The following is a 276714-nucleotide window of genomic DNA, read 5'->3' as shown; positions in this document are numbered from 1 at the left end:
ATGGTGGCTTGTGAATATGGCAGGGAAGTCACCATAGACATGTGCTGGAACTTCTTGCTTAAGGTGCTGCTGGAATAGCTGGAAAAGCTCATGGTATCCGAATTATCTGACATCTCCTTTCTGTAGCGTTTCTCCATCCTTTCGTGGTGCTTCTTCTGCAGCTTGACACAGTCCTTAATCCTCCTCTCTGCATCCCGAAAGGCCTTGTCCTTCAGTTTGCTCACCAGCTTGGGGTTGAGGTTGCTCTGCTTGGCAGCAATCGAGTCCAGGTACCGCACACACTCCATGTGCCCCTTCATGGCTGCCATGTCCAGCGGGGTGTGGTAGTCATTGTCCAGGCACCAGATGTTGGCCCCAAAGGAGATGAGGAAGGAGAGGCAGTTCAGGTGGCCGTTGGCTGCTGCCAGGTGGAGGGGGGTGTTCCCCCAGATGTCACATTTGTCTGGATCACCCCTAGGCAGCAAGAAAATCAACTGTTTACCATGCAGGGATTGATGACAGACTTCACTGAGACATTCCCAGCTGTGCAGGGGCAAATTAGCACCATGAACTGCTGTCTCCTTGCTTGAAATATGAAGCTATGCACCTAAGGCTCCTGCAACGTTATTTTAAAGGGGTTCTCTGGGGGGGTGTACTACTGCCAAGGAATCATGTGGCCCACATGCAAGGCTGTGGCAATGTGACTTGGATTTAGATCTCAAGAAAAATGTGTTCCCACATCAAACCAACTTCTGAGAAAGGCAAGTCAGGTTCTGAATAGCCCAGAACTGAGACAACGGGTCTAATGCGATCTCAGACCTTAAGCTTGTTGTAAAATTTCAAATCTCAAATATCCTATTTAATTCTAGTCAGAATCTGTCTTCAGAACTTGGCTTCATTCAGCCTCTGTGGGAGGTCATGCCCAAATGCCTCTCTGTATGCCACATCCTGGGTAGGACACCTTGGGATCCCACCATGAAACATCCCTCCTCAGCAATGGTTCTGAAACCCCCCAGCTGCTCTACCTTCCCACCCAGCTGTTCCTTGGCACCTGGGGAAATCTGTGGCACAAAGAGGAATGTTGGCATGAGAGGATAAGAGTGATTTTGCTGTCATTGGCTCTGGCATTGGGGTTTTGAGGGAGATTTTGCTGTACCATGCTTGGTCTTGATAGCACAGCTGGAAGCACGCTGGTATTAGCACATCCAGAGAATCCAGTTTCAGAGAAAGTGCAGATTAGGTTTCTGCACTCCTCAGGAGCTGGACACTGCCAGTGGCATCTCCATTCACACTATGCCAGCCCCTGCCCCAGCAAGCTGCTGGCAGGACACAACCACCTGCCTGCATCTCCTGCCTCCTGTGCCAGGACAAACACAAACCTGGGATTCAAGGGAAGTCTGACATTCCTCTGTATTTGTGCTCAGGTGAAACGAGAGAGAGTTCACACCCCTGCTGGCCCAGCCCTCTCCCGAGCTGTGTGCTAATGATATGCAGCCAGCAGCAGTATCTGTCAACAGAGCGCTCTCCCTCCGTGCACATGGATATGGCAAAGCCTTTTATTAAGGCTGGGCAGCTCCACCACGCTCAGGAGCAGCTCCTCGTGGGCAGCAGGGCTCTGGCAGAGCTCTGGCTCAGCACAGCTCCTGCCTGTTCCCACACCACCCTCTCAGTGAGCTCCAGAGGAGCCCAGCACTCATCCTCCTCCACACAGACCTCAGTCCATGGTGACACCAGGAGGGCAGAAAGCAAATCATAGAGAACTGAAAGTGACCCATCAAGGATCATCAGGTCCAACTCCTTAAATGCACAGTTCAGACCTTCAGCAGAGATTACTTAACTCCTCACTGCTTTAGGGTCTGTGTTGGCAAGAGCTGGGAGCAGCAGAGCCCAGAACCCTCTCCCAAATCCCATGTGCTCTGAGCTATGGCTTGTCTGACTTCAAAGAGTCCAAAAACTTCTCCAGGGAAGGAGCAGGAGACCACAGGAGCAGAGGGACTTCTTTACCCTCCTGCTTTGCACCTTCATCACTTTATGCAAACGCCCAAACCCCAGAAACAGCCTCATCCAGCACATTCATCCCCACACAGGGACCCCACTGCCTGCTTGGAACACTGTCCAAGGGGCAGCAGAGACAGAGAGGAACTGCCCGGGCAGTGTAATGCCAAGTTTGCAATCCTTAGGCTTTAGAAAAGCAATAAAGCCTGTCCAGAGGTTAAACTGGAGATTATTTGCACCCAGAGCATGAACTTCCCAAGTTCACTCCCTGAAAGCTGCTATGAGATGCATTCAGCTTTCTCAGTGGGAGCAGGAACAGCAAACTCCATCATAAACATGTTTTCACTAAATTTACAGAAACACAGTAAGCACAACCTTGAGCTCATTGGTAAATTCAGCAAGTTAATCAATAGGTTTGAAACTCTGTAAGGCCGAAAAAACCACAAACCCTTCAGGACTTTTGAGCCACAGCCTTTGACATCTACAGAAGGAGAAAGAGGTTTCAAAGATGAGTGATGAAGAGGGGGAAGGCAGGAGATCACAGGGCTGAGGAGCCATGAAACCAAGAAAAGGAGGGAAGGGATCTGATAGTGCTCTGGCAATGCCGAGTTTCCAGGAGCAGTAATTCCCCAGCCCTTGCTTCTACCCTCGTAGTGACATGTCCAGGCTGGGAAATGCATGGGGAGGATAAATATTTGATGAATTGCAAGAGAGGAGTAAATAATTGATGAAGCTGGATTTAAAGAGCCAGTGAACCTGTTCCACATGGAACTGCTGGTGCTGGTGAGAGACTCCAGTGTGTGAAGGGCTGTTGGTTTGTTTTGTGTGCTCTGAAAGGGCACTGGTGTGCCTGGCATGGTGGGCAGGTGAGCCCGGGCACCCCAAGGGTCCCAGTGTGTCTGTGGACTCATGGTGGGGAGCAGTGGACTCACTGGAAATAGTCTTGCCCCCTAAATTAAGTGTGTGGATGCTCAATCCATCCAGTACCTTTTGGAGCCTGTTCTCAGGTCTGTCTGGTTCAGGGGGCAGAGGGCAAAGCCAGGGAGCTCTTGGGGGTTTCATATGTGAAAGTCTACTTTCCTCAGAGAGAGAGGGGAAAGAACATCAAAACCAGCTTTCCCTGGTCATTGCCACTGTCTAGAAAGAAGAGTATTAGAGCAAAATTAGATATCCCAGGCCCTCTGCCCTGTAAATGTCTGCCGCAGGCGCTAAAAATGCATCAGAAGGAAAGAAGAACGGTGACTTGCAAAGTAGGGATGTTTGATTCAACTCAGATAATAAACATGAGGCCCTCCCTCTGGCAGGTGTCTGTCTGAGCAAAACTTCACCTCCGGGGTGCTGCACATGAGGAGATGCTGACTGCAGGGTCCACTAAGTGGGAACATATTTTAATAACAGGTGTAAAGTGCAGCACTTCTCAGCTTCAAAGCGTTTTTGAGCACTTAGTCAACTCCTGTAATAATCATTATTAAAACACTGTTAATTGGGCCCCTTATGTGGACATGTGCATCTCTTGAGTCACTGTGTTTGCACCATGACATGCATGCTCACTCCCTTCCTGCTGGTTTTTCCCCTCTGCTTCTCCCATAGGATTCCAATTAGCTGGGGAATTCAGGGGCACTTACATATGCTCTTCCCTGGCCGCATGTGTGAAGTTCCTCTGATAGCAAAGGGCTGGCTCACCCTTGGCTCATGGGTGTGTGTGAGGTATCGGGCCCTCAGACCAGGAGCCAACTGGGTGCAGAGTGTCTCTGCTCCCATAAAATGGTTTTGGATAAAGGAAGCGTGAAAAAAATAATTTATGGCTTGAGAAGCAATCCCTCACTACCTTCAGCATAGTCAGTGAGGGCAATGACCCAAGCAAAGCCTAGAAAAGAGCAGAAAAGATGAGCTTTTGGGCTCAGAGCAGAGCTTTGGGTCCTGTACACCAAGTTTTCCCCAGATAGTGGTAGCCTGAGGATTCGATTGTCCTCCAGGCTCAAATCCCCAAAAATCCAGCAGAGATGCTGTAGATGAGGGTCGTGCCAGGGCTCTCTGCCTCTTGTCCCAGCAGAAAGCCAGGCTGGCAGCTCCTGTCCGGTGGCTGCTCGTGCTGGGGCAGTGGCCAGGGCCACGTCTCCTGGTTCAGCACCCCAACGTGCCCAGGGCTCACCCTCACTGCCAGCAGCCAGCTCAGGTGCCGGAAGCCACGAAGCTGCAACAGAGCCCCACCCTGCTCCTTCACCTTCCCGGCAGGTCCTCACCCTGGGAAGGTCCCCACCAACACAGCCAGGCTGCCCCGGCTCCCACGCGGCCTCCAGCCCTGTGGGTGCAGAGGGTGCACATCACGCTCACATCAGTGTCACATCACACTCACATCACCCTCACATCACCCTCACATCGCCCTCACATTACCCTCACATCACCCTCACATCGCCCTCACATCGCCCTCACATCGCCCTCACATCACCCTAATATCGCCCTCACATCGCCCTCACATCACCCTCACATCGCCCTCACATCACCCTCACATCGCCCTCACATCTCCCTCACATCACCCTCACATCACCCTCATATCACCCTCACATCCCCTTCCCGTGCCTTTGCTGCAGCCCTGCCCTGAGGGCTGCTGTGATGCCCTCGAGCAGCCTGGCTGATGTCAGGAGCCACCGTCAGCCCCAAACCATGTCTGAGCCACCTGTCCCCTCTGCCACTGACATCCCAAGTATCTGTGCCCCCTGTTTCTGTGAGATGGGAAAATGGGAACCAGCTCTGCTGAGCGAGGACCTGCAGACGCATCCTCACACCTCTGCTGTCCACTGCAAGCAAGTCCTGGCTGATCCCAGCCAAGGCCCCCAGACCTGCCTGTAACTGGAGCTGGACTGGTGCCTGCCACTGCCACAGCAGTACCTAATGAACCACACTGAAGAATTACTGTGTCTGAAAAGCTGCAATGCTAAATGCCAGCCTGCCTGCCTCTTCCCAGCCATCATGTTAATTGAGTTTGTTTTCCTCACTAGAGCCCGGCCAGGAGGAAGAAAAAGGCTTTTTGTGTGGCAAACAAGAAGGATGAGCCACTGCTGATCCCTCCATCCCAAACCCTCTCTCTGTCTGTTGCAAAGGGTGCACAGAGGCACAGACACATCACCAGCCTATTTCATTACCCCTTCCATGTGGGTTGGGGCAACAAGCTTCCCTCAAGGACCTACCAAAGGATTTCCTTCCCCCTCCTTGTTCCAGCCTGACACCACAATCTGCTGAACACATGTGGATGAGGCTCCTTCACTGATGACAGAGCCTACATGTGTCCATCAGCCTGGCACGACCATTAGAGCCATGATTTTGGCCCTCAGGAGCCCCCTCCCACAGCCCTGCTTTCTCAGGGTTCCTCTGGCCACCCTCAAAGGGCATTTCATAGCACTCAATGTCCCATCTTGTTTGGGCACTGCCCAGCACTGGCAAGGAGATTCTGGTGTTTCTTGCTGTCCCAGGACTCCCCATCATCCTGGGTGCTCTGACATCCCTGTGACACCCAGGTGGAGGCTCACCAGCCCCCTCAGGCCCTGGAGATGCCTCCCACCCCATCCCTGCATGGAGCCAGCCCAGCCCCAAAGCCTCCACTCCCCCAGATGCTGCTCCATCCCATAGTCCCACACTCCCACCTGGTAGTGCAGGGCTCTCTGAACCAAAGGAGGAATATTTTGGCAGCAGAGGCCAGAGAGCAATTCTCTGACATTTTGGGATGCTCAGGGGCCCTCCCTCTTGCCTCACAGTGGTTATAGTGCAGGTGTAATAGTAACATATATAACAAAGCATTAAGTTTCATCTCTGAACAAAGCTTAAATACTGTGGAACATCATCGTGGGCACTGGCAGAAAATTACAGGGTCTGCCCTCAGGCTCTCCTGGGTCTTGCACAATTCCACCTCTCTGGCACCCTTGCCCCCAGGCTGGGGCTTTCCTGCCTTTGGCAGACCCACAGCCAGCTCCAAGGAGCTGCCTCCATGCCAAGCACTTTACTGGTCTCTCTGTGGCCCTGGGCAAGGATCTGACACATGGAGATGAATGCACAAATGCAAACACATCCTGCAGTCCCACAGCCACACACCTTGCTCCACCATCCATCATGTAAAGGGCACTGGGCTTTTGCCAGGCTATTTTCCTTGTCAGGAACAAATGTATATTAGGTTGTTAATTAAACAGCAGCCAGGCTGCACTGGAACACGATTTGAGCCCACAAGGACCTTTTAATCCAATGTGAGTTTACAAAAGCTTCCCTTGGGCTTTGTGGAGAGGCAGAAACTGCTGGCTTAGATGGGGGTTGGCAGGGCAGGCAGTGGTGCTGCAGGGCGCCCTGTGATGGAGATGAGCAATATGAGGAGGTACAGTGACATAAAGAGATTATAAAGTCAGTCCAAAAGCCTTTGCCTCTCTGGAGGGGCATTCAACCACTGCTTGGGCCTTCCAGTTTTGACTTTTTGGCCATCAGAGTCTTTGGAACCATTTTTAACTTCAGGCTCTCATCCCCTGAGCATTCCTCCCATGCCCCTCTGGCCCTGGCTAGCCATTCCTGTCCTGACAGGAGCTCTGGACAGGTTTTTGCTGAGCACAGCCTTTCCTGGACTACACAGGGAGTCACAGAGCCCTAGCCAGGGAAGCATCACAGGGCTCTCAGCCCAGACCCCCTCAGGATGCTCCACTTGGAGCACTGTCTTGCTCTCTCCCTTCCAGACCCAGAAATAATCTTTTCCTGAACACACTTCTACTGCATCAGGACTTCTCAAAGCCACTTTGTACACAGCCTTCAGTTCAGGATCCAAAAGGAAATGATTTACAATGAAAGGACAACAATGGATGGAGGAGCTCTGCCCGTGAGCACAGCTGAGGTTCTGGATGAATGTTTTGCACAAGCAAACCAGAATATCAGGAAATGGCAAGAGCCCAGGAACAGGTGCAGTGGAGATGTGGCTGGTCAGGTACAAGAGCTCTAACACAGCCCAGGGTGGACAACAAATCCCTGAATGGCAGCTGACAGGCCCACCAAGCCCAACGTGAAGTCAAGCCCTTCCAAGGAGGTGTGATGTCCATCCAGGCTGCTGACCTCAGTACCATCCCACAATATTAGAAATACAAAAATCAAAATCAGCACCACCAATCTCTCAACACAAGGCAGAAGCCACTCCAGCTTTAAAAGAGGTGCTCAGAAGAGCTGCTGGAGCAGAAGGAAGCACCGGGCTGTGTGTTTGGGGGTTTAATAGGAACTGGAGAGTCACAGACTGCCCCAGAGGGAGCTAGGAATGGCAGGTCTTGCTTTAGCACAGACCTTGTGTGGTTCCCCCAACACCAAGGTGTAAATCCCTCCAGTCTGACAAGTCCCCTTAATCCCACTCCCACCTCTCCACATTTAGGAAGCCAGAAACTCTTAAAGATTTGGCAGCCCAGGGTGAGGTACAGAGACATAGACCAGTATGGAGCAGGCCCTGTTGGGGAGACTGGGCTTAAAGAAATCTGCTCTTGGAAAACCTGAATTTCCCAGGCTCCAAGTGTACAACAAGCTGCCCAGGGCTCGCATACTGAGACCCTGCTCTGGGTAAAACAGACAAGTGCCAGCCACTGCCAGCTGGCACTGCATACATCCCTCTGCAAGCATTCTGGGGACAGAGGGAGCAGTTATTTTCTCTACCTCCTCACTTAAAAGGCCTTTTTACACATCAGCAACACAATGTGTTTATCCTTATGGGAGCTGTAAAAGATTACAAAGCACTTGGAAAGGTGAACTCATCCCTGCCCACGGTGCTGCAAGCAGGCTGGGGGCAAGAGCACTTGGGAGGGTCAGAGGAGCTGGGAAAACACAGAGCAGTTATCAGGAGTGTTGGATTAGATTCAAAGCACCACAAACAAAGAAAAGTAACAGCAGGGAGGACAGGAGTAGGGGTCTTACAGAGAGAAGCCATAATTTTCTGGGGCACACTGACGTGCGAGCAGAGAGGGGGAAGAAGGGGGTCCCAGCTCCCCCTGGTCCCTGGCCAGCACTCACCCTCTGCTGACAATGAGGCGCAGCGCGTCCAGGTTGCCGTGGTAGGCGGCCCATAGGGTCGGGGTCATGCCATCCTCATCGGGCGAGTTCAGGTCCTTCTTGGTGGCTTCCTTCAGCAGGTCCAGGTAGCCGTCCCGGGCGGCTCGGTGGTACTGGTCATTCATGGTGCCAAGGGGTGCCCGCGCCAGCACATGGGTGCCCGGGGGGCCCGGAGCATGGGCACGGGCGTGCGGCAGGGGCAGCTGCCGGGAGGGCCTCGCACAGCTCCGCGCTCCGGGACACCTGAGAAGCGCTGGCCGGGGAGGCAGGAGCGGCTCCGAGCGCAGCCGGGCGGGCTCCACAGCGCTTCCCCTGGGTCCTAAGCATCCTCCGGCCCCGCGGCTCCTTGGAACGCGCACCAGCTCCACGGCGCATTAAAAGCTCCAATTAAGCAGCATCGCTCTGCTGGGCTCAGCACGGGTCACACAGCAGCGATTCACCGGGTTTTATGTGTCCCCGGAGCAGAGCAGGCTGTCAGACAGGCTGCTGGGTTTATCCTGCCCAATATGCCCCTGTTCCATAGCTACCCCTTCTCAAGCAAGGGGCAGCAGTAGCCAGGGGAGGAAGAGTGGGTCAGAGGAGCACAAACCCCCACGGCCTCCATTCACAGCCCTGTCAGAGCAGGGACCTGGATGGATAATCCTGCCCTGTGTGGAGTTGGCTGAGAGCAGTTTGGTGACTGATTTCAAAGTAATACCAGGGGTGTTCACAACTCAGTTTTTCCTCACTTAAAACAAAACAAAAACAAAACAAACCACAAAACAAAACAAATTTATTTATTTATTTATTTATTTATTTATATCTCTCCCTAGTGTCACTAGGAAGACAACAGCAGACCCAGTTACCATCCCTATCCCCCCAATCTACCCTGCCTATACCCACAGAATTCTGCTTCCCAAGGAACTGCACAACAAACTGTGCAACAGGAATCTGATAAACCAAGGAAACTCGTAAGGGCCGGAAACATTCCCCTTCTCATCTCTTTTCCCTCTCTGGAGACTTAAAAACCCCCAAACCCTGTGTGTAACTGGGTACTTCACTGCGATGTGCAGTGGGTGCAGTGTCTGGCCTCTGGTGTCTTTTGTGCTGACACAGAATTCCCGGCTGGTGAACCCTCGGGGAGTTGGACAGCCCCAGGCAGCGTCCCCAGCGCAGCGTTCCCGGTTCCCGGGCACCCTCTGCTGTCCGAAAGATGGAGCCAAGCCTGGGTGCTGGCCGAAGCACGAAGCTGTCCCAATACGTAACACCCAAGGGTGAATTGGTGGATTTTTGTATCCCCTGGGACATGCTGACGTGGAGGAGGAATTTCCTGCTACTCTCTTGTTCATTTTACCTGTAATGTCCTGACCCTGGGAAAGGAGATCTCCGGGGCGGGACTGTGTGTGTGTGTGTGTGTGTCACCATGGCCCTGGGACAGGCACAGGGCTTGGAGAGGGTGGACAGAGCCATGGGATGGGTGAGAAATGGGAGGAGAGTCGAAAACTGGGGAAAGGGTGTAAGACATCATCAGGGGGGCTTGGAGGGAATGAGCTGAGAGGAAGCAAATGAGAAAGGCAGCTTATTTTTGTAAGGGGAAAAAAAATGCTCCAAGACAGGAGGGTGGCCCTAAAGCAGTGCCAGGTGCACCCACGCAAGCTGCAGTGATTAATCCCTGGGTGGCTGACACAGCATCAGCCTGGGGACACCTGGAAGTGCATCAGAGCCAGAGCCTGCGGGGTTTGCTCACCTCAACAGGTTCATTTGCACCAGCTCAGCCTCCCTGGGCAAGGCCTGATGGGACGCAGTAGCCACTGAGGCTTTTGATGCTGGAATCCCTGCGGGTGAAAAGCAGCACAGTAACGTCTGCAATTCATTACCGACGTTATTTCATGATTCTTGTATTGTTACTAATTAAATTTGTTGCGTTGTACGGTGGCTGCCAGGGGGACTGGGAGCATTGCCCGAGGCAGTGAACACTCTTTCCTCTGTTGCTGGCTGGGAAGGACAAAAGAAGCGCGGTAAACGAGCGCCTTTAGCCCGAGGGGCCTCTGAACCTTTGGCCTCTGCAAAACATCACGATCAGCTGGGATTTACTTGTGGGAGGCCTGGGCTTCCCTTGGGAAAGGCTGCAGACTGAGAGGAGATCAGCCACTCACCCCAAAAGGAATCCCGTGGCTCGGCAGAGGCCAGGCAGGGCAGAGCTGGTGCAGCTGGTGGCAGCAGGGCAGGGACACAGGGGCTGTCCCTGGGCTGGGCAGGGCATCCTCAGCTCTGCTTCCCCATCACAATCCACTTTGCTGTCCTGCAGTGCGCCAAGAAGGACACAAGCGGGCAGGAACGGGACTGAGAAAACACACAGCAAATGGCCCCAGCTCTGTGCTTTCTCAGTCCCAGCAGCAGAGACATCTCCAAATGAGGCATCTCAAGGACTAAAACTTGTCCCCATCCACCCAGAACTGCCACGGGACTCCTATAGCTCCCGCACAAAACATAGCTGGGTGAAAGGGACCTCGAGCAGAAACTTCCCTTACCAGACAAAGGTTTGAATCATCCCTGCCCTGTGGTTTGTGACATGGTTACTCCTTAGAAGGAGAGGAATTAAGGTCCAGAGAAAGGTGATCCTACCCTGAAAGATCAAAGGCACTGCGTCAGCAAAGGAGACCACAAATCCCAGTCTCCAAATCCTGTCCTTCTCTAGTGCTAAACCTTCCTCGTTGATGACAGCATGGCTGGGAAAGGATTAAGTTACTGTGGCACCGAACAGGTACAAATGCAAATTTCTTCCTTTTCCTCAAGAACCTTCGAGGCATGGAGGGGACTGATTTGAATAGCACAGGGTTGGGCACAGTGTTTATTCTGCTCCAGTGAGCAGAAAGCCAAGCACAAAATCATCACCAAAGACAAGTTCATCACCTAAACCATCTCCTCTCAGGGGAGGAGACCTCATGCATGTAGGGAGATGGATTTGGTGGGGTGGCCTTGCTCTGTGGTGGCCATGACCCTGTGACCGAGCAGTCCATGCCATGCTTAGCGGTGTTGTCAACTCTTGCTCTTGCTAGGTAAATAACCCTTATCTCCTCATCTCTTTCCAGCTTCCCCAAAATCAGCTATTGCACAAAATGGATCACATGAGTTTCTCTGAGAAGCCCACAAAGCCCTGCTGTCAGCTCCAGATATGGTATAAATCACAGAGACGTCCCAACAGGTATAAATTCTTCAACTGACCAAGCTGCAGCAACAGGGAAACTTCTCAGCCTGGCAGGAGCAGAGATTTGGATCCCAGGCAGCAAAACAGGTTGGTGGAATGGCTTTGTTTGAATGGTTAATTCACTTTATTTCAGGCTTTTCACTGAGAATGAATGAAATGCCAAACTTGGCACAGGCAAGGGGGCTTTAGAGGGCGTGACAACTCAAGTATTTCACACCCTTCCTGCAGGAACTGCTACAAATTATGATGTGATAGTCCAAAGATTTTCGGGGGTTTCTTACCTTTTGGAGGCCTGTTCTTCAGCAAGGAAGTGTAACAATTTCTCTGAATATTTAGTGTGTGACATTTAGAATTTAAACCACACTGGCTGTTTGCCCCAGGGTATTTGATCCTGTGAGTGCTTTTTGGTGCTTTTCCAATTCTCACATCAATAAACACGTAAATGTGGTGTGACACGTCATTAAACCGACCTGGGATCTTCCCGAGCAAGAGCATCTGAAGTAAAGAAGTCGTCAGGGAACCAGGAAAGGGAAAGTTTAAAAATCAGCTCACCCTTCTTCTTGCACTCCCTGTCTCTGCAATACATCCTGTGCTGCTCATCACGTGTGCTGGGCTGTTCCAAATGCACCTCTCACTCACGGGCCTCTCTTCTTAACAGCTCTGACCTGAGGCAGAGCCTTGGCTGAGCCATGACCGAGGAGCCCGGGCAGAAGGACAGCGAGCTCGGACACCTCCCCTGCAGCATGGGCTGCGGGCACAAGGACGACAAAGCCGGCCTGGCTTCGAGCCAGAGTGCCTTCAGCCACCAGCCGCCCTCCACTCCTGCCTCCAAGGAAGTGTGGAAGAAGGGTGGCCGCATGTTCTCCATCCTGCTGGCCGTGCACCTGGCCCTGCTGGCCTGCACGCTGGTGAGCAGCGGCGCTTTCGAGAAGATCGCCGTGCACGACTACGACGTCTTCTTCCTGCTGACAGTCATGATGCTGATTGTCATCATCTGGATCATCTTCTACCTCGCCGGCACCTCCCGGTGCCCCGGTGCCATCCTGGGCAAGGACTCCCACGCCGGGCCCATCTGGCTGAGAGGTAGGTGCTGGGGCTGGAGGGGAGATACAAATTCCAGACCCTAAATCCTGCCCTTCTCTGGTGCTAGAGATGGACAGCTCATGGGAGCATCTGTTATTACAAGGGAAGCAGCAAAGATCTGGGCACAGCCTCTTCCTGCTGATGGACTGGGACATGGCACCGTGCCCTGCCTCAGGTCAGCTCCTGGTCCTTGCACTGGATTCACTGCCAGGTCTCCCTGAATCCACAAAGGCTCTTGGCAACTTACACCAGGATCTCTTCTGCTGCTTTTGCAAGAGCTGTTAGCCCCAGCATACCAGGCTGATTGAAAATCAGTTCCAGCTAAAATTATTGTATGATTTTGTTGCTGCCAAGATAATTTGGGTGCTGGGAGAGGAAAAACATCAGTAGAAGCAAAGCCTCTTCATGACAACATTTCCTCTTCTTCCTCTCATCCATTGCATTAGCCCATGTGCACACATCTGTCCAACCACAGACAATTTTGTTCCCCAACAGGAGGCCTGATCCTATTTGCCATTTTCAGCCTTGTCATGGATGTGTTCAAAATAGGATATTACTCGAGCTTCTACAGCTGCCTGTCTGCAATCAAAATCATCTACCCCATTGTGCAGGCAATATTTGTGGTGGTCCAGGTGAGATGGTTGTGCTCTGTCTTGGGGAGCAGTAGAGAGACACAGGCACCAGTGGAAGGAGCTCTGATCTCTTGGATTTAGTTCAGCTGCCCCCACAGCAAATGCAAGGCCTTAACTCAGCCCCCACCCAGCCCACATCTTCTCCCTCCAACAGCTTCCATCTATGGCAACTCAACTCACTCTATGGCAGTGATTTAAACTTGTTGGCATTTTTGTCACAAACTCTGAAAAGCCCCCAGCCAGCCAGGCCTCCTTGCCTATGAAGAACAGAGGGGGAGAAGGGCAATCAAGGCAGGGGCTACCTTGCAGTTTGAGGGGCCACACAGAGGACCCCCTGCTCTGGGACAATGCCAAGGAGGGAAGAGATCAGAGAGGGACAATTTAGACAGAACAAGGATTGGCCATGCGCAGAGCAATGGCAGTGGGAGCAAAGAACCTCCAGCAGAGGGCCAGCATCATGAACTATGAGGCTGAGCCCAGATGGACCCAAGCAAAAGAGGCTCCAGTTTGCTCTCTGCTCTGCTCTCCCTCCTTCAGAGGGGTCCTTTGCTTTCTTGTTTTGCTGGGAGTAACAACTCCTTTTCTCTTCCCTGCAGACATATTTCCTGTGGGTCTCTGCCAAAGACTGCATCCACGTGCACCTGAACGTTACCAGGTGAGCACAGCTGCTCTTGAACCCCAGTGGCCCAGCAGACCTGGGCGTTCTGTACTCTCCCATACAGCTAATGTGTAACCAGGGGATAATCCCTTAATGCTGCCCAAAACGAAACCTGCTCAATCTCCAGCTAAACTTAGATCCCGGCTCAAGCAGCTGTGGTTAATGACCTGTAGATATATCAGGGTTGGGATTCAATTAAAAAATACAAGCATTACTCAAAGCAGATAGTATTAAATAAATAATTATCATTAAATAATGATTCATAGTTGATTTTTTCTTCCCTGGGGAAGATAACTATGCAGTGGGCAAGACTCAGGCTAAAATGAGATCTTGTCCACTTTTGCAAGACTGGATCTGCTGGAGACCAGTTCAGATATTTTAATTTATTCACTATTGAGAAACTCTTTCAAAAGCAACAATGGGAATCAAGCCTTGCTAATTCTCATGAGCATGGACAAAAAAAACCAGGAAGAGAGTGAGGGCAGCAAAGAAAGGATCAAGATTTCTAGCCTGGGCCATTGGAGTCCTCACACCACTTCAGGCAGATGCCACAGTCCCAAATCATGGATGGGAGAAACATGGGCTAGAGCCACTGCTTTAATGTCACAAACCTTCTCCTCCTGCAGATGTGGCTTGATGCTGACGCTGACTACAAACCTGGCTGTGTGGATGTCAGCAGTGACAGATGAGTCTGTCCACAAGGCACATTCAAAGCTGAAGAAAAACATGACAGAGGAAATCTTCAGGTGGCTCCTGAAAGGTAATCTGCCTCTTTGCGAAGCCATCTGGTCCAGGGAGAGATCCCACCAGGTAGAAATTGTTCCCTAGCAAGTCAGATTTTATCCCTTTTCAGAAGGTCTGTTTAGAGCTGGAGGTACCTTTGTCAGGGCTGGTTTGTTAAAAGCCAAGTATGGATGTTCATTTCCTAACCTCTGTCAGACAGGAGTCAGAGAGGTGGAAGACTCTGTACAAATGGGATGGGGTTGAAGAAGGGAAGGAAAAAGAAAGATTTAACCTAACAGTTAACGTTTTAAGAAAGAACCTGGGCACAAGAAAGCTGAGGGTGAAGTGTCCTTGTTTTTAAAGTGGTCACATATTCTTTTGTTCTTTGTTTTGATTTTCACTGACCCCAAACATCCAGTTCTTCAGGGAGAAATCTTGTTCCTTGTTTTAATACCATGGCACCTTTCTGGTTTTCTCTTGTTTCAGTGGGAATGAGAAGCAGCTCAGTTGAAGAATGCAATTGCAACAGCCAAATCTGCCAGATCTTCAAAAATGGCTACTTTTGGCTGTACCCTTTTAACATTGAGTACAGTCTCTTTGCCTCTGCCATGGTCTATGTCATGTGGAAGAACGTTGGACGCTTCATAGACCACCACTCCCACCACATTCAGCGCCTGAAGTTCAGGCTCTTCCGAAGGACCTTCTTTGTAGGCATCATGTTGGGCCTCATCATCCTCGTGAGTGGTTTGGGAGTCCTCATCCTGTACGAGGTGCAGGTAAATTCCAGCACTGAATCCAGCAAGAAGAGCCAAGCACTCACCATGTACTACATCTTCAACATTGTTTGTCTGAGCCTGATGTCTCTTGTCTGCATCGGTGGCTCCGTCATCTACCGCTTTGACAAGAGGGACATGGACCGGCACAAGAACCCCACCAGGACCCTGGACGTGGCCCTGCTAATGGGGGCAGCCTTGGGGCAATATGCCATTTCCTACTACTCCATTGTGGCCATCGTGGCCAGCACGCCAAGGGACACTATCAGCGCACTCAACCTCACCTACGCCCTCCTCATGATCGCCCAGCACACCTTCCAGAACGTCTTCATCATCGAGGGCCTCCACCGGCAGCCCCCCAAGGAGGACTGCAAGCACGAGTCTCACCAGAAGGACCTCTACGGGCTCACCTTTGTGAACATCAACGCCGTGTCCCTGCGGGTGCCCGACACTGGCACCACCTTGGCCGCCAGTGCGGCGCCTGGCACGGAAGCCATGCACACTTCTGACCTCGTCAGGTCCCTCACTGCCCCCAAGAAGATGAACTGGAGGAGGAAGTTCTTGAGGGAGATCTCCATGTTCCTGCTGCTGAGCAATATCATAGTGAGTACATGCAGGGAGAAGAGTTTGTGGGGAAGGAGAGGGCTACAAGCACAAGGGAGAAGGGTCTGTGAAGGAAAAGGTGTGGCCTATGGAAAAGCAGTTTTTTCTGTGCCTCTGCTGTACAGAAAGTACATTAGTTATATTTATAAATGCAGAATTCTGATTCCCTTGTCCCCTAAAAAAACAAAGTGACTGCCCTGAAATTAAGACATTTCAGGCTAGATCAACAGATCTGTCACTTACCACCAGAATATCAGACACAGGAGGTGGATGCAAGAGAAAAATCAGTTTCAGTGTTTTTATTGTGCATAAGTGGATGTGTGGGATAGATGACGTCAATAAATTACATTAAACCATTCCCTTCACCCCCCAAAGAAGGGATGTAAAGTGACAAATATCTGGGGTGAAGTCTGGGTTTTCTTGAGACATGGCAGCACATCTCTTCTCGAAACCCATGGCCTAGGAGGTTGCTCCTTTCTTGGGAAGCTGTGACTGCAGGCCCCTGATGCAGCACACACCTTTCTCACACAGTACTGTTCTCCCATTTCCTCCCACAGCTCTGGATCATGCCAGCGTTCGGTGCCCGGCCCCAGTTTGACAATGACACAGAACTGAACTTCTATGGCGATTCCATGTGGCCGGCCATCGTGGACATTTGCCTGCCCTTTGGCATCTTCTACCGAATGCACGCCGTGGCCAGCTTGCTGGAGGTCTACATCATGTCCTAAAGAGCTCCCTTGCAAGGAAGATGAGATCCTCCTCAAGCAATCCACCTTCTTCCTACCCTAGGGCTGGGAGCTGCCCAGATGTCCCCAGGGGTCTCCAACACTGCCTGAATCGTGTCCCCTTGCAGTGTTGGGGCATTTATGAACTGTCAGTGAAGATGATCCAAACATAGTCCAGATTTTATTTTTGCTACTTGTGTGTGGATGTGCCTGTGTGTGTCTGAAGTTCTTAATGCTTAAAAGAGAACAGATTTTAAAAAAAAGGAAGTTATCTAGGGTGGGATCATGGTGATTACCCTTGGTTCACACAGAGACTCACCTTCCTTGTAAAGCCTGTTCACTCCATGCCACTGATGGACTCTCCAGAGTGTTCTCAGCACCCTCGGGCAGTCAGAGCCTCCCTGCACACAGAGAGCTGGAGAGTGCAAGGGCTGACAAAGGCCTGGAAGGACAGAAAGGGAAACCGCTTCACCTCCTCGTATGGCCAGTCGGAAATCACTCCCCTGCAGAGATGTGAAAAACAAACTGGTGACCACCAAAGGCTTTGGGAAACATTTTAATCTTTCCTCTCTGTATTGCCCATGTGTATGGGCCCTCTCAACACTGCTCTGTGCCAGCCCGTGCCTTCCTCTCCAGGAAGCTTCACTGCAGCCTCCTCTTCCCAAGGAGGGAGAGCTGTGCCTGTGGTCCTGGGCTAGCCCTGATATGGGATTGCTCTAGCACACTTTCTTCTCAGCTCTCCTGAATCAGGGCTCAAGAATCATAAAGATGATGTGGGCAATACAGTCTGGGGGAGAATAAAGAGATTTTTCTTTTTTCTTTTTTCTTTTTCTTTTTTCTTTTTTCTTTTTTTAAATACATAATGATTTTTTTTAAAAATATATGAACATTTTTGTATGCAAAGTTATTTATTGATTTTCACCGTAACTGAACTCCTGAAGGGACACTATGACGCAGAAATCAATGCAATGCTGTGGCCAGTTTGATCTCCAGCACCTTGAAGGGATTGCTGGCGCTGGATCCTCAAGCCTGTGTGTGCTTTGAGGCTTAGAGTACAGCCCTGCACCCAGACCCTGTGGCCCTGGCTCAGGTTTCTGGGTGCCTGCAGCTCTCCACGAACCACTGAATGATTGAGGGGGCTTTCAGAGCACGAGTCCTGGGCTGTAGGAGTAGAAATAGGCCTCTCTGCTGTACCCAGCATCCAGGCAGAGCCTCAGAAAGCCCTCTCTGCCAGGACAGGAGGGTGCATGTCAAACTGGCACAGCTGAGCTCTGTTTGCATCCTGAGAAATCAGGGTTTAACCATTCTAATAAAGGCTTTATTGTTCCATCAGGGTTTATCGTTCCAATAAAAAACACTGCAGAGGTGGCAGAAACCATCAAGCCTTTTCCCATGGACGTTTGCACATCCACCAAAGAAAAAATAATAAATGGAAGTCACGGGACTTGAAATGGAGTGATGCAATTTTCCATCCTACAGACCAGGCTGACGTGTTTCCAGCCACCTTCCCCTCCAAGTGCAGATCACCAAACCAGCAAGGACCAGTGCCTCTGGCTGGTGTGACACCAGTGTTCCTGTCTGCCAGCAGCCTTCCTCTGAACTGGGTAGGACATGGGGCAAAGCCCAACCTCCCCTGCCCTCAGAGGGCTGCGCTGATCCAGCATCTCCACTTGGGTCACTTCTTTCCCTCACCAGCCTGGGCGTCTCCCCAAGCCCAACTGACCCCCCAAAGGCCTGGTTCTATTTTTACTGTTGATCTGGTAAAGATAAAATCTTCCTCTAGAAACCTTACCTTTCCTAAAACAAAAGCCTCATTATTCTGTGGCTCCTGCAGTTGAAATTAAGTCAGAGAAGAGACGCAAACAGTGCAGACGTCAGTCCTTCTTACGGCTCCACACATTGTTTGAACCCAAGCTGCTGAGCACACACAGGGGCAGAAAACACTTTTAATCACCCAGTCTGTTCCCAGGGGGCACACCAGGATTCCTCCTACGTGCTCTTGCTGGGTCCTGCTCCCAGGTTCCCAGGAATGGGTGCCCTGGGTCAAGCAGGGCACACTTTGAACTGTTCTTTTCTTCTGGGCAGCTGCTGTAGGGGCACTTCTGGGGCCAAATAGATTCAGGATGGATGTGAGGAGAATCCCCCAACAACTCAAGCAGCTCTGATAGAGGCAGTAATCCCAAATCAACTTCTCCAGGGTGGTGGGTCAGCTGGAACCACAACATTCAACCACAGTCCTGTTGGGATAAACCAAAACACTCTGGGGATGGTAGAGGCTCCAGAAGGATCCCTGGCTAACCTGAGGTGTCTCCAGGCTGCAAGCACAGGGATGACAGGGGCTTTCAACCAAGGGCTGAATTCTTCTTCTGCCCTCCAGCCACAAACATGTACCTTGGGAAAAGCAGTAGATTGGGAAAGAGCTAGTGAACCCCAGCTATATACCAAAAAAAGGGGTATATAAATATAGGGGGGTACATATATAGCCAGAGGGAAAGTGAGCACAAATGCAAAGAAGAAAAAAAAGAAGAGGCCTAAAAATCTAAACCCTAAGAAAACTCTGCTGTAAACCCTCTTGTGTGCTCAAGGATACCAGAAGGTGTCAGCTCACAGTCAGTTACTGTGCAAAGGGGTGTGCTCCAGGGCTGATGGAGAATCATCCAAATGTTCTGGGCGATTCCTTGGCACATTCAGTCTCCCAGGTGTGTCACCCAAACCCAGGCACAGCCCTGGAGCAGGCACTGCCACATCCTAAGTGCACAAATCCATGCCTTTCCTTGGAGCTGCTCTCTGGCAGGTGACACAGCAGGTGACACTGCTGCTGGCTGCTGCATCAGTGCCCCTTTCCCCTCAGAGCTGGGACACAGCTCCTCACAGCCCACTCAAAGAGCAGGATGCATCTTCTTGAGGGAGGGTTTGGTGGAAGGGGAGGACAACACAAACACAGTACCCAAGTTATGGAAGGGATCACGCCTGGCCCTTTGTACACACATCCTCATGTCAGATCCCTGCAGAAAAGCACTGCTGGTAGCTCCATCTTCCTGCCTGCAAGGAGGGAAACTGAGGCACGGGAGCTGGCTGAGCAGAGAGCCTGTCAGAGCAGAGAATGAGGCTGGGCCCCAAGGCCACCAGCAGCATTTTGCTAACTGCTCGTGCCAGAGCATCCTTAGGCAGCAGGGATTCCATTCCCATCAAGGGGTGGGGAGCCAGGACAGAGATGTGCCTCAGGGTGACTGTTTAAATGGCAGTCACTGCAAGTGAAGAGCTACAGGAAAGCAATGGACTGCCATGGGGTGCACTAGGTCCTCACAGGGGCTTCCAGATTCGCCCACTCTGGTATAAAATCCATTTTGGCCTCCCAGGGATTTGAGCACCTGCTGTGCTGCAGAGGTTTGGTGGAACCCCAAACCCCACAAATAAAAATTACTCCCCATGGGCTGGCAGGGTTTAGAGCTCAGCACTGCTTGAGCTCGGCTGCTCCAGTCCCAAGACCTGAGACACCATGTGGGAGTCAAAAAGGTCTCAATTCAGACCCTGGCCTGAGGGACCCTTGCCAGAGCCAGCAAGGGCGAGTAGCAAGAGAGGCAAGAGAGGAAGAGCAGGAGATCAGAAATCATTGCTCAGAAAAGATCAGGGAAGGCATAGCCAGGGTCAGGCCTGAGGCATCATCCCACCCCACCTGGGTTTTGCATCCTCTCCTCTGCTTCTTAATCATCTGTTATTTGAGGGCGAGATTTGTTTTATTAGGGAAAAAAATCCAAAACAAAACACTATTTATCTAGGTGGTTCGCTCTGAGGTGTGTCCGAGACGGGAGGAATCCGAGTTAATTATTATCTGTCAGTGCAGTAGATGGAAAGTGGATGGATTGAGAAGGTCACAAGGCTGGAGATGAGGGATGGGATTGCAGCACTGGGTGCCTGTGAGCAGGATTGGCTCCAGCAGTGTGCTGAGGGCCAAGTCAGGAGGTGGCGGCAGAGGAGGCATTTCCCAGTGATCCTTAGCAGTGAGGAGGAACTCAGTGCAGGCAGGAGGTCAAAAGGACCTGGACCAAGAGGCAGCAGGGAAGATAGAGACACACTCACAAGGGGAGCCAGGCCATACCCCCAGAACCCATGGAGGGGATGGAGGGGCAGAGCTGGGCAGTGCAGCACAGCTCACCCTCACCCTCACCCCCGCTGGACGGAGCTGCTCTTTGCAGTGACCCCAGAAGCCTCTCACTCCCAGCCCCAAGGAGACGTCACGGCCGTGGTTATCAGTGCCAGAGGAAGGGCGTGGGCCGGCCGGGGAGATGTGAGGAGCCCCGCGTTCCTCAGGTGGCCTTTGGGCAAACACAGTGCCTGGGCACGGAGCTCCTTCCTCCCAGGCCCTGTTTACTGACCTGCTGGGCCTGGCCTGGCTGTTATCACTGCTGAGTGCACAGATAGCACCATTAATAAGCACACTGCTGATAGCAGGGGGGCAAACACTGCTCCAAACGTTTACCAGCTTTCTCCCAGCCTGTGAGTAGAGGCAGCTTCTCCAGGGCAGTGATTCCTGTGATCGATCCAGTGACTTGGACTCACCTTCTCCTTCCCAGCACGCTTGCTTACTTAATGATTTAGTTAAACTTGTGTCAATACATTCCAGTAAAATAGCTGCTCTTCTTTGAATTAAGGACCAAATAAGGAGGATAAACCCATCTCCCAGAGCTTTAAAACTCCTCTGGGTTCAATTTCAGCTCCAAAGCCAAGATAGGGCAAGTCAGGCTAGGAAGGATGCCTCATCTTTGCAACACAGATACCCAGTCCCATTGACAAAACTACTGAATCACAGCAGGCACCAGCATTTTATTTCAGACCAATCTTTGAAGGAAAAACCTCCAGTTTCAGCCAGACTTTAGGATACATTCGGACTCATGGCCTCCATTTCCTACTTCTGTATGATTACCCCAATTTAGGATCATAGCACTGAAAAAGATTAGATTTGTTAATGACTTGCACAGAAATAGTTGGCTTTGGCCAACAGAGGCCACCAAATGGCTCTTGGGATATCCCAGTTTCCTGCTGATCTCTGGAACAGATTCTGGAAAAGAGCCAGGCCCCTGAAAGAGCTCAATTGCACTCAGGGGATCTCAAAACATGAAAGCAAGGACATCCAAGTAGGCCATGCAGACAGGCTGGAGATGCTGATGCTTTGGGGGAAGGCAGAACAAATCCAACTATGGGTATTCAAGAACACTTGCCCAGACTGGAGCACCTGGGCTCCTCCACAGCAGTGCAAGGGCTTGGTCAGACATTAAACATGACCTTTTGCAGGCAGACATCAAACAATGGCTGCACCAGCACACACCGGGTGTTCTCACCCAGCAGAAATGGGGCCCTTTCAGCCTTGTTTTCCACCCCTTTCGTCACATCCCCACACACGATAACCTGTGCTCCCCCAACCACTCCCACCCCTAATCAGTTTCTTGGGAATTATTTCATGGCTCTGAACTCCCAGCTCATGTGTTTGCCAGCTGTAAGGACCTCAGGGCTTGGGGGTTCATCCTGGGACACACAATTAAGTCCTCTCCTGCCAAGGAGAGGTCCATCCTCTCTTGATGGACCTTCTAAATTCACCAGCTCAGAAATGCTGAATCCCTCCTGCCAGCCACAAAACCTGGGGCATCAGCTCACCACAGAGTCCCAAGTGAGAATCAGTTTGTCCTGCAAAAAGAGAGGGATCAAGAACAGCACAGGTTGGACCTAAAGCATCCCTGACCACACTTGCCCAAGACTGTGGTCTCACTCTGAAATCAGCATTAGAAGGTTGTAGTTATCACCCTCAAAAGCAGCACCTTTCTGCCAAAAAGGCATCAAACTGGCGTCATTCCTGCACCAGTGCAGGGGTGGACTGCGAGCTTTACCTTTTGGGTAAGATGTGTGCCCTGGATAAAAGCAAAAAGAAATTGTACACGTGAGGGGGAAAAAAATCTTGGGATCTACCTAAAAACAAGGGAGTGGGGAACTCAAATGCGTTTTGGCTGAGGCAGTGTGGGTAAGCACTCCCAACACAAGCCTGTGCCAGGAGATTAGCTCTACACCTGCCTGAGCCATGGCACAAATTAGTCACCACCGTTGTGGTTTTACCAGTTGGCAGAGCTGTTGGTGTGAGGCAACACAGCAGGTGCATAAAGGAGCTGCTCCCCATTGGCTGCCTGTGGCAGATCTGAGAGCTTCCCACTGAGTAATTAATGAAATGACAATAATAGACACAAAGTAAACAAGGTGGAAAGAAAATAAATCAATGGGCTCGGAGCAGAGGCTGCATTTAGTGAGGAGCAGCCCTGACGGCTCCTGTCTGCACCTTGGGCTGTCAGAGTCTCCCGTGCATCCTGGTGCCATTCCAGGCACCGGCTTCAGAGCGGCTGCACTCGAGGCTGGGCCGGCTCCTCAGGCAGGTAAGGGCTGGGCTGGGCTGGGCTGGGCTGCTCCCCACAGCACAGCACAGCACAGGGGTCAGGGGCTCGGGTCCCTCTGTGGGCAGTCCTGTCTGGGCACTTGGGTGCCTGAATGGGCTTCCTGCTGATGTTATGGCTTCTGAGCTCCCTTTGGAGCACTATGGTCCTAGAAGAGAGGAGGGAGTTTGCCCCTCTGCTACCAAGTTAGGAGAATTTTGGAGAAAAATGAGGAAGAGTTTAGGATCAATTTCCACCAAGAGATGTGCCAAGGAACTCAGGGCTTGGGGGCTCATTCTGGGACACACAAATTATTCTTGTCCTTCCATGGAGAGGTTCATCCTCTACTAATGAACCCTCCAAACTCACCAACTTATAAAGAAATGCTGAATCTCTGCTGCCAGCCACAAAACCCAGAGGAGAAAGGAGGAGGCTCTCCATCTCGAGGTCCCACAAGGAACAATTTATTCCAGGTGAAGAGAGCAGGACAAAAAGCCCCTTGCTCTATTGTGCAAGGGGTTTTGCTCAGATACAAGTCAGGGGGTGGATACAAACAGCTAACTCACAGGGAATCCTCAGGGGAGCACTGAGGGGATTCCATCAGTGTCTGGGGCCACTTGGGGCAGGAGGGTGGAGAGGATGGGCCTCATGGGCACATGGGGCTTCCAGGAGTAGGGGAATTCCAAAGGGGTGTTCAGACATGGATTGGCCCGAGGTTTGAGTGGCAGGGAAGGTTCGGGAACAAAACGGGCTGGGGTGCCTTGCCCGGCAGGGAAAGAGCTGGAACAAGGGCGGGGAATGGCGTGAGGGACAGCTGTGAGGGAGGGTAAAACCCAGGGGTAAACCAACTCGGGGAGAACAGGGGGGTACAACAGAACAAAACACTCAACAAGGAATCAATAAAATAAATTCAAAGAGAGGCTGATGTTGCCTGATTGCTTTATGTCAGCAAGATTTCCCTCTCAAGAGCAGTACAGCCGTACCAAGATTTTACTGGCAGATGGATGGAAAAGCTCCCCGGCTCTGACTGTCAACTTGGGCCCATCCCTCCAGCTCCTCCGTGTCAGTGCCCTCACGGCCTTGAGCTACAAGAGGAAAAGCAAAGAAAAACAGGTACTGATTGTTTCCCAGTCTCAGCCCACCTGGGTGGGAGTTTGGATCTTCTCCCAGCAGCTTATTCCAAGCTTTACAGATCCTTTGTTTATTCTCTCCAACTCTGCCACAATTTGTGTGACCTTTCAGGGAGCCTGTAACTCTCAGAGCCCAAAAACAGAAGGAAGAGGTTGGATCCATCAACTGAAAATCAAACAGTGCTGAATTTCAAAGCAGGTCTAAGCTTGCTCTTCATTTCCAGGTAATCCTTACGACAACAAAGGGCAAGGAGAAAACCTGAATCCAGGGCCGGAGAAGCTGTGAAAGGTGAGGGTGGGAATGGTTTGAGCACCTCTGGTCCCAGCAGCCCCTGGTACTGTGGGGCAGGTACAGGTATCAGACACCCACTTTAATCCCGTGTTTCTGGACAGGTTTTGGCAGAAGGGCCTTTCCCCAGTGCCCTGCAATGACTCTGTCCACTGGGAAAGTTTTCATGCTTAACCTGGGCTAAAAACCAATCTCCTTTTCCCCTTCATCCAGCTTCTGGAGAAGGAAGGAAAAGCTGCAAAGCAAGGAAGGGAGGTCACCACACAGTGAAGTGGCCTTCACAGCAGAGCATACAGCCTCCCATCTCAGCACATCCCCACTTTAAACCTTCCCTGTTTTCAATGCAGGAGGTGGTCCCCAGGCAGATGAGCCATGTCTCACAAGAAAGACTCCAAGCCCTGCCATCACTGCCAGAGCAGATCAGCATCACTCCCAGCAGACACCACCACGATCCACTATGAGAAGTTCTGGCTGTACCGTCACTGCTCCTCAGTGGAGCAGAGCCACCGGCAAGCTCAGAAGGCTGGGCAGCTCTTCTCAGGGCTGCTGGCCATGAACGTGGTGTTTCTGGGCAGCGCCTTCATCAGCAGCATGATCTTCAACAGGGTGGCCATCACTCTGGCAGATGTCTGGATCCTGCTCTCCGTCCTCAAGGTCTTGTGCGTGTTCTGGGTTATTTACTACCTGATGGGCACCAGCCGGAAGCCACACGCCATACTCTACAGGGACTCCCACGCCGGACCCATCTGGGTTAGGGGTGAGTTGTGCTTTTATTTTTTCTCTCATGCCTTCTTCCAAAGGCTTGGAAGGCAAAGAAATTCTCCCCCTGTTACTAGAAGAGCTAGAAGCTGTAGGATATGCAGTTAGGGCACTGGGAACTTCCCAGTTCTTGTCAGGCTGATGGGCACAGAGTGGAAGCAGAGCAGCCAGGAAAGCCTGAAACTCAGCTTTCCTTCAGCCTCCAGTCAAACTTTGCTCTCTGGTCCCTTCACAACGAGAAATCCAGGCATAACCCCTTTCCACGACAGCAAATGAGCACTGTGGGAAAAACCATAGGAAAGGTTTTAGGCAGGAGCACTTTGAGAAGTGTGTTTATCCAAGAGCACCAGTGGCCCTATGTCTCCATCATCCTCATTTAACATCACCGCAGCCTTGTTGCCAGGGAAGGATTCTTACCCATTGAGTCACATCCCAGTGACACCCAGGCTTTCCTGGGAGATTTTCCCTTCGTATTTGCCCCACTTTGAGAAATTACCCTTCCCGCAGCAGCCCTGCCTCTGGTCTATCGCGGAGTTTTTAATTAGGCACTATCTTGTTAACTAAGCATGGAGAATCAATTGAAGGAAGCTGCAAGGTACTTGTGTACCTAAAGCTGCAGAGGCATGTCCAAGGCAAAAGGGAGAAACAATCAAAGGGTTCCAACTACTGCAGATGGGACTGCTACAAGCCTTAGCAGACCTGTGGTCATTGCAGGTTTCCTCCACAAGGCAGAAAGCATGACCCTCCATTAACTTACCCCTGCCATTTCAGGTTGTACAGAAAAGCCCCAAACCCCCATCCCCACCTTCATCCAAGCACAAGAAAATACCTTGCAGTTTCCTAACACCTTTAACCAGTCAAAGCACGCAGTCAGGTTCAGGTTCAGGACAAAGGCTCTCCTTTGTCCTCCTCTCCTTAAATCGTAAGAATTCCAGGAGAAAGACTGCCAGCTCCACACAAATCCAAGAAGCACAAGGCCCCCTATCCCCAGACAAGCTCAGATGCTCAACAGACATATCTGGGTTTATTTACTGGTCCTTTGCTCTTTGTGCAGGGTCAGTGCTGCTGTTTGGCAGTTGCAGCATCCTCCTGAATGTGTTTGAGATTGGCTACAGCACAATCCTTGTCCGCTGCAAATCCAATGTGGAAATTATGTTCCCTGTCATTGCAATCCTTTTTATTGGCACCCAGGTACTGCACATTACCCTTCTGTAAGCTTGTCTGTTCTCTCTGTCCCTTTCCTGGGAGCTCCAGGGCTGGGGGGAGGCTGGGAGATGTGGGAATGTGAACGAACATGGGGCATTCTCCTGAGCACTGAAAGCATTAAAGCATCACACATCACTTCAAATGCTACCTGCACTCCCTGTGTGCCACCTAGAGAGACAGGGGAGAAAGATTCAAAAATTACCCTAGAAATACCTGACATACCATAGGATCCAGAGGAATTTGCTTTGAAACAAAGTACGAAGAGAGGAAATTTCACATTTTGCCAGAGATGTCTTTGCACCAGTCTGTGCCTCAGCTCCTCTTTGTACTTGCCAATCTATCCACCCAACAAAATCCTTTCCACACAAAGATATCTCACACCATTTTCACCTTGTTATTCAACACCACCCTTCTTCTTTACAGACCCAAAGCCATATTTGAAAAGTAAACTAATTCCCACCTCAGCAGCAAATACCCACATGAACAGGACAGAGGAACACAGAGCTCCGGGATGTGCATTCAGTGCAGTCACACATAAAAGCTGCCCTTACCCAAGGATGCCAGCACCTGCCTCAGCACTGGGGTGCAGGTGCACACATGTTCCTGCACCCTCACACCGAGGCAGCTTTGCTCCTGCTTGGACCTGTACCTTCTTTTCTACCTGTTTCTTTCCACCATGTGTGCAGCCAGCTGCCAACTTCACCCTGCTCACAGTGTTATTGTTCTCCACTTGCAGATTTACTTTCTGTGGCATCACTCTAAGGACTGCATTCAAGTCCAGCACAACTTCACCAGGTAAAAAACAAGGACAAAAAATGCCTTCTACTGCTCTAAAAAAACTTTTCCTTTCTGCTTGTGATGTCCATTATGATTCCTGCTAGAAATGTGTGCATCCTATACAGACCTTATATTTTGGGTCACACAGGAACCAAACTATGCGTGGTTCGGACCCATCCTCCCTCCACTGAACTGAGCTCACCAGCTCCCTTCAGTTTTCCTTTGTGCCTTGGAATGCTGCAAAGCTTCTTCCTTCCTCCCAAACGTCTTCCTGCTGCCTGTCTCAGGCACCAGCTCACAGACTGGAGGATGGGGGGGGTCTCCCCATTCCTGTTACTGGGAGATGTCCCAGCTGAGGCCAGTTTCACCAGGCACTGCCTGCCCTGCTCCTTTGTAAATGGCAAGTGGGAATATGCTCAGGTGTGTTTATGCAAAGCCACACCCCACGGGCCTCAGGTAGAGTGGGCACAAATCTGTGCTCAAATCTGTGCATGGGCCAGCGAGAGGGGAGGGACACGCTGGCTGTGAACCATCTCCAGACACTGTACAAGTCCTGTGTCTCCTCCCAGGTGTGGGCTGATGGTCGCCGTAGCCACCAACCTTCTGGAATGGCTCCTGTCGGTGACCAACGACTCCCTGCACATGGAGATGGAGTCTCAGCTGCGCGAGGTGGAGCAGCGATTCATAGGCAAGGCTCCTTCCTCACATCCCCATTGGTGTTAGGCTGACACAGGTGACTTCTAGGAAAACATTTCACAGGATCACAGAATATACTGAGTTGGAAGGGACCTGCAAAGATCAGCAAGCCCAGTTCTTGGCCCTGTACAGGACCATTCCCAAGTAGTCCACTGTGTGCGCCAGAGTATTGTCCAACACTTCTGAACTCTGTCAGGCTTGGTGCTGGTGCACTTCTCTGGAGACCCTCTGGGTCTCAGTGATTCAGATATCTCCAGTTCCCCCAAATGCTGCAACTTCCCTATTATTGGAGGTTGTCTCGAGGAAATGGGCTGCAAGGGGAGAAGATCTTCACCTGGAGGGAGAGGATCTGCTGTGAAACCCTAAAACTGAGGTCTAGGAAAGGAAAAGCCCACCATGAATTAGCATTTTTGCTCACTTTTTCCTACTAACTGCAAGCACAGGATTGCCAGACTAGAAGAGGCTCATGTAATTGCTGTGGTCTTCTTTGTGAGGATATAGAGGAGTAAAGGGGAATCTAATATTCCAGGGGGAGAAACAGAGAAGGCTTTGTTGTGAGGGAAGAGGAGTCTCTCATCCAGCACCTGTGGTGTTGACCATAGATAGGAAAAGACATTAGCTAAGCTGTGTTATTCTGAATCCTCATATACTTTAGGACTGAGCAGTAGCCAAATAACTTCCTTGTGATCCCTGTTTCTGAGGCACAGACACACATGTTGTGCCTGTACTCAAGAAACTCCCAAAGACAGCCGTGACATCCAGGTCATCCCTCTCTTAATTGTCACCTTCCTCTTCTCAAGCTCCAGGCAATGAGACTGCCATGTGCGTATGCCCAAACACGACCATCTGCAGAGTCTTCCAGGAGGGCTACATCCTGCTCTACCCCTTCAACACCGAGTACAGCCTGATCTGCTCCTCCATGCTCTACGTCATATGGAAGAACGTGGGGAGAACCATCAGCCACCACCACAGCCTGGAAAAGAGGCCCAAATTCAAGCTCAAGGGAGTGCTCTTTGGGCCAGTGCTGGGCACCAGTGCTGTAATCATCGGGGCTTGTGTTTTCATGATGTACCAGATCCAGGCCGCCACCTTGGACCCCAGCCGCCAGGTCCTTGTGATCTATTTTACCTACTACATTGTGCTCCTGCCCCTGATGAGTGTGTGTGCCGTGGTTGGGACACTCATCCATGCCTTGGAAAAAAAGGAGCTGGACACGGTGCAAAACCCAACCCGCAGCCTGGACGCGGTCCTGCTGATGGGCGCAGCCCTTGGCCAAATCGGCATGTCCTACTTCTCCATTGTGGCCCTGATAGCCAGCAACCGCAGAGACCTGCTGAACAGGCTTGCCCTGGCCTACTCTGTCCTCATTATCATTCAGAACATCACCCAGAATGTTTTTGTCATCGATGGGCTCCACCGGCGGCACGTTGTAGCAGCAGATGAGGCCAAGCATGCCAGACGCTGCGAGCAGCACACGGTGGCTGCAGAGCTGCCTGGGGAAGAGGAGAGCACGCAGGACAGAGTGCAGGAGCACAGCCAGACACCTCCTGCCAAGGAGGAAAAGGAGGAAGACAGTAAAGAAGTGCAGAATTGTGAAGCCTGCCGCCAGAGACGAATGAGCGTGCTGGAGCTGGGACAGGAGATCCGGAAAGTTTCCCTGTCCTACATCCATACCTACTCTCACCTGACCTGGAAGAGAAGAGTATTGAGGGAGATCTCGTTCTTCTTAGTTCTGAGCAACATCATAGTAAGTATTGTGCTCTCTGCTCTGTCACAGCTCCGGCTGAGCCACGGTGACCTGTGACACAGACATGACCTCTTTGTCTTTCTCTGTATTCCAAACAAAAAACCTTTGCCCACTAAGTCTCAAGTACTGGTGAGGAAAGCCAAGACTGGTTTTGCTGATAATACCCCACCCTCATAATTAGAAAGTCTCTCTTTTACCCTTAGAGTCAAGTATTACTGTGTTTCATGGGAGGAGACAGCTACTAAGTCCTTACTAGCCAAGATTTTAGCCTCTGAGAAAACCCCCACTAGGCTTATTAAGGGTGTTTCATGAGACACATGAAAGAAAATGTCAGGTACCAGCATTAAGTCTCTGTAAACATGAGCGTCCAGGCTTGAAACTCACACAATAAAGTACACTGTGGTCTGGGATCTTGAATCAACACTGCAGCCTTAATCCAGTGAAAACCCATTGCCCAGGGAAACAATGAAACCCCGTAGAAAGAGAAGCAGGCTGGGGCAGAATGGGGCTGTCTTTAGGTTTCCAGGGATTCAACAGGATTTGAATTAGAGCAAGGAGTCAACAGCATAACTGTGGGATTTTCCTTCTCCTCACTGGCAAGGTGACTATTGTGATACTCCTAAAATATTCCTACAACTCTTGAGATTAGGGTGCAATAGGGGACAGTTTGTCATCCTCTGACTTGTGTCTCTTTCCCTCACATCTCTCCAGCTGTGGATCATGCCCACATTTGGGTCTCACCCTCTCTTCGAGAATGGAATGGAAAGGTCATTTTATGGCTACTCCACCTGGTTTGTGATCGTCAACTTCGGCCTCCCCTTGTCTGTGTTTTACCGCATGCACTCCATCGGGGCGCTCCTGGAGGTCTACGTGACAGCCTGAGCCAAGCTGGACCCCCAGCCCAGGGGCTGGGGAGAATCAGTGATGCTGAACAAAGATGCAGTAAGCAGTAGATAGGCACATGGAAGCTTCTAAGATGTTTTCCCTCCAGTTTCTGCTTGGACTTCTTGTACAACATCACAGTGACTTTCAGAAGAGGTTCTTTAATGTTGTCCTTTTCCACCATAGAGAATAGACTCAAAGCCCATAAACAAACTCTCACTGCTCTCAGGAATCACACATGCAGTCAGCAGTCTGCCAGTGGATGCTGTTTGGCAGCAAATGGGACTTTACCAACTCCTATTGAGATCACCCAGATAAAAGAATGCAAGGGCAGCCTTCAGCAAAAGCAATGAAGACTGGCCTACACCAATTCAGAAAATCAAAAGCAATCAAAAAATAAAAGCTATTACATGACCTTGCCTTACTGAGAATAAACACTTCTTCCTACAGGCACTCCCAGAGCCTCAGGTGGGAATCACTAGGGAAGCACTGTGGGTGATCCTTACACACCACAGATGATGTTATCACTGGTGTGGACTAGCCAAGGTCCCATCCTTGTACAAGGGCTAGTTCAAGAGCAAGCCACTGCCACATCCACTGTGAATCTTTCCCCATCCCAACACGTTGGCCCTTGCTGCTGCCTTGCACACCCACAAACCTTTCCTGAGGTCACCATGCCCAAAGGAAGGCAGCTGCAGAGGTGCCTGATCAAAGACCCATTGGGATGTATTCCATAGGGATGCTTGCTTTGAAAGCATGTGCGAGAGCAAGGGGCTTGTGACTATGGGTCCAAATCCAGAGCTGATGAACTAAAATAAAGAGATTGAGTTTCCATGTGTGTCTTGTGAAGTCTCTGGGTCTGCTCAAGGTCAACTCACTTAAATTGTTCTTACATTCAGAGGTTGTGTGGGGCTCTGAGCAACCTGGCCTTGAGGAAGGAATTCTTGCCCATGGCACACGAGCTTTATGGTCCCTTCCAACCCAAACCATTCTGGGATTCTCAGTCTAAATCTGTCATGACCCTTACCCAAGCATGGCACAAAAGGCATTCTCATTATTGCTTCTGTTCCTTTGTAAATGAATCCCAGGATCAGTGTGGGTTTAGGATTAGAGCCTATTTATGGGTTTTTTGGGATTTGCTAGTAAAGCAAACTCTCCCAAGACAGTAACTGAGGATTCAGCATTGAGGCAGTTTTACTTTCTCTAAAACTCTAAGTGAGACTGATTGCATGAGCATGAACTTTGCCCAATAAGTGTTTGTATTTGGGCCCATGTCAACAGAAATATGTCATGAGAAATAACAGCTGGATAAATTAGGTTCCAATAAAGTTAATTATTATTCTCATGTCAGTGTTTGTACCATGGGATCCACAGGACATACATGCTAACGTCTGACCTCAAACCTTCTTTGTAGTGATTGACAGCCTGGGGACAAGGAGAGATGGCACTTTGTGGGCAAACCATGACTTGGATTTTGTCCAGTTTAATGGATAAAACACTGGTTTAAGTCACTGAGCTTTCAGAGAGCAGGTGACTTTGGAATGAACACTGAATACATGACTGAAGACATGATCTGCATGGACAGGAATGAAGCCCACCAGCTCCAACTCTCACCTCCAGCCACCACAGATCAGATAAACAATCAAGGCCCTCCATGTCCTTTCCTAACAGCCCCTAGGGCCAGGGTGCCTGTTTTACAGGTCTCAACTGCACAAAGGTTGTAGCACATGGTTCACTCACTCAGGAGACTTGATCCTGTTTGATCTTTGATGATGCTATAAACACAGAAATGGCCAAACCCACACAATTCAGGCTCATTTCCCAGAGTCAAATCTTCATTTTTGATTATAAAAAAAATTACCACTGCAGAGGAAGCCAGCCCACGGTCCACTAGTGGCACAAAAAAAACCTCAACATAAAACAAACAAGATTATAAACCTCCCTCTGCGGAAGGAGAAAAAAAAAGTACCCAAGTGCATGTTTCAGTTATCTTTATCTTTCTGTCCATAAGTAAGCAAAGAGTTTACAGTGCAAGTTGATTTCCACAGAACAAGGATCAGACTCCAAACACCAAGAAACAAACAAAAAGGCTTCCAGAGGAACTCACAAAGAAATAAAGCAGAAAAGAGAGGACGGAAGAGATCATGAGAACCAGCAGATCCATGGGAGGGAAGAGGCAAAGCACGTGGGACACAGGAGGCCCCGTTCCAGCTGTGAGGTGCGAGTGCCATACAATCAGAGTGTGGCCCCACCAAATCACATTCTTATACATGAGATTCTCCAAGTGAAACAGACCCTGTTCACACCTGAACAGAGGTGGGGTCAGGATGGGAGTAGTGGTGGGTGGCAAAGTGGGTTGGAGATGGGAAGCAGGTGGGGGAATAACCTCTCTCTATTTCACGTATTTCTTATCCTTCAGAAAACCGTTCCGATTTTATTTCACTTTCTACTGGCCTGGGACTCCATTCTCTCTCAGTGCCCAGAGGAGGAAACCACCTGACTAGAGGCCAGTGGGAGCCAGCAGCACACTGGAGCAGCTCTCTGGGAGAGGATGGCCATGCTGTTACCACTGCAGCTGCGAGGGTTAGGCCAGGGTTACAAGTCACAGAGTGTGTCACACTGTCCCTGTACTTAATGTGACAGACCTGTTTCCATGCAGTGACACTGCTGGGCCTAACCTGTGGCAAACAGCTCACAACCAGCAATCCTCCCAAGAGCCTGAATAAAAGAGCACCAAGGATTATGCTTTGATGGAAAGGTCTCAGTTCATGACAGGACCCCTCACATTTCATTGCCTAAAGACCACGTGGGTCTAAGACAGCAGCCCCTCCCAGCAGAACATTACATTTGACTCAAACCTCAAGAGTGTCTCCACTCACCAATGTGTAACCCCACAATGCTAAACCAAGCCAGCTACAGCAGATCTCCCACCAATTTCCATTCTGGCTTCCCAAAATTTACACATGCTTGGGACCCAATACATTCAAGATCCAATAACTTGGTCAATAAGCAAAATGCCCTGAAGAATTCAACTGTGCCTCAGCACTCTCCACTCCCTACTGACATGGAGATGCTTTTCCTCCTACAACTTCCAAATTCCTCCTACAACTTCCCTGAGTGGCTCCCTCAAACCCTTGCCTTAACAGTAGTGTGCAAAAGACTGTTCTGCTCCCTGCATTGCATCAACCTGCCAGGCAAAGATGGAAGGATATGGTTCCTTTCAAATCCAGGTGACGGCGTCCTTTCAGCCACTGGGAGAAAACTTAAAAGAGTTTAAGTCAGGTCTCTTCTCCTTGCTCTCACTGAGCCAGTCCCTTCATCCCTGTGTGCTCACATGGATTAAAAAGGGCTTTTAAAAGTAAGACAGGCTCCTTTGCAACAGTCCACCATGAAGGACAGGCTGCTGGGCTTGGAAGCCAAGGAAAAACTTCTGACCCACACCAACAAAACTTCTCAAGCAGCTTTCCAGGAAAGGACTAGAGAGATTCAGAACTGAGACACAAAGTTCTCCTTCAACATCATTTAGGTGGGAAAGACTTCCCTATATGCAGCTGAGACACCAGGGAGACACCTGCAGCCAGAAGGGATGCCTTGGAAACTTTATGGAGCTACATGGAAGTAACTGCAGTTTCCAAGCCCTGTCTCCTGCAGGAATAGCAGCTTCTCCCTTTGCACCCAATTTACAGCTAGTCTTTTTCAATTAAATGCTGACTCTGACCAGGGCAAGGACAGGGTCAGATTGGTTTCCAAACCACATCCAGAAGCAAAAGAGTAACAAAGGAGCTAAGAACAGTCTTGATTTCTAGTGCAACCACAACAATGGACAATCCCTTAGATATCTTTTACTCAAGGTTCGTGGTGAAGGGTGAGGGAAGAGAAGTGAGCTGGGGGGAGGGATGCCCAAGCAGGTCCCGATTAAAGCTTTAAATGACAGGGAGGTAAATGAAGTGATTGTCCTTTTGGTCTCTCAGCTGGACGTGAAATGCAGGAATAGCTGTGATGAAGCAGCACGCCACAGTCCTTAGATCCAGTGTATTTCTCTCAGTAGAGGTAAGTGTTCTCTTCAGACCCGTTGAATTTCAAACAGCTTAACATCTGTGTCATACCAGATGGGGGGATCCACATTCCTGAGACAGAAAGACAAGAGCCACTTTACTCCCTGTGGCCAGTTACATGGAATTCAAATCTCACAGCCACGATTACAGGAGCTGGCTGCACGGCGTGCCTTCAGCTTTGCATAAAAGGAAATCACTGGTTGAGAGACAACACACCTTACAGGGATGACAGTATCTACAACATCCCACAAAGCCAGAGCTTTGCATAAAATCTCTGCACCAGACCCTCTGGGCAGCTTTTCTATTCCCTGCTGCTGCCAGTTCCCAAACAAGCAGCACTCCCAGAACAACCCCCTTCATGTCACCCCCTCAAAGTTTAGGAGCAGCTGATACACCCAAGGGAAAAACATCTTCCTATCCTGTAAATGTGAGATAAGCCAGGGCTGGCTGAGGGCATGCAATTGTCTCTGTAGGCCTCCCAAAAGTCTGGAAAAGACCAAGCCAGGCTGCACCCAGCTGCTTTACCTCAAATAAATAACTCCCCACATGTAGGTGCGGAACCACATGGCAGTGCCCGAGTTTGCCTGGTACTTGCGGATGAGGATGGGGTGAGGCACTGGCAGCAGCCCCACCAAGGTGCCATGCTGCAGGAACTTGAGGATCTCCGACTCATCCGTGAGACCCCTGCCAAGACACAGACCAGGAACATCCTTAGCATGTCCCACAGACACCTCCAAAAGTGCTGCAGCATGAAGGACCAGCCTAAACAAACACAGACACTGAGCTGTGGCCCAGAACACACCCCCTCTCCTCTGGAAACAGAGGGATCAGACAAACAAGATGTCTGGCAAGCCAAGTAACAACTCTGTTGAGCCCGGGATGCTTTCAATTAAACTTTACAAGGTTTCCCTTAGAGGCCCTCCAAATTCCAACTCTGCCAACCTCACATTGCTCCTTAAACACCACACAGCCCTTCCTTTCCAAAAATCTCCTTACTTGTCAATGCAGATCTTCTCCACCTGAGGGACCAGCACCTGTAAGAGCCGCATGATTGTCTGCAGGGGGAGCTTTGACTTCCAAGACATCACCTGTAGGTGGGAAAACAGCAGGGAAATCAGTACACTGCATTAGCAGGTTTTTACAGCTGTCTCCACAATCTCTGCAACAAATGAAGTTTACAATAATCACAAAGCTGGTGGGTGAACTGAGTGCACAGGAGCAATACAATAAATCCTGGAGCACTAGAATTATGAGGCACCCAATAAGACCAGTGGGACATTGGTTTGAAACAGGTAAATAAAATATTTCTTTGAAGATGTCAGTAAACTAAAGTTCTGGAGCTTTGACCTCGAGTGTCTGTGAGGAAATGCTGCTCTTGGAAAGCCTCTGATGGCAGGGAAGGGGCAGGGTGTGTGAGGCATTTCTGCCACAACTCTTTCTCATTATTTATTTCCTGTGTCCAGATGCCCTTACCCAGTCAGGAGTTGGAGTCCACTGTCCACTGGAGGATGCACTGGAGAGACGCCTTCGATCCCTCCGGGAATGGGATGCCTCCTATCAATAAACATTATTTTTAACAAATAAAAGCAAACAAATGCTAATCACACTTAAGAGTAAGAAATACAATCAATTTCTGCTGATATTCTCCCCAGATTTTCTAGACCACTACTGGGAAAGACAACTCAGCCTGTCTCTAGAACATGTCAAACCCACCCGACCTTCATTCACCAAACCCATGTGCTCTCACCCAGAGAGTGGCAATATTTGATGAAGCTGGAGGACCCTGTGGAAGGTCACAGCTCCAGTCACCACTGTTGACACTGCTGGAACAATCCACAGTGACAGAGTTAAAACAGCACTGACAAGAGACTGTTCAGAGGGATGCTTCTCTCTTTTGGCACAGAGATGATATAGTTAACAGCCACAGATTTTTCAGCCTATGTCTACTGAGTATCTCTGGGATTCTTTATGTCCATTCTGGAATATCATAAAGAGCATTTTTCCAAGGGGAGGCTCCCAGTAACTCCTATCTAATAACTCTCACCTCTTGAGGAATGACACACTCAACTTGGCTTTCCATATTCATGGTGGGAAGGAGGGAAGGAAATAACCCTCTAAAATCACTGTCAATCTCTGCACAAGGTGAAAACAGAGAGGCTTTTTCCTTTAGCAATGCTCCCTGACCACTCACTGCTACAGCACAGAGCTGACTTTTCTACAAAACAAATGGGCACAGCACTTCCTTCCAGCAGCCACCCTGCAGCTCCACACAAATAAACTCATTCACTCAGCACCTTCTCAACCAGAAACAGCCAGCTTGGGGTAGAGCTGTGCCAGTGCTTTTCCAGCTTGGGAACAGTTTGAGCCAGCTGCTGGACACAGATGGAAAGACCCATGATTATGTTTCATGGGCTGCTGGAAGAAGAAAACCTTCCACAAGTTCTCAGTCAAGATCTCATTTAATGACAACATAATTGTGTGCTTAAGATGTCTTGCTAGCCACGGGCTTCACCTGGTACCAGGCAAGGCCAGGAAGGGTAAGAAAATTGGTCCTGGAGTATTTGGGATTTCTGTACATTCCAATTTATTCAAGGCCACTCTGAGGGCAGCACCTCAGCCTAGCCTTCATGGGAACACATTGGGAACACAGCACCAGTGAGTTAAAAGATTCTGATAGAGCTCTCCATCTCAAGGGAGATGAAAAAGCAGCAGCAGTAAGAACCTGAGTTGGAAACATCAGGATCAGGAGGTTTCATGGACATCCTCTGGCAACTCTGCACTCACTGCTCTGTCATAGTCTTTGTGTTGGAGAAAGCTCACTCAAGTGCCCCAGCTCTTGTGTCATAGCATAAACATGAAACACCCAAGATGATGCAACAGCCCTTCTGGACCACGTTGTGTCCCAGCACCCTGCACGTGTGCACGCTGCCTTTAATGCGATGCCCTTCTTTAATGGGCCAACACACCTCTTCTTCTAACCCCTCATTTTTGTTCACTTCACACCCAGACCTTCCCTGCACACCAGCATCCAGCCTTACCCCACTCCAGGACTCCCCATCACTCAGGGCTGCAGGTGGGTTTCCCTCTGGGGACAGCTGGGAAGCCTCAGGCTCCAGCGAACGCATGGTCCCATCCTCTGACACCTGGGACTTCTCCGTGAGCTTGTCAATCCCTGTGTTCAAAAAAAGAAAAGCTCAGAAACACAAGTTAATTAAATAGGTTTAAAAGCTCTTCTCTACCCCACTATGCACAGATATCCTGTGTCTCTGGTGATATTGGAAAACCTCCCCTTTCAGCAAGAGAAGCAAGATTTAGCTTTGATTTCACAAGCCCAAAGGAATTTTTCTCTATGAAAATGCTCCTTGAGAAGGAGGAGGAACACAGGTTCACGTGGATAGAGTTAACCTGAGACAACAGGTCAAGACTAGGACAAATGGTCTTATGGACACTAAGTCTGAGAGGACAGAAACTCAAGGCAGTTTGTTTGTGATCAGCTTGGGCCAACTGATCTGAAACTCACACTGAAAGGCGGTTAAGTTATTCACAAATGTAAACTCTTAATCTCTCCACACCCAGTGAAAGGGTGAGTCCACACCATATCCCACAGAGAAAACAAACCTCTCCTGTCCCAAAGGTAAACTAAAGCTCACCTGGAGTAGCCACCAGACTGGCCTTCAGCGTGCCTGGCTCAGCAGGGGCAGCAGGCCGTGACCCCTCCATGGAGACCCCGTCCTGGGAGTTGGTGCGAGAAATGGGCTCGGGGGTTTTCCTCCTGCGCTGCAGCCCCTTCTGGATGGCCTGCGCGTCCGTGGGCAGGTTGGCCAGCTGGTGAAACACGTTCCGCTTGCGGATCACGGCGTAGACCAGATTGGAGTTCCCTGGGAATCACAGCAACAAAACGAGCAGAGAAGTAAGGCTCAAAGAGCTCTGCCAGCCCAGCACAGCTCGCTGGCTACACAAAGCCTGACTGCTCCCACCCACAAAGGCAGTGGCACGGGAAAGAAAGAGCAGAGCTCAATATCCTCTTATCCATTACAAAGCAGTACAGAAAATTCAGTGAAATCCTTCCTAGGCTGGAAAGCTGACAAGAAATGGTTTGGTGAGGGATATTCAAACAGCTGAGAAGAAAAAGGACAGTTTAAACCACATATTAGCATCTATTTTGGAAGAAAAGGTTACTAGCCAAGGTTAAACATTCCTCCATCTTCAAAAGAACTCACAAAACAAATCAGGGCATTTAATCTGAGACACAGGCTTGAAATAGCAAAGCCAAAAGGTCAGAATTCTTACTGCCTGCAAGATAGCACAGAACAGAATGAAACCATCCTCTAATATAAAACACAAATTACACCCACAAAGGCTGCTTTTGGATTTGGCAATTGCCACATGCAAGATTCCTATCAGGGAAGCAGAATGGCCATTCCTGATTAGCAAATTTAAAGCAAAACACTAAATTTTGACCAGGTTTTGGGGCCTTACTTTATTATTTATTAGGCAAAAGACTGTTATGCTATTAACAGGGAAAACATAAGGCATTTCCTGGAAAGTAGCAAATATCAGAACTTTCTTTGGATGAGGTGGTTTGGTCTTAAGCCCCCAGAGATTTGTAAAAGCAGAACTGAGAGGCACTTGAAAATTGTTTTGCCCCATCACGTACATTGCTGAGCAACACGAGCAGTTTCACAGCAATATCCAGCCAGTCACAACTTATGAGTTACACACTCACTTTTTGTTTCTTTTCCTCTCTGTGCATCTCACCTTCTGCAGGAGGGCTGAGGTTATGCTGATAATTAGCTACCATCTTATTTTGTTCTAACTAAATCTGCCTGGGCCAGGACCCAATGGTGATTATCTACTAACCCAACTTATCAGTCCTATATAGCTCATTTCTACACTTCTCACCTCCTCTCATCTCCTTGGACTTCCTCTGAACTTCCATCTGACATTCTCTTGGACTAAACTAGTGCAAACCCACTAAATAAAGCAGTCTGTTACCATCAAACTGGTACTGAATGATGTTGTTGAAAACTTCCAGCAAGAAGAAAACAAGATGGTGGTTCTGGACAGCAGAGAATAGGAACCAGGTGGTGGAAAAAGCCTCCAAGAGATGCAGTAACTTGTTAGCAGCCACCATGGAGAGAGACTTCAGGTATGGAGACACTGTGGGAGGCAAAGCAAATGAAAACTAGGGAAAGAACCAAGGTGTATATATTCTCAAAAATACACCACTAAAAATGTCGCTTTTATGACCTTCCCACCCTTGCACAAATGGTTCCACAGAAACATTTCCAAATACAAAGCAAATGAAACAGAGATATTGCCTGGTAAAATGAGGCATTGCTGGTTTTAGAAGATTTTGTTTAGGCTTACACTAGTAACACCATCTCTGCTGTGCCTCCTGAAAAGCTTCACAGCTGGAGGCACCTGGGCACTCACTAAGTCCAAGGGAAGCACCACCACTGTGAGGAGGTGGCACTCCCTGCTGGAAAGGGACAGTACTGCCAACTGCCCTCACCAGGCCTGCTGGCAAATGTCCTGTTGCCTCCCCAAGGGAGCTCCAGGACTCTGCTCTCCCTCCTTCTGCCCCAGCTGACCATGCAGGCAGATCTTATCTGCACTGGTCAGTGCCCTCCAGCAGCAGGGGAGCACAGAGAGGGGCACAGGGCAGTGAGAGCACTGTGAGCTGTGGTTCCTCCCCCCACACAGTGCTCACCGTTCACAACGATGGTGAGCAGGCAGTCGAAGAGGGGCTGCAGCCGCTGGTGCCCGCTGGTGATGATCTTGTGAAAGACCTGTGGAAGGAAGGAGCTCTTGAGCAAGGCAGCACCTTACTGAAAGCACCCTCTCAACCAAAACCAGTGCCACCCCCACACTAATCGCTTCCTGACACCATTCCTACCTAGGCAGGGCCCTGCACACTCCACAATTACACAGGTGGGGAAGGCTGCTCTCACTGCAGACTCGTGCTCCACGAGTACAAGCTTTCATTTACAAGGAATCCTTTGGGAATGTGATTAGAGCCCTATAACACTGCAAACAGAAACTGACTGTGAGCTGTTCAACAATGTTCAGGAAGCCTGGGACAAAACTAAACCACCAGGAAGTAAGAGACACCTTCACCTCCAATAGACTTTGACTCTGAACCCTTATAATAGCTGCTTGAAATGCCACAGAACTAATGATTTTACACCTGATTTTAGTGCATACTTCTAACTCAAATCTTTGTCCTATTTTTAATTATATCCTCAGACATGGAAAGATTCAAGTGCCTTGTAACCAGTTCAGGCATTCGCAATCTTGGCCTTCCCACCTTTAGCTGGCATGTCTGTAGAGAAGTCCGAAGCATAATTAAAACAGAGAGATGATCTGAGATTAATGGAATGCAAGAGCAAAACACATAGCATCAAGAGCAGTTATGGTGAGCAGGTTTCTTCCTGCTCCTTTTAACAGGAATCTCCTCTTGGAGATTTATCGGAAGCTGCCGAGAGCTTCTTCTCTGGCAAATGAGAACATGACAGAAGGGAAGCACCTGAGGCTTGTATTGCAAAGCACACAGCTGCTCATAGGCAGTGTTGTGGGCTGACTGAAAGGTCAATGAAACTTGCAGCTACCCAAAGCTGTAGAGCTGAGCTTGGTATCACTGTTGTCCCCATTGACAGATGTGCTCCACACACCTCTGTCTGCCTGGGACAGAGCCAGATCTCCTGCCTTCCCTACCAGTAGAGCACAGGGCATGCACTCACCCCCTCATAACAGCAGTGCAGCACCATGAGGAGTCCTGTTCTTTGAGATCATTTAATGCAGATGGAATTACACCTCATGCAAATGCACCCTGGCAGATACATCACCTCAGGTTAACAGTGTGCATCCCACACACTTGCCAGCTATTCAGTGGGCTTCCAGTTTAGGGAGGGCGAGTATATTAAAGGTGGACAATGATTTGTGGAGCTAGGAGGGTTCAGGAAGTGCTGGAGCTGTACTCACTATGATGAGCAGGTCAGCATGTGTCCCTGTGAAGACAGGGATGTCCATAGGCACTCGTACAGAATACGGCTTGTTCAGTCGCACCCCAAAGTTACGCTCCCCACTGAGGAGCAGCAGGATAAAGACCCCAATGTGCATCAAGCCCACTCGTGCTGCATGGAGAAAAAACAACAGAAAAATATGTCACAGAGAGGACAGTGAGGAGAGAGGAGAAACACTATGGGACTGATAAAAAACTGCACAGACTAAACCATCCTGATAAGGGACATCCCACACAGTGCTCCCTTCATTGTCAGCACCAGTGTCCTTCCCAAGCACATCTGTGTTAAGTCTTATCAGTGTTAAGTCTTGGATGCTTTTCTTCATTATGTTCTTAATATAAACCTTTCATCATAGCAGTGAAGATCTGACGACTTCCCTGCACTACACAATGATGGAGTTATGCCTGATTTACTCCCTACTCTGCTTTAGCAAAGCAGATTAGTCATTTTTCCCTCTTCACTGGATCAGGGACACAATTTTCAATAAGAGGACTCAAAATGTTAATGCATACTAAAGAAGGATTTCCCTTCCCTATATTGCAGGATAGATTGTGTCCTGATTCTAGCCCCCTACAAACATTAAAACCCAATTAACTGGACAACTCCACTCCATGTCTGTAGAAGGTCAGGAACATGCATTCAGAATGCTGTCAACTGGTAGGGAGGAAGCATCTCAAAAACATTCTAGCTCAACTGTCAAGCACAAATTGTTCCAAATTTTGAAAATAACCAACTTACACTGGTCTGCTCTGGCATCATTGAGAAAATACAAGATTGGGACAAGAATGTCCAGAACATCGCTGCTCTTCAGCACAAAGAAAAGGAATTTCTGGAAGAAAAGGGAGTATTTCAGACAATCATAAGTATATACCCTGCAGGACTCAGCACAGACAGTCTCTAGTTAATCAGTCCCTCAAGAAGATTAAAAAGGCTGGTGTATGCAATACCTCATCAACACCAGTGCTATTTGTAGAGTTATGATAATATCTGTTGCAGAACCTGCTTCCAGCACAGACCTTCAGGAGCTGCAGCCCCTCTCCCAGGCTGTCTCTACAGCCAGACCCCCAGCACCTGCATCAGTGGGGCTGATGACCACAGCATCCCAGAGCCACTGCCAGCTACCCACCACAGCCCTTCACCAGGGCTTCCTCCAGCCAGAGTCACAACAGCCAAGCTGGGGTGAAGCTCAGCAAGAAGCAGATCCACACCTTGTTGAAGTCACAGAGTTTCCAGAAGAGGACAAGGAGCTCCTGATGGAATTGTATCTTCTTGGCAGAGTTTGGCAGGTAGGTCTGGACCAGCGGGTTTGATAACAAGCGAGCCACTCCTTTCAGGATGAACTGGAAATCCTGCCAAGAGATCAGGAAAGAGACTGTGGTGGGCCCAGGGCTAATGCAACCAGCATGAAAGCAGACAGGGAACAGTGCAGGAGGGAACACGTTACCTCCTCCCGGTGTATCCTTGAGAGGTAATTCACAAACAGATTGTCTGGTCCAGGAGGCTGCATTCAAAGAAAAGGAGGGCAATGCTTACTGACAAGGTATATTCAGGAAGTTGAAGTATAACCACCAAGGTTTCTCACTTCAGCTTTCTGCTCTGAGTAATTCAGCTTTAAATGCAAAGAGACAGAGCACTGCATGGAATAGTCAGGGGCTTTTCACTTACATGCTCCTGATTTAAGTCAGTGATCAAAATCTAGCCATGTATTTTGATCTGTATAGGTCTTTAGTGACCACAGGACTGAAGCAGGATTGGAACAGAGAGAGCAGACTGCAAGGGGAGTAGCAGTGCTACTCAACAAGCAGTGCTGGGTCCTACAGCTCAACATTCAATCCAAGCTGGTGTGAGAGGACCCCAGTGAGTTCAGGAGAGCAGCAAACACAGATTCCAGTATCACTCACATCCACATCATCCATGGCTGTGCCAGTGGTCGTGCCATCCACAGTGGGACTTGAACTGGTGGAGCTGTCATAGTCCAAGGTGACAATGAGCACCTGGGCTGCCTCCTCCACCAGGGGCTCACGGTAGTCAGAGAAGAGCAGGTGATTGTAAGGGATCCCATAACCCACGGGGTCGTAGGCACAGACGACGTTCAGCAGCGAGGTGAAGAGTGGGAGTGCATGTCTGAGGAGGAGAAAATGTTCTCAGAAGGCAGCAGCAGGAAACAAAAGGCACTGCCTTGGAGAGAGACAGGCATTTCTCTCCCCAGGAGCCTGGGGCCATGAAAAAACACAATCATTTCCTCTAACCTGTGACAGCAGTCCATGACTGAGCAGCTCAGACCCAAGAGCCAAGACTCCAGCTCCCAGCTGGGCCCCTGGACTAGAGCTGAGAGGGGAGGGGAGGTGAAAAAGGCCACGTGGGCTCCCAGAGGAAACATGTGCAAAATGTGAAAACGGGAAAGGACCTCAAAGCTCTCTAGCCTCTGGAAAAACAAAACTGTATTTCTTCAGCCTCCAGCCAGGTTTGTAGTCCCCTACGGTGAGTGCCAGCCGAGGAGCTGAAGTCCCAGAGGTACAATTTCACTAGAGGGCGGCATTCATCCGCCACCAACACCACACCCCCTGCCCAAGGGAACAGCAGGGAACGGGACCTGCCATTCCCCACAGGGCAGGGATCAGTCCTGCAGCAAACTCCAGTGGGCACCGTGCTCAGACTCTGCTGAGGAATCCTCACTAAGCAGAAATACTAATAGGGTGCACATGAGCCAGGGACAAAGTAAAAGAACAGCCCCTGGATGTTGGAGGTAACAAGTCCTGTGGTTACCCATTACCAAAACACTCCATGGAACGGATTTGAAGATATTTCTCCCCCTGGCACCCAGGCCCCTGCCCTTTACCCTCACCTGTTCTCTGTAGAGCAGAAAAACTGTACCCAGGGGTTGGTGTTGCTGCTGTCTGAGGAGGGAGGCAGGTACATGGCCTCAGAGAAACAGGTCAGCAGCAGCTTCAGCAGCTCTGTCCTGGAAGGAGAAGTAAAGGCCTGGAGCCATTCACGAGCAGGGACTGGGCACAGGAGGCACAATAACCACAACAACACACAAGGAAGGCTCAGTCCTGTCTAGAAAGTCCTTCTGATGGAGAGCTAAGCCCATTTAATTTCCTAAGCCATACTCCTGTCACCGGCACAGAGCTAAACAGAATCACTGCCTTACAAAAAAGAAATCCAGTACAGAGCTCCTTGGCATTTCCAGAACAGCAGTGTTTACCCAGTTCCTGCTGCAGACAGTCTGACTCCCACCCTACATTACAAAAAGCTACTCAAAAGGTCAGCTGGCTTTTTTTCTGTGTTGTCAATCCTGTTACCTTGGAAAGGAGCAAGCAGAAAGCTCCTTGGGAATCATGGATACTCAAGGAGGCAAAGAGAGCTCATCTTCCCCAGATCTCCCTTTCCTGAGCCCTGTTTCTTTCCATTTGGCCTTAGCAGAAGCTCTTACCTATTCAAGTCATGGATGTAGTTGGGCTGTGGAGAATGAGCAAAGCCCACTCCTGCCTCCCAGATGTACTCACAGCTGTCAATGGAGTGGATATCTTCTGCTGTGTCCTGTGGGAGAAATAAGAGGCTGAAGCATAGAAGGCAGGAGCCAGAATTGGCAACAATGGTGCATCCAAGGCAGTTCAGCCCTCTCTCTAGAAAAAAAACAGCAGAGAAGCACCCAGACAAGTGAATTGTACAAAAGTTCCCTCCCAGGCCTGAAAAAGCAGGTGCTGATGTCTTCAAAGAGCTCAGCCTTTGCAAGCAAGGGACAAAACACAGAGATAAAAGTACTGTGCATGATGGAAGGAGCCCACATTTCCAGCCATAATTTTAGGGCTGACTTCAGTGGGAATATGAGTCAGTCCTGTGTCTCCTTTGCCCATTGTCTCACAGTTCTTCCTCTTTGTGGTGCTGGTACTTCAGCCAACATCCACCACAACCTGTATCTCTGGGGCCACATGCTGCTCTGCCATGAACAGAAGATGGTGGTACCCATCTCTCTGCTCTTGAGCTGCAGTCAGACCAAGCCCAGAGAGGAAAAGTCAGCTCAGCAAAGACTACAGAGGCTGCAGGCAGCAGAAGGGCAGCCAGCAGCAAGGAACATAAATCACTCACAGTCTCAGTGTCTAATTCCAGTTGCCCAGAATCCTGAAAAACCAGTCTGGCTGTTGCCAAGGGAAAAATCACAGGTGCAAGTGGTGGGGGGAGGCTCTCCCAGGAAAATCCATTGTCACCCTGACTTGTGCAATCCATCCCAGGTGACAGCACTGGACAGGAAGTCCATCTGTTTCAGCACCACTTACTCATAGCATATGGGTAGCCCTGATCCAGCCTTGCCCCTTCAGCCCCAGGTGACACATTTCAACTCTCTACTACTCAGAAACCCCAAGCAATCAATTTAGTACTCAGATTTGTCACAGAATTTTGCAGCCATCAAACATACCATGGTTTAGCATTCTCATTTTTAGTTTGCATCAGATCTATCCCAAAAAGGAGAACTGGGTTTTTTTGTTTATAGACTGAACCTACAAAAAACATGAGAGTCACTTGCAGGGAAAAAGGAGGGAGATGCACCACAATCTGTTCTCTGTTCTTAGCACACCTGGTAGAAGATCCCTGCTTCAGGAAACTCCTCTGAGGTACAGACAGTCACCACAAGGATCAGAACATATTTAAATGTCTTTGCTGCCACGATACAAAGAGGGAGAAGAGGTGGAAAGACACAACAGAGGCCATCTACTCATTCAGATCACAGCACATGTGAGCAGACAAACAGCTGCTTCCTGCCCCAGAATGCACCTAACTGCCAGAGAGGGGAACAAGGTGCTAAAGGTCTCTGCTCTGCTGGCAACAACAGAAGAGCAATTGTTTGCCAGCATAACCACCTTTTCCTGAGGGGTAAGCTGTAGTGTGGGGGTAGTTGCCAGCCACTCCATTTGAGACTCAATCACACTGCAACAATCCCCAGAACATCTGTCTTAGAAGCCACAAACACCATACCATGAACCCAAAATGATGATCAATATCACTCACTGCAGGGTCAAGCTCAGCAAATCTGTATTTTCCTGCCTGCAGGCTTGCAGGAAGCTGCTGGCTTTCCCAGGGTCCCCCCCACCATGCAGATAATATGCAGATAATCTCATGATTCAACTTCCAACTCACCACCGTGCTCCTCCGGTGGCTCTGCACAGTGAAGTCAGGACAAAAGAGCAGATCTGTGACAGCAAGGAGCAAGGACTCAGCCAGTGGCCGGGCATTTTCATCATCTTCATCTCCCTGAAGTGACAAACACGAGAGCACTGTCAGTTCAGGGTGAGCAAAGGGCACATAGTAACACCAATATGTCACAGCACAAGAAGACACACTCCCCAAAAACACACAGGGAGACAAGACATTACACAGGAACAGGAGGGAACAAAAGAACAAAGGAACAAAAACCCAGATGGTACAGGAAAGAAATTTGCCCCTGGAAGGTGCTGACTGAACAGGAATGAGCTCTTTAATGACAGCAAACTGAGCAGACAAAGGCCTGGAGATGTCAGGGAAAAAGAAGAGTAGCACTGGGTACACCTTGGCAGGTGGCTTGGTTTATTGGATACAAAAGGGAAAGGAAACATTGACAGAGGAGAGGGTTTCACACTCATGAAGGAGGGTGATTTGGATGGTGCATGGAGACAGCAATAGGGAGAAGCCAACCAGCAGCAATAAGGTTAAAAAACCCCTCCAAGTTCTTTCTGCATGGGCTGCCCAAAACTGGAGGTTACAGAACAGGGTGAGGCTGTGTGCATCAGGCCAGGGGCTGTCCCAGCCTGCCACAGCAGAGTGAGCAGACAGGATTGTGCCATCTCCAGCATTCAAAGAAATCTCTCCAAGCACGCATGGCTACTCCTCTGCAGGCTGTTGCCACGGGAAACCTTGCCAGATCCTGCCTGTCAAAGAGCATCCTGCCTGGGAGGCCTTCCCACCACACACCGGTGCTGGAGGGAAAGGCAGAGAGCAGGAATGGCAGGAGCTTATCTACCTCAACCAGGCCTCTGTCAGCCTGAGCACAACACACAGCTCTTCAATCACAGCAGGCAGCCATGGAGATAATGGTCTGTGTGGCTCTGAGTCTGTCTTGGTGACAGCAGGGAGGATACCACAAACAGAGCCCAGATGTAGGAACAGGCACAGCGAGCATGGATGGAGCCAGCAAAGATGCTTTGACTTGTGCTCCCAGTCAGAGGTGAAATGACAACCATTAGGTCCAAGGGGATTTCTTTTCCAAGAGTGATCTTTACTAACAGTATCTAGACTGCCAGAAAAAATGTCCCTGCAGGCTGCAGGTATCACCACATCCAAAATGGTGACACACAACAAACCAGTAGATCTGAACACAATACAGACTCCCATAGAGGAGGGAGGAGCCATGGCTCCAGGAAGCTCTGCCATCCATCACTCCATCATGAAGCAGGTGAAGCATAATCTCAGAGACATTTACTAAGTGTCCAGGCATACCATCATCTTCAGTTCCCAGACAGAAATCAGCCACCAGACAGCAAAGCTGTTGCCCCAGATTAGATGTGGTTCCAGCTTCCCTAACATCTCGGGGATGTATTTGTTATCCCAGCCTTACATGCTGAATGCACATGGTTAAAGGACTGAGCCACTGAACCACAACAGCTCCACCCACACTCCAGAGGGTTCCCCAACACAGCACACGTGGACTGGGCTGGATCACCTTGGGGTGACTCCACCACTCTGAGACTGAGAAACTCTTTTCTAGGTGCTGAACAAAGTGGAAAAACAGAAATAAGAGCAGCCTGGCTGGATCAGAGCACCAGGCACCCCTGCATGTTCCTTCCCAAAACATTGTTAAGCCTCACCAGCACTCCCTGGCCCCTGCAGGGATGAAAGGACTGACAACCACCACCCTCCCAATCACACAAATCACAAAGCAGGACTAGCAACGACTTCCCTTTTCATCACCTAGAACTTCCTTTTGATGTGCCCTCAGGCAAACCAGATTAGAGGTGGCAGGCAGAGACAGCAAAAGGTGCCAGTTTATACTGTACCAACCACTGCCAACCCTTCATAACTGTCCCCAAAGACACTGCACTGCACTTAGGAGAACCACACACCTCAGTACAGCCACACTGACCTGCAGATCAGAAACTCACAGGAGAGGGCTCTCTATGCACAGAGCAGCTGCTGAGGGAGCAAGCAGGCAAATACATACTCCTGGTATAATTCAGCTGTGCTCTCACTGCTGCTATTCCTCCTATTTGCAGAAGATCCTAAAGCACTTTCACCCTGCTCCTTTGAGAGATGAGAAAGAGCACTGTTGTGCTTGCTGTCCAGACAAAGAAATGTGGGGAGGCTGAGATACTCCCCAGGGTTATGCACTTCACTGACAGAGCCAGAAACACAACCACTCTTTAACCACTCTTGCTCAGCTGTGGGCTTCATCTCCCAGCTTAGGCCCCTGGCTAAAACTGTATCAGCTCATGGGCAGGGTATTGAGTCATGGTGCCAAGAGCTTCTCTGGCACCATTCACTTTAAATGTGACATTGTAAAATCAGCACAAACAACACCCTGCTGCATTTTGATTTGAAACTTAAATCAACTGTAATTAATGGAACAAGGACATTTCAGTCTAAGAAAATCATACAGCCTTCACTACAGCTCTCATATTCACTAAGAGTCATACCTCCAGTTGTACTGGTGAAGCCTTTCCTCACATATCAGTGTTCTCCTACAGCTACACACACAAATGAAACATCCAGAAGATGCAGCAAGAACCAAAGGACGGGAAAGAATTTAGAAAGTGCCACCTAATTTCTGACCACATAGAAATAATCAGAATAAAACTGCCCCCAAATAGACACAGTGTCTCCTCACTGCAGCCTCCCCATCACCCTCCAGAAGGAAGAATAAGTGACATGAGACAGACCTCTCCTCGGCCAGCCCCAGGGACAGTTGACCAGAAGAAACCCCTCCAGTCTGGGTCCTCAAAGATGTAAGGCAGGATACGGGTGAGGAGTCGACAGCAGTTCAAGACAATTTGTCTTTCCTTCTCCGTGTGGCAGCCACTCTCTGCTCCCTGCACCAGCTTCTCCACAGCCTGAAGGAAACAAAACCAAGGAAGGCAGCATTAGCCTGGGCACAAGTTAGCAAGAGCTAGGCAGGTCTGTCCTGCTAGTGATACCCTCACACAGATTTATAAGCAGTTCTTGGGAGTCCATTTGCTCTCAGCTTAATGGCACAGTGGCTGTTTGAAACTGTAAAAAACAGGGTTAATGATTTTAAACAGACCTTCTTGAATTTCTGCTGTTCCACTGCAAGAGACCTCAAACGCCAGGGCTAATCCATGCAGCACATGTGTGGTGCCACGTGAGACAGACAGCCAAAGCACCAGAAGGCTCCTTCCAGCACTGCTCCATGACACCATGCACTGAACAGGGCAGATGAGATTAATCAGCTGCAGCAAGTACATGAGATGCAGGCAGGAAGGAGCAAGGCAGCAGCACTGTGCTGCACGGAGGGAGGCGCTGGCAGAAGCACAGAGTCTGACAGCTCTGTCTGTGTGATTACAGCAGGCACCTCTCCTGACTCAGGAGCTGGCAGCTAAGCTGCTGCCTGTGTTGTGTGTAGGGATGCAGCCCCCAGCAGCACCTACCAAGGTCCTGCTGCAGAAGAGGGTGGTAGCCCAGGTTTCCCCACTGCCCTGTGAACAGGACTGCTGCTCTGGAAAGAACTTCTGGGCTGAGACCCTGCAGCCCATCCAAAAACACACTGCAACAATCCAGTAGCTGCTGCAACTGCCAGTGGAGGGTCACTGGGCTTTTCAGAATAGATGAGGGTCTCACCAGGCAGCAACTACAGCCACAGGAGGCAGTGACAGGAGGTTTTACCCACAGACAGAAAATAGCAGTCTCTTCCCTCCACGGCTGCCCCCACTTGCTCTTACTCCCTGATCCCAAGGGGAAACAGAGGGGAAATGAAAGCCAAAACATTTAACAAGGATTCACCTTGCTGCTTTTTAATTCATGAGGTCATGTGTCCCTGCTTATTTTCATGGCAGACTGCCTGGGTCAGTGACTCTGCCCGCCTGCGTCACTGCATTAATGGGTATTTAAGTGCTGTTTGTCCCAGCCTGTCACACACTCACTGAGCTGAACCATTTCTTCAGGCACACATATGACTGTACAGCCTGAATCTCCCACCATGACTGTAAATGACATTTCCTCACAAACACACAGCATTGCTAAGTCCAGTGGCACATTGTCAGGGCTCTCAGACTGGCAAAAGTACTGCTAGAGTGGGCTCTGTGACACTGATACCCCAAGATCTACAGCTCATGCATAAACAGTCCTGCAGTGACAAGGCCTCCCAACACACCTGTTTCCAGCAGGCAGAAGAGATTATATTTTATTCCTGGTTTTGGAAGAAAGAAGACACAGAGTCAAAGGGGTTACAGATCTTCTAAGCCCTTCTCAACTTCCAAATAGCTCATTGCCAGAAGCCAATACTAGGGAAAAAACACTGCAGTTTTCCTCATGTTCATATTTTTTCTCAAGTATCCTCTACATGTATCTGTCTACAATTCACAGTCAGAGGTACCTTCACTATGATTCAGTAAGTCTCATTCACATATTGTAGAGGAGGAAAGAAAAACAGGATGGCAGCGATTATTTAAAACTGGAAAAGTGCCATTCCAAATGTTTTAAACTACAAATTCAAGGCTGCTCTTGGCATGGCTCAAATCAGGAGTATTGTTAACACCTGCACTTTCCCAGGCAAAGTAAGTCTCAGGCTGCTGTTCACCAGCTTGACAATTTGCCAAACCTGGCAGGGTAGGAAATGCTGTTCAATGTCCCTGTGCTCCATACAAGGACGTGATAACACCAGAAGCAGCATCAGGAATGTTCTGTTATCCCAGCAGAACAAAGAAAAGTCTTAAGATTTTCCTCAAACTTTATCCAGGCAGTGGATGAAGTTGCACAGTGACAGTCTGCACATCCCTCTGGGATTTCTCAGCTTGAAGCCAGACTGGTGCATGGTGAGGTACAATTAGGTGCAGACAAGGAAGAGGATGTTTCAGCCCCAGCACAAATATGCAGCCTTGCTACAAAGTCCCCTGAGCAAGAAGCAGTTTACAGATATAGAGCAGGTAAGACCCAAGAGGACAGAGTGAAACACAGGAAGGGGACAAGAAGAAAAAGGCTCCAAACTGATCAAACACCAGCTATGGTCTGTCCTAACCTGTGAGAGGAACATTGAGGAACCCTCAGGAGGAGACAGGGACAAAAGCAAGCACATTCTGTGGTACAAGGTACCTGTTATCCCTTGGAAACCACAGTGCTGTTGATCCAGGGACACCCCTGCCTATCACAGCTCCACAGAATAAAACAGCCCCAAACTTACCTTGTAACACAAAGTTGCCAAATTTGAAGGCGATTCTTCTCTCACTGCTCGGATCTCTGCAGCTGGTACAAGAGCAAAGACATCCTGCACTGAAGTGGCTGTGTCTGCCCAGAACTGGTCCCAAAAGGCATTATCTGTGGCCTCCACAGGCTGTGGAGAGACAAATGTGGTTATAGATGTGGAACTACCGTTCCATACGATCCAATCATCAGCAATTATGCCTGGCTTGGGGATGGGATGAGGCAAGAAGAGGTTCAATAAAACATACTAGCACTGGTTTTACATGTCAGCCTCTGTTTCCAGGGCTTTGGATGATTTATCTCCCAAATTGAACATTCCTGCAGACATACAGGAGGCTTCATGTTTGTCTGCAACTGCTGCCAGTAATCCAAGATCTTCAGCATTGCACATGGGCCAGGCTGTCCTTGTGCACTCTGCCACCTTCAGAGCAAGTCAAGGAAGCCCTGAGTGTGCATTGGAATTACTTCTGTTGTAACCAAAATCTCGAGGAAGTAATCAGGGACATCTCATTAGGGCACAAACAGAGCCATGGAACTGACAGACCCACCTCAAAGCACTTACAGATAAAATGCAATTGATCTTTCTGGATCAAATATTTATAGAGAACTGGACTCAGTGCAGCTGGTCGCTGCCAAGGCTTTGTTCTTAAAAAGCACTAAGTGTGCCATTCAAAGAGGAGATGGAAGGAGGAGACCAAAGAAAATCCATTTCAAACCTGTGCTCTCAGAAGCTCAGCCCCCAGCCCAGCCCTGGGAACACACCTCTTTCCACTACATTTTCTGCTAATACTTGCCAAGAGATGGACACTGCCCAAACACAGCTGCAAGTGCTCATCCCACCCCGGGGTCCAGCTACAGGGGCAGGATAAACACATGGCTGTTTGTGATAAGCAGTGTGAAAGAGATGGACCCGTGTGGGATCTCAGCACCTCAGGATGAGGGTGCAGAGTGACCGAGACCACCCTTGGGGGGCTCGGGAGTCCTGGAATGTTGCCAGAAGTGTCTGGTGGCTGGACTTTGATCCTACACAGGAGATGACACCTGTATGAGGATGGGAGGATTTCACTGGGGTAAATGGTGAAGGGATAAGTTAATTAGAGTGTAGAACACAGGGTTTAGGATTTCTGTACAGGGGGGTCTGGAGAAGTAAGATGGAGGAATTGGGGCGTGTCCTGTCCTTCTTCTTCTTCTTCTTGGCCTCCATCTTCTGTGGTGATGGTGGCACTTTGGGATTGGTCTTTACTAGAAGTGCACCGGTTAATAAGAGTAGAAGGTATTGGGGAAAAATTATAAATATTGTATACGTAATTTTGGGTATAAAGATAGGTGACCGCCCCGGGGGCTCTCAGTGTGCCCATGGCTGGCTGCTGTGCAGACCTCTGTTGGGCTGAAAGAAAATCTTTTAGATAAACAATTAATAAACACTGAGACCGAAACAAGATCAGAAGTCTCTCCTCGTCCTTTGAAGCGCGGGCTGCCCAAGGCCACTCTGGGCCTTTCCAGGCCACCTAAACAGCCGTGAATCCGACAGACCCGTGATTGCATTCAGAAGAGGAAAATGTGAGCTGTCCCAGGAGTTTCACCAGCCTTGGTGTGGGCATGCTGGGCAGGTCAGAAGAGCTGCTCACCTGAGCACCCCCAGCCCTTGGCTTGGGCCGAGGAGGAGCCTCCTGCCTGCCACCAGCACCAGCTCCAAAGCAAACAGCGCTCGCTGAGGGAAATAATCAGCACCACTGGGTGGGTCTCGCATGTCAGATATGAAAGGGGCAGAAATGTGACTGTGTGTTTAATTGAAACAACTCCTGCCCGCTCTCAGATGTGTGGTAGAAGGCAGAAAATTTGTCCAGCTCTATGCTGTGTCTAAAAGCAGCTCAGATGCCACTTAGGGGAGAACGGGCCATTCACAACTCTGACACAGGGAAGTGCTGCATTGCCCTGTTTGCTGTCACCTCCTGAACTAACAGCCCCAGCCCACAGGCATGTGATGTGTCACCACCACAGGCCAAAAAGTGAGAGGGGCCAGCTACCTCAGACTGGTACAGCAGGTTATTGCCCTGCAGCTCTTTGCCTTAATGCTTCAGTGCTGCTGGTCCTAGTCCTTCCAGTCATGCAATGAACCAGCCCAAACAACCCCAGTCTTCAAAAACAAAACCAGAAAAAAACTTTTGTGTGTTCAGACATCTTATTAAAGTCAGCCCTAGTGTTGAAAACCCAATTTTTTTCACCTGGACACCAAAGCAAGATCCCACCAAACCGCTTCCCAAGGGAAGAGCAGCTTTTCCCAAATGGCTCAAGATCACAGGTCCTCAGAGGGGATCAGTAGGAACAATCCAATCCAATATTCACAGCCTGACTTTCAGCTGAGCATGTGAAAGAGCTGAGCTCTCTGTAACCTGGGCATGAAAAGCTTAAATGGAATGGATATTTTGCACATCTGGTCTCTAATCGTACTCCTCAAAAAGAGCAAAGTATTTGGAAATCTGATCTATGTGCTGCGTGACATACCCCACAAATCCTGCACCCCATTTCAAACCACACACCACAACCTCATGTAGAACTGCCACATGTACATCCTGGCTGCCTGCCACAGCCACTCCCACTGACAACAGCAAGCAGCAATTGCTGCTAATTGGGCATCATGCATAAATAATGCCTTCACTCTCATCTAGAGGGGGAGCAGAAAACCATTTCCCTCCAGCAGACACTGATCCCTTTACCTCCCACTGGCCTGAGGCCTCCTCAGAGGTGGAACACAGCCTCTGTTTTACAGATGGCAGCCCAACACAGATTGAGGAACTCTGACTGCAGGGAGTGGAGCAGGGAAGCACAGGGGCAATTCCCTGAATGCCACGTTGGATGTACAGCAGCATTCCTGTCTCTGCTGCCATCTTGGCAACCAGATTGCCTTAAAACACCAATACCTTGCATTTTTAATAGTTGCAGCAAGTCAACTCTTCATCAACAGGTGGTATCCCAGGTACAATCCTGGGACATGGATTCAGTACTGAGTCACTCACATCCCCACTGCCCCCTGTTTTAATTACAGCCTGGCATCATGAAGCTACTCAATCCACATAATATTCATCTCCTTGATAGAACATTACTGGCTGGTTTTAAGCTGATTGTTTTCTGCATGCAGCATCTCTGGGGATCTAAATATCCATTTCCTCACTGAGCTCACCCAACAGACTGTATCCAGCCTCACAGAGGAGAGAAATACAGACCTACATCAGCCTTGTTCACCAGCCAGGGAGATCTTCATTTGGAAATGTCAAGATTTAGGTACAAGTGTTGGTACAGCACACACTGCAGTCACAAATCCCAGAGCACTCCCAGCCTTGACAATGCTTCTGCCAGAGAGTTCACGAGAAGCTAAATCCTCAGCACAGGTAAGAAATAGCCTAATGTTCCTCCAGCACAGTGCAGACAACCAGCTCTGCACAAGCAGAACAATGAGGGTAAGAATTGAGGGATCAGTAGCTTGACTCTACTCTGGAAACACAACTGGCACATCTGGAGAGCAAAGGATCTTCCTGACCCACACACATCTCATGGCAGAGGCTGCTGAAGGTACAGAAGTGACTGGCAGAGAGATTCTGATGCCCAAGCCAAGCTCCACACCACAAGGGTGAGGTAACTGTAGAGCCCAGTGTTGCTGAGGACGCAGTGGGCAGATCTGAGGTGATGTGACAGGGCGGGCAAGGAGGGAGACTTTTGCCTTCAATTAAGACCTCTCACCTGCATGCTGGCCAAACAAAAGTAAAACCAGTCATTCTGGACAGCTCCATTCTTTGTTTTCTACTAGTTGCAAATGTTGTGTTTCTTTGAAGCACACCACACACATGCTGCAGAAGTTAGGAAAGGAAGATGCTCGGTTTCCCAGCCTCATGCCAGTTTCTGAGCAGAGAATCACAGCCTGAGCAGGCAATCCCCCAACAAACAGGATACCTCACAGGAAACAGGAAAACAGAGAGGGCCTGACCATGTCCTAAAAACAGGAAAAGCTCCCAAGGCACAGTCTTGCTTATTTGTTACTGTCCTCAGCCTGACACCAGCACCACCTTCACTTTCTCTTTTAGACACAGCTCCTCACAAACTCCAGCAGAGTGTGTGTGTGTGTGTGTTTGTGTGTGTGTGTGTGTGTGTGTGTGTGTTTGTACCTCCTCCTGACCAAGAGCTCTCTGCGCTTATGACTTCAATCAAATGTCCATTCCTAACAATTCCTCCAGGCCCCCACTGGAAGACTCCTGAAACTAGGATTGCTGCAGATCATCAGCAGAGAACCAAGGGACAAGCAGCCACTAGCCTTGCTCAGAGTGTTCTCTTTTTGCTCCTTGCCAGCATGCCAACTAAGCACCCCACCAGCCATGGCAGCAATCCTTTGGAGCAGGGGCTCAAAGCAGAGCAGGGCCCTCGTCCCTGCTCGGGTTTCCAGGCAGCACTGCACAAGCTCAGGTGACCTGTTACAGCAGTTGATTCTTTCCAGCCCAGATGTGGCAGAACTGTGGTGTGGAATCACCATTCATGCAGCACCTGACTGAGCTTTAGATCAGGTAACGCTGCAGGGCGAGGGATTAGTTTGAGGCAATTCACACACCTTTGTACCACCTGTTTGTGCAAAAGGAAAGCCTCTGGACAGACTTATTCTAAATCACAGAATCACAGAAATTCAAGGCTGGAAGAGACCTGTAAGATCATCAAGTCCAACCCATGTTCTAACAATTCAACTAGATCATGGCAGCAAGTGCCACATCCAGTCTTTTTTTGAACTCTTCGAGGGATGATGACTCCACCACCTCACTGGGTAGATGATTCCAGTATCTGACCACTCTTTCTGTAAAATACTTCCTTCTTAATCCTAACTTGCATCTCCCTTGACACAGCTTGAGACTGTGTCCTCTTGTTCTATCTGTTATCGCCCAGAGAAAGAGACCGACCCCCAGCTCAGCACAGCCACCCTTCAGGAAGTTGTAGAGAGTGATAAGGTCACCCCTGAGTCTCCTTTTCTCCAGGCTGAACAACCCCAGCTCCCTCAGTCGTTTTTCATACGGCTTGTGCTCCAAGCCCCTCACCAGCCTCATTGCTCTCCTTTGGACATGCTCAAGCAACTCAAAGTCCCTCCTAAAGTGAGGGGCCCAGAACTGGATACAATACTCCAAGTGAGGCCTCACCATATGAATAACTAGTAAGATTTTATCCCTTCAGCCAAGGACAGCACCTCTACACAGGCTTCAGAGCAATAATAATTTTTTTTTTCTATAGGATCTTTGCAGTCAGCAGTGCAGAATCAATGAGACTTCAAGTTTACCACCAGTTCTGCGCTCTCACAGCAGAGACAGTGTTGCAAAGCAAACTGGAACTTGGGATTTGTAGAAGTCTGGCAAGGAAAGACCAGGACAAAAGTCAGCTGTGTCAAGTGTTAGTTACAGCTTTCTTTTTAGACAACTTTGCTTTTGATCAACCTGAGACTCTTGGACAGCTGAGTCAAGCTTCAACACTGAAAGAAATGGTCTGCCAGGACTAACCTTTCTCCAAGCACAAGTTGTGCTTTTATCAGACTCAAGCTAACAGCCCATTGTACTCCTGGATTTCCACACCACGGAAAAGGAAAGGACTGGGGTTTGTCCCTCATGTTTGAGTCTTCCTGTCTCTTTAAAAGCAGAGGCACAGCTCCCATTAAAATCTAACAAGCTGGTACACAAGATCAAAATTGCTTATCTTCTGGCTGCTTGCTGGCAGGAACCCCAAGTGACTGGGAAAAGAAAAGGTGGTTCCCCAGCATTTAAAGCTCCCAGACCTGCAATTGACCTGCCCTGATGAACTGTCATATCCACAATCCATGTTCCCTTCATCTGTTAAATAGGCAGCCCTTTTATGGGCAGTTTGGGAGGGCTCACACATTCTCTATTATGAAGCACATCTGTTTTATTATCAAAGGGATGGGCCAACCAGCATAATGTGTGCAGAGTAATGTAATATATACATATATAAAAAGCCTAAAGACCATGTCTCCATGTGTGACTATAAATATACATCTGTAGCGTAAGTTAATTTCTTCCTTCTGGTAATACTGCCGTTTTTAATCACTGAAATAATTCTGAAGTGATTTTCCTTTTTTAATACTCTTACACCTTTACAGTTTCTCTTTGGCAGTTAAAAAATCAATTAAGTCAATTCCATTTGCGTCCAGATTTGGTTCTACTTTCAAGTTCTGGGCTCCACATGTGCTGTAAGCATTCAAGTGTTATGTTCCTTACAGATTTATTTAACTTTTTTTAAATGCTCACATGGGAACAGTCATTTTTTAATTAAGAAAAGCCTGGAGATTATAAAAACTTATTTTTAAGAAAAAATTAACTTCTGTGCCAACTCTAAACCTTCACCAATGAGTGAACAGTGACTTTGGCTCAACCACTTCTTCCCAACAGAGCCTTAGGAACACCTCACTGTGCATTCTGAGCTCAGAGTTTCACGTTACAGATGATTTGGCGAAAATCTCTTTGTCCAGCTCTCTAATGTCAGAGGAGAAGGCTGCAAAACAGGAGACAGGCTGCTGAGAAGCAAAGCACGTTGTGAACCACTAGCTTGGAAAGATTTGGCTCTGTCCATTACTGCAGCCTGGTTTTGGATCCAGGATCTCATGGACCAGGAGGTTTTGCTGCTGGTAAGAGATCAGAAGGCTCCAGGAGAGCCCAGCCATGCGTTCTGCGCGAGCAAACACCGGTGCCCTTCTACAGAATGTAAATATGGGAGCGCCAACACCCCACCCTCTTCCACATGCAGTCAGTCTCACCTAGATCACAGAGACGTGAAATGAATCCAGCCAAGAATGAAGCTTTAGCTCCTTCCTTTTCATTCGGGGCCCCAGTGAACCTTCTTCCCTTACACAGGTCAATAAACCAGGGGAGGGGAGTGCTCTTGCCTGGGCTGCTGATCCAAGGGATTGCCTCACAGGATTTTCTTTGTGAACAGCAGACTGGGCAGAGCCCTGTAGGCCTGATTTACCACCCCCCAACCTCACTTTATAAGCACATTTTCCCATGAAGGAAGGACAGCCCAAAGCTAAGGATACTCTGAACTATCTGGAATGCAGAAAAGACTTTGGAAGAACCCCTTAAAACATTAATTCCCCCACTTCTCTCTTTACCTACATCCACAGCTAGTAGTTTTTAAGAATATATTCACAAAAGCCATTCTTTAGCAATGCAGACAAATGTGATACTGCTTTAGAAAGTATAAACATGTTTTTTTTCCAGTCTCTTTCACAGTCTTATCCATCTATAATTCAATTCCCACTAGTAGCCTCTGCCTCTTGAGTTTTCAGAGATTTTCTCCTACCACCCTTTACTCCTTTGCATCCATACCCTTTTCATGTGAATTCATTCCCCATCATTAACTATCTTTCTGCCATGACCCCCACGTTTTCTTAGCAGCTGCCTTACTTCTAAAGGTGGATCATAACAGCTGTTCTCCATTGCAGCTCAGAAGAACACAAGATGCGACTCCTCAATAGAGCAAAATCCCTCTGCTCCTTAGACAGAAGGACAGGCTACTAATTTTCTGCCAGTGTGCTGCTGCTACTGGGCACTCCACTTAAAACAAAAATTAAGCAAGCTCCCAGGACAGGCACAACATATGTTAGACCTCTAGACAGTGACCCTCCCTTCACACAGCCCTCACTTTCACTTAACTCCTTCTCCACCTCAGCCTGCAGAAATCAAGCGTTAATTCACAGGACAGAGATGGAAATATCTACTGCCAACAGCACAGCTGCTCAACAGCCCCTTCCATCAGCTATTACCTAAAAACAGGGCAAGGTTCTCCACCCATTATGCGCGGGGGTGGGAGAAAGGATACAGAAAAGGGAGCAGTGGCAAACCGTGTGATGTAAACCCGCAAGCGGAATACATCAGGAGCTGTGGACATCCCTTATGACAGCAGCGTCTGCTCTGTTAGCACAAGACGCTGTTCAGCAAGGCACAAGATGTCACCAGAGGCGGTGACAGGGCCCGGCCACGTCTGGCAGCTGCCCCGGGGACCGGCCGGGGCCCCTCCACAGACCGGTGAAACGGCGATGGGCGCAGCCTGCCCTGAGCCCCACGGCCCCGGCCTTCGGGCACGGCCTCGCTGGGAGAGCCTGGCCAGGGCCGGCCGTGACTGCAGCCGCGGCCCCGCGGGTCCCCCAGCCCCGGCCCCACACGCAGGGACCGGGCAGAGCAGCGCCGGGGGTGTCTCGGGCAGGGCCGGGTGTGAGGGGCTCCTCAGGGCGGCGGTTCCCAGGATGGCGCGGCCCCCCTCGCCCCCCGCCCGAGATGGCGGCCCTCACCTGGGTCTTGGTGGTGAGCTGGATCACCGCCTTCCTGAAGTTGAGCTTGGAGTCGGCGCTGCCCATGGTGCGGCCCGGCTGCGGGCGGGGCCGGGCAGGGCTGTCCCCTCACGCCGCCGCTCCCCGGGCCGCCGTTGACGCCATCCCCGTCCCCGCACCGGCGGCTCCCGCTGCCTCCCTCCCTCCTCCTGTCAAACCGCGGCTCGCCGGTCCCGGCCCTCCCCCGCCTCCTCCCGCATCCCTCCCTCCCTCCGCCCGAGGCTCCTCCTCCGCCAGCTCGCCAGCTCTCCATGCCTACATCCCGCCCCGCCGCCTCCCCTCTTTTCCCACCTCCGCCTGTCATCCGTCCGCCGCTTCACCCTTTCGTTCTCGCCCTCCCTGTCGCAGCCCCTTCCCTGCCACACTTCGCTCCCCACGGCCGTGGTCCCCACAGGCCCTGCCTCATCTCCGCTCACGGCAGAGCACGGCTTTTCTCATTTCTCCTTCCTCGCTGTCCCCTCCTGCCTGCGCTCCCTCCGCCTTCTCTGCCCTGCGCTTTCCTTTACAGCCCTTCTCTTCTGCTCCATCCTTTGCCTTATCCCTGCATCGAGCTCCTCTGCTCTCATGTCACCGCTTTTCCCCTTTTCTTGCCCCTTCTCCCGCAGCCTTTGTGCCCTGAAGCTCCTTTGCCAGGCTCGGGCACAAGCCCAGTGACAGCTCTGCAAAGGCATCCCCGGCCACTCTCCGAGCCTGGTGCCAAGCTTTGCTTTGGTCCAGAGGTGCAGACAAAAGCCAGCTCCAGTCTGTCCCTAGCCCTGGGCTGAAAGGAGCCAGGTACAAGCACGCTTGTAACACAGACCCTGTTCGAGCACCTCACGAGGAGCTCAGTGCATGTGGTGGCCCATTAACCCTAATGAAATTCCACCCACACACGAGGAGAGGATGTTTTATAACCCTGGGTGCTGGGAATTCAGGATTTGGCACTCACCGAACACCTCAAAGCAGCTGTTTGAGGGCATTCAGTGTTGCCTTTGAAGCCATCGTCGAGGTTTTCTGCTCTGAGCAGCTCTGTGAACTGCAAGCAGGTCTTTTTGGTGTCCCTAAGTCACATTTCACATGCTCTACTCTACAAACCTTTCTTCAGAAAAAAAAGTGAGGTAATTCCAATCGTTCTGCAAAGAAAGCAGTGTGCTGACTCTCCAGCTGGGGCAGACTGTGGGAATTCTCTTTTTTTGGCATATAACCTGGACAGGAGTGATGTTTGATTTGACTGAGTGACATATCAGATCTGAGACATTCTGGTAAAACCTACAGGAAAAAATATTTTCACAAAATCATGTATTCTGGCTTTTGCTGCCAAACAGCCTGGGGCTTTGCATCCAAGTACTCAATATGGCTACAATATACAGATAAATTATAAGAATTTATCATAAGATATCTTATAAGAATTCTGTTATGAACAGAATACTTTTCAAAAGCAATTATTTCTCACAAATAATAGAAGAACTCTAGTCCAACTGCCTGACCACTTCAGGTGTGACCAGAAGTTTAAGTATCTCATTAAGGGCATTGTCCACATGACTCTTCAATAGGCATGAGAAAGTTCAGATTTTCCCATTTCTGTATTAAAATTGCTTAGAAAAAAATCCAAGACCTAGAGATGGCTTTCTCCCAGATACACCACAAGTGCTTGATTATGTTTGCTGAGTTATAAATGCCAGGTTAAAGAGACTCCTTCATTCTGATCTGTGACTGTATTAAAGGAGGTGATTTTCCAAGCAGCCACTGAATTTTCAGGATGTTTATATGTGATGCAGAGGTCTATGAGGAGAAAAGAAGAGAGGAATAGTCTATAATTGCCCTCTTATTCCCATCTGTATCCCCCTCCTCTGCTGCTGTACACAAGAGCTGAGTCCTAGCCCTTGCTTTAATCATCCAGGGGCACCCAGCTGCCTGTCACTGCTGGATTGGATGGAGTTTTTTGACACAAATCCCATCTTTTCTGGATGCACAGTCTGCTGCTCTTGCGTAGACACTTTATATTGCCTTTTCTGTAGGCACCAGTGCAAGGCAATGCCATCAAATTTAAATCTGTGGAGCTCCATCATGCAGAAGGAAACAAGAAAACCCAAACAAAAAAAAAACCAAACCAAACCAAACCAAACTCACCAAAAAACACGAACCAAAAAAAAAATTATCCAAACACACTGTTACTGTTGCAGAAGTTGATTTGAATCTATCAGAGATTCTAGGGCTGACAAGCACAAATAAATTCCCTTATGCCAAACTCCAGCTAGGAGAATGACCATAATCTCTAACCCTTATTCCATTAAGGTGGGAAGCAAGCACCAAAATCCAATATATTTTCTGAATTTACTTATATGTAACAGACACATTTTCTCCTGAGAACTCTATAAATCCCGATTTCCCTGAATATTGAGTTCATTCCATCCTTCACAAAGATAAGGAAAATGAAAGAGGAACCTGCATCAGAGGCACTGATTTCCCATCAGAGTGCAAAATAACACAGGGTTATATTTAACACACCACACTGAGGAAAAGCTGTGGGGCTGTTTGTATGGGGTATCCCCTTTTGCAGCCCCAGCTAAGGGAGGGTGCATGATCTTGTAGAGCAACCCACACAAACCCAGCAAGGCAGAGAAGGCGCTGAGAGGTCCCGTAAGCGCCCCAAGTCTCCGCGAAGCCCATGGCGAGGCCGGGACACGGCATTCCAATGGCAAGCCGGGATGGGCAGAGCAGGGGCACGGCGGGAGCCGCAGCCGGCACCCCGCGCTCCGCTCCCGCAGCCCCGCACCCGCGCACGGCTGGGCGGAGAGCAGCAGGAGGAGGAGGCGGAGAAGAAGGAGGCGAAGGAGGCCGGTCTCGCCTCGCCTCCCCCTTCCCTCTCGCCGGTTTTCTTTGCAGCATTTCCATGCTAGAGGTCCCCACCGAGCTGCGGAGCGAGGATCTGCCTGGCTGCGCCGGGCCCTCTTCCTTCCTTTGTGCATCCCCCAGCCCTGTGCAAGCCGTGCCCCCCCGCCCCGGCCGCACGTCCCCGCTGCATCCCCTCCTCCGGAGCCCCCCCCGGCCCGGCAGGCAGGAGGAAGCCGCCCCCCTGGGCACGCAGAGCCGGGGCAGGGGCCGGGCACCGGCTGCCACGTCGTGCCACCTCCTCCTTCCCGGCCCGGCCGGGGCACCGAGGCCGCATCCCCGCCCGCATCCCTGCCCGCGTCCCCGCATCCATCCCGCTCCGCGGGCCGGAGGCGCCGGGCCCCCCTTCGGCGGATGCTGCGCGTCTCCCCGGGCCGCTGGTGCTAAATGCTGAGCGCCGACAGGATGGAGGAGTTTCAGAGCGAGGAAGAGGAGCCCTGGTACGACCAGCAGGACCTGGAGCAGGGTAAGGATGGGGGCACGCCGCAAGATGCCAGGGATGGTGGGCCAGGGGATGCGCGGGCAAGAAAACGGGCGAAGCCCGGGGAGGAGAGGGTGGGATCCCTTCTCTCTGGACTGCTATTTGGTTGGCACAGCCAGCGCCTCATCCTGCAGCGGCAAATCTCGGCTCTGCTGCTCCAAACCGCTGTCCTGGCCGAGGAAAGTTTAATGGATGGAGGCAGGGAGCCCAGAGCTGTCCTAAGCACTAGGGCAGTAAATAATTTGTTGTGTTACATCTTCAAGGTAGCTGGTTCCCCAAAAAACTTGCTGCAGGCAGAATCAAACAGGGATAGTTATGACACTGCTTTTATTTCAGAGTAGTCCAAGGTAGAGTTATCAGGCAAATTGGTTAGAAATTAATATAAAGGAAATAATGTATTGCTAAGGATGCTGAAAGTCTGTCTCAAAAGCTTTGCTGTCCCAGCCCAAATCCAAAGGGATCTTCAGCTTCTTAGTCACCTAATTACTTCTGGAGATTTTTCCAACCAGCCATAATATCAGGAGAAATATGGGAGGAGAAGAAAAAAAATCAAGGCCAAGTTTTGAACGGCAAAAGAAGCCTTGTTAGAAGATAAACGTTCACTTCTGTAGTTTGCTTTGAAGTAACTGTACCTAGTTCAATTGAATATTTATTCTAAGACTGGACAGTTGGTGCCTGTGAGTATTTGGGGCTTTTTTTTTGTTTTATTTTTCTTATCTTAATATTTTGAGTCAACACGCAGTAAGTAAATAACTGGAAGAAGTCCCATTTCAGGCCAGTGGCCCAGGAATGAACGGGACTGATTTGGCAATGCATAGCAAAAAATTATTCCTACCTGAACACAGTTCCCCTCTGGCACTCTGGCACATTGTGCTATAGGTACAGTTTTATATTTGCTTTTCCCAGCTGACTGTCAGCAGGGATGTGCAGTCCAGCTGCAGTGCCTCCCGTACATTATGTCATGATTTGAAGTTTATACAACTTCAGCTGCAGGACAGGGGCCCAGCAAGGAATGATAACCAGCCCCCCAGGGGTTGTCACAGCTGGGCTTTAATCCCAATTTCTCAATTCACAGGAAGTAGTGGGATACTGGGCCCTGTTCTTTGAAACACAACACTCCAACAAAGCCAAGAGCACAGAGATGAAGCTATCAGCTGGATAAACAGTGCAGCCTTTGAATGCTCAGAAATTCACATTTCTGGGTGACGTCTTCCCATGGCTCACAAGGGGCCTGGGCACTGGTCCAGGGGTGGGATGTAGGCTGAGGAACAGCAGAACTAGGGATGAATACAGGGAGTGTTGAACAAAGTAGGACCAATTGATTTTTAGCCTAACGTTGTCCTGGTGTCAGGTTCATGAGTCAGCACTGGCACTGCACAACTGGCTCACAACAATAAGAGCACCTTCCCACTGCAGGCCAGGTTCCCAGCTCTGTCCCAGCAGCCTAAAAACAGAATGACTGTCTCCAGATGATGGGCTGAGGCTGGGTACAGGCTCCACTTTTGAGCACGTACAGAACTGGAGGAAAACACACACCCAAAACAAAGCCCAGCTGTGGGTTTGCAGCCTCCTGCATATGAATAGGGGCTGCACAGGCTTCCACAAACTCAAGGAGAGATGCGGGAAGGCTGTAACTGGAATCAGCCAAATGGAAAGGTCCTACGGGGTAATTACAACCGCTATTAATTTGCACAATGCACAAAGCATCACAAAGGACAGTGCTGGACTTTGTCCACACACGCTGTGCCTGTGCATGACACCCAGAGGTCTTTGGTGGCGGCACAGCCGTGGAGCCTTGGTTTGGAATGGGGGGTGGGTGTGCAGCACGAGACTCCAGCGTGGCACGATCAGGGGCATTGCTAAGAGGATTGGCATGCCAAGAGCCCGGGGTCGCACACAAACCCACGCCTGGCAGCAGCACCAGGGGGGCAGGGGACAAAAGCAGAGGCTTAAAGACCTTTCCTTAGGAGCAAGGGGTGGGGGAAACAAGAAACAATCCAAGCTAGGAGAGCAGAGAAGGTTCTTCCGTGAACCGGTTGGTTGCTGGGCCTTTATCATCATTTCACAGCATCATCAAATATTTATTACATTTACATCCAAAACTGTTTGCTAAGCAACAGATGGCTTAACTGGGAGCTCTGTGATGATTATGTTAATTAACCATTTTAGCACCAGAGTGGAAATCATGCCTCCAGCTCCACACCAAGCACCTGTTACTTTCTTTGTCATCCTCCATGAGCTTCACCTTGCCAAAGTAACTATTTTTTTTTTCAAAATAATAAATCCCAATCACTCTTTCTTTCCCCTGAAGTGTCCACAGCAACAGGGTGCATCTACCACATGATTTAGAAGCAGCAAGATCTGGTCCCCAGCCTCAGGGCCCTTCCAACCTTGTTCAGATTAAGCCAGTGCCTTTCAGATGCCTTTACCTGTTCCCTGCACACTGTAACACTCTGTGGCTCAAGGCATTGTACCAAGATGCCTTAGCACACAGAAGCAGAGACTCAAGTCCCAGCCAGGACCCTCAGCAATGACATGGTAACAGCAGTGGTGTCCTGTGAGGTTTCCTTTGCAATGATGTTCCCTCTGGGAAGGCTTTCTGATTTGAGAAAAGTGGTAAAAATGGAGCTGCAATTCCCTCTTACCATGACTTAGCTTATTGCTTTGTAAGCATGAAGAGATATCAGTGCTGCTTTGGTCCAGCCACCTTCCGTGGGCCAGGGAGTCTGTGCCTCTAAGTGTTAAAACCAGGATAAAATTCTGGTGAGCCTTTTCCCAGCCATTGTGAACTGATGATGTGGCCAGAATTGCATCACATCCTGTGCACAGGGCCTACGTGCAGCCAGACCCCAAGAGAATGAATGAGCTAAAATTAGAGAGTCTGAGCTGCAGATAAGTGGGGGCACCTTTCCTGTTCATCAGGAGCATTTGTGTTTGGGAGGGCTGTGTGCCAACTCAATTGCATCTGGATCCAAACAGAGCCAGCAGCTCTGCCAGCCACTTCCAGCCTTCATCTCAGCGCAGCATCTCACAAGATGGATCCTCCTTGCAGTCATGCCTCTGCCTTCCCTGATCTCCCCAGCTCCCTATCCTCCTGCCAGCAGTCAGGTCTCAGAGCAGAGTGCATCCAAGAGGAGGCCTCTCAAAGCCACCCTTCTGACCCCTGACCATGGCCTAAGGCACATGGGGGTTTCTTGGGTGTCCTGCATGGGGCCAGGAGTTGGACCTGATAATCCTGATGGGTCCCTTCCAACTCAGCATATGCTAGGATTCTATAAGTGTGGGATGATTCCCCCCATGTCAATAAACAGCCTCTCACTGCTCTGAGATAGGCAGCAGGACCAGAGGGAGTGCAAGAGCCAGCACATCACCTCACTGCCACTGCAAGAGCAATTGTCCTCCAGGGCAGCCACAGAAACCTCTGGGCCAAACCATCTGCAATGCAGGCTTAGGACATGACAGCTGTAACCTCTAAAGGTCTCCAGATTTAAGGATCTTTTTTAATTCCTCCTCCTCTTGCCAAGCATCAGATTGATTGAGTACTAAGAAGGAAAATGACACAAGGTGCTGAGCTTGCACCACTCCCAACTCATCCGTGTAAAGACACAGGGTCACCAGTGCTCCAGTGCCCAGCTCCTGGCATTGGGGTAAGCCCAGGGGATGCATGCTGGCACCCATACCTGCACCACCCAGGCTGTCCAGAGCACTGCAATCCATTATCAGCTTGCCCAAAGCATTCACTGCACAGGGGAGCTGGTGAAACTCATATTCCACCCCTCAGGAGGCAGTTATCCCAGCAGTCCAGGGACAAGGCACACACCCTGCCTGTCCCCCCTCCCTCCCCATAGGCAAGCCAGAAGGACAGAGCTTTGCCTGCAGTAGCTGAGCCACTTATTTATTTAGCAGTACAGTACAGCAGGTAGCTTATGGAAGTGGAAAGTTTTCAGTGACTAATTGCTGAGCTGCTTAGGAATGACAAGAGGGACTAGAAAAGTCACAGGAGACAAGGAAATAAGATGACAGGTTAGTCTAAAGAAGTGATGAGAGACTCCAAATATGGGGGGGAAAAAGAATATATATAGATGTATTTTCCTAGAGCGAAAATTCCCCTGTTACTTGAAGGCAGCAAGCAAAAATGGCACAAGAAAGCCAAAAAGGGGCACAAGAAAGCCCCACACAGCAGCTTTCAGTGAGAGACCAGAAGGTCCTCTCCACATCTGCTGAGCCTAGGCACATAGTTCCAGCTGTGGGAGGGAGCAGAATTAGAGGAACTGCTGGAAAGGGAAAGGGGAAACAAACAAACAAAAAAAAAAAAAAAAAACCAAAAAACACCACCAAAACAAAACCCTGAAAAAGCCCACAAAAACAAAACAACAACCAAAACACCCAAACAAACGAACAAAACACCAGAGTTTTCCATATTTCCCATCCTGAAACAATCAGCTAACAGTGGCAATTCTCCTTGGCAAGGCCATGCACAGAGGATTTATGGTCTGAATCCTGAAGGACGTTTTCTCCCAGCAGCTCTGAGCCTGAGGGACTGGCAGCCAAGGCACTGGCCACGAACACCCTGCACATGGAGCCTGTCCCCCCAGCCCAGCATTTTCCAATCCTCTCTCTTTGCTCCTGTACCTGCCAGCGCTGGCTGGTGACAGGGCACTGACTCAGTGTGACAGGCAGGAGCCACTCAGAGCAGTGACAGCACCAGGGTCCCATCCTGCTCCTGCTAAAGGCAGTGCCAGCACTCAGGATAACGCACTGCCCGCTCACTCCCGCACTCACACTCTGTCTCCTCTCCCAAAAGGCTTTCCCAGAGCAGCACAGTGCTGAATTCCCACCTCATCTCACTCCAACAGATCTGTGTGCTCGCATTAAACACACCTTCAGGGTTTCCAAAGCTTCTACTTAATCTGCCCAAAAAGACTATGTCATATGTGGGCCAAGAATTTAGGAAAATATTTCCAATACAAAATACCCCAAAGGAAGGAGACCAGATGTTACACAACTGCTGCTTTTTGCACAGCTGGGAATTTCAAAGGGATTTTATGTTAGTTTGTTTTTTGGTGTTTTTTTTCCATGTGTATTTAACAGTTATAAACCATCTCTCCAAAAAGTGACAGTTCTAATGGTTAAAACAGACCATTCCTCTGCAGCTTTCTGGGAAGTCACTGTAGTCTGTGCAGCTGCTCTGGCCCTGCTCAGTTAATCTGCCTCCTCTCTGAAGGATTCAGACCTCCACGTGTGTAATATCCAGGTCCATGCTTCTTGGCCTCTTCCAAATATGCAGCTGCAGCACCAGCAGTTGGAGCAAGGATGTGATCGTGCCATCCTCCAAGATTTCTTGGGCCACAAGGAAGTATTGAGTCCTGGGAAGGCACCTGAACTGGGAGGTGGTGGCCAAGCATTGGTGTCTGCAGGAGGAGGCAGAGCAAGGAGCAGCTCAGCACGCCCCACAAGCATCAGTCTTTGAAGCAGAACTGTGTCAGGGACACTGGTTTTAGTGTTGGGCTCCCAAAAGAAGTATTGCTCTGCATCCTGCTCAGGACTAGTGGTGGACATAACATCATTTTGAGAGTACATCAAGTATTTCATCACTCCCTTTCCCTGCAAGCTCAGACTGGAAGGTTACAGCCCTGTGCTCTTGCAGTGCAGCTGCACAAACAGCACTGATCACTCATCTGAGGTCAGGATCTCTTCCCACACGGGCAGCATCTCCAGCCTGTGCCAATAGCCAGGCACAAGACAGCTGGGCTGTGAGCTGAGCACCTGGAGGAACAGGGCTTCCCAAACTCCCCAGAAGCAGATGGGAAGGGAGCAGAAGTGGGGCAGCACCCTGCAAGAGGATACGCTTTCTTCTAAGTCGAGACAAAAGGCTGATGGAGAAGAGGTGGGCAGGTTTTTTGCGTTGCTGCAGAGGGTCAGGCTGTTTCTGCATTCAGCTGTAACACATGCAAGAAAGGTCTCTGTACCTAAATGCCTCTGGACATACGAGGTGGCAGACAGAAGTAACCAGCAGTGGCAGTGCTGGCAGGGGTCCTGGGGGCTGCTACAGCTGCAAAGTGACAGCTGTGCTAGAAGGGTTGCTCCCTGTGCCCCGAGTGTCCAAATCACTCAGAATCAGTGGCTCCACCTGCCTCCCCCTAGCAAGAGGGGAGCAAGGGCATCCGACTTGGCTGGGAATGGCTCCGAGTAGAGGAATATATTCAGGAGCAGGGCAGGGCAGGAGAAGTGACACGGTTGTGGCAGCCCAGCGCTGTGGGCACCGTCCCCTGCCACGTGAGCACAGTGACCTGTCCTTCACAGGGCGCCTTTGCTCGGGGCTCTGCACGTGCACAGAGCACCCTGGTGCTCATCCTCCTTGTCCAGCCTGGGTCACTTACAACCTCCTGCCCCCAAACACACAGGGAAGAGGAGTTCTGCCACATGGCAGCCATCCACACGCCTGTGTCTTTAGCTTTAAAAGACTGGAAGCCTTTATTCACGGTTTTCTGCAGCCCAACATAATTAATTAGTTGGAGATTTGCTGCCCGGGGGAGGAGCGCATGCAGGCAAGCTCTGGCTCCCTTTCTCCCTCCTCTTTCTTCACTCCTTCTCTTCAATAGCCCCACTTGTATATATTTATTTAGGACATTCTGATCCAGGTGCACTATCAGAGCTTCGGAGCCACCAGTCACTAAGCTCGTTCAAGCCATCTCAGCCTATAAGGCAAACACAGGCACTGAGGCTGTTTTAGATAAGAGAACAGCAGGAAAAGATGCAGATGGGGCCTCAGTCATGGTCTAATAACATCCTCTGTGTTCTCATGCTCTAACAACTTGGCAAAAGGCACAGCAGTTGCTGTGGGCACAGGGATGGGACTGCTCTGCCTGTGTTTGTAGAGGCACAGCTCATAAGCTGAGGTGACCATCCTGGGTCTCAAATATTAATATACAGGGGAGAATTCGGAGTGCAGGATGATAGGAGGGAAGAAAGAAAAGGCATAAATTAAATCTAAAAAGTCTGGTGAGCATCTGAGAAGAATAAAGGAGAGCTGATAGAGGAAATATTGAATAGAACTGAAAAATATAGAAGGCAAGGAAGGGAGCAGCAGGGGCTAAGAGAGCTGGAGGACTTCTCTGCAGCACAGCACAGTACAGACAGTGTGTCCCTGAGCCCCTTGTCAGGGATTTCCACTCCTTGGTGATGCCACTTTTGCCCAGGGGGGCTCAAGATACCATGGAAGGAGCTGTTCTCAGTGCACTGGGCTTGCCTTGACCCCCTGCCAAACACCCCTCTGCCACCACCTGAGCCCCCCTCCCCAGCCAGGGACACTTGCACAGCCAAAGGCAGCACAGGAGCACGAAACAGATTACACAAGAGAAAGAAAAGGAAAAAAAAAAAAAAAAAAAAAAAAAAAAAAAAAAAAAAAAAAAAAAAAAAATCCCAAGCAGGAAATCCAGCAAATCTCATTAGAGTAACAAAAATGCCAGTGTGATCAACATCAGCTCAGCCCAGCAAGAGCCACAGTTTGCAAGGAGAAGGAAGAGGAGGAGGGGGCTGTGCTGCTGGGGGCTCAGGCACCCTGTTTGCCCTCACCCAGCCCTAACAGAGACTTTTCCCCACCTGCTTCATTGGGGCTGTTTTACAAAGCAAGCCCTGCCCTTGTGGAACATCCCAATATACCAAAATAGCAGATCCTCCCCAAAAACAAACAAAACACCAAAACACCTGATCAGCAATGTCTGAGTTACACCAGTGTAAAAGCAATGGAGAACCCACGTCTCAGCAGTAACACTGGTGACTCTCTGGAAGCTCTGGCTGGCCTTGGGAAACACCATCTTTGTACAATGGGCATGTTGGAAAGGCTTTTTCAGGTTGTGTTTGAGGTGCTGCCAGATGGCATTTGCTTCCCTGCACCCCAGCAAGTTCCATTGCAACGCCTTACACAGGCCAAGTACAGAGGTTGCTTCCCTCACCTGCCCTGGAGCAGCAGTCAGTGATACACAAAAGCTGATCCTCACTGTGATATACCCACACAGCACAATGCCCTGCAACTATGAAGGAAAATAAATGAGTAGCAAGTATACCCTATCCCAGGGTAAACCAGCATAGCATCGTTCATTTAGACTTTGAAAGGAATAATTGCACCCACCCTTGACTTTAAGTACCCATGTGTAATGGAGCAGACAGCAAATGCCATTAAATTAAACGTCAACAGCATTAAACATCAGTTCTTAACTCTCAATGTACCCCATCCATCAACTCACAAGCACCCTGAGCTTCCTCCAGAGACCTCCCCACCCTCCTCCCTGCTCTTCAGCAGATGCATTCACCGTGTGCAGCACAGGACAGGAGCAGCCCTTTCCACAGCCCCACGTTTAGGGAGGGGCCACAAGTCATTCCTTTAGACATGCTCAGCTGAAAAGGACCTGCAAATCCATAAACCCTTGCTCATCTGCACCAACCACACAGCAAAGGACTTCTGTGTCCCCTGCAAGCTGCTGGCTTTGCAGGACAGGGATAGGGCGGGTTTATTAAAGGTGAGGAGCCAAGTGCAGCATCCCCAGTGTGTTCTCTCACAGCCTAAACATGAGAATCCCTCACTGCAAGAGAAATGACAGGGGAGAGTCCAAAGCAGCTGCACCAGATGGTGGCTTCCTCCAGAAAGCTGCATTTATGAGGAGCATCTGAACAGCTACTGGATCATCACTGAGCCAAGAGCAGCCAAAACCTGCTCAGCACCAGGCTTATGCCCTCCCAAAGTCACAACCAGGAGATGCTGGAGGGAACAAACCCCTCCTGAGGGCTGTGGCTGAGTGCTCTGCTCAAACAGATGCAGACCAGCCCTGGGAAGGCAGAAACAGCTCCAAATCCTCTTTGAGCCTCGTTGCAAGGCTGGGGAAGCATCCAGCTCTGCCACAGCCCCATGCAGGGAACATGCATGTGCCAGCGCTGCCACAGGATGCTGCCATGAGGGAATAGCCTGCAGTTTGTCCCTCAGCCTCCTTCTATCAAAGGTGACAGCTTTTGGATCAGGATGGGGTTTTTTCAAGTTCCCTCAGTGGCACAGAGGTAGCAGAATTATTGCTGGGCTGCTACTGCTGATCTCTGCAGCTCCAGGACGGTGCCTCCTTGATGTTCTGCCCAGCCCTGCTCCTCTGCTTGGATTCAGCTCCTGCTCCCTTCCCACCTCATGGTCTCTCTTCCCATCCCCACCCTCCTTGCTCAGAGGCCTTTCCCATGGAAGCTTTCAGAGAAATGCAGCCTCCATCCCTCCCTCCCTCCCCTGCTCCACAGGCACAGCCCTTTGTTTGGGGACACGGCATGTCTCCTTGGCTGGTGTTAATTGGAAGGGTCACGTCAGTGCTTGCAGTGCAGGGAGCCAGAGGGCGCCAGGACAGTTTGCATCCATAGTTCTCTCCTGATAGGATTTGGAAGCATCAGGAGTCCATTTTTGAAGTTGAACATTGGCCATTTCACAGTGGTGCCTTCAGCACAGGCAGGATGTGGAGGGATTGGGCGCATCGAGCAGAGACACAGCACTCCATTTCTCCTCCTGCATCCAGAGGTGAGGGGGAAGGGAGTCATCAGCATATTTGCTAAATTAGGGCAAGTCCTTCAGCACTGGCTGGCTGATCTGACAGTGGAGAAGCAAAGGAATACAAAAAATTGGGGGAAAACCATAGTGCTATGTAGAAAGGATTCTTGAATTCCTAAACAGTTCTTTTTCTCCCTCAAACAACTTGGTGAAATTTCACATTCAGCCTCAGGTTTCCAAGGTCTCTGTGGAGAGGAGCTGTGTGCTCCCTCAGCCCATGCAGAGCCACAATTAGTACAAAGATCAAGAGGGATCTTGTCTAAAGACGACATTAAAGCACTTCCACAGCATCCCCCCCTCCCCTCAGCCCCATAAGCTGGGGGGACCAACAGGTGGGGAAGAGGACTCAGGCACAAGGGGGTGGATGAGACAGGATTACCAAGGATGCTTTGGCTGGCAGGCAGAGAGTGAGGGAGTGTGTGTGACAATGGCTGAGGCAGTTAAAAGACACTAAAAGAACCAATTCCCCCAAGTCCTTCAAGCCTGGAGTCTCCCAGGCCCTTATGCTCAAAATGGAAATGAAGACTCAATTTCCTCCTCAGAGCCAAGCCCCATTCTTTCCTCTTTCCCACTCATCCCCAAACGCTGCCCATTTCCCCCATTAAATTATTGCTGACAGAGCCCTTTAAATTACAATGCAGGATCTTGCACTGCCTAATCCACTTAACTCAACCCCAGCTGATTAAATTGGATGCCATATGGTGGGAGAGCACTGGTGTAATCCACAGGGACGGGGACACACTTGACTCATTACCTGGAGCACAGCACGGAGCCCTCTCATCCACACCTCCACACTGGGGCCCTGCTTGCTGCCAGGGATGTGATTTCCAAGGTGCCACTCTCCAGGAACAACACTGGCTCTGGCAAGGTGGTGCTGACATTAAACACAGCCCCAAGCAGCTTAAAGGCACAAATTATCCTTCATCTCTGCTGGCATCTGGCTGTTCCCCCAGCCCCAGCTGGTGTAGCAAACACTCAGCTCTCCCTAGGGCACTTTATAAACTAGGGAAATTTGGTGCTTGGAAAAAGCCAGATAGGTGGAGGAGGTCTGTCCATGGGGAAACGTGCCAATAACTTGATTGCAGGGAGAGCTGCGACTGCAGCCCTCAGACTGGGTCACTGTGCAATGAAGAGGATTATAATTAAAAAGGTCACAGCCCTTTTAATAATAACACCCTGCAATGCAGGGCACAGCTGGAGAGCACATTCCCATGGAAAGGGGAGATTCGAGGACGTACTGAGCAGCTGTTGGGAGCACCACATCTGGGGAGCCAGCAGAAAAAAACACGGGCAGCACACAAACTGGTAACAAATCAGCACATCTCAGAGCACAGCAGCATCCCTCAGGAAAGCCCCACCCCAGGCACTGACAGCACTGTAGCTCACCCCTGGCAAGCACTCATGTCCGAGGTCAGCATGAGCCTCATTTTGTGATGTGTGAGAGGTCAGGGCTTTCCCAGGCTCAGAATACATCCCAGGAGTCCTGGTTCCCCTTCTTCCTGTCTTAGTGACCAAACATCCCTCTTTCCCAACCAACTGCAAGGCCAAATGAACCACTGAAGAAAATGATAGCTACTCTCAGCCCTGGCAAAGCCTTTTCAGAACACACCATTAAATGCAGACTAGAGGGGAGAATTACAACAAGCTGAGAAAATGCCAGGGCAGGAGACCCAGGTCCCCTCACACCCTGCAGGATTGTCACTCTTCAACTACCTACAGCTGCATGATAACCACACCAAAGAAAGAAAGAGCAATAGTGCACACCAGGACCTGTTTCCTTACCTTTTGCAAGGATTAAGGTCAGATTTTCACTCTGCCATCCTAAGAGCTGTTACCTCTAGAAGCACCAAGAACAATGAACCCTCCCTGCTCATAGTCAGGTTTTAAGAAGACAACCAATTCCTGTGACAGCAAAGGGCTGTTCTCAGAGCCAGCTGTGCTGTCCCAGCCTCACAAACAGCATCACCTGTGTGCTCAAACTTTGGCCAACACAGGATTCACATGGCCTGGAGGCTTTTTCTTTTCCCATCAGCAAAGCCAGCATTTTCAACTGACCACACTGTCAACATCTACTTTTCCCTGCATTTCTCCTGATGTCCAGCTTTTTCAGTAGCTTCCTGAGGGCATTTAGAGGTGGCAGAGAGTGAACACAAAGTAGTTTGTCCTTTCCCTGGAGCTGCCCCAAGGAAAGAGCCTTGGATTCAGCTGCTGCAGCGCTGCCAGGGCAGCACATCTGGGAGGTGCCTCCAGCCCCCTCGGGCCACGCAGGGTTTTATTACTCCTGTCAGTCTGTTAGAGGCTGATGGATGGGGGCTGACAGGGAAGGCAAGGCACTCCCTTCGTTAGAGATAATAATGTAATTTATAGAGCATCCCCAAGGCCCTGCAGGGCTTTACCAACCCTTTGCTCCATTCTGGCAGGTGCTGAGCCCTCCCCAGTGATAGGGGGTGGAGGTGCTGAGCACCTGCCACAGCCCAGATCCTGGGCTGGTCCTGGTTCCAGTGTGCAGGGAATGCAGGAGGGTTTTGCAGCCAGCAAAGCACTAAATTGTCATTGCATGGAGGAGCTGCAGAGTCCTGAGCTTGGCCTCCCCTTGCTCCTGCAGCCCAGCAAGATAAGAGGCCAGATCCTGTATGTTCTGTGAGCATACAGCCAGGTCAAAACGTGCCAGTACAACCAGTGTCATGAAAAATGTGCTGCTGTGCTTGCTGTGGGGTCACTTTTTGGGGTGGGGGGAGATCCCACCACACCCAGCCACGGGGCTGTGGGAACTGCAGCAGCTTTGTCCCTCTGCTTTTCAGACTTACACTTGGCTGCAGAGCTGGGGAAGACGCTGCTGGAGCGAAACAAAGAGCTGGAGGACTCCCTGCAGCAGATGTATGCCACCAACGAGGAGCAAGTGCAGGAGATTGAGGTAGGGACACAGTCGGGACAGGGCTGGGGACAGGGGCTGCTTGGCCAGCGCTGCCACCTAAGGGCAAAGGTGGGAAAGGGGCACTTCCACCAGTGCCAGCAGCTCAGATGCCAGCAGAAAGGCAGGGATGTGCTGTGGGGCGTGGAAGTTGAAGTATCCTCTGTAAGTGCCTGAAGCAGGACGGAGTAAATTCTGAGTTTTAAAGTCTGTTGATGGATTAAAGCTCATCCCAGCCCTGGAGAGGGTCTTGTTCCCCTATTAACTTGCATTTTTCCTTTTCTCACATCCTCACTCCCTGCCCAGATGTGCACACCAGATTTTGGCACCAGGCTACATCTGGGTCACGTTTGGCCTTCCCCTGCACATCCGTCAGCCTTCACACTCCCTTCTCTCTGCTCTGCTGCAGCTTTCCTTTGATTCCAGAGATTCAGAACCGTTTTTGTTCCCAGCTGGCCCCTTGGCACCCCATAACACAGCCCCCTTTGTTAGAGGCATAAAATAGCTCTTTCTCCAAGAGCTGCAATCCAAACCCCCATTTCAAGCATCCTGTGGGGTCAGAGCAGTATTTCTAAGAGCTCACAGAACTGATCTTAGAGGCTTAAACCTGCTGTGCCTGGGAGGGTTTTCATCCACTGGAAACCTTCTAGGAATCTGTGAGTTTATAAAGACTGGACACCCCCTGATTTAAAAGGACATAGGGCAGAGGAGGTCTGCCAGTTCACAAGAGCAGCACATGATGCTGCAGGGATCAGACAGCTGATGTTTGAGGGAACTAGTGGATGGATTTAGTCATTCCCCCTCCAGCAGCCTGTCAGGAACACATCCACCAGAGGATCTGGAATCTGGCCCCAGCTGAGAGTGAGCACCTGAGTAGATGCCCCTCTCCTAGTCTTCCAAGGATAAGATTTTGCAGTAGCAGACTTACAGAAAAGGGTGTGCAAATCCACAGAAACCACAGGTCTCCTCATATTTCACAGACTCAGAGTTTTAGCCTGAATTCCCAAGGAAACACAGCTTCTGCAATCGATCTGTCAGGAGATCCAGTAACCAACCGGCCAATTTCAGTCAACTTTCAGTCCCAGGGATATCAACTTTCTTTGGTACTGGGAATAAAAAAGCAGCTGAATAGAGAGAGATAGAGGTTAGTGCCCTTCACAGAGGGCAAGGGAAGTTCAATCGTATTTTAGACACAAAAATATTTGCAGTGGTTGGAGGGATGAATATTTCATCTGTGGAAGAGGCTTCAACCAGGCAGAGCCACAAAACACATTATCAGAGGAAGCAAAGGCTGTAAGAATTTCTGCTTGTGAAAAACCCTGGGTTTTGGATGTGGAGTGCTCACGCTTCACTCTTCCCTGCAGTACCTGACCAAGCAGCTGGAGATGCTGCGGCAGATGAACGAACAGCACGCCAAAGTCTACGAGCAGCTGGACCTGACAGCGCGGGACCTGGAGCTGGCAAACCAGAAGCTGGTGCTGGAAAGCAAGACTTCCCAGCAGAAGATCCAGTGGTATGGCCTCCCCTGGATCTTCAAGATCCCAGAACCTTCAGCTCACCTTTCCCCTGCCCCAAAGTGCAGCCTCTCATTGCTATCTGAGCCATTCTCTTTTGTATCAGCCCATCTGTGCAGATGTTTAGAACACAAGCGTGTTGCAGTAGTGCTGGTTAGGAGGGGTCAGCCACAGCACAGACATCCCTAGGATAAGGGCTGGATAAAAGAGTGTCTGAGGCTACCTGGAGAGAGGCACAGCAGGCTCTGCTCAGATGATTTTCCTTGAAGAAAAGGCACATAATCCTATCAGGGAGATCCCCAGCACACAGCTCTGAGGAAACACCAGGCACAGATCCAGCAACTCATGAAACCCTGGCTAGTCCATGCTGAAACACCAGTTTATCAATAATATTTCTTTCCTAAAACAAGCCCATGATCAAGGTCATCCCTAGAAACAGCAGCCTAAGCCATGTTCTTGTAATGCAGCATCATTTGCAAACAACTGTGTGGAGAAGGAATTTCTGAGCAGAGTGTTTTACAAACTATCTGCAGATAGAATGAAACAAAATCTCTGCCCAGTCTTTGTGTTTCTCTACAAGATAAACAAAAGGAATAGATGCTTGTTTTAAGTGCAGAGATGTTTCAGGAGAGTGCTTATGTCTCAGAGATGACTCTTTCAGCCAACTGATTTGAGGACAGGACTCCATTCAATCCCCCTATCACTTTTTTTATAACTAACCCCATTCAAGAGTGACCACACAGAGAAAGACCAAAAACAAAAATAAGTGCTGTCATGATCCCAGGGCACTGGAAACTGGAAGCACCTTCCCTAGACTGGATTTCTCTATAGGAAAAAAACACCTTTTAGGAACTTGTAGCATCTGATTTCTCACCTGTGCTCCCTCCTCTCTCTGCAGCTTGACAGAAACAATCGAGGGGCTGCAGAACCAGGTGGAGGAGCTGCAGAAGCAGGTGGAGGAGATGCGGAGCTTGGAGCAGCTCCGCATCCGGAGGGAGAAGAGGGAGCGGCGCCGAACCATCCACACCTTCCCCTGCCTTAAGGAGCTGTGCTCCAGCCCCAGGTACGGAGCCTTGGCTGTGGCAACCCCTCCACACTGCTCCCCACAAACAGGGGAGGTGCTGGGTGAGCAGAAAGCGCTCAGACACAGAGGCTGGGCACCAGAGCCTGAAATGCACGGCTGGAGCTGAAGGGGGGATGTTCCTCTCACCAACCCACCTGCCTAAGGAGGTATGGGCAAGGCGGAGCCTTCATGATCTCAGCACAGGGATACTTCCCTTCCCAAACCAGCACAGCCCATTTTCCCTTTCCAGCACAGCACCAGCACCTCTGGCTCACTGAAACCAGTTGAGATGGTGCATTTTGTGCTGAATGACTCCAGCACTCCCTAGGAACACCAGTCACACATGCAGATACACCATGTGCTACCAAGTGTTGCACAAATACCTTCAGCACTACTGCAGCCTTAATCCTCCTCAAAACCCAGGACTGTGTTAATTCACTGACCTCACGAGGACATTTCTTGCTCAGCTTTGTCCACAAAAGAGGGTTCTTTAAATAGATAAGCAATCAATAAACTTTGTTACTGAAAGCATCCTCTGCCAGAGGATATGAACCAAAGACATTTTCATTGCAGCAGCAATGAGGATGTTAATCAGGCCATAACGTGACCCCCAGCAAAATCCACTTAATGTCTCTGTGGTTCTTTTCCCCCCAGTCCCCCAATCCCACTCTCCCTGCTACCACAGGACCTTGGGCCCCCTTGCAGCTCCACAGTTGGCTCTGAAGGTCAGGCTGCCCTTCAGTGCCCTGAAATCTGTTCAATACCCCCCACCACAGCCACGCCTCCCAGGGGAAGCCATGGAGTTCGCATTTTCCAGTCTGTTCTAAACAAACAGGATGCCATGGGTGCTTCACTGAGGAGGAAAACCCAAATTCCTGAAGGGAAGGGGGAAGTGTTTGTTATCACTTCCCAGGCAATGAAGAAGGGGCACCTCTATCAAAAATCTCTGTTTGCCTTGCCATGTAAATCTTCCCTCACTCCCTCCAGAGCACCTCCCAGACACAGGGCTGCACAGCAGCAGCACACGTGTTTCAGAGTTTTGGCTGGGTGGGTCCGAGGTTGTTGCCGTACACAGTGGGTACTTGGTGAACTCAGTGGTGCAGAGAGCAGCTGAGGGACTCCAGCAGGAAAAAGCCAAAGCCACCTACTTCCAGCTCAGACTGGTAGCACCTGAACATTCATTCTTGCTTCACTGCAATGCTAGTGGCTTGTCTGTTAACCAGATGTGTCTTTTACATTTTAGGTTCTCATTTCCCTCCTGTCTTTTATTGCTGCTGTCCAATAAAACTGCAAGTTCTGTGGGACAGATTTGTCTTTGTGTCCACACCTTGTGATCTCCTGGCACATGGAGAAGGCACATCTCACTCCATGAGCTCATGTCCTTTTTGGACATCAGCAGAACTACTTACATAACAATAAAACACAAATCCCTCATGGGTCAAACTGCTTGGTCTGACTCTCTCAAGCATCTTTCTCCTCTTTCAGGTATGAGGATGCGTTCCAGGTCCACAGCTCTTCCACAGAATTCAACCAGAAGCCACTGGAGAGGGAGAACGAGCGTCTCCAAGCCATGGTGGACTCGCTGAGATCCCAGGTGAACCAGGAGAAGCAGCGGAAGGAGAGGGTGGAGCGCGAGTACACCTCGGTTATCCAGGAGTACTCGGACCTGGAGCAGCGGGTGTGCGAGATGGAGAACTGCAAACTGCGCATCAAGGAGCTGGAGGCCGAGCTCCTGGAGCTGCAGCAGATGAAGCAAGTCAAGAAGTACCTGCTCAGCAGAGAGGACAACCTGTCCGAAGCCCTCCTTGAGCCGCTGAACAACGCCCCAGAAGCGGATTACATCGACCTGTCCGAGGAGGAGGGAGGGAAAAGCCACGGGACGTCCATGACCCCTTCCCCAAACCACCCGGTGCGCAAGAGCTGCAGCGACACGGCGCTGAACGCCATCGTGACCAAGGACGCCGTCAGCCGGCACGAGGGCAACTACACCCTGCACGCCAACAACGTGCGCAAGCGCGGCATGTCCATCCTGCGCGAGGTGGACGAGCAGTACCACGCCCTGCTGGAGAAGTACGAGGAGCTGCTCAGCAAGTGCCGGCAGCACAAGGACAGCGTGCGCCACACGGGGGTCCAGACCTCCCGGCCCATCTCCCGCGACAGCTCCTTCAGGGACTTCCGAGGAGAGGGGCACGAGCTGGAAGAGCGGAAAACCATGGAAAAGACCATCAGCAAACACGTGGAGGCCGTGGACAAGCGGCTGGAGCAGAGCCAGCCTGAGTACAAGGCTCTTTTTAAGGAGATCTTCTCCCGCATCCAGAAAACAAAAGCAGACATCAACGCCACAAAGGTGAAAAACAAGAGCAGCAAATGAGTCCTGGCTCTCCGCAGCTCCCGCGTGCGATTGCAACGGCCACGTCTTCTGTTGAGCCCCAGGAAACGCCGTGTGGCCCCTCTGCTTTGAAGGTTCGAGAGGTCTGCAAGCGAGAGAATGTCACAGGGACCCAACTCACTTTTTTAAGCTTAGGCTCTGGACAACCCATTGGGACAATTGTACATTGTAGTTAGAGGATTTCAGAAACCACGTGACGGATCTCTGCATGAGTTACTGCTGCTGCCAGACATCACAACAGCAATGTAAACCCCACCATGAAAGAAAAGAAAACAGTCTCCCCCTCCACCCTTTTTCAGCTTGTCCTACAGCCCAATTATCTGCAAGCAAAAGCCTGGATGTCCTCCAGCATGCTGCCACAGCTGGAGTACAGCGCCTCAAAGTAAAACAAAAAGCCATCAGAACTTTAGGGGCTGCCCCAGCACAGCAGCTCAATCCTCCAGTTAGGTTTTATGGCTGAGAACCTATGCTTGAACCCGAGAGACTTCTATCTCTGCCTTCCCCAAAGGGCAGCATGGTCTTGCTATTAAAGCCATTCTCTAATCAGTCAGGTTTTTCAGCTCTTTACAATGCAAGCTCATTGCAACTGGAAAAACTTGAAGAGAAACATAAGACTGATTGTTCCATCTCCATCAGCATCTCTCAGTGTTTCAGTCCACACTCTCCAGACCTTGCAGGCATATGGGATTTACTCGCTCTAAGTCTGCCCTGGTATTTCAGCCCAGGTGAAGCACCATGCCTGGTAGGAACTCAGAGCCCAGGGCTTTCCCACAGCGAGACAAGAAGTGCTATTACAATATCAGAGACACACTTTCATCTCACGGTCTGGGTACCAGCTCTCTGTGCTGTGCTCTTCAAGAGGTCATCGTCCCATTGTAGCAAATTCCTTAAAAATAGCTTGCATGGGCTCAAAACTGACTCCCAGGGACTCACACACAAGCCAGGGGATGCAGCACCTCCCAGGTCAGGAGTCTGGCCCTGGCAGTAGCATGGATCACACATCTCCCCTCACTCCTGCTCCAAACATCTCCCCAGCCACAAGGACAGATTTCAGCTTCCTGCTGAAAATAATCTTTCTTGGCTGAGACACTGTTGTCTCTCATGTTCCAGTTCCCTTTCCAGCACTGAAACCTCCTCACTTTGGCTTCCACAGACATGCAAACATGCAGCCAAACGGCCACTGCAGTCTCAGGAATCACCAATTTCCAGCTTCCATGAACCAGATGATGACCTTGTACAGGCAGACACTTTTAGGCAGAGAAGCAGCATCTCATTCCAGCTTAGGCAACACCCTGAGCATTGAGCCACAAAACCCAGCAGTTCAGTGTAAGCAACCTACTCTGTACCCGCCTGGAGCAACCATCAGCTACATCTGGATTCTCTTTTCACCAGCTTACATCCCAAAATCTTGGGTCAACAGCTGGAATCTTTGCAACATTGAGAGAAAGAAATGTGAATGTGGCTTTGGAAGGGGCAGACTGTTCAACTGGAATAATCCCCTACATCCAGGGGACTGTTCAAATGGAATAATCCCCTACATCCAGGGCTTTGATGCTACAAGGAGCAACCTTTCTTTCACTCCCCATGGAATTAATACAGAACCCCCCCCCCCAAAAAAAACCACCCTGTTTTGTTAAGCTGAGTACCACAGAGGTAAGTTGGCAGGAGTGTGATGAGCAAACCACCCCTGCTCCAGAGGTCTCCTCCTCAAAACCACCAACTGCTCTTCTCTTCCACACTCTGCATTTCCAGGTGCCCCACAGCCCCAGATGCATCAGGAGCTGCACGCACAGCTGTGGCTACCAGCTCTGTAACAGTATGGAGAACCTTCATGCCTTATTTATTTATAATGGAAAGCAGTTGTCTAATAAAATAAAACAAATAAAAATGAACAACAACAGCAAGAGAAGCGTTGTTGGTGTCCTGGGAGCGTTCAGCACCCCTTGACTCGGCACTTGCAGCAGTGTTGGTTTAAGGCAGGCAGTGCTTGCCCTGCAGCCAGCTGATGCTGCAAAGGTGTGGGAAGGGAATCACCCTCACTTTCTGTTTAAAACAATCCCATGTGGATCAGCATCACAGTTAAGTGCACAACACATTAAATATATTTATAAATGCTCTATTCTCCTCTCAAACACAGAGAAACACTGATTTTCTCACAGCTCTTACAGCTCTTTTTACTTTTAAGAACAGCACAAGAGCTAATTCTTTGATTTTCAAGTACAATTTAGGTCGAGAAAGTGCTTCAGGCGCCCTTGCAGAAAGGAAAGAGAATATGCTGAACTATTCTGCTGCATTATTTATATAACACACATTTTTGTGCACTTGGGCTGCCAACACTGCCACGCGATCAAACCTCTCTTTTGTCAGCTCGGAAGTCTCTGTAAAACCACACAATTTCTAAGCTTCCAATTCAAATCCTGTTTTTCTTTTGACCTTTTTTTGCAAACCACAAATCCAAAAATGACTGATGTAAGTAACATGATATTAGTACTTGGCTTGACAAAGGCACAGCTGCCATGTATCAGCAGCATGTTCAGCAAAGTGCTGAGGACAATTTTCTTCTGCCTCCAAAAATATTAGTGGCCATATATTCATGTCCTGATTGACTGTGTGAGTCAGAATCACTTGATTCCTGCCTTAAGTGGTGCTTTCCTTGATCAGAGGAGGAGAAAATAAGCATCTTCTGGCCTTTTGTGCCACCTTTGATCTAAACTTTTCCAATTGCTTTTTGGAACACCAAGGAAAGCTACACAACTCCACTGAGAGGGAACAAGAGAGTGCTGAGCAACCACTCTGCCAGAGAAGTGGTGTAGCAGAGAGCAGCAGCTGCTTAACAGCACACCCCCATGGTTCGTGACAGAAAGGAAAATTGCTGCATGCAATTAAAATGGATGAGGAAGAGTATGATGTCACAGGAAATAGTCCTTAATTTCAGAATTTGGCAAAATCAGTGACATTACTCAGCTCACAGCATTAAGATAATAAGGGCACAGCTTGTCAACTGTGTGGTTGCATGCTGAATTTGAAAGCTGGCATTTAGACACGTGCAGTTCCATCAGATCTGGCCTGGCTTCTCACTGGAATAACACTTCAGAAGGGTTATAACCTGCTGTTATAAACAGGGAGGGGCCACTTGAAGCACAAATTCAAGGATTTTCAGAGCTCGAGCTCCCCACAGGAAGGATTCAGCATCTTCCCTTTCCTACAGCAACTGAGACCTTCTGGAAGGCCCCTCAAAGCCCGGAGGGACTTTGCTCACACATTAACAGCCTGCCCCCTCACTCACACAGGGAGTGACTGCGTCCTTGGACTCCTCAGCCCTCCCCTCAGGTTTCTGGGATGGCTCCTGACAGCTTTTGCTCTCCAGTGACCACCAAGGGGCTGAGGTGGCTTCCTCAGCCAGGACCAGGGACAAAGCAGTTCATTTCTCCAGCAGGAATGCCAAAGGTTTGGCTCTCTTGGCTCACACCAAAGTCAGACCTTGCCATCCCAAGCCCTGCCTGACAGGGAGAGCAGTTTCCAACCACCCAAGCAGAGATCACCCAGCTTTTTACCAAGGCTCTGTGGCCAGAGCGGGAATGAAGCGTTCATTCCCAACACAGTGTGGGAATGAAGCAAAACCAGACAAATGTCCTTTTAGATTGGCCTGGCTTCACCTGTGTGACCTTCCAGCTCCTTTCCCAGCCCCTCTGAGGCACTGTCCTTGGAGGGTGTTCCTGCACAACCACCACCAGACACGTTTGACAACAGCTGGTAAATGAGTCATCCTGCCTTGAGTATTGTACCCATCCCTCTGGCTACAAATCACAAATATTTACCTGTTCCCTGTTAGAAATTAAGGTCACCAGATGGCACAGTTTGCCTCTGACAGCTCTGGGTTTTTTCCTTCAAGCATTTTGTTTCCAGCTGAGTTTGGACAAGGGCACTGGAGCAGAACTCCGGGATTCTGAAGCTCAATTAAAGCGAAGTGAGGAGCCCTCTGTGGCCCTGAGCTGCTCAGCTGCAGCCAGGGCAGAGAACCATCCATGTCCAGGACTTGCTCCCTCCAGAGGACTGAGTTCCCTGACTTTAAACGCATTATCTGGATGGAACTCGGCTCAGATCAGTCACACAGTCTGCATCGGCTTCTGAACACCCATTTTGGCTTCATCCACAGTTTTAAATACGAGATTGTCAGCTTCTGTCAAAACACCAGAGCAAATGACAGCCCATCCCTGCCTATGCATTTTCCTGCTGCCAGGAATAGCAATCCCTGCCCCTCTGGAACGCAAACCCTTCTTGCCAAGCCAGCCTGGCAGCTCCAACAAGAGCAAAAGCTGAAGGATTTCCACAACTGCTTCACTCCCCTGCATCCTAAATCCACCGCTGCTATGTCAGCATTCAAAGAAATAATTGTGTATATATACATGTGTGTGTTTGCATGTAACTCTTTAGCGCTCTTGAGAGGATAAAAATGTGAAAACTGAAGCACACCAGGTGCAAAAATGACACAAAACATTAAAAAGCGGGATGTATTTTCATTTTCAGCGCTGGCCACCGCGCAGGTCTGGGACGCACAGACCCCACAGGCACCCCTGACCTCCCTCACGGCCCCCAGGACACCCCACATCCCCCTCTCCTGGCACCCCCCATTAGTGCTGCAGACCCCTCCCCGCCCCACAGACCCCCAGCACGGACACCACACGCTCAAGCTCCATCCCACAGCCCCAAAAGGGCCCCTTTATCCCCCTAAATCGCGCCCTCGCTCCCTCCGCCCCGCCCCGGAACGCAGCGCGCGGCCGCCGTTTCCGCGGGGACGCCGGGCGGGAGAGCACCGCGGCGGCCAACATGGCGGCGCACACGCTGCGGGGCCTGTGTCGGCCGCGGGCGGGGCTGGCACTGCTGTGTGCCCGGTTCTCGCAGCGGCCCGCCGCCGGCACCGAGTACCGGAGCTCCCACAGCCTGGACAAGCTGTACCCTCCGCAGCAGGACGGAACCGCCGCCCGCACGACGGTCAGAGGGGCGGGGGGAAAGAGGAAGAGGGCGAGGGACGGCGTTTGGGCGGGGTTTAGTTTTGATTGACAGGTGTCGGCGTGGTTTATTTCATCGGGTGGGCGGGGTCTTAGAAAGGGGCGGTGCCTGATTGGTGGGCGTGGTTACATTGGGGGCGGGGCTTTTAGGGCTGCCTTGGCCGTGGTGGAAGCGTGGGGGGGCGGAGTGGGCGGGGCCGCCGGTGGTGTCCCCGGGGCCCGGTCAGCCGAGGGACCGCAGGGACCCCGGGATGCCCCCAGACCTCCGGGCCTCCCGACACCGCCCCCGTTGTCTCTTCCAGGAGGAGCCGCAGCCGCCCGCCCTCGACATCCCCATGGGTGAGGCCCCCCCGCCCCGCACACCCGTGCCGGGAGCCGGGCACCCCCCCGGGCACCGAGTCCGTGCTCCGAGCTCGGCCCCGTCCCGGCTCGGCCCCGTCCCGGCTCAGCCCCTGCCCCTCTCTTGCAGCTCGCCTGACCGTGTCCTACAGCCGGAGCAGCGGCCCCGGCGGGCAGAACGTTAATAAAGGTGAGGAACAGCTTCTCTCTTAGAAAAATCACCATTTTCGGTTGGTTTTCTGTACCATGTGGCAAAATATTGAACACAGCTTCTGAGTCTTCAGAGTGCTGGAGACCAGAGATAACACATTGGATGCTCCTAGGAACACTTACAGGGATCATTCCTGCTACAGATGCCACAAGGGACACCATCTCTATCCATAGATCAAATATAACAGAGCCAACTGGATTCTGAAAGTTCACTCAGCAATAAATTCTCAGCTTAATTCAAATAAACGTAAAATACTGCCTGTTCTGCCATTAAAAATGAGGTAGGCAGCGGCTGGCAGTAAATTCTGTGGTGTCTAGAAAGGCAAATACCACGACAGGTACAAGTTTGTCTTGTAGAGTGATGTGTAAAAACACAGCAAGAAAAGAATTGTGACCTTTCAGGAAATTCATCATGGAATCATCCCATGTTGAAAGCCAGCAGAGATCAGGCTGAATTACCTCATAGATCTGAGGAAGGCAGGCTGTGACATGGCAACAAAGACCCTGTTTTTCCTCCCAGTGAATTCCAAGGCAGAGGTTCGGTTCCACCTGGCATCGGCCGACTGGATTCCCGAAGCTGTGAGACAAAAAATGGCTCTGATGGTACCAACCCTCCCCTTCCATGATTTCACTGTCTCAGTGTCAGAATGTGGCAGTTCCAGCGAGGTTTCAGTGCTCACGTTGTGTTTTCCCATCCCTCAGCACAGGAATAAGATAAACCGGGCTGGTGAGCTGATTGTGACCTCGGAGGAGAGTCGCTACCAGATGAGGAATCTGGCGATTTGTCTGGAGAAAATCCGGGCCATGGTCACAGAGGCCATCGAGAAACCCAGGGTGGTGTCTAAGGAGACAGCACAGAAACTCATAGAGAGGTATCTTCATTAAAATGCTCTTTATTTGGGTTCGGGCTATCACGTTGCACAATTTAGTTTGTAGGATTTTTAAACCATTTTAAAGGTCATACTCCTTTAAATCTCCTTTTTTAAGGAGTATCACTGATCCATTAGATTTTAACTGCTTAGATTTTAACAGTCCCAGAACAGGGACTGGGTTTTTTTTTTTCTATCTGAGGATGTTTGTTGGCTCATCAGATCTCAAAAGTTGAATATTTAAATGCTTTCTTTGTACACTGAGGGATCTTTTGGTTTTGTTTTAGGGTGGAAAAAATGAACCGTGAACGGCTACGACAGAAAAAAATACACTCAACTATAAAACAGAGCAGGAAGGCAGATTTCGACTGAGAACAGCAGAGATAGAGATCCAAGCCCTTGGCATTCCATCTTCCTAAAGAAGTGATGTTGGCAGCTGTTAATGATGCTGAACTCATGAGCTGGATTGAATAAAAATGGCCTGAAAGTGTAAATAAACATATTTAACATCTTCTTTTGTAGCCAGTGATACACTGTCATGGCTTGTGAATAATTTTTCAGAATAACTATTGTTCACATTTGAGAGGACCTAAAACTTCTGATTTTTGTCAGCCACTCCTGTTTTTAAACATTCTTTGTGTTCTTCAAGCAGCCTTTGCTCCATCAGAGCACCCTCTTCTGCTGAGCACAAAGCTACTCTAGATTTTTGGGGAAAGAAAGGGAAGAGTAAAAGCAGCCTCAACAACACATCTACATAGAAAGTAGAATCTTAAAGCATTAATTTTGGAAAAGACCTCAAGGATCATTAAGTCCATCCCTTAGAGTATCCCCTGTTTCTTTCCTTCTATTTCCTTCCTTTCATCTTTATTCCTTTTGTTGATTTTTCTCTAACCAAAGTACATAATTTAGTTAAGCTAAAGCCACATCAGGAATTTGGCAGAAATCTCAACAGTAGGAGACAGAACCCACCCTGTGAGTGCAGGAAGCTTCTGGCCTTTGAGGTGGGGCACCAGAATCCTTTGGATGAATCCTCCAGGTGCCTTAGTGGACCCTGTTTAAGGAGAATGAAGCTCCGTGGTGTGATGTGTTCACCACTGTCAGGTGTGATTACTGTGAGGCTCAAAGAAATCAAAATTATCCCTTTTTTGATGTTTTACTGTGCCCCAGTGGCCTAATGGATAAGGCACTGGCCTTCTAAGTCAGGGATTGTGGGTTTCAGTCCCACCTGGGGTGGGGAGCGGTGAATCTGTTTTGGGAAAACCCCAAATAAGAGAGGGAAGTCATCCCTAAGGTTAATGTGGGGCACATGGAGGTATCACGGCTCTGCTGCGTTGCCTTTGGAAGTGGAGCTTTGAGCTCCCCCTGATGGAATATTTCCATCTGCAAACAGCATTCAAAGCACAGATCCTCCTCAAAATGCAATGGTGGGGGGGGATGCAGGAGCACTCCCAATGCATTCTGACATGCCAGGGAGCCCTGCCCTGGTCTCTGCACCCCTGCTCAGCACCGGGAGCATTTCACACTTCACCTCCTCTCACATTTTCCCCCACCGCAAGCTTTTCTGCAAGGGATCACTGAATCATTCAGGGTGGAAAGAACCTCTAAGATTTATCCAGTCCAACCCAGTACTGCCAGTTTCACCATCAAACCATGTCCCCAGATACCACATCCACACCCGGTTTGAGCACTTCCAGGGATGGTGAATCCCCTTCTTCCCTGAGCGTGGGAGGGGGTCCCTGCCAGCGCCCCTCTCACAGGTGCAGGTGTCTGAAGCTCCGTGCTGTGCCCTCCCTTTACAAACACGGGGATGTCGCTGACTCCGATGTTTTTGTGACACTGAACGTCCTCCCACCATCACCATCCAGGACAGAACCAGCCTCAGCCCAGCCTCCCCATCCCCAGGAGACCTTGCAGCCACGATCACCCGCTGCTTGGGGCTCTTTTCCCACCGATTTGAAGAACTTTGGTTCAAGCACAGGCATGAAGCCCTGAACGAGCAGGTGGCACCGGGGCACCTGCCAACGAGGAGGAGCCGGGAATTTCAGGGATTAAAAGCAAAGGGCGAGGTTGCGGCTGGTTTAGCACCACGAAAAACGTCTGACCGACGCCAAGAGGGGCAAGATGGAGAGCAGGGAACCCGCTCGGGTTGCGGGGAGAGAGCATCACGCTCCCCCCGCGGAAGAACCGAGGGACGCGGAGTTTCCGCGGGACAGCCCCGGCCCCGCCGCAGCGAAAAGAGTCACCCCAGATGGGACTCGAACCCACAATCCCTGGCTTAGGAGGCCAGTGCCTTATCCATTAGGCCACTGGGGCCGGGCAGTAAGGCGCTCTGGGTGCCGTCACTTAACTCTCTGCTGGCCAGGCGGGCGTGCGGCTGCTGTGGGCGGGAACGGGGGCTCCGTTCGGGATTTCCGGGATCACCCCGGTGCAAACAATCCCCACAGCGAGGCCCCGCTCCCCGCCCCCCCCATCTCCCGCAGCTCCCGGCGCGGCTCAGAAACGCCACCGCGAGGCGGGGATGGGGCGGGCTGAGATCCCCGCGCAGCGCCCTCGCCCCCGGGAGCTGGCGGGGCCGGTCTGGGGCGCGGTGAAGCCCCGGACCCGCCCCGGACCCCGCGGAGGCGGCGCGGGGAGGCGAGCGCGACACAGCTGCTGTGGCCGAGTGGACAAAGCGGTGGTTTTGTACGGAGAGGTCTCTGAAAAGATAGATGGTGGGTTCGAGTCCCGCTTGAGTTAATAGGGATCTAATAGGGATTTTAAACGCCTACTACTCCTGCTGGATACCACGGCGCCCTGCGCTCACAAGGGTGGGCACTGGGTTGATATTTCCCACCGAAACACCCACCAAACTGATAATCCTCCCCCGAGCCCCCCATTAACTCTCCTACGAGTACGAGAAAACAGCCTTTGTCGTCTCAGCCTTTCCATCTTCACAAGAACCGACCGTAGGTGGGCTCAAACCCCACCCGCAGCCGGTTCCAAGCCGCAGTTCATCCTCCGCCTACAGGTATAAATTCCCCTTCATTCCCGGGGAATATTTCACTTTAAATCACCTCAATCTCGCTGTTCTACAGGCACATTTTCTGGCGCTTTAGCCAGCTCAATCCCCACGCCGGCGAGCCGCGCAAAATCCCCCGCCGGGAAATTGAATTATGTGTCGAGTACAGCCGGTGGCTCTAAAACAACCACCAAGGGACTCAAACCCTCAATCTTCGGATCCGAAGTCAAACGCCTTATCCAGCAGGCCACGTGGTCACCGCCCGTGGGGGTCTCTAGTAGTGTCACGCGCTGGGGGCTCCCCGGGTGTCCCCCGACACCCCCTGGGCATCCCCCACATTCACCCAGGGCATCCCCCACATTCACCCAGGGCATCCCCCACTCTCCACCGCGCCTGGAAGCGCGGCTGGCTCTCCCGACCCACCCCTGGTGATGGAGGCCCCCTCTCCTCTGCGACCCCGTGTGCCAACAGGTCACTGTCACTGTAGATGTGACGGTCGCAGCGTCTGTGCCACCAGTGACAGGCACCACTAGAGCAGAACGCTGTAGCAATACTGGAAAAAACACCACGGGCCTCATTAACCCCCTGTTTGTTCTCCTCCTGCTGCAGCCACTCTCCCCAAAACCTTTGTTTCTCATCTAATCCCGAAAAAGTTTCCCGAAGCCCACCCCAGGAAGGTATTTTAATTGGTGATCAGTGCCCAGGGCTTGGGTAGGTTTATTGCTTTCCAGGCAGCAGAGCCTCCCAAACCTAAGAGAGAAAAACAACTTAAAAAGAAACTTCACTTTGTGTTTTACTGGTGTGGCATCGCCCTGACCACAGCTGCCTTTAATATGCATTAACTCCACAGGAAAAGACCCTCCAGGGAGATTTTTAATGCCACAGATCTGAGAGGGCATTATCCCAAAGGCATTATTACCAAAGGGGAGGACTTTGGTCCCAGGGCAGCACAGCCGAGCGCTGTGACCCCCCTGCCCAGCCCCTCATGCAGACGTGGTTTCTGGTGGAGTAAAGATTCCCGACATCCCAGCTTGTCCTGCGCCGGGAAGAGGCTCCCCACACAAGGTGGACATGAACCAGAATCAATGGGATTTTTGCTGGGGCTCGGGTGCAGCTGATTATACAGGAAGGAGAGAAAAATGTAGCTGAAATTCCCTAAAAACAAGGGAAAATGCAGCTGAAATGCAAGAAAAACCCAGCTCTGCCCAGACAAAGGTAATTAAACAACTGCAACTGCTCTGCTTTGGTGCCCTCTGGGACACCTTGAAGGATGTCCATGACCTGGCCAGTGCCATCCTTTCGCTAATCCCTACAAAAATCAGCCTTTCATTAACACCTCTTCTCTCACCCTCGGGTCCTGGTTGTTATCCCCTTGATCACAGCCTCACCTGAGCTCTGGGACCACACAACTTATCGCACAAAGCATCCACCTTTGCACCCACGCCTGGTGCAGTTTGTAGCAGCTCCTGGTTGTTTCCCTTTTCTGTGAAATCTAAACAGGGGCCACAGGCCGGGAGCAGAGAGTCACAGCATCCCATCAACAGCGGCTCCTGGCCCATGGAGAGAGCCCGGAGCTGCCACGGGGACTTCGCTGGCCCAAAACACATCATGGACCACCCCGACCTCGCTCTTTGGTCTTTCTCCACATCAGGTTCCGTGTCCCGGGCCGTGCTCGGGCAGGGCGTTGGGGAATATCTTCCCACCAAGCAGCAAGAGCCAGCAGGCGCAAGGGGAGGAGGAGGAGGAGACGCGGCGGCGCTGAAACGGGGAGAAAGAGCAAGGAAACGGGGCTAGCAGGGGCAAAACGGAAAGCTCACCCCAGGTGGGACTCGAACCCACAATCCCTGGCTTAGGAGGCCAGTGCCTTATCCATTAGGCCACTGGGGCTGCGCAGGGCGCGCGCCCCGGCCCGCGGGAACGGCCCCGACCCCGCGCTGAGGGGGCGGCCCAGGGACCCTCGGGCCGGGCCGGGGGCACCGCGGGGCTGGGCCGGGGCCACTCCGGCAGCGCCGCACCCAGCCCGAGCCCGCGTGTTCCCTCCGCTCCCCGAGGGGCAAGGATGCGAGCGGAGAAACGGGAAAAAGATGATTTAAAAGAGGAGGGTGTGGAAGGGGGGGAAAAAGGCCGACCACGAAGGGACTCGAACCCTCAATCTTCTGATCCGAAGTCAGACGCCTTATCCATTAGGCCACGCGGTCGCTGCTCAAGAAGCCCCCAGTGATGCTGCCAACCGCCGGCAGCGCCCTCGCGCCCACCGTGGGGGACACGGCACCGGGGAAATACACACCGGGGGGGACACGGCACCGGGGAAATACACACCGGGGAAATACACACCGGGGGGGACACGGCACCGGGGAAATACACACCGGGGAAATACACACCGGGGGGGACACGGCACCGGGGAAATATACACCGGGGAAATACACACCGGGGGGGACACGGCACCGGGGAAATACACACCGGGGACACACCGAGGGAGACACGGCACCGGGGAAATATACACCGGGGAAATACACACCGGGGGGGACACGGCACCGGGGACACACCGGGAGACACGGCACCGGGGAAATACACACCGGGGAAATACACACCGGGGGGGACACGGCACCGGGGAAATACACACCGGGGGACACGGCACCGGGGACACACCGGGGGACACCGTGGGGGACAGGGGACCGGGAAAATACACGCCGGGGACACCGCACCGGACACGGCACCGGGGACACACCGGGGGACACCGCGGGGGACAACGGCATGCGGGGAGACAGGGAACATGGCAATGGGACGTGGGAGGCCGTGGGGGACAGGGAACATGGCAGGGGACACGGCTGGGAGGGACCATCCGCTGCCATGGGGAATTCTGCTGCCAGAGGGGGAATCAAGTGTGGGAATTACTGATTGCAATTGCTGCCCTGGAGCCATTTACAGGATCACAGAATCGTGGAATATCCTGGGTTGGAAGAGACCCACAAGGATCACTGGGATGACAGCAGAAAAAAAAAAAAAAAGGCAGAGATGGAGAGGAGGGCAGCAGAGGAATACACAGATACATTAAAAAACCCCAGAAGTCTCTGAGCCCTTCATCTTAACTGTGAGGACTCAGAAAAGAACAAAAGGAGCATGGGAGATCAGCAAGGAGGCAGAAGCAGAAAATCCATGGAGAGCTCAGTGGGAAATGACACAGTGTGGTCTACTGGAAAGCAGGACAGGGCTCCAAGGAGAGCAGCCTCCCCCACAGCCCTCAGTCACACAACCACTCATCCCTGGTCCTTTCCTGGGGTTGCAGCAAACCCTCAGCCCTGTAAATGAGACTAAATTTGCTACTGAGTAGCTCTGGCTCTTTGCCTTTTCTTTGTGGGGATCGGCCCTTTCTTTTCCTCTCCCTCAAATTGTTGGATTCTTTTTTTTTAATGACCTTATTTTCCCTTGACCACAACTAAAGGCTACTCCCAAGAGCCAGCTGAGTGCATCAAACCATTAGCAAATTCTTCCCCCTGGCAGATAAAATGTGTTTACAAAAATCCATCCCTCATTAATAAATATCAAATCAAGTTCCACATAACAAATGACGCGTCCTGGACCGGCTCATAAGACTCACGGCACCACTCTCCTCCTAAATTGGAAGCAGGAGATGATGCAGGGAGTTTTTGTAGCCATCCTCACCTTTTCTCTTGGGACAGGTAAGTGCAAGGGGGATTGAAAACCTTCAAGGAGTTCTGTTCTCATCTGCGTGAGAAGGGATTTTTGTGTTAATGATGTTTTTCACATCCACAGCTCCACACCCTTTCTTTTTTGATGCATCCTCACAGGTTGCCTGATGTTTTTGTGTTTCAAGTGGGATTTTCTTTCCAGCAGGGGCTGCCCCAAAGTACCTCTGCACCTACTATGACATTGTTGACTACCTGAACATCTCCTCTCATGACAAGCTGCACACGTACATCCTGCCCAAGATAAACCTGAAGGAGCCTGTGGAAGTGAAGGTGGATTTCTTTCTGGTGTCAATTCTCTCTGTGGTAAGGACCCAAAATGAGTTTTTACAACAGGAAACTGGGCTATTACTAGACCAGGGTTTGAGTCTTCTGACAGCAAGTCCACAGGGGTGAGAATCAGCCCCTTCCACTTCAGCTTTCTGCTGTTGGAAAGCACTTTTGGAAGATGTGGAGTATTTTCTCCCACTCCTTCCAGAAGTCACATCCAGACAAGCAGCCTGCTTAGCAGGAGGCTCCAAACACCCTGCAGTGCCTGAACTGGGCAGTGCATTTGCAGTGCACTGCCATGGAAATGTTAACAATAATCTATTATTTTTCCTAACCATTGCACTTTGTGCTCCCACCCTTCAGCCGTAGGACCAAGAGCCATGAGCTCTCTTCCCAAGCCCCATTACTGCAGTCTGTGCTCAGGGAAGAGCTTCTGCATTGGATACATCTAAGAAAATCAGCTAAACATCTTTGTTTCTCCAGGTGGAAAAGCTGCAGACAGTCAGTTTTTACTTCGTCCTGAACCTGGTAGGTCTCTCAAGAGCATTTCTTTCTCTCCTGATGCCCAACACAAAGTCTGGTGCCCAGCCCAGAGCTCATCTCTCTCCTGCAACTTCTTCCCTCAGGAATGGCAGAACCCTTTTGCAACCTGGGACCCCTGGGATTTCTGTAACATCTCTGAAATTGTTCTGCCCATGGACACGTATTGGTCGCCCCCCATCTTCATCTTGGAGCGGTACGTCCCCCTCTCATTTTTATCCACTGGCTTCACAGAAACACAGAGGATGCAAACTGTTGGTTGTATTATAGGAAATGGGATAAACTCAGATGGCTAAAAGTTGTTCCCTTGTGCTCTCTGTAACCGAGAGCCTCCTAATTTAGATTAATGGTGATGACCACAGTTTATACAAAGCACTTAGTGGCTCTGTAATACTGTAACAGCCCCTGAAATTTCCCATCCGGGCTGCAGCTAAAACTGAGGGAGCAGCAGAAACCAGCGCTGCTGTGGAATAAAGTGACCTTTAGTAGTATGTGGAGAGATACAGGGCAGAGCACTGAGGGTCTGACAGAGGGATGGGCACCTCCACCAGCTCTCCAGAGGGAGAGAGGAGTGGGAGGCAGGGCTAGGAATGGGCCCCTGTCCTGGTGAGGGCACAAAGCAGAGGACAGAGAGGCAGGAGATGCTGAGGAGGTGCAGAGCTGTTGGAGAATTTTGCTCAGAAATGGCTTAAAAGGCAGCTGTGAGGAGCAAATTCTCACAGCCTGTTTCTGTAAACAGCTAAGTTCTCAAGCCTGTCTTCAATAACATGGAGGCCTTGAGAACTTTCATAACAGGGTGAGAAAATAAATCTTGGATTCAATAACAAACCACAGGTATTGAAAACAAAAGGAGGGGTTAATGTGTAATCTGTGACCTATGACGAGCTCGGATTTTGCAATATGAATGAGCTTAATTAACACCACTATAAAAGTGTGTAAATGAGATCAATAAATTGGAGTTTGATGCTGATCAACAAGGACGGGTCGTCTCCCTTCACTTCAACACAGAGCTACAGCAGACCTTGATCCCAAGGGGCTCAGGAACCCTTCTCCCAGACCTGGTTTCCTCTCTTCCTGCTGCATCCCACGGCTGGGTGATGGCTCAGAGCCCCCCAACAGGGTGTTCACATCCTGGTTTTATGGGGCTGAGGCACAGGCAGCATGTCAGGCTCAGTCACTCTCCCCGTCTGTCCCCTGCAGAGTGAACGGGCAGGACCCAGAGCTGAATTACGTGGTGCTCATGCACAACGGCACCTTCAACTCCACCCGGCCCTACCAGGTCACCCTCACGTGCAGTTTGGTGATCTTCAAGTTCCCCTTCGACACCCAGATGTGCAACCTGAGCATAGCTTCATTCCTCTACCCAGGTACAGCTGCAGGCTGAGCTTGACCACCTCTGGGCTGAATTTGGAGGAGGAGGACTGGGTGAAATGGGCCCTGGTAACTCCTGGGCTCCTGAGCAGCCCCTAATGCTCACAGCAGGGTTGAGGTCATATGAGACCAGGGAAAATGAGTTAAAATGCTGCCATTCTGTCCTGGCACATTTCCCAGCAACATCTCTGGAACAATCCAGATGTTCTGTGGCAAGTCCCTCCCAGGACTGGTTTCTACAAACCAAGAGACCTGAGACCAGGAGGCTTCCTGCAAAACTGCTACTTGTTCACATAGAATTTTGCAGGACTGATCTTTAAACACACCTGAAAGCTACAGAAATGGGAGGAAATTAATAATAGAACTCTGAGGTTGGAAAAGATTTCCAAGGGAATCAAATGCAACCATTAACAGGACAGTTTCAGGGATTCAAACTGCAGTTAAAATTCATCCCACAGGGAGGGCTGAAATCTAAGCAGAGGTGCCACAAAATCTCCCCGGTTCCATCCACAAAGGACAACTGCCCTAATTCAACAGATGTTTCCCCTCTGATCCACATTCCCAGAGGTCCAGTGAAGCCTCTTCACAGAGACCTTTTTAATTTCTCCCTCATGGGCTGAGAAACATGAGCAGTGCATGAAACCTTCCCCCTTCCTGTCTGCATACACCCTCAGCTGGGTGGGAAAGGGAGAGGAACAACTGACCTCTAATAAATTCCTGAATTCTTCAACTTCCCTCCCCCTGTGCCTCCTGCCCAAGCAGTAACAGACTTTGTCATGAAGACGAGACGGACACCAGCTGAGATCGTAAGAGACAGCAAGAGCTTAATCCTAACTGATGGAGAATGGAAGTTTACCAACGTGAGCATCATGGAATTCACGGAAATGATGGATGACAAAGAATTTTCTGTGGTCACCTATGTGGTATGGCAGCACTTCCATATTATATTGCACTGATTTGGCACCAAAAAAACCCCAGTATAAAACAGGACAATTTTTTACATTAGGGGACCAGCATTTGTCAACACATTGAGTCATCTCCTGCTCATCAAATTTTGCTCATCTTCCTCAACAGATTTCCATGGATAGACGACCCACTCTCTACATTCTGAACTTGATCCTCCCAACGTGTGCCCTGTACTTGCTGGACATGGCTGTGCTGTTTGGTCCCAGCTCTCTCGAGGAGAAAATCAACTTCCAGATTGCCATCATCCTCGGCAGCTCCATGCTGGCTGTGATTCTCAACAACAGCCTCCCAACTTCCTCCAACAAACCACCCATCATAGGTACCCACCTTTACCAAATAAACCCTGATTTTCACCCAGGTACCAGCCCTAAGGGAGGGTTTTGGGTGTTGATAGACACATTCATGAACACTGAAGTCATGAACAGCTAAGCTTGTTTAGCTTGCTGGAGTTAGGCTTTCCCTGTTCCCCACCAGGCAATGGGATGTAAGAAAATGCCAATTCTCCAGAGCTTTCTCTGTTTTCCTGTTGCTCTGCAGTGGTGTTTTTCCTGGGCACCTTCCTGCTCATGATCATGGCTGTGTTGGACACCTTCTTCCTCTTGTACCAGCAGCGCAAATCCGGGCGCTTGGACAAGGTCCTCAGGAGCTTCCAGCAAGGTAAAACAGCCCAGAACACCTTCAGCAGAGGAGGTTTGGGGCATTTTCCTGCACGTTGGGTGGAGCCAGGGTGGGTTTCCTCGGGGACAAACTGTGCCCCAGGCAGTGTGAGCCAGGTGGCCCCACAGGCTGACCCTGCCCCTTGCTCCTGCAGACCCACACCAGCTGCCCAAGGCACCCCCAGACAATCTGGCCAAGGGGGGCCCCCAGCTGCTGCACCCTCCCAAGATGGCCCAAGGGCAGCCCACCAAGCGCCTCTGGCAGCTGCAGGAGCTGGATCAGTTCCTTCCAGTTCTGGAGAAGGTGCTTCTCTTCAGCCACCTCTTCCTGTCCCTGTTCTTTTTTGCTGTGATTTTTGTAAAATGGAGCAGCTGAAGATCAGCTCTGCCCAGTGCCAGCTCAGTTGTTCTCTACTGTGTTGCTTCTGACTCCCTGCTGTCATTTGTTCCTGGTCAATTCATAGAGCTGCAGTTCAGTTGCCTGAATAAAATAAAATTAAATTAAAATCCAAAGCCACAGGACCCAAGATCTGCATGTGTAGTGCTTTGTAGTCTGGCTCAGTAGAACGGCAGATGTTCTTGAAGTATTCTGTGAGCTACTAAGGTATTTGAATAAAATAGTTGTAAAATCTGGGGATTAACACCTTCATTCTACCTATCTGTAATTCTGACCTCAAACATGACCAAAAAGAAAAGGAGCTGATTGCCTTCTCTTAGATGAGAGAAGGCAATCAGCCATCTTGAGTAAACACCTTCCATCTTGAGGGGAGGTGTTTAAGAATTCCACCTCACATTATTAAATAAAACAGTGCAAGTCTTTACTATTGTTTCTGTGAGTCTCAGTGAGATCAGCACCATTCAGAAATCCAGGGCAAAGAGAAAAGGAGCACCATGATTGTTTTAAAAAAAAATTAAAAATAATTTTTTATGTGCATCTCAACACACCAATACTTCTTTACCTCCTCTTGGAATTGGCTTTTTCCTAAACAATCACAATTAGCCCAGAAAACAGCCCCAGACTTGTGGCTGTAGAAGCCCTGAGACACTCCAGACACCCACAAATCACTGCCAAACACACTCCAGCATCTCAAAGGGCTACACACGTTCAACTTCTGAGCAAGTGTCTGCCTGCAAGGGCAGCAGAACTCCATCCCCTGCCCCTCGTGGCAACAGAGAGGGACTGGAGGTTCATTTGCATTTCACAGGGTTCAGTTTGATCAGCAGGACAGGGAGCTTGGTCCTGCTACCAAAACAAGCTCATGGGTAGAAAACACAAAATCCAGAAAAAGTGGAATGTTTGCAAGTTACTGTATTATTCCACGTCTGTATTACTCAGAATTTATGTCTAAGATCTAAGCCACAGACAGAGAAAGCTCTTTATTTATAAGGTCATGGAGTCTGACAGTCATTAAACTGTTCCCTGAACTGCTCCCAGTTTACAGATCAGCAATTGGCTTGTGGGGCCAGTATGGATATTTCTGCTTGTTCAGTTTGGCTTCAGGGAAGGCTTCACTCAAGTCTTCGAAGGTCATCTGTTCAAAGGGAATCATGTTCTGGAGCTTCTGGAGCTGTGGAAGCAGGGACAGACAATAATGACAAGTCAGAGGTCAGCAGGAAGGAGCAAGGCACAGCCAGGAGAGCAGGGTGTGCTCCAGACCAGGCAGGGGCAGCCTCACCTCCTGCTCGTACTGCGCGATGCGCGCCTTGGAAGCCTCGATGTACTCAGCAGTGCTCTTGGCCTGGGGAGAGCAGAGAACGTGGGCACAGTGGTTGTGACAAACACACTGCCCCAGAGTGAACCTGCACACACCCCCAGGCTTTCAGCTGGCATTAAAATCCATCACTGTTACACTGGGAAACTGATGCGACCTCCAGCAGACCCCAGCCAGCCAAAGCCTGCCCTGGGCAGGGATCCCCTTACTCAGAAAGCCAGGCACGTGTGTGCAGGGGCACATCCACAACATCCCCTCCCTCTCACCCCTTCCCATCCCCACAGAAGGCAGGGACAGCCCCAGCAGGGAGTGGTTCACTTACAGCTTCCTTCTCCTGGGCATCAATCTTGGCAGTTTGTGTATCCACTGGCTCTGGAACCTTCAGTGCACTGAACTGTAAATTGAAAGACAAGTATTTTTAAGGTTTGTTTGACTGAAACAATCCTTCACATCGAGGTCACCTTCCCTAGCAGCAGGGCAGCATTCCCTCCTGTCTTCCTAGGATTTGCTCACAACCATGTACATTAATGAGCCAAAAGTGATCAGCGCAGCTGTCCCCTGTCCTTCCCAAGCAGCACTTGCTCACCCAGGAGCTTCCAGACATCTCCTCTGTCCTGCCCACCACCCCCAGGACACACACACCACCCGTTCCCCACAGCACTGGAAGGCAGCTGGAAGGTCCCACACCACAGACTGACCCCATGACAGAGTTACTGCCCCACACAAAGCTCCCAGCCCCATCTGAGCTCAGTGGGTGCCTCCAGTTCTGGGAGGCAAATTTCCACACTGACACAACCAAGCTCCTCTGCTGATCCCAGTGTTTTCCTCTCAGTGCCCCAATTAAACTCCAAAGAGCAATACCCAGATGGCAAGGAGACTGACCTTCTTCTGGAACTCATCCACCATTCCAGCCTTGGCAACATGAGCTTTGTAGAAAGCCCAGTCGATGGCCGGGGGTTTCTCTGGCAGCGCAGCCAACCTGAAAGGATGGAGCACAGCAGACATGAGCAGCAGCCTGAGCACCAGCACAGCCTGCTCTGCTCAGTTTAGCTGCTCTCCAGTTTGAAACAAGCCATTTCTGCAAATCCCTGTGCCCCTGGAACAGGCTCCTCAGGACAGACAAGCAGAGCTGAGCTTCACTCAGCCCCTCTGGGTGCAGCCCTTAAGGAAGGACGAGGCTGTTCCACAACACTGAGCCAGAGGCAACCAGCAGGACTCCCTGCAGCTGCCAGCACTTGCATCAGGCACAGGATGCTAAAGGATCTGAGAACCAAGATGAATTTGTAGAGCATTTAACAGTGACAAAGCTCATGCCAAAGCAAGGTGTGCTCGCAGAGCTGCAGCTACGGGTTTACTCTGGGGAAGATTAACTAAAGGTGATTTGCCAAAAAAAGCCACCAGCTGCCTCAAGGTGACCCGCTTTAATACCTGCGAGGCCACTCCTGCGGGACCGCAGAGGGACAGACAGACAGACAGACAGACAGACAGCGGCACTCGCAGCGGGCTGTGAGCGGGCACTCACCGGGCCGTCAGCGCATCGTTGCTGGTCTTCAGCGCGTTGAACATGGCTCGCTGGCTCGGCGGCACCCGCTCGGCGAACGCCGCCCAATCCACGGCCTTCAGGGCAGCCCTGCGTCCCGCCATGGCTCCGCCTGGCCCGGACACACCGGTGGGTCACGGCGGGCGGGGACCGCGGAGCGCGGCTCGGGCCGGGAACGCGGCATGAGGGGCGGGATGGGGCGGGACACGGGGCCGGGGACACGGAACGGGGACACTGGGGATCGGGGCACGGAAAGGGTGCGGGCACGGGGATCGGGGCACGGAAAGGGTGCGGGCACTGGCGATCGGGGCACGGAGGGAAGGCGGGCACTGGGGATCGGGACACGGGGATCGGGGCACGGAGGGAAGGCGGGCACTGGGGATCTGGGCACGGAGGGAAGGCGGGCACTGGGGATCTGGGCACGGGGATCCGGACACAGGGGTCGCTCCTGAGCCCCGCCGCGACCTCACGCTGGCCCCCGTCCGCTCCCACCGGCCTCCCACCACCGAGCACGTCCCCAGCGTGTCCTGTCCCCCACCCTCGGCACTCCAGCTCCCCCGCCCGGCTCCCCTTTCCCGCTCCCGCGCCCCGGCCCCGCTCTCACCTTCACTGACCGACACCGCCGTCCCCGCCGCGGGAAGTACCGCCCCCTCTGCTCCCGCCGCCCAATCAGAACGCGGACTGACCGGAAGTCATCATCCCCGGAAGCGGCGCGGGCCGGAAGCGGTGATGGCGGCGATGGCGGCGGGCGGGCGCTGAGGCTCCGCCATGGCCGAGGGGCCGCCGAGGGGCCGCACGCCCAGCCCGGGCCCCGGGGGGGCGCCGGGGCCGCCCAGTCCCCGCGCGGCCGGAGCGGCGGCGGGGGCCGCCGGGGCGCTGTCCCCGCCCGCCGCCGCCTCCAAGTGGGTGCGGCTGAACGTGGGCGGCACGTACTTCGTGAGCACCCGGCAGACGCTGTGCCGGGAGCCCAAGTCCTTCCTGTGCCGTCTGTGCTGCCAGGACGGGCCCGAGCTCGGCTCCGACAAGGTGAGGCCGCGGCGGGGCCGGGCCCCATCCCGGGACAGCCCCTCCCCGTGTCGCCGCCGGGGTGCCCAGAGCTGGCCCCGAGCCTCCCGTACGGCCCCGGGCTGTGCCTGGGCCGGTGTGCCGCGGTTTGGGGCTCGTCACTGTGACACATCACCGGCTCGTCCCTCGTGCCCCACGGGCAGGGAGAGGAACGGGGCACCCCGAGGATGCCGCAGCTCCGATCCCTGCACCGCCCTGGGCTGCGCTCAAGGAGCCGCCCGCACTCCCCCGGTGCTCACAGCGGGGAGGGAAGGAAGGAAGGAAACTCCTAGAAACAGGAATGTTACAATTTCTCACCCTGAGCTTGTTTGCTGCTTTTAATATATTTCCCTTCACTCTCATTCATAAAAGATGATGGTGCACTTTGCTTGCATGGCTGGACAGTTTTGAAGTCACTGCAGTTTGTTGTAAGGATTTTACAAACAATTATTCTTGCAATTGCAGATTTTCCACGGGATCAGGTGCACAAGGTGTTGTAAATGTGTTGTGAGTGGGTCAGCCAGAATCAGTCGAGTCTGTTGCTGCTCCATTCAGAGTTTAATCTCAGGATAAATCCTGGTTGTGATTGAAATATCAGTCAGCAGCATCAGTGAGGAGAGGAGAGATTTCTGAGTGGGTTTGCACGGTTTCTTACTGCTTTAGAGTAGATTGGCAGGAGAAACAATGCTTTAAAGTCCTTAAGAGAGGGATGTGAGAGTTTTGCAGAGGGCTTGGCAATGCTGCAAAGCTGCTCAAGAGGTGCTTTTGGCTGTCAGTTGTTGGTTATTTAATGCCAATAGTTGTTGTATTGCTGGACACATGGCAGGAGCGTTGCAATGTGTGTTTGCAATAGTAGAAAGGGGAAAAAAAAGAGAACAGTTTTGGCTGTGGAGAAAGTTTGGCTGTTTTAGAAGTGGAGATCCCATCTTCCTCCTAGTTAAACTGGTCTGGAGAACAGGCTTAGCCAGAGCAGAAGTGCCAGGTTTTGGTTCTCACTGTAGTGAAAAAACCCTCCTAATCCCAGCTTTCCTCTCCAGGCCCATAAACTGTGCACAAGTGCTTCATGTAAGGCACCTGCCAGCATTGCTGGGGCTGCAATGTTCATAGATCAGACCCTGAAAAAGAAAAATGGTTTAAAAATGTAGCACATCTCCACACAGGCAAACGAACCCGTGTTCTCAAAGGGAAACTGTGGCATTCATTGTGTTAGATTGAAATTCTTGTTTGCTGGCCCCACTGAGCCGTGCCTGTTCTGCTGTCAGGATGAGACTGGGGCGTATCTCATCGACAGAGACCCCACCTACTTCGGGCCCATACTGAACTACCTCCGGCACGGCAAGCTCATCATCAACAAGGAGCTCGCAGAGGAAGGTGAGAGAAGAGCACAGGGGAGGCTGGAATTCCTGTTTGACAGCACATCCAGAGCCCTCACCATCAGCTGTGTGAGCAAGTTTCCCAGGAGTGCTGTTAGTACTGTTAATTGCTCATTAGCAGGGATGAAGTCATCAGATTCTGTGTCTTCCCAGAGGCTGCAGCTCACAGCACGCCCTGGCACTGTGCTGAGCCCAAGGTCTGGTGCAGCCCATCTGCCCCTCACAGACCATGGGGCTGGGTGAAGAAATGGACATTGTACCATCAGATTTCTGATAATCCCAGGGAAAGGGGAATAATCTTTCTTAAAGATCCTCTTAAGTCACAAGAGGAGCTGACAGCTAGTCAGGCATTTTCTCCTAGCCTCAGAGCAGGAGGTGGGTGGCACATTTGGGATTCTGACATCTGGGCTAGATTTGGAGTCAGCAGCAGGGCTGAATCCTTGTGACAGAATCATCTTCATGCTATCCTGTGCAAAGTAACAGAATCTGTGCTTTGGTTCCTCGACAGGGGTGCTGGAAGAGGCCGAGTTCTACAACATCGCGTCCCTGGTGCGGCTGGTGAAGGAGCGGATACGGGACAACGAGAACAGAACCTCTCAAGTAATGCACCCCTGGGTCATGGAGGCAGTTCTGGGCCTCAGGAGGACAGGCATGGCTGCAGCCCTTGCAGCAGCACTTCTTTGGTTCAGCAGCAACAGGGGAATAAATGCTGTTAGGTGGATGCAGGGCATGGCGAGCAGAGTCCTCAGTGTGGCTTTATAAAGCACAGACCACTGAGCCATCTCAGCACTGCAGGGAATGGCAAGGGACACTTACAGGAGAGGGGCCAGGAGCAGGCATGGGTGATTATAAAGCAAAACATACTGCTTTGGCAAAGAACAGCTCAAACTCTTCCTTCTCTAAACCATTTCTTCCCTTTGTCTCTCTGTGACATGTTTCCCATTGATGCTCAGCTGATATCAGCACATCCAGTAGATTCAATTTCAGAAATGTTTTCAAAAAGCAGCAAATGGCTTTGAAAGCTAAGGAAGTTTTGGTTTCACTGTAGCTGAGACACCTAGAAAGCTTTTAAGAGAAGAGTACCAGGCATAGGGTTCTGTTTTGGAATCAGTGGGATAGAAAAGCCCTTAGAAAGCCTGGGGGGCTCTGACTTCCTAAGATGAGAGCAGGAGCAGCTTATTAATTTTTAAGCATGATCCTAGTAATTATATCATGCTAATTTTCTAGCATGATACTAGTAAAGCAATTACTAAACCCAGGCATTGTTCTCTGTGCCCCAGGGACCTGTGAAACACGTGTACAGAGTGCTGCAGTGCCAAGAGGAAGAGCTCACACAGATGGTGTCCACCATGTCCGACGGATGGAAATTTGAACAGGTACCATTACCAAAGAATGGCACAATCCTTTTGAAGAGTGGATGTTGAATAGGTAGAGTTGCCTGTTGAGTTGCTTTTCACACTGCTCTGCTCTTCTGAATAAGCAGCCTGACCTGAGCAGCAATCCACTTGTGTCCAGTTACTGACAGGGGAGAGCAAAGTCACTCAAGCTCCCAGAGAGATTTCATTTTCTCTCAGGGCTTCTTTTCTCCTTGTCAAATCCCAGGGCAGTTCTTCCCTTCTCCTGCATTTCATCACATACACCAGGCCACAGTATAACAGTTCTATCCAGGAAAATTACCAGAGCCATGAAAAAACAGAGCACAACTTTCTTGGAACCTCAAAGCCACAACTGCTGCATTTGCTGAAGAGGCTCTGAGTGACAGGAGAACTCTCTGCAGATGCCTTTGCAGTGCAGCTGGCTCCAGGGCTATCACTGCAGATGCACAGGGCATTGGGTCCACGTTTGGTTTCTGGAATCAAACACAGTTCTCTTATTTCTGGGGAGGGAGAACTGGAGCCAGCTGGCCTGTGTGTTATGTTATATTAAGAAACTACAGAATAGGGTCTGTGGATTTACAGCAGTGTCTTCCCATTTAGTCCAGCTTCAGAACAGGTGGATGCTGTGGGAAGTGTGCTGACATGAAGTGAGGCAGAGGATTAGGAACAGCACTTCCCATCAGTTGTTCCTTTGGATCTGTTCTTTAATGCCTGAAAACTATCTCAGAGTGGAGAGGCAGCCAAAAACCTGCCCCTGGAAGGAAATAGTGAAATCTTGTGACCAAGGACCACTCATTGCTCCATGAAAATGCAGTTCTCCAACACCCAGGTTTTGCTGTCCAACAGTTTACAGAATCTGCCTTTCACACATCCATATCTACACCCCCAAAACCTTGAGGCTACAGGCAGTGCCTTTCATGGGAACCTGCACCCTTAGATCTCTCCTAATCTTCCTTTTTAAATCTATAATCTATAAATATGGAGCTGGTCTTCCAAAATCTGTTTGGACATGGAAGTTAAGGTGCATGCTGCACATTAAAGTTTCCTGGACACACACAGTTGGTAAGAGTCACAATGCTTTCTTCAGATGACTTGGATTTATTTTTTGGAAAGCAGAACTGAGTTGTAAATGACAAATTAGCTCTGTACTCCAGGATGTCCTTTTAATGTAATAATGATGAATGAGACAGATGGGATTTCTTGGATTGAGTCCAGACCCCCTCAACACAACAGTAATAGAATATAATCCTGTTTACACAGATACCAGACTCCATTTTGGCAGCATCCACATAAAGGACAGTGTCTGTTTGCCACATGTCCCCAGCTAATCCAACATCTGCCTGGGGTAAAGAATTCCCATTTCCACATCAGTCACAAGGCAGTTGAGAGCTGAGTTCAGCAAGGACCAGGCAATTTGCAATGCCTGCCCACGTCTGAGTGAACTGGATATTATGTATTGCACAATCTGTTTTCCCTTTCCCACCCCCAGAAGCTGGGCAATGTTCTGCTGTGTTCAGCATTAGTTTCAAGCTGGAATTCCTTCCCGGGGCTCCAGGTGCCACTAGAGGGCTGTGGAGCTCGGATGTGTCCCTGCCTTACCCACACACACACACAGGAGGCTGCAGGGGACACTTCATCCAGAACAGATCTGGGACACTCCTCTCTCACAGCAACTGCAGGAATAAAATCAAGGCTCACTGATTGTTACCTTGGCTGTCTCCTGTTGCACAGCTGATCAGCATTGGATCTTCCTATAACTATGGAAATGAAGACCAGGCAGAATTCCTCTGTGTTGTGTCCAGGGAGCTCAACAATTCTACCAATGGCATTGTCAAGGAGCCAAGTGAGAAGGCCAAGGTAAGGCACCTGCTCAGATGTATCAGTTTGAATTCCCCTAGAAAGAAAAACCTTTCCTGCACCAAGCTGCAGCAGTAGTTCTGTGGATCAGCTTTCCATTGCCTTCTCCATCCCCTCTTGGAAGATTTCATGATTTACTGCAGGACAAGAGCTAAGGCTCTTTGTGAACTTCAAATTAAGATCAAAATACGAAATAAGATCAAATGAAGGAAAGAATAACTTGAAGAGGGAGAACAGAGTAGCAAGGACCTTTGAGGTTAGGTTTTGTGGTTGAAGGATGTTGCAGGGAGAAACAAGATTTTTCTTCTCTTTCAACCCTCCCCATCCTTGGAAGTGTTCAAGGCCAGGTTGGATGGGGCTCTGAGCAGCCTGGTCTAGTGGAAGGTGTCCTTGCCCATGGCAGAGAACAAGATAATCTTTAAGGTGCCTAGGTCCCTTCCAAACCATTCCATGAATCCACCTTTTTTTTTTTTTTTTTTTTTTTTCCCAGAATTAAAACAGAAGGCAACATCTTTACCTCCTGGCAAGCAGCTGAGCAGAATTTCTAGAGAAGGGGCTCACTTACCCTTAACCAGCCTATCATTTGTTTTGGTGGCATAAAAGCCTGCAAGCTGCTCTCACATTAGTCCATGCTTCCTTTCTCTGCAAAACCCAAGGACTCTGAACAGAAACTTGTGCATTTAAACTTGTCTGAGGTTTTCACAGAAGATCTCTTGTGTTTCAGATTCTTCAGGAGCGAGGATCCCGGATGTAATTCAAGTGTCCACTCCATTAAACTCCCAGATGTCACAGGGCAGTCCAGCTGGGCAGAGCATCTCTCCACAGAGCAACCCAGCCCTTGTACAATAACCAAGCTAATGCAAAGCAAAGCCAAGCCTGTCCTGCCAATGGCAAATAATTCTGGTCATAACCAAAGGCTTTTCTCTTACCCTGGAAACCGAGAAGGGAAAAGACTCTTCCAGTTGGACAGTCCTTCCCACAAGTATTTGTTTGATTTCCTTGGCCAGCGCTGTATTGAATTTTTCCGACAATGGCTGGGCCGGATTCCCAGCCGGAGCCTTTGTGAAGGTTGCTCAGGTCCTCAGGCCCTTGTAATCAATCCCACCTTCCACAGGCTGCTGTGGGTGGGAAGCTCCCACATATTTGAGCTGTGCCATTGCTTGCACCCAGGTCTGCTCCAGAAAAGTGCAGGGACCTTGCAGTGCTCCCCCTTCTCCCCCAGATCTGAAGAACAGGGCTTTAAAAGGAGGAACAAAACAACCACTCCTAAAAATCCCACACAAACTTTTCTATCCTTGCTTTGTATCTGTTCCTTGTTCAATTCCTAAGAGCTGAGTTTAGATCTGAGGGGAGGGGAGTTGTGTATCCATCTGACACAGGTCTCACTGGTAACACTATTCCACATGGGCTCCTGGTATTTTCCAAAGCCCATCACTTTGTATGCATAAACAAAGAGACCTGTGTTCACCCAAAATAGTGATAGAGTGATAATCCCATCCTTTTACACTTCTCCACAGAGGAAGAGTGGTGACATCTTCCCTCCCCAGTACCCTGTCATGGCCATATCTTAGCCTGGTGCAAAGTCATAAGGTTTAGGGACTTGCTGCTGCCAAGTTCAGCTTTGCCTTGTTTGTCTCCAGCAGTGTGGGCTCTGTCTCCTTCCCTCTCACCAGGGAGGGCTTGAGGCAGAATTTCTTTTCTACTGTACCAAGCAGGCAGGTTTGTCTGACCCCACGAGATCCTTTGCAGAGGAGATCCCTGATTTACACACAGTGACCTGCAGCCCCCTCATGTCCCCACCTTTAAGAGATCACCTCAAATTACAGAGGGACGTCACAGAGCTGGGGTGGGGGGGTTTTGGTGAAGAGTTGCCAAACTATTGTAATGTTTCTTGTCCAAAGTGATGTGTCAACTTTTGTGACTTTTCTTTCCTTTTTTTTTTTTTTTTGGAATGCCTTGGATGGATGTGCAAAATGTTTGTTTGTGCCTCTCTTGAATTCTTATCTTAGCCAAACTGCAGTCACTGGTTCCCCTCTGTTACTCTGTGCCACCCCTAACCAAGGGGATGTCCCTCCTAGTCTGGTAAATGGAATTTCATAGGAATTTGCTGCATGTTTTTCCCCTTTCATCCTGGCTTTGTTCTTTGTAGCCTGAGTGTTCTGGCACTTGGGTCATTTTCAGTCCCAAACTGACATTACAGCAAAGCTTAGGAGATGCTGGAATTCAGACACTGACAAGCTCAGAGCAGATGTTTCTCAATAAGCTACCGGAAAATTCCTCACCTGGACTGAGGGGTTGGGCTCCTTTTTGGAGGGCTTCAGCTACCCATGTTCTCCTGAAAGTTTTGGCACAGAATTAGGCAGGTTTTCCATCTTAACCACTTGTTGCTGAGAGGGTCCTACCAACAGTCCAACAACCAGTTCAGTGCCCAAGATGTGCAGCAGAGACACTGAGTGGCACCGCTGTGCTCTGCCTCTCTGCAGTCCTTCTGCATGTCCTCCTGCCTGTCCTCCATCCTGCTTTGCCAGTGTGCCTCCTGCAGTGGAGCCCTTGCCTCATTCTCAAGACAGACTGCTTAATTGTCTGTGCTAGATTAGTCCTGGTAACAACAGGCTGTGCCAAATGTCTTTGGATTCACATTGTGTCAGTGACAGGCTGTTGAATCACAGCTGGCTTTCCATCACACTGAAGAACCCAGCTCTGCTTCCCTCCATCTGCCCTGTTCATAACATGGTGAGCTGGTGTTGGTGTGATCAGACTACACACCTTGGCTGGGCCTGAACAACACTGTGATGTGTACAGATCTCCCTCCTCTGTCCCTATGCTGTAGCCTCAGCCACTGTCTGTGCTCATAGCTAAGAAATCAAGCACATGTATGCAAGTTAGCAGCCTGAAAAGCCCTTTGACACTCATTTGTCTTATTGCCTTCCTCAGAGGAGGGAGTTTTTGGGAACTGGTCAAGAAATACCAAACTGAAGGCAAGAGGAACTGGTCAGGCTGTGTTTGCCACATTGATGCCACCTGAGCACCTTGCTAAACCATGGAGCTCAAAGCAACCCTGGCTGCAGAGGGGGACTTTGTGTCCTGTACAGCTCCAGCAGACAAGAATAACAAACACTTCCCTGGCTGCTTTGTGTCACACGTGCTGAAGCCCAGGGAGGGTTGCCTGATGCAGTGATGCCATGGCTGTCCCCTCTGAGCCACAGAGAGCCTAAAAGTGACCATTAGCAGGTGAATGGCACAGCTGCTTAACTGATGAGCACAAGAAAGAGCCAAGTTGCATCTTGGTTTTCCCTTTCATGCTACTTTTGGCAGTGAGAAGGTGCCAGGGGACCATGGACTCTTTGAGTTCCATTGCAGGGTCTGTTGAATTTCAGCAGAACAAATTTATGGTACAAAATCAATCATTGGTACTGGATGCTCAAGTTTTTGGGTGATGTTTAGGACCAGGCATGAAGTCCATCCAGAGCAGGTACATTCCAAGTGAAGGATTTCTCCTTCCCTGACTCTGCTAAGTCACCTTTACCCTGAGACAGGGCAGGTCTCAGCATTATGCACCAGTTGCATCCCTTCTGTGCTCAAACAGGGCTTTTCCTTCCATTGCCTTTCACTCAGTCACAACTATATCAAAATTAGTGCTGAATTAAGATGAAATTTGTCCCATTCACTCTAAAAAAGTGTAGCATGTTGTGGTGAGTAGAGTAGGAGAGCAGGGGTAGATCTACTGGCTGTCCAAGAGTGCTTATGCCTCTTGGGAAGGTTCACTTTAAAGCATTAATCCTGGGAATGGAGTGTATGACACTTTAGATTTTTTTTTTTTTTTTAACTTTCCCAGTGGCCTAAATTGTTCCATTATGGCAAGACTGGAAATATCCTCTTGAAGTGTCTTTGTTTCTGCACATTTTTAAAAACTGATTTTTCTCAGGGGTGACTGAGTGGGCTGAGGCGAAGGGGGCCTGGTTGGCTGCGGGGCAGGGCCGGGGTAGCCGGGCCTGGGCTCCTACCCGGAGGTTTTGTACAGTTTGTCACATGTCAGTGCCCTTTGCTACTGTTTCTCTTTGTTTATTAAATGTGTTTGAATAACAGTTGAGATGCCGTGAATTTGTTTTTCCCAATAAAGATTCTGAAATGGGTTTGAAAAGTTTGAAAGGCAGTCTGCAGCCTGCTGCTTGGCCTGCAGCACACAGACACTGCATTATGGGGGATGAAATGTGCAGATTGGGCACTTGCTCCTGGCTTCACTTCTAACAATCATTTGCCAAAAGGAGAATCTGGAGTCCTCCTAGGCTGCTTTCAGGGATAAAGGTACAACTGAAGCTTGTTTCTGATGTTTTAGTCTATAAAATAATCTCAAATTTATCCTAACCATTTCCACTGATAACCACAAGCAAGTAGAACATGAATACAACCACTAAATGTGAGTAGCTAAAACGGGAAGAGGATTTTTTTTTTTCTTGGCAGTTGTCATTTGCTAAACCCCTACTTGACACTGGACCACAGGAGGAAGGGTCTGACTCTTTCAGCTTTGGTGCTGCCAGAAGTTGGATGACATTGGCAGTTCAGGCCCAACACAATGAAAAGGAAGAGCAAGGACACAAGTGAAGAATGAGAAGTCTTGAGTTAATCCTACTCTTGATTGCAAGTGGCTGTTGCCTCCTGTGGGTGCTCTGAAGGCTGCCAGTCTCCATCCTTACTGCCACAAGACCCTCAAAGCCACAGAGCAGGGAAGGGCAGACACATCCCCAAACCAGGGTTTAACACCAGCACAGTGGAAGAGGATGAGACTCTCCCCACACAGGGAGCTCACCAGAAACCATGGCTAAGCCAAGTCACCACCCAGCGTGAGTTGATTTAAGATAGTATTTTCAAACCTCTATCCCAATTCACTGCACTGCCAGTGAATTTGCCCAAAGCAAAGCCACACTTCAAGTGCTAGCAGAGTCTTGGGCAGAGGTGGAAACTGCAGTGCTGGCACTGCTGACACCACACACATATCTGTTCATCAGGGAGGGCTTGTCAGCAGAAATTCAGGTTACAGCCAGCATTTACAGAATGCCATAACCTCCCTGCTACCCCACCTTAGGGCTGTCTGATAAGGCCACATAAGGTGGAAAAAGCTTTGCAGGACCTTTAACCAGCTCCAGGTGTGCCAGGCAGGTGGCTCCTCTAACACAATGCCACGGCACCACACAGGAGACACAAACATTGCTCTGTGTTCCTACAGGAACCAGGAGCTGGAGCTGCCAGGTCTTTGCACCGTCCCTCACTTTCCCATCCAAGGCTTTGGAACCCATTAACTCCTTTAAAAATGAGGTTTTTTTACTTGCTGCAGGAAACAGGTGATGCCTCAGCATTACCAAGTGATGAGAGGTTGTGCAGGATTGGCAGCATGTGTTAACTTACCCAAAGTGAAAACCAACCCTGTGGGTCAGCTCTTAATGTGCTGGTCCTGCTGCTGCCAGGAGCCCAAAGCTCAGCTCTCCCCGTTGCCAAACCCAGGCTGCTCTAGAGCTGCTGCAGCAGCAGAAGGGAAAGGGGGATGGTTTGCAGCAGAACTGACCTCAGCAGAGGGTTATGGGCCCTGACTCTTGTCTGGGTTGATCAGAGCACCCCAGGCTGCCTCCCAGCGCTGTTGCCCCAGGAAGATGTGGGACACCCAGTGAGGGCACATCCCCAGGCACAAGCAGCTGCTGTGAGTGAGGGGCTCTGTGCCACCACCAAGGCAGGAGGTGAATGGCACCACAAAAACACCCAAGGGATTTTGTACCTGCCCATAGCAGGACTTGGTCCCTCCTACCCCCAGAGACAACCAGGGAGAAAAAATTCTCCAGGTGCCTTTGCCAGGTGCCTGGGGGAAAGATGAGTGATGAAACATCACATTTTCTGACAGCCAGAGTAAAGTCAGTAGGTAGTGCATGCACTAAGCTATGGCAGAGGGACTTGAAAATCCCCTCATCAGACTTTTCTGCATTGGAAAGCACTTAAAAAGAGAAATTTTACATCCTCCTCTGGAAAGAGAGGCTCAGGGCCCCTCTTGTCCTCCAGGCTGTGTCCAGGGCCCACCAGGCTCCCTGGAGCTGGTGCTCACCTCCCCACAACACTCACATTAGTCACCCCAGCTGGCAGTTCACCTTGCCCCTGACAGTTTTGCCTGGAACACAATTAATTAATTAATTGGTTTTTCTGGCCTGCCTGTTCTTGTCTGTGGACAAAGAGGAAATAGTAATTGACATTAAAGATAGAAAATGGTTTTAGCAGTGTCAGGCACCCATCAGCATCCAACTGCTTGGCCTGGGGCTCCAGCAAAATGCAGTGGAAACTGAGGCTGCATTTGCCCTCTGCACACGTGGGAGGGTGAATCACAGCGATGCAGAGGTCCTGCCACAGCCACGCTTGCATCTTGCACAACCCCTTCACATGCTCTGCCTCAGGCTCTCACACAGACGAAGGTCAATTCCTCACTGACCCGCCCACCCTCACCCGGAACAAAGTAATCAAGCCAGATCTGTCTGCAGACGGGAAGCCTGCAGATATTTTCAACTCAGCTTTCGAACTTGTTTGGGAAACAAGGACCTTGGCCATGTCCTTCTACCTAGATCTGGCTCTGAGGCAGTTATTGACGGTTTAACCCAACTTTCACATGGTTCAATAACTGCCTCATACCCTCTTGCTTTCCAGGCTGGAGAAACACATTGGTTACTCCAAACCACAGTGAAGAAAGAGTTGCAATGCCCTAGTAATTACCTTCAGATTGTGGTGTAACAGATGAGCAAAGGCTTATCTCAAAAGATAAGCTTTTTTGACCTTCTGGTAATATTCCCTGTTAGAGGCCTCCATCCCTCCTAGGTGTTTCCCAGTGTGAAGTGCACAGAGTCCTCAGGTTTTATCAGTGAGCTGAGAACTCCACTGATCTCTGTGTCACCAAGTATATCCTTGAGCTCAGGGCCATCTAGGCAGCAGGTCCTTTACCACAGCCAGGAAAACATGCACCAGTGATCTTGATGAATTCAAATGACAGCATCTAAAAATGAGGAAAACCATTTGGGCAACCAAGCAAGGAGACAGGCCTTTAACCTGAGCACTGAGTTCAAGATGCCCTAGAAAAGCAGGCAGATTCAACACTAAACAGATAGAAAACATCTAATAAATTGTCATCCTTAACCTAATGTTCCAGTGTGTTTTTATCTAAAATTTTAATACAAGGAAACATGTGAAAAGTAAGAAGAGGAGGGACATATTTGCCAAACCAATGGGGATTTGTCCATGAAACAAAGGCTCAAGGCCACGTTTTGCTGTTTCCACACCCCTCTGAAAATATGACCCTAAGGCACACAGGGACCTGCACTTCCCACTGGGATAAAGAGTTCCTGCCTTTCCTTTTCCAGAAATCACAAAACTAAACATTGTGATCCCTCTGGGTATGAGCCTCAGTGTCAGCACTAAGTTGCTGTATCTTCTCCTCTACCCTGTTATGACCTGTAAGCATCACCCATATTTTCCTCAGAGCAGGACATCTTCCTTGGACAGGAGAGCTGGGCAGGGCCTGGCTGGGATGGCAGAGCATCTGCCCAGAGCTAAAGAGCCAAAACTGAATAGCTGGAGCCCAAAACCAGCTGGCTTCCTAAAAACCATGCTCCAAAATTTCTGGCTGAACACCTTCAACCCCACACAACCTCCTGCAGCTGCTCCACAGATCCAGCAGTCAGACACAAGGAAACATTCCTTTTGATCTCACTCCCAATGAGTCCCTTATTCCTTATTAATAAAAGCCAATTTAAATCATAATTACGAGCTTGTTAGAGGGAACTTTCAGCCACTGCTCAGGATCAAAATATCAATCTATGAAAGAGATGCCCTGCAGCAGGGCTAGGCTACCCACAGCAGCATCACATCCCATTTCTCCCTCTGCCACATCCTCACCTGCGGGAGTTTTCTTGCAGCTAATGACAAGGTAACTTCATTTCTGGAGAAGCCTCATTTTCCTAGGAACACACCCTGCCCTCACCTTCCCAGTTGCTGGAAGAAAAGCACCCACAGCTTCCAGATATCCTCAGTAACCTCAGCCAGGTTCCTAGCAAGGACCTCCATCTGTTCAGGTCCTCCATGGTCCCTCTCTCTGTCCACTCCCAGGGCAGTGTGGCAGGTTAGGGTGTCACACAGCACGAGCCACAGCTGCTCCCAAAACCACCTTCACCATGAATTTGTGCAATCTCTTCCACAGACATCTCCAGATCCCCATTGCCTCAGGGAATGTTGTCCTTCTTGGCACCACACTGCACACAAAGCACAGGCTCTGGGACAGCTGGGGACCAGAGGGGATGGTGGCAGTCAGGAGGGCAAGGGCCAGCATGCACACGAACCATCTGCAGTCACCCACCAGGCAGAGATCCACCACAGGGATAAAGAGCAGGGACAAGCCACAGCTTGCTGAATTCCTGCAGGCCAACAGGAGCTGTCAGTGCATGCTCTGGTGCCAGCTGCCTCCTCAGCTCTCATTTCCCATCTCCAGGCTAAGCCATTTTATCCCAGCACTGGCTAATGGCCATTAAACCTAGTCCCAAAAGGGGGATTTCTCACCTGGTTTTACAGCCACATTATCAGTGATTAACGAGCACAAAGCAGACAAGCAGACCCCAAGTTAACCCAGGAGAGCAGAAAGCAGTGGTGAAACTGAGCAAAAAGTGATCCATGCAAGGATCTGGACATAAATGCAGCTGGGGAACAAACAGGATGGAGGGGGTGTAGGAGGAGGATACAGATGAGGCTGTTGGGCTAATTAAGACCTGTTAGTGCAGGAAGGACCCTGATCCCTTTTGCAGGGGAGGATGTGGGAGTGATGCTATGGGAACTGCTTGGGAAAGTCAGGATAAACCAGCACTTCCTCCATGCTTGGCACAGCACCATTTTCTCAGTACTAGCAGAGCTGGTCTGAAGGGGTTTTGCCAGGGTTGTTCAGATCCTGTCCCAGCCTCAGGAACCTGTTTTCAGGTGCTCTGAGACCTTGGTTTCTGTTGGGTCTGTCTACATTCCAGGGATGGATCAGAGCAAGAGTTTAATTTGTGACTGAACCTGGGGCAGGAGCAGCTCCCTGCCACAAAGCACTCTGCAATCCCATAGCTGAAATGTCCCTTCATTTCCCTCGCTTTAAACAAAAAAACAAAACCCAAACCAAACAACCCCCCACACTTCCTCTGCAAGAATTAATCTGCCAGAGGATTTGCTAATCTGGATCTCTGGAACAAATTCAACTGGTCTTTCTCAAGTGTGATTTGCAAGCTCGGAGGCGTTTGCACTTTGGTATCCAACCCCAAAGAATCACAGAACCATTTTCAACTAAAGGTTGGAAAATACCTTTAAGATTATTGAATTCAGCTGTTAACCCAGCACTGCTAAGACCACCACTAAACCCAGTTTTTAAGCCCCAAAGCTGCTGCTGAGGCTCCTGAGCTCAGGGCTGATTTACCAAGCTGTAACGTGCTGGCAAGGACAGGGAGAGAGCAGGGGACTTGCAGCCACCATGCCCAGCCTGTCCCCTGAGGGCTGCAAGCACCTGCTGACAAGTGACATCCAGCAGAGAGAAGCCACAGCGCTGGGCCAGCTTGCACCACTTGGGCTGATGCTTTAATCAGAGCTAAATCTGGACTCTCTGCTGTCACCTCACTGGATGACCTTGGAAAAGTCAACTGGTATACAAGATTAGCTACATGGGAGAGGATGGCAAAGCAAGCCATGGTCTCAGGATGAAAAGGTACTTTAAAAGTCACTTATAAAGGTATTTACCAAGACAAGTGCTTGGCTCTCCTACCCTCAATAGACATTGAGTGACCCCAAAAAGCAGTTTACCACCCTGCTCAGTTTACAGTAAACATCTTGCTTCTGTACATGTACATGCACATTTTACACATTCATAAAATGTGTCCAGTGCATGCCAGGGCTGAGCTTGATGGCAGGATGGTGCAAGAAACCTTCTTCTCCAATCCCATTCCTGCTCTCAAGCTGCAGGCATTGTCCAGTCTCTGAGCACCCCTCCAAGCCCCATTGCTTTGGGCAGCAGTTCTTTGTCCCCCCAGCCACACTCCTGACTTTCCTGCTGGACCCTGTGCCTGGGTCTCCCTCCTCAGTGACTCCAGAGAAGCAGTGGGCTGCTCATCTCCCTGCAGAGGTGCCCCAGCTACAAGCTCATACTGAAGACTATAAATACCATTATTTGCATAACATAAACCTGTATTTGTGAAATATAAACCTCTTCCTTTGAGGTGAGCTACATAAATGCCCCAGGCTCTTGTGTCTCTTGGCATAAAGGGACACAACACTCCCTGTTCTTGCAGGGAGCAGCCAGGACCCCTCATGCCAGCAGCTGTTTTTCCCCCATCGGAGCTGAGAGAAACTGAGGCACAGAAGAAGAAGAAGGACTCCTGGTCTGCTGTCATAAACAACAGCTACCAGGGCTGCTCTGCAACAGCTAGGGGAATCCCAGGTTTGGAGGCTGATGTCTCGGGGATCACTGGAAGAAGAAACAACACTCAGACACAAACAGGAGAGGATTAGATTATCAGGGCAGACAGTGACTGTCAGAGGCTGGAAGGACAGACTGAAACAGGCAGTTGTTCCCTGTGTCCCATCCAGGGCACCCGTGTGTCCTCAGGTGCTCCACAGGCTGGTAGGGAGAAGCACCTTTGCCCTCTTCACCTGCTCCCAACAAAAGCACACTGTTTGCAGCAGGCACCCAGGTGTGGCCATTGCTGTGAACTCCAATCCTATTCCCAGCCCTACTAAGAAGGGATGATCACCTGCGTGTGAAAATCTGCCCATGTTTCACAGGCGTCCCAGTCCTGTCATGTTCACTGCTCAACACCAGGAGCAGTTTGCTTTAGAGCACCAAGCCCAGAGGAGCAGGACAACACACACCAGCCCTCCACTTTGACACCGTCCATCCTACCATCCTATCTCGGTACCTTGGAAGGGTTAACCCGCGGCTTTGCGCGGCGCTGCTGCTGCTCGGTGTGGCGCAGCCCGCTAAACCAGAGCTGCAATAATCTTGTTCCTTTACCTTTGTAAAGGAGGCAGCGAGCAGGTCGTGTGGCACCCGATGCCCAGGCTCCCTGCAGCGACTGTGCAGGTCGGGCTGCCCAGGGGAAAAGGTGTCCTGCAGCCTGGGGCAGCAGGTGGACGAAAGCCATGGGGTCTGCAGCCCCACTGGAGAGTCCTCCCCCGTAGGCAGGCGCCCAGGGAGATGTGAGGGGAGCCAGGAATCTGCTGGACAAACTCAAAAGTTGGACAGAGCAGCTGGGAACAGAGAAGAGCTGTGCTTCTGCCTTTTTTTGCAGGTTTGCTGTTGCCGGGGAGAGGTTTTAGGCTGTTATCCAGCTAATTCACACCACAGAGACAAGCACTTGAATTAGTTGCATTATCTGCGCCCAGCTAAATTGGACAAAGGATTAAAGTGTGCTGAGCACCACCACCGTGATTTGCATCTCAGAGCCCCTTCCCACGGGCCCCCTCTGCTCCCAGCCTTTTTTTTTTTTTTTTTTTTTTTTCACTCTCTGGCTGTGAGCCAGGCAGCATAAGAGCCCTGTTTACAGAAATGATGCCTAGGTTAATATTGCAAAAGACTTCATCAAAGGCTGTAGTCGCTACTGAAGCCGAGGGGTCTGACCGTGGGCCATGAGCTGACCGGGCTGCGCGCACAGGGGATGAGCCGCAGCCACGCGGCACCGCCCTCCGTTTGACAAATTCGGGTCTCAGCCTGAGGTATGAAACTAACCTTCTGCCACCATAGCATACTTGAAATAACGAGCAAAATGAAACTATTATTCATCTCTAAAGCTGCACACAAAACCTCAATGCAGCTGTCGTTTTAGGGAAAAAACACTACTGGAGTGCTAAGAAAATATTGCGCTGTGCATTGACCTTATAGGCACTTTTTCTGAGCTCATCCAGCTGCCAGAGATTATTATTTTATGCATGTTTATTCATGTGGAGAGGATGCAGAATGCTATTGCTATATGTTTCTGTCAGTCTCAGAGAAATCCAAACTGGGATTTCTCAGAAGCAGCTCTAGATCTAGAGAGGTAAAGCAAAAGCCTATCTGCCATCACTGGATTCTAATTAATTAATGGCCTTTAAAATATTTTTTCACCACCAGCACTTTGTACGTAGGTGTAGTTCTCCTGAAAGGTTCACACTGAGCTCTGCTGTGACACAGAACCTTTATAGGTTTCTATTTTGCTTGGCATTTGCAGTTTTTCCTCCTCGGCACGGGGACTGAGTGACCTTAGCAATTGCCAGCAAGGGGACTCCATATGATGAAAGCAGGTGAAAGGGAAAATAAGGGCGGAACTAGGTAAAGCCAATTCATACCTCAGAGGAGGTGTGGTCCTGTCCTCTACCTGGCTGTGGTCACAGTCTTGTGAAATATAAAAGGAGAAGGCAGCGGTTTCTAAAACAATCTGGTGCCAGGATCCTGTAGTGAGAAGGAAGGGAGGTGCTGGAAGAAATGCAGAGCAAGAAGTCAAGAGTGTCAGCTGGGAAAGGTGTGGGACTCACCGGTGCTCTGAGCCTCAGGAACACCATCAGCTCTTCCCTGAAGGCCTGTTCACTGGGCTGAGGGTTGTGTGGTAGCTGCACTCCCTTCCCCAGCAGACTGGCTGAGAGGAGAACGGAGCTATCATGTCCCAAGGAGAAGCAGCAGGACGTGGCACTGCCAAGCCCCAGGACCAGGGATGGGCATGGATGGTCCTGCTGGCCGCAGTGGTGCTGCAGGGGCTGACGCTGGGCTTCCCCCCCTGCATTGGGATCTTCTTCACGGACCTCCAGCACGAGTTCCAGGCCAGCAACAGCGAGACATCGTGGTTCCCGTCCATCATGGTGGCCGTGCTGCACGGAGGGGGTGAGTGATGGCAGGGAACGGCCTCTTCCACCTCCTCCTGCCCTTGTGCTGTTGGTGGGGGGATGTAATTCAGCGTTTCATTAAGGTGGGTGGTGGAAGGGACTGGCTGTTGGGCAGTACACAGCATTTCCAAGACACTTGCATCCCACAGTCGAAAGCTAAATGTCCACAGATTCCACGCTCCCTTTTGTCACTCTCAGAGTCAGCCAAGACCCTTGGTCAAAGAAGGCAAATCCCTTGCTCAGCCCAGTTTTTCCACATCAGCAAAAACACAGTTATTTCTCACAGAAGCTCTTTGAATAAGCCAGCACATAGTGCTGGAGCTGCGGTGCTTTCTTGGTTCATCTTGTCCACGAGAGCACATCTCCTTCCAAATGCCACATGACAGCTCTGTTCTTTGTGGCTGAAGAGATGCCAAAAGCTGAGCTCCTCAGTGCTGCCAGCTGAGGCAAAGCCTTAAAAGCAGCTCCTTGGGCGGTGGCACGGAGCGCACACCTACGCAGGCATCAGGGTGGATGTGAGCAGGGCTGGATCGGTGCAGAATGTGGGTCAGGCAGCACCTATGGCTGCAGGGCTGGAAGGAGCATTGTGCTCTCTGGATACTGGAGTGAATCACTGGTTTTCCCCTCACAAAAAACATGGGAGCAGCGCAGGGCAGTGGTCCCAGATTCCACACAGAGATGTGGGGATTCTTTTTCTGCAGAGAGAAAACCAAATCCCCAGCAGCTCAAGGACTTCCCAATGAGTGGTCTGTGCTTCGTGACCCATGCAAATTCTGTGCTTATTTGATAAACAGACAACCCAAACCCCACCAGGCAACAGAAGGAAAATTCCTGGTGTTGCCCATGTTTCCAAGCTTCTCCTTGAGTTCATTCCTGCTCCCTTCCAATGCTGGTGAAAGTTGATACTACATTATAAAGCAAAAAAACAACCCCAGAGCCCTGAGTCACGCTGATGTGAAGGCTGTGGCAGGTTCAGTCTGTACCATGCAGGATATGGCTAGCAGCCACCTGCATGGAACTGAGAGTTTGCACCTTAGCAGAAACAGCTGGGTCCAGAATATCAAGATGCAGATGGAAAGAGATGTCAAGGGAAGCGACAAGGGGAGGAATCACCACTGAGAGTAGGCAGAAATAAAGCAGTATCCTCGGGGCTTGGAATTTGGAAGCTGTTGGGCATTCCCCATCCTGCTTTCCAGCCCCTGTGATCCTTCTGTCATTAGTGGGGAGGATCCAACTGGGACCTGCTGGCTCTGGGAAACGGTCTCAGAATCAGCTTGGTCCCAGCATGTCCAGGAAGGACAACTCTGGCAGTATCCACAAGAATGTCAATTATCCTGTCGTTTTTAATGAAGTAATTGTTGTGTAGGAGGCTAGAACCACTATAAAAGGTAATACAATGACAGCCAATACATAGATCCAAAAGTTATAAATTAGATAAGGAAAGAATAGCTTTGTGTTGATATTCACAATAGAATTTGTCAGGCCACAGCCAGAAAGTTGTACTTTGCTTGCCAGTTATGTCTCCTATTGCAGGGTGTTAGAGCACAGGAGGATTTATGCTTTTCCCCAGTAGAAGGAGGCAGCAGTAACATAAACCAGAAGACAAAAAAACCCCAAAATAAACAGAGATCAAAGCTTCCCTCTCAGGCCAAGCACATATGGCTTTTGCTGCAGCTTCTGACCTCCTTTGGAGAGGGCCAGGCTTTACTTGATTCAAGTTCTCCAGTTACATTTCAGCACTTAAATCTTTCCCAAAATTGCATGCTGTTGTCACTAGTATCCCTTAAAGGTGCCACTTGCTTTTCTTCACATTTATTCCTTTTAGTTCAGAGGAACTGAAGGGGAAAAAAATTTATTTGTTGCAAAAATTGGAAGAGAAAGGGAAATGGGCAGAGCAGCCTGTTCCCAGAGCCGTCAGTACTGGGAGAAGGTTCCATGCAGGAGAGCTATGGAAGGAAATGGGGAAGGGCACAGGGCAAACAATAGCTCATAATTCAGCCAAACATATTCCATTATCGGTGCTATGTTCCTAGGTAAAAGCCATTAGTGATTATTCTGTTATAAGATAATTTGAGAGACCTAGGGTGCTACATCTGTGTCCAAAAGGGAATTTCAGGCCATTACAGGTTCCTGCTCTTAGATATCCATGCACACGGAACACTCTGCACTAACTCATATAAATGCAGCAATTTTGTTGATATTATTGCAAAAGAAAGCACAAAAGCCCCAGGCAAGTGAGAAATAACATTTGAAACCCAGACAACAAGTAACCAGGAACTAATCACGACAAACCCTTATGGTTTTTAGAGTCAACCTCATTATTTTATAGTGTTCAATTTATGCCTTCTTGGGCTAGTTAAACAGCAGTACCATCCTTAATGTCTTCATCAGGAGGAAAAAATAATCCAGTCACATTTGCTGGACACTTTTTCAAAGGCCACTGAAGTCTAAGGTGAAAATCTCCCAAGCAGATCAAAATACAGACAGCTGCACTCCTAATTTTAATAATGTTCCACTGTTCACTTGACTGTGTGGATTTTATTTCAAACCAGATGTTGATTTAGGTCACAAATATGCCACAGGTTATATTCCCTACACTGACTGACTCCTAATTCTGCAGTTTACAGTCATTTTGCATTTGCTTCCATAACCTTAAGTGTTCAGAATTGGGAAAAATGTTAATAAAACCTGGAAAACCTTGAGGATTCTCGAGGGAACAGGAAAAGAAACTACCTTCAGATCTTCTTCTCCCAGAGAATGCAGAGAGAAGCACCTTCCCCACTGGCAGGCTGCAGATGTGATCTAATCTTTCCCTGCCCCAAAATGAAGGATGTTAATGTCATTAACAAACAAGTAATTTCTCATAATCTCATGGAATTCACCAGAAGTCCCGTTCCAAGGGTTTTAATGAAAATCCATCACATCCTACTTGATGGTCAAAATCCCAGCAGATGACAGTCGTCACCTCAGCCAACAAGCTGGCCAAGCACTTGGGAGGATCACAGAAAATATTTTCTCTTCCTGTCTCCCCCACTACACTAAGCTGCTGGGAAAACCTTCAGGGTCTCTAGACTACATAATTTGATAATTGCAGCAGTCCAGCAGGTACAAAATACTTCCTTCATCCCTTTTCCTTCTCTACTTCCAGGGCCCCTGTGCAGCATCCTGGTGAAGCGGTTTGGCTGCAGGTTCGTGGTGATGCTGGGAGGGCTGCTCAGCGGGCTGGGAATGGTGTCCAGTTCCTTCTGCAAGTCCATCAGCCAGCTGTACCTCACAGCTGGCCTCATCACTGGTACGTACTGGAGAGCAGGGAAACTCAGCTGCTGTGCTGGAGATGGGAAGTGGGAGAGCCCCAGCTAAGTGGTCACATTTTTCCACTCATCTGTGAAACAGGAGAACTCAACAGCCTCCCAGCACAGCAGAAATCCTACAGCCACTAGACTTGGCCTTCACACCCCTTTAGCATACACCTCACCCACTCAAGCTCACTGGGAAGTGCTTCTCTCTGGAAAAAGCTACAGATCTCCAGAGGGTAAAATGGAGAAAACGGATGTCTGTTCTTTTTAGTAGCTTCTCAGCCTTTTGTCTTTCAAGAAGGGAGGGGTTTTGTTGTTTTTCCAATCTTGGAACATAATGTGTTGCGATAATGTCCTTCTCAGGTTCCCTGAGCTTGTATTTCACCACTCCCAAACTGGGGGAGAACGGAGACATCTTTTTCTAACAAAAGACCCTGTTGGTTTTGAACAGAAGTAACAGATGGGAACTCTTCCTTTCCAAATATTTCTCCTATGTAACTGACATTCAACTCTTGGTTTTTAATAACACAGAGAAATTAATTCCTTACTCTGTAACCATTCCTGCTGGATCATGCAAGTTAAGCAGTGGCCACTGCTTTGAGAAAAAAACAAGCAACTCCCTGAGCCCTGATGAAAGCATCAGGAAAGCAGCACTGCAGCACTGCTCATTGCATGTGGAATAAAATCCAAGCTTTTAATGAACAATTCCATAGCAACTTAAGAATTGCACCGTGTCCCAGAAAAACGTTAGATCAGTATATTTACTATACCCAAGAACACAAATAGTTTAATTTACACATAACAACCTTCTTCATCCTGGTGTGGGGTTTCTGAGTATTAATCAATCCCTGGGGGTTATGTGGCCTGGCAGGTCAGAAAATGCTTCAATGGCAGATGAAATCATCTGTGGGTACACCATGAATTTGGGCTCTTTTCCCCCTTTAAGACAACAAAGAAAGATCATTTATTCTCATCTTTAGGTCTGGGATCATGTTTCAGCTTCCAGGCAGGAGTGACTGTGCTGGGCTATTACTTTGTGCGGTGGCGAACGCTGGCCAATGCCGTGGCCTCCACCGGGGTCTCCCTCGGCTTCACGCTGTGGCCGCTGCTGTCTCAATACTTGCTGGATGAGATGGGCTGGAGAAACACCTTCCTCATCTTTGGAGGAATACTGCTGAACGGCTGTGTTTGTGGAGCCATCATGAGACCCATTCAGCTGGCATCAGGGTCACTTCCGCAGTCTGCCAAGCCCGAAGAGGAGCCAGGGAGCAGAGCAGAAGAGACACAGCTGTCCAATGGAGCATCTCCTCACCACCCCACACTCCAGCAGCACACCAAAAGGACAAAATGCTTCCAGATGCTGCAGAAGTACCTGGCTTTTGACATCTTCTGTCAAAACAAAGGTTACCAGATTTACACTATTGGAGTAACCTGGATGATGATGGGGTTTGCCTTACCCCATGTCTACCTTGTGCCTTATGCCATCCACAACGGGGTGGAGGAGCGCAAGGCAGCCCTCCTCATCTCCGTCATCGGGCTCATCAACATCTTCATCCGCCCTTTCACAGGGCTGCTCTCGGGACACAGAGTCTTCACGGGAAGGCGCATCTACCTGTTCAGCCTGGCCGTGCTCCTCTGCGGGCTCAGCAACTTCATCTGTGTCATCTCAGCTGAGTTCAGCGTGCTCATCCTCTACTGCGTCATCCTCAGCATAGCCATGAGCGGCGTCGGGGCGCTCACCTTCCAGGTGCTGATGGATGTGGTGGAGATGGACCGGTTCTCCAGTGCTCTAGGGCTCTTCACCATCCTAGAGAGCACCACCCTCCTCATCGGGGCCCCGCTCACAGGTGAGAGAGGCGATGAAGCCTGGCTGGGGGAAAGGTGGTGGTTTGGAAACTGGTGGCAAGTGCTTGGGAGCATCAAGAAGAGGAATTAGGGAGTTTCCAGACCCTTGGTGTAGGTGAGTTATGCAAAGGGAGCAGTATAAAAGGTGCGGTTGGAAAAGAATCATCAGCCTCTTTTGACAGCTGGAAAGTAATTTCAACAGCTGCATTGAGATCACAGTGAAAAAATTACTCACTTGGTATGTGATCTGATACATATGGGAGCAATGACAGCTTTTTTCCAGTGGCAAGAAGCCAACAGGAATAACTATGAACTTTTTCACCTTTTTACCAGTTTGCATTGCTTTATCCATGAAGTCTCAAGAAATTGTGAACATCCCATTAAATGAATTATTTGTGTTCACAATTATTACCACTTCTACATTATTCAAAAGCCCCACAGTAAAAGCCTCTGTTCAGTCTTCTTTCCAAGTTCTGGAGCATATTAATTTTTCTCTGGAGACAAGACAGGAGCTAGTTAAGACTCTCAGTCTAATAAATTATTCACAGTTCACTCCAAATGGCACTAAGTGACCTGTCCAAGACACACCTGCTCCTGCAGTCAATTGAAAAGACCAGCAAATAACAAATGTCAACCTGAGCATGTCAGCCTCAGTTCATGCTTTAGTTCTCTTCTCCAGACAATGAATTGTGGCTACTCAGTAGGAAAATTGTGTCTGGCTCAACAATGTGGTGGTAACATGCAGTCTATTTCATGGTACTCCCTGCCATTAGCGTGTCAGTCGCTTTTCTCAAAGAGCAAAAAGGTCCCTTCTTGGTCATCTCTGACAGGAGCAGCAGATGGGCAAAAAAAAAGCACAGTAAAAGCAGCTCCATTTCTGTTCACAGTCCTAAAATCTGCTATAGAAAAGTACACCATGGAAAGAAACATCACCAATCTTGACTGAAAAATACAAGCAAATAAACATTATTCCAGTATTTCCATATTGATAAGCAGCCTTATGATGATGGAAGGCATCGTGTATTTGGCCTAAGTATCACTTTTCCATCTCTAATATTAGTGTTAAATGACTCCCTCTATATCTCATGTTTCTAAATGGTTTATACTGAGGTCACTTTATGTTAGTCATAATCTTGCTGTGCTGTGAATTTCCTTATCCTTCATTAAACAGGATTAGAGACAAATGTTCAGTTTGGAGACCTTACTATGTAAGTTTCTGAGCTACTTCTCTATCTAGTTGTTCTATTTTCTGCCCCAGGATGTAATAGGGTCACTCATTCCAAAAGCCTCTGAGTGGCAGTGGCACAAGGGTTCTCTGCTGAGCAAATGAAATGAAGCAGCAGGTTGGGGAAAAATTACAATTTCCTTTCTTTCCTGATTTCTGTGTGTATTGAGAAACACTTTCTACAGAAGTATCACCTGACTTGTGACTACAAATAAAAACTCAACAACCACTAGAATCCAGAGAAGAGAACTTAACTCATGAGAGAATTCTTGTCTTTTGTATATGGCAGTTTGCTGAACGATTCAGGTTTAACATGCATGTAAATGAATGCCTTCAGTGCCTCTTCTCTTTGGCTAAGGTTTGATTTCTATTCCAGGTTTCCTGGTAGACATAACCAGTGATTTCCACTACGTCTTCTACACCTCCAGCTTCTTCCTGATATCAGCTGCATTATTTATGGGGCTCAGTTTCTGTGCTCTGGAAAAAAAAAACAAATTGAGAGAGGCTTCCAAAGCACATTTGGACAATCCCTCCAGATATCAGTACAGTGAAATGTCAACAGAACCAAAGGCTGTAAGTCAATCCCCTCCAGCAGTTGAGTACATCACGAGCATATGAAAATAAAGACGGGGGGAAAAGTGCAACACCATGAAGTGGTCTGTACAAACCAACACATGGCCCAACACTGATGGCAGATCAGAAAAAACCAGTCTGCTTTCCACCACTGTCATCCTCCTTCTGTACTTGCACTCCATAGGGCCTTGTCAGACCCCAGGACAGAGATCCAGGCCACGGGCCCAGCACAGAACCCAGCATCAGCCAAGGAGATGAAGCACAAAGAGATCTGAGCTCTCCTAAAGCAAACCATAGGATAACAGCCATGGGACCCAGCAGCAGGACACAAAAGCTGGCATAGTTCAATTGGGTTAAGTCACCACCTTTAAGAAGTCCCTGGAATTTCACAAGCACATTCCAGTTGGAAGTGCTGGATAACACATATTAATGGGTAGTTCTTCCCAAAGAAATATTGTTGCCTCTTCTGAATATGCAATTTTGGTGCACAGGCTTCCTGTTTGCTTCCCATGCTGGGGGTGGCAAGTCAAACATTTCCACAGGAAGTGTGTTATTATTTTCCACATCTCTAAATGTTATACAAAAGCAGCTGGATGGGTTGTAGAACTCAGACAAATCTCTAGTAAGATCAACTATTTTCTCCTATGAAGCATACACAGGAGTTCTTCATGCCAAGGACAGTTTCAAAGCCTCAAAATTTAACTGCAGAGCCTCAAAAAAAAAAAAAAACCCCAAAAAACAACCCACCATGCCTTGGAGTGCCTACGTTGTATAACTACTGATATCTCAAGTTTAATATATCATAAAAGAGAATTCATGGCTCATGTAAACACACTTCAGCATTAACTGGAACCCATTTGGGGCAGGGAGAGTGATATCAGACCTAAGAAAAAGGATATGCATCCTTTTATAGGGCAAAATACAAAGCAATTGTAGTTCCTCTTTGTGGAGATCAGTTCAACTCTTAAGTCTTACACTTTTGAGCCCAATTACACCAGCATTCTCATTATAGAAAACTTTGTACAAACATAACTTATATTTCTTACAAGCACAAGCAGAACTTAAAAAGAAATCCACGGGGAAAGCATACAGAGAAAAGCCAGTGTTGCTGACTTTCTATCCATACAGCCTTGACTGTAAGTGGCATTCTCTGCCACAGCCCCAGGATTTGGGCTTGTCCCTGTCAATGGCTGCAGCAGGAGCTCAATCTGTTCATATTCTGTGTCATCCCTGATCCAACAGATGTGGGTAACAGCTCGTGAAGCATGTGGATAAGGATAACCCAACACATCAGAACAATCAAAAAGATGGAAGCACAAAATGGGAGTGAAACAGAAGTAACAGCTTTCAATAATGCAGTGCCTGTGTAAGAACTGTTATATCAAACTCAGCTGCAGTGCTTCTCTGGAGAACTGACCTATCACATTCCCAGTGACAAACCCCCAGCTGTCATTAGAGCTCCCCAGACAAAACAAACAAACCAATTTAAAAAACCCCACTCTGGGTGACTCCAAGGTCTTCAGAGACTGTGATGGCTTCACAGGTGGCTTTTACTCAGAAGGGCTCCTGCTCCCACAGCTTAGGATCTTCTCAAGTACTGCCCTGGTATCACAGACCCAGGAGGATTTGCATTTCCTGATCAAACCTATACTTAAATAAGATGGTTAGGGGGAGATATACATATCTAATCTCTCATCTCATGTGTTTATTAACTTATGTAATGCTTACATGGTTCATAACTATGAAGTAAACAGAGATTGGTGCTTCTCAGTTTACCAAAAGAGACTGCTGTACATTCCTAGGAAAATGAGGGAGCTTTCTCACAGAAAAGCGATAAAAAGGGATTAAGTCTCAAATTTCTTCTAGCAATTGCAAATAAACAGCTAAGCAGCTGAACAGGCTGTCATTTTCTCTGTGTGTAATTCCTAAATTTTAAATTCTTTTCACCTTTCTATACTCCCTTTCTGTTTTCTTATAGAAATATGAGGTTATGTAGCCCCAGATCCTACCACTGCTACAAATGTCCTGGGCAAAACAGGCAAGATATGGTGTAAGCTACAATCCATCAAAATTTCTCACAAGAAACAAAGGTTAGGTGAAGGAGCAATGGAAGGCACCTCCTGCATGGAGCCAATTGATCCACCTGTAATGCTTTTGCCTTGGTTGCTTCATAAAAAAGGAAATGTACAGGGCAAAACCAAAAAATCTTCACCAACTGAAGCTGACACAGAGATCAGCTCCTCCTACACCAAGGCAAAGAAACCTGTTTTGATCATTTCTTGATTGTGCAAGATAATTTAGGATGGAAGGCAAGGACAGTGCTTTTCAGAAGGGCTTTTTGATACTCCCAAACTTATCACTGGGGTCACTGGGACTTATTCACAGGTGCAGAGGGAGGTTTCTGGGAAGAAAAACAACCAATTCACAACCCTGTTATTTTAACATTCCTCAAGTTGCTGACTGAAACCTTTCTAATAGAACTCAAGCCTGAAAACAGGGTTGTCCCCTTGGTTAATTTCCACAGACCCTTTAAAAGTAATCCACAACCCACAGGTTTGAAGCAAATCCTCAGCAGACAAGTAGCAACATTTTATGCTGTGTTTCCACAGGTGAATAGGATGTCTTAGTTCCCATAACAGAGAAACAGCCCCTCCTCTCCTTTCCATGGATCTCCTCTCCCATGTGTGTCTCCAAGCTGAGCTCCAAGCTGCCTTGAGCAGGAGCTTGGCAAAGGATAACAGGAGTGACCTGAGCATGCTACAGAACAATAAATATTCCCCCTCAGAGGGATTCTACAGGGGCAGCAACACTCAGTCCTCAGGAGTCTTGGGGACCCTCATTATTTAATGCCTTTCCACACGGCAGCTGCAGCCTCACTGAAGCAGTTTCTTTAACATCTGCAGAGAGTAAAACAACCCTGGCTTTAATTAGGGACAAACACTAATAACTCAGCCAGGTTACAAATCTCTGAGAAATAGCAGAGCCACAAAAATTGACCAGAATGAAATGTTCCTTGCTCCCTATGTCCCCTCTTGCCCCTCCCCTGCTCCCTTTATCATTGAAGATATTCTGCAAGACCATTGCAAGATAAGCATTTTGGCAAGAAGCACCTTTCCTCACTGAAATGAAACATTCACAGTGGGAAATTCACACTGAAGTATTGCAAGATCATGATCCTTAAAAGCCTAAGATTCCCTGCCAGGGTAATACTTGGAAAATTCATTATTAATGATTTATATTTAATAGCAATAAACCCCAAATAAAGGTTACAGCAATCTTACACACTCTAAGACACTTCTGAAGTGCAAAATCACTTAATTTAAGAGCTTGGCTTGCTGTTTGCAGACACAGCTAGTAGCTATAAGAAAAGAAGCAACTAAAAATTAAAATTTCCTGAATTCTGGCTTTGGTGTGCTATGGAAGTCACCAGAACAGCCCCTGGAGCTGTGACTACCCTGGCTAGACCAGCCCCTGCTCTGGGAACTGCTCTGGCAAACAGCCAGTGCTTGGAGCACTCAGACCATTAAACTCTACAGCCAATATTGGGTGGGTAAATGCAGTTCTTACAAACAGAAGTAATCGCATTTTTCCTTTTTAAACACAGTTCTCCCCCCTTATTAGTCAATCCCAGCAGTGCTCTGTTTGTATGGACTAGCTGCCTGTGTTTGCTTTCTCTGCCCTGCTTTCCCACATTACTCATTCGCCTTCTATTTAATGACAGATGAGGCTTTAAACTATAGCAACACTTACCAATTACAAAGGCACACATTAGAAGATATTTCTTACAACAGTAGCAAAACATTCTAACATGGACACATTTTGTAGCACCTTTGCTGATCATTTTCAGATATACTCAAATATGCAGATAAAAATGCATGTATATATTTAGACATACACATAAATACATAACGACTTCAGTTGATAATCATGCTAAGAGCTGAAGTTATTACCACTCAGCCTGACTTAAACTTTTATACCAGGTAGAAATAAATATCTTCCCTTTCATGTTCTGTGTCTTCCCACGCCATTACAATGTTAAAAAATTCAGCATTACTGCATTCAGTGAAGCTTCTTTGCTCATCCTTCTATTCAATGTAGTCATGGGCAGATATTTCAGTGCCCTCAGCTGTGTGGGTTATCAGCCCACCACTCCTGTCACTGGTGCCATGTGGATCAGTCCATGACTAATTTGCTTGATATGAAAATCAATTGTATTTGAGATAACACAAAAGACAACATATTCTCACGGCCTGTTCCTTGCCTTATCCACACAGGAACAGCCATGCACGTAATTGCTTCAATAAAAGCAGTACAAATTTCTGCAGAGTCTACTCCCACAGTTTATGATCTTTATTAACCTTTACCTTCAATATTTACACAACATGCACCATAACTGAACCCTCTTGCAGCACGTAAAACTGTGGTGGTTTCACTGAGTTGTTACTTCAAGACAAGGGAATTGCTCTGCTCTGTGCCCAAAGCATTGTACAACCAAGATGGAATTGGGAGATGCAAAGCTGTGTTTCATGTCAGGTACAAACAGGTGATGTGTGTGGTTGTGAATGTGAAATGTGTGGACCCCGACAATGGGAGAGCTGTGAATTCTAATAATAACTGAGGAAAATAAAGCATGGAAAAAGGCCTTTGAACTCATCTTTTGTTTGCAATTAACCCTGGTTGATTTAGGAGCATTGGAATTAAGGTGTTAAAGATGTTGCTTTTTGCTTGCATTTAATCCATGCAATAATAACCTTTTGCAGTATAGTTTTAGAATATTACTTGTATCCTTGAAACTATAGCTTTGGAATATATATAAAGGAAATATGCTTATCTCACGCCTTATTGAAGCAGAGAAAAACAGCTTGAGAAAGGAAGATGAACATCACCTCAAGGGTTTATGGTTTTGACCAAAGGGAAGCTGGACATCACTGTTATGAGATTTATAGTCTCTGCAATTAAAAGGTGGACACACATCTGGGGAGCTGGACCCCATCAGATGGGATTCGTCTTTCTTCTTTCAGAAACTGGACCATCACCATCTGGGGATACTCCTTTGAGATACATCCTGAGAAATTAAAATCACAGTGGTGTATAGAATTGTGATGTAATAATTTGGAATAAAAATTGCTGATGAGTAAAAGACTGGAAATAGAAACTGCTGAAAAAAAACTGATGGGTACCCCTATAAATACCTGTAACCATCAATTATCGGTGTGCAGTTGGAGGGAAAACTTCCCCCACTGTACTCAGCGCTGTATTGCTCGTACTTTACCACATTAAATAATAAATTGATTGCTGCTTGAATATTGGCCTAGTCAAGCTTCTTATTCATAACAGAATCACCTGCTGCTCTTTTAATTCACTCCCTGGCTTTGTTTCATTTTTCCCCTCCAGATAATTTCCTTCACTGTGCAAGTATTGTGCCCTGTTTTTACCTTTTCTCCCTCAGCTTCATGTATTGCAATCCCGTTATTTAAACTGGAACTGATCCAGGAGCAGCACTGCAGCAAGGACAACAGCATTGGGATGGAACAGCAAAACATACACAGAGGTGAAAATTATTTAAGTAATCAGTGGGGAAAGGTTAGCTGCTCTGCAAAACCAAGCATTTTAACAGCAAAGCACTGCCATATAATGAGACAGTCAAATATCTCAACACAGGCTCATTTACTTTTATATAAAGTATATAATTATATATCATGTATTTAGAAAGAGACAGAGACGCGGAGCAGGCACCACCCCATCGCCTGAGACTAAAGCCGCCCCCCGCCCACAAAATGGCGGCCGCTCCCGCCCCTCCTGAGGGGAGATGGCACCGCCCTGTCCCGCCCACAAAATGGCGGCGGGCGGGCTGTTCCGGCCGGGCGGAGGCGGCCTCTTCGTCTCCGTTCCTCGCTACACCCGGTCCCCGAGCCCACGCTGCCCGGGGGAACAGGCAGCCCGGTGCGGTGTTCCCTGATGGAACTGGGTCGGCTGGAGTATCTGCAGGCGCTTGTCACCGAGTTCCAGGTGACGGACAGCACAGGTAACAAACACCGCTGCTCGCTGGCCCTCTCCGTGTCCAGCATTTCCTCACACCCCCAACCCTTTTCCTTTTCCCTTGCAGAGGCCAAGGAGCAGGTACTGGCGAACCTGGCCAACTTCGCCTACGATCCCAGCAACTACGAGTATCTGCGGCAGCTCCAGGTGCTGGACCTGTTCCTGGATATGCTGACCGAGGACAACGAGACCCTGGTGGAGTTTGCCATGGGTAAGGGCAGCCCCGAGCACCCTCCGCTGTCACCGGGGCAGGGACACCGGCCCCGCGCTCCGTTTGGTCCCTAACCCGCCCCAAATGCTCCAAAAACAAACTCACACTGTGCTGATAAAGCCTCGTTTAGTGCAGAATGGGAAGGAAGTCAGAGGCAGGCGTGTCTTCCATGTCCTTACAGAGCTTAATGAAGACACTATCTGGAAAGGATTTTAGTTTTTTATCCCAAACACTGCCTGATTAACCTTTTACTGAAATCTCTCCTGTAGAGATGCAGTCATTAATACATAGATTATTCCATTATACAGGTCCATTCTGCTATTGGCAGCTGGTATTCTAGAATGCTTACTTGACAATTTTAATAAATCTTTTGAGGAACTGTCTTACCACGATTTTTCATGGTCTGAACATAAGCTAAGGAGCCGGATGCTGTGAGTGGTTCTGTGAGATGATACTAAATGGATTTGATTTTTAAGGTGTGTGGCTGCATCTCAAAGTTTCAAGTTTCAAACATTCTGTGCTTCTTGGCTACTAACTCTGTTACCTCCATTCTCTGGCTTTCTGTAGCACCTGCAATAAACTGCTGGCTTGTGTCTTCCAGTAGGGATGAGTGGGCATTCCTGGAATCATTCTGTGGAAGCAGTTATGTGCAGCAGTAACAGTGCCCTCTAATGACACGCTGGAGGAGTGTGCTCGTGGAAAATCGTCTGAAACAATCAAAAACGTGTGGCCTAGGGAATCGTTAAGAATTTTCTATCCATACAGAAGATCTGGATGTTAGAAACAGCATGAGCGGTGAATTTGCATCACCTCAGACACTTTCCTCTTGCCGTTCCAGGTGGTCTTTGCAACCTGTGCTTGGATAAAACAAACAAAGAGTACATCCTGGAGGCCAACGGGGTGGAGCCCATCATCAACTGCCTGTCCAGCTCCAACGAGGAGACCGTGGTGTCGGCCGTGACCACGCTGATGTTCCTGACGACGCCGCGGTCACGCGCGCAGACCACGGCGCTGCCCGTGGTGGAGTGCATGCTGCGCTTCTCGCTCTCGGCCAACACTCGCCTCAGCAACCTGGCCTCCATCTTCCTGCAGGACTACTGCAGCCCTGCGCAGCTGGAGGAGGCCAGGAGCCTCAGCAGGCACACGGCAGTGGGCATTCCTCTGCCCAAGGACTGAGCAGGGCTGTGGAGAGGGGAGCCTCCTGCTGTTCTCACTTTCTGCTCAGCAGGTTAAGAGCAGCATTAAAGAGGGGAGTTGGTGTTGGTCCCACCAGTGCTGGGGTTAACAAACAGGAAGGAACAGCACTAACACGGCAGCTGGGCCAAGCACCTAGCTAAGCCTGCAAATATTTAAAATAAATCAGGTCATGGCTGCACATTGGAAAGTGTTTTGCCAAGTGCAGCTCAGCACCCAGCTTGCACAAACAACCCTTCCCAGCAATGAGGGGTGTTCTGCTCAGGTTATTGGGTGGAATTATGTCCACTCCAGTTCCTGGCTAGTTGTGCTACAGTCTCCCCTTCAGTGCCCCTGACAAGTGACACTAAGTGTCAAGTCACTGAAATGTCACAGAAATGCATTCCTCCTGCAGAGAAAGGAGTTTCCCTGCCCTGGCAATTCACAATCTCTCCATCCCTGTGGCACTAGTTATGCCATCCTCTAATCATGGCACAGGTAGCCAGCTACAGAATCACTACATAGGGCAGGCTGTAGCTACTCTATAAATGAAGAAGTGGAAAGTTTGTCTTTTATTACCACTGGTGAGAAAGGTGAAGTAATTAAAAAAAAAAAAAAAGGAAGGGGGTCATGGCAGTCCAGCTCATGAGAACAGCTGTCTTGTAAAAGCTTCTGTTAATAAAACATTAACTTAAATGCTGTGTAATCATTTCTGTGTGAGAAGCACACAGGCCAAGAAATCGAAGCCAGCCCTGTCTCTTTTCATTATCAGCCATGAGGCAAGAGAAAACCCAATAACCAGGGTGGCTAAATAGATAACATTTAAAAGATTTGACTGTTGAACCCAGTGCTTCCTGCCAGACACCCACACTGGGTCTGCTCACGTGTCAGACCCTTCTTCCTCTTTTTCTCTCCCCTCTGCCCCCAGACAGCACAAAACAAACAGGAGTGAGGTTAAACATACACAAAAATCCAACCACAGCTGCTTGTAGTTTATAGTTTCTCTTCTCCAACAGCAAACATCCAAAACACTACGGAGATTAAAAGTGCAGAGCAGTCTTCCAGAAACCCAGAGCACTGTGTCTGACAGGAGCAGCTCAGTTGATCCCTGCAGTGACAGTGCCTCCTGGGCATGGCAGGGGATGGGCTGGTTGTTTCCTGGCAGTGGGAAGAGCACAGCATCCCCTTCCTGGACTACTGCCTGCGCTTGCTTTCCAGGATGGCCTTCCAGTCGTCGGCCCAGGAGCGCAGGCGCCGGCGCGGGGCCGGCAGCTGGAGGTGCCGGTTGTGGCAGCAGGTGAACAGGATGTGCTCCCAGCTCGGCTTCGGCTCCGCGCCTGTGGGAAGGGGGCAGAGCTGGAATCAGCTGGAATCAGCTCCCCAGCCAGCAGCCAGCCATGGAAATGCTGTTCAAACCTTGGATGGTGTCCTTGTCATCAAACAGCAGGTCAGCAGCCACCACGGTCTTGTCCCGGGTCAGAATAATCCGCTCCACAAACTCGGGTCCCAAGTGTTTCTCTACCCACTTATACTGCAGAGACAAGGAACAGGAGAAAATCCTGCTGTGCTCTCAGTTTGCACATCACTCCTGTCAGACCAGCCCTAATAGAGCAATTTCTTCCCCCTGTAAACCTTATCTGTGTCTAGGAATCCCCACATGGAGACTGGCTGCGGCCCAGGGTGCTGATTTAACCTGTTTGTGTGACAGCCTTCACTCAGAACTGCCCTGGCTGTGCCCAGCTGGAGAGTTTGTGAGAAGCACTGGCTGCTTGCCCAGAGCACATGGGTTGTACCCATCTAAGTCATTCCAGTGATCAAAGTCCCCCCTTCCATTCTCGTACCAGAGAGAAAAAGGATTTATTCCAACACTACAGCCTCCTCCTCCACACAGCACTGACCTCTTCTGGGACATCTCAGGCTCCAGACTTAGACTGAAGTAGGTTTTGTTGGTTGGTGGTTCTCCAGAGTAGAATCCCCTGGGAATACCCCATCCCTGTGGGTCACACTACAACAGTTCCTTTGCTGACACAGCTGGTCCCAGCCCAGCTCCAAGAGCCCAGGGCTCACGTGGCTCCACAGCAATTCTGGCACCATGTGGCACTTGGAGATTGCCTGTCCTGAGTTACTGCTCTGTGTGTGTGAGAACCTATCCCTCAGACAGGGACTGAGGGAAGCCTGGCAGCTGGAGCAGCTACTGTCTCTAGAAAGGAGTAGCTCCATCTTGGGTAGTATGAAACAGCGAGGCCTTGCAAAAGCAGCATTAAACTCAATAAAAACCATTCTCTCCCACCTTTTCCACGACGCAGTGCTCGTAATTCCGGAGAGGGCTCGTGCAAATGAAGACCTCAGTACTGAAAAGAAACAGCTTTTGTTAGCAGGCAAGTGAAAGTGTGTTAGATCCTGGAAAAGGGCTGCAGGGTGCAAAGTGTCCTTACTCCTGCATGTGGAACATCTCCTGCACAGCTTCCAGGGCTCCTGGAATTGGATCCAAGCTTAGGAAGAAGCCAGGCGACTCATAGACACTGGCTACCTTGGCCTGCAGGAGACAGAGGACCATGAGCAGTGGCTGTGCCCTGTCACAGCACCCTCCAGTCACCCCCTGTGTAACAGCCTGGTGCTTCCCCCCAGCACTGAATTATAAAATGTCTCACCTTTGGGTTCTGAGAGGTCCAGCTTGGGCACACAAGAAGGAGAAGTTACTTTCTGGCGGCTCATGAGGAGGCAGAGCTGCCCCTGGCCTGGCTTGGCTCCCACAACCAGCCCCAACCCACTGCAGTCTCTGTGGGGGCTGAGGGAGGCAGAGCTCCCACCCCACCCCTTCCCAGCAGGTATCTTTCAGCTGGCTCTGATGAAAACCAAAGGAACAAAGTGGAGGCTTCTCCTCCTCTGTCACATTTGGCTGAGATTAGCTGAGGGCTCAGGAATTCACCGGGGAGGGCACACACAGGCACTGCCCATCAGCCTCCTTCTCCTTCAGAGCAAACAGGGTACAGAGGTGACCGTGCCAATGGCCAGGCCAGCACAGCCACACCTGGGGGAATCCCTTCAGCAAGAGGGAGGGATGAGGATGAGAGTGCTGGGAAAGCTCCATGTCTGTTGCTTCTTGATTTTCAACCACCCGCTTCAAATATTGTTGAAGGAGCAGGCGGCCTTGGCTCCAGCCTGGATGGAGCTGTTCCCCTGAGGTCATGGGCTGGTGAAAATCTGCTCCAAAGAGTCTGAGACTGCAGCAGGAAGTTCACAGGTGATCCCTGTGCTTCCCCAAGAACTTTTGGCTCTGTGAGAGGCGATTTATGCACCCCATGAGCCCCATCTGGGCTGGGTGTGAGGGTGCTGTGGGACACTGCTCCCCTCCCAGGCCCAGCACTGGGCTGAGCTCTGTGATCAAAAGGGATTTATCCCTTTTGGGTCTGCACCTGCTCTCGGTGTAAACCTGCCTTCCACACAGGCAGGTGGGATGCCACACCAACCAGACAGGAAATCAATGATAAACAAGTGGTGAAGGAGGTTAGCTTGAAAGGTAGAATCATTTTTAAGTGAGTGGAAATAGAAAAGAAACGAGGTTTCGGGAGGAGTAATGTTATCCCAGGCTAATGTAGCCAAAAATGGGTCCAAAAGGTATTTAATATGATACAGTACAGCGGTATCTTTAATCTCTGAAAGGAAGAGCAGTATTTCCAGGGCAATTTCCAGGTAGGACTGTCCCTTTTCTTCTTAATTTGCTGGTAAGACATTTTCACACCTTTTATTATTAGAAAATTTACTGGTTTGAATCCAGCTCTGGTTAGTTAATTTTAAGAATTGCTCCCACTATTCAGTGGCCTGTGTTAAACGAGTGTTTCACAGCAGGTCACAGCTGAGGGGTTTTCCCATTCCTTATCCCACACCCATCACGGCAAAGGACCCACAGCAGCACCAGGGCTGAGGCCCCTTCCAGGCCTAAGTTTCACCTTCAGACAGAGAGGTTAAGCTTCCAGTATCTCTTTACCCTGAGACACACAAATCTTAACTTTCTTGGGGTCACATAGTGAACTTCAGAGGTGGCAAAGCAGCATTATTCCACGAGCATCAAAGTCATATATTCCCATGCCACTGAACAGTTTGGAAAACTTAATTCATGTTTAGTATTCTTCAAAGGCAGGCTGCAGCATTTGCTTAGAAGTATCCAGCTCTTTAGACTCCAGCTGAAGGTCTCCTTGCTCTACACCACCAGTGGAACATCAACAAAAACCCATTTCAATTAAGCAGCAGTGAGGAAGAGTGAGCATTAAGCCAGACTCCCAGATCCTGAAGCTCACTCTGTTATCATCACCTACAAATGCTCATAAATCAACAGCCAGGAAGTTGGGAGCACTGCCTGATTTCACACGCAGATCAGAAGAGGTGAAGCAGCCTGTCTAGGTTCAGACATGGCAATCAGATCTGCCCGGATCTCTGTTTCCATGCAAAGCCTCCCTGATCCCAGCAACAATTCCCTGGAGGTGTTCCAAGGAGACTGAATTACAGACTTGGGGCTCATGTCTGAAAGCTCTTTTATCCTTCAGCATGACACCAGAAACTGGCAAGTTTCCACCACATCACAAAAAAGTCTGGCTTTGTTGGAGAAAGAAATTTGATTTGATGACTCTTGGAACCAGAAGCCATTTCCTCTCATAAAAAAGTGACTAGAAAAAGAAAGTAAAACCATTTTCTTTCCTCATGTTCATGCCACCAATGCTTTCCTTGCATTAGTAAGATGACAATTTGGATACAAAACTGGCGGGACTACATCTGTCCCTATGCTTTCCCATTTGCAGGACTTCAAAATCATTCTATAAATTTTTAGATTTCCACTGGTGGAGATGTTGAGTCCTTTTACATTACCCACTGGTGGGGATGTTGAATCTTTTTCTTGAAACTGCCTGGGGCCAGGAAACGTGGGGACAAAACCCCACCAACAAAATGGCCACACACACAGGAGGGGAGGTAGGCAAGAGCAGTGAAAAACTCTTCAACAAAATAAAATGGATTAGAAGTCCTTCTAAATAAAACGGATTTAGAGTGTGGAATTAATGATCAACTTGCAATCAAAACAGAAACAAAAACAAAGTAATGGCTCAAGTTTCAAGGCGCAGCTGCTCAGCACCAGCTAAGCATGAACACCACTCCGGAAGAGGTGATGCATAAATCATCATCCCAGCACCTCCCAGGCCCTGCCAGGAGAATATCCCACACCTTGCAAGTTCATGGACAGACACAGCTGACACCTGCCACAAAGAGACCCCCTGGTGTCCAGCTGATCTCCTTGTGTCCAGCTGATCCCCTCATGTCCAGCTGCCTCCCTCATGTCCAGCTGACCCCCTCATGTCCAGCTGATCCCCTCATGTCCAGCTGACCCCCTCATGTCCAGCTGCCTCCCTGGTGTCCAGCTGATCCCCTCATGTCCAGCTGATCCCCTCATGTCCAGCTGATCCCCTGGTGTCCAGCTGCCTCCCTGGTGTCCAGCTGATCCCCTGGTGTCCAGCTGCCTCCCTCATGTCCAGCTGATCCCCTGGTGTCCAGCTGCCTCCCTCATGTCCAGCTGATCCCCTGGTGTCCAGCTGATCCCCTCATGTCCAGCTGATCTCCTGGTGTCCAGCTGCCCCCCTGGTGTCCAGCTGCCCCCCTCCTTTCAGCACTGACAAACTGCAGGGTGCATTTCCCTGAATGGCCCCACAAACTGCCCTGTGTGGGCTGCTGGCTCCTGCCAAAGCTTTCCCTACAGCTGGAGCCAAGGAGAGACATTCCACAGGGATTCTCCTGTCCCACAGACACTCTGTAGAGCCACAGCACAACAAACAAGGACTCTGTTTTTAAACTAATGGATGGAATTTATATAAAACCCAAAGGAGCCTCACATCTTTAAAACTATAAATTTACTGTTCTGCAAAAGATACCTGAACCAGCCCAAAGCCCCAGGAGATTACTGAAGGAGACAGACACACAGCACAGATCCATAAAACTTATTTCCTTAGGAAGTCAGGCTAGAACAGTAAGATAAGAGCTTTCTGCCACTGCTGGTGTGCTGGGATCCAAACCAGTTATCTGGTTATTTCATTGCCACACCTAAGGTCTGGGGAGGAACAGGATGAGCATGAACCAAATTAGGGCATGGGGATTCCAGAAATAGAACAAAGGGCAATTTTCTCATAGATCAGATTGTAGTCCTTCCAAAAAAGAAAAAAATAAAAATCATGACCCCTTGAATTACCTGCACCTTTTCTCCAGTTTTTTTTTTTTTGTTTTTTTTTTTTTTTTTTTTTTTTTTTTGTTCACAGGATTCATTTAAGGAATACTCATTTAAACAAAAAATCATGTTTGTTTATGCTATGTAATAGCCAAATTTATGTCTACTGACTATATTTACAGGTTTCTGCTTCCAGGAGTTTTTGACCATCAATAGTCACTGATCTGAACTCTGGCAGTTTGGAGCCTATGGAAATGCTGACTGGATCCAGCACTCCTGCCCCTTACTCTGATGCAGGAGCCCTTACCTCACTATGGAACAGGAGTGAAATGAATATGAATTGTCATTTCTTAGCAGTAAAAAACTCCAAGGCCCAGTACAGGATCTTAAAATGAGCAATGAACTTCTCTGGGACAGTGTTCAGCACAGCCTGGATCAGCAGTTTCCTTAGAGTCCTGTAAGGAACTAGACTGGCCTGTGGTGACCAGAAGGAAGGATGAAGTCTGGATTCATAATATTTCTAATTTTGTGTTTCATGCAGCCTTAATTTGTGCACTGATAATCAGTGACTTTTTCCAGGACAGCCAGCCCTTTACAGAGGGATATGTGTGTGGGAATTCTGCCATCAAACCATTCACTGAACCATCTTCTTCTTTACCTACTCATGTTCTTGCTCTTGCTTTGCAGCAGAACAATAACTTAAAGCTCCCTGAGCGCTCTGCACACCCTAACACTGCTCCACAGCAGGACAAGAACTATGTCTGCTCTATCTGAGTTAGTACAGAACAAAATCCTGTAGCCATATTCCCTCTGCATGCCCTGACAAGCTGAGTGCACAGCAGGTAAGAGATCAGGAACAGCAGGAGAAAGCTGGTGGAACACCCTCCATCCATGCAAACCGCTGCTATTTTTAATGCTTGCTAATGACTGAATGAGTAACAGAGAGATCTGCAAGACAAAATTACAAATACTGTAAATCCAGACTTCACCCTTCCTTCTGGTCACCACAGGACAGTCGAGGACTCTGTAAGGAAATGGAACAGATGCTGATTCAGACTGTGCTGGACACTTTCCCTAGAAGTTTATTGCTCATTTTAAGATCATGTACTGAGCCCGCTGGCTTTTTACTGCTAAGAAATTACAATTTCATTTCCCTCCTGTCCTACAGAAAAGTGCAGGCTCCTGTCACTGGCTGATAGACAGGAATATGAATCCAGTCAGCATTTCCACAGGCTCCAAACTGCCAGAGTTCTGATCAATGACTATTGATGGTCAAAAGCTCCTGGAACTAGGAACCTGTAAATACAGTAAGTAGGCACGAATTCGGTTATTAACTACATAAACAAACACGACTTACTGGTTGAATATTCCTTAAACGAATCCCATCTAGACAAAAAAAAACCCTGCCGGTAATTTAAGGTTTTTATAAAACTCTCTGTTCCCAGGCTGAGCCTTGCAGAGCCCGGCGGGCAGCGAGGCTGCGCTGGCCCGCACTCACCGCCAGGTCCTCCCGCAGGCTGCGGTACTGCTCCCGCACCGAGAAGCCGCGGCGCTGCTCCAGCTCCACGCGCGGCTCCGCCGGGAAGCGGGCGCGGAACTCCCGCAGCACGGCGCCCTCGAAGTCGGCCAGGACCCCGTCCATGTCCAGCAGCACCCGCAGCGGCGCGGCCGCGCTGCCCATGGCCAGCCCGGAGCGCGCTCCCGCCCGCAGCGCCCCCGTCCCGGCACGGCCAGCGCGCTCATGCATATGCAGATATCCGCATGAATATGCATGAAGGGGCGGGGCGGGACGCCTGGAGGGCAGCCCCGCGTGGGAACAGGGCCGGGCTCCAGCGGGAATGGAGCAAAGGCCACAAAGGCCACCCCTGCCACCCCTCGGGACCCCGCCAGCTCCCGGCCCCAGGAGAAAGGAGCACAGAGCCGCCTCAGCAGCACGGAACCATCTTCTGATCCATCGAGGAGCATTAACAAGCTCCCCTGGGCACGAGGCGTGCAAAGGAAATATTAATTTATGGATTAAATTAATATGTTCTCTGTGCAGGGCACGGTGTACATCAGGGAACCCCCTCGGATGGAGGAGCAGTCACAGCAAATCCAGTTCGGTAGGTTCAGCACCCAGGGCAGGGCTTCTCCAGCAGGGATCTGGAAAGCCAGGGTGCTTTCAGGCTGTCAGGGTGCTTTCTTCCTGGAGAAGGGTGGGAAAAGAACCATAAAACACAGCAGCCCCATAGAGTTGCTCTGCTGTGGCTTATTGGGCAGCAGAGCCCTTCCAGAACAGCAGAGAACTTCATGGCTTGGTCCATCTTTAGGGTCTTCTGTTTTTGGTTTTTTTTTTTTTTCTTTTTAGTGAGGAAAATAAACTTTTCTCAGTTTCCCTTGAGGAAAAACAGTGTTTTGGGTAAACCATAATATATATCAAGCCATATTCCACAGTTCTCTGATCTAGAAGCCAAAAAAGAAGAGATAAGATTTTCTCTTCAGGGGAAGTCAGCATATATGGTGGTGACCTCAAGCCAGGTGTAAGAACTCTCCTCTGTTAGCGCAGGGAAGGTTGGCTGAGACAAGGACAACTGAGAACAAAGCAAAACCAAACCCGTGAAATAAAACCCACACAGGAAACACTGCTTCAAAATTTCTATATTATTTACTTTTAAGCAACAATCCAGCTTTGTGAAATTACAACACACACTTTAAAGGATGAGATTTTCACCTCATGGTCAAGCACCAGCATGATCATGCACAGCATTGAGTCAGTTGTAAAAAAAAATGCCCTGTAATTCTTATTTATATGATCCACTCCACCTTCACTGAATAAAGTCTGAATCAGCCCCTTCCCAGCACTAGGCCAGGTGGCTCTGGTCATCAGCCCTCTATTTGGCACAGACCCTGTGTCAGAGTAGTCCAGTATCAAGATTTCTTTTGTTTTTAAAGGCAGCATGGTGTACATTAACCACTTAATGATTTATATGGCACAGCAGGGCTCAAGGCATTTACCACATGCAGTCAATGAAGACTTTTAGATATCTAAATCCCACATGTGGAGGAAGGGACTGCTCTTGCTGATTGTTTGCTGGCCTGGTTAACCAGGATTCTAGACCCTTGTAAAGCTAAGGGGTTCTAAAAAAAAACTCAGTACAAAAACCCTCTAAGCACACTTAGAACCAAGCTACTCTCCTTTGAATTACATTACAATACTTCATAAAGCTTTCCCTCAAGTCTATCACTAGAAAACACTCATGTCACTTCCAGTAGATCTGGGGGAAACACAGGACAGAAGTGGAAAAAAACCCTTTAATTTCAAAAAAAGATGGAGTACATAAAGTGCTTCTTTTTAATGAAAGAAATTTGAGATGTACAGTCAGGCTCAAGTTGTGCAGTTCACAAGCATGGGGGAAAGAAAACAGACACAAGTTCAAAACAGTCAGGAAGGGAAAGGTTTAACCGAGCACTAGGCTGGACTTGCCACCGGGTGGATTTCTCCTGGAGGGTGCAGGTGCTGGTGCTACTGGGCTAGGAACAGGTGCAGCAGGCAGGGACTTTTCTTCACTCTGACCTGGGGCAGCTTCTACATCAGCCTCAGTGTTTTCTAGAAGAAAAGAAGCTTTTAAAGTGTTTGATGTGGATGATGAGAGCCAGATGTTTGGCTGGCTCAGACGGAAGCTCAGCTCCTGTCAGGTTTCTCCAGGGGTACAGACACACTCCAGGGCTGTCACCCACTGGCAGGGCAGACTCAGCCCTCAGAAGTGTTTCTCAGATCAAATCTGAGGCCTTATAGCTCAGTCTCAGGCCCTCAGCAAGAGCCACATTCAGCCAGCTGCAATTAGGGGACACCAGCAATTCATTTTTTAATGACAAGCAGCTTAAGGCATCCACATATAATCAGTCAGTGTTGTGACTGTGGCATTGTCACTCAGGTCTGAGCAGGTGCTGGGAGCCACAGCAGCACCAGCAAGAGCTCAAACTGCATCCCAAATTCTCTAACTGGAGGGAAAAGGATCTGACACACTTCTGAGGCTTCACACAGGACACACCAGGGAACAGCCATGCATGGGGAGGCTCTGATTGTACACTCCCTGGAGAGAACATGATAGTTTATTTTAAATCCTTCTGAGCAAACCATAAGTAAAGACAGTGCCCAGAAGGAATTCTTCACAGGAAGCACTTTAGATACTGGAGCAAACAATGTACCAACTAATTGTTGACAATTGAGTACAGTATCTCACATTTTTACAGATTAGCATGACCAGTTCTGAGCCAAAGGCCCAAATCAGCACCAAGCAGTCCCTGATATTGGGAATGAAGATGAACCTCACTTGTTTTCAACAGATCCCTTTGTTTCCTCTCATGATCACTAATTCTGGGTTGGGAGAATTCAAAGAACTGCTGCACATTCAGCTTAAGCTTCATGATTTAGCAGATCTTGACCAATTTTCCTCTTCCAGCCTTCTCCTTCAAACTGAACAGGCACAACTATCCAATCTCCCCCCACAGAGCAGCCACTGCACCCCTTCATCTTCTTCACCTTCCCTGTGACCTCCACTATAACCCCCTGCTCATCATGTGTCAAAGACTGTACACACAATCCAAGATATGGGGGTATTACCACTGTTTACAGGAAAAAGTAAGTAATTTTCCACCCTCTCCCTGATGACATTCAGTATTTTGCTGGCACCTCCAAACATTTCAAAGAATTTCAAGGGGAAGGACTCGAGGCAGATCCTGGGAGTGCCACAGCACAGAGCTGAGCACAAGGCTGCCATGGTTTAGTTTTTGGGGGGTTGTCCCCCTCATCCCCCAGATTCATTCCTTTACACTTGCTTACACAGGGATTATCCTGCCTTTATACCTGCCTGCCTCATTTAGCTGAGTCCTTCTGGCAGTGAGATTTTCCCACCATCAGCACAATTTGACTACTTGAAAAAGGAAATATCACCAACAAAACTGGAGACTTCACTGCTCATTACCTTTTCCAGGTCACAGACAAAGGCACTGAATAAAACCACCTCCAGCATCATCTCCCATAGCTCATTTTTGCAACCTGAAAGGTAATTACTAAGTCCTACCCTTTGCCTCCTATTCTTCCTACCCCCAGCAGCAGCTTTCCTCACATCCTGTGTCAATTCTGTTTTTTCCCAATGCAAAATGTTATCAGAAACACCAAAAACCCAACTTTTGCCCACTGAACTCCCTCTGTATCCATGCTTATAAAAATCTCAAAGAACTCCAGCATCTGAGCAGAGTCCCCCTGCACTCAGGAATAATCTCCACTAGAGATCCTCTGTTTCAGCTGTGCTGGGTGAACAGCACATTTTAAGCCTGAAGCTCCTGCAGCTGCTGAGTCAGCAAGGGCTGAATGTCCCTGCCTGGGGACAGTCCCAGCACTGTGCAGGGCCCAGGATCCACCTTCCTGTGGGTCAAGTACACAGAATCAGGCACTGCCTGATTCTCCTTGGCTGCTCACATTCATTCAGCTCACACTGCCCCTGAATCACAAAGGAAACAAGAATTTCCAGCACAGGAGGCTTTGGGGGAAGTTTCTGTGGCTCCTTGTGTAGCTGATAAATGTTAGCACTTCCCACATAATCAAGGTAAGTTTGCCAGCCTGATGAGTGAAGCGGTAAAACCAACAGGATCAGATAAAATATTAAAGCTTCTCCCTTCTCAGAAAGGGTCTAATTCCTGAAATAGCTCCCTGCTCAGTGCACTGCAAGCCACTGGGAACTCTGATGCCCAGAAAGGAACTACAGCTCCCAAAGAGGAAACAAGAACCCTGCTGCAAAATAAATCAGTTTTTTAACCTAGACAAGCTTGATTAATAAATATACACATCCCACCTGACACATACTTGGGGTTTTATAATCAGTCACATAGAGAAAATAATTCCCATATTCAAAAGATTAACCATTTTTTTAACTACAGAAACCTACGTGCTGTGAAGTTGTCAGCAGACAGCTTTTGCTTGGAGGTGTTCATTGTTCCTTTCCCAGCCCCACAGACAGCCCTGCAAGGCCAGTACAAGTCCCAGGTGTGCCAGTGGGATGTTCAGCAGCCTAGGTCTGCCATCCCACAGCAGGAAAATCCAGGGGAGGAGGGACAGACAGTCCACTCAGCTACAATACCCAAAGCAATCAATGGTAGGAATTCATTTAAAAATCCATTAGGTATCTGCCACAGACACCATTTCCAGGAGGCATTAATTTCTACTCCTTCCTAAGTACCATCAGTGAAAGTTTAACATCCAAACCTTTGCCTGCCATTTTTATTTAATCTTGGCCACCATCAAAAATTTAATTTTCAGTCATGGCCACAACAAGAAACAATCCCAGTTACTTTCCATAACAGTTGCTTTTTAACCACCTCCCAGCACAGCTTCCCCTGACCCTTGATAAGAACCTCCTTCACTGTCACTTGCCAGAAACAAACCAAAAGACAAATACAACACCTGTGAAAATGTGAACTTTTTAAAAAGTCAGGAATACCACTTTGCACTCTGAATTTCAGCCAGCCCTGTTTCTGCTTCCTGGCATCTCAGCCATTCTCACCTCCCTGCTGTTTGTGGGATCTCCTCTGCCCTGTGGGGAGCTGGTTTAAACAAACACCAGGAAAAGCAGCAGAGCCCTCAGAGCAGTTTTCTTCTATTAGCAAACCACATCCTCCTACTCAAGGCATGAACACTGGATGCCTACAGTGCTAATTAAGATCGGACAGACATGGGAAAGAAATCCTAGAGCCTGTACAGTTGGATTAGAAGCAGCCTGCTGGAGAGGATACGCTTATTTTAGGCACAGAGGTAGAAGAAATGTTCTGGAAAAGCTCTCTCCCCTCCCAGCAAGTGTCCTTTCAGGACATGGAGGTGCTAATGGCCCCAGGGATGTCCCACCACTCCAAGGTGTTGAAAGAAGCATTTGGAAAGCAGCAGTCAACACACGAATTCCTGTCATCAGGAACTCAGATATTCCTAAAGGGGATCTTGCAAAGGAGGCATTTCCAGCCTCAGAGCTAGAAAAAGCACTTCAAGGGGAAATGCCTGTTTACAGGCGATTTACAGTATGCAGATCAACTTCCTTGGCAAAAATCAGCATTTAAAAAGCAACAGGAAGTCAAGAGCTGGTTAACACAGACACTTGCAGAAGCAGTAGCTGGGTTTGATTCTTCCTGTGAATGTGGAGTTTGCTGTATCAGAGAACAACGGGAAAGAAGCAAACTGCTACACTAAAGTCAATTATGTTGACTGTCCTATTTAATTATAAGCAACTCTAACAGCTGCCTGGCCTTTCAATCACTGAACTCTTTGCAGGAGTTTCCACCTTACCTTCCAGTACTCAGACAAATATTGGCACCAACAGCTGCTAGCAAAATAAACCAACAGGACAGTTCTCCTTTTTAGCCTGATGAGCAACAGCATTCCACATTTCCCTCCATGCCCACACTCCACTGAAGCAGCTGGTCACTTTGGTGATTTGATGGGTTCCAGGGACAACTCCAGGCTGCCTCTCTCCTAGTAAATGACCATTTATGGATCCTACATCTTCTTCTACTGCAAAGCCACCTGCAACAGGCTTTTACTACAGGAGTCCAAGGAAGTTACTCACCAAAAATGTCACCACCAACATCTCCTCCCTAGAAAAGAGAGAGGAGGAACATGTTACTTCTCATGTTTCATATAGCATTTTCCTATTCCATGGAGTGGATACTCCTCCATGGTGTGACCATGGTGTCTGGGCACACTGCTCTATGTGGCACTGCATTCTGAGCTACAGGCTCAGGGAGGCACTTTTGGAACAGCAACAGGCTCTGAGGGACAGATCCCAGCAGGCTCTGAGGGACAGATCCCAGCAGGCTCCGAGGGACAGATCCCAGCAGGCTCCGAGGGACAGATCCCCACAGCTCTGAGGGACAGATCCCAGCAGGCTCTGAGGGACAGATCCCAAATGGCTCTGAGGGACAGATCCCAGCAGATTCTGAGGGACAGATCCTGACAGGCTCTGAGGGACAGATCCCAAATGGCTCTGAGGAACACATCCCAGCAGGCTCTGAGGGACAGATCCCAAATGGCTCTGAGGGACAGATCCCCACAGCTCTGAGGGACAGATCCCAGCAGGCTCTGAGGGACAGATCCCCACAGCTCTGAGGACAGATCCCAGCAGGCTCTGAGGGACAGATCCCAGCAGGCTCTGAGGGACAGATCCCAGCAGATTCTGAGGGACAGATCCCAGCAGGCTCTGAGGGACAGATCCCCACAGCTCTGAGGGACAGATCCCAGCAGGCTCTGAGGGACAGATCCCAGCAGGCTCTGAGGGACAGATCCCAGCAGGCTCTGAGGGACAGATCCCCACAGCTCTGAGGGACAGATCCCAGCAGGCTCTGAGGGACAGATCCCCACAGCTCTGAGGACAGATCCCAGCAGGCTCTGAGGGACAGATCCCAGCAGGCTCTGAGGACAGATCCCAGCAGGCTCTGAGGGACAGATCCCAGCAGATTCTGAGGGACAGATCCCAGCAGGCTCTGAGGGACAGATCCCAGCAGGCTCTGAGGGACAGATCCCAGCAGGCTCTGAGAGACAGAACCCCACAGGATCTGAGGGACAGATCCTGACAGGCTCTGAGGGACAGAACCCAGCAGATTCTGAGGGACAGATCCCAGCAGGCTCTGAGGGACAGAACCCAAATGGCTCTGAGGGACAGAGCCCAGAGTGGCACAGTGGGCTCTACACTCATAATTCTGCAGACTGAAATCGTGGATTTGTAAGCACCATTTCTTAAGAGACTGACTTATAATTTAACCAGTTCTTTATTTGCCTAACATACTTCTAGAAGCTGAAACAGATATTGGAGTAATCCTGATGACACATGGCACATTTGTTACTCCCACAGTGAAGGGCAGAGGTGGGTAAGAACACTTTATTGTACAGAGCATCCCAAATCAAGCAGCATTGACAGGATCCAGAATATTCCCACTGCCCAGCAGGAAGGGCAAAAATTTACACCAACAGCAACAAGCAAGAGTGGAGCATCCTCTGCTTTCTACTGAGCAACTCTTTGCATTTATCTGTTGGCAAGGCCAAGAGCATGTGTTCTTTCCCGGGTATTTAACTTCATTTGTGAAACACAGATCAGCTTTTTTCCCCTGATGAAGTTTCCTTCACTACATAAACAGTTCAACGTTTTAAATGCTGAATCTGTTTGCAGGCTGCAGCTTGACACAAAGATAGGAATTCTCCCAGCAGCAGCCAAGGCTCTCCAATGGTATCAGATTTATCAACTTTCATAGATCTAACATTGCTAATTACACAGTGAAACTGCAGAAATTGGGATTAAAAAAAAAGCACAGAAACTGACACAAAAGTATCACCTTAAGTCTCCAGCTGTTTGCACCCGAATTACTGTATAAAAGTAAAGTATTCCACATGGGAAGAATCTGTTTGCAAAGCTAACCACAGTATTTAAAACAATTTAGGAAGAATTAGACTAAGCAGTTAAATTTAAAGCTGAAAATATATCACAGAAAATAAATTCCTTTATATTTGAAACAAGAGTCGCTAAATTGAAACAAGACATTTTTTATAACAAAGAACAGTTTTGTGACTTAAAGCTACAACTAGCAACAAAAATGGATTGTGATGCTTGATATGAATTACCAAAATAAAACCTAAGATAAAAGATGTCTGCTACAACGTTTCAGATAATTATTTATCTACCCAGTTCTTTTTAGAAAACCTAAGGCTGGAGAGTTTTAAACAAGATTTATTTTTTCCACTTTGTTCATGCAAATACAGGCTATCCTACATTCCTAGGGATCTAAGTTCAGACAAATAACTGGTTTTTTACTGAATTTACTGTATTTCAAAAGAACCCTGTTTTTCCCATTAAATATAATTACACATCAGGCAAATTTTACTTAACACCACTAATACTATAAATTATGCTCCATATTGCTGCTAGGTAAAGAGTTTATACAGAAAATAACACACCTGATGGTATTATTAAAACAAAAAAAGTACTAAAACTACTGAGGTAAGAATTTGCTGGGATGTGAACCCAGGTTTGTTGTCAGACCCACACAGAGTCTGCTGTAGTAACTGTTGTTTGTGAGATGTTTAAACCCACAATCACACACAGAGTTAAATTAGATTTCACATCACTTCATTACTGTCTCAGCAATGAGATGGGTTAAGAGCTCTACAAAGTGGTCCTTGTGAAAAATCCAGCCCTTTCTTTCTCAGCATACTGGAAGAGAATCAGATGGAAAGGGGAGCCTTCATGAAAAAAACAAATTTGAGGAAAGGATTCAAATCCTACAATGCTTCCAACTGTGTGAACATCCGTGATAAATCAATCCCACACAGAGTGTGAATTGTCCATTATGAGGCTCTTTTGTAGTCAAGTACTGACCTTGGGATCTACGTAGTCTCCACAGTTTGCTTCAGTTGAGTTTGTTCTTTGTGGTCCAGAGGATTCACAACTGTCTCTGGTTTCACCTGGCTTAGCCCCTACAACCAGAGATTGAGTCTAATCAGGTTCCAAGATAAACTTAATGTGAAAGCAATCATAAATAGTCACAGGTTTGGGTACTTTGGGAGAGATTTTTCTTTGAAATTAGGGCTTTACCATTCTAAAAAGTCCTGGTCCTTTAGATAATACCTCACAAATTATTGTCTTACAGCAGCACCCCATGCAGTGAGAGTGTCATTTAAACAGATTGAGTTTGGGGTCCCAAGGCCCCCCATACTGGCAGAAAGGGAAGCTTAAATCCAGCTGTGAGAACATGAGGCTAAACTGCCTCTGAATAATCAAGAGCAAGCAGGGCTACTCCAAACAGTAAGGCTCAAGTCCACTTGTGTGACTGAACTTGGAGAAACTGCATTGAAAATACAATTCTCTGCTTGCCACATGCCTAGCACTTGCATAAAATAAACCCTTCTGGAAGAAATTAATGAGAAATAAACAATTCTCTGCAAGCAGACATCATTTATAACCCCAAAGTACCAAGAAGGAAGGGAACTCTGGTTTCCACACCAGCCACCAGCAGCATCAGTCTGAGCCACAAATGAATGAATGCCCATCAGCAGATGTGGAAACAAAGCACTACAGCCTCACCTGCTTTAGCCCAGGAAGGGGGGTTCTCCTCAGGAGTTCCAAAGATGCTGGATGCCATTTTGTTCCTCCTCACGGGCTGTTCCTGGGGCTCATCAAAGCCCAGGGAGAAGTTGGAGCCGCCGCCGGGAGGACGCAGCACTCTGTGGAGAGAGGCAGCTTCACACCCTGTGCCAGCCCCAGCTGCACTCCAGCACATCACCTCAACCATCCAGGTAAGCTCCTGCCACAATTCCAGCCTGGCACTGCATCTCCACTGCTCTTCAGTGGCACTTACAAAAATAAAACACTCTCGTGCTCTGCTTGTGCCCTTGTTCCATCCAGTATCACGCCAAGGGCTGCTCCCACCACTCTGAGCCAAATCAAAAATAAAAATAACTATGTGGGCATGTCAAATTCCAGCTTTTTTAAGAGTACCCTGGGAAGGTTCATTTTTAATCATCAAACTGGCTGCACAGCAAAGACTGAAGCTTGAACCAAAGGACTGGTTGCACCACTGATGGCTGGGTGCTGCAGCCTTTATTTAGATTTGTTTCCTCAGGAAAAAACCCTCAAGTCTACAGCATGCTGCTGGTCTAGAAGCAAAAGTTGAAATTAAGCAGCTTGGAGTTGACTATTATTAGGAGAGACACGTGTACAAAGCTCCAGATATGTAACCTAAATCTAACAATCTGCTCTTAGACACAAAAGAAGCCTGCTCAGTACTTCAAGAGCTTGATTGCAGTCTGCTTTCCAACCTGCAGAACCCAACCAAAATCAACAGCTGCAGCAAAATAAATCTTGAAACATAAACTCCTCCTCATCTTATTTTCATAAGCAGGAGATCTTTTGTTAGCTGGAGAAGCCAGACAAGAGCCAGGAGAACAAAACTGTGTGTGAGAACTTTCAAAACTCCCAGGGATGTGAGGACACCAACAGAACCTGGGGCTTCTTGGGCTTTCAAGACCTCCAGTGCTCCAAAATGAACACCAGGGCAAATAAGGATGGTGCACACTTCTTCTTAACAAATAATTTAATAAATCAAAGTTAGAACATGAAGCAGTACTCAGCCTGTTAATGCTCCAAACCTGGGAATTCAACACAAAGAGCATGTCCAATTGTACAACTCACATCCCGGGAGAATTTGTGTCTGTTACATTCCAGTCCACAGAGCTCAAACACCCCAACGGCAAGGGAGAGTCCTAAAGGTGTGTGACGTGGATATTTACTGTTACATAACCAGAAAAATACTTTTCCTAATAAAATTCTTTTTCTAAGGATTACTAATGTTCAGCTGCTAACGGGAGGATCCCAGCACACTGGAGATCATGTTTTATTGTGACTTGTTTTGTCTCCTTTCTGAACCAAGATGCCCGTGTAATGGTCTTGAATTACTCCTTTATATTTTTTTCTCTGAGGAAATGTATAGAAGGTTTATTTTTGTGGTTATAGCTGTTGCAGTCAATAATCTGAAGAACAGTCTGTTCAAAGCAGGGCTTGTTCCCAAACCTTAGATCCCCTCTTTTTAGCACAGCAGTGAAACCAGTACTCTCTTAAGGGCACCACAGTTTCCACGACAGCTTTAATGACATTAACAGAATAGGCAACTGAAGGGGGAAAAATATCCATCACTCAAACTGTTAAAAATGAATAATCAATCCCTTTTACCAGCCTCAGGTAAAGGCTGACAGATTTTATGAGAAGCCTCTCACAGCCTCGAAATGCTGTAATCTGCTTTATGAAAGCCACGTTTAACACTTGAAGCAATGAAATGCTGTTAAAATTCCACCTGATACCCAGTGATGTCCACCGAAAATCCACCCACACTCCAGGAAGAGCTCTGGCAAAAGGTTTGGAAACAAGCTCTGTAAAGATTTTTTTTTTTTTCACTTTAAAAATCACCCTGGAACGCCAAAAGGGAACAGGAAGCATCCGCTTTGTCAGGCCAACACCTTACTGAAAAAAGCCACGATAGCGTGGAAAACGACACGATCCTCTCCAGCTGTGACTGCCAGGAGCGCGGGTGCCCGGCCCAGCGCGGTGCATCTCCTCCAGACCAACCTGCCAAGTTTTCTTTGTTTGCAGACAGGCTCCGCTTCGCCCCCGCCCCTTCCAGCCGCGGGTCGCCCCCGGGAGCGGGGCCGCGGCCCGAGGGAACGGGCAGCCCCGGCCCCGAGCACCGGCAGCTCGCGGACCGAACGGGCACGAACCGCCCCACGGCAGAGCGGGGCGGGCAGGGGGGCCGGGCAGCGCAGACAATGGAGCCCGCCCGGCCCCACCCAGCCCGCGGCGGCTTCGCGGGGCCGAGGGGCGCGGGGGCCGCGGCGATGGGGGGAGACAGGCGGCGGAGGGGCGCGGTGCCCCCCGCCCCCGCGCCGTGGCTGCGCGGCGAGGCGGGGAGTCGCCTCCCTTCTTTGTTCGGCGGCGGCGGCGGGGCCGCACCGAGCGGCCCGGGCGGGTCTCGGCAGCTCCCGCACCTCCCTCCCCCGGGCACGGCGCGGCCCCGGGATGCCCCCGCAGCCCACCCGGGTGGGCGCGGCCGCCCCCGCCTCCGGCCAGCCCGCCCGGCAGAGGCCGGGAGGAACCACATGCCGACAGCCCCGGCCTGGCCGGAGCCCCCGCCCCGGCACCGCGCCCCAGCACCGCTCCGGACACGCCTTCCCCGGGACCCCCAGCCCCACCGCCCTCTGGGTCCCAGCGGCCCTCGAGGCCCCCGCAGACCTGGAGCTGTTCCTGCCATTGGGGTCCATGCCCGAGAACGTGGCCGTGGTGGTCATGGCGGAGGGATCGGAGCAAGGGAAGGGCTCTGTACAGTGACGGTCCCGGGGACAGAGCTACTCCTGCCCACCGCCCCTGCCGCTACCGGTGACAACTGCGGCCGCCGCCCGCACCGCCCCAACTTTTATAGACACCGCAAGCCTTGCCCAGCTTCGGCCTTCTCATTGGGCGGTTCAAACGCAGTCGCGAGTTCTTATTGGACAGCGCCCTGCCATTCTCCCACTTGCCCCGCCTCTCTGTCTATTCCGAGGCGCCTTGCCTCACCGCTAAAAACCCATTGGTGAAGCACTACGTCTGCTCTGCGGTGATTGGCTGTGGGCTGTGGCACTTGCTGTTGGTGATTGGCGGAAGAGACGTCGTTCATCGCCGGCGAGCTGTGATTGGCTCAGCCGCACCTGAGGCCAGACAAAAGTCCCCGCGGCGCTGCCCCTGTGACGGGCCCCGGGCGGGGCCGGGCCGTGCCGGGCGGTGTGGGAGGTCCCGGAGGTCCGGGATGTGCGAGTGTCCCGTCGCTGCTGCCGCCACCTCCGCATGGCTCCTGTCCCCACACACACCGCCCAGGACACGCCACCGAAGCGGCCGTCGCGCCACCAAACCCACCCCTGGCACCCCCCTGTCTCCCTCACACACAGTGCCGTGCCCGGCCCGCACAAGCCCCGCAGGTGCCTCAGAGCTGTCACGGAGCAGCTCCAAGGATGAACCGCACCGAGGCCATGGCGGTGCGGGATGGGATGGCACAGGGCTGTGGTGGCTTTAGATGTTGGATCTGACAAGGGCTGGGACACAGCCCAGGGCCTGCAGGGCACAGGCCTGGTGGGGAACGCCAACACCTCAAAAATCATGGCGGAATAAAATAATCTGCAATTTATTGTTTTGGATTATTGCATGAAAATTGAGTTGCAGCACAGCCAGTGCAGCTGGAGTACAAGGCCCAGCAGTGCTGCTCACAAGACTGCACATTTTGGGTCGTGCATCTCCCTCCAGCCCCAGCACAAAGCTCACAGGACAGACTTTAAACCACCACAGGTTGGCTGCTGAGCCATCTGTCACATCCACCTTTGGCTTGGTGACTGGGGGCTCCCTGAAACTTCCAGACACAGATGCCTCCCTGATCACCTTCTACTCCAAACCTAAGCATCAGCAATATTATTTCAATGAGCACCTGCATAAAGGAGGAAGAAAGGGGAAAGAAAATCCATCTTTTCCAGCTATCCCCCCAAATTTCCACTAATAACAGCCCTTAATACCCCCAAAACACTTTCAAAAGAAAAGTATTGCTTTGGTCTGGAGAACACAAGGATTGTGTTACATGTCTCTATGCTTAACATGAGTCGTCCAGCATCTGAATTAAACACCAGCCTTAATATTAACAGAGATCATGAAAGACAAGAACTGTTAAATGTACACAAACAGGATCTAGGATCTAGGATCCATTTTGAAAAATCCTGCTTTGTTTTTTTTTTTAAGCTCCAACCACTATTTAGATCCCCAGGGAATTCTCTGTTGCATGATTTTTTTAGAGATAGATTAAAGGGGAATTTTAAGTAACATGACACAGTTGTTTTAATTCTATTATCCCTTAGGCTTGGGCATTAAGAAGTCAAATGATACCTGCACACAGGTAAACATCTGCTCTCACAGGTAAACATCTGCTCTCTCAGGAACCTGCAGAAGTATTTTGTCATCTAAATGCTTCTTATTCAAAGCCACAGGATTTTACTCTTTAATTTGTACCCCTGGGACACACACAGAGCCACTTTATAAAGTCAGGATGAAGAAAAACCCGTTCCCTATGACACAGCCAGTTTTCACACTGAGCTTTAGAATTTCAAACCTGAAGTGTTTCCAAGGGGCCCCACTGATCTCTCACAGGCCTGGCTGCAGGGTGGACCTTAAATAAAAGCTGCTTTTCTGATTATTCATCCATTACAAGATGGATAGTTTATGAAGATGGCTACAGAAACTGGGCTTGCAGTCCATCACAGGATGATGACACTTGACCAGAACAATTCTCAGCAGCTGCCTGGAAGACTCAGACACCAAACAATCCCACCTGTTGTTGAAATTCCACCAGCAAGGAATGCACAATGCATTGTGCATTCTGGGAGTCTGAACAAGACTCCAGGAAATGCAAGGGTTAGGCAAGGAGAGATACCAGTGGTCTGAGAAAAGCCTCAGCTTGGTCATCTGTCTGTGACCAAGGGTTTCTTCATGCCAGTCTCTGCTACTTATGGCTGTCACAGAGAGAATCCCTTCTTTATTCCAAGCACAAAAAAAGAGGGTTTGACTCCATTTTCTCTTGCCCCATTTCATTCACAGCTGAAGTGCCAGCTAATTAATAAACAATCCTTGCCACAGCTGGATTTGTCCTGTCAGACTTTTTGCATCTGGAGCGATGCATGGAGGTTCAGTGGAATGTGGATCCTACAGATCCAATGGTTTGTCCCACAGAGCTGCTGCTGTTGCTTGCAAGAGTTGTGAAAGTTGCTCTGGTACCTCTCTACATCTTCAGGAAAAGTTCCCAACAGCCTGTCACTGTTTGGAATGGGGAATTGCACAACAGTGCCCAGACTCCTCTCAGAGCTCTGAACAACACAAAAAACAGTGGGCAACTCATGCTGCTGTTCCTGTCTGAACATCAACACCACCAAGCCTGGTCATGCACTCCAAAGTGTTCCTGCTTACTGGGAAATCCTTACAGGGTTTGCTGGAAGGGGAAGTCAGTGTCCCAGTCTTGTTTTGTTTCAGTTTTCTTGAACAGTGAAGTTTTCTTATTCAGGTGATCCTTCGAGAGCCCTTGCAGGCATCTGATGTGCTTTGATGGGATCCATGCACTGGGTGCTGAAAGGGGGAGATCTAAGCCACCAAAACCAGCACAAAATTCACCACAAAGGGTAACTCTTTTGCATCCATGTTTCTCTGAAGAATATTCCTTTCCAAAGGAGACACTCTATTTGCTAGTTGGGCTTCCACCACCTTAGCCTTGCCCCAGTCATCCTCATATAGGGATTGTTTAAACCTACAGCTCTTCCCACAGTCCCCATTCCCACTGCAGCTCCTGACTCACCCACGTCCCTTGTCCTTCTCCAGCACCTGTGACCTTCCCTTCTGGGATCTCTGCTGACAGCCAGCACCCTTCCACAGCCCCACCTCACCCTCCATGCAAACTGAAATCCTTCCAGGACAAGGGAAAACTCTTCCCTTACAGGGACTTCAACCATTCCATAAAGACCAGGTGGGGCTCCCAGCCCCTCCATGTTCCAGTAAGATCACCTTCCCATGCTGCTAGGGAAGAAACCAGGAAACCCCTGGAAGTCAATCAAAACAGTGAACAGGGATCAAAATTCCATCTTCCATTTATCCTCACACCCCTACATCCTAATTCACCCAGAAGTGCTGTACCACCAATTCCTTCTGCCACTAAGTCCTAAAAAAAGCAAGACAAAGGAAAGTATTGATCATCCCCTATCAGAACACATTGTCTGGAAAGTCATTACAGGCAGAATGAACAAACTTCAATAAACCAGAGAATTAAATGCATTAATTACACTAATATAATTAATGACAAGCAAACTTAAGTAAATGCTTTTAGATGAATACTCCACAAGAGTCCATCACAGCAGCTGACACACATGTACTGAGAAGAGGCCACTACCTAAAATTCTAAGAAAAATACTTGGATTTATTGTTCACATGATGACCAAGGAGCCATCTTTTCATCTTTAGCTTTCAAAACAAATTGCTGTTCCTTAGAAATTCAGTTCCTTCCAGCTGGCTGAAGCCTAGGAAGCCTCCTCTCTTTCAGCCAGTCACATTATGCCTTTTCATTAATGTTGCAGTAAGAGACACAATAGAACCAGCATCCACCGGGCAAATGACAGCACTTACATTACACTGACTCGGAAGTAATGAAGTGAAGGTACCAGAAAGGAAAATTCCTGCTGGAAAACCAACTTGCTTTGACCTTAACCCTTGCAGAGATGCTGTCTCTGTTCTGATGCTGCAGTTATCTTGAAGCAGCAATTATCTTAGTGTTACTTCAGGGGTTTTTCTTTTGTTAAAAAAACCTCCATATGCCAGCACAAGAATCTCTCTCATGTTACCACTTGGAGTATTTCCTTACAGTGCTGGCAGCCTGGTGGATTCCATGTCAGAGCAGCCTTGCACTCCTCATCTTCTTTTGAATCAGCACCTCAGGCCAGTTACCACTGACCCCACAGGAGCCCCCTGGGGTGCCTGTGATCCCCACTGTGATTTTCAGGTGTCAACTGCCCAAACCAGCTGTGATTTCCATCTGTCCTTATCTCCCCTGCACATGAATAAAAATGCCTTACTTAAGGTGCCTGACAGAATTTTGGTAACCTATTTTTAAATAACTGGTCATGTTCACAACTCATTTGAGAGATTAAAACCCCAGCACAGGCTGAAGGGGTCCAGCCATCCACCAGAACTCACCAGGGGACTGGAAACAATTATAACCTGCTCCATCCTTTTTCATTTAAAAACCATGGGAGAAATATTAACTAAATTGCATGGCAATCACTTTGGAACACGTTATTTGAAAATTGTGGGTAATAATGCAATTTTCCCAGGCTCTTGAAAGATCCCAGCTGTTTAATAAAACATGAAGAACTTACCTCCCAACTAGCCTGACAAGACCTCTTTGCCCAGTTTTCCTTTCTCCTCCAACAATTGGACTTCCAGAAGTCCAGGTAAACCTAGGAACTGCCACAAACCAAGGCAAGCAGCAAAGTGTACTCCAAATAAGTTGATTTAAATTGTCCATATCCTTGTACTCCACACCACTTCCAAATCATCATCCCCAGCAGCAGCTTCCCTAAGAGGCTGTCACAGTAAAACCACAGAGGGTTCCAGCAATCAGGAATCCACAGGTAAATCTGCAGCACCACAGGAGCAGCACAGACAAAAACAAGTTCTGACATAAAGAGAGTATTTGCAAGACCATGCAAAAATAGAGTTAATTTTCTTTTTTTTTTTTAAGGACTGTATTTCTGCATTACTGTTACACCAATGTGTTATATATCAGAATCAGAAACCAGCCAGTTTGCTACACTAATGGAAATTCAACATTTGAGGCTGTTAAGGAACTAAGTCACTGAAGCTGAGATGTTTTTGTGATCACATTAAAAAAACAAGAAAATATATCAGAAAAGACTATTTGACACTTTTTGGCTGAGGTCACCACCTAATATAACACCATTCAGCATTGTTAGAGAAATCATTTCAGGAACATAAGCAAGCCCAGGTAACAGCAGAAAGATGAAAAGTGGAAGAATGTAGGTGAATGCTGCACATAAGTTCAGGAGAGATGAAGTAACACTCAACTAATTCAGGAAATGAAGACATTGTTTTTAAAAGCTCTTCAGTACCTGTCACTTGACTTCTGTTGCCTCAGGAAATAAAAAGTAAAAGGCAAGATACAACAGGGAGCCTTGAGCTTCACAATCTTAAGTTGAGCTGAAAAAAAATTGCATTTAAGCAGACCTCACCCTTTCTTCAGAAACTAAAGCAAGTCCAAACACCTTTTTTGGCCAAACAAGATAAAGACAGCTTTCTCCTGGGAAAAGTCTTGGCATGACATCAAGTTGAAAGAATTTTATACACTGATATCAGAAGTTTAGCCAGCTTAAAAGCCAGGGATTCTAAAGCCAAAGAGCAATGTATTCCACATGTAACTTAGGGAAGATGTTGAAATATATTCCCCCACCACCCTCTTCTTTTCTTCAAAGTAGATTTTTATAGGCCTTTTAGACTTGGATATGTAAACATTTGTTCACAAAAAGGAATTTCAATCCTACAAAACACCACAGAAGTCTGCAAGATACATCCCACAATGAGAAGTAATCTGCTTGATAGTAGCATTTCCTTGAATTAAAACAAAGCTACACAGTAGATTACATTCTTCAGCTACAGACTCAAATGCAATTGCAAAAACAGATGTTAATTTTCCCTGTATCTCCATTAGATGGAACTAATGTAGCATCAAATGTGTTATTTCTGACAGAAGACAGATCACAACTCATCAGCTAAATGCACACACCCATCATTCTGCCACAAACCTTTCAGCTCAAGCAGGCACAGGCCCCACATGCAATAATCACTCCTTGAATTAACTGTTACAAAAACTACCACCAAAGAGTGGCCTCTGCTCAGAAATCTATACCTAAAAAAGGATTAACTTACTATAAAATATTGGAACATTCCTAGGACATCAGAGAATGCTGTGGGTTTGACAGGTATATAATCTTCCATGAACATCCATTGATTTCACTCCAACCTCTAAATTTCCCCCCAGAAGTTCCCCAAGAACTCAAGAATTGTGGAAAAGACTTGTGAAGAACACCAGCATCACTGTATCTCCCTCCAGAACTTCCAGCCTCTTTCCCTTTTCCAAGCAGAACAGCAGAGTGGGGTAAAGCAGAGCTTGGAATCTCCACCACCATAGCTAAATACACCCAAAAACAGAACTCAATTTTTTATTTTTGCTTTACATTTCCAAGCAGCTCCCATTTGATACCATGGTAAACTGAACGGTTAATGAAATTATTTGCTCTCTTAAACTTGATGTTTACATCAATAAGCATTCAAATACAGAGTCTTAAATAAACTACTGTAACAACAATATTGATGCTTCTAACAAAGACTGACAAGAAGAGCTCAACCCAAAGGCATTACTAAGTAATTCAGTATTTTGCAGTTTGCCTAATCAAACAGTTTTGGCTTAGCAGAACATTCACAAAAAAAATCAAAATAAATCAAAATAAGAGAAAACTGACTTCTATTTCCAGTTCAACTGATGACTGATAGACCACAAGGAAGCCTTTCCTTTTTAAACAGTCTTCTGCCTAGACAGGGGGGATTATGCTTACTTACCACAGAGAAAGCAGAGATTTGAGAAGCATAAAGTGCTGCAGAGAAAGAAATACAGCTGCTGAGTACTATTATTCCACAGAAAAAGAAAGAAAACTGGTTATTTTAAACAAGAAGTTTATTTAAACAACAAGACGTTTTACTTGAAGGGAAAACTATCTAGGACTTTTTTTTTTTCCTTTTTTTTTTAAAGAGTAATTTACCCCTACTTAGACAGAGATTGCTCTACATGTAACAGCTACGTACAAAAAAGTTATAAAATTGCCCTTGGTTTTACAATGATAAAAGAAAAACATTGAAATTATCCAATCAAACAAGGTATGCAAGGTTTTTGTTTTTGAACAGTGAGAGCAAAATAACTTACTGGAATATAAAGATAACTCGGCTTATTCTGTGATTCTGTAAAAGTAGAAGGAGCATGCCACTAACGGAGAGAGGGGCATTTTCACAGAACCAGTTTGTTTTCCCACCCCATCTCCATTAAATGTTGATCAAAACATACCATTGGCCATTTAGTTAAAAAAAAAAATATGCATTATGCCTGTGCACATCACCAGTTACTTTATGTACAATAAAAGGAATAAGAAAAAAAAAATCAGAGAGAAGAGAGAAAACTATACTGCAGTAGTCAGGATGTGGCTGAACCAAGTCTCATTTTTCTAATTGTGAAGTGTTGCCTGTGGGAGCACAGTTCTGGAGAGGAAAGTAGCAGGTTCTTTTTTGTGTGTTTGTTTTAGTAAACTCCTCCTGTTTGCTGCTGGAACACATCAATTGTATCTTCATCCTCCATTTCCAACTACAGCAGAAAAAAAGAAAAAAGGGCTTTTTTTTAACTCTTCTCACATCTCTACAGCAGCCTGGGTTGTTCTTACAGTTCTTGACTTTATGTTTACTTTTTATACAACTTAACCAGAGAAGCCCCACTCCCCTCCACCACCACCCTTTTGTACATTTAACAAAACTCACCAAAGTAAAAACCAAAGAAACTGCACAGAAAAAAAAATGCCAATTGATAACTGTTGACCTAGAATGAATTCTAGTACTAACTTCAGGGTACACTGTGTGACTCCTAAGAAACAGATTTATAACATTTGATTTCTGTTGCCTGCTTTGCCATTGCACCTTTGTTCTCCTATTTACTCCCTCAGTTTACCTTAAAACATTGCTACAATTCCAGATGGCTGCTGCTGCTCAAATGGCTACAGCAATGGGGAAGCAGACTGGAACTGAAGCCTCTGCCCAACCAGTAAAACCAAGGATCAGCAAGCACAAAAAAAAATTAAAAACACTTGGCATGTAATCATGCAACAATTGCCAGTGAAGAACAGCAATACTTCATTAATATCATTCTCTTTTTTCATTTTAAGTTTTACAGTTGATGTTCCTGGGATTTTAATGGCACCTACTGACAAAATCTGTACCAAAACTGGAGCTGCTATAACTAATTCAAGTTATATTTCTAAACAGACTCAGTTGCTGCTCAGGAAATCAAACTGGTCTATGCCAATTACCACAGACTGGTCTAAGCTTCAGCAAAACGTGGATGGAAAAGAAAAATCATCCTGTTGCCTCAATTATCAGTATTGCAAATTAAAAAGTTGCATAGATTGGGGCCACAAGAGGCACAATCTTTGAAGCAACAGCTTGGAAAACTCAGAACTGAAAACTAAAGTCTGTTATTTCATTACAAGTGGTCCTGAACAGCAGATAAAGCTATCACTTGGTCAGGCTGATTAAACAGCTCTGTGGAGCAGGACAGAAAAATGCTCCAGGGCCACAGGGAACCATTCTGTTCTTGGAATGGCCTTCATTCAAACACTTACAGACAACCCAAACTTCACCATATTCATTAATTCCATGCTACTGAAACAGCTTCAGATCACAAACAACAGAAATTACTTTTGTATTACAAATGCAAGCTTGCACACAGCATCTCTCTGATAACATCCTGGCAAGCTTTTATATAAAAAAATAAAGCCATTGCTTCAAGAAAAACTCAATTCTTAACTTACCATCCTTATCTCAGAGCCATGAATCAATAAAGTAAAAGTCTTACAAGACTCACTATCTGTACACTGTACTTAAATTTTTCTGTTTTATTATTATAACAGTGATACAGATTTATTATTCAAAACACCACAAGTCCTGGATTCCATTTCTAATTATCCTAAAGTAGTTACACCAAAATAATGGTAAAAAAGATCCAGTTCTATCAGTAATACACACATTTACATAAGTATTTGATAGGAAACAGAAGCATCAACTGTTGCAGTAAATTTCAAACAGTTCTTTAGCCTTGCTGGTGCTGTTTACCTGTGCAGGTGTGTCTGTTTCATTAATTGGCTGCCCATCAAACCGGAATCTGATTTGCCTCATTGACAACCCCTGGACAAAGAGAAACAACACAAAGGGAAATAAACCTGGTGTAAGAGTTCTCAGCAGTTTACTCTTGAACTTGTTACTGAATTGCAGCATCATCATTAAAAGCCACCAGAGATTCCATCCTTCCCTCATGCCCTGACTTTTAGGCATTTCACTCCAAATCCCTGCAATCTGTTTTGTATTAAACACTGCATTGTGTCCAACAACTCATGAGAAGCAACAGTGCCCCCACTGACTAAGTTAAAATAAAGCCATTTCTGAACACCCCAAGGCCAGCAGGTTTACTGTGCTTTTGAGTAATTCACTTCAAAAACCAGGTGCAACACTCTGGGTAATAAATGTCCAACAATGACACTCAACACTCCTTTTTGACCTCCTCCAAAAACAAAGGTATTCTAAAATATTTCTTCCAGAAATGCAACAACAAAATTAGTCTGCAGCAGCAAAGAGTAAAAAAATGGGAACTTTTTAACCTCCAATTCCTATTATAAAGAAATCTATGTATCAAGTTTTTCCATGCACAGACGGAAAAAATAAAGCAATTCTCTACTTCCAGAAATTAGCCAGTATTTTGGATAAGCATTTCTACCACACAACACTCACTTTACTGACCTCTTCCATCCCTAAAAGAATATCTCACATTTTTCAGTCTGTTGGCTCATGTGAGGATGAAACTTGGGAGTAACAACCAATCTCTCCCACTGATAACATCAGCTCCAAAGTCACCAGTGAGAGTTGCAGGGTATTTCACAGCCCCACACATTCAGCAAAGGCAAGGCAGTGACATTTGGGGACACAAACTTCCTTTCCAGCTCTAACCATTCTCCCCAGAGTATCTAATAACCAAGAGCCCAATCTGGTTTTGAGGCAATCCAATGGATTGCAGGGTCGTGCTTTGGCATCTCTGAGTTAGAAGAGAAGCCTCCATTCAGCCTGGCAAGAGAGGATGTCACACACAACAGCAAACAATGTAGTAATTATTTCTGAGGAGCAGATTTGTCAGGAAAAATATTTTAATAAATGTGAGTAAACTTTTTTTTATTAACTTTATGGATCACAGCAAAATGCCTCCTCCAGCATGATCAGGACACTGCAGCACTCACTCAGAACATCATCTGCTCTAAGGAAGTGTGTGGCTCAGTCTCGTGGCAGCAACACATTTCTGCACAGCAACATTTGCTTTGAGCCCTTTGCTCTGACATTGTGCTTCTTGAAACATGCATTTCCTATTCCCAGAGTGTTGTTTTTTTCCAGGTTCATAACAACTTTATGAGCTAAATAAATGTTAGCTGAAAACATACTGAAAAACTGTCCTTTGGTGAGGTTAGTCTCCACAAAACATGAAGTATGGTCCATGGATGGTTTTTTCACCACTTAATCACAAATAGTCTTCTCAACAGGTCACTCAAATTTAATTCCATTTTAGATCTACTACACATAACACATGATTATCATCCTTTATAGCTGCTAAGTTCTCTATCACCTCTCCAAAATTAAGGATTTAAGTTCAGGTGTACTAGTTAGGTAAATAAATACATGAATAAAATCTAACTTTTAGAGACATGCAGAACAAATGTGTTTTTGTTCAAAAACATGCAGCAACATTTCAGAAGGAAGCACCTAAAGACAAATCCACATCCACAAAAATATTCTTTGGATACTTACTAGCTTAAAACTAAGATCAGAAAAAATGTCTCCCATTCTCAAGATTTACTGATGTTTTTCCTCCAGTTGATACCTGGGTTTGGTTTTGTTTGATTTTTGGGTTTTTTTTTTTTTTTGCTGGCTTTGGTTTTGGGTTTTTTTTAAGCATTTTGGCAATCTAAGACAATTTGCAATATTACTTTTGCTTGCTTCAAAGTAACTAAGAATGAATGATACTTCAAAATGTTTTATACTTCATAGACAACCAATCCTCAAATTCCCTGAAAGACAGATGTAACTGCACTCCATGACTGGAAAAAGCAACACAGTGATTGGCAAAATAGAACAAGAGTTTGTATGAGTGAGGTAGGAAAAACAAACTCACAGCTTCCAACATTCACTAATTTCTCCACAGAACACCCATACAAGAACACATTCACATGTTCAGCAAGAGCTAATTTTTCCTGTCTTTACTTTTATTCTGTTGTGGCACAGGGCAAACCAAAGAGGTTTTACCACTCTCTATGTGAATCACAGGGGTTTTTCCTGGTGATGAAATAGCTGCACCAGTATCTTATACTGACTTTACTGTATGCAATAGTATCCTGGAGTATTTATGCTTTAAAAAAAAACCTAAAAACTCACTAATTCTGAACACTTCTGTAGGTGTAGAACTTTTTGAAGGCTGACAGTCACTAAAAAATATCATGGATAACAGAGACAAAATTTCCCAAATCAGGAGCTGCAGAAGGAAGAGCTCCACAGCTCAACTCAAACAGGTGTTTGTAAAACTTGCAATAGCTGCCCCACTGTGGCTGCAGCTGCCACCACATCAGCAAACACATGGGGTGTGTGGGTCTCTCAGAAGATTCATTTGTCAGCCAGGACACAAGAGAAAAAACAAAGCTCATCATTAAATGTACAAGCTCCTTCTCAAGGTATCTTCTCATCTCAGTACAATTAAGCTAATCAATCAGAAGCCAACAGTCCAAGAAGTCACTCAGAGCTATAAAAATCCCTGATTATCACTTAACTCTCTCTCCCCTAAGTTCATCCCAAACCCACCCCTTCCACAGGAATATTTCTGAGCATTAGAGCAGCAGTCACCTCCCAGAAGCCTCCACCTATAAATACAGATTTCATAAATGACAACGGATCTTTATTTCACCCATTTCCTGCCACAACCCTCTCAGTCCACCCTGTGACAGAGCCCAAGGACAGCACTGCACAGCACAATTAGTTTCTGTTCCATCTCTATCATTTTGTGTATTTACTCAAGTTTTAAGACTTCAACTGCTTTCCTCCATCCCTTGGAGAGCAGCTCTTCCCCAGACACCGTTCTCCTGAGATCATACCTGTCGTTCACAATAGGCTTTCATTAGTTTACTAAGTGGTGTGTGCCTCTTAATCTTAAACTGCACCACAGACCCATCTTGCCCTGCCACCTTCAGATTAATGTGGTCATTGTTTTCAGTCTTCACTCCTTCCTGTGGAGGAAATAAAAGAAAAAAAAAAAATAACCAACACTTTTTAAAAAAGGTATGAAACAAGAAGTTAACATTTTACCAAAGTGCAACAGGTTATTGAAAAGGAGGAAATAAAGATATTAGAGCTGTTTGCTGACTTGAAACCTTGAATTAGGGAATAAAGGTCAGCACTTTTCAGTTGAAAATTTAAAGGAAAAAAGCCACATACAAAAAAAATTAATCTGATATTAGCTGTCATTCTGTAGACTGGAAATTTAGCAATGAAGAATTACCACCAGGCCAGGCATTCAAAACAGATTTAAAAAAATTTAAAAGTTATTTCTTTTAAAAGCACAACAATATGCAACACCAGTGTACCCACTGAATGGAATTAAGTTACCTATGATCTGTTATAGCTGATTTGTGTTATAACTGTGCGCCCATCTAGCAGCAAGGCTCTTTCTCATTGCACCTCAAACTTTTTCCTACCGTTTGATGTCCTTATTAAAAAAAACTTCGCAGATACTTTAAAGTGCCTGATAAAACCTGAAACGGGCCAGGTCTTCTCCTTCAGAAAATGTTTAAAAAAAACTCCACATCAAGCAGCCCGACCCTCGCGGAGCGGAAAACTGCGGAGGATCAACTTCCAGCTGCGTCCCTCGTGTTCGGGCCGGGCCTCAGGGCCGGGCCCCGGGGCTGTCCCGGCCCGGGGCTCTCCGGCACCCCCAGTTCCAGCTTTGTTTTCGCTCCTTGCTGCGAGCCGGCTCCCGCCATGTGTCAGCCCGCGCGCGGCCCCGCGCCCTCGCCACTTCCAACTCGGTTTGCAAATAGTGTGGGGGAGGAAAGAAAAAAAAAAAAAAAGGAAGGAAGGGTGAGGGGAGAGGGAAAAAAAAAAAAAAAAAGGCCAAGGAAGAAGAAGAAAAAAAAAAAAAAAAAAGCCAACCCCCCGGCGGCGGCCTCTGTTAATTCCTGCCGTGCGGAGCGGAGCCCCCGCGGCCCCCCCGGGCCCGAGCGCGGCCAGAGGCGGCACAAAGGGGCCGGAGCCGCGCGGGGACCGTGAGGGCAGCGGCTGCCGAGGCAGCCGGCGGGGATGCTGCGGCCGCGGAGGAGGAGGAGGAGGAAGGCAGCAGCAACCGCCTCCAGACCTGCCTCTCTCCCCGCGGAGGGCGGGAAGGCGGCCCGGGCTCGCTCCCCCTCTCCCCGGGGATCCCCCGCCCGCCCCGGGAGCCGCGGCCTCGGCCCCCCCCACCCGCGCAGGAAAATGGCGCGCAAAGGCGGCGCGGGGGCTGCGGGCCGGGGCCGCCGCCTGAGGGGCCGAGCGCGGCGGCGGGAGCTGCGGAGCGCGCCGGCCTCACCTTGGGCTTCTCGTCGGCCATGGCGAGTCGGCGATGCGGGGGCGGCTCGGAGCGCGCACAAAGGGGGGGCAGAGCCGGCCGAGCGCGGCGGAGAGAGGGAGAGAGAGGGACACAGAGAGAGGGGAAGGCGGGGGGGGGCCGGGAGCGCGCACGCACGGGGCAAGGCGCGGCCCCGCGGCTGTGCGTGCGCGCACCCGCCGCGCTCTCCCCTCCCCCCCGGGCGCGTTCCCGCCGCCCATTGGGCCCCGGCGCGCGGGGAGGGGGCGGAGCCAGGTCCGGGCGGGGGGGGTCAGGCGGGAGGGAGGGGGAAGGGGCGGCGGAGGGAGCGCGCGCGCGCCCCGCGGCCGTTACATAACGCGGCGGCGGCGGCGGGAGGGGAGGGGCGCGCGCGCGCCCGCGGCCGCGCTGCCCGCGCGCTGCGTGCGCGCGCCCCTGCCCCGCCCCGCGCGGCGGGCATTGTCCTTCGCAAAATGGCCGCCGGGCCGCCCTCAGCGCCCCGCACCGCGCCTCGCACCGTGCCCTTCCCGAACAGAACTTCCCCTAGCCAGCCCCAGCATCCTTGGCCCCCTCAAATTTTAAATGCCCTCAAATCTCCTCAAAGCCGCTGGGCCGCCTGCCACATCCGCCTCAGTGCCCCTTCAGTGCCCCCTCAGTGCCTCACACGGCGTTCTTTGCACACACCTTCCGGGAGAGCGGGCAGCCCAGGGAGGTGGTGACTCCCTGTCCCTGCAGGTGTTTAAGGGAAGAGTGGACGTGGCACTCAGTGCCATGGTCTGGTTGACAAGGAGGTGTTGGGGCACAGGTTGAACTCGCTGATCTCAGAGGCCTTTTCCAACCTCGTTGAAGCTGTGGTTCTCCCTCGTCTCTGCCTCATCAAATCTCTCCCTCCTGCTTGTGCCCCTCACTGTGGTGTGGAGGACAATGATGGCGTGGCAGATCCCCAAACCCTGGGCTGTCCCTGTGGGGAGGGGTTATCCTGGGAGAGATGCCGTGTCTGTGAGGGAACTGAGCACCTGCAGCCCCCCAACAATTACTCTACGTGAGTCAGAGCCACCAATGATGTGATTTCTTAAAGTTCATTCCATGGAAGGGAGGAGGAAATTCTCAATAACTCCAGAGATTTTACAGGTTCACACAAAACAGTTCCTGTGCCTTTTATCATCAGCATTACACTTGCCACCATCATTTGCAAATGCTTCTCTACATCACGTAGATGGAAGAGAAATATCACAAAAATGATCCCTGTTGATCCCCAAGGGATGGATTTTCCAGGTGGGCATCACTCCACACTGGCCCTGCTCTGTGTGGGAGCGCTTCTGAGTCATGACACCAAGGTGGCCATGTGGTCACACACACCCTTCTCCTGGCAAGACAAAACTTTCTGCACCATTTCATAGATGTTCTTTGTCATGAATAAACTGCTCACGTAGTGAAATATTGATTGAAGAGAAACTTCACTTACAGGCATAGCTGCAGACTTGCTTTTCACTGTCTGTTCTGGTCCTCTGCTCTGCCTTTGTCTTGTTACTTCACATTCCAGCTCTCTCCTTCTGAGCACAGATTGGATTTTTCCTGTCATTTTCTGGAAATTGCAGAAGAGTAACACCAACTGAGGAGAAGAAGCTGAAGCCAAACCTTTATCAGAGTCCCCACTTGAGAAAATGGCACAACTGTGAGGCAGGAGGATGTCCCAGGCAGCCGCCTGAGCTTCCACAAAACATGAACAGTGGTCTTTTACAATCCCTTGTAGTCCAGAATTTGGCCTGAAATTCCACAGAACCTTTTTCTTTTAGTATTTTACTCCTCCTGAAGTCTTAGTGAGTCAATTCTGAAAAAACCCCAGACACAGACATGTTCAGTTTGACCTAAGAAGGCAACAGATGCTGTTTCAAATTGTGACTGCGATTCAAAGAGATCATCCTCTGAGCTCTGCTTTTCCACTCCCACCTGTGTCAATTTACTTGATTTATCATCAAAAGATAAATCAGTTGATCCTGCCTGTTTTCCCTGTGTTTAATTACTCATGCTATTATGTTTCTATTTGTTTAAGGTACTGGGAGGTGAGAAGCACCCTGGCTGGGAAGACCATATACTTCTACCCAAATCTCCCTTCATGTGTGATGCCTCAGGCTCCTGTGATCTCCCTTCTCCTTCTATTTGAGCTCTGAAAAGCAATGGCCAACTTGGTTTGGACCCTCTGAAGTCTATCATCACCACAAAGAAATAGAACTACTAGTGAGAAAAAGGAAAAAAAGCACCTCAATCCCCACCCTTCTACCTCATCCAGAGCTTTTTAAAGCAAAACTACAAAAAAATTATCCATGGGATACTTTACAGAACTAAAGATGAGTTGTGATTCCCAATGGACCTTAAGTTCTATTTTTAGAGATGATGCAATGTCACATAGAAGTGTGGAAGGGCATCATGGGGTTTGATGGTCCTGTTGTATTTTGTTCTTGTCACTCTTCCCCCTCCCTCCTTGAAGATCCCTGTGCTGCAGGCCCAGGAGGAGGATTTTTTGGGAAGGTGGGATGAAACTGGCCGAGACCTGAGCATGGCATCAAAGAACTGAAGGCAGGAATGGCACCAAGTGAGACACACATTAAGGCAGCCTCACAAATAGAACAAGTGTGCTAAAAAAGACAGGAAAATACTCTAGAATTTGTGAGAACATATGGGAGTTAGATGTGCTCAGAAAAGCTGAAAATGGCTTCAGCTGCACCAGCACTGGTCTCACCACCAATCAAACAGATCCCAAATCACAGAGCAGGTTTATACAAACCTCATCTCTGTGTGGCTTTTCTTTTTACATAGCAACGGAGGAAACTCTGAGAAACTGGAGCTGACAATAATCAGTGCTAAAACCTGCAAAGGAACTGGCCAGGCAGCAGCACTGGGAGCGAGCAGCGGGGGGAGAAGCCACACTGGGAACTACAAAGGCCCCACTCCTGCAGGGTCTGGGCTGCAGCAGAGGGGAGCAAAGCAAAGCTTTTTGTCCCTCTGAGCTCCTCCTCTTCAATGCACCAAGCTGAAGGGAAGTGAATGGGGAAGCTTCACGGTGAGAATTCCTGAGAAATTCCATCTCTGGGAGAAAAAAATTCCATGTGCTGTTTCTTAAAATATTTCCATACTTTGTTTCATTCTTGTATTGCAGTTTTATAAGGAAGAATTTGCAGAGCTCTTTGGCTTAATTCTCCACCCTCTGATGAAGAGGGTAGGGAACACAGGCATTCCATATATATGCTCTTCATGCTGGGATTTTAAAACATTCCATTTCTGACACCAAAGCGGCTGCAGGCAGAAGGTGTGTGCTCCTGCACATCAGCAAGCATTAGCCTACAAAACCTAGTCCAGCCCCTTTAAAACTGGGTGTTATTTTGCACTGAGTCCAAGGCAAGAACTGAAAGCACACAGTAATTTGGAGGTGTGAGCGAGGTTACTGGCTCAGACCCTGCAGGTCTGAGTGCTTTACTCAGGCTTTGCTTTTCATTAATTCTGGCTTAGCCCTGGGAATAGAAAATACCTTTTGCCTACAGCCCTGCCTGTGCTGTGCCTTCCCTGTTCATGATGCTGATCATTCCCTCTGTTCCCCAAATAGCTTCCAAACCTCCTGTTTCAGAAGGTGGTAACTGCTATCCTCATCAGACTTTTTTTTTTTCTTTTTCTCCTGACTGTAAACCACACATTTTCTCTTTGCTTTCCTTGCTGGATCCACAGCCCATACTCTCAAGCCTTTCTGAGCAATGTGAAGTTCCATGCTGACATGGAAATTCCCAATTCTGCTCAATTATACAGACTGGAGAGGCACAGAAGCCTCCTTGAGAGGTGAGCAGGAAGGTTTCCCTTCTAGGTATGAGCAGAGCTGCAGCCAGTGTTCAAGAGGACTGAAAAATGTCAAGATTTCATACTAAAACTCACCTTTCCCAGGATGATTTCCACAGGAATCATCCATTTAAGAACAACAGATGCTGCGGATATGAAAAGCCACGGACACTTTTAGGGAGTGAGCAAAGTGGACACTGTGTGCCAAGAGACAGCAGGAGAGGATCAAAGAGTTCCAGCTTTCAGTGTCTCTTCACACAGATGGACCTGGGAGCAGCAGAGGACACTGTCCCACTCCTAGATCCACCTCCCACACAGTGGATCTCTACACAGTATTGCATGGATATTCTAAATATATTCTGCCACTCACAAGAAACTGCTGCAGTTATAAAAGCAGCACCTTAGCCTTGAGGAACAGTGGCAGGAGGCCTTGCATTTTCAGACATCTGGTTTTGATTTGCATCTAGAGCCTTTTAGGGACATGTGGAATGGTATTCTGGATCTAGGAATGCCCACTAGCATCCTCAGAAGTCTGCAGCACAGAGCAGCACCATTGTGTAAGACAAGAGGTGAATTTGACTTTGTACAGCAGAGATTCAAATACAGGCACATCTTCAAATAACAAAACACAGACCCTTGCCCATGATAAACAGTGAGGGGTTTAAAATTGATGAGTCTTCAGTTTCTCAAGCAGCTTTCAGAATGTTTAATTTGTTCTACCTGCAAAAATTCATTCCTTCTGACCTGAGCAGACACCACTTCCTTTTCTCAGCATGACTGGTTGCATGACATGCTCTTCCCAGAGAACTGCTGGCTTTATTTTTATTGGAAATGATGGATGCAGCAGCTGATAAATAAAAAATGGCAATTTAGCCATGGAGTGTTGCAGCATTTGTCATACAAGGACAGCAAATGATTTACATTTTCTTGAAAAGTTAATTTTTAGTGAGTGTCCTGGGAAGGCACCAGCCTAAGAGGGACTGGTTCCAGCTGTAGGACCAACAAAACTGCACTGCTAATACTTGTCTTAAAAAGTATATTGCTGGAGAATTTGCTTATTGGCTAGCACGGGCAAAAAGTGAGGAGAAGTGGGGAGGAGAGCAGAATGGAAGAAGCAGGATGCTGTTAGTGTTTTATCACACCAGGTTATTGAGTTGAGCACCATGATAGGTGAGCTCTCAGTGCTAACAGAAAGGTGATGAGCCTCCAGCAGCCTCAGAAGGCTCCTCTGCCCCGTGTCCAGGGGATATCGACCTCTCCTGGGCCCTGAGTGAGTGAGTGAGGCACAGGGGGTTCTTCCTGCTTCAATCCTGCTTCATGACAAGTCCTTCCCCAGCCTGCAGGCAACTCACTGAAGTCAGAGCACATAATTTGATTTGTCAGCTTTATCAATGCCCAAGAGCTCCAGAGAGCATCACCTTCAACATCCCAGAGGTTTCTCAGCCTGCACGTGTTTGACATGCATAAAGAAATAGGAGACATGGGTTGTTCCACAGCAATCACTCAATGAAGTGAGCATGAAAACAGCACTGTGCTAGTGACTGTGCACTTGGACAGAGATCAGACAGAGTGCGGGGTCTTCCCCACTGGAGATATTCCAGAACTGTCTGGACACAACCCAGTGCCACACGCTCTGAGATGAGCCTGCTGGAGCAGGGAATTTGGACCTGAGTTTGTGGTCCTTCCAAACTGAGCTATTCAGTGAATCTGTGAATGCTGACTGACCAACTGCATCACTGCACAGCTACCCCAGCACTGAATCTGTCCTGACAAGAAAATGAGGCAGATTGTGATGGGGTGGTATCCATTCCATCCATCCATCCATCCATCCATCCATCCATCCATCCATCCATCCATCCATCCATCCATCCATCCATCCATCCATCCATCCATCCATCCATCCATCCATCCATCCATCCATCCATCCATCCATCCATCCATCCATCCATCCATCCATCCATCCATCCCCAGCCCTCAGGCAGGGCTGGCGGCTCGGGCGGGGGCGGAGCGGGGTCTGTCCCGCCCCGGCGGGGCCTCGGGAACGGGCGGCGCTTCCGGGGCGAGCGGTGGCGCCTGCCCCGAGCCGGCGGAGACCCGCGGTCCCTCCCTGTCCCCTCCCGTCCCCGGGCGGCGGCTCCGCCGGGGCAGCAGCGGCGGGGCCGGGCGGGGGCTCGGGGCGCGCAGGCGGCGGCGCGGGCAGCCCGGAGGGGCCTCCGGAGCCCCGGCGGGCGGGAGCGGGAGCAGCGCGGCCGCCGCCATGGACGAGCCGGACACGGAGCCGCCGCTCGTGGTGCGGGATGGGCGGGCAGGGCAAGGCCGGGGCTGCGGGGCCGCGGGCGCTGCGGGGCCGCGGGCGGTGCGGAGCCGGGGCGGTGCGGGGCCGGGGCGGTGCGGGGCCGGGGCGCCGCTGACGGACACCGTCCCCCCACAGGTGGTGCCGGGCGCGGACCCGTCGGCCCGGCAGCTCTGCTTCGCCTGGGGCCCCGCGGAGGTGCTGGTGTGCGAGACCCTGTTCGGCCGCGCAGGTGGGTTCCGCTCCCCATGCCCGTCCCGTTCTCCATGCCCATCCCGCCCTCCATGCCCGTCCCGCTCCCCATGCCCGTCCCGCTCCCCACGCCTGCCTGCTCCCTATGCCCATCCCGCTCCCTATGCCCATCCCGCTCTCCATGCCCATCCCGCTCTCATGCCCGTCCCGCTCTCATGCCCGTCCCGCTCTCATGCCCGTCCCGCTCTCCATGCCCATCCCGCTCTCATGCCCATCCCGCCCTCCATGCCCGTCCCGCTCCCCACGCCTGCCCGCTCCCCATGCCCGTCCCGCCCTCCATGCCCATCCCGCTCCCCATGCCCGTCCCGCTCCCCATGCCCATCCCGATTCTGGGGTGAGTGCAGCGCGGGCGCTGCTGCCCGGGCGCTGACGGGCTCTGTTGCAGGTACCGGCGATGGAGCACCGAGCTCCTCCCACGTCTTCGTGGTCCGCAGGGACCAGGACATTTACATCCACACCCTGCGGAAACTCTTCAACGAGTCGCACGGGATTTTCATGGGGCTGCAGCGGAGCGAGGAGGAGCTGGCGGGGAAGTCGCGGAAGGCGCAGTGAGTGCATGGGGAGAGTGGGAGGCAGCGGCTGCGTCTTCTCCAGCCGGGGACCAGCACCAGGGGCTGATAAACGCCTCCAGTGAGGCAAGTGCCGTTGGCCAGGCTGCTTTTACCAGCTCTGGAATCAGCAGCGGGGCAGATAGAATGACCATTTTGGGGGGATTTTACAAATCAAGGCTCGGATCCTTCCAATAACTGCGCTGGTAGAGTGTGGCACAGTCTCACTGATTCCAGATGGATTCACCCAGGTACTGGGAGTTGCTGCCGCAGAGAAACTTGCAAGGCTGTAGGGGGCATCACACAAAAACTCCAACAGCTCCCTCCAACCAAAGTCATTTTGTGTTTGGCAGATTGGTTCAAGTGAGTAAAAACTACCGGTCAGTGATAAGAGCCTGCATGGAGGACATGCACCAGGCAGCTGGTAAGTTTGTTTGTTTGTTCTCTTATTGCAGGAAAAGGAAACACCAGTTGCAATTATGAAAGTAGGATAGTAGTGGTAACTTATTGCAACTGCTGTACAACAGCATGTGTAGGTTTCAGTAATTACCAGGACTCTGTTTCCATGCTGGAGATTTCCAAGGTGCTTTGTAAATCTGGTCATGGACTGTTTTTTTCCCACCGTATTGTAACTGATTTTCTGGGGACTTGGAGCCTTTTTGTATCTCATGTGGCAGATGTATGGAAAGCTAGCAAAGCTCAGAAGCAACTGTCAAATGTAAATATGTTGCTCTTTGACTTTCCTTGTTTTTCCTTCAGTTTCGACCCAGGACCCTGCCTTGCAAAGCCAGTACAGCACTCAGGTAAGTCCTGTCAGTTTGGATGTGGATTACTGGCTGGTGAATTCACCAGGCCACCACTGTGGCATCAGGCACTTCAGATTTAACTCTGCCTTGTATATGAGACACAGTTCACGACCAAGAATAAATGGAAATAAATACTTAATTACTGTACTTCTAAAACAATAAAGATGCCCAACACCTCAATTCACTGCCATGTTGTAAACATATTTGCTGTTGTAGATGTGATGCTTTCTTGTCATCCCAAAGCTGACAAGAAATGTTTCAGACTTGCTATGTGCTGTTTCACCTCTCAAAGTCTCAGGTTCCAATCAGCTGCATCTGAGCCTCTGGGTGTTCACCTGTCACATCCACAGGAGTGTCCTGGGAGGAGCAGAGTGCTCACACCAATTTTGTCCTAGCTGCAGTCATGTTGCTTCATTGGCTGCTCTTTCTTCCTCTGATGTTTGTATTGAGTCTTAAAAGTGCAGAAAGGCTGAAAATAAGACCAGCTAGGTTGCTCATTGGTGACAGATTATTGCTGCATTTCATTACACAGTGTCAGTGTTTTCTGGCAGGAAAAAGTGTGAAATTTTGGCATGTGTCTTTTAATTTTTATGTCTGAACTGTCAGTGTGATATTTCTCTGTAAGAACTGATTGCTGTGGACAGCAGATGCCATTGTGTGGTTAAAAAACCCAACTGGAATAATGACTAGCTCTGAAACTTGGCCCTGCTTTCCTTCAGGTTTCCATTCTCTCTGCAATGGAGCTGATCTGGAACCTGTGTGAGATTCTGTTTGTGGAAGCAGCTACAGGTGAGCCATGAACTATCCTCGTGTAAAGACTGATGGGAGTTTGTTCTTTGCATATTAATTTGTTTAAAATGTATATCATATTCACTGTGTCATAGTTTAATGTTTTAGAGATATGCAGAGTGTTAATAAGCCTTTTAACTCACTTCTGCCTCAGTTAATTGCCTTCTTTATATTGAATTATGTCAAGCTATTCAATTTGCCTTCTACTTTTCTTCCTCACTCTGATTTAAATTGTTTCTTTGTCAGAAAGGTTATAAAGAGAAGGGATATCAAAAGTTGTTGCCAATCTATTTCATTTATAAGCTTAAAACATCTCTTTAAACATCAAATGTGTCGATGCCAGTTGACATTTACACAGATTTGATACAACTCCTTTAATTCTAGATTGCCATTTTTGAAGTCAGTCTGTTTACATTGGCATTTTTAAGTAGAAAATAATTTTGAAGGAAATAATATTATGCAAACAAATGTGCTACTTACACAGTCCCAGAATTCAGGAGAGATTCACAAATTACAGATTACTTAACCTAAATTAATCACCTAGTGCCAAATTTCTTCCTCATATTCAGTTAGTAATAATGAAATGATGCTAAAATAAACAGAAATATTCTGTTTGTCTCTTGGCATGACAAGGTTTATGATCTGGATCACTCACTTTTTATTTTTTCCAAGTTTGGGTTTTCTACTGGACCGTGTTGCCCCAGGAAAACCTGCCAGAGGCTGGGTGCTCCCAGGGCCTCTTTGCTTAAGGAACTCTGTAATTTGGGAGTGGCAGATGAAATCCAGTCAGTAAATCTCATCTAATGATGTCAAACTGTGACAAAATGTGTGAGAGCAGTTTGGGAGCAAGCCCTGGGGGCTGACAGAGGGCAATGTGTGTGCACAGCTGGGCCCCTCCTGCTGCGCCTCCTGGACTGGGTGCGGCTGCACGTGTGCGACGTGGACAGCATGGTCCGGGAAGTTCTGAGCAGTGAGACTCCTTCCAAGCACAAGCTCTTCTGGAATGTGGTGAGTATCACCACCTGGAAGGTTCTTGAACAACAGGAATCCATGTCTGTGCTTTCCTTCCTCTTCCCTGCTGGCCACAACACCTCAGTGCTGTCTGCCTGTGTGGGCTTTAGCATGAAGCCGTTCTCATTCCCCCCTCATCCTTCATGGCCCAGAGAGGTCAAGCCTTACACTGTTACTTGAATTAGTAGTGCCTGCAGTTTAAACATTTTAACTCCACTTCCCTTACCTGAATTACAGGTTAAAATGCCCCTCTGATCCCTTTCCTGGGTGCTCCATAATCCTGCCCAGTGTGGAGCTCATGGACAGGGGGTTTTTGCAGGTGGATGTCTTTGTGCTCCAAGGCCGGATGGACGAAGCACGGCACCTGCTCTCCAAGGAAGCCAGTGCCAATCCCGCATCCATGAACATGTACAAAATCTTGGATGACTTGATGAAGAAGATGCCTGTGCCCAGTGTATGTACAAAGTGTGTTTTTTCATGTAGTTTGTTGGGAAAAGCCACCTGGTTGTGTCCCCTGTAACAGTTTAGTAGAACATCTCAGTCTTACTCCTTTACAGTAACAATATTTGTGTTCTTGAATTGCCCAAAGACCCAACAATTCAGATAAAAGTCTGTTAGGTGACACATCAACACAGAAAGATGACAAGCAACCTCATGTTTAGCTTTTTATCAGGAATTACTGTGAGTTTGGCCCAAAAGCTTGGTGTGATTTGACTTGGTGTTTCCTTTATTCCCTGTATTTCTTTATTCCCTCTGTTCAGCTTGGCAACACCCAGACTCTGACAGAGCTGGAGCTGAAGTGGCAGCACTGGCATGAGGAATGTCAGAGGTATCTACAGGATGGAACTTTTGCTTCCAATCCCCACATGGAGTCCATCTGCAAGGTGTGTTTTTGCTGGGAACAGAGGAAACTTTGGACTAAAGTATTGAATCTATCCTTGTGGATTTCAGGAGCCCAGTGTAGCCATAAGTAACTTGAATATGTCTCCTGTCCTCTGTTGATGGTTTGCCAGCCTGGGTAGTTGGGTTTCTCTCCCTGTCCAAGATCCTAAGGCTGATTTGGAAACTGAGCTGTGAGAAAGATTTTTGTTATGTAATTTTGAATAAATCCTCACCTTTGCAGAACAGGAGTAATGCCTCTGGAGAGCTGGAGTGCAGCTGTGTCCATCACTGAGTGTGCAGCATTCCTGCTGTGTTTTTGTCCCATTAGATCCTGCTGGGAGATGAGGATGCCATTTTGGAGAAGAAGGAGCTCATGACCACCTGGTATCACTTCCTGGTCACCAGGCTCCTGTATTCCCACCCCACAGTGAAGCCGATGGAGCTGCGCTTCTATGCACAGGTAGGAAATCAAATATTCTAATAGTCTCCACTGTTTCAAGCACCAAACTGAAAGAAAAACATAGGGAAAAGTCTTACAGCAGCTAGATGCCTGTAAGATGTTGTCTGGAGTTTGTAAAAGGACTGGGAGAGTGATAAAGTTGACAAATAATTGTTGAAGCCCCATTTTTCAATGGGTCACTTCTCAGTGCCATAACGTTGCCAGTCTTGTTCCTGCAAATTGTTTTCCCAGTCCCCTATGCTAAAATGAGGACAATTCCATTTTGTTAATGTGTTTAACCTCCATGACCTATTATTTCCTATAAAATAACTGCTACATCCAAACAAATGTCTTGCTTTTGCATTTTTGTCTTGTCATCTCGTTCCACAGTCTAGCATGGACCTGTTCCTGGGTGGAGAGAGCAGCCCTGAGCCTCTAGACTTGATTTTAATGGCAGCCTTTGAATTTGAGATGCATCAAGTGATCAAGGAATGCAGGTTGAGTTTTAAGGTTTTGATTCTCTAGTTCTACAGTATTGCTTCTGTGTATTTGGGGCGGGGGTATGGGTACAGAGGTACAGGTACATCCTTGCCAAGAATTCAGCAAAAATACGTGAAGCTGGCAGCAATTAAAAGTATTCCATTAGGTCTGGGACATTGCAGCCAGACCTTGCACTGTAACAGAGCTGTGTATTTGTAAGAAATGCCTGTGGAAAACCTGACACAGTCCCTGGCAGTGTTAGGCTTAATTTTTTCTTTTGCTTCAAACACAGCATTGTCCTGAGCAACTGGTGGTTTGTGGCTCACCTGACTGACCTGTTGGATCACTGCAAACTCCTGCAGTCTCACAATCTCTAGTAAGTATTTATTTGCATTACTTGAATAAAGCTGATTAAGATAGCCCAGAGGGAAAAAAACAAAACCAAAAGGAAACATACTGCAGAAATGGATAGTACTTGTGAAATAAAGTAATCAGATTTTTCCAGTGAGATGCAAATAATAATATCGGGATATTTGCTCTCTTTCCCCCCAGTTTTGGTTCAAATATGCGTGAATTCCTCCTGTTGGAGTATGCCTCAGGACTCTTCTCCCATCACAGGTATCACCTTTTGTTTTATTACTTATAGGACAGACTTAGACTGAGGCAGCCAAAACAAATAACTGCATGTTCATGAAGTAAAAGGGCAAAACTCAGAGCAGCCACTGTTAGAATTCAGCAGGTGTCCCTTGGGGTTTGTACAAGATTGGCACATTTCCCTTCCTGAATGGAGACAAAAGCTGTCTGTTAGAACTCTTCACACCCCATGACCTGGGCACAGCCACTGTGCAGAGTGCCTTGCACTGAAGCTCTTACCAGCTGCACACATTCCAAAGTTATGTTACAGGGAAGTGGTGTGAGGTAGAAAGGAGAAGCCATTTCAGGACTGAATGCAAAGTGAATCACAGCTAACAATTATTAATGCAGGCTCAGATTCTCCTTGGGCCTTTACTGCTGTGCTCATTGAAGATTGCTGGGGTTGCAATGGTGGTGATTTTCCCCTCTCTCAGCCTCTGGCAGCTGGGGGTGGATTACTTCGACCACTGCCCGGAGTTCGGCCGCGTGTACCTGGAGCTGCACATCGAGCGCATCCCGCTCAGCACGGAGCAGAAGGCCCTCAAGGTGCTGAGGATCTGTGAGCAGAGGCAGATGCATGAACAAGGTGCTGCATTTTCACTCTCACTGTTTCTCAGTGCTCCAGCTGAACCCACTGGCACTAATTGCTGCTTTGTGTGCTCCCCCAGTGCGCAGCATCTGTAAGATCATGGCCATGAAGGCTCTGCGCAACAACCGCCTGGGCTCGGCGCTGTCCTGGAGCATCCGCGCCAAGGACGCGGCGTTCGCCACCCTCATCTCGGACAGGTGAGGCTGAGCAGCAGCTCCCGGCCAGCCTGGGGCACAGGGAGGGTGCCTGCTGTGCCAGGGGCCAGCTCCCACTGCTGCAGGTGGGACCAGGCCCCTTCTTCTGGACCAGAAAACAACACCCTTGGGTGCTGTCCCCTGCAGTACCCCCAGCTGTGCCTTCCCTGTGTTGTTTTCCTTCCTGACATCTAGAGGCAAAACAGATTGACTTTATCTGAGAGTCCAACCCCCTTAGACCTTACTTGGATAAACATTTCTTTAACAGCTTCTGTGCTCTGCCCTTCACTTGCTGTGACAGAGCTGTTTGATGGGCTGGACAGTGACCCAGGGGGCTGTCCCCATCTGTGCTTTATTCAGCAAATTTTTTTATAATCAAGTTCACCTCACCTCCAAACAAGCCAGTAGCAGTCACTTAAGCCACCATTTCTACTAAAAATCTCATTGTTTCTACTAAAAATTTATACCAATGAGTGATTTTATCGTGTCCTTGGCTTTGTATGAGCCTCTCAAAACTCCTGACCTTTCCTGGAGCAGGAGGGTTGTTATCAAAGTGAGGACAATACTGACACTTGGCTCAGGCCTCAGCAAAAGCTCTGGCAACTCTTTAGGCTTTGTAATCTCTAACAATCCATGTCGTGTGGGTTTTGCTAATTGGAAATAGGCAGAGACCAGTCCCTGCATAGTTAGAGTATAATTTTGAAATTACACTCTGGGTAGGTGGCCAGACAACACTCTGTCTTCAACACTGGCAAAATGAGTGGTAAGAGATTGCTAATCTGAGGTTTGGGGTTTTTTTGTTTGTTATTTGAGGGAGTGGGAATCATTACATTTCCTTCAACAGAAGGATGAAAAAAAAATCACAGGAAGCAGCTCTGCAGAAAGCAGCATAATGGAGGCTGTGACAAAACAGATGAAAAGCTTTTAGCATTGTTTTTGTTCCTGCTGTTTATCAACTTTTTTACACAGCAGAAAAACAGAGCTTTTGTTATGGTCTGAGAGTGTTAGTTATGCATCCACTGGCCTCAGCTTCCTGCCTGCCTTCCTTCATTTACTCCTTTTAAAAAATAAATCTCAACTACCACAGAATGCAGAAGAATCAATGGAGTGTCTGTTAAATATACATTATAAATATAAATATACCAGTTCCTTGGCCACTTCCAGAAACTTCTAAATCCCTTGGGGAGGTTGATTACAATGGATCTGGGCTATCCAGTCAGGTTTTCTGGGAAGGGATTAGGAGGCACAGAATGGATGTGCATGATGGCCTCCCCTCTAAGCTTTCCTTGTGTTCCCCTTTCTCCCCAGGTTCCTGAAGGACTATTGTGAGAAGGGCTGTTTCTCTGACCTGGACCTCATTGACAACCTGGGCCCGTCCATGCTGCTCAGTGACCGGCTCACGTTCCTTGGTGAGAGCTGCCTGCAGGGTCCATGCTGCTCTGCTGTGGAGAACTCCATGGCATTACTGCATTGCTGCTTCCTTCCATCTGGCTGGCTCCTGGTTTAGTGATGAGGGGAAAGCAAATGGTGAATGTGCTTTGGGATGCAGCTTGTACCAGGGGGGGCCTTTACCTCTGCCTTCACACCAGGTCCCTGCTCTGCTCTGAGCAGGACAGGCCAAGTCTGACACTCCAAACTTCTTCCTTCTTTTTCAGACTGTATCACTACCTTGAGAGGGTCTGAAATACTAACAGATGGCCTTAGGGGATTCATTGGAAAAGCAATCCACTGCTTTAAGTTATGTTGACCTTGTTAGCATTTTACCAAGTTCTCCAGAGTTTCCAGTGTGTGGGTTCAGTGTGCCAGTCAAGCTCACTGGAGTAAGAGCCCTCCCTGCCCTCTCACTGAGCACTTGTGACAGAGACAGTGAGGGCCTCCAGCTCATTTCCTTCAGGTACCACAGCTTCCTTCTCCTGCCTGGCACAAGGCAGGCTGTGGTAACCTGCCCCTCTGCCTGCAGCTGATCCGGCCTTTGATTCATGGACCAAAACAGGAAATTGATTTCTGTGATGCTGTGAGTAGGCAGAATCTGATAGGAATTTGGAATAGCTGTCAGCATTGGACTGACTCCCCTCTACCTGATACCACCCTTACAGGGAGGGTGAGCATGAGCTTTATCTGTTTCCACTTGGTCCAGCTTGCAAAACCAGAACTGATTTTCCTTCATTAATGCTGATCCTGAACTAGGTCTAGAAGTTAAACATGACTTATCAAATTGGTAATCCCTCAGCTCTGTATGCCCAGCATCATCTGGTAACTGTTAACTCCAGAGAAGCCTTTTCCCTTTCTGCTGTTTCTAAACAATTCTGAAAGGCCTGAAAATATTTCTGCCTGTTTTTCCCTTAAGGTTTCTAGAACCTTTGGTTACCTTTGCTGGACAAATTCCCCATGTCTCTGCCTTGAGCTTAAGCATTAATCAAGGTGAATCTGAATGGGAATCATTAACTTCCAGTATTGTGACAGTTTAGTGGATACAGAAGGAGCCCCACTTCCATCCTCAGCCACTTCTCTCATGCTGGATATTGATCTCACTAATTCTTAGCAAATGCAGAACTTTCCCTACTAACAGAGATTCCAGTTTCCATTTAAACAACCAAGGAAGAGGTGTGGCTTTTCAGACCTCCTGATACTCTGTGACCTCAAAAAGGACATTTTCTCTGCTCTAAGCCACTGGGGCATTGCTCCCCTGTAGACACTCAGCCTGGGGTAGCAGCAGCCCTGACCAGTCTGATGCAAACCCTGAAGCTCACCCAGAACACCAAACCCAGGGTGTGGCTGCCCCTCTGTTGTCACCTTCCTTCACGCACCAGATCCCCAACCCCGAGGGGCTGCTTTGGGCTCGTTTTGGCTCTTTGTGGGAGCAGAGGGATCTGCCAGGCCCAGCTGCTGACGGCTCCTTTTGTGCAGGGAAGTACCGGGAGTTCCACCGGCTCTACGGCGAGAAGCGCTTCGCCGAGGCGGCGCGGCTGCTGCTGACGCTGATGACGGCGCACATCGCGCCCTGCTCCTTCTGGATGACGCTGCTCACGGACGCGCTCCCGCTGCTGGAGCAGAAGGAGGTCAGGTCCTGCTCACAGCCCCCCTGGGAGCCCCTTCTTTGTTCCTGACCAGGGAACTCAAAGGGGTGACCCTCCTGCTCCTGCCAGACCTGTCCGTGGCAGTTCCGAGTGTCCCGGCAGTGGGAGCACGCAGGGACCCAGGAGGGCATAAATTGACTCTTCCTTTGGTTCCCCGCTGGTACAACAGCAGTGGAATTCATCTGCTCTGGTAATTTTAGCTGCATTCAGCTCCTTTGGGTACTTGGCTTGAGGGTTGTTCCAGTTCTAAGCACAGGTTTTTCTTTAAGATCCATCAAGAAAAGAATAATTCAGCAATTACAGAGCCAGAGCAGCCACTTTGACTTCATAGCTGACCCTGCTTGGTGCAGGAGGTGGCACTAGAGACCTCCCAAAGTCACATCCAGCCTGAATTATCCTTGGATCCTGTGATTTCAGGGGTCAGAATGGAGCTGTGGGAGTGTAAAATTATTCTCTTCAACTGCACTATCTTCTTAACCTGTGTGATGTTTCTAAATTTGATCTTTTTCAGTAAATACTTTGATTTCCACAGGTCATATTTTCAGCAGAGCAGACTTACGAGTTGATGCGATGCCTGGAAGACCTGACAGCAGGGAATCCAGACAAGCAGAAATTCCAGGTAACCCTGTTCAGCTCTGAGGACAATTGGATAATGAAGTGAGGAGGGCTGTGGGAAGGGTCAGGGAGGGAAACTCTGCATTTATATTCCTGGTGAGGTCATAGGAGAGGGACAGCCCAAGTCCCAGAGACTGGCACAGTGGGATCAGGGCAGTCAAATAAGAGCATCCATAAGAGACTGAAGTATTTATGCACCCAGTGCAGGAGTGTTCCTACTCCTCATGTTCTGATGGTTTGCACTGGACTGTGATGCTTTTCCAAGATAAATAATTGCACATTATGTGAGCAATGAAGAGCTGAGGTGTTGCCATCCAGCAGCTCTGGCTCTGAGCATTCCAGGCACAGAACAGGGAACTATTTGCTGCACATGCAAAGCCCTGTAGCATCCAGGGAATGAAAAGTGCTGTCTTGGGTTGAGCTATTAAGTAGGAAATGCAGGTTCTGCTCTTCTCAGGAGGTCCCTGTAACAGGTAAATACCTCTCACTAACCTGCATCTTCACCTTCCCAACCCTGAGACAGACCATGGCACCAGCTCATCACTGTGTGCAGTCCCCTAGCCCAGGCTCTGCTCTCTTGCAGGATGATGATGTTGAGACAACCAAAGTGGAAATGCTGAGACTCGCCCTTGCACGGAACCTGGCTCGGGTCATCGTCAAGGAAGGCACCGTGGAAGGGTCTTGAAGACTGCAGGGTGTTCCTCCTCCTCTGAGGCTTGCTGTACATAAACTGACTTTTTCTAAGAATAAATGTTTTGTTTTGCAGATTGCTAGGTCATTTGTTCTTGTCTTCCACAAACAAGCCTTTACAAAAAAAGGCCAAAAAAAGCCTTTACACAGGCTTTTTTAAAACCTTTTATGAAGGACCTGCATCAAAATGTTATGGCTGCTTGTTCCAGCTTGGTCTGGCAGCCCTCCCCTGGTGAAGTGAGCTTTTCCTTGGATTTTATGTTTTCTTTGCCTTTAACACCCAGAACTGAAATGAAGGCCACCTCTTAAACCAGCAGGGTTTTAGAAATGGCAACCTCTATTTTTGCTTAGGAAGGTCTTGAGTCCATAGTTTGAGTCTGAGGCTTTCCAGAAGCAGCACTGCACTGCAGAAGCTGTCACGAGAAAGGGCCAGCACAGAGCCAGGTAGGGAAAATGATTTATTCAACATGCAGCAGCACAAATGCATTGGAGATGTATGTACAGGTAGGACTGCTGGGGATGAAGCAGGAACCTCACCCTACAGACAAGGAACATTCATGGTTTAATTTCCAAAGCAGCAGGACCGTGGTGTGTGTCCATGTCTGAGTGGCTGCTGCTGCTGAAAGCACCTGTGCTCTCCTGCCTTCCTCCAAGTCACAGTGAGATCCACATGCAGGGAAGCAGTGCCCTGCTCCTCAGGACACACCACCCAGGCACTGCCCCCATGCCTACTGTGTCTAAAGTGCTGGCAAGAACATGTCTGAGGCAGAAAGAATTCTCTCCTTGTCCATTATCTCCCAGTCCATCAATTTAAAACAACTTTCTTTAGTATCTAAACAACCCATCCCTCTCCCCTGGCTTCTGCACCAGGAGCTGACAAGGCTGAGCTCTCCACAGGCTTCAGAGCAGGACAAGCCTCAATTCCACCTTCAGGGGTTCCTGCAGCTGCCTGGTACCTCTGATGAGGGCCTGAGGCTTGTGAATCCCATTTTTTCATTTATAGGGATTTTTACTCTGCAGCATAGTAAAGAAAATTCAACTATGAATAACTGCAAGCTGTGTTTGCAGCAATGGTTTTACAGCCACCATTCATTCCAGCATCATGTTCTCCTGTGGAGTTTTCCTGCATGAGGCAGGAGCCTCTGTACTGCTGTTCTCTGTGCTGCCCCACTCCACGTTTGAGAAGAGCTGACAGCCCTGCTGGAAATCCAGAGCTGAGTGTCCAAGGACTGAGCAGGCACCTCTCTGTGTTCGTGTCAATGGGGGTTAAAAACCCCCGTTAATTTACAACAGTCTGTCAGGGCTCACTGAGGCACTGCTTGAGACTGGAAACTGAGAAGAAAGAAGGGGCTGCTGGAACCAAGTTGTGGTGATTTACACCTTATTTCTAGGAGGTTGCAGCTAAGGGATCAGCTCTTCTGTTAGCACTGATGTCCAGCAAAACTCTTTTCCCCTTTGTGGGGACAATTGCACTTTGCCACTTAATACAGGGAACAAAGAAAATGGGGCATTAACCCAGCACAGGCCCCATCACAGCCCAGAGGAGCCTCTTCCTTTCTGTGCCTGCTTGTTCTGTTTTAATACTCTGCGGCTCGATTATTTACATCTTGTAGGTCATTGTACTCAGCTCAATAAAACACAGTATTTGACTGTACCAGTAACACTGCCTGCATGAGGGGACATGAGAGGCATCTCTCCTTATCCCTGGATTCAGTCACTTGCCCTGACTAGTGATTGTAAAGACAGTTCTGTGCTCCAGGTGCTGTCCTCCTCCAATACTGACCAATACCCTCCAGCCCTCCTTCCTCCTCACCATGCAATTTCCTCTTTTCCCCACACTATGGAATGCAATGAAAGCAAAAAAATAACCAGTGCAACCATTTGCAGACAAAACTCAGCACCAGCTGCCCCAAATGGATGCCCCAGGGTGGCAGCCAGCAGCATAAAATAAATAGAACAAGTAAAGATACAGCAGTATGGCACACACGGAGCGAGGGGCTGCTTACACGGGCCCTTGGGAATGAAGCAGGAGAGGGGGAAGGGAGCCAAGTGCTGTTTCAGTGTAAAAAAGGAAGCATTCCCTCATGGAGCAGCATTACTGCTCAGCATGCTCACAGCCCGTGTGGCACAAGGAGGTCACAGGCCCAGGAGGGGCTGGCAGGGCTCTGCGCTCGCTCGCGGCATCATCACCCCACAGCATGTCGGGATCTCTGGACAGCAGTGCAGGAAAAGCCAACTAAATCCCCTTCTGCTGACAGGTCTTCCCTCAAAATACAGTAACTTCAAGTTTAATAGAGTGGAAGATAGAACCAGATTCACCCAGAGGTCAAAGTAAAAGCAGCCAGCAGCGCCTGTGGCTGGCTGCCTCTCAGTTCATGCTTGGCATAAGTGTTCCAGGGCCCCTTCAAACGTGGGGCACAACATTCTGGACTAAAGCTACAAGCAGAGTGGTCAGGACATGTAAACAAAGCTGAACATCACCAGTGGATAGCATGTGTGTCCCTCCCCACGGCACATCTGTTCCAGTCCTGTGGGATCCTGCCCTGGTCCTGTCACAGTCTCTGGCAGTGCCCTAAGGTCATAGATTCCCCCACTGCTCCACCGGGGGAAACTGATCCACTTCACCCACTTCTGTGCTGGGCTGATCTCCCAGGGTGAAGGTCAGTCTGTACCTCAGCCTCACCTTCTCCTGCAGGAAAGACAAAACCCAAAAGCAATGTGAGAACAGTCCCAGCTCAACAGCCCTGAACAAAACACTTCACTGTTACAGCTCTACAGAGAGCACAAGATTTCTGTTGTGCAGAGCAGGGGCAGGAGGGCTCAGGTTAAGTTCATTGAGTTCAGCTATTTACAAACCTGAGTTATTCACCTTACACTTTTCATACCAAAAAACTTTTACTGCTTAGCATGGAGCAGAAGGAGAAAAGCATGAATGACCTGTGAGCACAGACATGGCCAGTTGCTCAGCTGCTCTCCCAAGAGCCTAAAGACTGCTGCTGGAAAAGTTCCAAAAATTACATTCCTCATCATGTGGAGGACGATAAAACAGTTCCTGCTCTGAAAAATGCCTTGCAATCCAGTAAGCATGAGATGGAAGCAGCCCTTCAATCTAGCCACAAAATTTTTTAAACACCCACTAAACCTCTCTAACATTCATCCTTTTATCTGAGATTTCAGCTGATACTTGAAGGGCACTTTCATTGTAATTCTCAAGTATAAACATTTTAATTTGTCAAACAATTAGAAAGTCCTTCAGCTTTGTGCTTGCAGAGCTGGCTGACTGCATGAGTGACTACAGCAAGGAAAAACATCTTCCCTTTCTGCTGATGATGCTAGGAGCATCTGAAAAGTGTCAACCCCATTGTGTCCCTGGTCACAGAGAATGATGGAACAGACAAGATCTGACATTTGCCTGCTGGTTCATCAAAAGTACTGCTACAGCACCAGTTAATTTAGCATTGATCTAATTATCAGCAAAGCCAGGCACCTTCAATGCACAGGAGAGTCAAACTCCTGAGGCAGCTTTGCTTCCCTTTAAAGCTGAGCCTGACATGGTCCTTGCCCTTTGCCTGGAAGAAGCACACTGCCCCTTCTCATGCCTCTCCCTGCCAAGACTGTTGGGAAGAGCCTCCTGTAGCCCTGAACTGAAACACCAACATTCCATAGTAACCACTTCTGGAGGGCCCATTAGAATCACAGATAAATCAGGTTGGAAAAGACCTCCAAGATCATCAAGTCCAAACTTTTAGGAACACACAGCTGTAGCTGCTCAAATGTTTGGTCCCACCCCTCCACAGAGTTCAGCTGATATCAAGCATGTCTGAAGAGAGCAGGATAAACCCCAGTGCCCCTCTCACCTTGGCAGGATTTGCCAGAAGCATGACCTGGGTGATGGCAGCTGGTGGCTGGATGGGATTGAAGGGAGACAGCTCAGTGCCAGAGGGTGGCTGTAGCTTCACCTTCATGGACTGCAAATGAAACAGAAAACAGAACCTCAGGGATGATCTCCTGCCCTGGGGAAAATGAAGGATGCATGCACAGGCTGGGGGGACAACAGCCCATATCCAAATGGAAGAGAATCAACCCACAAGTGAGAATGAGGGAACAAGAGCCAGCCCAGCTTGCAAAACACAATAGGAACAAGCAGATCTTGACTTATCCTGCTCAGTGTTTTCTGCCTCTGACAAGAACCTTTGTGTTCTGGAAAGAGCACTGTGGAAGCCCAGGGCACTGGGAATATTTCTCTGTCTGCCCTGACCCCCAGGGGAGCACTGACTTTGACCCTCATTCATGGATAAAGTTTCCTAGCCTTCAAGATAAACTGGAATCCACAAAAGTGTGAAATAGATGATAGAGAGCAGTGTAGTTGTATCACTGGGTGAAAAACTGAGGTTTTGGGATTTTTAGTATGTTGTGGATGGAAGCAAGATAGAGGGCACAGGGTGCCATCCTGGGTTTCTTCTTCATGCTTCTTCTTCCTCCTTCTTCATGGGTTTGGGTGGCATTTTGTAATTGGGTGGAAAAGTCCCCATTGCAGCTCTTTGGGATCAGTTATTGGGTTAAAAGGGAAAATAATCTAGGTGTCAGTTCTTAATTGGATAATTTAGTCTTAAAAGACCTTGTAACAAGAGATTGTTGGCCATTTTGTGCCTTCTAATGAAAAGCTGCTGAACTCACAGTAGTGAGACTTTTACTGATAGGAAATAATAAACACCCGAGTCTGAACACGAATTACTGTCTCAAGTGCCACAAAAACCAAAAAATCCCCACAAGCAGAGCCTGTGGAAAGGTCAGAGCTGGATGTGCCAAGCCCCAGAGTCCACGGCCAGGCCTCCCTGGCTGCAGTGCCACGTGTGCCTACCTTGGGCACGGCCGCCTGCAGCACGATGTTCCTGACGGGCAGCGGCGCCGTGTTCAGCATGGACACCACCACCACCAGCACGTCCGAGCGGCCGGGCGGGCACTCCCGGGCAAAGTGCAGCAGGATCCGGAAGCCGTTCTTGTCGTAGGCTGTCACGGGCAGGGCACTGCCTGACAGGGGGACAAGGGAGAGCATCCAGGTTTGTGCTGCAGCACAAGGCCTGAGGCAGATGTTGCAGTGTGTTGTAACATCCTGTTTTAAATGTCCGTGTCCCTTCCCCAGGTGTGCCAATACCTCTCTTCCTCTTCCCCCTTCGCCCCCTTGCTGAGTGAGTTCTGTCAATCAGGCTTAACATTCCAGCAAGGTCTTTGTGGTTGGTCAAGTTCAAATGGTGCCCCTATGCCCAGGGGTCATTGGCCTGTCTGGGTGTCATCCTCCCCTGAGACCCTGCCCCTCTCACCTGGTTGGTGGCTCACCTGCCCCTTCCCTCCCTCTCCCCCCGGAGCTTAACAGGTCAATCAGACCATGTGCTCAGGATTCTGTTGGAGCTGTTACCACGATTCCGACGTCTGTGACCATGGAATAAACTCTGGATATAAACCCTCCAGCAGAATCCATCTCCTTTTCCTCCTCACCTTAGCCTGAAGCCTTCCCTCCTGAGGTAAACAGAGTTTCTACAAGCCTGGACTTGTTCAGTGCCCAGCTGCAATCTCCAGCCAGCCAAAGGTGTCTCTGGGATGAAACACCACAGTTGCTGCCTTTGGCCCAGCAGTAAGGGTCAGACTGGGCCAGGCACAATCTACCTGGAAATATTGGGATTCATATTCCAATAAGGCAGCACGAGGTGATCAGCATGTTCAGCTGGAGCTGCTCATCCCTTCTCTCTATTTCATGAAATTTGACAAGAAGCTTTGCCTTTAAAAGTATCCAGAGCAAAGTGAAAAACCTGAAATACTTACTGGGTTTAATGGATTCCAGGGGAACGTGGACATTGGCCAAAGAAATTTCAGGTGCTTTCATGGGACTGCCTTGCTGCTGGAATGATGTTGGCTGGAAGAGAGGACTTCCTGATCCAGCAGGGCAGCTGCTTGGGAAGGGAGCTGGAGGGGCCCCAGAGGCAGTGGCTGCCAGCCCTGCAGGTGCTGCTAATGGGGCAGGGGTGACAGTGCTTGGCAAAGTCACCCCAGGGAACACTGAAGGTGTCACCATGCCTTGGGTGGCACTCCTGCAAGAGAGACAGAAAAGCCATGGTGAATGGAGCTGGAAGGGAAGCAGGAATTTCACCAATACCCAGAGGTAACAGCTTAACACAAGGACAAAGCAGCAGCCTGGAGTCAGGCTGGAGTCTGTGACTCTGCACAGTCTCACATGAGAACTACAAGGACAAGGGTGGGGGTCAGGCTGGGGTCACTTCTCTAAGTCAGGAAGGAAATGGGGCCTCTTGTACCTTAACAGCTAACTGTCCTTCACACCACACCTTTGGGTCAGGTAACAGTACAGCTGTGTGCTCTGCCTGCCTTTCCCTCCCAGAGGTGGGAAACTCATATTAGTCTGTAAACTGAAACCTCTGAGAAGAAAAATCCCAATCCCACATTTCTACCAAAGCAGAGAATTGAAAGTCACCCTCAGAATCTGGTACTGCAGTGAGCTTGGCTTCTAACAGCAGAGCCAAAGCAAAGTCAGGACTTTTGGTTACCCTTTGGCTTCTTCAAGGAGTTGTCCCAATGCATCCATCTTATGTGACATATTGCCCCCCACAGACGAGCTGAAGTAGCCAGGAGCAGCTGGAATATTCTTAGGAGGCCCTGCAGGGGCAGCTGGCACAGCAGGAAATACAAACGGTGCTGAGTTTGGGGCTGGGATGCTGGGAGCAGGCTGGGAGGCTGGGAAAGCAGAAGGCAGCGTGGCTGATGTCCCACACGTGCTCTGTGATGTGGGATGGAGAAGGGGATTCCCTGCAGGGTTGCAAGCAACAGTCACCATCTTCGGATTAAAGAAATCCAGGTCCAACTGCTCATTCTGGAAGAGAGGACAGGCAGATGCTCTAACTCACTGCTGGCCCTGATGCAGAGATGGCACTGCTCTCTTACAGAGGGACAAAGGTTTACCACAAAAACAGGTTCTGGGTGACAAGCAGCAAAGTCTGTGGCCTAAGTCAGGGCTACATCTGATGTGTAATTTAAGCAAAGCAAGGACTAACATCATGGGGACAGATGAAACACTGAGAAAGCCAGGTTCAGGGATACCTACTCTGCTTAAACACAGCTATCCCACATTTTGGGGCTAAGCCAGACTGCCCCTTTGCCTGTGTGTGTGAGATCACATGCTTTTCCAAGGTGACAGTGTATCCTGAGACCTCCCACAACATCAGTCTCTCTCTCCCTCCCTCCCCTTCCCTGAGACTCCTCCTCTGTACCTCAAACATGCTCCACTGATTGTTCTCTGAGGTCTCCTTCCCTGCTGCAGGGGCTGGGTCATTCAGGCCTGAAGGGAAAAACAGGAGGAGAAAATGAATTCAGTCTAATTCTTTGGCTGCTGTTTCAGTACCATCAAAACTTGATTCAGTTCTTCCAGAGCCCAAGAACCTGATGAAACACTGAGATGGACTGCAAGTCTGTGATGAGGAAGAGACTGACAGCACCAGCAGCCAACAGTCATGCCCTGCACACAGCTCTTCTAACCCATCCTGATTAGCATTGCCTTCTGCTGTTCACACCTGGGCTCCACAGACAGGCATCCTGCAGGCTCCTAGGCACCGCCCCTCTGAAGTACCTTCTCCTTAGCACAATGTCCCACCAGCCCCAGAGATCAGACTCCAACTGCACTAAACAGTTACTTTCTTGCAGCCAGCTCTGGGAAGATTTTAATACTGACTCACTGACCAGGGCTCATACTCAGAATGATGCAAGGGAGCATTCCCCGGAACACAGGAACATGGAGAACACAAAAGCAGCCTTTCTTAGGATGGATTGAGCAGCCCTTTTGCAGACCCCTCACAGCAGCTTACCCAAGCACAGGAGCTCCTCATCCAGCAAGGACAGGGAGTTGCTGGTGCTGCCCTGCTGAGCGGGCGCCGTTTCCCCCTGGCTGGCGGAGCTGCGCGGGGGCACGAAGGCCTGGGGAGGAGGAGGGAGGATGGGGATCTCAGCTGGGCCAGGGGCTGGGCTGGGGGCTGGGCTGGGGGCAGCTGCCAGGCTCCTGGGGGGCAGCGGAGGCGGCGGCGCGCTGCTGACGTCCAGTCCAGCCAGGTCGATCAGGGTGTTGAGATTGTTGGTGGAGTTACTGCCTGCAGCAGACAGGAGAAGAGCACTACTAGGAAAAAAAGGCAAAAGGCTCAGAGCAAACCCAGTGTGTGCAAGAAATTAGCAGAGAGATCCTCATCCGAGCATGGCTTATGGCTCTTTGTAACAGAGAAAGGATATTTGCTGTCTGGACTATGTAAATCAACACAGATACTTAAAAGGATGAAATTTGTGATCTCTTCAAAAATCTTTTGAACTCAGATGAAGCTTTGGGAGATCCTACAGCATTATAATAAACAGGGGTTATCAGAGATCTGGAAAGCTGAAAGAAATTCATACCATCTCAATCTTCATATTTAGAACAGTCTTGTCCCTGTAAGATCCTGCCAGGCAGCAGCAAAAATGTTTGAGTCTCAAGTGGTAATTCTGTCACACTCATGTCCAGAGCTTTCAATGGTGAAGTTCAAGTGTGAAATAGGCAACTGGCCTGAATTCACAGATTGGAATTACTTGCAAAACCAGGAAAAGGATCCCTGGTCCAGCTCCTACTCTTCAGCTCTTGTTTGATAAAATGTTAAATGTTTTTGATTCAATTATCTTCTTCTTACACATTACCATTAAGGAACAGGACAAATGTGGGGAGGAAAATGTACGAGAACTTCCAGCCACACAAACTGCTCACACGGAGGTTTGCTACTGATGTCATCAAAGGTCTCAATAATATGGACTGAGCAATGGAGAATGCAAAGCTGCAGCACTGCAGCTGTCCAGAATTGTTTATTCACTGCTCAGAAGCCTTCTTGTTCCCCTCTGATTCACAAACTGTTGGCCACAAGAACCATCAAAAGCTACTTTAACAAAACAGGAAACATTGCTGAAAACACTTAGAACTGCAGGATTCAAAAATTAAACAATTGGCTTCCCAGCAACTCACCTTCCACTACAGGCATCCCAGGGAGATCCACTTCACCATTCATCACTTGCCCTTCTATTATTTTTTTATAAGAATTTATCACACGTGATAAATTGTCACTGGCCTGCAGAATATCCCCTACAAGAGAGATAAAAATGACCTCCAAGGCTTTAGTCACTTTGTTCCCACTAATGCTGAGAGTGCTCAGTTTTCAGCTAAATAATCAGCAAGAAAACCCATGAATATTTTGCTATGAGCTCCATCACTCTGCCTGTGCCACATTTCTATAAGCAATATCCTGACCTTTTCTAGCTCCACACACATTGCAGTACCAAGAAAAAAATGAGCCCAAGGTTGTTCCCCACAGCAACTCCCTTCCCCTCCCAAAGCAGCAGCTGTCCCCCATTACTGCTCCCATCCCCCTGAACCAACTTTACTGTCCAGTCCTAGCCTGAACTGAAATGATAAGCACAAAGAGAGAAGGCCTGTCCTTTATTAAAGCAACAGGAACCCACAGTGAGGAAATGACTTTATAGCTGAACCCTTACAAAGGCAAGGAGCTCAAAAGCAATTAAAAAGGAAAAGTGTGGTTTAGTTTACCCAAACTGCTGTCATTATCCTCTGTCTCACTGGCCAGCTTGAACAGTGTCCGTCTTTTGGTTTCACACCTTTCGTACAGCTCCTGAAAGACAGATCAGGACAGAGGGTTTCACCAGCCAGGAGCCACTGCCAGCAGCACCAGTCAGCACAGAATGACCCCCAGAACAGACCAGTCTCACTCTGCTGACTGTGCCAGTGTGGCTGCACAGCCAGGATGGCCTCTGTGCCCAGCTCACAATGCCCAGCAGCGTTACACGAGCCTGGGCTAACACAACCTGCATTGCCAACACATTTCTCAGTCCTCCCTCACATCAGCACCTATGGTCAAGTTCTAATCCAAAAGACATGTTCCTTCCTTGTACAGCAGTCCCTAAAAAAGCAGAATCATGCTTCAGCAATTAGGCTTCAATTGTGCTGCAACCACTACTGAGTCTGCACCCACACAGCAGAAAGGTGGCAGTAACAAAATGGTTCACAGAAACAAACACGTTTCTTACTACTCTTCAAAGACTTTGTTGTTAAAAATAAGTGGGTTTGATTTTTTTAATAAGATAATGTGCAATTCTTAAAGGCTCTGGGCCTACCAAGTCATCCCCGGTGATCGTTTTGATTTTCTCTGATGTCCTCCTAAGCCTGAAACACAAGCTAAAACTTTTCCTCTGAAGAGGAGGGACTATTTTCTGCCCCATTTAGCCTTTAGTTTATTCATCCACAGTGCTGCAACAGACAGTTATGACCTGCAAGCTGTGTGCCCTTATAGGGTCCAGAATTACAAACTGCAGCTTCTAGGTTCTGCCAAGCTGAACCTCTGGAGAACAGCTGCACCTCACTTCAAGCATAGATGAAATGGAGCTACTCCCCACCCAGTCTTTTGATGAAAGGCACTAAAAACATGGATATTTTCTTGCCTGCTGTTTGCAGCAACTGCTCCTGTTTCTCACCACTGCTCTCCATTTTACTGCAGTGTTTGTAATTCTCTGCAAAACTCAAGTCTGTAAGACAGGACTGACTCCAGGATTGCTGGGAAGAAGGAGCAGCTCAGACCCACCTTCATGAGCTCTCTGTCAGCCTCTGATGAGTCCTCTTTGCTGTAATGAACCAGCATCTCATTCAGCAGCTTCACATTGTTGTTCACCTCCTCCAGCGTGTGCATGCGCTTTGTCACCTTCTGGATCCGAGCCTCATCCTTCAGGGTGGAAAGCACAGACAGAAAGGATGAGTTTCCTTCTGAAAGCTCATAGCAACACAAACACAGATATTATCTGCCAATGTGTCAAGTAACTACTATTAAAGATTAAGCCAGAAAAAAGGAAACAAAACCCTTCTTCATTCGTGTGAAGCTTTGTTTATTTTATTGTCTTTTCACCACCATTCTGAAATTACAGGCAACCCCATATTTCCAAAAAGTCTCATTAGATAGACTTCAATATATAATTACACCACTAAAAAAGTTCCAAGAAGTTTCTTTCTGTCCTTTTCAGAAGATTTTTTTTTTTGTTCACTTGATGCCACTTAACAAAAGAGAGGTGTTTGAGGCAAAGCATTTACTAGAAACAACAAGCACACTCTGGTGGAAAATGTCCACCCATCTCTGACTGGAGATTTCAACTGAAGACGTAGGAGAATCTGCCCTGGGGACAAGAGGAGCTTGAATGAAGTATCTTGGTAACCTATACAACCACTACAGTCCAGAAGGTATCCTTTTATTTGCCAGAATCCCAGTGAGTCATTTTCTGGACTCCAGAGATTGGAATGACTGCCATGGGTGGATGCAGCACAGCTCTGCAAACAGGAAGGTGTTTCCATGACTTGTTTGTGAGAAAAACCAGTCCAGTGACTCAGTCCTCAGCATCCAGGGGAGGTACCACAATGCTCCCACCAAACCTTGATATGAAATCCCACCTTGAGTGATGGGAATGTGGTTATTTACAAGAGACATTCAATTCCTGCCCCATCATCCACCAGAGACACCAACTGTAGACACAAACATCAAATTTCTGTGACACAAACATCTCCTAGGTACAAGCTAGAGATCAAATCCTAAGCTCTCCACCATTTGAAGTCAAACTGCTTAAAACCTGGAAAGCAGACTGCTTACCTGAACCAATCCTACAGGAATTTCTTACCTCTTTTACCATGGATTTTATAAGTTTGTTGGCCTCTTGTAAATCATCTGGGTTTTTGCTTTTCAGCAGCTTGGCTAGGAGCTGAAAGACAAGAAAATTATAGTCAGGAAACAAATAAAGACCCTTGAGCAAAAGAAAAGGACTCCATATGAACAATTCAGGGGAAAAGGGATACAGCCCAGTGTTACAAATCTCACATAGCTTCCATAGTTACAGGGACTTCAGCAGGAGTCATTTAGAGTTTATTATCTATGTGAGTTGCTGCATTCCTGCTTTTACACAGGACATATTCTGTGACATCTCAGTGACTTCTGGCACTAGACAGTTATTCCTCTCATACATTATTTTTCCTCCTGTGTGTGAAACATCCTCTGCTTTCCAGTACTTCAGTAGGATGGCACTTTAACATAAGTAACCCTATAATGGTAACACAGACAAGGTCTTAACTGGAACTTTGGGTTAAGCAGGTGGACAAAGCAGTGAACCCTGCAAAAGAACAGATCATCCCCCCCCAAATAAAAGCCACATTATTATACTTTGCTTCCTTATTCTAAATGTGCACTGAGTAATCACTTTACATTAGTGATTTTGTCACAAGCCTTCACTATACCTTGGATTTCTCCTCATCATCAAACACTGGGTTCTTGGGACGAGGTGGTGGGGAAGGAATCAGAGTTCTGTCTGCAGGAATCACAGGATCAAACATGACAATCCCTGAAAGCAGAGAGGAATCCTGTGGGTCAGCACACACACTCACAGCAGGCAGGGCACACAGGTACTCCCAGGCTTCTCTCAGAGCCAACACACACCTCTCCAGTGAACAACACATTCACATCCCCAGGCTGACTTCACCTGGCTGCTCTCCCAGCCCCACAACATGAGATAAACTCTGCCTCTGAAGGGCAGGAACCATTTTCAGCCCCATTCAGCCTTTAGTTTATCCATCCACAGTGCTGCAAGGGACAGTTATGACTTCCAGTATGTGTGTCCTAATAAGACAGGATGGTTTCCAGAGCTTTCATGGAATCTATTTTTCTTGTGAAGCTACTGAGTTTTTTCATTGTGCCTACACAAGAAATGTGTGTCAGCTGAACTAAAGGAACAGCTGCAAAGCCATTTAGTTAAAAGAACACAAAAAGCTACTTGGAAGCCCTTATTTAATTTAAATTAGACTTGTTCAAATAATCTAATAACTACTTCCATAAAAAAAAAAAGAACTTAGAAAAGGCCCTTCAAACCAAAACAAAAGTATTTGCAAGGTATTTCACTAATTTAGTTAACTGAGCCAACTCAAGCCTGCCCAAGGCATTTACATATAATGAAAAGCTTTTCAGAGAATTTCTCCCTTGTTCTATCTCCCCTCAGAGCTTGTCTTGATCCCATTTAATTAAAAGCTGTATATTTTGTGACACTCTTGCTCAAAGCCCAGGCTGGAGAGAATGCATGAGTGAGCAGCTACCTCCCTACCTTGTCTCTTGAGCATGTAGTAGGCATCCTTGATTTTGGATTCCTCTGGCAATGCCACAGTCCAGCTGTACAGCAATTCAATCACTTTGGACTTCACCTTCTCTGAGACTCGGTCCCCCAGGTACTAAGTGTGGGAAAAAAGATCAAAATTCTTCATATTCTTATTTTTTTTCTAAAAATAAAGCTCTGTGGAAGCTCAGTGAAATACATTCAAAGGTGTATGATCCAAGTTCCAAGATGGTCCAAGGAACATCTCATTAGGAGGAAAAGGTGCTCCTCTAATAGATTTGAAATAACAGTGAAGAGAAGCTTTGTGATTACCTTCAGCAAAAGAAAAAGCAGCTGTTCTGCTGGCTCCAGGATTTTGCTATTTTAAAAATTACAGCAGTACAGAGAACCACCCCCTCCTCTGTCTTATGGGAGAGAATTTGGGAATGCATTGCTGCATCAATCATGCCATAGGGAAGATTTTCAGCACATTAAACTCATCATGAATGCTGAGGGACTTAGCCTGGCACTCTTTACACAGCAAGTCAGCAGAATGAGAACTAGAACTCCATGGTGTGCTGTCAAACCTCTTGTTTTAACCTCTGCATCACATTTCTCTTCCACAACCACTGGAATTTCGTTTTTTAAAACGACACAGCCCAAGTTCTAGAAGCCCTTTAGAGTTACCTGAAGGATTAGAACAACCCAGAGACTGTATAGTGATAGCAATTCAGTACAGCTTCCTGAGAAACTTAGTAAGGCATAAAAATCCCCCAAACAACAAGAGCTTAGCTAACAAATGCTCTTGAATATAGACTAATAAGTGCAATGAGCCAAACAGAACACTGCAAATATTTTGGATGCTGTCTGTAGCTTACAGAGGTCCAACAAAAAGCAGCTACAGCTGTAACACTCAGGGACTAACCTTTGGAGACACAACTTTTATTAACTCATTTAAAAAGCGAAACTTCCCAACTTCATTATGAAATCTTCTCCCACAATTCTTCATGCAAGCTTCCAGCACCTGCATTCAAGGAACAGAAACAGGGGCTGAAAGCAAAGGGAAAAACCCTACAGTAACACTATGTGCTCTGCTTAGAGGGGAGATAAAGGGCCCCTGTCAGGGAGACAAGTATTCCTGCTCCATGCAGACATCCCTCTCCCATCTTTAGGGATGGCACACCTGGTGTCCCACCCTCATCCAGGTGCAGCTGGGTCTGTGTTATCTCAATACTTGGCCTCAACAATAAACACCAATCTTGCCTGAAGATAAAGGGAAGCAGCTCAAACTAACCCAGAGTTGTTTCTGGACACTTAAGGGATGGAACTGTGCTCCCTTGCACCTCCCACTCCCTCCCAGGATCAGGGCACTCAGCCCAGCTGACCCCACGGACACACCCTGTGCCCCTCCACCCCACCCAGGTGAGGCAATGGGACACATGCCTGGATTTAGGGGTAAGGACTACCTACTGTCAAGGCCTGCACTGCCTCCCATTCCTGTGGTGACTGGATTTTATGAGCCAGGAGTCTCACAGCTATCTGAGGCCTAGAACAGAACAGGTAAAAACACCAGGGAGGACTTTAACACTTTCACAAATTCTGCTGTTTAAACAAAGTGTCTTGCAAGTAAAGATTTTAAACATATGAAGCTCTGCCAGCATTATCAGTGATAACCCCATTTTACAGACTGGCAAATGGAATAATTTTGGCCAGATGAGAACCCTGGAGGTGCTGATCCTGAAATTAGAAGCAGATTCAGAATTCCCAGTTTCCCAGTGCTCAGTCTGGATTAGCCATGCTGCCTTTCACAGGAGAAGCAGCATCTTCTCTCTGTTGTAGCCAGCTCTTCCTTGTGATATCAGTATATATAAAAAAATTGTAAATGTTTGATAATGGAATTTCACACTTTAAACTGTGAACATTTATTTATGAAGTCTAGAGCAGTTTGGGACACCCACCCTTCAAGTTCTTTGTTGATCTGGTCACAGAATCCAATGATGTATTCCCAGTCTTCTTGCCTGTTGGATGGGTTGGTGGCTTTATCTTTGGCAAGGGAAAGAGAACATATTATCAATCAAGAGAAGAAACAGTGTAAAAAGTCACACATTTCCTAGAGAAAAGCATCTGACATCCACTGCCAGCTCTAACAAAGGAGAAGGAAGTTCACACGTGGTATGTCTGTTCAGGGAAATGGGTGTGTCCAAGTTGAGACATCCAAACATCCAGTAAGAACCACTGCTTTCCAAAGAAAACAGGTGGCCAAATCTCAAGTGTTTAGAGACAGGCTATTCTCATATCCTTAAATGAGAGCACAGAATAAAATATTTCAGCTCACAGTTTCCTCTGCCTGAAATGCTGTCTCTTTCTATCTGGCTGTAACAATAAATTCTTTAAAGGTTAAACCCTCACACTTTCTACATATGAAATTATTTTTCTATTCCCTGGGAATTTTGCAGAAGGAAGAGCTGGAAGATCAGATGTTTAATATCAGTCACTTAGCATTAGCACTTGCTTTGGAGTGCCAGCTGTTTTGATTGATGCCTGGGATTTGTGAACTGAAATTTATTATTATACATTGAGATTTTCTTGCAGGTAATAAACACTGCAGCCTGCACCTGATCAGGAGCTCAAATCCAACATGCAGAAGCTAAGAGATCAACACTTCACTGACAGGGCTGTTTCAGGCTCCTGAAGGATCCTCCCTCAAGCAGCAGGACCTCACTGACTGCACTGATTGCAGAGCAGCGAGGCCTTCAGCACCTCTTTGCTTCTGAATGCATCTTCTCCAGGTATTTACTGAACCCTGATGCAGCAATGAATTTACAGGAGATCACATTCCTGCTTTAACCTAATTTTCCAGCCAAGATGACCAGACATAATGGTTTTTCTTTCTTGTAAGGGAAGAAATAATGTGCTGTACCTGTCTCTATATATCTAAGAGCTGGCCTTTAAGAAACCTTCCTAAAAATTTTAATATAATGGAAAGAGGTTTAGGAAATTAAATATGGCTTAGTCAGGTAGTATAGAGCAGGGGATGAAGGGCAGGAAAAAACCCAGCACACAATTCTGTACTTTCATCTCAGAGGGAAGCATAACAAAACCAACACATGCTGCATTACCAAGTGTCATTTTTTATCATCATTAAAACATATCCTTTTACCTTTCCAGAGACAGCTAAACAGCTGTCAGGCATCTACTCCAAACCCTCCCTTTCCCAGTGCACCTGAGCTCTCCTACTGTGCCCATCCTGCACGGTTTGCTCAGGTTTTCCTCCTCACTGGATGGTATTTGTAAAGCAAGTAAATGTTTCCATGGATGGCATGGTAAAATATTGCACTGGTGAATGAATCTCTGTGCCCACTGCTGACCTCCATGGGACCCCAGCTGAGCAGAAGACAGCAGTGAGGGAGGAATGACTGCAAGATAACATCCTGTAGAACTCACTAAGCTACCAGGCTGGTCTTACGAGGTTCAAGGGAAGCTCAGTTTAAAAGACAACTTCTGCAGAGCCAAACAACTGCTCCAAGCACGTGGCACCTAAACCTTATCACCACATTTGCAACTGATGAACACCATCATGAAACCATGGACTTAGAACAATCTAAAGCCTCTTCATGCAAGTCAAACAGCACTGGGGTGGTTTGGTGCTCCCAAGCACCGCTTGTGCTCAGCAGGCCCAGAAGAAAAATCACTCAGTTCCTGGCTGGAATTAAGGGAATTGACTTAATAAATGCAGGAGGAGCACAAACAGATAAGGACACACAACCAACTGGACCTTGATGGATGCACATCCTGAAATTAGGAAAATGATGTGGTACAAACAGGAAAATGTAACCAAGTTTCCTATGTTCAAAGTGTTAATTTTAAAGCTGTTCCAAAAACGTTTTGCAATGACACTGGATTATTTCATGCTCTCAGACTCATCTAAGTTTTTTCTGCAAAAGCTCTCACACAAAGACAGTGAAGTCTCAGAAGGAGAGAGTGACTGCCAAAGGGAAGTGCTGTTCCACATAAAGAAATTTCCTATTTCTAACATCCATAAAACCTCCATATGAAACCTTGGTTCATAAAAGTTAATGAGCTTGATCACAAGTCCTGCCCTGGCCCTGGAGATTGATGTGTTTGCATGACACAACACACCAGGGTGCAGGGATAGCTGTCCCCAGTCTCAGCACAGCCCCATGGACTCAGCCTCCCAGCACAGTGGAATCCCCTCACTTCACCTGCAGGAAGCTGTGTCACATCTATCAAGTTGTGACTTACAATCCTCTCTTTTTATGCAGAATGCTTAAAATGTGGGCGAGGAGCTCGTGTGTGCTGCCTTATAAATATGCTTCAACCCTTATGTGAAAGGATTCAGTCCAGGATGAAGAGTTGGTGCTCTGGAATATCAAGTCTTTGGCTTTTCTGTTGAAACTGCAATCAAGGCCCATTTGGTACCAGTTATTTGCTTCCATAGACATTTGTCCACCTGGTCCCCTCCTGAAAATCCCATTTCACACTGGCAACCACATGAATCTAAGCTAGCAATCCGGGGACTCAAGTCTTGGCACTGCCCCAGTCCTGCCACCACTTCTGCCTCAGTTTTCAGCTTTAGTTTAAAATCTGCTCAGGACAAACAAAGCTGCTTCACACCCACCCTGAGTATCAGAGCCTCTCAGCCCTCAGGTGCTCTGCCAGACTGAAATGCTAATGAGGCAACATTCAGATTAATAATTAGATATGAAACAAAGGTGTTTGTCTTCCCTAGAGAGAAACCATACTGGAAAGCAGGGGACCACAGAGCAGCTGGAATGAAGAGAACCAGAGACCATTTACTGGCTGGTAACAAATGCTCCTGTTCTCTGGGTTCATTTCTCTACTGAAATGAGCCAAAAGCCACCCAACAAAGAGTTTCCCCAGGTCAGGCTTAGCCTGTGATTCCCAGCCCAGGCATGTCCAGTCAGACTCTGCAGTCCTGGGCAGAAAAGAACACTGAGCCAGACAAACAAAGGAAAAAAGAAATTGAGACAGTTAAAATATTTTATCCATTTGCATTTCATCTGTTCCACAGTGGAACACTGCCTTAGCCTGACATGAGCAGGGTACAAGAAGCTTCCTTTTGGATGCAGCAGAAAAAGCAGCATTGGAGTCAAAGGCTCCAGTTGTGTTTGTACAGCTGGCATTATCTCCTAACCTTCTTGTGTTTCAGCTCAGAGCAGAAGCAGAGCCTGCCTGCCAGGAGGGGACAGGAAGGATCACCTTCTCTCATCCCAGCTGCCTGGAATGAGGCAGGACATGCAGATGATGCCAGATCATCCCAGGCTGAGGCGCAGATCTTGCTGCAGCAGCAGGACACGAGGATGATGTTACTTCATGGCTCTGTGACTCCACCTGATGCCAGAGGCAGGGCAGCAGGAAGCTGCACACCACCACAGGGAAAAAAAAAAAAAATGGAACATTTTCAGTCAGAAATTCTCCATCTTCCCGTGGCTGGGAAGTTGGCTGTGCTGCTGAGCCGTTCCCTTAGGGGGGTACAGCATGGCACATCCTCAAGGCTGGCATCAGCCACAGCTTTGCCATGAGCACAGAACCCCCTCGGGCATGGCACATCCTCAAGGCTGGCATCAGCCACGGCTCTGCCACGAGCACAGAAACCCCTCGGGCATGGCACATCCTCAAGGTTGGCACTAGCCACGGCTTCGCCATGAGCACAGAAACCCTTCAGGCATGGCACATCCTCAAGGTTGGCACTAGCCGCGGCTTTGCCATGAGCACAGAACCCCCTCGGGCATGGCACATCCTCAAGGTTGGCACTAGCCGCGGCTTTGCCACGAGCACAGAAACCTCTCGGGCATGGCACATCCTCAAGGCTGGCATCAGCCATGGCTTTGCCATGAGCACAGAACCCCCTCGGGCATGGCACATCCTCAAGGCTGGCATCAGCCACGGCTTTGCCAGGAGCACAGAACCCCTCGGGCATGGCACATCCTCAAGGTTGGCACTAACCGCGGCTTTGCCATGAGCACAGAAACCTCTCGGGCATGGCACATCCTCAAGGCTGGCACTAGCCACGGCTTTGCCACAAGCACACAAACCCCTCGGGCATGGCACATCCTCAAGGCTGGCACTAGCCACGGCTTTGCCACAAGCACAGAACCCCCTCGGGCATGGCACATCCTCAAGGCTGGCATCAGCCACAGCTTTGCCATGATCACAGAACCCCCTCGGGCATGGCACATCCTCAAGGCTGGCATCAGCCACAGCTTTGCCATGATCACAGAATCCCCTCGGGCATGGCACATCCTCAAGGCTGGCATCAGCCACGGCTTTGCCATGAGCACAGAAACCCTTCAGGCATGGCACATCCTCAAGGCTGGCATCAGCCGCGGCTTTGCCATGAGCACAGAAACCCCTCGGGCATGGCACATCCTCAAGGTTGGCACTACCCACGGCTTTGCCATGATCACAGAACCCCTCGGGAGGGCCGGGCAGAGCCGGGAGCTGCAGCAGCCCTGCCCGCCCGGCCCCACGCTCCGCTCCCTGCGATGGGAGGGGCGATCCAGCCACACCACAGCGATCCCTGTAGCAGTGACCTGGCAGAAAAGCATCCTCCTAAATCTGACAGCAACACTCAAGGCTTGAAAAATGTGTGCCCCGCTGCAATCAGGCTCGCTGCGATGCTCCTCACAGTGAGTAAGGCCTTTGCAACTCTTCCCTGTAGCCCCTTGGCCAAGGACACATCACCTCTCCCTTAACTTCCTCAATTAAAAAATATCCCCAGAAAACAAGCAGTCAGGAAGCATTCCAGGCTATACAACCCAAATTATCCTTCCTACTAGAGACATTTTCACACACAAACTGAACTGGGTGAGTCAGCTCTCCTCAGAGAAATATTGCAAGGAAGGGATGTGGGTGTTCCTTCTTGTGTCTCACTGGCTACAACAAAAGATATTGACAAATTGTGGGAGTTCAGAGGAGGAGCAAAATCGGTAAGGGGACAGAAGGGATTGAGCTAAATTGAGAATAGATGAAAACATCTTTCAGCCAGTAACTCGGATAACAGACCATGACAGCATGTACATGTTTGAATTTTATATAAAAATATCAAGAAAGAAGGAGTAATCTTGTTTATGGAAGGAGAGTTCCAAGGGTAACAGGTTTTGCAGTCTGAGGTATTTGGGGTAATGACCATCTGCTGTTTGCCCAGTACCTGACTACTTGGAACTTCACTTGCTGCCATAATCAAACAAATAACTATTAAAAAAATAAGAAGAAAATCTAGGCAACAGGCTATGATGTGCAGCATGGCCTCCCAGGGACAGCAGCAGGAGCTCCTGTGCGTAGAATATATAAAAAACACTGACAGTTATGACTGATTTGTTCAGGAATCACATCCCTGTGTTCTGTACAGCCAGAGGCCAAATGCCATGGGACAGACACACAGGCAGGGGACACTCAGCAGGGGCTGGGCACCAGCAAACAACGGGGGATTGTCCCCTCTAACCTTTAAGGCACCTTAGCCTGACAAAGGGGTTTGATCCATTCCAGCCTGTACGGAACGGATGTCCACAACTACCCTGAAACTGCAGCCAAGCATAAAGCAGGATTTGTCTGCTTGAACATCACAGTTGTGTAACACACGAATAAATTAATTCATCTGGGAACCCCCACAATTCTGAACCTCACGAACAGCACTCAGGCTGTACACTCGACGGGCCACAACCCAGGCAAGGGAAGAGACGGGAGGGACAGACGCGGACCAGGACCCTTTATGGACAAGAAAAAGCAGCAGCCTGGCAGGGGCCGAGCCGCAGAGCTGCCCGGTGCCCCCGGTCCCGCGGGGAGCTGCCACCGGCCCCGGCCCCGGCCGCGCCCCACACCGAGCGCACCGCCGGGAGGGGAGGCCCCGGCTCTTCCCCCGGGTGCCGAGACCCCGTGCCCGGTGTGCCGAAACTCCCCCGTGCCCGGGGGGCTGTGCCAGCCCGTCCCCGGGGCGCTGTCACCCCCCGGCCTCCCCGGGACGGCCCCGGCGCTCCCGCCCAGCTGAGAGGGGTGGCGGGGTCGGGCGAGCGGAGGCTGCAGGGAGGCGCTGGGAAGGGGCTGAGGGCCCGGGGGGCAGCGGGGCCGGGGTCGGAGGGGGCCGGGCAGTGCCCGCACGCCCGCGGTACTCACTCAGCCACGACTCCAGGCTCTCCCCGTCAGCCTCCGCCATGTTGCCGGAGCGACCCGGGGCCCCGCCCCGCCCGCGCGAGAGCCGCGCGCGGGGGGCGGAGCCAGCGGTGACTCCGCCCCTGTCCACAGTGGCCCCGCCCCGCGCGGCGGCGCGCGCAGGGAAGATGGCGGCGCCCAGCGCGGCGGGGCTGGGCCGGCGGCTGCGGGCGTGGCTGCCCCGGTGAGCGGGGACGGGGCCGGGGGCGCCCCGGGGGCCGCTCCCCACCGCGGGAACACGGGCAGCGCGCGAGGAGGCTGCGGGCGGCTCGCCGGGAGCGCACCGGGGGTGAGGGGAGGGTGTGCGCCGCGCCGGCAGCACGCGGCCGGGCCGCCCGCCTGTTTTGCCGGGTCACACAGGCACAGAACTGGCAAGGCTGGAGGGTCGGACCTTGAAGGTCATCCAGTGCAGGCAGCATTGCCATTCTAATCCCTAAAGGCATCATCAGTAGGGATCACCTAATCCAGGGTGGTCACCCAGCGCCAGGGGCAGACGCCTCCTGAGCAGCTCCGGGGACGGTGACGGCCCCGGCCCTGCGCGGCCCTTCCAGTGCCTGGAAAAGGGACAGAACCCGCACCGAGCTGCTCGCCCCACTGCCACGGGATGCCTCTCACGTCTAGCACTCCTTCTGAGGCGTGTTCACATCTGTCCACACCTGCCTGCATCCCTGTCCCCACAGCATGTGCCCTGGGTCACAGCCCCGCCTCTCTTGCTCCTTGCAGGATAATGCCCGTGAGATGGAGCCGCTACAACCCCAGCTACCTGGAGCCAGAAGTGAAAAAGGAATCGCTTCAGAAACCTTTAGAGGAGCTGACGCAGGAGGAAAGGGAACAAATGGAGCTTAAGGCTGTTCGACCCATCAAAGCTGCTCCTCCCAGTGTGTCCAGTTCCGTGTTCAGCGACCCCATGATCAGGTCAGAGAAAGCAGCAGCTCCTCCTCTCTCCAAAAATGCCTGGGAGCTGTGCTGCCCTCTTCTACCTCCACCTGCTGGCTTCACATTGCCTTTTGTTACAGCACAATCCCTGTGTTCTGGGTTACTCTTATCCCATCAATGAGTCCATTGTTATGCTGTGATTAGAGATAATTGCAGCAGATCTGGCAGCACCCACACTTAACCACGGGAACAACACAGAGGGATGGGGGTGAGGGGGCTTATTTCTGTGCATGATAAAATCAGAATTCATATGGATCCTATCTGACTTTGTGTTTACAGTAAATTCACCAATATGATGATGAAGAGTGGAAATAAAGTGCTGGCCAGAAACCTCATGTCTCAGGTAAGAACTCAGGTGTCTTCTCAATGTTGTGTTGAAACTAGACAAAATGGAAGGCTGGGATGTCAAACCCACTGGAATTGGGGATTACCAGAACTCAGGTGGTCCATCTCTGTGGTCCTGACGTGTTTTGCTCTGCCACACGTTGCTTGCAGCATGATTCCTCTGATAAACCATGATTTGTTTGATAAAATGTCCATTGCCCCAGCCTCCTTAGCTCACAGACCAGCAGGGGACAGCTTCATGGAGAACCTTGTCTTTCCATCCTTCAGTATCCCTGTGTTCTTTTGCACTGCATAAACACAGGGAATACCCTTAAAAATCATCATTTTCTCTAAAGATCTTTGCAGCTCTCTGTCATGCCTTACCCTCTGTATGACTTGCCCTTGAAGTCCCACAGATGTGTCAGCTACAATGGCACAGCTTTGAGCCTGCTCTGACCCACAGCCCCTGGTATTAACTGCTCTCCCCATCTGGTCTCTTCCACCCCTGAACTCCCTTGAAATGGAAACATTTTGCCCAAGTGTTTCCAATTAAGTGCTGATTGCTGGTTACAGAAAAGCACACAGGCTCTGGAGGGGGGGCTGTGCAGGTTGGATGCTCAGTGCACAGACCCCTCCCCACCCCTGGCTCCACTTTGTCCCTGCCCTTCCCGGGCTCCTGGCCCAGGCTTGTGCTGCTCATCCCCCTCACCCGAAATGCAGTGACTGATAAAAGAGACTGAGGAGCTGGAAGAGGGTGAAGTAAAACTTGAGTTAAAGAATTCCCAGTGGGTCTTTTTCCTCTGGGGCTGGTGGACCAGCTGCTCAGGTGAAAATGGGGTGCCTGTAATGGGAGCACTTCTGACTCCCTCATGGAGTGGGAGAATCCATCTACCTTGTATGTCTTGTTTCTTGCCTTTCTTCCAAGACTCTGGAGGCCATTAAAAGGAAGCAGCTGGAGAAGTACCACAAAGCTCCAGAAAATGAGAAGGAGACAATTGAATGCAACCCCTATGTCATTTTCCACCAGGCTCTCAAGAACTGCCAGCCCATCATCGGGCTCAGCAACATCACCAGAGGAGGCAAAACCTACCAGGTGAAAGGGGGCTGGGAGCACATCTGGTTGTGAGGCAGTTAGCTAGGGAGGCAAATGAACTGGTTTCCACCCAACAGCTCAAGATTATCTCTCCTTGGAAAGAGCCACTTTGCAATCTGGAATAAAACAGCACCTAGAAACTGTCCAAAATCAGGATCCCCACCTCTAGTATTGTGCTTCTCCTGTGACAGAATCACTTAAGGTTGGAAAAGACTTCTAAGATCAATCAAGTCCAACCATTAATCAACAGCAGTCTCTGACTAGTCTCAGGTTCTCTGACTAGATGTGAGGAGAAACACACAGCAACTATTTTCCAAAGAGACAGAGATCAGCAGCAAAAGAATTAGTAGTCTTTGGACTACCAGTCCCATCCTTTCCACTGCACCACATTGCTTGGGGAGAGGTCCCAAACCCCTGGGGCAGGTCAGCATGGCAAAATGGGTCACCTAGATCCAGTGGGATACTTGGAACATGAGCAGGATCTGTCTCTGAGTATGGGCTCTGCAACCCTTGGGGCCTGAAGGAGAGGTGAGATGTGGGGGCATTTGGATCTTTAAGGTCCCTTCCAACCCAAACCATGCTGTGATTCTGTGATTTCTCTGTATTCAGTGCAGAGATGGGGCCACCATTTCCCACCTCTGCTGACTCAAACCAGCCTGGACCCAGCTCCCAGACAGGCCAGAGTTTCCATTTCAGTAGCAGTGGCCAGTTCCTATGGACAGAGCAGGAGAAGTGGCAGGGCTCAGCTGTGGGGAGCAGGTCTGGCTGCACAGAGCAGCACGGTGAGCCCCTGCAGGGGCAGCTGGTGCAGTGTGGCTGCTGGGGAGGAGCAGGTGCTGACTCTGCCACCTTGAACCCTCTGCCAGGTGCCCGTCCCGCTGACGGACAATCGGAGGCGCTTCCTGGCCATGAAGTGGCTGATCACCGAGTGCAGGGAGAACAAGCACCGCCGGACACTGATGCCAGAAAAGCTCTCCCAGGAGCTGCTCCAGGCCTTCAACAACGAGGGGCCTGTCATCAAGAGGAAGCACGTCCTGCACAAGATGGCAGAGGCCAACCGGGCCTACGCCCACTTCCGCTGGTGGTAGGGACCCTGCGTGGGACACGCTGCCACGGCTGGAGAGCAGAGCCCCAGGCTGCCAGCCTGGGACAGGGCAGGGGGCAATATCCCTTGCAGCAGCTTCTGTTCTAACCCAGGGAAAGCTCACATGATCCCCACAAGGTTCTTTTTCTTTGTGCTTGTTTGGATGGGGGAAGGGGGAGTCTGAGTTAGCAGCCTCAGTGGGGCTGCTCCAGTTAGTTCATCATCACTTCCCTGTGAAGACAAGCCTTAGATGTTTTTCTTACAGCAACGCCAAACAAAACCATCTTTCACTTACCTGTTTCCTGGGGATCTGAAATCTGAAAGTCACTCTGCTCTTCAAGTCAGCAATGTTTTTGGCTGCAGAGCTGAGAGCAGAGTTGGATCCTTTTCCACAGGGATTGGTACACAGGCAATAAAAGGCCCTTTTTGATTTTGGCCATCAGCAACATGGTCTGCACAGATTTGATGGCAATGTGGACAAAATAAAACCAGTTTTATGGGAAAGGTTTCCCGATTCCAGACTTTTGTCTTTGTTTCTCCAGGTCCTTTGGTTGTGTAAAGCCCTGAGGCCCTAGACTGTAGCAAACAAAGTTATCTCAGCCTTAGGGCTTCAGTCAGGAGCAACCCTTCAGTGTTGCTCAGAGCTCAGCAGCTGTGCAGGGAGAAAGTAGGGCATATATTAGTGGAAAACTTTTATTAGAAAAAAATCCTTCAATAGACTATTTTGTTTCATTTCTTCCTCTCCCACTCATTATAAGAAATATACCATAGCTGAAACTTGCAAATTCTGGAAAAAAAGTGACAGTTATTGTATAAAACCTATAAAACCTGTTCCTACATGTGCTCAGGGACCTCTTCTGTTGCAGGCTGCCCTGTGGCAGGTAATCCTGGCTGTGGAAGAGGCGGTGTGCATGCAGGTGCAGCCAGCCTGCTGGAAGGAGTCTGGGAACAAAAGCACTTGGTTGAGCTGTTTGTGAGGCCATGGTGTGATCTGTGACCCATCCCAGAGAACCAGGTGTAACCTGAGCTGGGAGATTTCCCTGCTGCCTTCCACAGCTCTGCTGGCTTTGGGGTGAACCAAAATGGTCTCAGCCTAAACTGTGCTTTCTTTAACACTCATAGAAAATGCTGGTGTGAACTACAAGCCTCCCTAGCCCTTTGCTGACAGCAGCCCAACATTAAGACAAAATCAGTGGGAGAACTTGCTGGGTAAAGTGTGCCCTTCCCACTGCTCTGAACCTCCAAAGTCAGACCAGCACCAGCTGCATCTGACAGTAGGTGCAGAGAGGCTCTAGCCAGTATAAATGCTATTTACAGGGAGTGCTAGAAAATTAATGTGAAAAATTCCAAACTGGTACAAAGCTTGCTGGTGAAGGTGCTGGGGACTCCTCTGCCTCGGGAGGTTAATCTGTCACCTCGCTGTAATAATATTTCTGGGCAGCGTCCGTCATCTTCCACTCAGCAGCCCGGAACTCGATGATCTCCAGCAGCAGGAGCTGGGACAGGGAGCTGAGCCCCTCCTGCAGGAGGAAACCATCTCGGAGCAGGGAGAAGAGCTCATCCATCCGCTGGGAATTCATCTTCTCCAGCTGCTCGCCGATGCGGTGCAGCTGCAGGACCAAGCAGTCCACCTTCAGAAGGAAGAGCAGATGGCTGAGCACAAAGCAGTGGAGGCTCCTCTGCACCCCCTGGGCTGTGCTTTTAGCAGCTCCTTGGCAGGACAAGAGGCACATGAGCAGCTCCCTGCACTCACCTCCTCCTCCTTCTGCAGGCTGTCGGGCTGTGCCAGCCGGAACAGGCAGTCGTACACGGGGTTCACCAGAGCCATCATGGGCATGTTGTTCACCTGCAAGGAGGGTGGGGCATTGTCAGCCTGGGGACAGAAGGGAGTCTGCAGCTGTTTTAAATAGTTATTCCCTTGCTGCTCTCCAAAGGAGAAGGAAGCAGGATTTAGTTGTGCTGTGTTAGTGGGATTTTCATCAGAGATCAGATATTTGAGTCTCTGGGAACCAGAGGAGCTGAACAAATGATGTAAAAACCATCTATTTTTAAATGTAAGCAGGTAGTCATGGGAAATACACTTGTTCCAACAGTATTTTTCCTGCCTGCAGCTGTACTTGCATCATTTTTACATCTACTCCAAGCAGGAATTCAAAGTTCACACACTGCACAAAGGCCTGAAGCCAAACTCCATCAGCAAACCCCACAGCAACTGAACCAGTCCAGTCTGGGACATCTGGGATCAGGCAAATCAGGGGATTTCAAACACCAGGTACAAAATGAGGAAGCTGTGACTGTTCCTGAAGACTTCCTCTGCCTCTCCAAGCCCGTAGATAGCACCAGCTCTGTCAGCATCCTTGTGTTAAGAACCAGCTCTGGCCCCCATGGCCCTGGGGCTCTGTACAACACCCACCCACCACCCCTGCTCTGTTACCCTGGGATGCTCAGGCTCCCCTGGCACTCCAGGCAGCAGCAGCTGGCTGCTCCAGCTCCTTACCCTCAGGTAGTCAAAGATGTTGCAGATGAAGGTGACGTAGCAGATCCAGGCCTGGAGCGAGCGGGTGCGCAGCTCCTCCCTGTCCTTGTACTCCTGCTGCAGCCGGTTCAGCAGGCTCCTCCGGAAGATGCTCTGGCCAACCTGTTTGCTCTCTGCCTATAAGCCCACAAAAACAGGATGGAGGGATGAAACAGGGATGCCAGAGGGGCAGGGGAATGCAGTACCACACAGAGACCCTTCTGTGATTCCCAAAGAGACAGAAAAGCTGCAACTCACTGCCTGTGCTGGCCCACTGCTCTTCTGCTGCCACTGCATGGGGCAAGCGGCAGGACAGGAGAGATGGGCAAGGGGTCAGAGCACGTGACTGGGGCAAAGCCCTTCCTGGCCCAGCCCAGGGACAAGCCACACAACATCCCAGGTGTTTGACTGTCCAGACACGAGCTCTCACCTGGATGATGGTGTAGCAGATGCGCCCAGCCTCCTTGCTGAACACAGAGTCTTTGAGGGACTGGTCCACTATAATGTTGGCCACTTTCTCCAGGTCCACATTACTGGGGTCTGCAGAGAACAGGAATGCTGTTAGGACCCAGCTCTCTTTGGCCCCTGATTGCTTTGAGGCAGCAGCTCAAAGCAAGCCCTGGAAAGCAACCAAGGTCTGCACAGGGCCCAGTAGGGTCACATTAAATGGTGCAGAAGCCGTGCTGACCTTTGAGGGCTGTTTTCAGCAGCTTCTGAGTCTCAGAGTCGAAGGACTGTATTTTGTACTCTTCTTTGCCCGTTTCCCCCATGACTGGTTTCCTCCAAGGGCAAGAGTCAGGGCAATGGATGAGCTAGTGACAGTCCCTGGGGAAGGAGCACACAGAGCTTAGTTGGACAGAGGCAGACCTTCACCCATTTCCCATTTGGCACATCCCAGGTAGTGTTGAAGCACAGGCTGTTTCCTGACAGCTCCCCACCCCAAAGAAACTCCTCTTTTATTAGGGCACCAACTCTAGATCTGTGCAAATCCTCATTCCCACATCTTTTAAATCATTGTCTCCTACCAGCTGATAATAGAACTTCAGAGTCTTTATATTTTTCTGATATGAGAAACATTTTACAGGCAAAGCAGACCCAAAATATATGTGGTTGTATCACAGGAAGGCACACACTGCTCCCTTGAGCCCTTTAAACACCAATTCAGCAGCTTTCATACAAAAATCTGGGAAGAATCAAAGCCAGTACAAAAGCATCCAACACACACTCACTAGAGCACCTCTCCTGCACCACAGCCAGGCTTCCTCAGCTCCCAGCTCGACACAGCAAACTCAGCAGCCAAATCCCCAAGAGCAACAGCTCCCATCTCTCTCATCCCTCTGCAGTCAAGCACTGCTCTACAGCACCAGCAGTGCTCCTAAGTAGTCTCTAGATTGATTTTCTTCTGCTTCATGATACAGTGAAGACAGCAAGAGGGTATGCACGGCACAGAGAGGAAGGGCTTGCTTTGATTCACGCGGGAGCTGATGGATGGAAATGCAGGGCTGGCCAGACCGGCAGTGCAAACAGGAGAAGGCAATCGGCCAAATGAGTTTTGCCAGCTCGTCGAAATTCCTCGGCCATTACTCACCCCTCTCTGCAAACAGGTCCCTACCCAGATCAAAGCCCAGGAGCCTTTAGGGGCATGGGACAGGTACCGTGGGCAGTCCCCTCACATACAGCACAACACTAACTCAGAGCAGAGAGCAGCCCCGTAGGGGTGACCGCCTGCCGACGCTGCTCTCGCAGCCAAAGCTCTCGCCTCCCCTGGGACGGGCACTGGGGATTCTTTCCCTGGTGGATTCACAAGCAGCTGGGTGCCCTCCGTGCCGTGCCTGGTTGGCAAACACCTTCCTAGCCGACCTGTCCTCTCTCTGTATCTGCACTCAGGCCACGCTGCACTGCCAGTGGAGCAGCCCGAGATCGCCAGCAGCCTCGTGTCCCACCGGCAGCATCTCCAGGCAGCCGGACCCTGGCGAGAGCGCAGCGAGAAGCGCCCGAGCCCGCCCGGCAGCGTCTGTGCCGCGCCCGGCCCCTCTCCCGGCGCTCCCGTCCCTCGGCTCCCTGGGATGGGCACGGCTGCTTTGAGCTGCTGAGCCAAATAACCCTGCCAGAGCAAACCACAGCGTGTGAACACCGAGCCGGCCAGGTCTCGCCTGCCCTAGAGACCCTCCTGCCAGCACCACCTTATCGGAAGGGCTGGTGCCAGTGGGTGACATGGGGCACCTGTGGGTACCGACTGCTCCTCTGCCACTGGCCCCGGCTAGACGAGCCGTCCCGGGGCTGACTCGTCTGGGGTCAGCACCCGCAATCTGCCGGTGATCCACCAGCTCAGGTGGATCACACGGGTACCTGTGACCTGTAGAGTCACACCTGGCAGTATGGGCTGGACAAGTCCTGGCCACTGCAAGGAGAGGGAGAAGAGCAGAGTCTCCTCGGTCACCCCATAGCGTCTGCCCCAGAGGTTTTACCAGCCCTCGGAACCCCCATCCCATCCCCGCCGAGCCGCAAGCGGAACCCCCAGCCTTGAGACGCCTCTTGCCCGGGGCAGCTGGACCACCGGAGCCCCAGGACCCGCCGCCGCTGCCTCCCGTGGCTCCAGCCCCGCGGCTGGCACAAGCCCAAGGGCCACGGACGGAGGAAGAGGCGGATCCCGGGGAAAGCAGCCCCCGCGCTGCCCCGGGCAGGGCAGGGGAGCCGGGCGCAGCCCCACCGACCTGCCGGCCGCCCCCGCTGTGTCCTCCGGCCGCCGGGACATCGCCGGCACCTCCCGCGCCCTCCCGGCACGGCCCAGGTTTCCTCTTAGGTCATTTCCTCGCCCGAGCCGGGGGAGGGCCGGGCCGGGCCGGGCCGGGCGGGAGAGCGGCGGCAGCTGCGGCAGCGCCACCGCCTGCGAGCGTCGGGGCACGGCGGGCTGAGCGCCGCGCACGGCCGGCGGCTCCTCGGGAAACACCGGGCTGCCCCAGGCACGGCCACTGCTCCTCGGGAAACACCGGGCTGCCCCAGGCACGGCCACCGCTCCTCGGGAACCACCGGGCTGCCCCAGGCACAGCCACTGCTCCTCGGGAAACACCGGGCTGCCCCAGGCACGGCCACTGCTCCTCGGGAAACACCGGGCTGCCCCAGGCACAGCCACTGCTCCTCGGGAAACACCGGGCTCCCTCCCCCAGGCACGGCCACTGCTCCTCGGGAAACAGCGGGCTCCCTCCCCCAGGCACGGCCGGCTGCCCCCGACACCCTCCCGGGCACGGCCGCTGCTTTTCCGACTGCCCCGCCGGGGGATCGCGGGCAGCACTCACCCCTCTGCCCCGGTCCCCCGCGGGGCTGTCCCGGCGCTCTACAGGTGACAACGGCGTGAATTCCGCCCTTCCCTCCGGGCCAGGGCAGGCTGCAGCCCAATGGTATAAAAAAATGAGTAGGAAAAAAGTCAGGAAAGAGTGAGAGGCAGTAAACCAATGCGCTGCAGCGACAGCTGAGTGTGGTATAACACACTTCACGTTTTTTTATCTCAAATCTCAACCATTTCATAAGGGAAGACCCCACAGGGGGTGAAGTCTTCACTGCAGAGCAGACAGGCTGCTAAACCAGGGAATGGCTGAGAGAGACAGAATGAACAGTTTAGGAATATTTTCTGTAGCACTGCATGGCCTGGCTGGATACAAACAAAGTCTGAACTGTTCCACCGGGGGTGTGATGCTCAGGACTGGCTACCACAGCTCCAAATGCCCCTCTAGGACACAGCAGTGGGACTGGGCTGCAAAAATCCCCCTTGGGTGATCCCTTTTGGTGCAGTTCTCAATGGTGATGCCCAGCAGAGAGGGTACAGTTCTGCCTATGGCTAAGGAGCACCCACAAGCCAGTGATGGGAAATCCAAATGGCTCCTGTTTCCCTATGGGCTGGGCCCTGACTATTCTCTTTTAGGCAGCAGGAGGGCCACGATGTTCCTGCAGGGTCCAGCAGAGGCACAAAGAGGAAAGGAATAAATCAACTGCAGCCAGCCACTGCATAACAAAATATTTAATGTACCTTGTCTTAAAGGTAGGCACACACTGTGCATGTTGTACCAAATGCTTTCAGGAAAGAGCAGCTGCAAGAGATCCACACTGGCAACACAGCCAAATGCCACTGTTACAGTTTCTACATCACAAGAGAAACTTAAATCCAAATTAAATACCATATATTCCAGTCCCGACTGTAAAACATTAATTTCTTGTCAAAAATGATGCTGTGCAGCTCTGGATGAGTATCCTGAGAGTGGGGCTGTCCTAGGAACTTGGTGAGGCAGCCAGCACTGCAGGAATCAGCATGTTCCTCACAGATCTTGTGTGTCCAAGGCTGGCTCAGTGCGTGGTGGAGCTGCAAACGACTGGGGCACAATTCTCATGGTAAAAGGCACAAGAAGAAAACAAATGCAACTGCTGAGCAGCTTGTGAGGTGAACTGCAGGCAAATCCCTGGTGATAGGATTAGCTTGGAAAGAAATCCCAAGGGCCAAAATCAGCCAAGTCTCACAGTGAGGCATTTGCCATGTTGAGTCACTTCACACTGAACAGGAGCAGCAGCTTCCAAGAGCATTTCTGTCCCAGTACCTCGGAGAACAAGGTGACCACAGATCTCTCTCATCTCCTGCTCCTCTAATTCTAGAGATTTAGCTCATAACAGCATGTGTTTTGCCAGAGCAGCTTGAGAAATAAGATCTGTCCTCCTAGTGCTTCATTCAGCCTCAATCCCACAGAGAAATCAACACTCAGACAGTGCTTTCCCCAGCAAAGTGCACTTGAGAAATCTATGAGGACAGATGCTGCTGATCAGAGGTGAAGAAGTGATTGTTGGATGCAGCTCCTAATATTGTTGAGGTTGTCACATCTTTCTCCCTCTCACTGGAAGCCCAGATGCCTTTATGGGCCTGTAACACTTGTGACTCACAGCCTAAAGGCCTCCAGCCAGGGAGTGTCTCTTCCTCAGCCTGGGCCAGACAGGCACAACTTAAACTCCAGCTTTGCCATCTGCTGGGTGGAGGAAAAAACGACCCCAGAGAAGAAGTTGCTCCATACTCTCGAGTGCTGCCCTCTCTGTGGAGCAGCCAAACTGCCCATACCAGCATCCCCTCAAGCTCCACAGCACCCCCGAGGAACGTCACCTTAACAGAGTACAGATCTTCCTGCTCTTGCCTGCTGCTGAGTTCCCAACCAGTTTCCCCCTATTTTGTGCAGTTTGACAGCAGCTATTTGACAGAAAATGGAAAACAAGTCTTGCAATGTTTAGACAGGATGGATGAGTCCCCATTTCCTTAGGAAGCCTAGGTCAGCACTGAATATTTTCTGCTCTGGCCTGTCCCTGCTAACCATGACGGCATTCCTCTCACCAGCAACAAAAGACAGTAACAAAGCCAACCTGTATCTGTTCTGAAAAGAGACATTTCTCTCCCTCAGAAGGGTGTCATGAAGCTGAGTTCATTACTCTTTATCATGTCTTTCCAAGAACAACAGATGAACAATAAACAAGGGCTAAACATCGTTAAGAATATTCTGAGGAATCTCAGAAGAGACTAAATAACACAGGAAAATGACAATAGGATTGAGGCACTTGGAGAAACTCCATATTTCCTGCATTTTCTGCTTAAACTAAATGGCCATTTTTAGAGTATATGCAGCTCTCTCTCCCTCTTTAAGACTCACATATGGGCCTCCTGCCTGACACTGACACTGGTGAATGAACTTAATTTTACACAGCTCTGTCACCTTTGTACTCCAAGATCTCAAACCCATAGCAGACACAAAGTTATTCAGCCTGGGCTTGCAAGGAATTTCTCCAGATACCTCAGCCACCAGTGAAACAGCTGTTTTTTAAAAACAGCCTCTCACAATAGCTCAGGATAAGTGAGCAATGCTGATATGCTCAAAATTGCCAGGAGAAGTTTCGTCAACGGAATGGAATTGGTCCCGTTGGAATCTGGCCAGACCATTTGGGATTAACACCCTGAATACTGCAAAAGAGCTGGGAAAAGCTTTGTGTTAAAAACCATGAAACCATCCTCCAAATAACTGCAGTGCTCTGCCTTATCCACCCCTTGCAGATGACTAACGTGCTTTTGTATGGCAGGGCTGGGAACTCTGCCTTCCACACAGTCCAGCCACACCCTGCTAGGCTTGAAAAAACACAGAATAAAAGAGGAAAAAAAAGTAATTTTCCTCTTTTCCACTGTTACATAAATCAGAGTTGTTGGTAGGTTTTGTTGGTTTTTTTAACCACTCATAAAACCTTTGAAACTTCAGAAAAACATTTTTCCATCTCTAATTCAGTCATCCATGTGAAACACCACGCTCAGCCAACCAATTCCCATTTGATGTTCATTCCTTTCACTTCAGCAAATCTTGTCAAAACATTTTCATCTGCTAGCACCAGTGCAGGACTGAGGTTCTGAAATATTTTGAGACCATTACAGAAATACAGAAACACATTCAGAGGTGCTGTTAAATAAATAATGATAAAAAAATTACTAGTTTCCACAGGACTTTCCCTTCATTATTCCAGCTTAGAATAATTATTTCTTAACTCTGTACAACATTTGTTTACTCACTGCTTTGAAGTGAAGCACCCTGAAGTAAAAATTTAGTTTGTGCGTTGAATCCCCTCAGAATGGGGCTCTTAATATGCAAGTTTGCTTGTAAAAAGTGTGAGTGAGGCATTGAAATCCCTAAGAGATGTATGGCCAGACACCCAGGAAGAGAAAAGGGAATTCAGCATACAATCAAGTTCACTGGAGTTAAAGGAGAAACAAGTCTGATCCAGCATGATCAGAGAAGATGCTGTGTTTAAGATGACAGAGAATGCTCAGCTAGCAAGTGGTGACCAAGATCAGCAGCTGGCAGCAAAGGAAAGGAAAACTGAGGGTCTGTGCATTTATGTGGCTTTACCTGACTTTACACCAGCAGGACAGAGCAACACCGAGACAAGAGTCTGGTGCAAACAGCAGGCACAGAGCAAAGGAACAAAGCTGTGCAGGTGCAGGGCTAGGAAGTGGTGTCTGGTTGGTTAAGCAGCACTAGGCTGGGCCAGAACCCCCTCTCTGGGATCCAGGGCGAGCTCAGGGATTCACCCACTTTATTGGGTGCCTTTCCAGAGCACAGGAGTTGCTAGGGAGGGGTCTGTTTGCTCCCCCTCTCACCACTAAATGTGCACTGATATGAGAGGAGACAGAAGGAAAGTGCTCTGTTGAACAGCTCCCAGCCAAGTAGTTCAGTGTCTCCAGCAGAACTGCAGTTGCCTTCTCCTTCTGCTTGGTCCCAGAAGGTGATTCCCCACAGGCTGGGGGAGCTCTGGGAACCTTGACATTTCCATCATGCTTGTGACAGAGCAAGGCCATCAGTGTCCCCTCCTGAGGAGAACAGCAGGCAGCCACACACGTCCCTTTCAGCCTTCCTTCCTCTGGGTGCTCTCAGGGCTCTTCATGGTGCACAGGAGGCTGCAGAACAGCTCGTACCAAAAGAAGATGAAGCCAGAGGAGAAGGCAGCCTTCAGCAAGCTGGGAGAGAGGCCCTTGAAGAATCCACCTGGGCCCTCCTCTCGCATCATCTGCCTCACACAGTCCAGGAAACCCCCATACGTCCGTACCTGGGAGAGAAATGCAACAAGGTTAAACTTCAGGACAACTGGAAAACACCACAAAGATCCCCAAACTATACCCAGAAACATTATCTTGACATGCAGCCTGGAGATGCCTTTCTGGATAATATAATAACTAACTGAAACTTTCAGAGAGAGTGTAGAGAGAGCAGGATAGAGGAAATGTACAGCATCAGTGATGGTTTATGCACATCATTCACTGTAAAATGGCTGTAAAACCTCTGCCTGCAACAACAGCCTGACTTTGAAGAAATTTGTGAAATCATTATTTCAGATTGCATAATTGCTGTTTTCTATCCCCTTCACTGTCTAAGAAGGAAAAAATGTTGAGTTTTCTGACAGAAAGCAAACACAGCTACAACACTTAGAAGTTTCCAAATTAGCTGTCTGCATGTTGTCATGTTACACTGTGCAGTTTTAACATCTTGTGACACATCAATGCTAAGAACAAATTGTGTATCTTACTGCAGGAGGAAAAGCACCCAATGCAATGGGCTGAGACATCAAAATCCCATTCAAGAGTTTCTTAGGGTACAGACTGATTTCCTTCTCAGATCCCAGGAATTTTAAGGAAAGTAGAAAATTTCCACATTTCATGGGAAAAAAAAAGAGGAAGTTCCTTGAAAGATCTATATTTGTCTTCAAGTGTATTTCAAGGTGCTAACAATGGTGCCAAAGAACACCAGAGTATTTAATTTGTTTTGAATTTCAGACTATTCCCATACATAAAACACATGTTGAACACTTGGTGCCTATTTCTTGTGTCAGAATATTAATTGCAAAAGAGGAGCCTGACAGCCAAGTGACTCCAGCACAGAGCCAGTGTCATCCTCTGCTAGTAATTTGGTTCTGAATCAGAAAAACCAAGCTGCAACTAGAAAAGTAAAATAAATCAATGTCCCTTTGCATGCCTGATGGGGAGGGATGACAAGCCAGAGCACAGGTATGTGGGACAGGTCCCTCCTGGGACCTATCATAAAATAAACCCACTATGTCCATGTATAAATTCACATTATTAAATGACACCAGTGCTCACTGGGAGCTCCCAACCCAAACATGAACTCAGCAGGTACCACTGGTGGATTGTCACTGCATTCCAGTGCACTGGACTAGCCATAGGCAGGAAAATCCAGCACTTGCAGCATTTCTCACCTGCCCAAAGGCTGCCCGAGCGTGCTCAAAGCCACCCACTTGCAGTCGCTTTTTGACCAGATCCAAAGGGTACGTGAGGCTCTTGCTGAGCACTCCAGCACAGCTGCCACACACCAGGTTCCTGACGCCAGCTGAGGAGCACAAAGGGAAAGGATCATAGGGAGGAAAAAACCAGCATCATCAGGGAATTCTGATTAAAAATCATAAGAGGAAGTTAAAAATCACTTTTCACAAGAAGTCAAAAAAAGTCCTTTGAAGTTGCATCACCTCTTCTGTCACAGACATTTCTCCACAGAAATCCTTTCTTTTGGATTTCTGCGTTTTCCGGAGGCCAGAGGCTTCAGAAGACAAGGTAAACAATTATTATCAGCTTCTGAGGAATGCAACAGGAACACCTTGATTGGCTCATTTCCTATGTTTATAATTAAGAGCCAATCACCAGTGCAAGCTAGGGGACTGAGTCCTTGAACACAACTTTGTTGTAGATTCTTTTCTATCTATTCTTAGTTAGCCTAGCTGCTCTGCAAACCTCTCTCTATATTCTATTAGTATAGTCATAATGTATTATATATAATATCTTAATAAATCAGCCTTCTGATCAAGATACAAGATTCACCGTCTCTCTCTCACCAGCCGCGCCCACTCAGGCGCGGTAATACTCTTCTGCAATAGTTTCAGCTAAAGAATCTCAAGCTGTATTTTTTCAGGCTTGCAATGTCTGTTGGAATCAGAGGACCAGCTCCTCTTGGTCCTTTACACTGACTTAGGGTTTTGCTCTGCTCAATAAACCCCAATCCTCAGTCACCAGACAACTTGCTGCCAGTGGATGAAAGTTTTCATGCCCTCCCAGTAAAGGCTGGTCATTGGAAATCTTGCACCCCTGACTGCTCAGGCTGATGAATTCTGGATTGGAATGTCTCAAGCTGACACTGCCTGATGATTTCAGAGGCTTGTGGGAAGTGAGCTCTGTATTAAACTTTTTCCTGACAGACATTGAGGTCCTAGCACAAAACCACCATCGGCCTCTGCCACCTAAAATTAAATATGCAGACATTGAAAAGTCAAGTTCCTCTGCTGAAGAAATTCTATTGAGGAACAAACTCATGCTGCTGCTGCATCCCTCTTGCTCAAGGAGGCACAGGTATCTAGCACTGCCAAGGTGGCAGGTTGCATCAGGATGATGTTCTCTTACAATGGAGCTAGAAATCAACATAAAAATACCAAATCAAGAGCCTGGCAGCTTTAAATTAGAGTAAATGAATCCTCTTCCCTAACAGCTGTGCTGGAATCTGCAGGCAGATTTACTACAGAAATCCAAGAGTCCTGTCCCCACAGCACTAATGAAACAGAAAGATTATGGCAGCACTGTCTTCTCTCAGTATCAGTAAGGTGACACTGTTAAAGAAAGAGCACCCTGGCCTGTGACACTTCACTTTCCCATCCACCCCCTTCCATCACAGTTACTGCACAAGGGGAGCTGTTTGTAAACTCTGCTGTACTTAATTTGGCGTTTCCCTGCAGGGGTAAAAATGAGAGGTGGGAAATAAGAGACACTTTTGAGATGTTGCATCAAAAAATGTGAAAGGACTAACAGAGCTTACATCAGTCAACCAAACTAGCATTCATCTTCTTTCTCTCCTGACTGCAACCATCACTGTCCCAAGTTCCTACCTCCATTCTTTGCTTCAGCTGGAATCGCCCATTTGGAAAACTGCTGCAGGATGTTGTAGAAGAAGAACTGGAGACCAGCATATGGGAAGACAGCAATGAGTGTGGGGGTCAAACCTCTGTAGAAAGTCCCAGGCCCTTCTGTCTGGTACATGGTCACCACTGCATGGCGAAGGTTGAGGTAAATCTGCACAACAAAGAACAGGCTGAGTGACTTTCCAGTGGACTTAAAAACAGCCAACCAAAGGTCAGGTCATTTCCCAGTAATGGCTATAGGAATTCCCCACTGCCCAAAATACAACTGACTGTATCTTCAGCACAAAGCAATGAGCAAGGTGATTTTCCACACCCTCACAGCATTCTCTGCTAGGCCCTTGTGACTTAAAAGAAAAAAGGCATGGAGCTGAGTCCTGAGACCACCTGCATCACAGACATAATTATTTTTCTTTTAACAGTTCCTAACTCCTGCAACACAATTAATACAATACATACTGTAATTCTACTGCAGGCTAAATACAGAAATGGCTCTGATACAAATCTATCCCATTATTACAGAGCTAGTTAGTGCAGAGGCCAATTCATGTGTAAAAAGAACATGAAGCCCAGGTGAAACGTGACTAATTTCAAGTATCATCATCATCATTATCTAAATATGACTCTCTGCCTGTGCAAAGTTTCAAAAATGCAATGTTCAACAGTCTGAGGAGCAGGTTCTATAAAAAGCCAACAGCCAAAGCAAAAAAAATTGAGTTATCCTGTTAAGGGCAGTTTCTCCTTTCTGCATCAGAAGCACCAAAACATAATTAGGAAAGCTGTGTCAACAGCACGAAGGAAAACTTGGCAACAGAGCAAACACTGGCCATAACAGCACCTGCTCCTTCATTTTAACCCACAATGCTGAATGTGCTTTCAAACCTCCTGCAGCACCTTCAGACCTGTGGAATATTGCCCCTGCTATGGATGCCGAGATGGATCGCTCAGCCTCACCTTTGGCTCCCCCTGGGCAGCGAAGCGGGTGCGCAGCGTGTCCACGGGCTGCACCGCCACCGAGGCCGCGCCGGCAGCCAGGCCCCCGCACACCAGGTGCACCAAGGAGTCCTGGGCTTTGAAGGAGGTGAAGTTGTGCATCAGCTTCGTCAGGCTCTCGAAGGTCATGAACTTGCAGAAACAAAAGCGCGCGGGTCAGGAAGCCGATCCTAATGACTCACACAGGTTTCCCACTCCTCTCTCATTTCACCAACAGCTCCACCCCTCCCTGCTGTTACCACCTTCTTCGTCCTTCAAAAGTCCTCCCCAACCTGCAACGTGTAAAAATCACTAAGCAGCCCAAGGAATGCTTGGGATACTCTAGTGTCCAACACTTCTGCTAATTCTTGCACTTAGAATAATGAAAAACTCATTTTAATGTTCTGTGGCTCCAGAAGAGTGCTATGTCGCAGATATGCTTTCCTTTGTCCTTTCAGCCACTGCTCCTAAAGCTGTTACTCATGTTTACAAATAAAGCATAACAGTGCTGTGTAAAATACCCTCATCAGCTTCACTGATTTTTTCCTAAGAAGCCCTTAGGGTGACAGCATGACTAGAAGCAAAAAACTGCCCAAGCTTGGGGCATGAGCAACTAAGCCAAATGTCAGGAGTAGGGAGGGCTCATCTATGACACCAGATGCAGACAGAGCTCAGTTTGCTCTCGCTGTGCTCCAGTCTATTCAGCCAGCTCAGGAATATTAACTTAGGAATTATTCAGCAGCTTTGTAGAGCTATACAACCTTCCCACTCCTGAACACAGACAGTCAGAGGGAGAAGAGCAGTGTCCTGTGTACACACAGTGTGCCCAGGTGATGCCTGGTGCCCTCACCTGAACAGCTCCGAAGCCGACAGAAAGGATCTGAGCGGGGACATGGCCCTTCCAGAAGGCTGTCAGCCCCTCCTCCCGGAAGATGCGCTGCACAGCCTGCAGCATGCCGTGGTACTTGGCCGTGGGGTTTCTGGAGGAGAGCTGCTCGATCTGGAGCTGGAGGAAAGGGGAGAAAATATGTTCAGTTTCATCCTTCAACACTGGTTCAAGTGTCAGTTCAGGAATTCACAACCCTGTCAGTCAGCCAATGCTAAGGGATGACATTTTGTCTTCCCATAGAACCACATTCAGATGTGACTGGGATGTTGTTTATGAAGGGCTCTAAAAGAAAAAAAATGTGCATGAACCCAAAGATAAGCAGGAGGGATGATGGTGAAATTCAGTCAGAGAGTGTAAGTAGTTCACAAAAACAGAAGGAGAACGAACTCTGAGAAACACAAGATTCCATTCCCACACAAGTTAAGTTGTATAAATAGAAGTGGTGGACACAAGATAGCCCTACTTCCTTGCATAACCTATACATAACGTAGGTGAGGCCTGACGAGGGATTCAGTGCTCTCTGGCTGCACAGGTGACCTGCTCACCCAGGACACCATCAGCTCTGCCGCTCTTCCATCCCGGCCCCCGGGCACGCCGCGAGTGAGGTACCTGAAAGCGGATCTTGAGGACGTCCAAGGGGCTGACAAGGACCCGAGTGACCAAGCCAGACGCTGATCCTGCTACAGCCGCTTCCGCCGTGGACACGCACCTGCCTTCGGGGTCGTAGCCCACCATGCCTGCCGGCTGTGCCCAGCCTGGGCGGGGGCACAGAGCAGTGAGCCCCGCCCTCACCGAGCCCCCACCCCACAGCCCCCTCACGCCAAGGCCCACAGCCCCTCCTCACCCCAAACTCCTTTCTCACCCCACAGGACACACAGATGCCCCTCTGCATCACTCCCTCTGCCCCGCAGCTCCCGGCCCCGCCAGTGTTAGCCACCAGCGGGGGGACCGGACCGAGCCGAGCCCGGCGGCACCGGGGCTGTCCGGCCCTGGCCCGACTCCCGCCGCGCCGCCTCACCCGCGGCCGCCCGCTCCGCACTGCGCCTGCGCGCCGCGGGGGCCGCTGGGAGATGCAGTCCCGGGAACGGCGCCCACAACACGCGCGGACCGGCGGGGCTGGACAAGCCCTCAGACCGTGGAGTCCAACCTGCGAGCCAACAGCACCCTGTCAGCCAGACCATGGCACTGAGTGCCACATCCAGTCTTTCCTTAGACACCCCCAGGGACAGTGACAGCTCCCTGGGCCACCCGTTCCAATGTCTGATCACTCTTTCCATGAAGAAATTCTTCCTGATGTCCAACCCAAAGCTCCCCCGGTGCAGCTTAAAGTTATGTCCCTTCACTTGTTACCTGGGAGAGGAGCCCAACTCCCACCTGGCTGCACCCTCATATCAGGACGCTGTAGAAAGCAAAAAGGGCCTGCCTGGACATTCTCTCCTCCAGGTTGAACAAGCCCAGCTCCCTCAGCCAGCCCTGCCTCATCGCACTTGGATCCAGAGTCCTCCCCAGCTCTGCTGCCCTTCTCTGGTGCCACGAGGCAGGGCTGGGAGCGGGGAAGGCCAGCACACAGCCCACACTGCCCTCAGCCCTGCTCCCACTGCCACCTCCACCATGCACAACCACAGACCAACAAACCTTGTCTGGATAAAGCACAGGGGAATGAGATTTTCTAAGCAACCCAGCCTACAGTAAAACATCACTTCAAGCAATATGTTCTGCTACAGCATTACAAAAAAAGCCAAGCGCTTCAAACCACATAGTGGCTTTTCCATACTGACTTCTGGCACAAAAAAGAAAGAATTCTACAAGTATCCAGGCATTTCCACCTCAACATCATCAGTATTTAAACACAGTAACTAAGGGCAACTGGTTAAAAACCACTGAAAACTCCCAGGCAGGCCTTTTTCCTATTCTCTGTTACCACTGACTACACCATTCATGCTCACAGGTACTTTCTGACCATTAGCAAAGGCTGAGAAGCTGCAGAGAGCTGCCCACACACTTTTGTTAGCCCAAGAGAGCCGTTCTTCTTCAGGCAACAGAAGTGAAAACAATCTGCAGGGCCCTGATGGAGCAGATTCAAACCACAACAGCCTGAGCCTGGCTGCTGTGCTCACACCAGCCCCAACACCACCTCCCCCTTTTAGCAAAACACTCCAGAAGTGTCTGAACTACAAGCTCAGTCATAGCTCGGTCAGTTGACTGAAATAACAGACAGATGCTCAAGTGAAGAATTCAATGTATATTTATTATTCACAGTTAATTACTATCTACCAAATGCTGCTGCAGAGTTAAAGGATTAAGTACATAGGCCTTTTTTTTATTTAAACACAGAAAATTTTTTTAATATATATACACACACAAGACATATGTCTGCAAGGCTGCATGATATACACCAATTCCAAAATAAGGAAACAATCAAATGGTCCAGGTGTAGAATGCCATAGATTCCTTTTCCAATCACTTTACAAAGTGGGAAGAAAGTGAGTGACAGCTAGCAAGGAGAGGGGGAAAAAGTAATACTCTACAGGGTAGTTCTCTCTTTCATTTGCTGGAAAATCAAAGTGTAAGGCAGAGTTCATCTCAGGAGTAAAACTTTTGTAACACTTACTACAAAAAAAGGCACCCTCCAACAAAAGATTGCCCGTGCTGAGCAGGGCGGGAGGAGATCTCCACTGCAGGTTGGGTGTGTTGGTGGGGTGAAGGGATCCAGCCAAACGGCCACCAAGGGAAAAACAACGCAACTGAAGATTGGCACAGAGAGCGCTGCGGGCTGATTGCTTTCCTTCTGTCCAATTTAATGTCACACAGCTCTGGTGAGGAGCAAAGGGCCACCAGAAACGCCCCGGGGTGCAGGGTGGGGAGAACAGTCACACACAGCCTGCTGTGAACGGGAGCGGGCGGGGAGCTACTTCAACAGGAACACTGACCTGAGGAGGGAGGAGAGACTGGAGAACAGGGATGCCAACTCCACTTCTCAAGAGCAACACGACTGCAAATACTGCCTATCCAGGCCGAGGAGACAGGCTGATCACATGCATCACGTAGAAACATTCACTAAGAGCGTAAAGTTTTTTTTCAAGCACTATTTCTTGAGGTTTCTCTGCATTATGAAGTTTTCCACCAAAGGAATGTACATTTTGTAGGACATCTCAGGGCTATTATTTCCCAAATCCCCCCCTTAACCCTCCCTCCCCAAAATATTCTTCCTCATTTTCCCTCATCAGAACTTTCCCCTTTCTCTTACTTCGAGGCTCCTGGTTGCAGCTCTCCACCTCTAAGCAGCCTAAGTTGCCACTTGATGTCTTGATTTTATTTTCCTTGGAATAAGGGAAGTTGAACAGTAAGACAAATCTGAAGATTAACGCTCCATCTCTGTAGATTTTTCTCAAGTGTCCATTGATAAAACCACCCTCCTTTGCCCCCTTCCCCCATAGTATTTATTTACACATAGGCAGAAAAAAAAATCCTCTGAAAAGCTCTGGACTGTCCTTTTAACTTAAAAAATAATAAAAAAGAAAATAAGGGGAAGGCACTATGGAAAAAATTACAGAATGTGCTCAACCGTACACCTTTAAGAAAAAACAAAAAAGCTGTCAGCACAGCATTAATAGACTTCAGTTGTACGTTGGAGTTTCTCAAAGCAGCTCTGTGACTCAAAAGTAAAAAAGAGAACAAAAAGCCACACAACTCTTCTCCCTTCCTCTGTTTGGAAGCTGCTGAGCTTCAGAAGAAAGTGCCAAAGGAGAAGAGACAATAAAAATTAGATTAACACCTCATCTTTCCCAGGCAAGAAATGCTGAATGTTGAAGGCAAAAGCAGAAACTGATGATTTTTGTTTTTTTTTAAAGGCAGGACTGTGGATTTGGTTCTTCTCTCATGTCCCTTCATGTCAAATGAAGACCGTTTGCAGAGAGAGAAAATACCAGCAGAGTTTCTCCCTTTTCCTTTAACTGCATTGGCTAGGACTTTATATGGCATTAAAACTTCATGCACTGATGGACAGAGGAGGAGGGGGAAACAAGAAGAGTTGTGGTGGTGAGACCTTAAGTGACCTTAAAACACTCATTCTCAACAAGAGTGAATAAAGGGGATAACCCAGGAGCAGCTGAGGAAATTTGTTATTTTCATTTTTTTTTTCTCTCTCTCTCTCTCTCTCCTTTTTTTTTTTCCTTTTTTTTTTTTCCTTTAAGATAAGTTTTGGTGTGTAAGTTGAACTCTTCCCCCCGCCCCTGAAGTTCCGCTCTGAGGGAAGGAGGATCACCTCACGGTGACAGGTGACTCTGGTTTTACCGCCGTGTGATGTTGGGGTCACTGGCTGCAGTTAGGCTCTGTATGTGTATTTACTGTTTCTCTGGTTTCCTTAAATAATCTCTAATATTTCTCTCTAGATGTTCCGGTTCACTGGGGTCACGTAGTTGCGAGGGAACATGCCCGTCTGTCCGCGGCACGCTCCCTTCCACCAGTTGGGGTCAGAATTGTCAAGGACTTGGATAAAGTCTCCACGATGGAAGCCCAGCTCTCCTTCCTCTTGGGGATCAAAATCAAACAGGGCCTGAACGTATGTTGGTTGCTGAAAGGGGAACAAGAAACACACACAGTGAGAATCACCCAGGGCACTCCAGGCACCTGCTCCTGCGGGGCAGAAGCTGTCTTACACTGAAGATTAACAATAAATATTTGGGCTACTCCCTTTTCCTGCAAGCCAGCTCCCAACAGCTGCAACGAGGTGCTAAAATAGTAATGGACAGGCTGTAGAACACCTCAGAAAAAGGTCAAGTTCCTGTGAAACAGCTGAAATAGATGATTTTGATGTTTTTCTAGCACTTTTCACTCTTCACGGCCTATTGTAAATCTGTGTTCTATAGCAATACAGTAATATTGCTGTTTACTCATCCTGTTTTCATAATTGACAGCACAAATATTATTGATCTACACAAAGTTCCTCCTAAAAACTGGATGTTGACATTTTACACATTTTCCTTAACTCTTCTGTCACAGAACATTTTGCCTGGTCAGCAAGTCTTCCTTTCTGATGGAAAAGCTAACAGTTCATTTAAAATACATTTGCAGTCTTAAAATTGTGAGGCCAGGAAGTTCTCTTCATGCTTGTCCTTTTCAGCCAGCTGTTTTCTCCCCCTCTGTTTATCCCTGACCTGACCGTGCAGAGCCAAGTGTTAAGTTCAGACAAACTGTGACAAAGCTGCCAGTGGCACCTGGACAGCTGCACAAATGCCACACCCTTGTCTTCAGGCTAGAAGCAGAATGCCGTACAAGGAAGCAAAAGGATTTACCCAGAACTGACAAAACATGCAGTTACACGAAATACAACACTCTGATTGACCTGGGAAATTGAACAAAACACAGAGCTGGATATACACAAGCTGCTCTGCTGGCACTTCACAACAGTTTCTGGATTCTCTTTACACTGGCTAGATCCAAACAAGAGATTCTCCATATGCTGTAACCACCTCTGCAGGAAAGCCCAGTATCAAAGCCTCACTGAGAGTTGCACTTCTGGCTATGATCAGGTATAAATCAGAACAGAATCGCAGAATTCTTTAGGCTGAAGAAGGCCTAAGATCAGCAAGTTCAACCATAAAGCCATAAGTTCCCTTCCCTTTTAAACTGTGCCCTATAACAGGAGCAAATCCATTTTTAATCCACAGGAATCAAATTATCTTCCTGCAACAGAATCTATAAGCATTAAAACAAGACAAACATTCAAGCAGCAACAATCATTTTGCCTCAACTCCAGGGAGAGCAGGAGTGTTGGTAGGCTTTGCACAAGAATGCAGCTAATTTACCAGTAAAATTTTGACTTCAGGATCTAAAGATACACTTTCACAAGAAAAAAAAATCAGTCAGCTTCTTTCTTACTCCAAAATGCAATCCCACTTCAGACTGTGGTTGCAATTGACTGACCAGGGCACTCTGCAGGGACACTTCTCTTACCTGTGGCACCTGCTCAATGTCCCGGAGAAATATTTGCTGGTTCCTGGAGACAGATGTGGATCTGTGATAATCTACCAGCTCGTTCAAAGAATTGAACTTCACCACCCAAAGGAAATACTTGCCAGCCCCATCTCTAAGCACCTTGAAGTGCTGCACATCATTTCCAAACCTGTGTGGAAAGAATGAAGAACACAGAGCACATTATTAGCCATGGGGAACTCCTTCTGGGATCATCAGCACAGAGTTTGGAACAAGAAGGTCCTTCAGGGCACAGTGAAAACTGTCAATGACACTGGTAACACAGCTGCAAGCCCATAACTGGAATCACACATACTTCTTGATGTATGTTACATATAGCATCACCTGTGTTGATGAAGATGGTGCAGAATCCCAAGGACAAATGTCAGGGACTTTGCAAGGTCACAGCAACACAGCTGCACCCTGGTGCTTTCCACTTCACATCCTCAAACACAGAAGTGCCAGATAAACAGCACAAGCACTTTGGTTTAGCTCTTCACAGTTTGGTTTAGAACTTCACAGCAGTTTCACAGCTGACTCGAGCCTGTGCTACTCTTGCCATGGCCCTCTGCTTCTCAGAGCCCCAGTCCCTCCCTCCCACAGCACCACTGGGGACGTGCTACAATGCAATGCAAAAACACCAGTCCCATTACAGGCAAATTCCTGGGAAAACACTGCCACAGGGAGGGCAGAATTGGCTCCTCTGGCAACCAGAATGGACTTGGGCAAAAGGCTCTCCTATGAAACAAAAGGACCTCTCTGGTCTTTAAAAAAGACCCCAAAACAAAATGCAACAGATAAAAACCCCTCAAACCCCAAAGTGTTCAAAGATTATGCTGCACACATAAACCAGCAACTTCAATTCTGTGTTAACAGACAAATTCAGTGTTTTTTCCGACAAATGATGGCATTTAACTGAAGCTACATTTGCAATGGTTTTACTCTGAATAAAGAGAAACTCTGGACAGATCCACTGGGATTTTCCAGATGAATGGCACATTGGTAATTTTACTTCAGCCTAAAACACTGAAAACAGAAGACAACTGTTCCCATTTGGCATGCACAGCACCTATACCTGAGTGGGGAAAGCAGACACTGCCTTGAAACAACTCCTGGGTGCTGCCTCTGCTCTGCCTTCCTCAACCTCTGAGCTTCTCACCATTCCCAATCCTACAGATCACTGTTTGGGAAAAGGACTTTCCTAAATTATACACACAGGAAAAACCACCCAGCTGAGACATTACCACCAGATGGCAACACCAGGCTGAACAGGCAGGCCCAGCTATGCCATTGTAACTTTCTGTTTCTTAAAGGAATGCACTTTCTGCAGTTGAAGCTTCCATTCATATCTAATATTCCAGCCTGGATGACTCTATCCTAGACAGAAATATAAACATCTCTAAAATCAATGACTTTAATCCAGTTTGCTGGCATGACTCAGTGCTGCTGTACAGAAGGACAAAAATTTGGTTACAAACCAAAGATGACCAAAAAAAAAGAAACAAATCTTGTTGAGATGGATCACTGACAGCCACAGAAAACAGAGCCAGCTGGAATTGCACATGAATAATAAAAATGTCGTAAGGATTCTAAAGAAAATCTTGTTTATTTGTGGTAGAAAAAGGGAAGATTACAGAAAATAATTAAAAAACCAAAAAAGCCAAAATCAACCTGCTGAGGACAGATTCCCTCCCATCCCCATCCTACATTAAATTACTTCACATATCTTTTCAAGTTTCTAATAGCTCTATTTGAGTGACTTCAGATCAGAGAACACAGAATTGCTTGTGTTGGGAATCACCTAAGGACCACCTCATTCCAACCCTCCTCTCAGGGGCAGGGATACCTTCCACTAGACCAGGTTGCTCCAAAGCCCTGTCCAACATGGCATTTAACACTTCCAGGGATGGGGCAGGCACAGATTCTTTAGGCAACCTGTGCCACGGCCTCACCACCGTCAAAGAGAAGAATTTCTTCCTAAGCCACGTGGAATAGACTTGTGAGAGTTCAAATGGATCTCTGGTTTCACAGCTCCATGTCCAGTGCTAGTCAGTGGGAATGTTACCAAGGCTTGTGCCAAGCAGAAAAAAATATACTTGCAAATGTACAACACAGAGGGAAGATGAAGTAATAACTTGCACTGCAGAGGAGGAGTGAAGGAGGATGGGAAGTTGTCCACATTGGGTGCTTTGTGGCTGTAAGAGGGAGGAATGGGATCCACAAAGAGGCCACCAGACACTGCCTGGGCCTGTGTGAGCCACCAGGTCAGTCCCGTGGGCTCACTGCAAAGCAGAGCAAAGATGTTTGTTCTATTAGAGAGGGAATAAATGTCACTAGAACAGGAATGCTATAGGACACCTGTGAGGTTATTCCTGCTCCTCAGGGCTGACAATCACCTGCCCTTTACTCACCCTCCAAAGGAGCAGCAGATGCCTGATTAGCACACAATTGCTCCTGGGCATGACTTACTTGACTGAGAGGGAGAAGTCCCCAGGAGCACTCTCACTCTCCCTGATGAGGAAGGCACCATCATGTCTCTGTTTGCCCAACATTTCTTCAGCCTTCGCTCGGGGAATCTTTCCAAAAAACCACCTGTGTGGGGAGGAAAAGAAAACAGGAGGAAAAGTTAAGAATTTGAATCCATTCATGGAAGAGCCAGAAACACCACAGCTCCAGAAACAAGATGTTGTCTATGCACTGCCCCATCCTGCACACATGGAAAGTGCATTTTGTATCCAAATCAATTTCTTGTCTCTTTCAGATCCGGTGGTAAGGCACATCTACCTCAGCAGAGAGAATCAGTATCTTCATGCAGCAGCTGTTTGCTCCTGCATCCCAGAGTCCAATCTCTGAGCCTACCAGAGTCCTGTGGTCCAAGACAAGTATCATCTGTCAGAAAGCTGAGGCAGGTGCCAGGACAGCACTTACAGACCAAGTGAGTGAGAAAAGTTCCTTCAAGGTCTCTCTGCTCCACTGCAGAGCAGTGCTGAGCTAGGCATGGATTCTGTTCCAGAAAAGATGCTGATGACACTTGTTTCAGGAGCCTCTTTTCTTGCTTTCTCCCACAGGCAGTACAATCCAGTAGCTTTCACAGGAGAGTCACATGAAGGAGCAGCCTCATGAAAACCACATCCAAAATTCTCACCAGCCACAGGCTGACCATGACACCAAGGCTGAACCTACCTCAGGCCACCAGATCGTCAGCACTGACCAACAGACTGGTCACAGGATCCTTGCCCCCATTTACATTTGCATTTCTAGACTAATCCAAGATTAAAGGCAAAGAAGGAATGAGTGGTAGGTCACATGGCATGAGAAAAGCAGAAGCATCTTCACAACTAAAAAGCAGAGCTTTCAGCTCTGAGGAACAGATCACACAGGACAGCAGCACTTATCACACTCACACCCACACCCACGCAGATGACTGACCTTAGAGGAGAGCATTTCGTAACAAGAGCCCCACTCACACAGCCCACTGTCTGCACTGAAGGCTTTGCTGCAGCAACAAGGCAGGAGTTGCAGAATCCTTCTTGAAACAGTCATTCTTAAGAAAAGCTGGAGCTCTTGTGACGTCAAGAAGTCACCAGATCTATCTCTGTAAGGGGAAACTACCTCTAGAGCTGAAGAAGGACTGATTATTCAGTTACCAACCATACTCCACTTGCTTGAAACTCTCGTTGCGTTTTTATCCCCTGGAATAAAAAGAAAAAGCTTCCTCCCTCAACCATCCTATTCCCAGTGGTTAAGAATTTCATGGTATTTTGTACATTCTGGGTGGCTTAGCACCTGTGCTGCTTCTTGGTGCCTGAGGTGAGGTGGTGGCAGATCACCACAGGAGACCCATCTGCCCCTCACTGCACACACTGCTGCCCACAGAAATCAACCAGGAGAAACTATTAAGTGAAACTCCTTCAGAAATCAAAGGTAGTAGTTAATTTCCTGGGCTTTTGGCACTACTGTCAGAAAGACAAAAAAGACCTGAATATTCTCTCTGCCAAATGCTGCTTGAAGCAAGCTTTATATTATGATTTTAGATATCTCGCCATATTTCTTGTTTACAAAGTGTCTTAATCCTGTTTAGTTCTCAAATAATTCTCAATTACTCGTGTGACAGTTTCATCTTAAACACAAACAAAAACAACTTCACCTTTCTCTATAAAGTAATAAGGAAAGCCTGAAAGAGCTTAATAGAATCCTTCCTGAAGCCTCCACAGTTCACCTGTTTTCTCCCTAAATTTTACTGAATCACAAAGAAGAAGTGTACTATTCTTTTAAATGAAATAACACTTTCAAAGTGACAATGGCAAGCTATGTAAGTTTTGTGCTGCTAGCTGCTTCTAAGGCACTTCAAATAGAAAAACTAAAAATCTTTCACAATTCTTAAGCTTCCTTGTAGTTTTGTAGCTTTACTACCACATTAGCCAGAGAAAAAGAACCTGAATTAAATGAACAGAAAACTCCAGAGATGAAACAAAGTTATTCTGCAGGACTACTGTCTACTAAAGAACACAGCTGTACAGCAGCAGAAGTGTTGTGCACATATGTTTGCTACAGAATGTCTGAAAAAATTAACAAACACCACAGCATGTCAAAAATCACTTGTGGAGAATTCAGCAAAGTAACAATGACATTCCCACAACTTTTCTTCTGCAGGGTAAGCCTGATAATCAAGGCTTGACTCTAACAAGCTCTGTAATGCAGGTGAAACTCATCCTGCCAGCACTGCAGAAGCAAAGCAGGCATTCCTGCTGATGCTGCACAGCCAGAGGGAGCTGCCCTGATTGTACAGCACAGTTCCCATTGCTTCCAGCCTCCCCTCCATCGGCACTTTGGCAATTCCTTCGGCTCCACTTCGCACAATCATCTCACTTGGCCGAGCTCCTCCACAGAAATTACAATGCTGCAAAGTGAGACTTCAGCAATATCCCCAGGACAGGCTGATAACAAACACAAAGACCTGAGATAGCCTGGATCAGATCCATGCTGTGTTTCATAAACACCAAAGTCTTCTCCTGCCCCCTTCCAGAGCAAGGTGCTGCTGTGACTTCACCATAACTTCCCTGCCCAGAGCTTCCTGTAGCTCTTCTCTGTCCTGCCTACCTCTGCTCAGTCTTTGCTTTGTTAATTGAGGTGGTAATTCAGATTAACCCTTCAGGTTAATCCTTAGGTAAGTCTGGTCACCGAAAAGTGCCACATTTTCCTTTCAGCTTCATTTGCTGGGAGTTACAAAGTGATCTGTAAGATTTGCAAAATACAAGTAAGGAGAAACATGGCATTTAATACCAGCTGTGCAGCTGGAAGATTTAAGTTCTGGATCCTAGGACAGGATTTAAAGCCATATTCAGTTGCTTTCTTTCCAAAACCTCTTGAAAACAATTTGATGATACTGTGAGTAAAGGAACATTCTCTTTCTCACTGCTCAGCTGCCTGCAGTTTGCTTTTTGTATGACCTGTATGACTAGAGAGGTCTGCAATACAGCTAAGCCAACATTATGCTATAAAAACTTTTGCATCATTTCCCAGGGTTGTTAAAATACAGTAGTTAAGACTCTCAGCATTGCTGACACATGACACTGCCTCCATCCAGATGCCATCAGCAGTTTAAAACATCTTCAGATAAAATCAAATTAACTATGCTTAAAAACCACTACCAAATTCACCCACTTGCAGGCTCAAATATTGTCCATTCCCTTTTGATACAGAGAAGGTGAAAAACTGACAGCTCTATTCCTCTAAAACAAAACTCCATGGAAGATCACAGAATACACTGATCATCACAGGAGACATCACTGCAGGATAACTCAAATGCCTGGAAAATTGTCATGAGAAGCTACAAGCATCAAATCAATATGAGAGACATTGCAATGTAGATTGGTGATCCTCAGTGGACTGGTACAATCAGGATAAACCAGACATACTACTACAGAAAACAAGGCTTTAAAAACGTTCAGAATTTTCTTGTGTGTCCTTGCTTCACTTCCCACTTGGCTGCCCTAAAGTAAGACACTTCTTCTTCCTTCTTGGGGCCAGGCCCTCAGAAGCTTCCTTCTGCTATTTCAAAAGGGCCTTTAGAAAAATAATTCTTGATTGCATTTAACTGCAATATCTTCATTATATAATGACAGTCAACACTTACATTAATCATCAGCTTTTGTGAGCAAATGAAACACTACAGCTTCTTGTAAAACCCATGATTACAGGTTTTGCTTCTCCCTCCTAAACCTCCCTTTGAATCTGTTACCCAGAGCTTGCTGTTCTTGTTCAGATGTTGCAGGATCTCAAAGGTTGGAGAAGCAAAGTTTAGCAGAAGACAGCAGAAACACATGAACTGACACAAAGAAAATACCCAATCACGAAATGCTTCAGTTTTCACAGGCTGGATTCATTACACCTAGGGGGAAAGGTTTGAAGTAGTTACTCAAACACAGCTCTTTGGAGCAGCAGTTCAAGGCAACAATACTTGTGTGACAGCACTTTGAGGTCAGCCTGTTTTGTGAGGAAGGTGTTGGACCAGATGACTGTTACAGGTCCTGTCCAACTTTAACAATTCTGTGATTCTATACTCAGGATGTGACAGACATACTACAAGCTCAGCTCCAAATACCCTTCACCTTTTGCAGAGCTGTGAATGCCATGATTTTTACTTTTAGCTGCTCAGTAAGTAAAATTGAGAATCATCACAAGAACACAAACACTTTTCCTGGGGCAGTGGTAGTACAAACTCACTACTCAAGGATTTTCTGCTGGTTTATGGCTGCTAACTTCAAGATTGCTCTGTCTGACTGTAAAAACCACCAGAGCAAGCACCAGAAAAGCCTCCCAAAACACCCTGCCATGCAGCTGCTGTGGGAGGAGTTAAAGCAAACACTACAGCCAGAGACACACAACTCACCAGCCATCCTTTATCTGTCTGTACATTTGAGTGGATCAGGTAAAATTTTAGCAGAAAACCATCCTTCTGTCTGTGAGGATGCCCAGAGTAAGAGCAGGAGAGCCCATCCCAAAAGCTCTACTTACGGATGGGGTTTCATTTCTATGTAGTTCTTGGGAATGAAGCCATCTTTTCCATTGAGTTCTGCCTTGTACCAGTTCTGATCGCATTCTTCATTCAAAACCTGAAGAAAGGAAGGAAACAAAAATTAAGCTTGAGATACATTCAAGATACAAGCAAGACTGATGAAGGCACCAGGTTAATTCTTCCCATTTGCGTTGAGCAGTTTTTACATTAATAAAGTTAAACACATTCAAACAGCAAATGTAGATGAACAAAGTTCCTTCTTTTTATTTTTGAAGGGGATGCTTTTCTTGCTGTAATTTTTGAACATGAATGAAAGATCACAAGAGAGGAGCCACATAAAAAGGTAGTTTTAAAAAGCACAAATTGATATTTCAAAGCATACTTGCTCTAAAAACTTTGATGCTTTATTTTTCATTGAATTTCTGTCAACTGGTATGCTGCAACAGGCAAGCCTGGTGCACTGACTGAAAGCAGCCCCTCCAATATTTTATTATGTTCTGTAAATAAAACCATGCTACTGTTTGAAACTACCTCTCCTGAAGATGATTTTTTGTTTGTCAACACAAAAAAAAAAAGCCTCAAGTCACAAAAGTATCACATGATTAGCATTGCCTGAACGCAGGAAAATGAGGAAATACAAAGAGAAAGAAACACGAAGGCAGATCCAGAGATCACATACTACACACACAGAGTTATGGAGAATATATCCAACAAACCCTCAAACTAACTCTTTTGCTATGCCATTATGTTTCTTTATTTCAAGGGTGGTGAGAGGAAATTAAAAAAAAAAAGGAAAAAGTAAAAGTAAAACCAGACAAAAATTTGCAAGTGCATGTCTCATTCTTACAGCTGACTGGAGTGCATCAGAAAATTAAACTCTAAAGATCAGTGCTTGCTGCCTTTCAAAACTGACATACCAACACCCTAGATCTGCCTCACTACTGACTGTTATGTATGACAGAGTAAAACCTCAAAACCTACTGAAATGAAATGTGGCAAATCAAAGAGTGCAAAATATGAGCTTCCTCAGCAAATTACAGGGGCTAATAGTTACCTGGATGTTCCTCCACTCCAAGGGAAGAGGCTGGTGGGATGTACATTCCCTGGGTGCCAGCACTTCCACTGGGGAGCTAGCACAGCAGCAGGGCCACATCTACACAACTCAGGTGAGCAAAGACACCCGTCTTTAAGGCCCATTTCTGGATTTTTTTAGCTGAAGAGGCTTTAACTCTGAAAAGATCCTTACATGTGGATGAAACATTCAAGCTGTCTTTTGTGCAGTTACTACTTTGGGCTTCCATGCATTTATGGACAAGCACTGTGCCAGCATGCACAGCAGAGCTCAGTCTTTTAGCTGGCACCATCTGAGCACAGGTCATGAGCAGTTCAAGCATGGCTCTGTTCCAGCTCTGAGGTGAGAGCTCACACATGGAGAGCTGCCCTGGATCAGCTGATGTCTGCTGGTCTGCCTCGGAGCTGTGGGACAGCAGCCTGGCCAGGGACTGATTCCTCAGCATCAGATACAGGGAGAGACACCAGCAGGAGTTCTGGGAGACTGAACAGGGATGACCGAGATCAAAAACAGGAGTGTAAAAGTGAATTGTGCGGAGACCAGAGAGGGCATGAGCTGAAGCCCAGATCTGTAACTCAGTCATGTAAAGATTTCAGCACATAGCTTCCAAGAATCAGTCATTTGGGGCTGTTCTGTACCTCAAGCTGCCTTCACTAAAGTCCTGCACAATAGAACACAACTCAAACACAACATATTTTAATATGATTTCTAATAAACACAAGAGCATGCATTCCTTTATCAGAGATGTCTCCCATGAGCTTTGATAAGCTCATGTTTATCATGCTACAGACTTGTTTCATCACCATTCAGAGAACAGTTAAAGGATCTGGCAGTCTGTTCTTTTCCCAGAAAGAATGGGTAAATTGTAGTTTCACCTGAAGGACAGTACCACAGATTTGGGGATTCGGCTGTAGGTATTAAAAAGTTATCATTAATTCTAACGCCCAAATGTAAATTATTTTAATGAGTTTTATCTTGCTCTGAAGATATGCTAATAGATTTGGAGGAGCCAAATCACATCGGGCTTGAGGTACTCATTAATGCCTGGCCTGAAGCCAAATGCCAGCGAGGGAGCAGTGCTGAGGGATGCATTAAAGCTTTGTGACCAGAATAAAAAATAGCTGATTAAAGGCAGGGTAAGATAACTGCCTACATATCTGTACATCCAACCTGTTCAGGGGACTTGTGCTGAGGTGATGAGCCCTCCACAGCTCCCCATGAGCGGCTGGGTTGCTCCCAAGACCTTTTCCTGCCTGACACCCCCAGGCTGACGCTATCTGCAGCACGTTGTCCTTTCTAGGATCACTTTAACGAGCTGTCACAGCTCCATCCACACCCTGGCAGGCAGCCAGGGATCCCTGCCCTGTGCTGGAGACCAGAGAGCTCATGCACAGAACTCACCCTGTGAACACCCCTGGGTTCCCCTTTCTGCCTCTTCCAGAGAGAACAGAACACTCTGTTTGCTCTCCAGAGCTCCATGTTCCCGTATCATTTCAGCACGAGTCATCTCCACAACACAGATCTGCAAAACCATTTCTTGTGACAGGGTCAGACACCCCTGGAGCTGCCCCCAGCTCAGCCAAGCAAAACTGACTTGGACTGAAGTGCCTTAAATTCAGGACAACTTTGCAGTCACATGCACAAGGCTGGAATTCTGGTAGTTCTTAGGAAGTTATGGAGCTATTATCATGAAAACTGCAGAAGAGTCCTGTAAAATTTCAGCTTTCAAAAAAAATTATGCCACTAAACATTCTTTAGTGAAATGTAACTAAAAACTCAGGAACACATAGGAATCTTGTGCATTAATGTATCTGTCTTTGATGTTTACATCTGACACTGCTCTCTGATTATAAATCATAAATCCACTGAAATGAAAGAACTGACTTTAAGTAATTAAACCATTTTACTGCAAAATGTTTTATGAAAAGAACCCAGTAAATCCATCTATTCTATATCTCAAGTGACTTCCAGATAATAAATCATATTAAAATTTATCATCTGGATATTAAAACACAGTGCAATGACTCTAAGAAAAATAATTATTCTTAACTGAATTACAGTAAGATTTACTTGGATTTACCAAAGCTACAAAATTTAATCTAAGTATCACATGCATCACCAGATTTTGCTCTGAATAATTTGCTAAGTACAAAACAAAACCACAACTAAATTAAGTAACAAAATGAAACTTTAAGGATTCACTACTCCAAACTGGACAGCCTTCAACATCTACAAAAAATCTGAAGCACTTTTTCAGATCAACTGTTCAAAACTGCTGCTCTTTGGGTAGGTCAAAACCTAAAGCATTCCTCTGCATCCAATCCCACGGCTGCCATAGATCCAACCAGGTCTATGCCAGAGTGACTCTTCCTTTCACACTGGGGCATCTGTGGCTGAGAGGAGGAAGGAGGAAGGATATTTTTATCCCTCCATTTGAAGCCATGCTGCCATGTGATGTCCTCAGCCACAGTCAGCCCTGCTTTACAGTAAGAGTGGCTCAACTGCACCCGGCAGTTTCCCAGTTTGATGACAGCTCTTATCAACAAAAGCCCATCTGTTCCCATGGAAATGGGCAAGAGGCACCGCAGAAGAGTTGCAGCAAGGCAGTTCCCAAGTTCCAGCTAGAACAGTCCACACAGAGCAACCATCCCCAGCCATGCTCAATTCCATACCTAGAGAGTATTTCCAAGCACACCCTTGGGAATTGTAAACAGCCTCAAACCTCTCAAAATCAAACCACTGTCAGGAACACAAGGCACTAAACTGGAACATAACAAGCAGATCTGGCTCAGCTCTCAAGCTGACACCCATATGCTAACATGAAACTAAATATAATGCCTTGAATATTATGTGCTGTGAATTTAGCCAAACTAATCAGCATGCTTCAGTTTTGGAGAGATAATCCCCAAAAAATGTATTCAGAGAGGGCTCTGAGTTTTGGCTGAAACTCCTCTTTGCCCTGAACTCCAAGGTTTTGGGACTCTTACCATGCTAACTGAAACAGAAAGTGCAACACAACTGCTGCAGCAGCACCTGTTATTCCCAAAGTAGTTTCTCTCCTCCACTAAGTCACACTGACAATGCCACAAAGAAAACAAAGCAGTACATTAAAAACATTCCCAAAGTCTAAAAAATCCAAGGAAAGCACTCATGACACTCAAACTAGGGCAGGAAACAAAATTTATTAAGTGAACAAATGTTTCAAAGGGAGCACTTCTGCAAATGAATTTGTAAGCCTGGAAATTACTCGTCCCAGGGTGGAACGGCCCTTGGCAGCAGGGCTCTTACCCTCAGAGAGGGTGTTAAAGCAGAGGTGCTTTAACACTGCTTTTTATTTCAGAGAAAAACAGCTCCTTTTCTGCTCTGAGAGTTACAAACTAGATATAAACCAGCAAGTAAAAACTGCTTCAAGGGAAGCTGTCTGGATTCAACAAAGCAAGCTCACCACAGCCCAACAGAAAAGATTTTTGTTCTCTGTGTAATAAATACATAGTGTGACACTGGCTTTCACAAATGTTGAATGTAAAAAGTTCTGTTATATAAAAATTTTGTAATGTTGAAAGTTGATCTCTGACCATCAGAAGGGTTTGAGCAGGAAGGACTGCACAAGGGTTGTCACAGTGTGAGTCCTGTGCCTCTGGCTGCAGCTAAGCACACAGTGCTCTCCCTTTTGCTTATTCAGTCCCTTCTTGTGGTTCAATAAACCTTTTAAAATTTTTAGAAGTGAGGTGTTGTTTCTCACATTTGCAAATTTACTGTAATGGCACCACAGGACATTCAAATTCATTTCTTCAGGGTTTGGCAAAGACAACCCAAGAGGTGGCCTGGTCACCTGCAGCTCCTGTCTCATCCTGGTATTGAACAAATGAATCCTGCCTGTGCCTGTGAGGCAGGATGGCATCTTAAGGAAACCTGGGGAAATCTGCCCATCCAAATGACACTGTGACTCAGACTAGAGCAAATCAGTTTTGTTTTCTTGATTTACTCATCACACAGAGAACAGTTAATTTTAACTGCAAACTTTCAATGCATAAAGATACACTGGACAATTAGGGTGACTCAAGAGCACGTAACTGCTGAAATATTTTAGGCTTTTCCTTAAATTCAATTTATCATGATAACACATAGGAAAAGCAAAATATCCACATTTTTCAGAACAAAGCCTACAGTATCATGTTTGGACATCCTTTAAGGCTGTGAATACTTGTTCTCTAGGTAGATGTAAAAAGCTCTGGAAATGCTTAACAACCACTGAGCAAATATTAACGAAAACAGCCAGAGAAAGATTGTTCCTTAAATTGCACTTAACTACCAAGCAGTACAATATAATACTTAAATAATGGATGTAGATTGCTCTATAATGCAGTAATGTGTTATGGATACAGGTTTTTATTCTCCCTCTCCTCAATTCCCATTATCACTATAGAAACACTTCTTCCACCCACAGCTTTTTAAAGGCACAAGAAGAGCACAAAAAACCCAAAAAACTCAAAATAATTCGGAAAGTCTCTCCACCACAATGAAGTCCAGGGGTCTTTCTTCCCCATGCCTCAGTGGTGCTTTTGTCAGAAGTCTTATCTGAAGTGACACTGCTGCTTCAACACACACAGACTTTTACCACAACAGCTGGAAGCAGAGTCCAGGAGAGGAAATTCTGAATCTTCTCAAAGCAGAAGGCTGGTGTCTGGGTTACCAACTGCTGGCTTTAGTTTCTTTGCAAAGAAATTATGTCTAAGTTATTTCCATTCATCTTGAAGGAACATGGAAACTCCTCCAAAGTAAAATACGTTACAAAGTTGAGACAACAAACTAACAATAAAGTCACAGGACAAGGCCACTCCAGGATCTAAGCTTCCCTCTTCAAACCTGAAATAATATTGCCCTCCATATCTGCTGCACAAAACTACTCACAGCTGGAGGTTTGTGCAATATTAACATTTACAGATAAAGTCAGAATTACCCTAAACTTCTGAAAGGGTTAATGGGGAGAAGTAGCTGGGTAAGATTACAGGAAATGATGTTATTTTTAACTGCATGAGATAAAGACAAGTTGTCACTGCAATTCCATGCAATATTTCACCATGCCAAACTCAAATCCATAGGAGCACTGAATAAAGTCATCAAGAAATCCACAGTTGCACTGACTGGCAAGCACAGTAAAATCTGCTGTAACAAAGAAAATTCCAAAGAGAGGACTGGAGCAAGGAATTAGCATTCAACCTTTTACAAAATCACCTATATTTTCTTGTAGGTAACACAAGAATACTTGAAACAACTTTATGTTAGCTGAGGCACAGTCAAGTCTAGCCACAAGGACAGAACTCAGCACAGAATAACTCACCCTGCCTCCCAGGCCTTGCCAGTCTGGTACTACCATGTTCCCTCTGGCAAAAGTCTTCAACTGTGAAGAGTTTTTTATTAAGGATAATAGGAAAAAGAGAAGTTCTAGACAACAATTCTCTTTCCCTATGGTTCACTTTTTTGGTTCATGTAGCACAAAGATGGAAGGAAAAAGCCCAGTATTTTAAAGTATACTGCAGTGAGCCACAAAATATCTAATGGAGATCCTGAAAGGAGACAATCAAGTTCAAGAAACTTTGTTACAGGTCTTGCATTTCTTCTGTGTAGGAAACTTCCACTAGCACAAACAAATGGAGGTAAAATGATAACAAACATGCCAGTTCTGCCTCTGCTCTTGTGGTGGATGGAGAGATGTCAGCCCCAGTGACTACAGGATTCCCTTCAGGTTAGTCCTCCCACTACTACCACCCGGATAAAGGTTAAGCTGTAGATACCACAAATAATCTGTTTTCAAAAAGGTTGATGGAAAATCTCCCTAACAGGAAGCATGGCAGCTTGAAGCAAAAAAATCACTATTAATGATTTTACAACTCAAATAAAAATAGCTTTACAGAGCTTGAAGTAGCTACAGCTACATTCTAATTAGGCTTTCCACATCTCAAAGACCCCCAAGTGCTTCTGAATCAGCAGGGACTCAGAAATGGGATTCATTTTATGTTCAGCAACTTTTATGGTACTTAAACACTAATTCTGACAAACTTCATAATGTAAGGGCTACTTCAACAATTGATGCTGCAATGCACAGTCTCATTCCAGTGCCTGATCAAAATGGAGTGCAAACCAGTAAAAAGCTTGTTAGCACAGCTTGAGCTCCACAGCTTGGCCTGAATATGTGGAGGGCAGAATGCTCAGGGATTCACAAGAGCAGTTTCTTAAAAAGAGGAAGGGGAGTGTTGTTTTTCCCCCAAAGACCACGGGTTAGTTTACAGTGAGTAAAGACCAGGACAGGCGCCTTTCTAACGAGCTGTAGTGCTCAGGATGTTATCAGGAAACAGAAGACAAAACATCCTTCCTTAATCTCAAACCCAATCCACACCAAATTTGGAAGCCCTGAAGAGCACAGCATTTGGTCAGTTTTCTGTTGTGCAGTGTGGATTAATTCACTCAGGTATTAGCAGGGCTGGGCATTTGCTTGTGAATGAGTTATTCACTGAGGTTTTATTTAGCATTGCTTAATTTAGGATTAAACAGGGTCCCAGCAAAACCACCTGTGGTGAAGCACAAACTGAAGAACAGGTCATGTACTGAAGCTAGAGAGCTCTATGCAATCCTCCCTCTTTTTTCCTGAGGAAAGAAAACAGCCTTGAATTCTGAGTACAAACCTGCTCTATTTGGGAAAGGTTCAAAATCCAAAACCAGACTCCAAAACAACCCAAGTGCACATATGCATATGTCTACATAAATATCAGAGCACACACTGCCTTAAGCCCATAAAATAAAGCCTCAATTTTGAGAAGAAAATTTTTGAAAGAAGTCTTTTTACCTACAGGTCAGAGTAAGGTCTCCTGGTTTCTATTCCTGTATCTGCTGCAAACACCAGTGCTATAAATTCCAGGTCATCTTACAAGGGCTGTTTCAAACTGCAACTTCAAGTTTAGAACATGGACACCAAGCATAAAACACATCTGTTATCATGTGCTCTAGACTATCTATCCAAGTACAGCCCACTACAACCTTTCAGTCCTGGAATGAAATTGTGAAGCTTTTGTAAGAGCTCTTGGCATAAACTCTGAGGGATGAAGGCTGAAAGTCACTAGCAGAAAAATAATAAAAAAGAGCTACTAAACATTCCAATGAGAATGTTTCAGAATTGTTTTCAAGCTTAACAGAAAACAGCAGAAATAGCAGTGCGTTTGTGGCAGTTTGCAAAGCATGTCCAAATTATACATTTCTTACTTTCTGCACTTCTCTCATTGTGCTGGCTCCATTGTAAGCCAGGACTTGATAGTGTGTCTCAAAAACTGGAAAAGGTAATGAAGAACAACAAGCAATCATAGCATGTGTTTGTCCTTTTAGAGCTTTACAACACAAATGAAGCTGGTCACTACAGTAAAACTGAAAATACCCTGGGGAAATACACATGCCTGACAGCCCATAGGTCGGACATTCAAAGCTTGCAAAATCCATTCTGTAACCTGCTTTGCATAACAATTTTATTTGAACACCCAGCAGCTCCTACTTCTATTTGCATGTGTCCTACTTGTCCTGCTATCTCCCACTAAAATGAAAATGCAGCGCTGGAGAATGTATTTCTCCCCATCTCAGGAGGAAGGAGATACACCTGTCCCAGAGACAGTGCCTCTGTTTTTATAAAGCAGAGGCAGCACCAGAAGGCAGAGCTTCTGTCTGGCTGTCCCACACATTCTCTTAGAACCTACCACAGTCAAGGACCAAAACATTCACTGGAGGACAAGGGAAGGCATGAAGCACAGGATAGTGCACCACAAACAACCAGCCCTCGATCACCTCATGCTTGGTACCCCAAACCTCTACAGATATAAAATTCTCAAAATTCCTCCATCAAGAATGAAATAGAAAAAATGCTGAAATTAGGACAGCTGTCCTTTCTGTTCTAAATAGAGGGTGTGTACCATTGCCTCTGCTACACTTCACTGCCCAAGGAACCACCAGACCTAACACTCCACTCCAGCACTTTCACTTTTAATTACTGCTTTCCCTAGCACAGAAACTCAACAATTTACATATCACTTTTAGCCAGACAGGAATAGTTATTAGTGGAGTGACATCCAGCAACTGCTTCATGTAGGACATTCTCCACTACAACCATTCTAATGCTTGTACACAACAGAGGGGCTGTGATGTACATGAATAACAGCAGGTAAAGTCCAAAAGGATGTTAAGGGAGACAAACTAATTATGAACACTTGGCATCCTGTAAAAAACCCACACTACATAAAGAACCTCGACCCCAGTGCTGGAAAAGCTGGGTGGAAGGAATGATGATTATTAGTGGGACAAGCTGGACTTGATCTTTGCTCAGAAATTTAGGGTATGTGACCAGAGGGCAGTTCTGCAGCAGCCCTGTGGACAGCAAACTACAGTGCTCCCCAGACACAGCCTTACATGCACTGATTAAGAATTACTTTGCATGGTGGGCAGGTATCACAGCCCTGTCTGCACAGCTCAACATGAGCTGACATCACTGTGATTTCAACCAATTTTCCACTGTAATGTTTGGGGTATTTTCAGAGGAACTGATACCAAGTGAGTTATTCCCTGTCCTGCACTGGTGCAGTTGATTATTTCTGCCTACAACTCTGACAGTTCTTTGATCCTTGTTGAACATCTTCCTGTTTTCACATTTCTTCAACCCAACATGACAGGAGGTGTCACCTAGATGAGGTCACTCTGCTTGAAAAACAGACTGACAATGACAGTGGCCACAGGTCAAAGACCATGCCCCCAGGCACCTGCTGTGACTCCTGGAGCTGTCCCAGGCAGGGTCAGGAGCTGCACTCCATGATCCTTGTGGGTCCTTTCCAACTCAGAATATTTTATGATTCAATGACCAGGATTGATAACCCAGGATGCACTGGTAAGTCTGAGTGATTAACAACATGATGTACTTAGAAAACCTGGAAAAAGTGAAAAGAAAAAACGTGCATGCCTTGCACTGATCATCAGACAATCTGGTGAGGAGCAAGCCACACACCAACACTGCCTTCTACAAAGCAAAAATAAAGGGAAAACATGTAAAAGTTGTCCAAAACCCAACTATGTTTCCGTGGGAAGTACAGTTAGAAACATTATTTGCTGCATTTTAAAGCACACTAAGAAAAGATACAAGCCCATAAAGTCCTTTAAAAAAACTTACATGAGTTCAAAGCACCAACTTTCAGTTTTTGTGTCTAAAGGAAGCAAATTAACTTGAGCTGCAGCCCCTCTAGGTTTTTCTAGTGAAAGGCTATTCCAAATGCATGAGCAAAGGCTCCAACATGTTTCCGAGGATCAAACCAGGCAGATTTCTGCTATCAATGACAATAATGTAAGTAAGGGAGGAGGGGGGTAAAAAAGGTTCTCAGCACAACTGGCATACACTTACAAGACAGATAACCTTTAATTTTTTTTTCTCTATATGCATGGTTTTGTTTAAACTGTTTTATTACAGTACTCAGTACACTTTCATTTTACACTACAGACAAGTTAACAGAGCAACAAAAACCTCAACCTTGCTTCATCTGGTTTTAAAATGTAAAAGGTTTAGGATTCTACTAGCATATATTCTTATTTAATATTGACTGCTTAATATATTTTAGCATTGTAAATTTTACAGAATGTAAAATTGTCTTACTCGGATCTTTGTCAGAAAGATTCCAGGAATGATATTTGACAACTAATTATCTACAGGACAAAGTTTCCTAGGTTAATTACACTTGATAGGACATAATGAAAAATGTATCTTAAAAAACTATGCAACACTGTAGTTATACTACTGAACTTTTGTGCATCTCTTATTGATGGTCCTCAAAATTCACAGTTAAATCATGCCTTGAAAGGCATAAAAACTTATTCTACTAAACACAGAGCTATAAGATTTAAATCCAGTTGATTTAAGCCTTTATTTAGGAATAAGGATAACTGCAGGCATCTCTCAACACAGTCAGCAATCAAATGTTAATATTGATACTGCACACATCTTGAACTTGGAATTAACAACCTTACTTGGGAATTCATACTCCTGAGCAGGAATTCCTACCCAGCTACAAGCTCAGAGGTCACACTCTCAGTCTGGGGTGGCTCCAAGTTTGGCAGCAGCTCTGGGAGCAGCTTGATGCAATGGCTGCACCCTCCCACCTGTGCTCCCCAGGCACCTGCTCAGTCCCCCACACTGCAGAACTGATGTGCAGGAGAGTTCAGGGAGGTGCTGGATTTCTCACCTCCTCGCTTGGCTCCACAGAAAGTGCAAGGCAGAGCTCTGGGAGCCAAGCAACAGAGGAGACAGGAAGGAAAGGAATAGGGCAGGAGTGCTGGAGTGGGCACTGCCATGACACAAACACCCTTGGTTCCAGTTTCAAGGGACACAAAAAGCTCCTTCAACATTCTTGCAGCAATTCACCTCTAAATGTACACATGCAAGAACAGTTCCACTTGCTCAAAGATTTAAACCCAGCAGATTAGGGGAAGAAAGGGACAAGAGCTCAAGAAGGAGCACGTGGGTAGTCCTGCTCTGGGGCAACAAAAATTCAGAACTCACTGGCTGCAAGTGGGAGGAAGGGAATTGGGGAAGCAGGAGCAAGTGACTCAGCTGAGACCTAGATGTATTTGTGTTTTCTGATGACAGCCTTATTTGCACAAGTGTTAGGACTCTTTTTTTCGAACTGTACACAAGCTGGGCCCTTTAATGGATAAAGATGGAAAGGAGAGTCAGGTCAGTCACACCTGCATGTCAGCCAGCCAGGTCAAGCTAATGGATCCTGGCAAGACACATCTAAAGATTTCTGCAGTGCAGACAGAAAAAGCTCAGACTTCACGCATGAAACAGCTCTAAAGTTCAGGGACACACAAGAAATGCTGCTGGGCCCATCCATCAAGTCTCTTTTTGTGCTCTGTACTGTCAACAATGACAGCTGCTGGTCCTTCTGACAAGTTTAATTCTTACAGGTTACATCACCCAGGTGCAGAGCAAAAATCATCCCCTTCCATCCTACCACATTGCAAAACTGCACACAGGAGAAAGCAGGGCTTTATGGTGCTGGAAATTACAAAATTACACGTGCACAAACCTCACACCTTTTAGACACAGAACATCAAGTGAGCACTAACTGCAGTAACCTCTCTGCAGCAACTGAACAATCACAATTTGATAATCACTATTTACTCATTTCTTTCATGCTTAAGAGCCACACGGACTTTTCTGCCTGTCCCCGGGGCATACTCTGCAATTTGCATTGGAAAGTACAGAGGAAGGGAAAGCCCAGGTTTCACTACCCTGAGACACTGCCCCAAATGTCAGCACCACCCGGGTCAGGCCCCAGCTGCAAAGGCTCATCACTGCCCAATGAAGCTCAAGCTGCCATTTCCTCTTAGCACCCAGAACGTTTCACAGCCTCAGTGATCTAAGAATAGTATTATTGCCGTGTATTTGAACTGCATTTTCCCCAGTTTCTAAATACGTCCTGACCTCCCCATTCGTGCATTTCAATCCCCATCCTACTGAGAAGAGTGAAATAAAGGTTGTTGAAATCTCATTTTAAGGTGAAAAATGAAAATTACTTTTAAAAGGACCATACATCATTTTTTTTAACAATTGCTGCAAAGTGCCAAAAGATCCAAGTGCCAAGAGATCCTAGACAGGGTCTGAAAACTCCTGCATGAACTACTGTCAGTCTGTGCAAAGAAGCCTCTTGAAATACACACCTATAAAATACAAAATGTTTCAATATATTTCAAGATAATTAATATATAATTACATTTATAAAAATACATTTTCCTATTGTTGTTAGGATGGGCAACAGCAGTTGCACCTGCACCTTTGGAAAAGCATAATTTAGCCGTGGCCATAACATTTCCCAGGCTTATTGATGGAAAACAAAATTATATAAATGTCTGTGGGATGGAAGGACAAAGATTTTTATTAAGCAGACTTCACACACAAAATGGAAAAGAATAACTAGTGATAGTTAGATCAGAAAATAGTATTTAAAGTAATCTAGAAAGCCTCATTACTTTTCTACTGAGTTATGAAAAATCATCATCCAATCTCCAGGCTGCATGAGGCGTTCAGATGCAAGGCTTACTGCAGCTGCCTTACACCAACAGACACCACAAATTAAAGATTTGCCTCATCAATCCAGGGCTTCAACAACTCTGTCTGCTAGAATTTTGTGCTGGAGTCTTATGGATCTTGCTTACAGAGCCAGCCCCTGCCTCAAAGGGACTAAAGGGACTGCAATCTACGCTCTGCTTTGCCAAGAACCAAGTTCAGGGGAGAAAAGAAGAAAAGCTTTGTGTTTGCCACAGGAAGGGTTCACAGTGCTTACATGAATTATCCTCCCCTTACAACAGAGGAGATATGATTCATATCAAGTGTCAAAGTACATGAATTCTCAACATCTTTATTTTTCCTTCCACCCTTGACAGCTCCTTGCTGAAGTTATTACTGGGGGAGTGTCACAGCAACAGCTCTTACCTCACCAGCTATTCCCCCTTCCTCCTCCACTACCCCAAATGGAACAGCCTGCTATCACTGAGCCAGCTCATGCAATTCTTTATTCTTTGCAATTTCCTACCTCTCATTTGAAAAAACAAATACTTCACTGTTATCTAAAAATATATTAAAACATTGCCAGCAACTCAGCACTTAAAGCAAAACAACCATCACCACCCAGTGTGAATGCACAATAGAAGGAGCATTTTTGGTAAGGCAAGTTTTTAAAGAGTTCTTGAGAACTGCAAGAAAAATAGCTCAAGTTACAAAAAGAAAGGGCTGCTTTGCCATCATGAGACTTGGCCAAATGCACAGTCCCAGGGCAGGAGTGGAGACTGCCATCCACATCAGCCTAGGGTGGCTGATCCAAATTGCACAGGAGTGCACCTAGCGCAACTTCTTTATAGCAAATTAAAACAACATTACAGAAAAGTCAACTCCCACACAAGTCCAAAAAGCCAAGCCAAAACAAAAAAAGCCACTGAATGAAAAAAAACCCCAAACAAAAAACCACAACAAAATCAAACCTAAACCCATGTCCAGTTCCTAGTGCAACTCTAGGAATGTCTGTGCTACCACAATATGAATGACACTCAACACAGAGTGTCCTGTGTGTAAAGCCCAAGACACAACTCCACAAGCAGAGTTTGTAACAGAGCCTAGTTCAGCTTCTCCCTGTATTTTCTTCCCTCCAGCCATTCATCCTCACCTCTTACTCTCCATCCCCACGCTATGCTGGCCCAAGTGTTTGAGGAGTAAGTCAAGACAGGACAGAGTGAAAGATAAAAACAAACATACATCATTTTCAAAGGCTCAATTTTTTCCAAGTTGCTCAATCCCAGTGAAGTTCCCTCAGTTGGGTGAATTCTGTTTCTACAAAGCACAGGAATTACAACTAGAGGAGAAGCTCAGGTGGTCCCTGTACTGCACCCAGGGAACAACCTCAGTTAAGTTCCAGCACTGCAGATTCTCTCAAAACCTGGTGTAACAATTAGCATCACTGTACAGAAAGACACTGTTCAGATGACCTATAAAAATGACAGACCAAACACAGGAGCACAAGGAACTTGCTTCTTCCTATCCCAGCCTCAAAGCACTATTACATCTTTTCTGCTTTCTCCAAATGTAGCTTCAGAATGGGAACTGGCAAATACACTCCATGTTCAAAGATGACCAGTAGAACACTCAGAGCAATATCCAAATGCTTTTAAAAGAATTCCCTACACTATCTAATCCAGAACTCCATCAGTGTAGTACAATGAAATCTCAATTATCCTATGAAACTGTTCAAACAGGAGTTACAATAAAATACCAAGCTTTTAAAGACAGAATCACATTTGCTTTTTACCTCCCACCACCACCAGCTGTCCTTTTGCTTTCTTTTCATTTCCAGACCTGAAGAAGCAAAACCCCTTGTTTCATAATTGATGCCCAAAACTGTGTAGAGAGCACAGAGCTTCCTCCCCAGGTTTCAGACAAAGAGCTCTTGTAATCTTCAAGGTCCACCTGACCATGTTTGTTCAGTAAAACATGTTGGTCCAGTGCAGAAGTCTCCTCTGTCACAAACTACAGAGTTAACCCTTTACAGACAGTTAAACTGAAATGACTTGCCAGTGACCAGAGTGAAGCTGTAGATAAGGAAAAACCAGGGAATTTCATGCTCTATTTGAGTTATTCCTTCTGCATTTTAACTACCCAGCTACATACTTTCCAGCATTTTGCATTAACTTGTATGTTCTTGTAAGAAGATGAGGAGACACTCCATGAAGTTTTATATTTTTGTGCATCACACACTGAGACAAAACTCTGGAAAATCCCACTTCATTTCAGAAAAGCTACTGAATAAAATAATTCTGACCTGTTGGGAACTAAGAATTTCCCAATCTTCTGAACTGTAATATCCACTACTAATTTGGTGTCATATGTGAATTGCATCCTTTGTAACTCAAAAGAGTTGATTTACCCATCATTTTAGACTGTTAAGACAAAAAACCCCAAACAAAAAAACCCAACAAACCCAACCAAAAAAACCTCCCAAACAAAAAACCACTGCCTGCCACCAAAGTGTATGACTCCAAGTAGCAAAGTCCTTGAAAGCTTTACTATTTCAGGATTAAATAAAAATTTAATCCAAAGTTTGTAGAACACACCTCAATCACCTTCTATCACTACATTTTTTGTAGCTGTTGAAGAAAGGGTTAAAGGCAAGACATTTTCAAATCTAGAGATTAAATGTAATGAGATCAGAATAATAAGATTACCATAATCTGCCTCACACACATAGCTAGGATCAGACCTAATCTCTTCATTTTGAGACAGATGGAAAAAGCATGAAATCAGAGATAACAGGAGGCCAATTTCCTAGAATCAGGGCTTTGCAAGGTTTGCCATAGCTGTAAGTCAATATTTTGCTAGATTTGTACCTATTTAACCAATTCTAGCAGAACACACTGGAAGGGAGAATCTCTAAATCTGTACTACATAACCAGTAAGTAATACATCAGTGTAATTTTAATATATTGCAGAATATTACAGACTAATTTACTGAGACTGCAGCCAGTACCATTCCCAGATGCTTTAACTGGGAGTGCAGCAGTAAAGAGCAAAACCATTTGAAAAACAAAGATCTTAAAACTGCGCATGACCAGAGGCTGCTCATTGATTTTTCCTACGGGGTGGATAAACACCAAGTAGCAATTTGCATCTGTGACCATCTGACAGAAAGCAGGCCCAGGAAGGGACAGTTTTAACCTTGCTTTAATACAGAGTATTCAAGAGATGCAGCATGGAACCATCCCTTAACTCTTCTTTCTGTATCTTCAGGATATGAATATTGGGAAGGTATTAAATAGCCTCAAATATACAAGAGAGTGGTTATGGTGGCTACTGTCCTCCTGCCTTGGTGGAAGCTGGCCATGAATCAACAATAGGGAAACTTAAGGAAAAAAATTAGAAAGAAAATAAAAAGGAAAAAAAAAAAAGAAAAAGAAAAGCATGCTGGATTTTAGCACTAAATAGGCTCAGGATGATGCCTCAGGATTAAGTAATGCTGTTAAGGGAAACAGAGGTAAGCCAGAAACCATGCAAGGAATTAAAAACAGACTGATGGCTGTAAGATAAGTGGAAAATTGTTTTTCAAACAGCTAACAGCTCCTAATTTTTCCCAGAAAAAATGCAGCCCTGTGCTGCAGGACAGTAAAAGCCTCAGCCTCTCTAAATCAGATCCTGCAACACAACACCTCAGAGGTTCGATGTGACGATTCAGCAGCACTTTAGGACAGTTATGCAAAGACCTGAGAAAGGGGAAAAAAAAGAAGTGCCACAAGATGCAATCTCTTACTGAGCAGGTTCACCTGTCAGTTCAGACTAATTACTCCATAAGTCTCAGAGCTCTTGGCCAATGATTTTAAAACATGTCTTAATTCAGCCCACAAAAAGCCTGTTCACACTCTCACAGCCCTCGTGATTTTGTATTGTATTATACAGACACAGCCACAATTAGGAATTTGGTTGGTCTCCACACAAAGCTCTTTATTGACTCAGCCCTGTTTGTACATACACAGAACTTGCTGCCCCACCTCTTATCTATTCATTTAAAATGTAAAATTTAACTCTCGTTTGTGGGGAAGACGTGCAGATCTTCCAGAAGCACTTATCACCCATTTCATTTGGGAATGGCTCCCTGGGGAAGCCAGAAGGGGAGACCCGATCCTGTCAGTGCTGCACCAACAATCCCCTCCCAACAAAAAGAACAGCAGCATCAATAGTGTCATTTTACCATCCTGGCAGAAATGAATTTTTGCCATCAGAACCTTGATCCAACTGCATGCAATCAAACCAAGACATTTTCTTAACTAGATTAGAAATTCACTTATAAAGCAGCATTGACTATAAAAAGATAAATTAATGAAGCTTACCCTGCACAAATCAAGGCAATTTCAGTGCATAGAGCCAACAACATTTTGGCTCAGTGTGACATGAGAGCTCAGTTTTCTACAAGATAAAAAACACTGTTTAAGGCATTTAAGCCACTAATTTACCACTGAGGAACTGCAGTGATACTTATCAGAGATTTGTCACCTGCAGAGGGATGGTTTTAATCAGTGCATTTTTTTATTAGGTTTATTTAATGTTTTTACTGACTTTTGTCTAGCAACATCTTGAACTGAAGAGGAAAGGGACAGGTATTGAGTCTGGCTGATCTTCAGAGTGAGAATGTTTAACAGAAAAGGGAACTCTCCTCGTTTTCTGTAACTGCAAGCTGTTCCCACTTCCCTGCTGCTAGCAGGACATGCACACACAAGAGGAAGACACTTGCAAATGGTTTCTGATCCGAATGTTGAGCATCTCTGACTCATTCCTGTCCCATTTGCATAATGCAAAGCACCCCAAGAGCCTGCAAAAACCTGAGTGTGACAGGTAACACCACACTGGGGGCAGCTTGCACCACTGGCTCTAGAACAGTAAACTCACAAATGTGAAATGTCTCCAATCTCACCAAACCAGGAGAAAAGAGATGAAGCTTTACTGTTCAACATCACAAGAACACCAGTGATTTCCCTGCTCATGTAACTGAATGGGGGAGAAAAAAAGGATAATAAAGAAGGCATTTATTGCAAAAAGATTTTTTGGGGACTTGCATTTAAAGGTTTGAGAGGGCACATTTCCCTGCACTGTGTTTCAATGGACTGGTGCAGGTCATCAGTCACACTTCAAAAGACACCAACAAAAAAAAACCTCAACCTGGTTGGTTTAAAAAAAAAACCAACAACGACAAGAACAAAAACCCAACCAGGACTATGCTAATGCTAATAACCCGAAGTTCAAAGACAGTTCACACAGCCCATTGTTACATGCTGTTCAAGCCAGGTCTGAAGGTTCTAAAGAGATGCAACTCTGGTCATTTCCACCTGGCCAGGTTCTACTAAGAGAAAAAGAATCCAAATAACAAATGTACTGAAAGATCTTTGTTCACCAAAGTCATGATTAACACTGAACTCAAACTTCTGGGCCTGCAAGAAGCAAATTTTAGTGTCAAAAGAAACAGTCAGTAAGGCAAACACATTAAATAAAATATATGTTTAAAAACCACACAGAAAAAATGGATTTCAGTGGATTTTGCAGTTAACTAACCTTTCTGAAAATATATTTAATCACAACTTTGCTTCACAGGTTGTTCTGAGCAATTATTCTAACAGTTTTGAAAGCCAGTAGAACCAAACTGCACCAAGTAGTTATGCCCAGTAATCTTTCCAAATCTACAGCTTCCCAAACAACCAGTTTAACTTATAAATCCTTCATTTCTTTCCCAGGCTCCCATAGGTCTTTGATCATGAGGCACACAACTTGTATGTCAATATTACTAACATTGTATCTTCAGCAATTTGATGACAAAGACTTGGGCAATCCACTCACCCACCATCAATGCCATCTTTTCCACAAGTGCCAATATTGCAGCACAAAGCTCCCTCAGTGCTTTCCCTGTGCCTTTAGCATATGCAAACCTCAATGGGGCAAACACACCAAATTCTCTAAAAACACAGTGGGGTTGCTGTACCAATGTCTCATGTTGATCTTCAATCCATGATAACTTTCAGAAGAAATGTATGATTGTTTTCAGGCTGCAACAGATTAATGAACTATTATATCCCAGAAATCTTTTAATGACATTTAAGTTTAGCCTATTTTTGGGTCACAACAGGCCTGAGTCAAAAAAGTTAAAATTCATTCCAACATTAATCCATTTTTCTTTCTTCTCCAAACTCATCATTAAATGAAGGTTCAATTAGTGGAGAATCCATAGGATACAGAATTAAACACCCACAATTCCATACTCATAATCTGGAATAACAAATTCTGGGGTCACAGTGGCCTCAATTTAACCATAAAAAGCTCAGCAATTTCTGGCCAAACAGGAAAGCTTAGCCTTTTTTTTTCACAGAGAAAAGAAAAACACCCTCCCACCCAAGCCTGTACAAACACACACTCCTCAGGAGACTGAGCAAAGAACAAGCTCTGGTAACTGCTGAGGGAGAGAAGGCATCTGAACCACAGACATGGAATCAGATGGCAAAGGATAAAACCATTCCTTTAAAACAACAAAAGCTATCAGAACTAAATGGCATTTGTCTAAACCCAAAAAGAAGCACCAGATGTCACTTTGAACAGCAGAAAGTGGAAAGACATCAATAATCTCCTCTTTTGGAAAGGAGGAGGAAAGATGGCACTGCAGAGCAAGGAGCACACGTGTGCCAGAGCTGCTGATGGTCTGTGACATCCACTCATGCCAAAATACTGCTCCTAAACTGACTTCAACTGGGAAAGTACAAAGCCCAAGAACTCCAAAGCAACTTTAATTTTCATTCTACCTCAGAAAAAGTCCAAAATCACAGCTGTGGGGGCTTACTGAAAGTAAACTGCTCAATTACACACTGGAAGGGAGGGGAGAGGGGAAAATAAGAATAAAAAAAAAAAAAAAAAAAAAAAAGAGGGGGCAACATCTGCACATCAAAGTAATGCTTAAAAAAATCCCCTTGTGCAATGAAGTTCCTCTTTCACTTCAGAACTAATAAAATAGCATTTGTTCATGTCCAATGCTCTCCATAAAAGGAAAATAAAGCATTTAAATGCCATTGACTCACACACAGTTAGAAAAGAACTTTATATCATGAGCAGACTGAACCTACACTAGTGTCTTGTAGCTCACTATCCCATGGACTGGGCTAAGAAACTGCAGCCCAGAGTTACTCAGGGTTAGGAAGAAAACCAGTATCCTAACAGAGGAATAATTTTTTTAAATTTAAAAAGAGACACTACTTACATTACCTCAGAAGAACAGAAAATATGAAAGTGATAAAAGCTGCCTTAATTTTTTTAATATAACATCATATTAGAAACACCAGCTATATTGACAATGAAAGTCTACTGCTGCTCTCTTGGCTTGTGGGCAAGAACAAAAAAATCCAAGAGTCTCCTTATATGAATAATGCAGAAATGCAGATATGAAATGCCAAAAGCAGTAACTTGCTCCAAAATCTTAAAAGTCAAGACAGCTGAGGCACAAAATTCTTTATGGAAAAGATCAGAGATAACTAAAACCATCTCCTAATTATTGTCTCAAATTAGAAGAATTGTTCCAGGTCAAGAACAAATTAGAACAAGAACAGACCTCGTGATGGCTCAGCTGGAATAACGTGGAAGGGAAATCCCAGTGCAGGTCACTGACACCTGAGGGTGCATTATTTGACTAATAATGCACTAATTTGAAGCATCCAAGCACACTACAGCAGCACAGTATCTCTGTTGTAAGTCACAATAAAAGCTAAGGCATTAAAACTCTCCCTTACTGGGACAGTCAATGCCTTGGGCCCTGAGGAGGGGTCAATCACTCCTACACAACAAAGTGGGATTTTCAGACCATGCCTTAGTGTGGATGCATTCAAAAAGATTCCCTACAGTGGAGTTCTGGGAAGACCTCAATATGTGGAAGGCAGCTCAGGGATGTGCTCACCAACCAGGAGCAGGCATTATCTAAAGACTTTAAAATACATATGATGAGATGACAGCTGCTGGTTTGGTCCCAGCTGCTTTGCAGCAATACTGCCAGTCCAGAGCCATAAAACCTCCCTGGAAGTACAGCAAATATCCAATTAAGTTGAGTCAGGCAGCTGTTTGGAGGCTGGGCTCTTCTGGCAAAGCAATAAAAGCAAAAAGCAATCATCACCTCAGACCTCCACTTCATCAGTGGCAGGAGAGAACAAAAATGTAACTCGGTATAGAGGGCAGATGAATCATTCATTGTGATAAACTGGAAACAGTCACAAGGCTTTTCTAAGGTTTATTTGAGCTGCTTCATTTAAAAACCCAACAACTCAACTTTTGGCTACCCCTCCCCACAAATGTGCTCATTAACAACACAGGAACCTCACCCTTGGTGGTTAAAAAAGAAACCAAAGGGTCAGTGTCTGTGGGACGGGGAGGCTGTGCCTCAGCATCTCAGGACTGGCTGCAGCTCCAGGAGCCACCCAAGAAAGCAACAGAGGGGTGAAGAGACAAAGTTCATCAAGAGAATGAGGAAATGTACTCAAACCCTAAAATCCATCAGTTACACTGGTAACTTGTAATACTAAAAGGCCAAGTCATAAATGCGAGATTAAATACAATATGGAAAATAATGTGTGTGAGAAAAAACACAACCAAAAAGCCAAAGAACTGTGAATGTATGAAGCTAAAGATTTTAAACTATTACTCCTCAGCAATTATAATACAATCAAAGGGGCAGCAATCTGAAAATAAATTAGAAACATTACCTGTTTCTCATAAGAACAAAATAAAACAAGTATTGTGACACTAAATTTGTGTCAGCCCCTCTGTATCATGAGTACTTACACGTAGCATTTTTGGGATGGGTTAAAATGAACTGAAAGAGTTGCAAAAAGAACCAAAATAAAACAAAGCATGGAATGGGTTTTGGACTGTAAGAGATCAGACTCTCCCAATCTCCTTCTCAGAAAAAAAATGCAACCAAGACAAGAAGACATTTGCAAATCAATTCTCCCCATGAGAAGTACAGGGGAAATGTTTTGCTATAGTCTCTTGCAAGGAGAGGGGGAGAGAAAAGAAGAAAAAAATAACCAGTAACACTCCTAGTTAGCATGTTTCAAATGAACAAGTGACTTTATTCCACACAGTACATGTTTTTGTTATGAGGCTTTCATGCTGTAATGTACAGATGGATTCAAATGGGTTTTAGAAAGATGCACAGAAGGTGTGGCCACAAGAGCCAGGCACAGCCCCCAGCCTGACTGAGGGAAGCCAACACCTTTCACAAAGAGGAGGATGATGTCCAGGGCTGGACCTCTGACCAACACAGTCAGCACTGGAGTGCTCCATCTAGCCCAGTGCAGAATGGCAAATATTCAGAGTACAAAGAACAAAGGAAAAACCTATGTGTAAACAGTTTTCTATTTCTTTTAATTGTGAAAATTGCATCATTCACTTCAGATGGGAACTACTGCCAGAACACTGTGAAGAGTAGAATTTACTTCCATTGAAGAAAGTTTAAAGCACAATACAAAATCCATTATAAAAGTAAATAAACTGAGTATTACCTGTAGCAACCAACAGTGAGTGGGAGAAAGCTGACTAATACAGGTAGCACAGTCCAAGGGCCATGTGAAAGGTCAGCTCAAATCTGTCTGTGGGGGCTGGAAAACCTTGGCAAACCCAAGCACAGCCCAGGAGTGTTACCTGATCCCTGCCATAAGGACATGAGAGTCAGTTCTCACCCATTTGGATGGTGGCCTCTCCCTCCCAGTTAGCAAACTGGGAGTTTTGGGAACAATGAGCAAGGGAAAACAGGTGCTTTTAGAAGACTTTCATTAGGTATGGCCAGACTTCTCAGTTTTGACTGCAATTTTGTCCAAGAACAGTTAAATCGAGTTAGAGTCAAACCAAACTTAGAAGATTGTGTAACAGTATTTTCTTTGTGAGGACTTTAAACTAGGGAGCCCCAAAGGGTTCAGAAAAATACCCTTGGGGGTAATTCAGCCACTTCCACAGAATTTCAACCTGCAGCACTCCTGAGCCACCCACAGATCTTTTTCAGTAGCTGACCAGCCTGTAGAGCAGCTCTTTTATCAACATATTGCCCTATGTTTAATAACTTCAGCCTTTCTGGAATGCTAAAAATAATGTTTTCTTCTCGACAAACAAGCTTTAGGGGGAATTTATTACTCATCATGCAAATAGAATCAACAGTGCCTCTAATCTTACTGCGACATCATGCAGGTGTTTGTAATCCAAACAGAGACAGGTGGACTGAAACACAAACTTTTCAAAGGAAAGAAAGCTCAACAAAGTTTGTAGAAATGCTGGAAGCCTTTCTACTTATGCCTTTCCTTCTAACATTACCTAAAGAGAGCAAAGGTAACAGCTTGTGAGATTTCCAGACACAACAAGCTGTAATGGGAAGGGTGGAAATCAGGAAATGTGGGTCAACTATAATCACTTTGGTTATCTTTATTTTTTGTGACCCTGCAGAGAAGGTTGTTTGTTGGTTTAAATCTGAATTTTTCTAGGTAGTAAGGCTGGATGATGATCTCAGGGGCAATTCAGTGATTTTAGGGAGTGTCACAAGAGTCTTCAGCTGCCCATCCTGGCAGAGAACAAGTGACACTCTGAACCTTACAGGCAATTTTCAGGGAAGAAAAATGAGGAATGTATCTCTTCTCAGTAAAGTGTAAGGAAATGTCAAACAGCTTGAGACTGGAAGAAAGTTTTAACACCCTGGCAGAAACAGTCAAATCCACACCATTTTTGACAAACCACAGTTTCAGGAGAGGTAGAGCAGAGGTGGCAGTGCAAAATGTATTTTAAGAAATAGGGACAGAAGCAAAGACAAGGAGGAAGCAGAAGCAACTTCTGCTTCCTCCATTCCAGTGGTCAGCAGGGAGCAGAACTGCCAGCCCAAGCTTGAGCACTTCCAGGCTTAAGGATACATCTTGTTCAAGCAGTCTTTGAGGACATGTAGATCATTACAGAAACAAAATTTAGCTGTGAAACATATGAACAACAGGTTCCCCTAATATAGCCTGGACAAGGCAAATTTGTCAAGCTGATGTTCATGTCATCAAAATTCAAGCATTATTCAAAGGCAAGGTTAGGAAAAAGAATATTTTAATTGCCAAATTTCATCTTTAAAAGTGCTCACTGTCCTTGGATGCCACCTTCTTCTCATCTTCCTCCTTGCATTTGGTTCCTTTCCCTTCTGCAACTGCAGGATGCACTTTGAACCCTTGTTTCCCTCCCCCTTCCCAAGAATTTCCTTGATTAGTTGTGTCCCCAGAAGTAGTAAAGATTAGAGCACAAGCCCTGAACTGCACAGGAGCTCAGGGAAATACCTCCCAAGCAAAAGTGGCAGGCTTTCCAGAGGTACTCAATTCTGCAGCTTAAAATCCTACTTATTCTAAAATAAATCCACTTAGATTAGGAATTTAAGCATAGCTCTTTCCAAGCAGACCATAATGTATTGTTAACAGCAGTAAGTAAAAACCAGATCAAATGGTTAAAGTATCATTTTCATACTTATTCTAAAGAAGGGTAGGTAACAAAAGAATACTCAAAATTTGACTGTACATCAGGGCTTATAATGGCAAAACCTACTCAAGCTCAGCAAGAGTTGCAAGAATTTAAAATTTTGTGCCAATTTCTCACAAACCATAGGGCTGACTAGCTCATACTACAAGTCTTCAGTACTAGCAGAGCTGCTATGATTAGTGGAACCTGCTGTCTCATACATAACTCATGAAGAATTCCCCCCTTTCCTCCCAAGGGAAACAATTTTGCATAACAGCAGCACTTCCCTCCCCCCTCCATGTAAACCTGTAGAGTTTTAGTACAAGTTAGGGCAAGAAGTAGGTTGGCTCCATGGAGAAAGCATGAATTCCAGAGACAAATTATTTAAATAAGAGGTTTTAGAGACTAACAGTATAATTACAGTTCAGCTGAAGAGAGGGAAAAAAAAAAAAAAAAAGCTTTCTGCTCTCTGTGCATGAGGTCCAGCTGCAGTGGAGCCAACAGGCAGCTCCCAGCACTGCGTGCAGCCTGACACGAACTCATGCAAACCAGCAGGTACAAACAAAAATTCTACTCTCTTCAGTATTCTCTTATATTTTATTTATAAAGGGCAGTAACATTTGAACATCACCACTCTAAATTAATTACTCCACAGAGGCTGACTATCTACTTCCCAGACAGAAATAGCTGTTGCTAGCTTTTGCCTTATTCCAGTCACTGTTCTGATCTGCCACCACAGGATCAAAACCCAACTGATTTCATGAGTTCCCAATATCAGGACTATTTGCTTTTCACGACCTCAAATAGTTGGAGACAAAAGAATCCAAGATCAGGTACAAAAATTCAAGTAAGCAGTCACTGCTGAAAGGGATAAAAAGCCTCTTAAGCTCTTCAAGACATTTAAAACATTTTTAAACTGGGCTTTTAGGCAGTATCTACAGAAAACACCATTCTTTTCTTGAAGAGAGACACACAGGCTGAGGAAAATTATGAACACAACAATTTAAAATGCAAATTTCAGATGCATCTCGCCACTAATCAGGAAGTATTGTAGAGTAGCATCTGGGATTCAGGAATATAATAAATATCCTAAAAATAATTTTCATGAGCAGTTTTGGAGACTGTCAGTTCACTTTTTGCTCCATTAGAGCTCAGCTGTACAACTCCATGTGTTTAGCACATGTCATCATGAAAAAACCACATTTTTAAGTTTGTTAAAGCAATTCTCACTTGAGTTGTCAGATGGTGGCACCAATCATGCATACAAGGCATGGGAACAAGTTCAGGCTCCACCACAGACATTCTGCTTCACAACATTTTCTGTTCCATTTGAACACCTACTCCTAGGAGGTGTTACAAGATGTCTTCAAAGCTGAAGGCATGTGCCACTCACACAGAGCTTTAAATACTCAGCAACAGGGCAGGGGCCTCAAAGTGACAAACAAGGACAAGCCCCAGGCTTGACAGATTGAAATGGACAATGCTGCTGCTCTGAAAAGTCTAAAAAGATTTGGCTATTTGAGGGAAAGAAACAATTTTATCCAGCATTTCCCAATGTAGAAAATGAAAACAAATGCAGCCCACTCCAAAAGTCAGAGAAATTATTCTCCTATGCTACTTTCTCTTCCAAGGGCCAAAGCATCCAAAAGCCACATTTATTTCCAAGTGTACATTAATTATTCCAGTCACTGGTGCTTGCCCAGCCTGGGAGATAAGTTAACTGCCACTGCAGGACCAGCAAAGGAAATGAAAGAGCAACAACAGCTGGGGGATAAAGCTGCAGATAAGAGCTGTGTATCAAACTGCTGCAGTATCAGCCTCCTGATCTACCTTCAAATGCAGCACACATAAGTCACCCACTCATTTGCATTTTAAATCTAACACAATTTTCAGAGAAAACTGGAAATTACAGAGATCAAAGGCAGCTTTCCTAGGTAAATGAAGCAAGTAAAACATAAAACACTTGGACCTAGTGCCTCTTTTCAGCAGTGACCCAGTGAAACAGAGAGCTACACAAATGCTCCATTTCTAAGGCTGTAAGACTGGGCAGAGAAAGAACAAATGCATTCCCTTGCTCACCTTCCTATGCAAATATTCCATTCCCAAGTCTCAGCTTCAACTCCCTGGCTAGGACCCTCCCATAGCACTGAAGAAGGGGGAAGAAGGGAAACAGGCTCATCCTCTGCTACACTGTGTTAATGAAGAGTAGCTGCTCAGACCTTAACTAACACAGCAAAGAATTCATCCAGACTCCTGTGTGAGTTTTGTAACTCACACCAAATCCCACAGTGGGGTTATCTTTAGTGCAGCCACCTCGAGGTCAGCTTGGCTGTAGCTGAAGAAGATCCAGTCCCTTCTCCTGACCACACAATACAGACAAAGCCATGGAGCTGCAGACACCTCGGGTGTCACAGCTCTGCTGTCACACCTGGGACAGTCAGCACAGAAAGGACATTCTGCAACTCAACACCACAGAGCAGAAAAAAGGTGATGCCACAAAGACACACAAGAAAAACTCAAAACTCATCTCCTCTAGGTTTGTTGTTGTTTCTAAGTTGTTTGTTGTTATGGTTGTAAAATTAGCTTTGATTCTTCAAACCTTTTAAAAGGCATATAAATAGAATTATTAAAAATTTAGCAAAGGTTGTAATTCAGGGATAAAGAGCAAGTATGGAAATTTGCCATCTCTAGTACAACAGCTTATAATACAATACTTCAGTCTCACAGCAGTTGTGAAAATGTCCAAACATTATCTTTAGTAGCTCTTCTAGTTTAGATTTCTACTGTAAAATTAATCAAGATTGGTAAATTAAAGCACCTTTTTGCTCAATTTGAGATTATAAGGTTTATTTGCTCCAGTGTTGTTAGGGCACTAATGTCTAATTTTCTTACATTTTCATAAAATAGGATTAGTTTAGCCCAGCACTTTTTTTTTCCTGAAGTTCAGGCTTTAGTATTTGATTAATGGTATGTAGCCCTTGGCAATTTCAAAGCACAGGGGATTTTATCAAGGGGTCATATAGTTCACTCCTTGTGAGGCTGAGCTCTACACAGAAAAACTGGATTTCTTATCTTCCCTTGCTTAGTTGGATCCTTACTAGTTGTAGAGAGAAATCAGAAAAGTCTGAATATCACTGCAAAAAGATCCCTCCTCCAGCAATTAGCAGGACTCTGCACATAAACTGGAAATCTATGAATACACTCCCAGTCCTTAATACATGCCACTAAAACTCATAATCCTTCTTTTCTTCCCTCAAGCTGCAATCAAGTTTTACCATTTTAATTTAACACAATAAATTAAATCAAAGTTAGTTCATTAACACCCAGGATGTCCAAGAGTAACAGATGTTATTGATCTGAAACTCTCCCACAATCCCTAATCACAACAGTTAACACAACTGAGATGTCACCTGACCAAAGAGGGGAGGCAGCATCTTTGTGTTGCCAGTAAATAAAAACAAAAGCACGTCATGTTGGTTGCAGTTTGACAAGCAGGTTGAACAAAGCAGATAAATAATTTATCAAGCCAAAATGGGATTTGCTGCTATGCCTGAGCTAACACTTGTCTGTCATGCCTGGCATATCACAAGCTGGACCTTGCAGAGAGGCTGTAACAGCTCCTCCATTCAACTGGCAAAGGCAGCTGAGCTTCAAATTAGCACCATCTCCCTGGTTATCACAGAATGCTACACGTGCTAAGGCACTGTCACAAACCCAGCTGAGCTGACCACTGGCTGTAGCCAGTGTTTGTTCAACACTCAGAACTCCTGCAGCCTTCAGGCAGCTCAGAGCTCATCTTTCTCTGCTTTCAGGGACAAGTTTAAATAACCATCATAAAACCCTTCTAAATAAAAATAAAGATGCCATACTTAAGGTGAAATGTTTTTACTCCTTGCTTGCAAAGACCACTTTACACCTTCAGACTGGAATACTCCAGAACTGTCCCCTGCACAGAAATACCTTCAGCAACATGATCTTCATCTAAGCAGGTCCAAGCTCTTCTACAAATACAGAACAGACACTTTGTTAAGATCAGCTATTTCCTTCCCACACACCTCATCCTAATGCCTACAGAAGTTGGCTAATGAAACATAACCCACCTGGAACATAACCCTTCAGATTACTTTCATACTTAAGAGGAAGAGTATTTGAGAAGTTTGCACTCAAACCAGGCCTCAAACACTCTGGCAGATCAGAAGAATGCAGCTCCTCATAGCAGCATCTCTTTGTGACACAGATCTCCAACTGCCAGATCAACCACATTTCACATAACTGTGCTTGGTTTTATGTCTCTGTAGTGTTCTGACAGTTTTGCCATCTCAGACTGAAATATTGATCACATATTGATGGCAATTATCATCTTAATTCAAGGCCAGCAGCCAGGGAACATGACCTAAGCACACTCCTACAAATCAACCATCACACACAGCAGAGCTGCCACTCACACAATAATGGAGCTTGGAAGGGCCTCTGGAAGAGACCCAACTCACCCTCCTGCTCAAAGCAGTCTCATCAGATTGGAGTGCTCAGGGACTTGCCTGGGTATCTCCAAGGATGGGGATTCCACAACTTTTCTGGGCAACCTATTCTAGTATCTGCCCTATTTCACTATAAAGCACATAGTGCTTGCAATTTGGCTGAATCACTATTCAGAAAATTGTTTCTCACATATTAAAATCATCAAGACCACATGGAGTCCCATCCCATTACAACAAATGGGAAATGATGGAGGAGTGTGTAAAGAAGGGAGAGGAAGGATGAATGTAAAGACAGCTTCACTCAAACCAGGAAAAAAACTGGCACATCTCTTCAGCAAACCTTGAATTTGTGTTCTCTAGGACAGACATCATGACACAACAGCCAGTGCAGGTGAAGTACAGAGGAGGGAGGGGAAAGAGCAGTAGGGAGACAGTGCTCCCCTCATTTATCATCTTCCTGCCTCCATTTGAAACTGTTCCACTCTATCCTGACACAGAAAAATGGTTTTCATGCAGGAACTGAAAATGCCACCTCAGCATCAACTGTTAGCAAACACTCAATTCTCTTAAGGGCTGACAAAGAAAATAAGTGTGGTGACAAACACTTATGGGGACAGAACCTGTGGTGACTGTCAAGTGTATGACCAGAAAGGGAAAAGTAATTTTGACTTGGCTGAACCAAATTGTGAAGTGATCAAAATCCTATCAAGGAAATCTTCTTCTGGCACATAAGGAAGCTGGTTTGTGCATCACACAAAAGCAAAAACCTCAAAATTCAAGATGATGACCTTCTACTTAAAACACCACCTGGATAGTTTGAGTCATAAAAACAGTCTCTAAGCACCCCTGAATTAATTATGATGACATCTACTGGGAACAGTAGATTATTCACTTCTTTAGAAAAACACTTTCCAGCTATGCCCCAACCCTGTGACAGAAGGAGAAAGAGGAAATGAAGCAGTAGTTTATAGTTTAAAAACAAAACAATTCTAAAATTTAAGATATTAATTAATATGTTTAGTGCTCCTGCATTAACCATGCAGAAACCAAACAGAGCACCACAGCAGCAGAGAAATTACAATGACATGACAAAGAATGGTGATTTTTCTTCTCTTTTCTCCCCCTGGTTCCTACCTAACCATCAGCATGTATTAATACACTTTAGATCTGGGTATTTGGCATGAAGGCTGATAGTTGTGGGGGACATAAACCTGAATAACAAATACTGGGACTGAATTTAACTCCTTCCAACTTCAATATATATAGCAAAAAAAACCATAACAGGTGAAGACTGTAAAGGCATCAGGACAACTGATGTTCAAAGTGAAAAAACAGTACATCAAGATTTCAGGTAGGAATCCCTCAGGTAGGAATCCCTCAGGTTCCTTATTTTCCTTTTGTAAGTAACAGGAATGGGCACCTTCACCTCTCCCAGTCACCAAGCAGCTCCTGTGAAGCAACAGGAGAAGCACAAAGCTGGAGAGCTGCAGCACTGTCAGAAGGAAGCAGCAATCTTGCCTTTCTTTGGAAAAGGCTCAGCAAACAGTATTTAGAGTATGTGAAGTTTAGAGAAAGCTGTCAGTGAGCATCCCCTGAGAGGCAGCACCACACACTGCTAGAGGCACCAGGCAGAGGGCAGGGCACCCACTGTCCTGCCAGGGTTACAGAAACCACAGAAGCAGCTTCTACCATGTAGTGCCCACAAGGAAAAAAAAAAAGAGGCCAAGCACTTTTCCTCTTCACTCAGCTGTTTTACAATTGCAAGCCAAAGGTCAACTATCTTCACTCACTTCTGGAAAGCAGCCACAAGATTACTAACAACCAGCTTAATGGCTCCAGTTCAAGTGCTGTTCAATCAGGTCCTGAGTCTGTGGGCAGGCAGCAGTAATGGCACATGACATCACAGGCAAGGTATCTGCTGAGGTCAGAGCAGCCACACTGGGCACCCCTGCCTTCCCTCCCCACAGGGAGAAATGTGCACTTCCAAGGACTGGGAGTTCAACTTTAGAGATTTTGCTACAGATCAATGCTCTGCCATCCTCTAACAGCCAGGCCTGGCTCTCTGGAGTGCATCACCACAGGGGTCTCACAGGCAAAAGCTTCACTGTGCATGAAGTAACACAGCAAGGGACACTGAGGGTGCAAGTGGATTCAACATGGCACAAGTTTATTCCTCTTTCCAACAAGGACAGGAGGATTGTCCTGGTGAATGAGAGACATCACACAGGGCACATGACTGGGACACCCCAAGATTTCTCACTCATGAGCAGATCTGGCATTTTGGATAGAAATTAATTTCCACAACCACAAACAGATTTGAAGTCAAACAGATTTTTCAAAGCAACAAAGTGCCACAGAAGTTTGTCAGTATGGGTAAAGTGGAACAGTTCTAACTCATTTGGATTTATCTGTCTGAAATTCACCAGTTTTACACGTGAATCTCACCACACTGCACAGAACTCAGTTCAACTATGTGCTGAAGGATTCCTGGAAGTCCTGATGCTTCTGCTGACTTTAGTGATAATCTTGAGCAATTTACCATTTCTATGGCTCAGTTTATGCATCAATGAGGTAAACATGTAAAATCTGTGAGCATTTTCATATGAATATGAGCTGAAAAGAAAGGAAATACAGATTGAAGAATTGTGCATAAATGCTCTGAGGACATTTTCAGCCAAGGTTTAGGGTAAAGTAGGAAAATCCTTTGTATTCTGGGAAAAATAAAATTATTAATGCAGTGTAACAGTATATATATGTTTCTATTTGTGTGAAAAAATTTGTATCCATGGGATGACATCAAGTAAACTCAAGAACACCTTACTGTCAGCCACTGTGCACAGATCTAAGACTTTTAACACAGACTAAACTTCAAAAACACTAAAAAAAATATTTTTCCTTTACTTCTTAGAAAACATATTTTTAAACAAATGAAAAATTTATTATATTTTTTCATGTACTTAAATAAACTTCTACCCCATACTAAATGAAAATAGCTGAGAATACACTTTACAATTTATACTCTATTTCATTAAACTTCATTTTTCCTTCCTGTTCAGCATTTTCTAAAAGCTGACTTCAGCTGTGCTCTACTTCAAATACACTGTAAAAGTTGAAGCAGCTAGTAGTAACCCAAAAGAGCAAGGTTATCACAAAAGGTTTCCAAAATTCTGGCAATCTCAAACATTTAAAAATAGCCCTGGGAAATATCCTGGTGATTTACCCAGACAGTGGCACTGAGGTGTACAGGTCTAACAGGAGTTTTTAGGCCAATTATGGGGCAGGGATGTGTAGGACATACACAGATGCAATCATTTTATAAGTTAAAATCTCAAAGAATGATATGCTTTAGCAACCTTTCTGTTTATTGCCTCACACTTTTAACAAAGCCACAGTTGAAATATCAGCTATAAAAGAAACATAGTAGATTGAAATATAAAGGTTATTTTTTCTAGCTTATTTTAAAATAGGAGTTAAAATCAAGCCCTTTCCTGGCAAAAGTGTTGAGCAGATGAGTAATCCCACTGAGGTCTGCAGGACTTGATTTGTCAGCATACACACAGTTACAGCCTTACATCTGCAGGAAAAGCACCTCTCAAAACTGCTTCTACTCCAAGCATTTTAGAAAAAAAGCAGCTTAAAGATACCTTCACACCAAATATATCACACTAGCCCACCTTTATGGAGAAATAGTGATTATGAATGAATTCCATTAAAGCATTTTGCAATATGGCTCTTATTACTTGGAAGTAACAAAGCTCTGAGCTACACTTCACCAAGGCCAAATCACTAAGGAGTTTTGTATTTTACTCCCCCCCAAAATAAAATGTTGGACTTGTTCTGTGTGTCCAGTTTTGTTACAGTTGTAGAAACTCAACTCTTTTTTCAAATTCCTGCAATATAGCCAAGATGAAACCTAAAAAGGCTTTGATATATTGAAAGAATTATAGACCAAAATTCCTCTAATGCACTCCAACGTTCACTTACATCTGCAGAGATCCATTATATATTCAGCCACAAGCTTATCACTCCAGTTCATCACAACTGAAGATAAAACTCAGCTTCAATATTTGACAGCCTGATGCTAAAAGATTATCTACTGAGAAATAATCCAATCACTGTTCTTTGATATTAGAATCCTTAGCAGGAGGCAAAGAAAAGGAATACCAAATTGATCTTGATTACTTCATGGGGCTTCCTCTCATAATCTCTACACTGAATTCCCCTTTATCTTGTACTTCTGCTTATTTGCTGCCGTGTTTATGACTAAGTTTTCAAATATTCCAATCTCAGAAGAGAGAATCGAGAGACTTTGGGATGCATGCTTAATACTGAAACAAAACAGCCTCTCCTGCTCTCAGAGGTGTGACTGGGATTTAGAAGATCTTGAGGCTCCGTATGAAAAGGAGATGGCATTCTCTGGGGACCCAAAAGAGGGTCAGGTCAGACGGACAGGAAGAGACTCAGAGAGAAACTGAAGAGTCCAGGGGTAAAGAGGGAACACCCGAGCCCGAGCTCTCCACTTACCTTAAGGATATCGCCCCGTTTGAAGCTCAGCTCGTCATCCGCCGTGGCTTTGAAGTCGTACTTGGCGATGGCTTCCATGCTGGGGCTGCCGCGCCCGGCGGTGCGGGCGGTGGGCAGGAAGCGCTCCCCGAAGCCTCCGCTCCTCCCGCGGCGGCGGCTCCCGGCTCGGTGCGAGGCGCCGGCCCCGTCTCTCACATACAGGGAGGCCGGGGGACGATCCGCCCTAGGGGAGGGGGAGGAGGAGGAAGAGACGGGCCATTAGGGGAAGTGGCACGGATCGATGGCCGGGGCCGCGCCCAGCGCCGCTCCCTCCGCCCGGCGCGGCGCGGCCGCCGCTTCCTCCCGCCGCCGCTGGCCCGGGCCCGGCCCGCCCGAGTGACGCGTCCCGCGGCCAATGGCAGCCCCGGCGCTGAGGGGGCGGCACCGCCACCGCCACCGGCACCGCTCCTCATGCCGGGCCCTCCCCTCTCCCGGGGACCGCTCCCGCTCCTCGCAGCGGCAATCACAGCGATGGAACGGGGGGAGGAGAGCCCCGGGCTCCAATTACAGCGATGGAACGGGGGGAGGACGTGGCCCCGGCAGGAGAGCCCCGGGCTCGGCACCGCGGCACCGGCACAGCCCGCGGTAGGCGAGGGGATGCGCTCCGCCGCCCCACCGGCTGCCCTGGGAAAAACCCGTCTGGAAATGCCCGCACCGATCGTTTGGGTTCTGCCGCTCGTACAGCTCATGTCGATTTAAATACAAGCTAGACAAAGCACAGTGCTATTGGGTTGTTGGGGTGGAAATGCCTATCAGAAGGTGTCCTCAAATAATATGACACAGGAACAGAAGTTTGGGCTGACTCTAAGTAAAAGCAACCATCCTGAAATTCCAGTGCTTTGAGCAGCAGAACACGTTAAAAAATCTTTGTAATTCAGTGAGACAATCAGCAAGTTTGTGTCTCTTAGGGGCTCAGATAAGACATTAAATCAAACCTGGCAAGTCATATACACACACTGAAACCACTGAAAAGGCTTAAATCCTACCCTCAGGTTTGAATAGGAATGATTTTCTATAACCCAACTACACTTGATAGCACAGAAGCTAAATAATCAGAAAAAAATTCACCAAAACACAAGAAAGACAGTCTCTAAGTTAAACCCCACCATGAATACCCCCTTGAAGAGCTAACAGAGAGCTGGCACTTGTCAATGACAATTCAAGACCGAAGAGATCTGACAAACACTGGTGAACCCACGCACCTGCTAATTCAGGCTCTGTGCTTGTGGCCCAGAAAGAGCCCTGCTGCATGCAAAGGCAGCAGATGGCAACAGCAATTTCTCATTTCAGAGAAAAACCTGCCTTACATAAATGCAGTTCAGCAATTAACATGCTTATATTCCATGAGCCCCATGTTTGCCCAATCTTCAGCTCCCTGTAGAGAATAATGAAGCTCGAGGCAAACACTGGAACTGAGATTCTAGCACAGGAATCTGGCAGAATGAGAGGAGGTATTTACAGGATTCACCTTGATTTTTAAAAGACCGGCTTAGCAGAGTCCTTGCATGGACAGAGCTTTGGGATTTCTCTGGTCTTCCTACACAGCACTCCGGAAATGTCAGCAAGGTTGAAAACAGTCACCAGTCACAAAGAGCCCAAGAGAACAATCTCCCTGTGCTACCATAACCAATGGAAATGAATGTACTGCATCCAAGCTTCGACCACACGCATCATGAAATCCATAAAGTGGATCATCTTAACTACATTTTGGTAATTATGAAAGACTTAATTTTAGTCTCAAAGCTGATGAAAAACCTTCTTTCTGATGTGAGTCTTTCACATCATACCAGCACACTCATCCAAACAGCAATAATTACTTCCCTTCACCAGAAGTATTTTCTCTTTGCTGCTGCTTCTACTGTGTTGTGTTCACCATCTCCTCACCTTTCCAACCTGGCCTCTTGGGGTTTGTCAACTGATGGTACTGATAATTTTCTGCTATTATAGCACCATTAAAGGGCAACATGAATGACAGTGTATGAAGCAATGGAAAATGCAAACTGCTCAATGCTTGTTGTCTACCTGTCCTGTATCTTTTATGGCAAACATAATCTATTTCTAGTCCTTCTTAAATATTACGGGAAGGAACCTTTGGGTGTTTCTACCACCCACCACACCACATGTGAAAACAAACACCTTCAGCCAAGGGAACACGGCTTGAAAACCCCAAGTTCCAAACCTAAGAATGTAACATCAAGTTGCAAACTTAAAGTATACACTAAAGGCTTGAGACACATTTAAGAAAGAAACTGCTTCAACTTATAAACATGCCTTTTCTGGGGGCACACAGGTATTGCTGTCCAGCACTGCACTACCAGCTAATAATTACTTTTTTAACTGAAGGTGTTAAAACACAGCTTTCCTAGAGAAACTGAGCAGCATTTCCAAGAACTATACTGGCAATTCCCTGAGCTTAGTAACAGCACAATGTCGGGAAATTTTCCAGCACAATTCAAGATGAAAGAGATTCATCATGCAATACTCTTTAAACATGCATTAGTACTACTACCACCATCAGATCCATTGTCAACACACAAAGGAGTGAAGTTCCCAGGTAACAATTTTAACAGCAGCTGCAGTGTAGACAAAACTTTAACCTTCCTGACTTTAGACAAAAGTGTAGCTGAAGTTTAGATACTAAAGTTACATCTGAAAGAGGGAAAAGCTTTGAAAATATTAAACCAAGATACTCACACAGCAAATGTGAGGAAAGGTGAAGTCAAGGCATAATTTCCTTAAAGTCTCTTAAGGAAGCATTTTCTGCTTAGAATCTTATTAAATAAATTCTTACACACATTCAGCCATGCTGTTATTAAAACACAAACAAACCAACTGCATGAGTGGGGGAAAAAGCACAGCTGCAGCTGCTTCAGGCAGAGAGCAGTGCAACAGGACACCCCAGTCCAGGGACTGCAAATGGAGAGAGACTGGGATGGATGAACAACAGTCAATAAATGAACACAATGGTTACATGGCACAGAAATTATCAGATGATCTTGCTAGAGAAATGACTAAGACTGCTCAAAATATCAATGCTTCTCACCTTACTGTGACTTGGGTTAAAAGACTTCCTTTGCTCTCAAAAATACTGGGAGGGGTGAGAGGAAGAAAAGGCAGCAGAGGCAGCCAACAGCAAATGCTCATTAGCAGTAGTGCTGCAGCTCAGGATGGAATAAAAGTGATTATAAAGACAAACCTCCCTGTTGTGGCCAACAGGAAACAATTGTCATGTTCACTTCAACAGATATTTCAAAAAGCACACAGGCAAAGGTGAGCTTTTTACATTACTCTTAGAAACAGCATGGTTTTTAAACAAAAGAGAGTGTTCTCATTGTTCTCTTTTCACTGTTTTACTGCTCTTCTGGAAAGTGATCCAGGCAGGAATAGAACAACAGACAATTTAGAAAAGCCAAAGAGAGGCAAGATAGATTCACTGGGAGATGTTGGAAAGAATCAGGTCCTAAACTACATCAGCTGTTTTAGGACAAAACATTACTGAGGGTGGTAGAAAGAAAAATGTGTGCATACATCATCTGGAAGACATGCAGAAATGCAAGTGTCAGCCTCTAGACAAAAGAATAGATAGTTAAAATTGTAAGGGCAGAACACTAATTCAAATTAACCAAATAAGGAAGTACAACATAATAAAGGAACAAAGTAAAATAGAAATTATATTATCAACATATAAACCCCAGAACATTCAGGATCACAAATTATCCCCCTGATCTACCAGCTTAAAATAATTCAACTTCCTTCAGCACCAGACAACTCAAGATATCACTTACAAAACTAAGCTACAGCACAAAGCACAGATAATACTTATCAGATCAAAACATTTTATCAGGTAAGAGGAAAACTTCACCTCTACCAGAATTTATTTACTGGCAGTTTTTGGGGTTTTTTTAAACTGTCTAAAACTGCTTTAAATGTTACAAGCTTAGCTGGTATTATGAAATACTCAAAATACTGTATGACAATCAAACTAAGAGATGATAACACCTCAAAGGTCTTTTTATGGCACAAATTCTCAATATCCAAAGTTGGCACAGAAATGGATTACAAACAACATTGTGTTTGAAGATGGATTTACCATCTGTGGTCCTTCAGATTTTGTCCCTTGACCCCAGGCATTTAACAGTTTTTGAAACAAAGAATTAACTTCCCTGAGCACCGTATCTTTGAATTGCTCTTGCAGTTACTTGCTGTGCCACAGAATAGTTTTCACTGTAGGTTATAAAAGAGGTGTCTGAGTCAGATGTTGTGGGAGTTAACAAGGCCGCATCCTTGTCTTCTACAGATTATTTGAAACTATATTGGCAAGTCAAACCTCATCCCACAACACCAGCACTAGTTCTCAAGAAAGAAGTTCATAAGAGAAGGAAGAGGCCAAGAGAAAAATGCCCTTCTCCGTCACAGGAACTCCCGTTTGCAGCATGACCCCAGCCGTGTTTGGAGCCAGGGCGGCAGGGATGTTACCCTGCCTACAGGGCACTCGCAGCCTCCCAGCCTTTGGAAGCGCCTTTAAGTTATGGAGCTCCTTTGGGGGAATACAAACACGAGCCCAAGAGCCACGGGCAGGCAGCACTCCCCAGCCGCAGGGCAGAGAGCAAAGCGACCCCCGCCCGGTGCTCCCGGTACGTGAGCCGGGCATCTCGCCGAGCAGACGACGCCTCTGGAGCCCAGAGCTTATTTCAACCACCCCCCCACCCGCATCCTCTCCACCCCCCGGGCAGGCCGGGGCCCGGCGGGACCTGGGCCCGCCGCCGAGGCGAGTCCTGCGGAGCGCAGCGAGGAGAGCGGAACACGGCGGGGCCCAGGCCGCGGCACCGGGGACTCAGCGTGTGCCCTCCTCGCTCCCCGCCCCGGCACGGCCCCCGGCGGGCGGCGGCCCTCGCACGCCCGGACTCACCGCGCAGCGCTGGGCGCTCCCGCCGCCTGCCCGGCCCCGCGCGGCCCGGCCCGGCCGCCGCTCCAGCGCCGCCTCAGCCGCCGCTCCGGCCCCGGCCCGGCCCCCCGCCCGCCGCGCCGCCGGTCCCGCTGCAAGTCTCGCGAGAGCCGCCCTGTCAGCGCCCTCCGCGGGAGCGGCGCCTGCGCGCTCACCGCCCCGTCGGGAGCGCGGGCACGCCCCGCGCATGCGCAGCGCCGACCTGCCCTGCCCCGGCCCCGGGCGGCCGCCCCGGGAATGCACCGGGAACGGCGGGGCTCGGAGCGGAGCGAGAGGGGACAGGACAGGACAGGACAGGCAGCATCCGAGCAGCGCGGCAGCACGGCCCGGGCCGGGCCAAATGCCTGAAAGGAGGGTATAGCCTGACGGGGGTCGCGCTCTTCCAGGCAACTAGCCATAGGACAAAGGGCAAAGG

The 276714-nt window shown here is 47.9% G+C and overlaps 20 protein-coding genes and 3 non-coding genes across 26 annotated transcripts in view; 10 read left to right on the top strand and 13 right to left on the bottom strand.

Moving 5' to 3' along the window:
* Positions 1-8153, bottom strand: part of USH1G (USH1 protein network component sans) — an 8946-nt gene extending 793 nt beyond the window's left edge. The window contains exons 1-2 of the mRNA XM_058038989.1: positions 7990-8153; positions 1-453 (exon numbers count right to left, since the gene is read on the bottom strand). The exon at positions 1-453 is cut by the window's left edge and continues 793 nt beyond it. Of these exons, the coding sequence (XP_057894972.1) occupies positions 1-453; positions 7990-8153 (617 nt within the window). The remainder of the gene's footprint in view (positions 454-7989) is intronic.
* Positions 8154-11904: 3751 nt separating this feature from the next.
* OTOP2 (otopetrin 2) lies at positions 11905-16415 on the top strand. The gene is made up of 6 exons (XM_058038986.1): positions 11905-12298; positions 12794-12930; positions 13527-13585; positions 14215-14348; positions 14798-15687; positions 16245-16415. The coding sequence occupies exons 1-6, from the start codon at positions 11905-11907 to the stop codon at positions 16413-16415; spliced, it is 1785 nt and encodes a 594-aa protein (XP_057894969.1).
* An 8201-nt stretch (positions 16416-24616) lies between these two features.
* On the top strand, positions 24617-30311 carry OTOP3 (otopetrin 3). The gene is made up of 6 exons (XM_058038992.1): positions 24617-25001; positions 26058-26194; positions 26946-27004; positions 27556-27674; positions 28489-29429; positions 30141-30311. The coding sequence occupies exons 1-6, from the start codon at positions 24617-24619 to the stop codon at positions 30309-30311; spliced, it is 1812 nt and encodes a 603-aa protein (XP_057894975.1).
* Positions 30312-32287: 1976 nt separating this feature from the next.
* Positions 32288-60328, bottom strand: HID1 (HID1 domain containing). The gene is made up of 19 exons (XM_058038883.1): positions 60122-60328; positions 51776-51925; positions 49302-49472; positions 46531-46644; positions 44828-44934; positions 44237-44353; positions 43293-43515; positions 42836-42892; positions 42600-42740; positions 42130-42220; positions 41351-41502; positions 40080-40158; positions 39362-39526; positions 38017-38244; positions 37405-37538; positions 35840-35920; positions 35363-35454; positions 34892-35050; positions 32288-34438 (listed from the first exon to the last, which is right to left on the bottom strand). Exons 1-19 carry the CDS (start codon positions 60185-60187, stop codon positions 34375-34377), a joined length of 2391 nt encoding a protein of 796 aa, XP_057894866.1. The 5' UTR covers positions 60188-60328; the 3' UTR covers positions 32288-34374.
* Positions 60329-63076: 2748 nt separating this feature from the next.
* Positions 63077-82853, top strand: CDR2L (cerebellar degeneration related protein 2 like). Its single transcript, XM_058038695.1, has 5 exons — positions 63077-63497; positions 75891-76003; positions 77365-77513; positions 78413-78577; positions 80063-82853. Exons 1-5 carry the CDS (start codon positions 63419-63421, stop codon positions 80946-80948), a joined length of 1392 nt encoding a protein of 463 aa, XP_057894678.1. The 5' UTR covers positions 63077-63418; the 3' UTR covers positions 80949-82853.
* A 2923-nt stretch (positions 82854-85776) lies between these two features.
* MRPL58 (mitochondrial ribosomal protein L58) lies at positions 85777-87924 on the top strand. Of its 2 annotated transcripts, XM_058038885.1 has the most exons (6): positions 85777-85958; positions 86278-86314; positions 86445-86504; positions 87045-87127; positions 87227-87396; positions 87681-87924. In XM_058038885.1, exons 1-6 carry the CDS (start codon positions 85794-85796, stop codon positions 87763-87765), a joined length of 600 nt encoding a protein of 199 aa, XP_057894868.1. In that variant the 5' UTR covers positions 85777-85793; the 3' UTR covers positions 87766-87924. The 2 variants fall into 2 exon arrangements, with proteins under 2 accessions (XP_057894868.1, XP_057894867.1); XM_058038884.1 differs by having other exon boundaries at positions 87045-87396.
* Positions 87925-89633: 1709 nt separating this feature from the next.
* Positions 89634-89706, bottom strand: TRNAR-CCU (transfer RNA arginine (anticodon CCU)). The gene has a single exon. It is a non-coding gene; the product is annotated as a tRNA-Arg (tRNA).
* Positions 89707-89911: 205 nt separating this feature from the next.
* LOC131092416 (5-hydroxytryptamine receptor 3A-like) lies at positions 89912-98277 on the top strand. Its single transcript, XM_058039095.1, has 9 exons — positions 89912-90104; positions 94244-94404; positions 94852-94896; positions 94995-95104; positions 96109-96275; positions 97042-97202; positions 97354-97564; positions 97783-97902; positions 98057-98277. Exons 1-9 carry the CDS (start codon positions 89912-89914, stop codon positions 98275-98277), a joined length of 1389 nt encoding a protein of 462 aa, XP_057895078.1.
* On the bottom strand, positions 92206-92278 carry TRNAR-CCU (transfer RNA arginine (anticodon CCU)). The gene has a single exon. It is a non-coding gene; the product is annotated as a tRNA-Arg (tRNA).
* TRNAR-UCG (transfer RNA arginine (anticodon UCG)) lies at positions 92517-92589 on the bottom strand. The gene has a single exon. It is a non-coding gene; the product is annotated as a tRNA-Arg (tRNA).
* Positions 98278-99193: 916 nt separating the features above from the next.
* ATP5PD (ATP synthase peripheral stalk subunit d) lies at positions 99194-101813 on the bottom strand. Its single transcript, XM_058038655.1, has 6 exons — positions 101758-101813; positions 101136-101265; positions 100496-100592; positions 99936-100007; positions 99578-99640; positions 99194-99469 (listed from the first exon to the last, which is right to left on the bottom strand). The coding sequence occupies exons 2-6, from the start codon at positions 101255-101257 to the stop codon at positions 99338-99340; spliced, it is 486 nt and encodes a 161-aa protein (XP_057894638.1). The 5' UTR covers positions 101258-101265; positions 101758-101813; the 3' UTR covers positions 99194-99337.
* Positions 101814-101921: 108 nt separating this feature from the next.
* KCTD2 (potassium channel tetramerization domain containing 2) lies at positions 101922-110622 on the top strand. The gene is made up of 6 exons (XM_058039015.1): positions 101922-102179; positions 103460-103568; positions 104079-104170; positions 104851-104946; positions 106678-106803; positions 107528-110622. Exons 1-6 carry the CDS (start codon positions 101922-101924, stop codon positions 107555-107557), a joined length of 711 nt encoding a protein of 236 aa, XP_057894998.1. The 3' UTR covers positions 107558-110622.
* Positions 110623-119472: 8850 nt separating this feature from the next.
* On the top strand, positions 119473-126678 carry SLC16A5 (solute carrier family 16 member 5). The gene is made up of 4 exons (XM_058038994.1): positions 119473-119692; positions 122843-122986; positions 123971-124837; positions 126437-126678. Exons 1-4 carry the CDS (start codon positions 119473-119475, stop codon positions 126676-126678), a joined length of 1473 nt encoding a protein of 490 aa, XP_057894977.1.
* Positions 126679-132511: 5833 nt separating this feature from the next.
* Positions 132512-134669, top strand: ARMC7 (armadillo repeat containing 7). The gene is made up of 3 exons (XM_058038919.1): positions 132512-132658; positions 132740-132883; positions 133722-134669. The coding sequence occupies exons 1-3, from the start codon at positions 132592-132594 to the stop codon at positions 134057-134059; spliced, it is 549 nt and encodes a 182-aa protein (XP_057894902.1). The 5' UTR covers positions 132512-132591; the 3' UTR covers positions 134060-134669.
* Positions 134670-135039: 370 nt separating this feature from the next.
* NT5C (5', 3'-nucleotidase, cytosolic) lies at positions 135040-141967 on the bottom strand. The gene is made up of 5 exons (XM_058038910.1): positions 141760-141967; positions 136492-136592; positions 136347-136407; positions 135473-135587; positions 135040-135393 (listed from the first exon to the last, which is right to left on the bottom strand). Exons 1-5 carry the CDS (start codon positions 141940-141942, stop codon positions 135251-135253), a joined length of 603 nt encoding a protein of 200 aa, XP_057894893.1. The 5' UTR covers positions 141943-141967; the 3' UTR covers positions 135040-135250.
* A 914-nt stretch (positions 141968-142881) lies between these two features.
* On the bottom strand, positions 142882-154193 carry JPT1 (Jupiter microtubule associated homolog 1). Its single transcript, XM_058038957.1, has 5 exons — positions 154055-154193; positions 151358-151497; positions 150653-150750; positions 147854-147881; positions 142882-143847 (listed from the first exon to the last, which is right to left on the bottom strand). Exons 1-5 carry the CDS (start codon positions 154108-154110, stop codon positions 143699-143701), a joined length of 471 nt encoding a protein of 156 aa, XP_057894940.1. The 5' UTR covers positions 154111-154193; the 3' UTR covers positions 142882-143698.
* A 6909-nt stretch (positions 154194-161102) lies between these two features.
* On the bottom strand, positions 161103-168025 carry SUMO2 (small ubiquitin like modifier 2). Its single transcript, XM_058038902.1, has 4 exons — positions 167850-168025; positions 166384-166515; positions 163316-163387; positions 161103-161798 (listed from the first exon to the last, which is right to left on the bottom strand). The coding sequence occupies exons 1-4, from the start codon at positions 167868-167870 to the stop codon at positions 161736-161738; spliced, it is 288 nt and encodes a 95-aa protein (XP_057894885.1). The 5' UTR covers positions 167871-168025; the 3' UTR covers positions 161103-161735.
* A 5882-nt stretch (positions 168026-173907) lies between these two features.
* NUP85 (nucleoporin 85) lies at positions 173908-185044 on the top strand. The gene is made up of 19 exons (XM_058038580.1): positions 173908-173961; positions 174103-174196; positions 174602-174764; positions 175118-175188; positions 175524-175567; positions 176290-176359; positions 177246-177367; positions 177690-177824; positions 178132-178254; positions 178581-178712; positions 179082-179188; positions 179464-179547; positions 179724-179789; positions 180239-180390; positions 180473-180590; positions 181896-181996; positions 183495-183646; positions 184197-184283; positions 184863-185044. The coding sequence occupies exons 1-19, from the start codon at positions 173929-173931 to the stop codon at positions 184962-184964; spliced, it is 1956 nt and encodes a 651-aa protein (XP_057894563.1). The 5' UTR covers positions 173908-173928; the 3' UTR covers positions 184965-185044.
* Positions 185045-185414: 370 nt separating this feature from the next.
* Positions 185415-206401, bottom strand: GGA3 (golgi associated, gamma adaptin ear containing, ARF binding protein 3). Its single transcript, XM_058038579.1, has 17 exons — positions 206321-206401; positions 200125-200209; positions 199637-199712; positions 199092-199190; positions 198179-198302; positions 197322-197425; positions 196712-196792; positions 195634-195771; positions 194586-194667; positions 194007-194123; positions 192838-193116; positions 192247-192314; positions 191527-191849; positions 190790-191055; positions 189831-190000; positions 188827-188937; positions 185415-187658 (listed from the first exon to the last, which is right to left on the bottom strand). The coding sequence occupies exons 1-17, from the start codon at positions 206358-206360 to the stop codon at positions 187548-187550; spliced, it is 2274 nt and encodes a 757-aa protein (XP_057894562.1). The 5' UTR covers positions 206361-206401; the 3' UTR covers positions 185415-187547.
* An 83-nt stretch (positions 206402-206484) lies between these two features.
* MRPS7 (mitochondrial ribosomal protein S7) lies at positions 206485-210314 on the top strand. The gene is made up of 5 exons (XM_058038710.1): positions 206485-206540; positions 207080-207271; positions 207572-207635; positions 208542-208709; positions 209576-210314. Exons 1-5 carry the CDS (start codon positions 206485-206487, stop codon positions 209795-209797), a joined length of 702 nt encoding a protein of 233 aa, XP_057894693.1. The 3' UTR covers positions 209798-210314.
* Positions 210315-210472: 158 nt separating this feature from the next.
* MIF4GD (MIF4G domain containing) lies at positions 210473-215105 on the bottom strand. Its single transcript, XM_058038711.1, has 6 exons — positions 215023-215105; positions 212997-213133; positions 212739-212848; positions 212291-212446; positions 211547-211639; positions 210473-211424 (listed from the first exon to the last, which is right to left on the bottom strand). Exons 2-6 carry the CDS (start codon positions 213076-213078, stop codon positions 211197-211199), a joined length of 669 nt encoding a protein of 222 aa, XP_057894694.1. The 5' UTR covers positions 213079-213133; positions 215023-215105; the 3' UTR covers positions 210473-211196.
* A 1233-nt stretch (positions 215106-216338) lies between these two features.
* SLC25A19 (solute carrier family 25 member 19) lies at positions 216339-225653 on the bottom strand. Of its 3 annotated transcripts, none has more exons than XM_058038708.1 (7): positions 225490-225653; positions 225255-225400; positions 224607-224762; positions 223739-223909; positions 222755-222938; positions 221084-221214; positions 216339-219919 (listed from the first exon to the last, which is right to left on the bottom strand). In XM_058038708.1, exons 2-7 carry the CDS (start codon positions 225378-225380, stop codon positions 219719-219721), a joined length of 969 nt encoding a protein of 322 aa, XP_057894691.1. In that variant the 5' UTR covers positions 225381-225400; positions 225490-225653; the 3' UTR covers positions 216339-219718. The 3 variants fall into 3 exon arrangements, with proteins under 3 accessions (XP_057894691.1, XP_057894690.1, XP_057894692.1); XM_058038707.1 differs by having other exon boundaries at positions 225508-225653; XM_058038709.1 differs by lacking the exon at positions 225490-225653 and having other exon boundaries at positions 225255-225411.
* Positions 225654-226872: 1219 nt separating this feature from the next.
* GRB2 (growth factor receptor bound protein 2) lies at positions 226873-276278 on the bottom strand. The gene is made up of 6 exons (XM_058038632.1): positions 276264-276278; positions 271316-271538; positions 237636-237733; positions 233088-233210; positions 230601-230769; positions 226873-229218 (listed from the first exon to the last, which is right to left on the bottom strand). Exons 2-6 carry the CDS (start codon positions 271391-271393, stop codon positions 229033-229035), a joined length of 654 nt encoding a protein of 217 aa, XP_057894615.1. The 5' UTR covers positions 271394-271538; positions 276264-276278; the 3' UTR covers positions 226873-229032.
* Between the last annotated feature and the right edge of the window lie 436 nt (positions 276279-276714).

This window comes from Melospiza georgiana, chromosome 21 (assembly GCF_028018845.1).
Source record: "Melospiza georgiana isolate bMelGeo1 chromosome 21, bMelGeo1.pri, whole genome shotgun sequence".
Lineage (NCBI taxonomy): Eukaryota > Metazoa > Chordata > Aves > Passeriformes > Passerellidae > Melospiza > Melospiza georgiana.
This window is presented reverse-complemented; position numbering and strand designations above follow the sequence as displayed.

What these genes read in the sequence shown, in the direction of transcription:
- OTOP2 (XM_058038986.1), top strand. Translation starts at nt 11,905, where the DNA reads ATGACCGAGGAGCCCGGGCAGAAGGACAGCGAGCTCGGACACCTCCCC. An exon ending in CAATATTTGTGGTGGTCCAG is followed by an intron (nt 12,931 to 13,526) that starts GTGAGATGGTTG and finishes TCTTCCCTGCAG; the next exon opens with ACATATTTCCTGTGGGTCTC. An exon ending in TGCTGCTGAGCAATATCATA is followed by an intron (nt 15,688 to 16,244) that starts GTGAGTACATGC and finishes TTCCTCCCACAG; the next exon opens with CTCTGGATCATGCCAGCGTT.
- OTOP3 (XM_058038992.1), top strand. Translation starts at nt 24,617, where the DNA reads ATGTCTCACAAGAAAGACTCCAAGCCCTGCCATCACTGCCAGAGCAGA. An exon ending in CGGACCCATCTGGGTTAGGG is followed by an intron (nt 25,002 to 26,057) that starts GTGAGTTGTGCT and finishes CTCTTTGTGCAG; the next exon opens with GGTCAGTGCTGCTGTTTGGC. An exon ending in GTCCAGCACAACTTCACCAG is followed by an intron (nt 27,005 to 27,555) that starts GTAAAAAACAAG and finishes GTCTCCTCCCAG; the next exon opens with GTGTGGGCTGATGGTCGCCG.
- HID1 (XM_058038883.1), bottom strand. Translation starts at nt 60,187, where the DNA reads ATGGGCAGCGCCGACTCCAAGCTCAACTTCAGGAAGGCGGTGATCCAG. An exon ending in GCCACCGGAGGAGCACGGTG is followed by an intron (nt 44,935 to 46,530) that starts GTGAGTTGGAAG and finishes TTTCTCCCACAG; the next exon opens with GACACAGCAGAAGATATCCA. An exon ending in ATGCTGACCTGCTCATCATA is followed by an intron (nt 40,159 to 41,350) that starts GTGAGTACAGCT and finishes TTCCTTCCACAG; the next exon opens with GTCTTTCACAAGATCATCAC.
- CDR2L (XM_058038695.1), top strand. Translation starts at nt 63,419, where the DNA reads ATGCTGAGCGCCGACAGGATGGAGGAGTTTCAGAGCGAGGAAGAGGAG. An exon ending in TCCCAGCAGAAGATCCAGTG is followed by an intron (nt 77,514 to 78,412) that starts GTATGGCCTCCC and finishes CTCTCTCTGCAG; the next exon opens with CTTGACAGAAACAATCGAGG. An exon ending in GAGCTGTGCTCCAGCCCCAG is followed by an intron (nt 78,578 to 80,062) that starts GTACGGAGCCTT and finishes CTCCTCTTTCAG; the next exon opens with GTATGAGGATGCGTTCCAGG.
- MRPL58 (XM_058038884.1), top strand. Translation starts at nt 85,794, where the DNA reads ATGGCGGCGCACACGCTGCGGGGCCTGTGTCGGCCGCGGGCGGGGCTG. An exon ending in CGGGCAGAACGTTAATAAAG is followed by an intron (nt 86,505 to 87,044) that starts GTGAGGAACAGC and finishes TTTTCCTCCCAG; the next exon opens with TGAATTCCAAGGCAGAGGTT. An exon ending in GCACAGAAACTCATAGAGAG is followed by an intron (nt 87,397 to 87,680) that starts GTATCTTCATTA and finishes GTTTTGTTTTAG; the next exon opens with GGTGGAAAAAATGAACCGTG.
- LOC131092416 (XM_058039095.1), top strand. Translation starts at nt 89,912, where the DNA reads ATGGGGCGGGCTGAGATCCCCGCGCAGCGCCCTCGCCCCCGGGAGCTG. An exon ending in GGTCTCTGAAAAGATAGATG is followed by an intron (nt 90,105 to 94,243) that starts GTGGGTTCGAGT and finishes TTTTCTTTCCAG; the next exon opens with CAGGGGCTGCCCCAAAGTAC. An exon ending in CAACAAACCACCCATCATAG is followed by an intron (nt 97,565 to 97,782) that starts GTACCCACCTTT and finishes GTTGCTCTGCAG; the next exon opens with TGGTGTTTTTCCTGGGCACC.
- ATP5PD (XM_058038655.1), bottom strand. Translation starts at nt 101,257, where the DNA reads ATGGCGGGACGCAGGGCTGCCCTGAAGGCCGTGGATTGGGCGGCGTTC. An exon ending in AACGATGCGCTGACGGCCCG is followed by an intron (nt 100,593 to 101,135) that starts GTGAGTGCCCGC and finishes CCATCCTTTCAG; the next exon opens with GTTGGCTGCGCTGCCAGAGA. An exon ending in ATGCCCAGGAGAAGGAAGCT is followed by an intron (nt 99,641 to 99,935) that starts GTAAGTGAACCA and finishes TGCTCTCCCCAG; the next exon opens with GCCAAGAGCACTGCTGAGTA.
- KCTD2 (XM_058039015.1), top strand. Translation starts at nt 101,922, where the DNA reads ATGGCCGAGGGGCCGCCGAGGGGCCGCACGCCCAGCCCGGGCCCCGGG. An exon ending in CCGAGCTCGGCTCCGACAAG is followed by an intron (nt 102,180 to 103,459) that starts GTGAGGCCGCGG and finishes TTCTGCTGTCAG; the next exon opens with GATGAGACTGGGGCGTATCT. An exon ending in CAAGGAGCTCGCAGAGGAAG is followed by an intron (nt 103,569 to 104,078) that starts GTGAGAGAAGAG and finishes GTTCCTCGACAG; the next exon opens with GGGTGCTGGAAGAGGCCGAG.
- SLC16A5 (XM_058038994.1), top strand. Translation starts at nt 119,473, where the DNA reads ATGTCCCAAGGAGAAGCAGCAGGACGTGGCACTGCCAAGCCCCAGGAC. An exon ending in CACAGCTGGCCTCATCACTG is followed by an intron (nt 122,987 to 123,970) that starts GTACGTACTGGA and finishes TCTCATCTTTAG; the next exon opens with GTCTGGGATCATGTTTCAGC. An exon ending in CATCGGGGCCCCGCTCACAG is followed by an intron (nt 124,838 to 126,436) that starts GTGAGAGAGGCG and finishes TTTCTATTCCAG; the next exon opens with GTTTCCTGGTAGACATAACC.
- ARMC7 (XM_058038919.1), top strand. Translation starts at nt 132,592, where the DNA reads ATGGAACTGGGTCGGCTGGAGTATCTGCAGGCGCTTGTCACCGAGTTC. An exon ending in CCAGGTGACGGACAGCACAG is followed by an intron (nt 132,659 to 132,739) that starts GTAACAAACACC and finishes TTTCCCTTGCAG; the next exon opens with AGGCCAAGGAGCAGGTACTG. An exon ending in CCTGGTGGAGTTTGCCATGG is followed by an intron (nt 132,884 to 133,721) that starts GTAAGGGCAGCC and finishes TTGCCGTTCCAG; the next exon opens with GTGGTCTTTGCAACCTGTGC.
- NT5C (XM_058038910.1), bottom strand. Translation starts at nt 141,942, where the DNA reads ATGGGCAGCGCGGCCGCGCCGCTGCGGGTGCTGCTGGACATGGACGGG. An exon ending in GCCTGCGGGAGGACCTGGCG is followed by an intron (nt 136,593 to 141,759) that starts GTGAGTGCGGGC and finishes TGTCTCCTGCAG; the next exon opens with GCCAAGGTAGCCAGTGTCTA. An exon ending in AGCACTGCGTCGTGGAAAAG is followed by an intron (nt 135,588 to 136,346) that starts GTGGGAGAGAAT and finishes TTGTCTCTGCAG; the next exon opens with TATAAGTGGGTAGAGAAACA.
- JPT1 (XM_058038957.1), bottom strand. Translation starts at nt 154,110, where the DNA reads ATGACCACCACGGCCACGTTCTCGGGCATGGACCCCAATGGCAGGAAC. An exon ending in CCCTTCCTGGGCTAAAGCAG is followed by an intron (nt 150,751 to 151,357) that starts GTGAGGCTGTAG and finishes CTCTGGTTGTAG; the next exon opens with GGGCTAAGCCAGGTGAAACC. An exon ending in GAGACTACGTAGATCCCAAG is followed by an intron (nt 147,882 to 150,652) that starts GTCAGTACTTGA and finishes TCTCTTTTCTAG; the next exon opens with GGAGGAGATGTTGGTGGTGA.
- SUMO2 (XM_058038902.1), bottom strand. Translation starts at nt 167,870, where the DNA reads ATGGCCGACGAGAAGCCCAAG. An exon ending in TGGCCGACGAGAAGCCCAAG is followed by an intron (nt 166,516 to 167,849) that starts GTGAGGCCGGCG and finishes TTTCCTCCACAG; the next exon opens with GAAGGAGTGAAGACTGAAAA. An exon ending in AAGCCTATTGTGAACGACAG is followed by an intron (nt 163,388 to 166,383) that starts GTATGATCTCAG and finishes CTCTTTGTCCAG; the next exon opens with GGGTTGTCAATGAGGCAAAT.
- NUP85 (XM_058038580.1), top strand. Translation starts at nt 173,929, where the DNA reads ATGGACGAGCCGGACACGGAGCCGCCGCTCGTG. An exon ending in ACATGGAGTCCATCTGCAAG is followed by an intron (nt 178,255 to 178,580) that starts GTGTGTTTTTGC and finishes TTGTCCCATTAG; the next exon opens with ATCCTGCTGGGAGATGAGGA. An exon ending in GAGGCAGATGCATGAACAAG is followed by an intron (nt 180,391 to 180,472) that starts GTGCTGCATTTT and finishes GTGCTCCCCCAG; the next exon opens with TGCGCAGCATCTGTAAGATC.
- GGA3 (XM_058038579.1), bottom strand. Translation starts at nt 206,360, where the DNA reads ATGGCGGAGGCTGACGGGGAGAGCCTGGAGTCGTGGCTGA. An exon ending in TGGGATGCCTGTAGTGGAAG is followed by an intron (nt 193,117 to 194,006) that starts GTGAGTTGCTGG and finishes TGTCTGCTGCAG; the next exon opens with GCAGTAACTCCACCAACAAT. An exon ending in TGCAGGCGGCCGTGCCCAAG is followed by an intron (nt 188,938 to 189,830) that starts GTAGGCACACGT and finishes TTTCATTTGCAG; the next exon opens with TCCATGAAGGTGAAGCTACA.
- MRPS7 (XM_058038710.1), top strand. Translation starts at nt 206,485, where the DNA reads ATGGCGGCGCCCAGCGCGGCGGGGCTGGGCCGGCGGCTGCGGGCGTGG. An exon ending in CTGCGGGCGTGGCTGCCCCG is followed by an intron (nt 206,541 to 207,079) that starts GTGAGCGGGGAC and finishes TGCTCCTTGCAG; the next exon opens with GATAATGCCCGTGAGATGGA. An exon ending in TTCAGCGACCCCATGATCAG is followed by an intron (nt 207,272 to 207,571) that starts GTCAGAGAAAGC and finishes TTGTGTTTACAG; the next exon opens with TAAATTCACCAATATGATGA.
- MIF4GD (XM_058038711.1), bottom strand. Translation starts at nt 213,078, where the DNA reads ATGGGGGAAACGGGCAAAGAAGAGTACAAAATACAGTCCTTCGACTCT. An exon ending in ACATCTTTGACTACCTGAGG is followed by an intron (nt 211,640 to 212,290) that starts GTAAGGAGCTGG and finishes CCCTCCTTGCAG; the next exon opens with GTGAACAACATGCCCATGAT. An exon ending in GCCTGCAGAAGGAGGAGGAG is followed by an intron (nt 211,425 to 211,546) that starts GTGAGTGCAGGG and finishes TTCCTTCTGAAG; the next exon opens with GTGGACTGCTTGGTCCTGCA.
- SLC25A19 (XM_058038708.1), bottom strand. Translation starts at nt 225,380, where the DNA reads ATGGTGGGCTACGACCCCGAAGGCAGGTGCGTGTCCACGGCGGAAGCG. An exon ending in TCGGCTTCGGAGCTGTTCAG is followed by an intron (nt 223,910 to 224,606) that starts GTGAGGGCACCA and finishes TGTTTCTGCAAG; the next exon opens with TTCATGACCTTCGAGAGCCT. An exon ending in CTCGGGCAGCCTTTGGGCAG is followed by an intron (nt 219,920 to 221,083) that starts GTGAGAAATGCT and finishes TTTCTCTCCCAG; the next exon opens with GTACGGACGTATGGGGGTTT.
- GRB2 (XM_058038632.1), bottom strand. Translation starts at nt 271,393, where the DNA reads ATGGAAGCCATCGCCAAGTACGACTTCAAAGCCACGGCGGATGACGAG. An exon ending in AACGGGGCGATATCCTTAAG is followed by an intron (nt 237,734 to 271,315) that starts GTAAGTGGAGAG and finishes TCCTTTCTTCAG; the next exon opens with GTTTTGAATGAAGAATGCGA. An exon ending in GACTTCTCCCTCTCAGTCAA is followed by an intron (nt 230,770 to 233,087) that starts GTAAGTCATGCC and finishes CTTTCCACACAG; the next exon opens with GTTTGGAAATGATGTGCAGC.